General features: G+C 46.1%; 5 protein-coding genes and 2 long non-coding RNA genes across 15 annotated transcripts in view; 1 reads left to right on the top strand and 6 right to left on the bottom strand.

Moving 5' to 3' along the window:
* The window catches only part of Cidea (cell death inducing DFFA like effector a), a 19329-nt gene extending 15467 nt beyond the window's left edge, over positions 1-3862 (bottom strand). Inside the window, exon 1 of the mRNA XM_052741484.1 lies at positions 2736-3862. Coding sequence (XP_052597444.1) covers positions 2736-2773 — 38 coding nt within the window. The 5' untranslated portion in view covers positions 2774-3862. The remainder of the gene's footprint in view (positions 1-2735) is intronic.
* A 22272-nt stretch (positions 3863-26134) lies between these two features.
* On the bottom strand, positions 26135-59279 carry Impa2 (inositol monophosphatase 2). Of its 4 annotated transcripts, none has more exons than XM_052742374.1 (8): positions 58975-59279; positions 46096-46229; positions 39203-39310; positions 36725-36770; positions 34848-34956; positions 29348-29462; positions 28048-28199; positions 26135-26881 (listed from the first exon to the last, which is right to left on the bottom strand). In XM_052742374.1, exons 1-8 carry the CDS (start codon positions 59080-59082, stop codon positions 26766-26768), a joined length of 888 nt encoding a protein of 295 aa, XP_052598334.1. In that variant the 5' UTR covers positions 59083-59279; the 3' UTR covers positions 26135-26765. The 4 variants fall into 4 exon arrangements, with proteins under 4 accessions (XP_052598334.1, XP_052598336.1, XP_052598335.1 ...); XM_052742376.1 differs by having other exon boundaries at positions 29354-29462; XM_052742375.1 differs by having other exon boundaries at positions 39203-39307.
* Positions 59280-90455: 31176 nt separating this feature from the next.
* LOC128112921 (uncharacterized) lies at positions 90456-99342 on the bottom strand. Its single transcript, XR_008219229.1, has 3 exons — positions 99095-99342; positions 97135-97208; positions 90456-91178 (listed from the first exon to the last, which is right to left on the bottom strand). It is a non-coding gene; the product is annotated as an uncharacterized LOC128112921 (long non-coding RNA).
* Positions 99343-99528: 186 nt separating this feature from the next.
* Mppe1 (metallophosphoesterase 1) lies at positions 99529-131257 on the top strand. Of its 5 annotated transcripts, XM_052742366.1 has the most exons (12): positions 99529-99655; positions 107561-107936; positions 109502-109585; positions 113943-114315; positions 118805-118913; positions 124483-124586; positions 125594-125668; positions 127535-127643; positions 127794-127862; positions 127940-128062; positions 129141-129281; positions 130393-131257. In XM_052742366.1, the coding sequence occupies exons 4-12, from the start codon at positions 114047-114049 to the stop codon at positions 130573-130575; spliced, it is 1182 nt and encodes a 393-aa protein (XP_052598326.1). In that variant the 5' UTR covers positions 99529-99655; positions 107561-107936; positions 109502-109585; positions 113943-114046; the 3' UTR covers positions 130576-131257. The 5 variants fall into 5 exon arrangements, with proteins under 5 accessions (XP_052598326.1, XP_052598328.1, XP_052598327.1 ...); XM_052742368.1 differs by lacking the exon at positions 99529-99655 and having other exon boundaries at positions 107641-107936; positions 127797-127862; XM_052742369.1 differs by lacking the exon at positions 99529-99655 and having other exon boundaries at positions 107643-107936; positions 129141-129227.
* On the bottom strand, positions 100001-107617 carry LOC128112920 (uncharacterized). The gene is made up of 3 exons (XR_008219228.1): positions 107506-107617; positions 105758-105806; positions 100001-105634 (listed from the first exon to the last, which is right to left on the bottom strand). It is a non-coding gene; the product is annotated as an uncharacterized LOC128112920 (long non-coding RNA).
* Positions 131258-132718: 1461 nt separating the features above from the next.
* Positions 132719-263039, bottom strand: Gnal (G protein subunit alpha L). 2 transcript variants are annotated; one of them, XM_052742363.1, is made up of 12 exons: positions 262444-263039; positions 221225-221297; positions 219983-220037; positions 219713-219832; positions 169988-170085; positions 145256-145310; positions 143651-143724; positions 142775-142833; positions 142305-142425; positions 139466-139596; positions 134902-134969; positions 132719-133571 (listed from the first exon to the last, which is right to left on the bottom strand). In XM_052742363.1, exons 1-12 carry the CDS (start codon positions 262793-262795, stop codon positions 133425-133427), a joined length of 1353 nt encoding a protein of 450 aa, XP_052598323.1. In that variant the 5' UTR covers positions 262796-263039; the 3' UTR covers positions 132719-133424. The 2 variants fall into 2 exon arrangements, with proteins under 2 accessions (XP_052598323.1, XP_052598324.1); XM_052742364.1 differs by lacking the exon at positions 262444-263039 and adding an exon at positions 221558-222123.
* Chmp1b (charged multivesicular body protein 1B) lies at positions 148412-150993 on the bottom strand. The gene has a single exon (XM_052742372.1). It carries the CDS (start codon positions 150800-150802, stop codon positions 150212-150214), a length of 591 nt encoding a protein of 196 aa, XP_052598332.1. The 5' UTR covers positions 150803-150993; the 3' UTR covers positions 148412-150211.
* Positions 263040-288358: the final 25319 nt, after the last annotated feature.

Genomic DNA, 288358 nt, shown 5'->3' with positions numbered 1-288358 from the left:
AGTGCATACTGCTCTTAAGAAGGACTCACGTTTGGTCCTTCTCAAGAAATTTTTAAAAAATCGATAAAGAAGAATTAGTATTTTGTGTGAATGTGGTGTGTGGACACACACCTGTGGGCACACTCACAGGCTGAAGGGGGCCATTGGGTGTCCTGCTTTACAGTCTCTCTGCTTTGTTCTTTTGAGACAAGGTCTTTGGCTGAGGCTAGAGCTAGGCTGGTGGCCAGTGAGCCCCAGCCATCCTCCTCTCTGTTCCCACAGGGCTGGGGTTCCGGGTGCCTGTGGTCATGCCTGACTTTACATCAGGATGCTGGGACCTGAACCCAGGTCTTCAGGCTTATGAAGAAGCACTCCTACCCCACTCCAAGCTATTTCTCCTGCTTCATACTTGTTTGCAAGTATCCCTTCTCTCCCATCTCTGCCCAGGGCTTTCTCTAAGCCAGTCACACACACCACCACTGAGCCACACCCTCGGTACAATATCTAACTTTTTCATAAGGTGTTTATTGATTAAGTTACCTCCCTGGGAGAATCCTGTTATTAACTAATGAACGACAACCACTGTGCTGGGCTATTTAAACTCACTGAAAGGAAGCAGAAACACAGCTAGACTGCAAAGAACATACAGTGGACCTTGCCTGTGGCTCTTTAGCCTGGATAGGATTTTAAGGAAGGGTGGGGAAGGGGAAAAAAATATTTTCCCTCCAGCAAGTATTCTAGGTTGTTTTCTTCCTGTTTGGGTTGGAATGGGTTGGAATCAAGTTGTGCCAAAGGGTCAGGGCGGGCTGGTCTGGAAGTAGGTTATTACTTTGAGAACTGAAGCAAGTTGGTCACTAACAAAAAGGCATGAACTCCTGGGGCTTGCCAGGCGGGAATGGAGGGCGTCACAGATCATATCTTCTCCAGTGTTTTGATCTGGGGAGTCACTTCCACCTCACACATGACACCACGGAGACGCACCCAGATACATTTTGGATTTCCGCGAACTGTTGCGTGGTTAGACACAAGGGTAAGCTCGGCCTTCATGCCTCCCACTCTGAGGCCAACTGGCAACTGTTTGGTGTAACCTCGGCCCTTGAAAAAAAACCACAGAGTCACTGCTCTGGTCCTTGAGTTTAAAAGTGTTGGGGAGGCAGAAGGCATGTCTAGCTGTGAAGGTGGTAAAGAGAAGCCCCTGGATCAGTGTGAGCCGCCGGACAAGAGGGATGGGGAAAAACAAGGTTTCCCAGAACAAGCACAGATAGGGAGGGCCCCGGGGAGTTAAAGGGGAAGGCTGGGGCCAGTGAGGCAGGCTGCAGGTGGAATTAAGAGATCTGGCAAAGAGCCGTTCTCACGCTGTGAAGCTGCCCCATGATCCTCTCCATTTAAACATCCATGTTCCTCCCACACATCTCCTGCCGCTGATAGCTAGAATGCAGTGTTCTTTGGGAGCCTTTACAAGTCCCCTGATGCCCCTAAAGTTAAGTTTTGTTTTGTTTTGTTTCAAGAGGAAGTAGCTGCTGTGCCCGAAGAGCACCCTTTTCATTTTGTTAGCTGCTTTTCTCGCCTTGTGAATTGACACCCAGTTTCCCCTAGGAGCCTGTCTCATAAGCTGCTGGACAGCACCTACGGTTGGTAACCCTAGTCTTCCTCATCCACATTTCTCTGCAAGAGGTACTCTGTGGGGCCTGCATTTTTATGCACTTGGGTCTCTTCATCCTTTAGCAGTATTTTCACCATCAAGATCTCACTGTTTAACCGGTTCTGTAAAGTCGCTGCCATGCAGCCGGTCTCGACTCTGAAAGCCAGTCATCTGGACGGAAGAATCAGAGGCAGGAGGATTATGAGTTGAGACCAGCCTGAACGATGTAGCTAGTTCTAAGCTAGGCTGGGCCTTGGAGGGAGACCCTGTGTGTCTGTCAGCCTTTCTTTCTCTGTCTATATGTTTCTAATTCCTTCTCTCTGGGACTTATTCTCGATCTCTGTGTCTCTCCTCCTCACTGTCTCTCATTCCCTGTCTCTGTGTCTCTGTCTGTGTGTCTCTCCGGGTCTCTGTCTCTTTCTTACACAGACATACACACACCCCTCTGCCTCATAACGTCTGGGATAGTATCGAGAACTAGTATGTTCCATCAGCATATGGAGATAAACCGAAGGGGAGTGATGCCAGTGGCTTGAGCAAGGCCTAGATGTGGGGTTGGCTGGGAGCCAAAACTGCCCTGGGAAACCTGGGTGAGCCCAGCCTCCCCTGGGTAGGCAGAGCCCATGCTCACCCGAAGTACCTAAGCCGGGACTCTCTCCCCTTAACCCCCAACTCGGTTCTCAGTCCAGGACCCGGAGAAGCCCTGTCCCTCCAGCATGCCAGGGTTTGTGACCATAGTCTGTAGGAGTTGCAAGAGATGCAGCCGCCCCCGCGCGCGCCCACCACTGCCCCTTGTCTCGCGGACTCCCCCGCACCTCGGGAGCGCCCCACCGGGCACCTGCGACCCTCTGCGGGAGGAACCTTGGGCTGCTGGGCGGGTGGGCGCTGGCTGGCGAGGGTGGGGACTAGGCCCGGGGGCTTGGACTTGCAGGGGGACCCTAACCGAGGGAGCGGAGGCAGGGAACGGATGGGGTGTGCGAGGGAGGAGGAGCTCGGGTTCAAGAGAACGCACGGGGAGAGAGTGACTTGGGACGCAGGAGGACCCGGGGAGCAGAGGAAATGGAGACGAGCGAGCGGGGTACCCCGGGCGCAGGGGGTGGCGGGGTGCACTCGCCTGATGAGGGCTCCCGCGTAGTCCCTGGCGGTCTCCATTGGCGCGGGTCGTCCAACCGTGCCCAGGCCGGGCCCTCTTAAAGCACTGCCCTGTCCGCCCCGCCCCGCGGCGACTTGACCCGACCCGGCCCGGACCTTGGCGACCGACAGCGCTTCTGCCAGCAGCAAACAGTTCTGGCTCCCACGCCTGGGTCCCGGGGCCACGCCCCTTCGTGGGCAAACGGTACCGAGGGCCCCGGAAGCCCAGATTTGGGGGTGTTGGTGGCTATTGTCAGTTCGTTTGTCTTTCTCCTCTGGAGGCTGGGGTAACTGGCGACATTACCACGGCCAGCCGCATCGCTGGACCGTGGAAAAGCAGGTGTGCTTGGGGGCGAGCGGAGTGCCCGAACCCACTGTCTTCAGGCTGGAGTCTCCAGAGCCCGACTCGGGGCTGGGCGACTGGCCAGCGACTTCCCGGGGGACAGGGGGAAGTGGCCGGGGATACGCGGAAGCGCAGCACTTCGGGTTCTCGGAGGTGCCAGGGCTTCCGTGTGGGTTAAGATGACAATTAGGTAGAGGGAGAGGAGGAAGCATCCGACTGCCACTATTCATTACTAGAGTTGTAGGTTGGCTTCTGAGAGACGGGAAGGGAAGCTCACAACTGATGGGGCCAGGAGAGGTTTCCGCTCGCAGTGAGCACAGGCTGCCCCACGCCCTCGAGGAGCCGAGTGGATGGGCATGCACCGGCGCTCGGCTGCGAAGACGACCTTCTTCGCAAGCTGTGAACTCTGGAACTGGAGAGTTGCTGGAAGATCCTTTCCGCTCAGCATCGCTGGCCAGGAGCTTTTGGTACTGTGTTCCAGGCGTGATCTCTCGCCCTCTTCTTCAGGCTGCTCCTTCTTTGGGAGTCCTCGGTGTCAACAAACCTCACCTGACCCGCAGGAAAATAGAAGCCAAAAGCAATTTCCGGTGAACGCCCTGCAGGAGGCTCCCAGAGCAGCCTGTCCAGCCCGGAGCTATGGCGCTGGACAAAGCCACCTGAGGTCATTAGCGGACCCTCCCATTGATACTTCACCTAGGAGGTGAGACCATGGGACCAATCAATTCAAATCACCTTTACGAAAATGCCCTTCTGTAGAGAAATTCTAATGTCCAGACACACAGGGCATCGGAGTGAACATCTGCTCAGCCAGGTTCAGATGTCTTTGCTTGTCTGTTTAAACACCTTCGATTGAAGTCCTTAGCCTCTCCCTGTGCCTCCCTCCCCACACCCTCTGTAGACCAGGCTGGCCTCTCGCTCACAGATAAAGACCTCCTGTCTCTACCTCTTGAGTGTTGTGCTTAAAGGTTTGTGTCACGACCCCCAGTAAACTTGTATTTTATTTTATTTTTTCAAGACAGGGTTTCTCTGTGTTACAGCTCTGACTGTCCTGGAACTCACTTTGTAGACCAGGCTGGCCTCGAACTCACAGAGATCCGCCTGCCTCTGCCTCCCTAGTGCTGGGATTAAAGGCCTGTGCCACCATCACCCTGGCTAAATTTGCATTTCTTAAAAAAAAGTTCTCTCAGGGCTGGAGAGATGTAAGTTTGCATCCCAGTACTCACATAAAAACCTGGGGGGAGGGGCCAGGCATAGTAGTACATGCCTTTCATCCCAACACTTGGAAGACAGAGGCAGGAGGATCTCTGTGAGTTCGAGGCTAGCCATGTCTACATAGTGAGTTCCAGGACAGCCAGGGCTGTGTAGAGAAACCCTGTCTCCGGGCGGTGGTGGCTCACGCCTTTAATCCCAGCACTCGGGAGGCAGAGCCAGGCGGATCTCTGTGAGTTCGAGGCCAGCCTGGGCTACCAAGTGAGTTCCAGGAAAGGCGCAAAGCTACACAGAGAAACCCTGTGTCGAAAAAAAAAAAAAAAAAAAAAAAAAAAAAGAGAAACCCTGTCTCAAAAACAAAAACCCAACCAAACAAAAACACAAACAAACCAAAACTGGGGGAAGCTTGGAATGTTCTGGGTAAAGACAGGAGGCTTGTGTGGCTCATTGGCCACCAACCTAGCTCCAGAAATGTGATAGAGCAGGACACTTCCCTTCCGGGGGGGCCCCCCTGCCTCCTCCCCACTTTCACTCTACACACACAGAACAGTGTTTTCCTATCAGGCATGGATGGCACAGGAAATCCAGGAGAAACCTTCCAGCTCCTGATAATATCAGTTGTACACCCACTGAGACTGGCACCAGGCTCCGGTGAACAGTTTCAAGCTGATGGTCGTCACACACAGATGGCCCTGGTTAAACTAAGTGGGCCACAGAACAAAACCAAGACATGAATCTGGGGAGAGGAGCTGATGTGGGGGAGGGGTTTGTGGTTGACAGGGTCAGTGGGAGACAGGAGAGGGTAGGGAATAGAGAGAAGCCAGAAGGTATTATGCAGTGTTTGGAGCTCTCAAATAAGAAAACTAATAAAAATATGAGAAATGTTCCCAAAGATCAGTGGGATCATGCCTAAAAAAAATGATAGTCTGTAGTCTATGCCCTAACCATCCAAGCTAGTTGATTTGAATACATAGGGCACTAGCCATGTACTGGGGGTGAGAGTCTGCAGCGGTCAAGGTCAAGGTCCATGGGGCCTCGCGAGCTGCTTGACTCAAGTCATGTAGACTTGAACACACGTGAACGAATGAGGAGCCATGTAATATCTGAACGCAGATTGAAAAAGGAACAAAGTGAGGAATTCAGTCCCAAGGGCATGTGTAATGATTTTATTAAAAAGGAGAAACGGTATGCCACTAAGGAAACATGCCATTTGCTACAGAGTTAGTGCAAGAGGTTTATTGGGGGGCTGGAGAGATGGCTCAGAGGTTAAGAGCACTGGCTGTTCTTCCAGAGGTCCCGAGTTCAATTCCCAGCAGCCACATGGTGGCTCACAACCATCCATAATGAGATCTGGTGCCCTCTTCTGGCCTGCAGGCAAATGTATGTATAATAAATAAATACATCTTAATAAATAAATAAGAGGTTTATTGGGGGAACAGGAGTGGGAGAGTGAGAGCGAAAGGCCCTCTCGGAGTGGGGACACGAGAGAGGTAGGCAGACAGACAGACAGGCAGGCAGGCAGACAGGAAAGTAAGGAGAGTAAGAGACAAGAAAGGCAAGAGAGAGAACTGTGCTTGGGGGACACTTTTAAGGGGTACACTTGTCACATAGCAGATGGTGGAAAGGCACCTGGAGACAGGTGATGACGTAACTGCCTTGGTGGCCGAGGCAGGCTGCTGCCGTGGAGGGAACTAACATCAAAGAAGCAATGATGTGGTGCTGAGGCTGAAGGAGCTGGAGGTGGAGGAGGAGCTGGAGGTGGAGAAGGAGCTGGAGGTGGAGGAGGAGCTGAGGTGGAGGAGGAACTGGAGGTGGAGGAGGAGCTGGAGGTGGGGAGGCAGTAAGACTGTAGATGTGGGTCCCTTCCCCGACTTCCTCTTCATGCTGTACTGTAAGCTGTAATGTAAACAGAAATCAAAAGCCCTTTCTTGGGCTGGAGAAAGGTTAAGAGCACTGACTGCTCTTCCAGAGGTCCTGAGTTCAATTCCCAGCACCCACATGGTGGCTCACAACCATCTGTAATGAGATCTGGCGCCCTGTTCTGTATACATAATAAATAAATAAATCTTTAAAAAAAAACCCTTTCTTCCCCAAGTTGCTTTTGGTCATGATATTTCTCACAGCAAACTAAGCCCAGGGATGGCACCACCCATCAGGGGCTGGGCCCTCTGCCTTTGATCACTAATTAAGAAAATGTCTTACGATCTCATGGAGGCATTTCCTCAACTGAGGCTCCTTCCTCTCTGGTGACTCTAGATTGTGTCAAGTTGACACACTAAACCAGCCACTACCAGAAGAAAGGCATATTTATGGCCTAGGACGAAAGTGACCATCTGGCTTCACTGTAACTGACTTGTCTTAAGATACCATTGAAGGGTCAGGTGCATCTGTGCGTCTGGGACTAGGTAGAAAACTCCACATACAGTGCTGATGCTTTCTATCTATGTACAGCTTGCTGAGATACTGCAGGACAAACACAGCCAGGGTGACTCCAGGCAGTTGTGGAGGTCACAACTCAAGACGGCTGCCGTTGTGTCAAGGTGACTGCCCCCTCACATAGGAGTGGCACAAACAAGACTGCCACTCAGGAATGCGGGTTGTGTGGAGAAGCCTAGTTCCTCAGGAGCAGGCACGGGAGGAAGAGTTGGGGACCGGCTGTGCAGTCCAGCCTTGTCACTTGCGGGTTGAGGAGGCTCCGTTTGGTTTCAGGCGCCTCTGAGACCAAGACACAGCATTAACACGATGCCGTGGTTCTGAGCGAGGGACAGCAGAAACTTGAAGACGTGTATTTCTGAGGGACTGAGGAGCACCTTCAAGGAAGGCAGACACCTGTGCTTTCCCATCTGTTGATGAATGAGATCAGATGTGGCTATTCAAAGAGAGAAATCGGGGTGAGGTGCAGATATTTATGTTCAGAAAGGCCGGACTGTGGATGGAGCATTGACCAATTGCACTTTAAGTCCCAAGGTAGGTGAGACCGTCACAATCTTTCTCTGGAATTACAACAGCAAGCCTTGGTTCCACGACAGAATGGACAATACCGGAAGGGGGCATTGTTGAGAATGGGAGCGCTAGAGTTGAATGGCTTACTACTTACTAGGTTCAAGCGCTCTACTCTGCCTGAGGCCAGTTACGTTCTGAAGAATTTGTAAAGGAAAGTCACCTCCACTGTCCTACTTGAGAGCCCTGGGGAGTAAATGTGGGTGAGTAAGGCCAGGGGAGGCAGGGTGGAGAGGTGGGGGTGGTCAGGACATTTGTAATAAGATCCCTTGTTCCATACAGTTATTTCTTCAACTGACTGCTCTTCCAGTGGACGGGGGTTCAATTCCCAGCACCCGCGTGGCAGTTGACAGTTGTCTGTAACTCCAAGATCTGACACCCTCACACAGCATACATGCAGGCAAAACACCAATGCTCATAAAATAAAAATAAATTGTTGAAAAAAAAACCTAATATGGAGAGCCAGGTATAATGGTGCACGCCTTTAATCCCAGCATTCAGGAGGAAGAGGCAGGTAGATCTCTGTGAGTTCAAGGCCAGCCTGGTCTACATAGTGAGTTCCAGAACAACCAGGGCTACATAGTGAGATCCTGTGTCAAACAAACTCTTACTATTGGGTCTGGGGATACAGCTCAGACAGTGGTAGGGCCCTTGCCTCGTGTGCTTCAGGTGCTGGGTTCGAAGTCCAGTAACATAGACATGTAAACCAATCCAAAAACCACAAACAAAGCAAAACCAAAACTCAGTACGGAACTGTTACAGGCACTGAATATTTTCACGGCTCCTGGGCAGTGGCCTGCAATCTTTTGGAGTTCAAGGTCACACACATCTAGTGGAGGTCATGGTCCCTCTTACCTAAAGGACTCACATGACCTACCCACCAGCAGCGCGCCAGCACCCAGAAGTCCCTGGAGCTCCGGCTGGAAGCCTGCTCTGCTGGAGGAAGGGTTATCCAGGCGGCTGGCGGACCCTCAGCGGGTGCTATTAATAACCTTGATGCTGGCCTCGCGTTGCCTGGAGCCGCTCTGGTTGTTGCTGCTGCTGGCTTGGGTTTTTGTTCTCCTTCCAAGTGGGGGAACAACGGTGTTCTTTGCTGCTGACTTCAGTGTGAGGTGTTTTTCATTTTGTTTTTTTTTGTGTATCAGGGCTGATGCCAAGTCTTCCTCAACTGAGCAGAGGGCAAAGGGACAGGCTGTGCCAGCACACAGCTCTGCTTTTCTTGTATGAATGTCCTGGCCTTTTAAATAGCACCTTCCTTCCTTCTTCCCTCCCTCCCTCCCTCCCTCTCTTCCTCCCTCCCTCCCTCCCTTCCTTTCTTCCTCCCTCCCTTCCTTCCTTTCTTCCTCCCGCCCTCCCTCCCTCCCTTCCTTTTTTTAAAGATTTATTTATTGTGTATGATGTATGCGTGCTCTATCTGCATATACACCTGCACACCGGAAAAGGGCATCAGATCTCACTATAGATAGCTGTGAGCCACCGTGTGGTTGCTAGGAGTTGAACTCAAGACCTCTGGAAAACAGCTAGTGCTCTTAACCTCTGAGCCACCTCTACAGTCCCAAGAGATTTCTTTTTGGAGACAGGATCTATTATGGCCCAGGCTGTTCTGAAATTCCCACCTCCACCTCCCAAGTGCTGGGATTACAAGCATGAACGGCCATGCCTGGCTGGAAGAGCTTTTTATCAGTCTGTGTGGCAGACTGCTGTTTCGCCACTCAGCACCTTACGGGTAGAGCAGCATCTTCTCGGACCATGTCCAGCAACGGCTCTAGGCCCTTTTTTATTCCTTCTCTTAGTTTGGTTGAAATCCTATTGTTTTCCTTCTCATTGGATGAAAATTATACACAGTGCATGGTGTTATTTGTTTTGTTTGTTTCTATAAGTGACATTGCATACTATACTCTGCAATGGACTTCACATAACAGCATGAAGCTCTTCCTCTGAGGATGTAGGAACTTACATCCCTGCCTTTTAAGCTAATACTATTCCACAGCATGCGTATAACACAGTCTGTTCAACATCTCCTTTTGTTGAACATTGGAGATGTCCCCATTGGTCCATAGTGTAAGTAGTGCTGTTTGCACCAGGAAATGCATCCTGTCTACACAGTATTTCACTGGGGTGTAACACCCAGACGTGGTTTGAATGTAGAGGGTCCTCCCTCCACTCATGTGTTGAACACTGTCCACAGCTGGTGATGTTGGTCTGGAAGGTCGTGAAACCTTCAGGAGGCGGAGCCTCACGGGAGGAAGTAGGTCACTTCCTTGAGGTTTGGTCTGCTTCCTTTCTGCTAGCTGCTCTCCGACTACAGAGGCAGTGTGACCAGCCAGCCCCCGCTTCTGTCTCCGTGATGTCTTCCTACCACGGCCCACTGTATTCCTCCCTAGACTGTGAGCCGAAGTCAACACTCCCTTAAAATGCATCTTGCCAGACACTTGATCACAGCAGAGAGCAAAGCAATTAGTACAATGTTCAACTACCACACAAGTCATTAGAGAAATGAAAGTCACCACTTCCGCTCCCTGGACTGCACTTCTTTTTAATTTTCTTTTTTTTAAAGCCAGGAAAATAACAAATGTTGGTGAATATGTGAAGAAATTGGAATGTACCACGCACTGCTGATGGGAACGGAAGTGACGTGTAGCTCTTCTTCAAAACGTGCTTGGTTGGATGGAGTGGAGCTCAATGGTAAGGCACTGATTGATCATGTGTGGAGCTCTGGGTTCAATCCCCAACATGAAGAAAAAACAAAAACAAAAACAAAACCCTTACGGCACTAGCAATTTCTGTTTTAGAAATATCCTCCAAAGATTACAGTAGACACTGAGACAAATCCTCGTGTGCTCATGTTCATAGTTTAATGTTCATGGGATTCACAACAGCCAAGAGGCAGGAGCAACTCACATGTCCACCAAGAGAATGCATGAGCAAAATGTGGTGTGTATGCACAATAGTTAACCTTTAAAAGGTGACTACAGGGGCCGGAAAGATGGCTTAGTGGTTAAGAGTATTTGCTAGTAGAGGACCTGGGTTCAGGTTCTAGACCCACCACTGGGTGACTCCAGTTCCAGGGGATCTGATGTTCTCTGGGCTCGGAAGGCACCCATACTCATTTGTGTGTGTGTGTCCATGTCCGTGTCCGTGTGTGTGTGTGTCCGTGTCCGTGTGTGTGTGTGTGTGTGTGTGTGCGCGCGTGCGTGCGTGTGTGTGTGTGTGTGTGTGTGTGTGTGTGTGTGTGTGTGCGCGCGCGCGCGCGCGCGCTCGCGCGCAGCAAACTGATAAGCGGATACTAAACTCCCTGTGGAAAAGAAAGGAGGCAGGCAATTCTGAAAAAGAACAGAGTGGAAGGACTCACTCCACCTAGTTTCCAGACTTGCTGTGGAGCTGTGGTGCTACAGTCTGGGTGGTATTGGTGAAAGAAATAGGTGTGACTCAGAAGGAAGCTGAGTTCAGAGATAGTTCATGCACTGACTTCCAATAGAGTATGGATAGGGCAGGGCGAGGAACAGGCTTTGCAGCAAGAGGTGCTGGAACAAGGTCTTGCAGTTGAAAGTTTTCCTGCGTCCTGCCTGGCCCTCGGTCAGGACACATCTCTCACTTGCCAGTCCTGAAAGTAAACACACAGAGGATTATATTAATTAAAACTGCTCAGGCATTAGCTCAGGCTTCCTACTGACTAGCTCCTGCACTTAAACTCAGCCCATTTCTGTTAATCTATATGTCACCATGTTTTCCATGACTTTACCTGTGTGCTATTACATGCTGTTCCCTGGATGGCGGACTGGAGTCTCCTGACTCAGCCTTCCTCTTCCCAGAATTCTCCTTATCTGCTTATCCCATCTATACTTCCTGCTTGGCTACTGGCCAATCAGCATTTTATTTATCAACCATTCAGAACAACACATATTCACAGCATATAGAACATCCCACACCAAGGTCTCGTATCGGAAAATGAAATTTGACCCATACCTTTCATAAAATAAATTTTTGGTCAGGTGGTGGTGGTGGTGGCCCACACCTTCAATCCCAGCCCTCGGGAGGCAGAGGCAGGTGGATCTCTGTGAGTCTGAGGCTAGCCTGGTCTACAAAGCAAGTTCCAGGACAGCCAGAGCTACACAGAGAAACCCTGTCTTGAAAAACCAAAAATAAATAAATAAAATAGACAAATGTAAATAAATAATTTGTTTTTACCTTTTTATTTTTGAATTTTATTTGGGGGGGGGATCTTGGGGGTGGGGCTCATGCCTGTGCCACAGGCGCACTTTTGTAGGTCAGAGAGCAGCATGTGGGCATCGGCTCTTTCACCATGTGCATCCTGGACGGGGAACTCAGACTCGGTGGTAAGTCACTTTACCTGCGGAGTCGTCTTGTATGTCAATCACATGCAAAACTGACTCCCACTGAATCACGGATCTAAACACACAACATAAAACTATGAGAGTTTTATAGAAGCTTAAGGGGGAGATTTCCTTAGTTTCGTTTCTGTATTTGAGACTGAGTCCATGCCCCCCTGGCTGGCCCCAAACTTGGTATTGACCCTGGACCAAACAGCAGCGTTGTCTTGTTTCGTTCTTGATAAACTCTTACTATGTAACCAGGCTGGTATCACTCACAGTCCTCCTGCCTCAGCCTCCTGAAGGGTGGTGGCCTTACAGGGTCTCACCGACACAGCTAGCTGCTGTTTCATCCATTGCTTTCAGGGCCAGCAATGGGAACCAGGCCTTACACGTGTGAGCTGTCTTCATTAGAGTTTTATTGCTATGAAGAGACACTGTGACCATGGCAACTCTTCTAAAGGAAAACATTTAATTGAGGTGGTGACTTATAGTTTCAGAGGTTTAATTCATTATCATCACGGTGGGACATGGTGGCATGCAGGCAGACGTGGTGCTGGAGAAGGAGCTGAGAGTCCTACACCTTGATCCTCAGGCAGATGTGGTGCTGGAGAAGGAGCTGAGAGTCCTACACCTTGATCCTCAGGCAGCAGAAGGAAAAACTGGGTTGGGCGTAGCTTGAACATGTATGAGACCTCAAAGCCTACCCCCACAGTGACACACTTCTTCCAACCAGGCCACACCTTCTAATACTGTCACTCCCTGTGGGCCAAGCATTCAAACATTTGAGTATGGGGGCCATTCCTATTCAAACCATCACACTAGCCAAGTGCCAGACTGGAGCTACATCCCAGAGTAAACAGGAAAACTGAGAACAAATCTTAGCTTAGAAGGGGATTTCTTAGTTCTATCTAAAAGTAAAGCCATAATTCATAGAAGAAAAAAGAAACTGTGTATGCTGAGGAGAACTCCCAGAGTTGACTGCTCTCCAAGGGGAAAATGAAAAGACAGGCCACAGACAGACCTGGAGCAAATGCATGAACCATACTTGCTGTTCTGACTTCTGTGAATCATGTGCAAAGATGTCTCCAGTTCTGTGATGAGAAAGCGAGCATCGTGTGGAAAGATGTCTCCAGTCTGTGATGAGAAAGTGAACATCGTGTGGAAAGATGTCCCCAGTTCTGTGATGAGAAAGCGAGCAACCACACAGAACTAGGAGGATATGAACAGACACTTGACTAAAGGAGACAATTTAGGTGCAAATCAGAGCATGAAGAGGTGACCCACAGTACAGTCCTCAGAGAAATATAGGTTAAAACAGCAGCAAGCTATCCCTGCTAGCTGTGTGAAACGAAAAGCTGAAGAAAGCCCTGACAACCCCAAGTGCTGACAAGGAAGCAGTGCACGGAGGTTCTCAGGGTGGCTGGTGGGGATGCAAATTGAACAAGCATTTCTGTTTCTTCCAAAGTGAAGCATTCAATCATATAACGCAGCGATCCCATTTTCACGTATTTACTTAAGTAAAACAAAAACTTAGCTTCCCTCAAAACCCCGTAAGTATTTATAGAGGCTGCTGTATTCATGATAGTGCCAAACTGGAAGCAAACCAAAGGTGTGTTACTTGGGGAAACGACAAGCAGATTGGCAGATCTAGAAAATGGAGTACTCAGCAGAAACCGTTGATTCGTGGAATGTCACAGATGAGCCTCAGTTGTGTTACAGCAAGCGAGGGAAGCCAGATTCAAAGGACTCTGTGCTCTGTAATTCCATTTATGTGAGGTTCTGGAACATCTAGGAACAGATCGGTGGTGCTGGGGCTGGAGGGAGGGCGACTCCCAGCGGTACACATGGGACCCGGGGTGAGGGGCTTGCTGTACATTTCAAATGTAGTGGTAGGTACACAGCTGAATTGTTTGCCAAAATTTGAAGGGACATAAGTTTAAAAGGGTGAACATTATGCAAATACAACTTTAATTTTAAAAATGCATTTGTGTGTGTGTGTGTCTGTCTGTCTTTCTGTCTGTGTTTGTGTGTGCTTGCCACAGTATACATGCTGAGGTCAGTAGACTAGTTTTTGGAGCTGGTTTTGTCCTTCTACTTTTTTTTGTTTGTTTGTTTATCAAGACAAGGTTTCTCTATGTAGCTTTGGAGCCTGTCCTGGAACTCACTCTGTAGACCAGGCTGGCCTCAAACTCACAGAGATCCACCTGCCTCTGCCTCCTGAGTGCTGGGATTAAAGGCGTGCGCCACCACCACCGAGCTAGGAAAAGTCTTGGCAGTTTAAAAACAATAGAATTCAGTGTACAGTTAGTTATCCAATTACCCAGGAACTCCGATACTCACATGTATTTATCCTAGAGAACGCAACATGTGTTCACAGAAGTCATGCTCACAGCACCCTCCCTCGTGAAAGCGAGAAGACGCAATAGCCCTAATGTCCGTCAGTAGAACAGAGAGCAAACACTGATGACTGAACCCAATGCTGAGGGTTCACACACCAGACTCCGAAAAAAGAGGGACAAGTGGTTGATCGGCGCTGCAGCGTGGTTGAATCCCAAACCCCGGGCAGAGCAACAGCCGACCACAAAGGTACAGAGAGCACGAGGCAGGGCCTTTGAGGAGAGGAGTGAGCACCTGCCTCAGGCACAGCCTGGGATGTGACCGGATTATGGAGGTCTACATTGACATTTCCCCAGATTTATGAACCAAAACGTGCTTCTTGTAACCTCACCTGGAGGAGTGGCCAAAGCCTGGGCTAGGAGCTCAGGGGAAGTTGACGGAGGGCGCTTTGGAGAATGATGGAAATGTTTGTATTTAGCTTGGAGTCATCAAAACTCTGAATCACTACACAGAGAAACCCTGTCTCAAAAACAACAACAAAAACAAAAAATAAAACCTCTGAATCAAACACACAGCAACGTGGTTTGGTTCAGATAAACTCCATTTCAATACAATAGAGTATAAAACACAAAACAAAGCCGGGCGGTGGTGGCGCACGCCTTTAATCCCAGCACTCAGGGGCAGAGGCAGGCAGATCTTTGTGAGTTCGAGGCCAGCCTGGCCTACAGAAGGGGATTCAGGAAAGGCGCAAAGCTACACAGAGAAACCCTGTCTCGAAAAAAACAAACAAACAAAACAAAAAAACCCCACAAAACAAATAATGCTGCAAAAAACACACCACAGACATCATATTAAAAAGTAATTTCAGGGCTGGAGAGATGGCTCAGAGGTTAAGAGCATTGACTGCTCTTCCAGAGGTCCTGAGTTCAATTCCCAGCAACCACATGGTAGCTCACAACCATCTGTAATGAGATCTGGTGCCCTCTTCTGCCCTGCAGTCATACATGCTGTATACATAATAAATAAATAAATGTTAAAAAAAAGTAATTTCAAAAAATCTGCCAGGTAGTGGTGGCGCATGTCTTTAATTTCAAAGCTAGGCAGAGGCAGGCGGATCTCTGAGTTCGAGGCCAACCTGGTCTATAGAGTGAGTTCCAGGACAGCCAGGGCTACACACAGAAACCCTCTCTCAAAATAAATAAATAAATAAACGAACAATCTTTAGTTGGGCTTTTGAGAGCGCTCAGTGGTTAAGGACACTGGTTGCTCTTCCAGAGGACCTGGGTTTGAATCCCAGTGTCTACTTAACAGCTCACAGCATCTGTACCTTTAGTTCCAGGGGATCCAATTAACCTCTTCTGGCCTCTGTGAGTACTGGGCACATATGTAGTGCTTTTCCATTAATGCAGACAAAACACCCATACACACACAATAAAAAGAAATAAACATTAAAAAAAACATAACCTAAAACTGGCCATCATAACCTTTTTTCTTTCCCTACAGTTCTAGGGATCAAATGTGGGGCATCCTCCTACTAGGCAAGTGCTCTGCGGGTGAGCTACACCCAGCCCACCAACTGTCTTTGATGTACAACCTCATGTATAGTCACACTGTGCATTGTGGCCAAAATCTTTATGTTCCCAGGACAGCAGCCCCCATTTCCGTACCTAGCCTCTGGCTCCCCCCCCTTCTGTCTCTATGGATCTGACTGCTCTGGATGTCACAGGATGGCTTATTTCCCTCAGCGCAATGCCATAAACACTCATCTGTGAGTCTGTGCTCCATTTTTAGGGCTGAGTCATAAGCGGGCCGATTCCTCCTCCTGGCTATCGGGAACGTGGAGGTGACTGCAAATAAGAAACCAGGGGGTACAGACTTTCATCTTTTGTCACTTTTTCCTTTCTTCTGGGCACTGGCCTTGCAGCCGATGGATCACTCTGCTGGCACCGGGTTTGACAATGACCCTGGCCATGCAAAGCCTCATTCTTTCCCAAAGGATGGAGTGGAGTGGCAGCTCTAATGTCCTGCGGTCTCCTTACACAACACTCACTCCTGACCCGGTTGGCTCCTCAAGTGACTCTCTGCCCTTTGAGGGGTGGGGTGGGTGGGACAGTGGGGGCAGAAAGCCCAAGGGAAAGGGTGCTGACCAGACCCGTGACTAGCCCTCGGGGGAAACTTGCCTGCAGCCAACACCCTAACCCTTCCTGGGTGTAGGTTGGTAGTATCAACCACAGGGCTGATTAAGTAGCTTGCTGAGCACCTCGGGAGACCTGCTGGGTTTTCTCTGGCCTGCTCTCTACCCTACCACCACCCAACACCTCGCATTCTGTCCTGCACACACCGGCAGCCACAGCTGTCAGTTAGGGACACCTCTGGGGAGGCCTGGGGGCTCACAAACACCTCTGGTGGTTTGCACTCTAGAAAAGATGCTAGTGTAAACTCCGCGAGCAAGGCTTTCCAGGGTGGATCATAGCAATGAGTCTTTGTCTCATGCCTTGTACACAGGTCTCAGTGCAGGGTGCCTGCACCCGAGCAAGACCTTGGGAGCCAGCTGGAACGAAACGAAGCTCATCCCTGAGTGTGCATCCACTCTGCTTGGCTCAGGAAGTTTCCAGCATCTGTTTCTATTTTCATTCCTGTACCTTCAGGACCAGATGGAGACCACACATCTCCCCACTGCATACTTCCTTTTGCCACACCCCCTGGTTAATCTTTCCCTCCATATCCCGGGAACAGGAAGCAATACTCAGAGCCCCTACACTCACATGGACAGGCACAGGGAGGGATCGGTTCCAAAGACACCGGGTTCCTGCAGCGCCTTTTGCTTCTCAGGATTTCTGAACTAAGCCACAAGTCTTTAATTAAAAAAAAAAAAAAGATTTTATTTTATGTGTATGGGTGTTTTGGCTGCATATATGTCCGTCCACTGCACTGTGTGTGAAATGCCCAAGGAGACCAGAAGAGGATGTTGGATCTCCTGGGTCTGTCGTTGCCAGTATCTGTGCCAGGCTGTTTGGACTTCCAGCCTCCCAAACTGTAAGCTAACTGAAGCTCTTTTCAACAACAGTGAAGAGCTAGTGGATACAATAACCTTGTCCATCTGTTTGCATGCAAGCTTGCCCCCTTCTGCTTTCACCTGGAAGCTTCTCGAAGAGAGCAGCGATGTGTGTTACAGGTGACCGGCTCTTAGGTCAGAGTCTAGAGTTGCGGCCCCGGTGGGAGAAAAGCTGTGAGCACTGTGGACGACAATGGCGACCTCCAAACAAGGTTGTGGCACAGTAGCGTGGGCACGGCTACATGACAGGGTGAGCAGCTGCTTTCTAGTTGACTTGAGGGCCACTCCACGATAGACAAACTATGCCTGGTACTGTGAAACGGTTCAAGAGCCCAGGGTGAGGGCCTAGTTTAGGCACGGTTCTGGTTAGCTCTTTTAAATTAACCCGCTTCTCTTAATATACCTTTTGTCTCTGGGCTTTTTACTTTTCCTTTATTCTGTATATATTACTTTCACAGCTTCTAGTGTCTATCTGTCTGTCTGGCAGCTGCCTGGCTTCTTGCCCCAGGCATGTCCTCTCTCCTCCTCCCCTCCCCCTCCTCCCCTAAACTCTCCTCTCCCTCCTCTCCCTCCTCCCCTTCCTCTTCCCCCTCCTCCTCTCCCTCCTTCCCTTCATCCTCCCCTCCCCCTCCTCCCCTTCCTCTTCCCCCTCCTCCTCTCCCTCCTCCCCTTCCTCCTCCTCCTCCTTTTCTCCTCCTCTTTATTCTCTCTGCCACCAGCCCCACCTGTCCCTTCTCTGCCTCGCGCTATTGGCTGTTTAACTCTTTATTACACCAATCAGGTGCCTTAGGCAGGCAAGGTGAAACCAATGCAGCACATCTTTACATCATTAACCACACATCCTTCCACCGTTAAACAAATGCAGCATGAACAAATGTAACACATCTTTGCCCAGTTAAAATAGTCACAGCACACCCCACCGGTCACTAATTAAGAAAATGCCCTACAGATGGGTCTTATGGAGTCATTTTCAGTTGCGTTTCTTCCTTTCGGATAACTTAGCTTGCGGCAAGTTGACATGAAACTAGCCAGCGTGGTGTCAGACTGCATTATAAATACTTAATTTTATACCCATAGATTTGTGCTACATTCGGTGTTGGTTCGGAGAAGCTTTTTCTTAAACAGTGGACTTGCAACCTGTCTGACTAAGGAGAGTAAGTGATTGTTTTGTGCTTGGCCCTACACAGGACGTCTATATCACCCCTTTGGAGGCTCAGGGAATACGTGGAAGCGTGCTGTGAAAAGATGTCTTCTAGATAGGACGAGTCCACCGCACTCATGAACTCACAGTACCTGTGGGTACCTGCACAAGATGGAACCTGCTAACGTGCCAGCCTGGATGGAAAAGGGGCTTCTGAGTCCCCTCTCCATGAAGGACTACTGGCAGGTAATAGTCTCTGGGGGAGCGGGGGTCAGTTTTTTCAACGGTGTTGCCCATGCTCTAGTAAACAACGCCCCATTCACATTCATGCAAGGGACCCTGTTTAACTCAGCGGGTCACACACAAAAAAGAACGCCATGAACGTAGAGGGGCGCTATGGGCAAGAACAAGATTTCAGCCGGGTGATGGTGGTGCAAGCCTTTAATCCCAGCACTTAGGAGGCAGAGGCAGGCAGATCATTGTGAGTTCGAGGCCAACCTGGTCTACAAAGCCAGTTTCAGGACAGCCAGGGTTATACAGAGAAACCTTGTCTTGAAACAACAACAACAACAACAACAACAACAAAATACCCAAGATTTTACTGGGAGGGGTGAGAGGGTAATGGGGTTGTGGGAATGATTAAAATTCATTATGTTCATGCATGAAGCTGTTGAAGAACGAACAGGGATCTAACTATAGTAAATCCAGGACAGGAGTAGTGCTAGCACAGCATTTTACAGGTTCTAAATATGCCATCCCCAAATACACCACCTTAGCATAAGGGTTTTGAGTGGGACACAAGCTAGAGTCGGCAGTTGTAAGAAGAGTCCCTGCTTACTCCTTTCCTTGTGTGTGTGTTTACATTTTATTGTATGTGTGTGGGGTTTTGTCCACATGTATGTGAACTACATGTGTATAGTGTGTTGGAGATCAGAAGAGGGCATTGGCTCCCCGGGAATTGGAGTTGCAGGTGGTTGTGAGCCACCATGTGGGTGCTAGGAACTGAACCTGTGTCCTCTGCAAGGGCAGCCAGTGTTCTTCACTGCTGATCCACTATCCTTGTTTTATGGGTTTTGTTTTTGTTTTTGTTTTTTGAGACAGGGTTTCTCTGTGTAGTTTTGGTGCCTGTCCTGGATCTTGCTCTGTAGACCAGGCTGGCCTCAAACTCACTGCCTGCCTCTGCCTCTCAAGTGCTGGGATTAAAGGCGTGTGCCACCACCACCCGGCCTTGTTTTATGTTTTTAATGGAATTTTAAAAAGTACCTCTTGGGCACTTTCATGCATGCTACAATGTATTTTGATCACATTCATCCCCGCTCTTCCCTATAACTACACAGATTCGCCTCCACCCTCTTCAGACTTCATATACTTTTAAAAATAACCCACCAAGTCCAGTTTGTATTGCAGTAATCTAAACATCCATTTAACAAAATAATAGTAATAGGTTCAACCATGGCACCTAAGAGTTCTCAGCCATGGGTTCTTGGTCAGATTTATACTACCAGGAATGCATTTTCCCCGTGTGGAGTAGACTTTAAAGTCAATCACAAAGCAGCTGGTTACCCCCATATTTATGCCACTGTTGCATCATGGGTACATCTTGCTAGGATACTCATTATCGTAGCTCATAGGGCTCACAGTTGGATGACACTGTTAAGCTGGGCAGTGGTGGTGCACGCCTTTACTCCCAGCACTCAGGAATCAGAGGCAGGTGGATCTCTGAGTTAGAAACTAGCCTGGTCTACACAGGAAGTTCCAGTCCAGCCAGGGCTACCTAAGAGACTCTGTCTCAGAAACAAACCACCAAACAACAGCAAAAACAAAACCACCACCAACAAAAACCTTAAGTGAACTCTGTATTTATTTGTGTATATGGGTGCTCTATGACTTTATGCCAGAAGAGGGCATCAGATCCCACCAAAGATGGCTGTGAGCCACCATGTGGTTGCTGGGAATTGAACTAAGGACCTCTGGAAGAGCAGCCAGTGCTCTTAACTGCTGAGCCATCTCTCCAGCCCCCTTAAGTGGACTCTGAACAATCAAGTTTTATATTTCTTATCAGACTTGAATTTTTATTTCATACATTTTTGACATGGCTCCTACGTTTTGGTTTTTCAGAGACATGTCATAAAACGGCATGTAATCTGTCATAATACTGTCGCCTTGTGCCCATATAATCATAGATACAGGGGATCACCGCTGCTAAGATTTCCCCACTTCCGGGGACACACAACCTCCTACACCCCATTCACTCACTGTCCAGGACATCTGAGGAGGCTGTGATTGGAGCGCGTGGTGCAGTTCGCCAGCACGGACAACAGAGGGCGCGCTACCCTTAGGAAGAAGAACTCTGGACCAGGATGCCAGCAAGGCCAAGGGCTTGCCGGACAACAGGTTGCAGAGACTTACGGTGCATTTAACTTTCAGGCAATGGCTAGGCCTGGGCCTGGTTGCATCTACTAGGACCCAGCAATGTGGAATTAGGCAATCACCTTGCAGCTTGGCAAACTGCTTCCCATCTCCCCGTCCCAGCATAGAAAGCTTTGGCTTGCCAGAAGTTATAGTGTGGTCCCATGTAGGGATATGACCGCCCCACCCTGGGGGCGCTGGAAGCTGCTTGCTATTATTTATTTTAGCATTATAGTGCGTGGGGTCCTGAGATTGAGTTGGCTTCTCTGCTTCTCTCGGGAGAAGCTGACCGCAAAGGGCAACACCTCTGTTTGGTTTAGGAGGCTGCCGAAGGGCCTGTAAAACCTTCCTGCCTCTTGTCTCCCACCTGCCTCCCTTGGTGCTGGCCTGAAACAGGATCTAAGAACAAAGCTGACCAATGCAACAAAGATAAAACCAAGAGCCCCAGGCAGTCTGTCCCTCTGCCCGGCGTCTTGTCTGGGCCCCCCTCGCCCGCATCTTTAGGCATGCCCGGTTCCCGTGGCCCGGTAGCCCTTACAGAGACCTCCCAGGAGGCCTGGAGTCCTCCACTGTCTTGTCACAGTTCCTAGGTGCTCCTAATGTGACTACGACCTCTTCAGACTGGTCTGCTTAGAGTCCCTCCTGGATCAGACCTGGTCCACTAGCAAGGAGTCATTTCTCCAATACAGTCCAGGCATACCTCTGCCTCCAAGGGAATCGGTGTGCAGACGTGAGTAAACTTTCCCCTATGGATGTTAATTTTGTTACAATCTCTGGAAGGTCAAGTGAAATGGAAAAATTAATGGAAAAAAACAAACAAAAAAGCAAGCCAGGCAGTGGTGGCACACATCTTTAACCCCAGCATTCAGGAGGCAAAGGCAGGCAGATCTCTGTGAGTTTGAGGCCAGTCTGGTCTGTGGAGTAAGTTTTAGCACAGTCAGGGCTACACAGAGAAACCCTGTCTCAAAAAACAAAAAACCCAAACCCACACTACTACAGAGCTGGGACACAGAGACACATTTTAATAACTGTACCTATTAAAGGCTTTAAGTCAGTCCTTGTTGAAAACTGAAAAACAAACACCCTTAGCTCCAGGCGGGGATACTTCATGTGTGCGTCCACGTGACCCTCAGTTACTAATGCCCTGTTGAGATAAACTCTTAAAGGTGGGGTGGAGTGGTAGACATGACTCTGCCCAGCAACCCCTTCAGCCCCAGAGGGACAGGAGTCGCTGTGGCACCTTAATGACATCTCATGGGGAGATGTGGACTCTTGCAGTCACCAGCAGTTGGCGTGAAACCCACAGGCGGGCAGAGGGCTTCGCAGCACCCTGACCTGTTGGTTGTTTGGTTTTTTGAGACAAGATCTCTATGTGGCCTTGGCCGTCGTGAAACTCACTCTGTAGACCAGGCTGTAGAAAGTCACAGAGATCCGCCTGCCTCTGCCTCCCGAGTGTTGGGATTAAAGGCGTGCGCCACCACCGCCTGGCTCCATTCTGGCTCTTTTGGCACGGTTTCAGTGAAGTCCCAGAACTGGCTGCAGACAGCACCCAGCCGAGGCTGGACAGAGAGAAGGGTGTGTCTTGCTGAGGTTAAGCCATGCTCCTTCCTGTTGATGGCCCAGTCTCCGGTGGTGGTTGGAAGATGCTGTGCTTGACCTGAGTGACCCACAGCCTTGCCTCTCTCCCCCAAACATCCAGGAATTAGTGTACCAATTAGCTTGCCCAGTGCTGTCTCTACATCTGCAGCACACTCCACCCAATGGCACTGGGAGAACTGGGTTAACCTGAAGGGATCTGTGGTGGTTTGAAAGAAAATGGCCCCCAAAGGGAGGGGCCCTATTAGGAGGTGTGGCCTTGTTGGAGGAAGTGTGTCATTGTGGGGGCAGGCTTTGAGGTCTCAGATATGCTCAAGATACCAGTGTCTCAGACTACTTCCTGTTGTCTAACGTCAAGATGTAGGACTCTCAGCTCCTTCTCCAGCACCACGTCTGCCTGCCCACCACCATGCTCCCCACCATGAGGATAATGGACTAAACCTCTGAAACTGTAAGTGAACCACCCCAATGAAATGTTTTCCTTAAGAGTTGCCGTGGTCATCGTGTCTCTTCACAGCAACAGACGCCCTAAGACAGGGCCCATCTTATTTCCTTGTTTACTCTGAGACATTGTGAGAGCTTCACTCACTCCATGTATTGATATATAAGGTCTTTCTGCCAGAGGGGGCATGCCTATCACATGACTGATAGCATTCTCCCTAAATGGCATTGACTTGCTACCTGGGAACTTCTCTTAAAAGTGTATCCCCCGCCCCCATACATACACACACATGCTTGCTTCCTCACCATCTGATGGCCTGCTCTGGCTTCTCACCCAATCCCACCCACCATGCCGAGGTCACTCACACTGTCACCATGCAGCACGACGCTGGTCCTTGTGCAGCTCCCACCCTGCGCCTGATGCAGACTCAGTGGGCTCTTGGGGCACGGGCCCATGAGAGGTTGGTATATACACATCAGCAGTCACAAGCAGAAGCTCCCACCAACAGAAGGGTCCATAAGGGCCTCAGCACCTCAAACCTCCCCACTGTGAGCTGCATCGGTTCCATCTCCCCTCTTCTGCAGATCCACGTCCTCTGACCCTCAGGTTCAGGCACTCTTCATGGGCTGCCTCATGGGCTCTGGGGTGTCTGCCCTGCATCTAGGCTCGAACACTTGTGTGCTGTAGGACACCCCCCTTTTCTTTTTTCTATTTTTAATCTTTTGAGACAGGTCTCGCTATGGAGCCCTGGCTGTCCTGGAACTATGTAGACCAGGCTGGCCTCCAACTCAGAGATTCCCCTGCCTCTGCCTTCTGAGTGCTGCGATCCAAGGCATGTATCTGTGAATGGCTTTTCAATCAGGCAAAACCTGTCTAAGTTATGGGGCAGCCACTTCTGGTTTCTCTAATAGGTGAGCCATCCTAGTGAGCTATGGAAGATGTTACAATGTTTGGCCTTTTAAATAGCAAAAGCAAAAAAAAAAAAGTAATTAATTGTGCACAGTAAAGTGCCTGTAGAATTAGTATTATAGATTTTAAAATACTAGAACAAAGCATTTGAATGTTTTCTCATAAAATGGCAAATCACTAATGTTCTTTACTGATTTAAACATTATATAAAGCGCATACATTGACATATCACATGTGTCTCATAAATATATATAATCTTTACATTTTTATGTATTGAATTATTTTTTAAGAGGACGGACAAGACAGCGAGGGGCCAACTCTTTGATAAACGCTGACACACTGATGCCACTCTGTTCTTTACCACAGACTAACCAGCTGCCTGCCTGGACAGCTTCCCTCTCAGCTTCATGAGGAAGAACCCGGTCACTCTGCCAGGGCACACCACAGTGACAACCGAGAAGCACAGGGAAGAATCTGAGCAGAACATCATCCTGTCCTTGAGTGAAGAGTGATGGAGATGAACTCGGTAAGAACAGCAGAAATCCACCGATGCTTTGCCCTTGCTGGCTTTTCCCAGGATGTCCCTCGACAGTTCTGAGGGAAGGGCAGGCCAGGAGCAGGCGGCCCAGCGGCCTTCCTGAGGCAGCACCAACCAGAACACCAACAACCCACACCTGACTGACCCCCTGCTGCTGACAGCAGGGCTTTTATCATTTGGTTAACCGATAAAGGTAGGCCCAGAAAAGTCTTTCCTCTACAGCAATGGTTCTCAACTCTCCTAATGCTGTGACCCTTTAACACAGCTCCTCATGGGGTGGTGACCCCCAACCATAACATTATTTTGTTGCTACTTCATAACTGTAATTTTGCTACTGTTGTGAATCATTATGTAGATATCTGTGTTTTCCAAGTGTGAGAGAACCATTCCACCCTTCCAAAGGGGCCACAAGCCACAGGTCGAGAATCACCCTTCTACAGGATGCTACCGGCAAAGCTGTTGAAATAAAGATGGAGTTGGGGGGAGTGTGTGGAAGCTGATGAGAGACTCTGAAGGAATGGACTGACTGAGCAGCAGACAAGATGGATGCTGTTTGGAACAGAAGTAGAAAGGCCCCGTGTGGGAGGGAGGATGGGGATTTTGCTGACTTGGAGCACCACAGAAGCAACTGGCCAGCTGCATTCCTGACAGATCTCTCAAGGAATGAATGAGCCAGCAAGATCCCTGCCTGACCCAGCCTTGGGGCTTCCCTGTTCCTTGGAGCTCTCTGTTTCTCTTGGAGCAGTAGGATTCTGTCAGGCTCACAGCTCGGAGTCAGTGTTAAGACTCAGGCTCCGTCCGCATCTCACTGTCACTCAGTCGCTAAGGGCTCTGAAGGCCTGAGGAGAGGCTGTTCTGCAGAGCCACTTATTTGAAGATCACCCCGGTAATTATTCAATCCAGGAGATCTTCATAACTAAGTACTGCATCTCAAAATGCACGTTGAGTCTGACGAGTTTCCTGTGCATCTGCTTATGTGCTAGGTACTGCTTTGAGGATATTCTGAGAAAATATAAAGGAACAAATCAGAAAATATCTTATTGCCAGGCATGGTGGCCGTATGCCTGTAATACCAGCAGTGGGGAGGTAGAGGCTGGAGAATCAGGAGTTCAAGGCCATTCTTGGCTATATAGAAAGTTCTAGGCCAGCCTGGGATTCAGGAGATCCTGCCTCAAAGAAATGAAAACAGTCCACCTGTGGAAAAGTGCTCCTAGAATAAATGTGTATGAAACAATCATGCAGATAAATAAAGCAACTTCTGGAGATGAAAAAAAGCACAAAGAACCCCAAAGCCATCTCAAAATGGCTTAACTGCTTTTGGAAGTATTCAGGAGCTTGAAAAGGCCAGGACAATTGGTCCCAGGAAGACATTGGACGGCAAGCTTCGCTTTTTTTTTGCTAGTATAGCCCCATGTGATGGACAATTTCCTCAAAGAGAAAGAGTACTTGATAAAGGCACAGAGCTCATTTTATAGTCAAACAAGGGAAATATGCAAATTTCCCACTAATTAAGAACAAGGTGCCGGGCAGTGGTGGTGCATGCTTTTAATCCCAGCACTCAGGAGGCAGAGGCTAAGGGATCTCTGAGTTTGGGGCCAGCCTGGTCTACAGAGTGACCTGTAGGGCAACACAGAAAAACCCGGTCTCCAAAAACAACAAAACAAACAAGGTATTTTCTAGCACAGAAGGAAAGCGCCGTCTCTCCCCCACAGCAGCTACGGCATGGCATGTGTGGCAGTGGCCGGGAAAAGGCCCTGAGGCAAATTACAGATATTTCAGAGCCATCTGGGCCTGGTCTCCACAGTCTAGATCCACAGAACCAGAATTCTGGTCTTTAGGGTTGGGATGTAGCTCAGAGGTATTAAGCTTGTCTTGTGTGCATAAGGTCCTGAGCTCTATCCCAGCACCCTCCCCACCTCACCCCACCAAAATCAAAACCAACTCCATCATTTAAAAAGTTTCAACTCCCAAGAGATTTTGTTTAAAAGAATGTTTGTCACAAAATATTTTAGTATTGTTTTTCAGTTTCTCATTTTCCTCCTTTCGATACACGCAGGCTTTAATAAAGGTTCCGTATACATCATTTTAATTTATACAGCACACTTATTCTCTGAAGGTCCACTAAAGGCAGTATAAAAAAAAATGGAAGGTGATCTATATGCACAATTAAATATAGCCTGTAGATCAGGGGACTGATATTAGGGGAAATGTTTTCATTGTTGCCATGGTTGGGGCGCCAGACATACAAGGCGAGCCACGGCGGCGGCGACCTGTGGGGTGATGTCAGTGACAGACTTGCCCGCACAGCGTGGGGGTTCAGGCAGCCTGAGAACCCGAGGCTGGAGGGAACCAGCTGCTGAACTGTAATTCTGATTTATTGCATTCTGTATCACCATGGGCGCGGGGAGGGCCTGAGAGCAACTTCTAAAGCTTTATTACCTGAGATTTACATTCTGGAAAAACAATCAAGACTGAATGACGAATACACACCTCACAAGAGATTTGGGTTTGGCTCTGATGAAAGAACATGTACCGGCCTGAAAAAGGCTACGTGAGATTAGAGAGAAACCAGCTAAGCACCGAGTCCCAGCGAGAGCTACGGTAGACTTTCGTCATGGAGCCCTGGCCATGGGGACAGCTCTTCCCCCGGGGAGCTGCTGGATGTCGCCAGCCTCCTCCGCGCCGCCTCCTGCGTGCGGCTCACTTCTCATCGTCCCGTCCGTAGTTAATCGTTTGTAAGGCCTGGGCGATGAGCGCGGCCATCTCTCTGGTGCCAGCAGCCACGACTCGACAAGACATGAGGTCAAGGGGTCCACCTGTGGACAGAGAGGAGCGCAGACGTCTGAGTTGTGGGAGCCTGCACAACCGTCTGGAACAGCAACTTCTCACATGTGTGTGCAGAGAAAATCAGCTCACGGGCCCGAGATGGAGTCCCAGGGCCGGCATCCACCAAGCCGCTAAGAAATGAACCTGGCTAACCTGGCTGTGTGGAGGGCACGCTGACTCTTGCTACCTACCTGCCCCTAGTAGGAATGTGGTCAAGGCTGTCACATCTTAGAGTCATGGTGGTTCTGGGAAATGCAAAACTAGGTGAGACCAGGATGGGAGTGGGATGTCCTGTATCTCACCACACAGTAGGTTGCTGTGGCTGAGAGGGCCAGACCTGCCTCCATGTACCTTCTTGGGTGCTCAATCTAAGAGTCATCTCACCCAGTGATGACACACACACACACACAGATTGAGGCCTCAAGGTGCTCGAAGGATAAACCTCAGAGTGAGATGCTTTTTACTGTGAGACTGTCCTGTACACTGACTGCCAAAGGCCAGCCAACTTTACTTTTATACATTGCTGGGAGATCCAAGCCTCTCAAAAGACAGACAGACAAGGTGGAAGCCAGGGGTACAGAAGATCCACTTTCTACACCCAGCAGTTAAAAATGGGCCACTGCGTTTTCGCTAACAAACGCTAACCTAAAATCAAGAGGGGAAAAATGGGTCTAACAAGATTTGCCAGAACTTAGGGAAGGGGACTTTGGGCACTAAGTGGTTGGGGAGATTTGTATGGGGCTCAGGAATGAGTGACCAGTGACTGGGACTCAGTGGCACAAGCAGAGGAACAGGACAACTCCTGGGTCCTGGGCTGCCCCAGCTCTGGGCTGCAGATCTCGGGGAAGAGTCTGCTCCATATACCAAATGGATTGTTTGGGAAGCCATGGGAAACTGTCAGTGATGTGAGGATATGGAATGCTGCTGATTCTGTTACCAGCCAAGAGATCTTAGCTTATGTGCGAGGAAGGGCAGGACCAAAGCTCTCTATGGCTGGCCACCGCTTGCCATGCACCCTGGTGTAGCCTCATCTGCAGCATTCAGAGGAAGTGGAGGAATCCGATGTGGTGTGGACCTCGGGCGTGCTCTATCCAGTATCGCCTCCTTTACTGTCTGCTACTGGGTGGGGAGGGTTGCCAAGGGCCGCAGAGCCTACCTGAGGTGTCGATCACAATGCCACCTGCTTCTCTAATGATGACTGTGGCAGCTGCCAGGTCCCAGCAGTGAAGGCCAAACTGGTAATAGGCATCGGCGGCGCCTGAGGCCAGGTAACAGAGTGCCAAGGTGGAGCTTCCAATCACTCGGACCCTGGAGGGAAGGAAGGGAAGGCAGATGTGGGTGAGTAAGAGGGCACCTGTCACGGCATGCTTGATGCTTATCCCCTCGCCCCTTGCTAGGGATTCTGCCAGCAAGCTCAGGACACGGAGGGCAGGTCTGGGTAGACGACTTTCCCACAATGACGTTCGGGTGCTGCACTAAGGCTGGTCACCAGGGGCTCCTGAGTGTGAACTGTGGCCAGGGCAGCCTGAGGCCTAAAGTTCTTACTCTACTCAACATTGGAAGGTTACATGGGAGGGCCTTCAAGTGGCTGGCGGTTACCACACAGATGAGGGGGAGCCGAGGATGAAGTAATTTCGACTTAAGGACATGTGAGAAATAAGTAACCAACAGTTTATCTAACAGGTATGCCCAACCTGTGGCCCGCAGACCACATTTGTCCTAGGCTAGGTACAAATGTGACCCAACCTGTTTATAAATACGACACCATAACAGAACATTAAATGGTTGGACACTGTGGTGTTGGGAGCGAGGATGGCCCCCCTAGATGCATATGGCACATATATTTCAGTAACTGGTCCCCAGCTGGTGGAACTGTTTGGAAAAGATTGGGAGGTGTGGCCTTGTTGGAGGAAGTGTTCTCACTAGGGGCGAGGTTTCAAAAGCCCCCCCCCCCCCCCCACCATTCCCAGTTATCTCTCTTTGCCTTGTGGTGGTTGTCTCAAGATGTGATTTCTCAGCTGCTGCTCCAGCACCGTGCCTGCCTGCTGCCATGCTCCCTACCCTGATGGGCACAGACTCACCCTCTGAAACTGTAAGCCCCCAATAAACTCTTCTATAAGTTGCCTTGGTCATAGTATCTGGTCATAGCAACAGAAAAGTAACTTTGGACACCTCTGGTCCAAAAGCTAGGCCGCTGAGAAACTCTAAAGGCACTTAAGCCTCATTGGTTGAGGGACCCAAGCTTAGTTACTTGGCTTTCAAGCACAGATTAGAGGACACAGGGCCCCCAGTTCCCTAACACCTGGCAGTCAGTGTTCCGTGGATGATGGCGCACGGTGTGCCTCTCTAGCCTGGTGTCCTCAGCCTCTCACGGCGCCTCCTCTTCACATCCCCCCGGGAGTGTTTCGCCAAGAGCACCTTTGGTTTTTAACCCACTGGACTACGGGACTGAGGACCTGTACCCATGAGCCTTGGCGTGCAGCAGCCGCTCCATGTTGCTCAGGAAAACTTTCAGAGTATCGGGGTCACGTTTGGGCCCAATTTCTGTCAGAACCAAGGCCTTTGCGAGATCTGCAAGAAAGAATTTCCCATCAACACAAACACCCAGTCCAGGTTCTGACAGAGTCATCTGGGCTCCCTCAAGAGTGGCCGGTTCCATGTGTCTCTCCACTGTGATGGGCAGAAGGTGAAACTAAGCTGTTCTAATCCAAGTTGCCACTGCCTTGCAGAGCTGTTGGGTACTGACAGGTGAGGAGCACTCCCCAGGCTCCTCTCAGGGACACCCCACCATTGTACGGAGGAGCACACGGACCTCAGGAGAACCCAGTGGCTGATAAAGATGGCCACTGTCAAATGATCCCACACGTCTATGTCTGAGGATGAAAGAGCATCTCATCAAATACATCTTTCTAAGAGGGTTTCAGACCTTTCTCTGCTCTGATCACAGGAGTGGATCTCTTCCTATGGATCCATGGTGTGATCTGGACACAGAGGGGCTGGCACCTGGAAACTCACGGCCACTTTCACTCTAGGGCTGTATAAGTGCTCACACTCAGGGCCCAGATATGTGATGGGGTGGCAGTACCTGAGCTGAGAGCCTGGCTTGTGGGTCAGGAACATGATTGAGACTCACTGTGGAGGAAGTCAGGAGCAATCTGTCCTTTTATGCCAAGCTGGTCCTACCTCAGCAGGCCCCACGGCAGACAGGATGGAAGCACACTTAGAGATGTTCTGGTGAAAACCTCAACTACCCCATGACTAGCGGCAAACAGCCTCGACCTTGTTATTTTCCTTGGCAGGCCTTATTCTGTCTGTGTGTGTAACACCTCCAAAGCAGTCTTCCACATCCCAGACCCCCTTGCTCCTTTCTATACAGTCAAGCTCTTGTTAATACTACAATAAACTACGGTGAATCCTACACACAACTAGGAAAGGGTAAACAAGAACAGGGTACCATCTCAACAGTCCCAAAGAGAACACCTGAAAACCAGCCCATAAAATAGAAATAGCCTGAGAAACAGCAAAACCCAAAATTAGAGGGCACAGAGCTTAGCGGGAAAATGGAAAATATTTTGGATAGTGAATAAAAAGAACATAAACTAGGAGCTAGAGGGCTGGCTCGGTGGTTAACTTCTTTCTCTTCCAGAGGACCACAGTTTGGTTCCCAGCACCCACAATGGATGGCTGGAAACCTCTTGTAGCTTCAGGAGACTAGATACCCTCCTCTTCTGCACCATGAGGACATTTGCATGTAACAGATTTGTAAGGAAAGGACATCCTATAATCGATGTCCCCAAAGACAGAGCACAAACAATAGAGTTAAGAAAAAAAATACCGGCAATTATAATCCAAGAATACTTTTGAAGTAAAAAGAGATATGAAATACTCAAAGATCGGCCGGGCGGTGGTGGCGCACGCCTTTAATCCCAGCACTCGGGAGGCAGAGCCAGGCGGATCTCTGTGAGTTCGAGGTCAGCCTGGGCTACCAAGTGAGTTCCAGGAAAGGCGCAAAGCTACACAGAGAAACCCTGTCTCGAAAAACCAAAAAAAAAAAAAAAAAAAAAAAAAAGAAATACTCAAAGAACCACGTCCCCAGGAGAGCTGACTGGGCTCTGAAGTCTCAAGAAAATTAGGGCGGTCTAGAGACAAAACACAGAAAACACCCCACAAACCCCTCTAAAACAACCGAACGCCCAAAGGTGCATCCAGGAAGAAAACCGACATCCTTTACAAGTGGAGGAAAATGAAACTGTCACCAGATATGGTGGCACTTCTGTAACCCCGGCATTCAGAAGGGAGAGGCAGGAAGGCTGAGTTCCCAGTCTACGTTACACAGCGCGACCGACCCTGTCTTAAAAAGAAATCCGGTTTTGAACTGTTCACTTTCACCAACGCTGTCTGCCAACGCACTACGGGGCCGTGTTAGACATTCGACACAGAAGAGGCGGGCCTTGGATTTATGGCTAGAAAAACAAACTTACAAGCAAAAGGCCAATGATAAGCTGTAATGAACACAAGGAAGTGAGAGGACACTGTTCTCACGAACCCGTCCTGAGGGGTCAACTAGCACGTTACTCTCAGAGCCTGGTTCTCGTCACTTTCCAACGGCTGCTCCATGACATCTCCCCCATCACATCGGGATACGGTTCTCCTCTTCACTATGCTGCCCTGCGCACTCAGCGGACAACGGCAAGCATGGGAGGTGGGGTCCCCACCAAAGTGGTCCACGGCCTCACCATCCCAGCTGGCGGGAAGAGACATGAAGTTCTCCTGTCATACCCAGCAGAAAGACGGCAGGTGTCCTTCATAATTATGAAGCTGTGAATATTATCAAATGCATTAGACCTTGAACTATAAGTAGATTTTTCTTTGGGAATAACCTTTATAGTAAGGAGGGAAGCAGCCAGAGAGGTTTTTTTTGTTTTTTATTTTTCTCGAGATAGGGTTTCTCTATAGTTTTAGTGCATATCCTGGAATTCGCTCTGTAGACCAGGCTGGCCTTGAACTCACAGAGACCCGCCTGGCTCTGCTTCCTGAGTGCTGGGATTAAAGGTGTGTGCCACCGCCGCCCGGTGGATTTTTTTTTTTTTTAAGATTTAAAGAAAATATTTTTATTTCATTTGCATTGGTGTTTTTTTGCCTGTATGTATGTCTGTATGAGGGAATCGGATCCCCTAGAACTGGAATTACAGACAGTTGTGAGCTGCCACGTGGGTGCTGGGAATTGAACCTGACTTTGGAAGAGCAGTCAGTGCTCTTAACCACTGAGCCATCTCTCCAGCCCTCATAAGAACACAGTTTTGTTGTTGTAGTTTTTGTTGCTTTGTTTTGTTTTGTTTTGGTTTCTCAAGACAGAGTTTCTCTGTGTAGTCCTGGCTGTCCTGGAACTCACTCTGTAGATCAGGCTGGTCTGGAACTCAGAGATCTGCCTGGCTCTGCCTCCGGAGTGCTGGGATTAAAGGTGTGCACCTCCACACCCAGCTGCCAGAGGATTTTGATAAACTAAAACTATTATGACTTGAGTATTTGGAAGAGAAAAAGTGAGCCCACCAATTACCAGCATCAGCAGATATAAATTCAAGTAGGGCTTGGAATTTGGGAGCACTTGTATTGGGGTGGTAGTACATGCCTGTGATCCAGCACTGAGCAGCCAGAGGTGGAGGTGAGTTTAAGGCAGGTCTGGTCTACATCAGTGAGAGCTGGTTTCAAACATCAAAACAAAAGAAGAGAACTTTGGAAAACTTATATCTTTCCCAACAGTTAAAGACTTCAGACCTCCTGCTCCACCTCCCAAGTGCTGGATCACAGGCACGCACCACCACACCCCTGCTACCTATAATCACAGCTTTATTTTATTTTATAATTTTAAAGATGGGTTCTACCTATTATGTAGCTCTGGTAGTTCTGTAATTGGCCATGCAGACCAGGATGGTCTTGAACTCACACAGATCCACCTGCTTCTGCCCCATCCCTTGAAAGGACTGGGATTAAAACCCATTCCGCCTCCACAACTCACTCTATCTTCCACCTGAAGCTGCTTTTGAGCATGCCAGCTTGAATTCTGAGAGGTCACTTGACTTGCTCGAGGTTATCGCCTCAGGAGTCAGAATGGGGACCTGGAGCTCGTCTGCATCCTGCCCAGAACACTGACATCTGTGACCAGAGCGGAGAACAGCACATCGGACTTAAGAGTCACAAATGTGCTTTGGCAAGGTGAGGACAGTGTGGCAGTTTGTCAGAAGGAAGTTGGGTGGCCTTTAGGGACAGAAGGTTTAGGGGCAGTGGCTTCTTTGTACCCGGTCCCCAGTACTTTCTGGGGCCCAGTAATGTGAAAGTCTGACCAAGTCTCACCTTTGTGCGGTTAGGAGGTGCCAGAGCAGAGGTGGGTGGATCTACCCGAGCCTGCAGTCACCACCGGATGAACTGTGAAGGCCGCCAACCAGGAAGCGGGTGTGTGAATAGTTCGGGTTATATCAAATGAAATCTGGAGCAAAGTTCACCCGAGCATGTTTAATGGCTGGCTTCCTCGCCCTGCCTTTCCCAGCGAGGCTTGGCCGGGTGCCATCTGCCAGTATGGCTGGCACTAAAACCACTCCACAGCCAAACTAAACCGGGGCAGAGGGAGACATGGGGCAAGGGACTCTTTCCCGCCCACTCTGGGGTCAGAGAACTGACTGGCCAATCGTCCTGCGCGGGTGCCTCACAGGGTCCCCGTGAGTTCCACTCCCTCTGTTCTGGGTCCATGCATGATTCTCACAACTTCTGCTCTCCAAAGGCCTAAGAGCACATCCACACACAGTGCCTCCACACAGTAGGGCAGCTGGCTCGCGCCGCCCTTGATGGTGACGAGGCTGGCGAGGGACACCAGCGTTAACTAGGGAGGATGGAACAGTGGGAAACAGGGAGGAAGGGGTACCTGGGAAGGAACTCTGGAAAGATAAACCCGCAGCGGGCACAGAGAAGAGGCTCTCAAAGGCGGCAGACAGGCCGGGAGCCAAGTGCTGTCACCTGGGGACGGATGCCGGGGTCAGCAAACAGCAAGGACTGACTCCGGGACACTTTATGACATGCAGCCTCTGACACCAAGTCAGATGAGAGCCGAGGATTGTCACCCATGTCCTGTCCAGTGCTGCGGAGCAAGGGAGGCATGTGGGGCAGGTACTCCACCACCAGCTCCATCCCCAGCTCCCACTACCTTTCCAAACTCAACTACGTGGCCGCGCAGGGTCTTTTAAAGTCTTCCTCTCCCACAGTTGCCTCTCTTCTAGACTCCCTTTCTCTTCTCCTCTGAATCTGCACACTGCCATGTCTCCACCTCGCCAACATACACAAAAATCCTGGCCTTTCTCTGTTGCTCGCCCTACCTATCCTATCTGCAAAAAAACGATATGAGTTTAGTCACTGGGGAACAAAGGGGGGCGGGAGAACCCCCAGCTGGCACACTGTTAGTGGAGGGCAGTTCCACAGGTTAGCTCCCACAAGTCAACGAATGTCCTTGAACCTGTACACCGACAGCCATAATCTTGGTGGTAGGACTGAGCACATGCAAACACTGCTTCTCTACCTAGCTCATTCCCACCATGCTTACCCTTCTAACCCCCAGGTCAGAGACCAAATTCGAATGGCTGTGGCCATGGGTACCACGGAGCTGTGCTGGGATGCTCTGCAGGCCCTCGGCCTTGGCCGCTCTCTTAGTCCCACCAGACCAAACTGTAACCACTAACTGCCACTTTAAAGACAGATACAAGAGGACATAATAACGCATTCAAAGCTCCTGACCACTCAGGCATTGCCACTACACAGAATAAGTTGTGTCCATTTCCCCTAGGGACGTGGCAGCCCCTAAAAAGAGCTAGAGCTAGACCTCTCGATCGCTGCCCCTATCTGCGACACTGGGCATTTCCCATCCACTTATCTCTATCTGAAACAACCTCAGATGAGCTGAATGAAGCCCACCTGTCTCCCTGGAGACCTGGAGCCGCTGGCCGTTGCAAAAGGCGCCCTGGCCCCGCCTGCCGGTGTACAGCCGTTCCTCTGTGCAGTGGTGAATCACTCCGAATTCCAGCTATAAGGGGCAGGAAGAAAGCGAACGCACGTCACTCCTCAACCCAGAAGTAACAGCGATCTAAACCCAATGAAGGCTCCTCTTAGAGCTGGAACCAGTCCCCTGACAAGGGGACAGAAACTGCCTTCCAAAAAAGGAATGGAGAAAAGCCAACTTCAAACTACACCTGGACATGAAAGCCAGACGTTTCTTAGGTGAACATAGTAAAACTGTACTAACACCAATAAAACTATATTAAAGTTATCATAATAAAGTAGTGACAGTTTCATTCTTTAGAATGGCCGCTCTCTCTCCCCTCCCCTGCTCGCTCTGGCAAAAAGACTAACCGACTGAAAAAAACACCTTAAGCTTTTTCCAGGTTGCTGGTGTGAGGAGAGCTGAGCATACACCCAGAGAGCCCACAGACCCAGGAACCCATGAACAGCCCTACGGAGCGTGGCTACTGCCCAGAGAGGGTCCCTGTGCAGCAGAATCACCAGCGACAAAGGACAAAGCCTCCTAACAAGTAAAGGCCACCACAGAAGGGACAAGCCTCCCACCCAGCACTGCGGTTTCTTCTTCTTCGGCCTGCTTTTCACCACCTGGAGTTAACATGCCCCGTGCGTGGTATCAGGTGCCACGTGCCCATCTTTAGGGACGTCAGGATGCCTCAGCAGAGTCTTAGGTAGCCCTGAGGCAAGCTTAGCCACCCAGAAATGGGTACCCAGCCCATAGAACAGGTTTTCTTTCAGAGGCGACTTCCCAACAGTGTGTGGCTCTCTTGCAAGACTTACTTGCCGCCCCCACCCCTCACCCCCAGGACTCTGGCTACAAGAAGACACCCAAATCTAGGTATCAGAACTGTGTGGGTCTTAGCCACCTGTGATGAGGCCCCAGCTCAAGGGAAATGTCCTGTGGGCAGGGGAAGGCAAGAGTTGCTTCCTAGGTTGGCCCAAGACTAAAGGAAGCATTCCTGTGCTCTGTAACTAGAAACACACACAGGACATAATGCTGAGGACCTGGCTGACCTTTGTGGCCCCCAGTCTTCTTTCCTGGCAGCCCTGACTCCTATTACAATAAGCTGGTGATCAGGAGAAAATTCATGCTCGCTGGTCTCCATGACAACATCGAACAGAGAAACCAATGGCAATATTAAATTTTTATTGATCTACACCAAAGTGCTTTGAGGTGTGTGCAAACTCTTGTTCCCATGAGGGGAATGGATGTTGATACTGAGGATGGCAATGCTATGCTGTTCTGAAAGGGGGCAGTTGTAGAAGACATGGAGCCCCAACTCTGCTCATACAATTATTACAAGAAATTAAGGCTCTGGCCATCTTCCTACATAAGCCTCCACCCCCTGCCTTTCCTTCAGGTCTTATGCTATGGCTTAGTTCAGAAAGTCTCTGGGAATCCTGATGGGGCCACGTTCTCATACTAATAGCCAGGAGGGAAAGAAGAATAGAATATTGAGATAAAAACATGTCATCCCAAAATAGGAGCTCCCTTGTTTGTGACTAGATCACACGCTCTCGGGGTCAGATGGAGACTCATTCTGACCATCTGCTCAGAACATCACTTTCCATAGCAGCTATGACTAGACCATAGCAAAAACAAGAGGCAGCCCAGCCTGGGAGATAAGCCCCCAACCCACACCCCTACAACATTCCGTCTGTAGTTCTTTACTTTCTTGGATTTGAGAAGCACATACTTGGATGTACTAGTCATGGTTAAGGCACATGTAAAGAGTAATGCAGGGGCTGAAGCCAAACAAGGAGGGTCACATTACCTCCTGGTGAACAGCAAATCCGATGCTGACTGCCACGGTAGGGAATCTGCAAGGCAAGACGGACGGAATGAGTTACACATGACGTAGGGATACTAGTTCTCAGCAGCCGTGTGTGTGGCTGTGCGAAGGCTCCCCTCCAGCGCACAGGGACCTTTCTGCACTCTGGTTGGGTTTGACTTTCAAAATGACCTTCCAGTTTCACTCACGGCTTCCAATATAAACAGACTTAGCTGGCTGCGCTGTTAACTGAAAGCAACAGCAGGGCTCTGGAAGCCATAGTAAGACTGATACAATGTAACAATGACCACATACTACTAATTAGGGATGATTTTAACAACCACACTCCTGGCTCTCGGCAACCTAAGCAGGTAGAGACTTTGACGAAGGCCAATCCCTGTCTGAGGACGTATGTGGAGGACCCAGGAGATGACGTCACAGACCCCTGGACCGCAGCCGCCACACAGATGCAGCCTTTCAGCAGTGCTTAACATCTCCCACCCCCATCCTGTCTCCTGCTTGAGCTCCCAGCAGGCAACAGCAGGGTGAGCCAGTAGTGGAGGGAATGTTTTAGGACTGTGGCTTTAGTTCTGTCAGCTTGTTCCTGGGTCTCAAAATAATCTCTCCTTTCTGTAAAGATCACAGGAGCTGATGAACAGGAAGGAGGCAAGGAAACAGAACCAAGCACTGTTAACTCACAGGGGAAAACACCAACCCAGACCGCGAGCAGAATCCTGTGCAGAAACCCCGAAAGGCAAGGCCGAGCCTCCTTGCTTCCTAGGCAGGCTCCTCAGAGCTTTCCCTCAGCCAGGTTGGCTATGGGCCCAGCACTACAAGCTTTCTGATGGCTCAGGTCACAGGCTGCAGCTGTGGCCGTCACATACTGGGACTTCCGGGTCAATATCAGAGCCTGTTTCTCAGAGGACACTCTTTCCAGCCCGATTCCCCCTGAGGGCTGCAGATCAGGAAGTACTAGAGACCCCAAGGACACCAGAGCCACGGAAGACCTTAACATGAACACGTGGCCTTCAGCTGGAATGTGCTATAGATGCTGCGTCCCTGGGATGAGTCCCTTGGATGACAAACCAGAAGTGAGAGGTGCCCCCCTCAGCAAAACAGACTGAGAGGAGGGGCTAGGCTTCAGTGGAGTGCCAGCCTGGTGGCAGCAGATGGCACTGCTCCACACAGCATTGAAAGGGTCCCCTTGTTCATGCGTGACTGAGTTTTCAAGGTAACAGTCACCACGCAGCGGTCATACTTCATGTGCACTTGGAACTGCTTTGCAATGTAAGCACAGCAAGGAAGCTGACAAGGGCCAGAGAACTAGGCAGCCCGCACCTGGCTCTGCCCACCTTACTTCCTCAACACAGTGTGTGCGTAACCTGTGAGTGCGGGTCTGGGAGTGGGGAAGCGTTGGCCACACAGCAGTGTCTCCAGGGAATGGTAAGTTAAAATACCTGCCCTCTTTGGAAGCCACGCCACCTTGGAAAGTACCTCTGGGTCTTTGGCTCCTCCTGCACGGCTGTGGACAAGGATACACAGCTCCCATACCTGTCACTGCCAGGGACCTCTAGGTAGCCCTTCAGCCTCATTCCCTGTCTGTTGCAGTCACAGACTTGGCTCCTCCCAGAGTGACTCTCCAATCTCAGTGGCACATCCTGGCTCCATCCCTCAGCCACAGGCTTCCTTTCCCAACTCCACGTCTTTTCTAGGGGCAACTTCTCAAAGCAGCTGTTCTTCAACCCAAGTCAATGTCATATAACTGTAAACAATCTTCTAAATTAGCTTCATCTACAGGCAATTAATATTTAAGTATAGGTAAAAGCATCTCTCAAACTTGTGATCCCATCCTGACCTTCGGATTATAGGCCTGTACTAGCAAAAAATACTTTAAAAAAAGAGGGGAGGAAGTTTCAATGTAGCTCAGGCTGGCCTTGAACTTCTGACTCTCCTCTGTCTCTACCTCTCAAGTGTTGGGATTACAGGTATATGCTACCATACCTACACACACACACACACACACACACACACACACACACACACACACACACAAGACAGGGTCTTACTATATGGCCCTGGCTGGACAGGAACTCACAGAGATCTACCTATTTACATGCTTGGCAAAAAATATTTTTAAAATGAAATTTTCTTCTGTATTCTTTAGAGTCACAAATGGAACCTCCACCACCACCACCAAGAGAGGGTATTTATGTGCAGCTCTGGCTGTCCTAGAACTTACACTGTAGACCAGGTTGGCCCTGAACTCAGAGATTCGCCTGCCTCTGCCTCTCCGAATGCTGGGATCAAAGGTGTGTGCCACCATCGCCTAGTGGAAAACCTTTTTAAAATGTCAAGATTTGATTTTCTTTTATAAGACCAGACACCTACTATACATGTATGTCTTCAGAACTTAGGTTATTGAGAAGGAAACCGAGAGGCCCCATGGAGCCCCGAGCCCGCAAGCTCCCAGCTCCTCCTTACCTGTGGACGAAGTTGCAGGTGCCGTCGATGGGGTCGATGATCCAGGTTGGGCTGTGGGTGAGCACACACTTGGCCCCTGAGGCTGTGGCCTCTTCTGCAATGAACCTGCTGGGACAAGGGGCTCAACCTGAATCAATGTGCAACACTCAGCAGGAGTGTGCCTGTAGCAGGCACAAGGCTCTGGGTTCCAGTCCCAGTTCCAAAACACCCTCTCCCCCGAAATCAGAGTGACTTTCACTGTGACAGTTTTGGAGGCACACAGGAAAATGGAGCAGGCCAGGCAGAGATGCAGGAGAGCAGAGCACCTGAAAGGGCGCAGAGACAAGCAAAAAAAAAAAAACTTGGTTTCCAATTCTGCAGCAGAGACCCAAGAGGTCATGCTGGCGGACAGAGTAGAACCCGGACCATGGAAGAGTAATTGTCACCTACATTTCCCTTCACCACAGGTGACCCTCTACCCTTCCCTCCCTGGTCTCTGCTTCCCTTTGGGAGAAAATAAGGGACGGAGTAGGGAGCAGCGTGCTTATCAGGATGCTTCATGTCCTTCCTGTCCTGAGTGTTGAAGCAGGTTCCTGTCCTCATGGTGGCCTCTTTGACATGCTCCTTTAGGACCACACTGGCTTGTCTCCAGCTGAGAGGTTCTTGGCAGGGGGTTCTGGGCTGGCCCCTTTGTAACAAGGCCCTCTGTTAATAAGGCTCCCGTAACTACCCTCACAAGTATGCTCCTTCTCTTTTCTTTTTTCCCAGACAGGGTTTCTCTGTGTAACAGTCCTAGCATCTGCTCTGTAGACCAGGCTGGCCTCGAACTCACAGTGATCGCCTGCCTTTGCCTCCCGAATGCTGGGATTAAAGACGTGCGCCACCACACCCAGCCAGCCACAAGTGTCTTAGAGTTGTTTCTAAAGAAAACATCCCGTACTCTTTATATATATGTGTGTGTGTGTGTGTATAAAATTTGTTTTTTCTTTTTTTTTTTTTTTTTTTGGTTTTTCGAGACAGGGTTTCTCTGTGTAGCTTTGCGCCTTTCCTGGAACTCACTTGGTAGTCCAGGCTGGCCTCGAACTCACAGAGATCCGCCTGGCTCTGCCTCCCGAGTGCTGGGATTGCTTTTTCTTTTAATTTTATTTTATGTGCATTGGTGTTTTGCCTGCATGTATGTCTGCGTGAAGGTGTCGGATCCCCTGGAACTGGAGTTACAGACAGTTGTGAGCTCCATGAGGGTGCTGAGAATTGAACCTGGGTCCTCTGGAAGAGCAGTCAGTGCTCTTAACCTCTGAGCCATTTCTCCAGTCCCCAGAAAACATACTATACTCTTAAAAACACATCCGAGGAGCAGGTGCCAAAGCCCATGAATGCAGCACCAGGTAGACACAAGTGGTGAAAAGATATGCCTGAGTCCGGAGCTGTAACAAGCTCTCCATTATCATTCTGACAGCTGTCTGTTTCTGAGATTTTCTTCTTTTCCAGCTACTTACGTGGCGTCGAGTACGTCAGGACTGTCTCCTCAGCCCACAAAGGAGCTGACTGATGCTATTTGGTCCTGTCTCCCCAAGCTGCAGCCCTGTGTCCACCAGCTGGCTCAGAGGGGAGTCCAGGGTAAAGCGCACTGGGGAGACGACTGGGCACAAATGTCCAGCTTTGGTGGCGGAAATGGGCTTTTCCTCTGTCAAGGACCCTGCTTATGTTCTGGTTGACTTATGCATTCAGCAGCTATTGCTGTGTGCTGGGTACACCACAGGGCACCAGGTTACAATGACCTAAGGGGGCAGAAGGCAGAAGGGACACTGAGCAGCTGTCCAAGCCACCATCCTCTCCTCCAGCTCGAGAGAACCTCACTATCTTGGATGTGTCACTCAAGAGGCCACGGATGACTACAGGGTTTGTATCAGTGACAGGTCACCGCCATGAATGAGAGATGAAGAGACCAAAACACAGAATCAAACAAACAGCTCATTCCTTTAAGAGATTAACAAACTGACAAGTCCCTATCCGAACGTACAGAGGAAATGCAAATTAATAAAATTAGAGATGATGAAAAAGGAGCGGTTGAACAGACTCCAGTGAAATCCAGATCACAGAACACTCCAGTTTAGATCTAAAAGAAATGCACACATTTTTCTAAATAATAACCCACCGAAATTAAAACCAGAAGACACAAACAAGGTACACAGGCCATCACAAGCAATGGGACTGAAGCAGAAACTTAAAGTCTTCCCACAAATAAAAGTTGAGGAGCAGATGGATCCATTACTGAACTCTACTACACCTTTAAGGAAGAGCTAATGACGACAGTTCTCAACTGTTCTACGAAGCCGAGAGAGAACAGCACCAATCTACCAAGTCAGTACTGTCTAAACAATTGAACACAGTATTATCTAAATAATACCCAAACTGGATAAAGACAGAAAACACAAGGACAATGAGATGAAAAAATGCACAACAAAGTACTTGCAAATGACTCAAGAACACACTAAGAAGATCCTACATCACAGCTCAGCTGGTTTCTTCCTAAGGACACAAAGCTGGTTCAACACTGCAAGTCATGTAAGACTCTATGTAACCAGACTTCAGGACAGAAGTGTAATGCATCATACAGACAGACTTAAGGATGGAAACCAGCTTGGTAGACGCAAAAAAGGCATTTGACAAAGTTCACTTCCATCAGTTCACGATAAAAGTCCTGAAGAAACTAGGAATAGATGACACATACCTCAAAAATGAAAAGTATGCATGACAAACCTATATGCAGAGTTACGCTCGATACTGAAAACTGAGCTTTTCCTCTAAATCCTGGAACACGTCAAGGGAGGGGCCGCCACTCTCCATTCTTACTCGATGATGTGTTCAGTCATAGGTCCAGCAATAAGACAAGAGAAAGATATAAAGGCTAAAAACGGGAATGAAGAAATCAAGGTAGCCCTATCTATAGATGATAGGATTCTATGCAGAAAAATCCTGTGGACTCCACCAGAGAAGCTCTGGAGCCAATGAACTCTGTGGTGGTCTGAATGAGAATGGTCTCCATGGGCTCATATATTTGAATGCTTAGTCATCAGGGAGTGGCACTACTTGAGAAGGATTAGTGGGTGTGGCCTTGTTGGAGTGGGTGTGGCCTTGTTGGAGGAAGTGAGTCACTGCGGTAGGCTTTGGGGTTTCAAAAGCTCAAGCCAGGCCTAGTGTCTCTCTTCCTGTTGCCTGTGGATCCCTATGTAGAACTCTCAGCTCCTTCTCCAGCACTTTGCCGGCCTACATGTTGCCATGCTCCCTGCCATAATGATGGACTAAACCCCTGAAACTGTAAGCCAGCCCCAATTAAATGTTTTCTTTTATAAGAGTTGCTGTGGTCACGGTGTCTCTTCACAGCTGATTGATTGTTGTAGCACTTTTTTTTCTCAGGAAGTAAAGCAAACTAGTGATAAATTCTTTTCACGTTCTTGAATTACAAGTAGACTTTAAAAAGCTCAAATTGGAGACTGGGGGTTTAGCTCAGTGGTTGGAAACTTGTGTAGCATGCTCAGGCCATGGGCTCAATGCAACTTGATGCACCTCCCCAAAGAGAACACTAAAAAGCAGTGAAAGAATGTATGTATTTGAACCAAAACTTGTTCTTTAATTCATTCATTTATCCAAAGGGATAAAAAAAAAAAAAATGGGTGACACCTATCATGTCCCAAACAGACTCCGAAGAGGCTACCATATATATTTTTGTCACCCATGGCTGCACAGACACACAGCCAGACCAGAAAAATCAACACCCAGAACTCCAGGAGCCACGATCCCTCTTGTATAATAGTAGCGGGACCAGCCTTACTATCATACATCCCAGGGGCTCAGGAGAGAGAACTACTAACGGCGAGGACTATTTTCAGGAAATAAAAATCTCAGCACACCGAGCTCTATAGTCCACTTGCTTTAATTCCTCTGGCATAACATCCTACATACACAGCTTCAGTTCTGTTCTCATGCCTAGCTCCTATCTTGCCTGATTTCTCTGTTTATCTACTGCTCCCTCTTAAGTTCTATCTTAATTCTCTCATCTTAATTCTGCCTCATCTAGGTCCTTTTCAGCTTGTTCTTACCCAGCTAGGACTTTCCCATCTGACTCTTCCTCATCTTCCATCTCGTTCCTCTAGTCCTCTCTTCTAGCCCTTCAATCTAGTTCTTCCCCATCTCAGTTTGTTCCTCTCAAGTTCTTACCCATCTAGTTCTTCCATTCTCTTTTCTCTTCTCTGTCCTCTGTTCTCCACATTACCTAAGTCTTCCCGGAATCCAGGTATATCAAGCCCCTGGTCAAGCAAGGTCACCAGGCTTGAATTCTACAGAAGGCAGGTAAGAACTTTTCCTCCGGCAGTGACCACCAGGCTTTCTTTAACAATCCAAAATGGGAGTGGTAAAAGAGAAGGTCAACTGAGTGCTAATGACCGGTTAGCATATCACTGTTAGTCCTTGAAAGTGGCTAAGGGAGACATCTGATTCCAGAGAAAGCCTTTCCTGAGGCTGTTCTCCAAATACCTGGAACGTGTATGTCCAGAGAGTGATCAGTCCACACTGTTAGCCCTTCTTAGGGAAAAGTCAATTGGGAAAACTATGAAGGCACACATGATTTTCATAACAGAAGACAGCTGATATGTAACAAGCCAAATAATACCAAAAACTCCTTGGAATCTGGCTTCCTCTGGAGGAATTCCCTGATCCCTCCAGGTAGTGACTTTGCCATCACCAGCTGAGTTCTTATGATATATTCCTGCGGCTTGCAGCAGATCCCAGTTTTACAAGTTCAGCATCTTTACGAGATGTCACATGAGGAAGGAAAGGCAGGCCCTGAATCCAAGGCCCTGGTTTTCAAGATCTGTCCCGCATAAACCAGGGGCCAGGAAGGGGCTGCTCTATAGTCTTCTTACTCTAGAGCCCATGGCTCTTCTAGAGCTGTGTGCAAATGCTGAGTAGATATTTTAATTATTCTAAGGAAAAGAGGATGGCCCAAGAAGATGAAGAACTCTGGCCTTTGGAGGGCATCCCTGTGAAGGCCTGTGTCTCACCATGGACATTGTCCCCAGCAAGGGGTGCCTGTGCTACTGAACACTGGCAGCAGACGGAGTCTTACCCAGCTGACGTTTTACCCTGTGCTCTAAAGAGATGTCCCTGGGTGGCCAGGGAGTCACCACTGTCTGAGTTCCAGAAGTAGGACATACTTTTACAGAACCCTCTGGAGTCAGAGTCAGGGAATGTTTCTGAGCATGTATTGTTGGAACTAGAACCTCCAACATACATACATATATATGTAATCGCACAAAGTTGTAAAAAAAACTAAAAAAAAAAAAATTGAAGTTTGAGATAAAGCTCTCCCCAAAGCTCTAAGTTTTTTTTTTTTTTTAAAGATTTATTTATTTATTATGTATACAGGAGAGGGTGCCAGATCTCATTACAGATGGTTGTGAGCCACCATGTAGGTGCTGGGGATTGAACTCAGGACCTCTGGAAGAGCAGTCGGTGTTCTTAACCTCTGAGCCATCTCTCCAGCCCCGACTCTAAGTTTTTTAAGTGAAAACCCAGTGCCAGGGTGGGCTACCTCTTTTCGAGGTGTTGTTGGCCAGGGAGGTCCCTGAAGCCCCCAAACAGTACTGGCTATCACACTGTTGCTGGTTGCCCACCAGAACTCGACAACAAAGCCCCTAAGGCTGCAGACACCACGTGCTCTGGTTGGAGAACTTAAGAGAAAAAACAGACTGGAACTGAGCGGGAAGCTGCCTCCCTGCTAACTAGCTTTCACAGTGCTGGAAGGTTCTAGGAAGGCTTCGGAGGGGGGAAATGACACCAATGGTCTCCTGCTGTGTGGACACTGCCTGAGTGTGTGCATGTGTGTGTGTGTATTATCAACTGCCAGGCAAAGTGTGCCTGCCCACTTTCTGACTGGATTTGAGGTCCATTTTATAGGAAGGAAGGGTACCGTGTACGGTATCATGGAAAGTTGAGGCTGGGGACAGCGCAGATCCTAGCAGAGAAGTAACTTTTGTTTTGCTAAATGAACATGCTGTTCCTGTCAAATTGCCTTTTAAATATTCATGTTTAAGTCCATAGATCAGAATGGGGAGGAGCTCCTGAGACCCAGCCCCTTCCTGAAGATCTATAGGTAGTTAATGGTTGCCAGGGAAGGAGAGGCATTTTCATCAGATGTAACCACTGGAGAGCTGCCCGGGCTTTGGTCAATAGCCCCTCACTCTATAATAACTCTTGTAAAACTCACTGGTTCAGAGAGAGAGGGAAAGGGGGATGGACAGACAGACAGACATGGAAGGAGGAGGGCCAGGACACTAGCTGGAAGAAGGACCAGGAGGTGGAAGGGGTAAGAGAGGGTAATGAGGAGTGAATATGATCAAAATATATTACAAACATATATGAAAATGTTATAATGAAACCCACTGCTATATATACGCTAATGAAAAACTAACACAAACCAACCAAAACCCAAAAAAAACAAAACCCAAAAGTTCTCTTATGTCTGGAAAAGGAACTATAATATATTTTAAAACCAACAGATAAAGTACAATGTAAAATAAATGACTAGTTCAAAAGTCTCATACTTATTGATTGTTCATGTTAAGTATTCCTGGAAAGGAAACCTACAGAATAGTCTAATAAATTATTTTTTAATGTACATGTAAAAAAGCAGAAGCTCTTCCATATTCCTAAGGAGACATAAGGACTGGATTGTTGTCAAGAAAACTGTAAAGAGAACAGAAGCAATCAGTTTTCTTCCCTAAAAATGAGGGACCAGGGCCTGGACTTGGCAACTTGGGGTTTCCCATGTGCCTCCCAGTGACAAGTGGCAGCCCCCTTGGCTGGACCATGATAGAGTTACTGGGGCATCCGTATCTCCTGAAGAGAGCACTCACCTGTGTGAAGGAAACCTCTTTCGCAACTCAGAAACTATTAAGTCTTCTACACGGTGATCTGTCTCCGTCACAAGATCTGCTGCGGAAGTTTTTGTCGAGACCTGCTTTTCCTCAGTGAGGGCTTTTCTGATGATCTGAAATAAGAGCACAGGAGGCAGTGAGGACCGTGGGCCTCCTCCTCCCTAGCCCCCAGCCCTCTCTTCTTTGGGGACTGGCTGGCTTTGGCCAGGGCCTGCAGTTACCCCCTTCCGTCACTTGACTCATCACATCATGCCCTTCTCCCAGGGCCTCTAGGAACCTTAACCACCGGCCCTTACTCTGTTCCCAAGACAGACCTGAGATTCTACATTCAAATTCCATCTGAAACTCTACCTTTGAAACAAGTTCTCTCTGGAAGAAAAGCTTTTGGAAAAGGCTGGAGCATCAGCGGGAACTCCCCAAAGAAGATGGCATGTCACAGGTTTGCCTCCTTGAATCCTGTGATTTCAAATTTGCAAGATGTGTGTGTAAAAACTTTCTCTGATTCACTTTATGAATCACACGAACATGTGGTGTGCCTGTGAAGGCAGGCTACAAACATCCCCATGAGAGCCGATCTGTATCAAGGAACCGAGGACGGCTCTTGCCGCTGTGTGCAGAACAGCACCAGCCGCCCCTAGGGGCACGTCAAAGATACTGGAGGCTGCTAAGGGACCACAAAGGCAGGCTCTACAGCTGGGCAAGCTGCCAGCACATCTGGATTGAACCCACTATAAGGCCATTTCTGCTGGCCTGGGGTAGTCCCAGGAACCCCTAGAGACCCAAACAGGAAATCAGAGCAGTAGGTCCATCGCGGAATGCTTCAGGAGGATCAGTTCCAGCTTGTGGAAGAAAATGCCACCTCCAGTTCTATCTGGGGCTGTTTTCTCCAAGTCTGTCTAAAACTGGATAAAAGTGGTGAAATCAGGAAACCTAAATAGACCTGACCTATTCCCTCCACAACCAGCTACCTCCCCAAACCATTTATTTCTCTTGAAAGTGCCACCAAGGACTGGCAAGTTGGCTCAAGGGGTAAAATGATTGCCATGCAGCCCTGATGACTTGAATCCAATCTCCAGGATCTTCATAAAGGTGGAAGGAGAGAAGTCAGGCACAAAGCTGTCCTTTGGTCTCCACATGTACATCATGGAATGAATATATATATATATATATATATAATATATATTATATATATATATATTATATATATATATCCTTCCCAGACACACATATATAATAAATTAATAAAAAAGTACTACCCAGATTGGCTACTCAGACTTGACACCCTGTGCCCAGTGTGACACTTAGCCCATAGCATCTGACAAGCACTACCTGGCCCACACTATGTACTAATGATGCTAACGTGGAGCCCACACTTCTATGTACTAATGATGCCAAGGTGGAGAGGTCTTCCGTGGGGAGGAGGGTAGTAAATAGAATCTTTTAAGTTACATTTCCCTTTTGTGTTTTGTGTGTGTCTGGCCATCTGTGTGATGAGCCACATGAGCCACAGTGTACGTAGGGAGGTCAGAGGAAAATCTTCAGGAGTTGGCATGTCCCAGATATCAAACTCAGGTCCTCAGTCTTGGTGGCAGGTACCTCTACCCTCTGACTCATCTATCTGGCCCACAAATGGAATTTTAAAGAACCAACAGAAACACGACATCCAGCGGTCCCTACTCTCTGTCTCACTGTCCTTCCCATAATTGACCCATCCCATAATGAGCCTACCAAGGCAATGCTGTTTTTTAATCTGGGCTGCAAAAATAACAGATATGTATGATGAAAGATTTGAAATCCATTAATGTCAGCTCCCACCGTTCACATCCTGCACTGCAGGGCTTCCTGTCTCAAATTTGCAATATCCTGCCTATTACCACCAGGCTAATTCGCTTGCAACACCAATTTACACACAGCATCTCTCACCAAACCAATCTGCTCCACGGGTACTCATAAATTCAACACTCCTCAATGTCTAGCTCACACAGAACCTGACATCGTCCAGGAATCCCAAACTCTGGGCCAGTCCAGGCAGGCCACTCGGCACTGTGTGTACACCTTATGCAGGAAGGGAGGGAGGGTCAGTGTGTGGGTGCAGCAAAGGTATCTGGGTAATGTGTCTGTTGTGGTGGGGGGAGACAGGAGAAAGTAAGATCAGGGGAGAGAGACCCATCTCAAGAATCTAACAGGACCACACAGCACCAGAGCTTCTGGGATCCTGCTGGAAGAAGGTTGGGGTCTGAGACCAACAGTTCTGGAAAGATCCATCATGGTAAGGAGCTGGGGCAGTTTTCAAACCTCGGAGCGAGGAAGGTCACCAGGAGGCTGGGACAGTCTCACTGGGCAGTGGTGTGTGTGTGTGCAAAAAGGTATCTCCATTTTGAACCAGTGCCTCCTGGGACCTGCTTAAAGAGGAAGCAGCCATGAGACCAGTCAGCCCAATTACACGGCCATGTGTGGCCTCCATGCAGAAGCTGGACGGAGGATTTAAGACAAAGATCTGAAAACTCCCCAATGGCTTCCTACTGCTGCCAGAGGGCCCCCGAATGCTACACGGCCAGGCCCTCGCCAGCCTGTCACCTCACCTTCCACAGGCTACCATACCAAGTTGCTCTCCTCCATCTGTCTCCGACTTCCCTGCTGATTCCTCCTACCCAGGGCCTTTACAGTCCGGTCCTCTAGCTAGCCCTTCTCCCCACCTGTGGCTGTCTCTTGTAGGTATAGTTCACTACGTTCTTCTCATTGCCAACATGAGTTCCATGACAGCAGAGGTTCCCTGACATTTTTGTCTAGCTGCTTGTTTTCCCCTCCAGTACGGAGCCGTGGGAGTGAAAGAAAGGCACATGGACTCCTGGAGCGGTTCCTACTGCTGTGGGATGGTCTGTATGTCAAATGTGTTGCTGATTGGTCAATGAATAAATCACTGATTGGCAGTGGCCAGGCAGGAAGTATAGGCGGGACTAACAGAGAGGAAAATTGAGAGAACAGGAAGCTGGGAGGGGAGACACTGCGAGCCGCCATCAGGACAAGGAAGATGTAAAGTACCGGTAAGCCACAAGCCACGTGGCAAGGTATAGATTTATAGAAATGGATTAATTTAAGCTGTAAGAACAGTTAGCAAGAAGCCTGCCACGGCCATACAGTTTGTAACCAATATAAGTCTCTGTGTTTACTTGATCGGGTTTGAGCGGCTTGGGACTGGCGGGTGAGAGAGATTTGTCCTGACTGTGGGCCAGGCAGGAAAACTCTAGCAACAAATGGCGCCCAACGTGGGGCAAGAGTTTCCACCTAAAACCTGAAAAAAAAAGATTCTAAAACGGAGCGAAAAACAGCTTCCTAATTGTCTCTCTCAAATGAGCGGCAGCTGCCGGTTTGAGCTACTGGCGGGTTGCTGGCGTGTGCGCTCGACCTGCAGTATGGCGGGAATGAGGCCTCTGCAAGTGGCACATTAAGCTACATTGTGGATTTAGCCTTTGCTAGTACAAAACAAAAGAGGTTTCTGGGTTACACGCTGCTTGGATAAAAGCATAGACCCACGATAGCTCCCAGAGGTGGTGGTAAACCACCGCCATGTTGGGAAGCTGAGGTGGGAGGAGCCAGCAGCCACAGCTGCAGCAGCTTAAAGCAATAGATTCACAATAAGACAGATTCAGATGTAATAGTTTAAAATGTATGTAAAATATACGTAGGCTTAAAAGAGACAAAAAAAAAGGTGATATATACAGTATAGAAACAAATACATGGTTTTAAAAAATAAAGTCTTTAAAGAGACAGTAAAATTAATATAAAAAATAAGCCACGTAGAGATGACTATTACACAGAGAGTCTGGATTGTGTTGTCTTTGGGATTCTTAACTACAGAGAGATATTTGATTGTAAAGGAAGCTGAGTTAAACCAGTATGTATATTTTAAAGATACTTTGACTTCAAAATTTGGATGTAAGGATATGTTGCTTTGGAAAAGAGTCTCTTTTGTTTCCACAGAAAGCAAGAGGCTATGGATTTGTTCCAGATTAAGACACATCAGGTTTGACCAGCCAAGACCACCTGAAAGGTCTCCGATGACACCATGGCCCAGATGATCCAACATCCAGAACCGTTTCAAGGCAACTGGCTCAGATGATACAGCCTCACGGACTACTCCATGATCCTAAAATTTTCCTTGTTTCCCCAGAAGATACAGCGCCCCCCTCCAGCAGGAAGTAGTAAGAGAAGCTACGCCCAAATTCCCAAATACACCAAGCTGACTTTAGAGATGTGTAAAGGTTAAAACTTTCCTTTTTAAGAAAAGAAAAGGGGAAGTGCTGTGGGATGGTCTGTATGTCAAATGTGTTGCTGATTGGTCAATGAATAAATCACTGATTGGCAGTGGCCAGGCAGGAAGTATAGGCGGGACTAACAGAGAGGAAAATTGAGAGAACAGGAAGCTGGGAGGGGAGACACTGCGAGCCGCCATCAGGACAAGGAAGATGTAAAGTACCGGTAAGCCACAAGCCACGTGGCAAGGTATAGATTTATAGAAATGGATTAATTTAAGCTGTAAGAACAGTTAGCAAGAAGCCTGCCACGGCCATACAGTTTGTAACCAATATAAGTCTCTGTGTTTACTTGATCGGGTTTGAGCGGCTTGGGACTGGCGGGTGAGAGAGATTTGTCCTGACTGTGGGCCAGGCAGGAAAACTCTAGCAACACCTACCACGTTCCTTCCAACAGAACCACTGATGTCTGTGCAAACACTGGCCACCCCAGCGTCTGTTCTCTTGGCTCTTTCTCTGGTTGTGCTAACAAAGGTTCCAATGTGCCTGGGGCCGGCTATGCTCTGGGCCTTCCTAAAACATGGCCTCATCTTCTATCCTGCTTTCAAAGCCAAACTCAGTCTGCCTTAGGTACCCGCCCCCACCATAACCAGCCAGCTGTACCTCCTTAGCCACGCATCTCCCCACAAAGTGCAGATGGCTCTCACTACTCTGGATGCCCAAGATCCCGAGGGAGGAGTGTGGCAGCTTTCTGAACTTGGCCTCGACATCCATCTCCCCTTTTTCCTTTTAGGAACAGAGCTCCCATGTTTCAGGAAGAGCTGCCTTCAAAGATACCCCTGACTTCCCTCTTGTGCTGCTGGGCTTGGTGAGCTCTGCTTAGAGGGTGTAGATGGAGACACCCCTGCACCTTCAGAGCCATAGCCTCAAAAAGACACTGTGCCTCCCTTCAGTGTGTTTCTCCCTTTCAGGAGTTTGTGACCTTCACTAATGACAGCAAGGGGAGTCACAAGAAGAGGCCCTCGGCACAGGAGGAAGAACCTCGGCTCCTGGGGGTCCCACAATCAGGGCCCCTCTCCGGGTCATACACTAACTGCACTTCGTAAAGGCCTGTAGGTCCCTGTCTCTCATGTCCATCGGCCTCCTTCCCATACTCCCACTCTAGGGGTGGCATCCTTCTGTGAGGCTTTCAGTTTGTGGTGGTTTGAATGAGAATGGCCGCATAGGCTCATACACTTGAATGCTTGATCACCAAGGAGTAGAAATGTTTGAAAGGATTCAAGGAATTAGGAGGCATGACCTTGTTGGAGTAGGTGGGTTCTGAAAACCCCTGCCAGGCCTAGGCTATCATCCCGTCCCCGTCCCCGTCCCCACCTCCCCACCCCCCACCCCCGCCTCTGGATCAGGATGTAGCTCTCAACTACTGCTCCAGGGCCACGCATGCTGCCATGCTTCCACCATGGTAATGAATTAAGCCTCTGAAACTGTAAGCAAGCTGCCAATGAAATGCTTTCTTTTATAAGAGTTGCCTTGGCCATGGTGTTCGTCTTAGTTAGAGTTTCTATTGCTGTGAAGTGACACCATGACCACAGCAACTCTTATTTTATTGATTTTTTGAGACAGGGTTTTTCTATGTAACAGCTCTGGCTGTCCTGGAACTTGCTCTATAGGTCAGGCTGACCTCAAACTCACAGAGATCCGCCTCCCTCTGCCTCCAGAGTGCTGGGATTAAAGGCGTGCGCCACCACTGCCCCACATGACAACAGCAACTCTTATTAAAAAAAACAAGGCCGGGCAGTGGTGGTGCACGCCTTTAATCCCAGCACTCGGGAGGCAGAGTCAGGCGGATCTCTGTGAGTCCGAGGCCAGCCTGGACTACCAAGTGAGTCCCAGGAAAGGCGCAAAGCTACACAGAGAAATCCTGTCTCGAAAAACCAAAAAAAAAAAAAAAAAAAAAAAAAAAAAAACAAGGGCTGGAGAGATGGCTCAGAGGTTAAGAGCACTGACTGTTCTTCCAGAGGTCCTGAGTTCAATGCCCAGCAACCACATGGTGGCTCACAACCATCTACAATGAGATCTGGCTCCCTCTTCTGGCCTGCAGATAGAACACTCACTGTATACATAATAAATAAATCTTTAAAACAAAACATTTCATTGGGGTGGCTTACATGTTCAGAGGTTTAGTCCATTGTCATCAGGTAGACATGGTGCTGGAGGAGCTGCTACATGATACATAGGCAACAGGAAGTAGACTGTAACACTGGGCGGTACCTTGAACACATGAGACCTCAAAGCCCGCCTTCACAGTGACACACTTCCTCCAAGACCACACCTACTCCACAAGGCCATACCTCCTAACAGTGACTATGGGATTATGATGGCCAATTACATTCAAATTACCACAGTGTCTCTTCACAGCAACAGAACAGTGACTGAGACCTCTTCTTCCCTCTGACTTAGCCAGAAAGTCACCCCTTCCACAAGAGGCCTCTCACAGAGACCAGTATTAATTCCACAGGACTGCAGCACACAATGCAACCTGCAGGCTCCCCAGGGCACTTAGAGGACCCCCTCCCTTCTGTGTCCACCTCCTACAAGCAAGTGTGAACCTCTGCATGGGTTGCCACACCTGAGGGGCCGCTGTGAACACTTGTTGACGGAGCAGATAAAGACGTCTTGCTGTTGTATACTGAGCCGCCCTCTAGCCACACGGGAAAACTTTAGTAAGTGCTCTTGTGACACCATGTCTAACCTCAGGGACACTTACAAGCTTGGTTTTCTCGTTCCAAAAGGCCTACAGCTGAGTATGGAGCTCAGGGGCTCCGAAGGCAGCTTGGGGCTGGTCACTAAGACCCAAGAGCTTCCATCCACACCAGGCCTCACCTCACTACAGATTCTACAACGGGGAGCAGCATAGATTGGGGGTGACGTGTATCGCGGTCTTTTAAACAAACTGTTATTTTTCTTTGCTTTGTTGTAGCTGCCACAGGGACAGAATGCATCTGTGTCCTCCAACAGTGGGGACAGGTGTGTTCCCCTTACCCAGCTCATGCCCTCTGTCAGGTCCTGGTCTCACACTAAGCCTTGTGTATGCCTTCTCCCTGCCCCACCCTTGTTTTTGGAGACAGGGTCTTGCTATGCGGGTCAGGCCAGCACTGAACTGGTACTCCTTCTGCCTCAACTTCTGGAGAGTGGGGATTACATGAATACCGTGAGGTAACTAGCCTTTGGTATCTTGTGTGGCAGGCCCTTCATACCCAGCCTGAACGGCACTTGGCCTTGAGGCCACCCTGGGTCCAGCCCATGCCAGGCTCAGTCCCTCTCTGGTTCTCCTCCTGCATGCCTCCTCCCACCTCTGTCTCTCCGGACACAATGTCCCTTTTAGTTACAATGACATCCCTAGCCATCCCTCAACCCCGGCCTACTCTCCCAGTCTCACCTCAGCACATCTAGGTCCTGGCTGAGCCCCCTTCTCCTGGGCCAGCGGTTGGTAGCCATAGCATTGGGTTGCTGGGGGGGGGGGGGGCGGGCACTGACTGTCACTTCCTGGACTGTGTGCTTCTCAAGGCAGCAAGCCTTTGCCCTGAGCAGCTTCAGGACAAGCTCAGCCTCCGCAGGCAGCATGTCCGGGATGGCATCTACCCAGGGAACCCACACACGGGGAAGCTCCACAAACGCACTTACTTCATCCATCTTGTTGGTACCATTCTCCTCGCTGACGGAGTAGAGAGGACAAGCCACTTTTAACGACCTGAGCCTGAGTTCAACAGCTACTTGGGATCCTGAGCCACAGCATCCTTGTCTGCGGCAACAGGGGCATCTGAGACACAGAGTTGTTTTAAGAGTACAGGCCGGGTGCCCATGCTGACCGACACACTCCCAGACTCCCCCACCATTCTGGTTTTTGTAAGAACACGGACCTGACAAGATGTAATGGCTTGTAACCAGGCCAGAAACCTATTTCACACATATCCCATGCAAACGTCAAACAGGAGCCTAAAAATAGCTGAGGTCAAGGAAAGTTTGGTTTCTGGGGCTGACTCTATATGTGAAACAAAACAAAAACAAACAAAAAACAAAAAGGAAGCATGCAAAAGAAACTTTCACTCCTAAATCTTCCCACGCCGAGAGGGAAGGTGATAGAATGTTTTCAATCAAGTGTTAAGATTCAGAACCCTGCCACCGTGCTCTGTAGTGTGGCTAAGCTGTGGTGGGAGATGGGGGTGTATCCTGAGTGCCAGCGAAAGCCCTTTCCCATGACTCCTGCCCCTTAATCTTAGGGATTCTAATCATTCTACCAACAAGAAGCTAATGTGGACTGTTATTTTTTTAAGCCCTTTTCCATGACTCTTTTCCCTTCATTCCTAAGAGATTCTAATCATTCTACCAGTGAGTGTGTGCTGTAAACAAAATTGTTACAGTTACTATCGACGGCATGTGCTTTCCAGACCTCCTGGCATGACTTCCTGCCCCTCTCCGAAGAGCCCTCCATTAATGTTTAACATATAAAATGTGGACGTAAGTCACTGGAGCCTGAATCCCAAACTCAAGAAAGAAAGGTATGCATCTCCTTTAATACCAGACAACCTAAGCCAAGTGCCTCTTCCAGTTAAGTGTGCATCATCTCTCTTTCTCATGCCCAGTGGCTGACCCTCCAGGTCTCATCTCAGGCTCAGGCTGAGGCTCTCACAGCTCCTGGATTCCGTACTCCATTTCAGCCACGCCATCTTCATATGCACGTCTGCCTTGACCCTTTGTCTTCCCCTCCACCCTCCGGAGCCCATCACCTAGTCTTCTTGAAGACACAAAGTAACTGTGACATCTTTCAGGAAGCTGTCCTCACCTCTCGGGTCCTCTTATGACCCCCTTTGTGGTCCTTTGGCATGCTTCTATGACTAGTCTCCATCCACTGCAAAGAAACATCTGGCAGCACGCACCAGTGGCTAGGAGCAAGCCCAGACAGCAAAACTGGGATCCCGAGACTGGTTCAGCCTGGGGGACAGGGGCACGTGAGGCAGGGACTGAAGCAGACAGGGAGACTGTGGAGATTGAAGTCACCACCCTCTTTCTCCTCACTTCCTTCAGTGACAGATGTCTCAGCCCAGGCAGGAGAAAGGAGCCACCAGAGGGAAGTCTTCATACAGGGGTACTTGGGACTCTCCCAAAGACAACACAGGAGCCCAGCCCGGGGTGATGGCATCCTGTGGGCAGCCAGCTGACCAACCTCCCCCGAGTCACATCTCCTTTCTCTCCTGCCATCTGGATCCAGTCAGTCTCTCAGCTGAGAAATCCACTGACCAACCACGTGCCACAAGCTCGGGACACCCCCACACCTGCTCCACCTGCAGCTCCCTGTCTCAGGCCACTGCAAATCCATCATGCAACCTGCTTTTCAGGCCCAAATCCCTGACGTCATCCTGTCATCCTAGCACCTCTTTCCCTCATGACCTACGCCCAATCCAAACTGTCACCTCAGCCTTCAAAAATCAAATCATTTCTCATCCCACTTTACACAGCTCGGTCATAGTCATGTGGGATCCAGGTGGGCTCCGGCTGTTGAGTCTGACACAGGACTCTCACAATACCTCACATCCCATAATGAACAGAGGCTGAAGTTCCGGAGTTGCTCAACACACGTTGCCTGGTGAATGAACTTCGGTGTTTTAGTGCCACAGTTTTAAAACACATAGTATCAAAGAAGTAAATAAACATGCAAAAGACATTTAAAGCAATAATGAAACATAGTCTCAGCTCCCCAGATCACCTTTTACAAGGGGCAGAAGTCAGCTATTTTGGCTGGATTCCGACTGTCCCTTTCATCCACTACCAACTCCCTTTTAGACCTGGCATGGGCTGGTACTGAAGAGGGTGTGGTCAGTTCAGGCAAGAAGGAGGTCTAAGTAGACGTACTTAGGTTTGATGAGACCTGTCTGTGGGATGTGCAGGCATTATCTGTCTGTAAGTTATTGTTAGCCAGCCAATAAAGGGACGGCTTTCAGAAATGCTCTTCCTGTTGGCCAAACCAACTGGCCGGGCCTGCTGTCACTGTTCCTCTGTACAGAGAGAAGAGTAGACCTCTATGGGGCAGCCGGCATGAGAGAGGTGCTGACTGGATAGGGGAGGTTTTGAAGGCTTGCAGCTGGGATCAGGCCTGTCCAACACTCTTCTCCACAGTACAAGTAATACATGAAACATGACAGCACTAAAGAAAACGTGAAGTTCTCAGCCAATGATAATTGTACAATTTTAAATTGTATATCATAATTTTTCTAAACTATCCATAATAAATTCAATTTTGCAACAGGAAAAGCTGTTTATCTTTCTATTCCCTCACAGGAAACTACAATGAGATGTCATTATAGTGACAGCACCAGTACTTGGGAGACAGAGCTAGGGGGATCATGAGGCTAACCTGGGCTAAATATGGAGACTCTGTCAGGAGGAAGGAAAGGAAAGAACAGAAGGAAAGAGAGAGAAAGTACTGGAAGGGCTGGGGGTGTGGCTCAGTGGTAGAGCATGTGCTAGAGGCCCTGAATGGGGTCCCCTGAAAACCACAGATGCACATGCACTTGAGGCCTCTTTAGCAAGTGATTGGCTGGGACCTTGTGAAAGGCAGGAATGACTCCAGTAGGCTAAGGATAAATGGGTGGAGCTCAAAGGAGGTGAGGGGAGAGGTGGGAGACAGCAAGGCGAGGGGTCATCTCTGGGCAGGAAGCTCTCTCAGGATGGAGCAAAGGAACTTGGGAGCAGTTAGTGTAATCTGGGGACACTGGACATATTATCTTGGGAGCTCCCTCCCTTTGAGGCCCTGGCCTTTTAGCATACAGCACCCAGCCCCTCAGCTGGTAACTGAGAGGAGCCCACGATAAAATAGACCATTGACACAGGTAGCTGAGGGGACCTCAAAGATGTCTTTTCTGTCTCACTGGGCTGCCGTGCTACAGGCTGTCAGTACCCAATTACTACAGATCATTTGGAGAATCGTTCCCTCTTTTCACAGGTTAGCTACCACGACCTTGTGTGCCATCTGTTTCTCTCAGCCTTTCCCTCACTCAATGCCAGGCAGGCAGGAAGCTGCATAATTCCCAAGAGGAAGCCCAGAGTCCTGAGCTCCCTGACCAGACTCCTAATGTCAGAATCTTTATTTCACTGCTTTTTTTTTTTTAAAGCTTTTTTGCTGTTGGGAAATTGCAAAAACACCAATCTCTTTACGTTAAAACTTACAGAACCTCTAAGAACTGTGCCTGTGGTACTGTAAACTTCCGATGAGCACCGTTGAATATTAAAAACTACTTAAGCCTCTATTCTTGAAAGATTTAAACCTGAAAGGCCACAGAACCTATAGCTCCCACTCACCAGCTTTTACACAGCAGTGCCTGAGTCCTAAAGTTGATTTTCAAAGTCATCAGGAAAAAAAGGAGTCTTAAGGTTCCTACATACGCTGACATCGCTCTCTCTGGAAGGATGCTCTTGTCGGAACAGAAGCGAGATGGGAGAGAGGGCTGCTGGTTCCTGCTCATAGAGAATCTATTTTCTAGGAAGAGGGTTTGCTCTGAGCTACAAGCTTCATCAGTTGTCTGCGAAGGGCCAGATTCTCCTTTTTACTGCATAATCGCAAAGGGTAGTTTCAAAGTATTTGCTCTTCCGGTTGTTGCTATGTTGGGATGGCTTTGCGCATGCACTGTACCACTGGGCTGCATTCCCCAGCACCATGGCAACACTTTTAAATACAGACACCCCCTTTAGAGTATTTTCAGATGCACCTGAAAATAATGCTTTTTTTTTTTTTTGGATATAAGCCTTTCTGTGAACAGCACTTCGGTAACTCCTGTCCCCCGTGTCAGCGGAGTGCAACCACGTTTTAAGGAGCAGAGCATGGAGCCTGAAACAAGGCCTGCTCTGACGTCCTAGGGAGCCATTCCATCAATATTATAAGTTCGGCGATGCTGAAGAGACTGAGGAACAGTTAGGGTGAGAACACAAAAAATGAAAAACAGAGGCGCCACAGTTAGTTTTCAAACCCAGTCTGGTTTTCTTCAGCTTTGCGCTGGTTTCCATCCTTCCGGCAGTCTAACGAGTTCCTCCTGAACTCGGGTCTGTGCCAGTCACTCCCTGGAGGCGCTCTCAGGCTGTGAGCCTAGGCTGCCTGGGCTCAGGATGCCCGGAGAAGGACAATCATCTGCAACCCAGACAGAGCGCCACGCGCCTGGGGTCGAAACAGGGGGGCACCGACAACCTGGCTGCAGGATTGGTCCTTAAAAAGAAACAACTGCAGTATTCTAGCCTGGGAGGGCGGTTTGCTTTCCAGGTGACTCAAACGCCAAGGTCAAGTACCCAGCAGTTGGCCATTCCATCGCCAAAAGAGGAGCGCGTCCCTCACGCTTTCCTGAAGGCTGCGCCCTTCTTTCCCCCACGGTGGTGACCCCCTGCTCCCCACGCTCGCCTCTCCCGGCTGCAGGGGGTGACGGGCCAGAGAAAGGTGCGCCCCAGAAACAACACAGGCCCTGTCCTTGCAACGCGCCCCGCTCCCGCCCACGCGCCCGCAGCGCGCCCACGCTGTCCATCTCGGGTGTGCCTCGGGCCTGGCCGCGGCCACCGTGCTCACCTGTCCCGCTCGCAGCGCCAACTGCACCGCCACTTCGAAGCACTCGTCCCAGGGGCCCACGCCCGGGACCGCCTCCTCCTCCTCCTCCTCCGCGCTGCTCGGCTTCATCGCGGCTCCGCCGGGCCCCGCCACCTTCAGCTCAGTTCCGCGTGCTGCGGCCGGACCCGGGCTCCCACTCGTGGCCGCCGCCAGCACCGGAGGCTCCGCACGCTCTTCTCGCCTTCCCGCCAAGCCGTGCCCCCGCCCGCGCGCCGTGCAGCAGGAAGGCCGGCCAGGAGTTGCAGCCCAAGTAGGAGCGCCTCGTAGCCCCGCCCCATTTGCCCCGCCCCGTTCGGCCCCCCCCATTTGCCACGCCCACGCCTCCCAATTCAAGGCCTTGCCCCGCCTTCCCATCCCAGGCCCCACGTCGCATCATTAGTCCCGCCTCCCCACAACAGGCCCCGCCCCCTACTCTGCGCCCCACCCCCTCACCTTAGCCCCGCCCCGTGCAGAGCTCGCTCCGCCCTCTCCCCGCCCCCACCTCGCTCTCCACCCGGTGCTCGCCCCGCCCAGCCACGCGCCAAGCCGGGCCCACTTCTCAGCTTGTCCCGGCCAGGCAGCTGCGGGGACTGCAAGGTGGGCACTTGCAGTCTGCTGATGGGCGGCCTCTGTAAATCGGCCTGCTGCTGAGCCTCTGGAACTCATTCCCGAGGGCACGTAGAGCCACGGGGTTCCCAGGTGGGAGGTGTGTGTGTGGGGGGGTGAGCCGCAAGCCAAACGCCGGGACTGTCACTCGGGACCGTAAACTGTTTAAACTCAAAACTTGTTTGGAGCCCTAGCTGTGACTGTGATTAGAATTTCTATAGCGAGGAGTGACCGTTTTAACCTTGGACGCTGAACGCTAGTCCACGCCTATTAGGAAAATACAAATACTAGGAAGGCATTTCCTGAGTTAATCCCAGCACTCGGGAGGCAGAGGCAGGCGGATCTCTGTGAGTTCAAGGCCAGCCTGGGCTACAGAGTGAGTTCAGGAAAGACGCCAGAACAGAGAAACTCTGTCTCGAAAAACCAAAACCAAACAAACAAACCGACCCACATGAAATTATGGAGTGCCACTTCTCAGTCTGGGAGAATGGGAGTTTGTGTAAAAACACTGACAGGACTTTTTTTTTTTTAAGTTAACCTAAAGATGGCAGTAAATCTTTTTAGCTAGGGTCAGCTCTAAGGACTCTGACTCACCTAGCTCATCCCATGGCACAGAAAAGGGGACCAAGGATTGCCCAGGTCAGCATGGGGCCACTATGCTCCATCTTTATTCATGTTTTTTCACTTCAAGATTGGACCAAGGATTGCCCAGGTCAGCATGGGGCCACTTGTTAGTTTTTCGGCTGCGTTGTGTTCTTACCCTGCAAGGAAATGCCACGAAACACGACAGAATCCGCTAACAAGAGTTTTATTAAAGGTAAAGGGACAGAGAGTGAACAGGCCTGCGGGAAGCACGTGTGTGGAGAAGAAGGAGGAAGAAGAAGAAGAAGAAGAAGAAGAAGAAGAAGAAGAAGAAGAAGAAGAAGAAGAAGAAGAAGAAGAAGAAGAAGGAACCGGGAACATGGCGCCGGATTTTAAAGGCTGGGCGTGGACAGATCAGCGTCACTACTACACGCAAGCGCGTAGATCACATGGCCACGTTGCGCGCCTACGTAGCCAATGGAACGTCACGGATCTTGGTCACGCAAGATGCCCTGACCCGGAAATGGCTATCCTGACCTGGAACTGGCTAGGTGGAAGTGTCTGTTGGGCATATGCAAACACGCCCGACCGTGGGGGCGTGTTGTAAACCTTTCATCCCTGACTCTTCCTTTTTTAAAAAAGAAAAAAATTGTGGTTGCCTGGGTATGGGGGCGACGTTTCTCTCAAAGACTGCTTCCAGCTGAATAGTGGGCGTTGGTTGACTCTTGGGGGGCAGGGGGATGAGAGGGTATCTTGTGAAGTCCTGGGATGTTGCTGGGCAGGTCCTGGAATGAAGTTCTGCCGTCCCCTCGTTCTGCGGCTGTCCATCCGTGCTGTGGCTGGGAACCTTGTGTTTGACAAGACACTGTTGACATAGAAAAAGCTTAGAGAGAAAGAATCATTATTATTTTATTTTGGAGTTGGCATTTGTCTGAGGTAGATCTGGCCTGTCCAGATAGAGACATGTGATATTTACCTGAGGTAGATCTGGCCTTAGTACTCTGCTTAATTTCTATCTGAGACAAGCCTTATTAGAGGTAGTTTATTTAAGGCACCAGTTTCCCTTATTAGGTTAGCATTTAGGAAATGCAGGTTATCAGTTACTGAGTATCGAACAATGATAGATTATTGTATTACATTATTCCTTACCGCCTGGATATTTTTGATGGTCCTTTTTGCCTCCGGCTCTGTGTGTCTACCTGAGAGACTGTGTCTACCTGAGAGACTGGTAGGGGAAAGGAATTGTTAGAGTCAGAAGAGTGAGTGGCTAGGAGGAGAAGTAAAGGAGCTGCTGGCGCATCTGGGATGAGGCGAATGTGTGGAGCGAAAGAAATGGACGCTCCTACCTTAGCTAGAAGATCCCTCCCCATTAAAGGTACAGGGCAGCTTGGCACCACTAAGAATGTGTGTGTGAGAGGGATGCCTCTGAAAATGCAACTGAGTGGTGGTGTCTGATGAGGTAGATAAGGCTGTCCCCAACCCCGACAATAGGGAGACGAGCAGGAGAGGTGGGCCTCCAAAACTCTCTCAGGACAGAGTAGGTAGCTCCGGTGTCCAAAAGGAACGAGATGGGGCCTCCCATTGACCTTTATAATTACCCTAGGTTCCCTGTGTGAGATGGGAGTGGCCGGGGCAGAAACCAGGCAGCAGCAATCCTCGCTGTAAGCCAAGCCTACAAAGTCAGCTGGAGGGTGGTCTTCATCTGGCGTTCCTATGTCGCTTGGGACATTAGGACAGTCAGCTGACCAGTGACCCTTTTGGCAACACTTTGGACAAGGCTTTGTCGGTGCCCTTCATGGGCCGGTGGTGCAAGCCTGGGCCCAATGGCCTTCTCTCCCACACTTGAAGCAGGGACCAGATGACTTTCGGGGAGCCGGTTGGGCAGTGCTTGCCAGCATCTGGCAGCTCCTTTTATGGGCTTTTTCATCTCTACCATGGAACACCTTAAATGCTATCACCAGCACATCTGCCTGTGGAGTTAGAGGGCCGTTCTCCAAACGTTTAAGTTTATCCCTAATGTTAGGGAAGCTCTGTGAGACAAACTGGGTTATTAGCAGCTGCCTGCCCTCAGGGCTCTCTGGGTCTAAGCTAGTGAACTGAAGTAGAGCCTTGGTGAGCTGCTCTAGGAAATGAGATGGATTTTCGTCCTTATCTTGATTAACCATTTTTAGTTTTTCATAGTTTACTGGTTTTAGGGCAGCCTTACGGAGACCTGTCAGGAGACAGGTAATAAACCTATCTCTGGCTAGACAGCCACCCTGGGTGTTATAATCCCAGTGTGGCTCTCGGTCAGGAACCGCCTCAGCTCCTGGTGGGTGTGAGAGGTTAGTTTGATGAATTTCGTCTGCATGAATCCTAGCCTGCTCCCAAACCCGCCTGCACTCCTCAGGAAGTAAGTTATTAGAAAGTATCATGAATATATCATGAAAGGTGAGACTATAAGATTGAGTTATATATTGAAACTGTTTAATAAAGGCAGCAGAATTAAAAGTATAAGAACCCAGCTTACTTTCTATCTGAGAGAGTTCTGCTAGAGAGAATGGAACATGAACTTTAATCAGTCCATCCACACCAGCCACCTCTCGCAAAGGGAGAACAGTGGAAGGTTTTGGATGGCTGGAATCCGACAATTTAGCAGTCCGAGAGCGGGTGGTAGGAGGAGTGAAGTTTGGAGCTAGGGCAGGGCCTTTGGAACCGGCTGCTGCTGAGAAAAGAGCAGCTTTAGAAGAAGAAGAATCTGGAAGGGGAGCGGAAGGAACGGTTTTCTAGGAGTTGGAGCTGGAGGTCGAATAGGTGGAGGTTCGTTAGCAGGATCTAGAGTCAGAGATTCCGGAGTCAGAGAATCCTCCGGTTCAGGCATAGCCAGGAGCATATGAGCAGGAGAGAAGGAATCCAGAAGAGACGGTTTAGCACTGAGAAAGAAAAACGTTATGACGTAGGACAAACTTTCCATCTGCCTGAGCGCTGACAGTAATTAGATAACTCCCGTAAAATATCGGGATCTAAGGAGCCGCTCGGTGGCCATTTTTGTTGTTTTCTAAAGAATACTTTGGCCATTTTTTAGAACATAGACGAGTTAGCTTAGGAATCTTTATGTAAGGCACTAAACTGAGAGGTTTTAAAGCTTCAACAAGACAGCCTAACGGAGAGGAAGGACTAACAGGGTTGGAAGCCTTGTTTCCCATGTCTGCAGCGGAGAGGCAGAAAAAAATAAAAAAGAAAAAAAACAAACGTGATCCGGAGCCAAGGCCCCAGGCGTCCCCAAGGCCAAGGACGGATCCCGGGCACAAGCCGCTCCTTGGCTCGTCAGCCACAGAAGCGGGGGCCCCTGCCACGTGAGGAAAGGATTCCCCGGGAATCCAGACAGCGTCTGCCACTTCGTCAAGTCGGATGAACGTGTCGGCCCCACGTGGCCCCCAGGACGCACCCAACGGCGGTGGTCCCAACGCGAGAAATGCAGACGTGGGAGAGGGCTAGAAATCTGAGGCCTGCGATAGGGGCCGACCGTAGCCAATGAAGACCGTGGTCGGGGGTTCCCCTGGTCTCAAGAATACTGGTGAGGTACCGGTTGTTCTCACAGATTCAGGAAACCGTTTACACTGGCCGAAAAATGGGGGGGACTCACCAATCGGAGAAAGCGGTGTTGCATGGAATTTTTGCGGTCAGGCAAAATGGAGAGCGGTCTGTCGCGTACGGAGCAGAGTGTTGCAGTCCCCGGCTTACGGGTTTCCAGGTGCAGGGTGCCCGGAAGCGCCCGCTCGGTTTCGGCACCAAAATGTTAGTTTTTTTGGCTGCGTTGTGTTCTTACCCTGCAAGGAAATGCCACGAAACACGACAGAATCCGCTAACAAGAGTTTTATTAAAGGTAAAGGGACAGAGAGTGAACAGGCCTGTGGGAAGCACGTGTGTGGAGAAGAAGGAGGAAGAAGAAGAAGAAGGAACCGGGAACATGGCGCCGGATTTTAAAGGCTGGGCGTGGACAGATCAGCGTCACTACTACACGCAAGCGCGTAGATCACATGGCCACGTTGCGCGCCTACGTAGCCAATGGAACGTCACGGATCTTGGTCACGCAAGATGCCCTGACCCGGAAATGGCTATCCTGACCTGGAACTGGCTAGGTGGAAGTGTCTGTTGGGCATATGCGAACACGCCCGACCGTGGGGGCATGTTGTAAACCTTTCACCACTATGCTCCATCTTTATTCATGTTTTTTCACTTCAAGATTGGACCAAGGATTGCCCAGGTCAGCATGGGGCCACTATGCTCCATCTTTATTCATGTTTTTTCACTTCAAGATTGCGTGTAGGGCGTCAGAAAAACGCCTGGAACTGCTCTGAATGCTTCTTTTACGAATGAAATGTGAGCCAGGCGAAGATGGCTCAGCAGGTGTCTCCAAGCTGAGCTGGATCCCTGGAAACCCTACATGGTGGAAGGAGAGAACCCACTCCTGAAAATTGTCCTCTGATCACATGCGCACGCGCGCACGTACACAGGCGTGTGCAGAAATAAGTACATGTGATGTTTAAAATGGATGAAACATGAGGACATGACCACTCCAAGACATAGTTGAGGAGGTTTATTGTAGGAATGAGGGAGTGCACAGTCAGACCTCTGAAGAGCCCGGACTGAACATGGCTAGCAGGCTGACCCAGGCCACGGAGTGGGGGTGGGGGGTGGCGAGAGATGAAGGCAAGCAGACCAAGAGCGATCCAGGAGCCGGGCCAGCCGGGAGCCAAGAGAACCAAAGAGGGTGTGTACCCCAAATGGCTGAGTTACATATGAAGAGAAACTGGGAGGGAGGCAGAAGCCCAGTCCCTTGGAGGGAAACGTTTTGGGTAGGGGGAGGGGGGAGAGGGCTGAGAGGAGTCACAGGTGCTGCGATGTGTCCAGGGTTTCTTTGAGACCTGACAAAAAAATTAAAAAGTGGCCTACAAGGGGGCTGGAGAAATGGTTCAGAGGTTAAGAGCACTAACTGCTCTTCCAGAAGACCCAGGTTCAGTTCCCAGCACTCACATGTCAGCTTACACAACTGTCTATAACTCCAAGATCTGATACCCTCACACAGAAACATGCAGGCAAAAACCACTAATGTACGTACATAAAATAATTTTTTTTAAAGTGTTAGTCTTTAAAAAAAAAAGTGGCCTGTGTTTCGTTGCTGATTTTCATTAGTGATTAAAGTTAGGATAGGATTTGACTTTGGCAGGCTGATGGTGGCGCACACCTTTAATCCCAGCACTCGGGATGCAGAGGCAGGTGGATTTCTGAATTCGAGCCCAGCTTGGTCTACAGAGTGAGTTCCAGAACAGTCAGGGCTACACAGAGAAACCCTGACTTGGGAGAAAAAAAAAAAAAAGACTTAACTTTGGCCCTTTCTAGCTCCCCTTTCTGAACATATCCACCCCCCTCAACTCCCCTTTTGTGATCTAATCTGGAAGCTCAGTTATAACATGGCATAAAACTTTTATTACAGATCTAAACCCGTCTGAGGAAAGTATTGATAACTTCCTTGTCTAACTGACAAATCCCTTAATGCGGAATAGTGTGTTTTGACAGGTATGAAGATTGAAGCCAGCCAAGTTTCTCTTTTGTCTTACCGCCATTCAAGTACAGAATGGTCTTTGTGACTATTTTATGAGTTAATATTTCTGTGGTTGACGTTCATGCATTTACAGCCCAGCCCCTGGGCTGGGGAGTTCAGGGTAGAGGGCAGGGTATGCCAGCCATACCCTATAACAGGTAGCTTAGTGGCAGAACTCATGCTTAACCTGTGTCCTGAGTCCTGTCCTCAGCACCAAAACAAACAAGCAAAATCTGTTCACTCATGCACCAACATAGCCTCAAGAGATTAATATACCATATAACTGATACATAGACTTACTAAATAAGACTAACTTACTTGCCTTGAATGCGTGAAGCCCTAAAATCAATCCCTGACATTACAAAAATTAAATAAATTAATAGATCTGTTACTCACTGAATACTGAAATCAGCCTTTTATAATGGATAACACACCCCTTCCGTGTGTAAATGGCAAGTCTCAGTGGACATGTGAGACAGCTTTTCACCCAGTCTGCCTCCTGTCCACATGTTACCACATTCAGAGGCTGGAAGCCATGCTAACCAGCAAACCACCATGTGCTCTGCCTTAAAAACTCTTTCTCAACTTCCCCTTCCTTTGATGTCCCCAGGGTACCCCCTCCATGTGTGCCTTGGTCACCAGGAGGCCTCATGCAAAGTGTGTGGGCAGGAGCCCAAAAGCCAGAAGAGGGCAGTGTGCAAGGACTGTCCTTCTGTCCTTCCTGGAGCAGAGCAAAGGCAAAATGCCAGGCAAAGGCTACTTCTATCTACTTCTCCGACAGGATGCTTTGAAATTAGATATTATTGTCCAGGGCCAAAGAAGTCCAAGAAATTGGCCTGGACATTGTATCCGCTTCTTGGTTGGTCTCATCTATTTATTTGTTTGTTTGTTTGTTTGAGACAGGGTTTCTCTGTGTAGCTCTGGCTGTCCTGGAACTTGCTCTGTAGACCAGGGTGGCCTCAAACTCAGAGATCTGCCTGCCTCTGCCTCCTGAGTGCTGATATTAAAGGCGTGCGCCAGCACAGCCTGGCTGAACTCATCTTATTATCACATCCCTCGAAGTGGACTCCTGATACTGACTGACAATTTGTAACTTTATGTGTAAAAAGCTCTTTGGGGTTGAATTGTATGTTCTTTGTGTCCCCCAACCTGCCCATAATAAATAAATAAATAAATAAATAAATAAATAAATAAATGAATGAATGAATAAATAAATAAATAAATTCATTTGCTGAAATCGTAACCTAAGAATGTGACTATTTGGAGACAGCGTTTTAAAGAAGTAGTTAAGTTGAACTGGAGCTGGCCAGGGACTGCTTGAAGTTCTTATAAGACGTGGGAACTTGTATATAGAGAAAGGCGGCCACCCATAGTCCAAGTAGAGACACTTCAGAAAAAATTAACACTGTCTACACCTTGATCATGAACAACGAGCCTCTAGAAGATCAAGAAAATAGGATTTGTGGTGTCTAAGCCTCCTAGATGAGTTGGGGATGTAGCTCAGTGGTGGAGTGCCTGCACTAGGTCCTGGCTTCCACCCTATTATCACAAATGCGCAAAGCCTCCCAGGCTATGGCACTTCGTTATGGCAGCCCAAAGTGACTGACATACGGAATTAAGGCGGTGTGCCCTGGGCACCCACACGACACGTTATAAGGAATTCTTGCCCCCTGAGAAGTCTTGCAATGGAGAGCCAGACCCCTGCCTACCATCACCTGGCCCAAGAGCCCAGAGTCACTTGGTCATTTGAACTAATCGGCTTCTGAGGTTTTACTAAATTAAGTCAGACGGTTGCCAACAAATGCTGTGCAGGAACACACCACTCACACTGTGCGTGGGTCTGCAACAGGAACAGTTTTGGAAACCCCTTTGCATCTCTCCTCTAGAAGAGTCATTGGTTAAAGAATTCTCCCGATGGTTAGTCCTTTTCTCATTTACTTCCACTGGAAAACTAGAGATACTGTTCTTCTTCTGGGAAAATCTCCCATAGCACTTTTTTCTTTTTCCTCGTGGAAGAGGGGTTAAGATGGCCAACAGCCTCCTTCCTGCTGAGTGTAAAGTTGTTCCAGATTCTCCCTGAGAACTCAGTGTAGACCTTTCCTGGACTTGTCTTTTGCGTTCGCTTTGCTCTGTAGTCACTCCTCGGTCTCCTAAGTTTGTAGATCCCGGATGCTCTGAAATGGCCCTTCAATTATTGTCACTACTGCGTTCTATTACAGTGAACTACAAGGCCTTAGTCCTCTACAGTTTTCAGTCCTGTACACCTGTAATTGTTCATGATGACGTTAACGGAAATTAACAACACTCTCATAGCGTATTGCATTCTGCACTCCACGGACTCAGTTGTATGGCATGTAGCTCTATTTCCCCAAGCTGAAGTTCACTTTCTTGCCTGCCTTCCTCCTGATAGGATGGAAACAAACTGTTTGCTCTCAGACAACTCAATCTTGCTAATAGAAAGCAAGGACTCTGTTTTAAAGGAAAAATAGAAAGCAGTTAATTCTGGCTAAATATGAGTGACTTGACACAGGAACACAGATTCAAGCTACCCTGGTAGGCTGGTTAGTTTTTTTGTCAGCTTGACATAACCTGGAGTCTTCTGGAAGGATAGAACCTCAGTTGGAAAATGCCCCCATGTGATTGGCCTGCAGGCAAATCTGTGAGGTGTTTTCTTGATTGATGATGGATGTGTGTATTAGTCAAGGTTCTCTAGAGCAGTAGTTATCGACCTATGAGTCTCGATGAATGACCCTTTCACGGAGGTCACCTAAGACCGTTGGAAAACAGATATATACGTTATGATTCATGACAGTAGCAAATTTACAGTTATGAAGTTATAACGGAAATAATTTTGTAATTGGGGGTCACCACAACATGAGGAATTGTACTAAAGAGTCACAGCATTAGGAAGGTTGAGAACCACTGATCTATGTGATTCTGGTCCCTCGACCCACCCTTCAAGTGCCTGGGATACCTGCCACACTTTTTGATGTTCCATTTTACTGTTCACCCTTCTCATGTTGATATCCTGTTAAAGGAAACCAGAAGCTTGCTTCCATGGTATCATAAACAGACTCCCAAGACCTAAATATTTCCAGAAATGTTATCCTGCAGTTCAATCACCCTTCACCTATTGGCACATTGTCTTCAGCCTCTTTGGCTTCATGGTGGCCCTGTGGCTACCTCTCCTGACTCTGGTCCACTGGAGGAGAGGATAGACTGTGTCAGTACATCTTCCTCTGCTAACCCCAAAGATGGGTGGAGAAAGACCACTGACCCAAATCATCATGACCAAATTAACGAAAGCAAGCAATTGATTAAAGCTAGCTTTTTAAAAATTCGTGTACACAGACTGCCTCCCCCTAAGGCGGACTTTGAGAGGTCAGCATTGGATGTGAGGAAAACAAGGCTTTTATAGCTCAGGGGTTAAGGGGTCTCCAGATGGGGGATTTGGGGGCAAAATAGGCAGGGTTACAGAAGCAGAACATCATAACAATTAGTCCCAATGACCTTCTGAAACAAAGACATGGTTTCAAGGTGGGCATACAACAGGTAGTCATAACAACCCTTTGGAAACAAAAGTTGCAAGATGGTTGTTAGCTTTTTGAAACAAAGACATGATTGCCATTCTTGGCACAGTCAGTACAGAACCACTTGTAGTTAAGGTTACAGGTGGGGCATAGCCCAATCCTTGAGAAACAGAGGTTTAATCATAAATAGGAATGAGCCTAGTTTGTCTTTACTATAAGATACATTTTAATTTCCTGTGGTGCTGGGAACCAAAGCCAAGGTCCCATTTGTGCAAGGCAGATGCTTTCCCACTGTTTTCTTCAATTAATTATTATTATTATTATTATTTGATTTTTTGAGACAGGATTTCTCTGTGTAGTTTTGGTCCCTGTCCTGGATCTCGCTGTGTAGACCAGGCTGACCTCAAACTCACAGAGATCTGCCTGGCTCTGCCTCCTGAGTGCTGGGATTAAAGGCATGCACCACTGCTGCCTGGCACTATTTTTTTTTTTTTAATTTCTTGTAAAGGTGCATCTGCTCTTAACCTCTGAGCCATCTCTCAGCTCTTTTTGTTGTTGTTGTTTTTTAAAGAGCAGCTTTAGGTCTACAGCAAACTGACGAGGAAGGTTCAGAGAGCTCCCGTGTACTTTCCCACACAGCCTCTTATCTTCGTCAAATAGTTTTATTTTCTTTATCAACATTATACCATAGGGCACGGTTTTGTTTTGAGTTCTTCCTCCAACCAATGCCAGCCCCATCCTTGCAGGGTAGGTAAGATGGTTAGTCCTGGTTGTCAACTTGACCACATCTGCAATCAACCAAAACTTAAGCAGCTGGGCGTGTCTGTGAGGAATTTTCTTGATTGGATCGTTTGAGGTCTGAAGACCCACCCTAAATTGGGGCCACACCTTCTGGTGGCAGCCTCACAGAAGGACAGGGAAGAAGGAAGCTTTTGTTTTTTGCCTGCTTGCCCTCACTCTTGCTGGTAAGTTCATCTATCCTGCTGCTGAAGCATTCCTTTCCTACTTCTTTGGGATGCTAACATATACTGAAGAGCAGTTGAGACATCTAGTTCTGTGGACTGAACAACTGGTTTCTTGGACTTTCTGTTGGTAGACAGTCATTGTTGGACTAGCTGGACCACAGCCTGTAAGCTGCTCTAATAAATCCCCTTTTAATATAATATATAGTAGCAGCTAAAGTGACTCCATTTTTGACTAAAACAACCATTCTAGAGGTCTGGGACTGGCTGGTCAGCAACTTGAGTCAGTTAGAACATTTCAGGAATTCCAGGAATGCAAAAGAGCCAGGATGCATGTCCCCAGGAATTGCGTCCACAGAAGCGCACGTCCCCAGCGATGAATTGTGACTTTTGCCTTTAACACTCGCCCCCACACTTGGCTCCAGCCAGGGGCAGCAGTCCCCAATCCGACCAAGGGCTGAATAAAATCTTGATAGAGTCGGGGTGGTTTTTCGGTGTTCTCGAACTCCAGAGAACCCTCAGATTTCTGCCCACACGGGAAAGACTAGAGTCAGGGATGAGAATGAACAGGGAGGGAATGTTAGGGTTTAGGCGACAGGGTACCTTGGCAGATCGGAGCCAAGGAATACCTCAGAGATTTATGGGGGGACGGGGGAGCGAGAGACCGTCTCGGAGCGGGGACAAGAGAGACTGAGACAGACGGACGGAGGGAGAGCGGTCTGCGATGGCAGGGACCTTTTCAAGGGTACACATGCTGCATTTGGCGGCTGGTGATGACGTCACGGCTGGAGCTGAGTTGCTGAAGCCGCTGGTTTCCAACAAGTGGACTCACAAAATTCTTCTGCATTTTAAAACTAGATTGCTCTTGGGCAATGCTTCTCTGAATTTTTTCTTTTTGTATTTTTTTTTAACTGAAAGATTATGTTCCATTTGTATGCATGGAAGTTTTGTTTTTTTTTTTTAAAAAACCAAAAAAAATTAAAAAATAAAAATAAAAGACTGTTACGGGCCTCTATTCAATTTGGGTATATTTTCCTACAGGTAAGAGGAGAAAATAGAAAATGAGCCGGGCAGTGGTGGTGCATGCCTTTAATCCCAGCACTTGGGAGGCAGAGATAGGAGGATCTCTGTGAGTTCAAAGCCAGCCTGGTCTACAAAGCAAGTTGCGGGACAGCCAGTTACACAGAGAAACCCTGTCTCGAAAAACCCGAAGAAGAAGAAAAAAAGAAAAGAGGAGAAAATGATCTTCATTAACCCTGAAAAGTTTGTGCGTTGGGTCCACACAAAAGTGCTTCAAAGCAATTAGCGTCTGAGAGGGGGAGGGCCTGGTCTGCACTGCATCTGAGGCAGACATCTGACTGAGCCCTTGACTTAAGAAGACTGGACAAGACAGCACCAAGGTGAGGGCATGCATCTGCGGTGGTTTGAATAAAACCGGGCCCCACAGGGTCTTGTATTTGAGTGTTAACTCACCAGAGAGTGGCGCTCTTTGAGAAGGATTAGAAGGAAGTGTGTCACTGGGGGTGGGCTCCATCATGTCAGTGAGAGGCAACAGAGTACATGAATAAGGCAGAATCCTATATTCTAAGGCAGGGGGCAGGAACCTCACTTTCTGGTGGATGCAGCTCGGTGGTAGAGCAAGCCTGTGCCAGGCACTGCCCTCCTGCAAGTTCTACCTTAAAAAAAAATACGGACGAGAAACTCATACTGCGCACAGCTCCTAGTGAAGGAGTTATCTGTGCGCAGTTGGTAGAAGCCAGCACATTGAAGCTTCTTACAGACAGACCAGCCCCGAAATCCCAGCACCAAAATCCTCTAGCCCTTTTGCGTTACTAGAGTTCCCTCCCATGCTAGGTGAGCACTCTTTCTCTGGGCTACATCTCCAGCCTTGCATTTAAAGTTAAGGAACGTAATCAAGGTGGGTATGGTGGTGCATGTCTTCAATCCCAACAGTCAGAAGGCAGAGGCAAGAGACAAGTAGATTTCTGTGAGTTCAAGTCCAATCTGCTCTAAATGAATTTTAAAAAGTCAAGTGAAACATATTTTTTAATTTTTTGTTTGTTTTTTGGAACAGGGTTTCACTGTGTGACCTCTGTAGACCAGGCTAGCTTCAAACTTGCAGAGATCTGCTTGCTTCTGCCTCCCAAGTGCTGAGATCAAAGGTGTGTACCACCATCATCAGGCTAAATTTTTAAAAAGATTCAATTACTTTTATGTTATGTGTATGGGTGTTCTGTCCGCTCCTGTAGCTGTGTATCACACGCATGCAGTGCTCAATGAGGCCAGAAGAGGGCGTCAGAGCCCCCTGGAACTGGAGTTACAGGCACTTGTGAGCTGCCATGTGAATCCTGGGAATTGAACCCAGGTCCTTTGGGAGAACAGCCAGTGTTCTTAACTGCTAAACCATCTATCTCTCCAGCACATCAAGTGAGAAAATTTTAAGAAAAGGTAGTAGAAGATACATTTGTTCATACATGATTTGTGGTGTCAAATACTGTTTTCAATCAAGTTGTTAACCAAATGGTTTTGGATCAAATTATGTGCCACACAGAACATAGATGAAGGAACATGCAAAGCAAAACACTTATTAAAGATTAAATAAATCAATAAACAAACCTTGTGGAACCTGGACCACTAGTGAGAATCTTCTTTCTTTCTTGCATTTCCCGGGGGTGGGTGGGATTGGGTGGGTGGGTTTGCTAGTTGTGTGTCTGTCATAAACAGAGAGCAGCATGTCCAGCATGCACCACTGTATGCTGTCAGCAAGGCGTGCCCAGCTCCACACGGGACTAAGGACCTAAGGAGATGACTGACTGGCCGATGCATCAGTTACTGCATAAAACACTAGAGGAAAGACATTAGCACACAGAGGCAGCAGCTAAGAGGCTCCAAAGCACCTGCCTACAATGACCTCAGGAAATATACAGAGTAACCCAAAACCCATTAGATTGCTACTATTACATCCATTTTAGGAGGAAACCCCAGCTTAAGTAACTTGTTGGGTAATTTGTTGCCATGAGACACGTGTGAATGAACAAAGGGCTGGGTTTAAACTCATGTAAGCAAATTTGAGTCCTCATCAAAAGTTAAAAAGTATGTGCAGAGCTGGGTGGTGGTGGCGCATGCCTTTAATCCCAGCACTTGGGAGGCAGAGGCAGGCAGATCTCTGTGAATTCGAGGCCAGCCTGATCTACAGAATGAATTCCAGGATAACCAAGGCTACATAGAGAAAGTCTGTCTTGAAAAAAAAAAGTGTGTGCAGGGCTGGGGATGTAACTCAGATGGCAGTGTTGTCCTAACATGCACAAAACCGAAGATTCAGCCCCCAGCACCACATAAACCAGGCAGGTGTGGTGGCCTCAGAACTCGAGGTGACCACTTTGTTACTTAAGCCCTCCTCCCCAAAGATCTGCCCCTCTGTAAAGGCAGCCCAAACGAATCAGTGCAGTCGTGGACATTTCCCTCTCTTCCCAATGACCTACAAGTACCATCTAATGTCACCAGCTACCATGACACAACCTCTCACGGAGCAGGAGGCTTCACGACACATTCACTAAGCTGCTGCCTGTACAGCGGCAGATGTGACAGACACTAGCTCAGGCCTCCTGACAAGGCATAGCACTAAGAAACAGAGTCGGCACAATGCAAGTTGGGTGACAATATTCCTAACTGCCCTGAGACAAGGGAGTACCGAAAGGGCTGTATTTATATTGTAGATCCCTTATCATCAGTGTGCCGCCAACTGCTGGACGATGATGCCTTTGGGAAATCCTACAGTGCTGTCCATGTCATCAACACAGCAACCCAGAGCTTGAGTCTGGGCGCGTTTAAAAACAAGGGCTGGCCTGGAGATGTCACTCAACAGTTGATCTGCTTAGCACAGATGAGGACCTGGGGTCAATGCCCAGAACCATCAATAATGAAAGGTCAAAGGTCATCTTCCCTTACATCTTCCCTTATACTTCCCTAAAAGGGATGCCAGGTGGATGCCAGTAGGTGTCCAACACTGACACTGTGCTAAATGGCACAATATTTATGAAACTGGAGGTCACAGGGTAACCTTGCAGACTCTTCCTCCACCTTTATTCAGGTCCTGAAGATTATACTCAGGTGTCATGCTTGCGTTCCAAGCACCTTCGTCCACTGAACCTTTTTCCTGGCTCTAGATATTTAAATTTTCATGTTTCTTTTGTTTCCTGTTACTAGTGTTATAAGAATCATTGATGAAAAAAAAGTATAAAAAGCAAAACAAATAAACAAAAAAAGAATGTTTAAAAATATCATTGATGAATCCAGAGCTATGAAAGTTTTGTGCTTTATTTTCTTCTGATAGTTATATGGTCATAGGCCTTTGATTTGAGTTAATAGTCCATATAGTTAAGTAAGGGATTTATAAAGTTACATAAGGGGGGGTGAATCTGATAAAAATACATTTTATGCATGTATGAAGTGGTCAAAGAATTAATAAAAATACTATGATAATTTTTACTGCATTATTCATTTAGTGTGTTGGGGGGGGGGTAGGTCAGAGGATAAATGTTAGGTGTCAGTTTTTGACCATAACTTAGGTCCTGGAGATTGAACTCTGGTCAGCAGACTTGGCGACAAACCAGCGAAGCCATCTTTCTGTCCTGGGCAGGGGCCCGCTGCAGTCTGGAGCCCCGCGCCCCTTGTGGGAGCGGCTTCTCAGGGCCTGGGGGAGACCGGCTGGTCGGAGAGGGTGGCCGAGACCTCGGGGCTTCTGTTTGGGAACTTCCAGGAGCCGTTTAAAATAGTCCGGCGGAAGCGTTGAGGAGCTCTAGAAAGGGCCATTTGGTGAGTGATGAGTGCGTGTTCAAGTTCAAGCGTGAGAACTGAGCGAACAGGTCCCCAAATGGCCCGGTCTCCATAGGCTGCCAATCAGGTCATGACAAGTAGGGCAAAGTTTCTCACGGAGTGCTGGGCCTTGCAGCTCCCCTCCAGGCTCCACTTCAGTGTCCACCCAAGGCTTTTCCTAGAGGTCTCAGCGCTGGGTTTACAATCAGGTGATCTGCCCTGCGTCATCCTCCGGCCTTCCTCCAAGCAATAGCCCCAAGGGCGCTCTTTCTCCCAAGTTCCTGGTTATCTGGTGGTGGTGGTTTGTGGGGAGGGTGAGAGGCTAGTTAACTCCCGCCTGAAGCTCGCCGTCAGATAACATATTCACCGACACCATCAGTGCCAGCCTCCAGCTACGCTACTTTGGGGGGGGGGGGCGGGGGTCTGAGAGAACCCTGGGGTTCTTGTGCCAAAGCCTTATTGGTAGAACTAGTTCGACGTCCACTGGGGGCTTCTGTCTAAGCCTCGGGAGGTGGGAGAGGGAGGGAGGACATAATCTGGGACGAGCACCAGAGAGGCCTGCCCCCATGCTTAGTGGAGGGTCCCTGTGTGCTAGCTGGGTCAGTCAGCAGAGCAGACCCCAGAAGGCCAGGTGTTAGCTCAAGGCTGTGTTCGCACATCCTCGGCCCGTCGCTCCTAAGCGATCACCGACACCTGGCTCCCGCTGCAGCCTCTCCCGTCTCCTTTTGCCCAGGTATCCTTTATCCCCGCAGCGACACCAGCCATCCGCTTTCATTTGAGCATCACATAAACACCCTGCGCTAGCTATCAGGCTATCGCCGCGCACGCACTTCTTTCTCGGCCAGCGCCAGCCCATTCCCGGTCCTCGGCGCCACCAGGTGTCTGTGGTGGAGAGCAGCAGTTCTAGAAGCCGCAGGAGGGAGGCACGCTTCCCCCTTTTCCACCCAACGCATTCGGCTGCCCCCTGCAGGGCAACCTTTTCTTGTCCCAACAGTTGAAGTTTCCTGGGTGGTTTGTCCAATACTAGCAGAACCCGCCTCCGTGTACCAAGACCATGGCCTCGTCTTCACGCTAACATGACGTTTTAGTAATCCCAACTGTTTTCTCTCATTCCTCATGAGGCAGTATAGTAGGACCCTGTAGGTACTATCTTTAAAAAAATTTTTAAGGGGCTGGAGAGATGGCTCAGAGGTTAAGAGCACTGACTGCTCTTCCAGAGGTCTTGAGTTCAATTCCCCGCAACCACATGGTGGCTCACAACCATTACATTTCACAACCATGTAATGAGATCTGGTGCCCTCTTCTGGCCTGCAGTCATACATGCTGTATACATAATAAATAAATAAATCTTTAAAAAAATTATTTAAAGTCATTTTGTTAAGATATGTCTACTTAGCCGGGTGGTGGTGACGCACACCTTTAATCCCAGCACTCGGGAGGCAGAGGCAGGCAGATCTCTGTGAGTTCGAGGCCAGTCTGGGCTACAGAGTGAGTTCCAGGAAAGGCACAAAGCTACACAGAGAAACCCTGTCTCGAAAAAAAAAAAAAATGTCTACTTAACGATTGCTCATACTGCACTCTGCACTGGGATACAAGGAGGCGTTTCTATCTTTTCTATGGACCTTGAGTATAGAAACACTTGATATTAATTCTTTTTAAAAATTCAGCTTCTTTGACTCACTTAGTGAGACTCAGTGATACACTCTCCATAGCTATAGTTTCATTAATCTTCATGACTGTATCGTACTCCACTGTTTAAGCATTCTTTACCTACTTACTTACTGTACTGGCTGGTTGTGTGTGTCAGCTTGACACAAGCTAGAATATTCAGAGGAAGGAGCCTCAGCTGAGGAAATGCCTCCATGAGGTCCAGCTGTAAGGCATTTTCTCAATTAGTGATCAATGCAGGAGGGCCCAGCCCATGGTGCATGGTGCCATCCATGGGCTGGTGGTCCTGGGTTCTATAAGAAAGCAGGATGAGCAAGTCATGGGGAGTAAGCCAGTGAGAACCACTTCTCCATGGCCTCTGCATCTAGGATCCTGGTCTGTTTGAGTTCCTGTCCTGACTTCCTTCAATGATGAACAGCAATATGGAAGTGTAAGCCAAATAAACCCTTTCCTCCCAAAATTATTTTTTGATCTTGGTGTTTCATTTCAGCAGTAGAAACCCTAAGACACTGTGGGTAGACTTTGGCTATTGCATACCATGCTGCTTCTTTGCACATGAATTTTGATTCAAAGATGTGTACATTTGTAGGTGCGTCTTTGGAGAGGAATTCTGTGTCACAGAGCAGGTGTATGTATTCGACTGTTGTGGGCCATGTCACGTGGTTTTCCAGAGTGGCTATACCCATTAGACCCCACCAAAGGCCACTGAGCTCCTGATCTCCACATGCTAACCTTGGCATGGCAAGCTTTTACAATTGAGCATGTCTGGCAGAAGCCCATGGTCTAAGTTGCTAATTTCTGTGTCCTATGTTATCTCCATTTCTTTGTTGTGGTTTTAAAACTAGCCAGGCTGTAGTGGCACATGCCTTTAATCCCAGCAATTGGAAGGCAGAGGCAGGTGGATTTCTATGAGTTCAAGGCCAGCCTGGTCTACAAAGCAAGTTCCAGGACAGCCAGGGCTATACAGAGAAATCCTGTCTTGAAAAACTGAAGGGGGGGGGGAAGACCTCATGAAATGAAAAAGCTTCTGCATGGCAAAGGACACCATCATTTGGACAGAACATTAGCCTACGAATGGGAAAGGAATTTTTACCAATTACATATCTGATAGAGGTTTAACATCTAATATACATACACACACTTATACATAAAACTAAAAAAAAAAAAACCCTACACATCAAGTAAACAACCAAAGACAAGGTTTCTCTGTTTAACAGCCCTGGCTGTCCTGGAACTCACTCTGTAGATCAGGCTGGCCTCAAACTCACAGAGATCTGCCTGCCTCTGCCTCCTAAGTGTTGGGATTAAAGGTGTCTACCAACACCACCCAGTTGAGAAACACTGAAATGCTCACCATCCTTAACCATCATAGAAAAGCAAATTAAACCTACTTTGAGATTTCATCTTACCCCAGCCAGAAGGGCCAAGATCAATGAAGGAAGTGGCGGCTCATGCTGGCGAAGATGTGGGGGAAGAGAACCCTTACTCATTGCTGGGGGGAGTGCAAACTGGTATGGGCTATAGAAATCAGTGTGGAGGTGCCTCCAAAATCTGCAAACCAATCTACCTCAAGATGCAGATGCCCCACTCTTTGGCATACACCCAAAGGACTTTCCATTCCACTACAGAGATCCTTGCTCATCCATGTTCACTGCTGCTCTATTCCTAACAGCCAGAAATTGGAAACAAATTAGATGTCCATCAACTGATGAATGGGTAATGAAAATGTGGTATGTTTACACAATGGAATATTATTCAGCCATTCCTGGAAAATGAAGTAATAAGGTCTGCAGATAAATGGACAGAGCTAGAAACAATCATCTTGAGTGAGATAACCCAGATCCAGGAAGACCAATGTCATTTGAAAAGCCATATGGAAGCCTGCTACTGTAGAAGCTTTGTAAAATACAGACACATATGAAAGGAATCTAAATGGTGTCACCAAATAATCAGGGAGACAATGCCACCAAGCAAAACCTCCAGTGTCTGGGATGGGTTCACATCTTGTTGAATCATTATCCAAAGGGCCCCTATAGAAACTCCCAAACATCACAGGCTCTTCCCAAGACTATTGGTTACTCTCCACAACCTAACAGTAAGGCCTGATTGTCTCTTTGAAAATAACATTTAATGTCTCTTTGAAAAGAATATTTAATGGCCTCCAACACAGAGATATTGAGCCAGTGACTAACTAGAAGCTTCACCCCCACTGACTAGTGGTCATGGTGTTGGAAGGTACCATGCACACTACCTACCAAGGAGGAAGGTAATCGCCAATATCGCCCAGCTACACAACACTGACCTGCCTACAAGAGATTCCGGTCCAAGAGTGGCACCACCATTATGAGAGTCACCACCCACTTTTTGATTAGACTTAAGGCCTGCTCCATGAAATGGAGCCCATACCTGCCACTGCCAAAGTGGTCAATAACCTGAGACTAAATAGCTCACAGGCTGGGGGAGACTGACTACTATTATTCTCCTAAAGGAACATAGCAATAAAATGACTCCTAATGACGCACTGCTATACCCATAGATCAATACCTTGTTCAACTCACATTCGAGAAGCTGATTTTAATATGAAAATTAAAAAACAACCTAAAAAAATACAAATAAATTCTCCATGCTGTTAGTGTCTTCTCACAGCAGAAGGCAGTTTGCGCCACCTAGTGGCGACATTACTAATCTCCTGCTTTCAGCTGTGTGGGCCTCCACGGCCTGAGGAGCAGTATCCCCTGTTGGGGTTCCTGGTTTGGGATTCCTTGGGTCCCAGGTTTGGATGAACACTCAGCTGTGACCTCCTGGGGCAGGGCTCCCTATGAGTTGAGTCCCTGATCCTTAGCTGCCTCTGCTGGATTGAGACCGGAGCCAGCTTGCATAGACTCCTGCCTTCCCTTCGGATGTCACAACAGTTTGTATTTATGACTCCAGTGAACTTCTCTTGCAGAGACTTGAGGAAATTGCTTGGTTTAATACAAAATGGAAAGGCAAGGACCTAATTCCTTAAGCCTGCTTTTCCGTAGGAATGACGTCTAATGATCTGTTGGAAATGAGGAGAGCGAGGTGAAGCAGGGGAAGGGCACCCTGCATTGTGTGTTGCTGAGCAGCCTGGAAGCTCTACTCCAGTTTCCTGGTGTTAGCGACGTGGGGGGTTGGGGCTGGATGTGCCCTATGCCTGACGGGAGAGCTGGAGGAGGTCATTCGTATTTGGACATCTCCACGGTATAAAAAGTAGTGTTTGTCTTAACGTTCTTTCGTCAAGTTATGACAACTTGAAGTGGTTTCAACTGAGACGGTTCTCTCTGCAGAAGAAATTGTTCCTAGGTTCTCAGAGGCTCTGACTTCATTCCTCACACCTACTGTGGTGTGAGCCAAGTGTTGCAGCCTCCACTTTGGCTTGTGCGTGTGAGAGCATGTGTATATGCGTGTATGAATGTGTGTGTTAGTGTGTGTGCATTTCCTTATCCAAGATGCAGACAATCCAAGACCATAGGCTATTACTCTATATTCTAAAAAATTGTAATCACCATAACAAAGTGAATGACAGGACGGAGGGGGGAGTCACTCAGTGGTAGAGTTTGTGCTTAGTGGATGAAAGACTCGGAGCTCAATCCGCAGCGTCAGAGTGTTAGAACACAGAGAGCTTTCTCATGAGCCAGGGATGGGCCTGGTGAAGGACATGCGGGCATGACGAAGGAAGTGATGGGCGTGGTGAAGGGAGTGATGGGCGTGGCGAAGGAAGTGATGGGCGTGGCGAAGGAAGTGATGGGCGTGGTGAAGGGAGTGATGGGTGTGGCGAAGGAAGTGATGGGCGTGGCGAAGGGAACAAAGACTTCTAGATGCTTACAGGTCTCTCTTTAAGGATTTCAGAGGTTGACATTTTACATTAATATACACTGAAGCAAAGCTCGAATAGATAGCATTTTAGTGAGACATAAGGAGTCCCAGCTGTCACACTGACCAACTGTGTGACCTTGGGAAGGTGACTTGCCCTTCTCAACTTTAGTTTCTTCATTTTATTGTAAAGTCCTGAGGGTAGTAGGTTCATTCCATTGGTTGTGTCTCATTTAACTATCTAATTGTCGTTCCTTCCTGTCTGTCTGTCTGTCCTAGTTAGGGTTTCTACTGCTGTGAAGAGACTATGACCACAGCAATGCCTATAAAGGAAGGCATTTAATTGGGGCTGGCTTACAGTTCAGAGGTTTAGTCCGTTATCATCATGGTGGGAAGCATGGCAGCACACAGGCAGACATGGTGCTGGAGAGGCAGCTGAGAGTTCTACATCAGGATCAGCAGGCTGCAGGAAGAGACAGTGAGACACTGGGCCTGGCTTGAGCATCTGAGATGTCAAAGCCCATACCCTAGTGACCCACTTCCTCCAATGAAGACATACTTACTCCAACAAGGCCACACCTTCTAATAGTGCCACTCCTTGTGGGCCTATGCCCATTTTCATTCAAGCCACCACCCACCCACCCTTCCTTCCTTCTTCCCTCCCTCCCTCCCTCCCTCCCTCCCTTCCTTCCCTCTCTTTTTTTTCTTGACAGGAGTTCATATTGTAGCCCAGGAGTGCTGAAGATACTAAAAATATGTAACTGGCCTCCATGGGCACTGCACACACTCAGGGTGCACAGCCATACATACAGGCAAAATACCCATACACATAAAATAATAAAGATGTTGAGAGTACTTTAGAGGGGCCAACAACCCAGAAGGCTATAATATAAATGTTTGTGTTTGAGTAGATTGGTGGAGTTAGAGATCTAGAAACTGGCTGGTGAGATGGTATAGCTGGTAAGAGGTGCTGGTCACCAAGCCTGAGTTTGGGGGCTGGGGATAATGGCTCGGTGGTTAAGAGTACTGGCTGCTCTTCCAAGGGACCTGGGTTCAATTCCTAGCACCCATATGGTGGCTCACAACTGTCTGTAACTCCAGCTCCAGGAGTTACACGCTCACACAGACATGAATGCAGGCACAAACACCAATGAATGTAAAATTATATATATATATATATATACATATACACACATACATATATACACAATATGTATCTATACATATATACATATATGTATAGATACACATATACTATATATGCATATACACACACATATATATATAGTGTGTGTGTGTGTGTGTGTGTGTGTGTGTGTGTGTTGGTACATACTTATAAACACAACACTTGGAGGTAAGAGGATCAGAAGATTAAGGTCACTATCAGCCACAAAGTATGTTCAAGATGATCCTGGGCTGCAGGAAACCCTGGCACTCTCTAGTTAGTTTTCCCAGACAAAAGCTGTTTCTTCAAAGTCACCTGGGAGATGGGGACTTTATTCTTGAAGTTTATATATCCCTTGATAGCTGGGCTATTTAAATCACAGGATCAGGTTGGGGTTGGGAGAATGTCTGTGTCTCTGTCCCCTCCCACCTCCCACACACCTGTCAGCCAGTGTCAGGAGTACTATGAGGTGAGAAGGGAGGAGGAAAGGAATAAGGATGAGGAGCTTTGGGTGTCTCCATGGTAACAGAAAGGCACTTTGGCAGGTGGGGAAACTTGGCTGTCTAGAATTAGATTGTGTGTTTCTGTGAGATTGACGCAGGTCATGAACGTGCTCATAATGCTTCTCTAGGGATACTGGAGAATTAGCGTATTAGCTGTAGGGCATGGTCCAGCAGAAAAGCACAAGATCCATGTTTATTCAAAACTGTTATTTCCTCCTTCTTCCTCCCCTCTCTCCCTCCTTCCCTCTCTCTCTACTATGTGAGACAGCAGGGATAGGCCAATGTTATAAAATAATTTTCCATGGTAGAGCAAGGCAAGCATGGAGAGGTTTTAGATCCTTTGTGGTACAGAAGCAGTGGGAAAGGCAGGAGAGAGAAACTCTGTGCACAGAAGCATTCTTAGTGGCTGCTTTTACAGCTGGGGAATTCCCATATGAACAGCCAGGTGGTGTTTCAGTGCCACGGTACCCTGGGACACTGAGAGCTGGGGCTTGTTCTGATTATCTTTCCAATGGTGGCCTTACTCTGAGTCTGCCCTGAGCCAATAGCAGTCTTGTTCTGAGGCTGTAAGTTAGCACAGCCATCTGCCCCAGGATGTCATGTTCTTCTCGTAGTGTCTCTCTGTCACTGTCTCTGCCTGTCTGTCTGTCTCTCTGTGGGTCTCTATCTTTCTCTGTGTGTGTCTTTCTGGCTCTCTATCTCTGTCTCTGTCTCTTTCTCTCTCTGTTTGTGTGTGTGTGTGTGTGTGTGTGTGTGTGTGTGTGTGTGTGTGTGTGTGTTGGAGATGGATGATTGGATAGAATGTGAGCTGAGGACCGGGCAGACTGCAGGCTGCTGCAGGTAAGAAAATCCTCCTTGAGCCTCCAGAAGGAACCCATACCTAGGGAGCTTTTTATTTCTAGCCCAGTGAGACCGTGCAGGGCGTCTGACATTTGTTTTTTAGGATACCATCTGCATGATAACTGGATATAGCAGCAATGGAAACTAACAAAGATCCCGTTTTAATCTCCTTCTTACCCACTTGTTTATTTTTGGTATTGGAGATTCATTCCATGTACCCTGCACATGGCAAGAAATTACTCTATCACTGAGCTGCATCCACACCTCATTGGTCTTATTCTTGTCAAACAATGCCCATCCCCCATCCTCCTTACCTTATCCCAAACCCTATCTACTTACCTGAACACTACATTGTTTTATGCATTTCATTGTTTGCTTTCTAGTTAGAATGAACATGTCTTGTATATACGTGTATTCCCAGTGTGTAGCACGAATCTTAAAAGGTCTTAATAAAAACAAACCTGGAGCCGGGTATTAGGGTGAATGCTGGAAGATCAAAGAAGCAGAACAAGCCACAGCTACCTCACCTTGCCAATTTCTCAGCTGATCCTGTTTCCTCAGACTGGATGCCTCTCAGCTGAACTGTGCTGCTCAAAGGCCTAAAAGCTTAACCAGCAAAAAGCTTCTAGTTTCTGGTCCTCACGCCTTATATACCTTTCTGCTTTCTGTCATCACTTCCTGGGATTAAAGGCTCAATTCCTGGGATTAAAGGCTCTTGTTACCATGCCTGGCTGTTTCCAGTGTGGCCTTGAACTCACAGAGATCCAGGTGCATCTCTGCCTCTGGAATGTTAGGATTAAAGGCATGTGTGCCACCATTTTCTGGCCTCTGAATCTAGTGGCTGTCCTGTTCTCTGACCCCAGATAAGTTTTTTATTATTATGTACAATATTTTGGGGAACACAATACCACATCAGTGATTTCCATTATTTGTGGATTTTTTTATTTCTGAATTAGCTTGCTCACGAAAGCTCATATGGAGCCCCAGAATCCACCTGTGTAATGCCTTGGAGATGATTCAGATACCCGCAAGTCCCACCAGACTGAGTTACCAACATTCATCTAGCCGAGGATACTGTAACTCAGCGTCAGCGCCGACGGTTAACATGTGACCTCTGTACAGGCTGTTTGAATAGTGCTATGTGCCTTCAAAGTCTGGTACTTTTTTGGGTGATTGCTCCATCCATTATCTTGAAAGGTCCTAAGCACAGAGCTGCAGTGCAGGAGGGCTGCAGTGTGCCTGATGGAGAGAACAGGTGTGTCAGACAGGTTTCCCTGAGGCAGGGCTTTCAGTGCTGGAGGATGTTAGTCAATGTTAAGAAACCACATATATATTGCAAGAAGAAGATTCCCTGGTCAGGGTTGAGTGATGCACTGGTCTATGAGTATAGAATTATTTCATGAGGAGTCATTTTGCTGCTGTCTTTCTTTAGCAGAATAATAGTAGTAGGTTTTCAACTAGGACCCATGACCTATCTAGTTTCAGGGTTTGGACCACTTTAATAATGTTAGATACGGGTTTCATGGAGTGGGTCTTAAGTCCCAATCAAACAGTAGTTGGGCCGGGCGGTGGTGGCGCACGCCTTTAATCCCAGCACTTGGGAGGCAAGAGGCAGGCGGATCTCTGTGAGTTCGAGGCCAGCCTGGTCTACAGAGTGAGTTCCAGGAAAGGCATAAAGCTACACAGAGAAACCGTGTCTCAAAAAACCAAAACCAAAACAACAACAACAACAAAAACCCAGTAGTTGGTTACTCTCATAACATGTGTGCCATGATTGCACCAGTATGTCTCATAGGCTGATAATCACTGTTCTAGGTCACAGGGTTTGTAGCCGGGTGATACCGGTTTTTTTCCCCTGCTAGTATGCAAAGTGTCTTCTACATCCTGAACTCTGTCTAGTCAGTAGAGGTGAAACATCTACCTGAGCACCGACTTGTTTCTCTGTGTTCTAAGAAAGCCGTGTCTTCAGCAATAGGGCCTTACTGTGAGGTTGGAGTGAGTAACCAATAGCATTGACAATAGCTTATGGTGTTTCCGGTGGTTTATGGGACCCTTCTGGCCAACAACTCAATTAGATACAACCCATGCCTGGCACTGGAATTTTTACTTGGTGGCATAAGATGTCTAGCTGGGGTACTGTATCACCCATTGTATCGTGACTCCATTTGGATTTCGTTCATATGTGTATGTATTTGAGGAAGCCTCTAAGTAGTAGGTTTCCATAAGGTTTTTCAAAAGGCCTCTGTTAGTTGTCCCTCCCCATATTTCCTCCTTTACTCCTCTTTCTTTCTTTCTTTCTTTCTTTTTTTTTTTTTTTTTTTTGGTTTTTCGAGACAGGGTTTCTCTGTGCAGCTTTGCGCCTTTCCTGGGACTCACTTGGTAGCCCAGGCTGGCCTCGAACTCACAGAGATCCGCCTGGCTCTGCCTCCCGAGTGCTGGGATTAAAGGCGTGCGCCACCACCGCCCGGCCCTACTCTTCTTTCTTATCCCCCTCCCTAGTTAATCCACCTAGTCCAGAGTTCTCTTTATTTCTTACTATGTTTGATTTCCTTTTCCTTGGAAGATTCCCTCCCTTCCCTGATCTTTTACTAGACACCTAACCTCCGTGGTTGTTCTGACTGTAGTACACATATTGAAAGCTTAAAAGCTAACATCCACATGTGAGACAAAAACATACAATATTTGTCTTTTGGGGTCTAGGTTACCTCACTCAGGATTATTTTTTTCTAGCTCCATCCATTTATCTGCGAACCTTATCATTTCATTTTCCAGGACCGGCTGAATAATATTCTATTGTGTAAACGTATCACATTTTCATTACCCATTCATCAGTTGATGGACATCTAGTCTGTTTCCAATTTCTGGCTGTTAGGAATAGAGCAGCAGTGAACATGGATGAGCAAGGATCTCTGTAGTAGGATGGAGAGTCCTTTGGGTGTATGCCCAAGAGTGGTCCATCTGCGTCTTGAGGTAGATTGGTTTTCAGATTTTGGAGGAACCTCCACAATGATTTTTGTAGTGTCTATATTATTTGGTACTCCCTCCAGCAATGGGTAAGTGCTCCCTTCCCTACATTTTTTTTTTTTTGGTTTAGTTTCTTGTTTGTTTTGACCTTTGTTTTATCTTCCTTCCTTCCTTCCTTCCTTCCTTTCTCTTTCTGTCTTTCTTTCTGTCTTTCTTTCTGTCTTTCTTTCTTTCTTTCTTTCTTTCTTTCTTTCTTTCTTTCTTTCTTTCTTTCTTTTTTTCAAGACAGGGTTTCTCTGTGTAGCTTTGCGCCTTTCCTGAATCTCACTCTGTAGACCAGGCTGGCCTCAAACTCACAGAGATTCGCCTGCCTCTGCCTCCCAAGTGCTGAGTGCTGGGATTAAAGGCGTGCGCCACCACTGCCTGGCTTATTTTTCTTTTTGAGAGAGAGAAAGGAAGAGAGGAGAACATGAGGTTGGGAGGGAAGGAAATGGGGGGAGCTGGGAGAGGGGAAATATGAAAATGTATCCTATGTAAAATTTTTTTAATAAAAAAATATAAAAAGAGGGCTGGAGAGATGGCTCAGAGGTTAAGAGCACTGGCTGTTCTTCCAGAGGTCCTGAGTTCAATTCCCAGTAACCACATGGTGGCTCACAACCATCAATAATGAGATCTGGTGCCCTCTTCTGGCCTGAAGGGACATATGCAAGCAGAAACAGAACAGTGTATACATAATAAATAAATAAATCTTAAAAAAAAAACTTAAAAAAAAATATATATATATAAAGAAATCACCTATACTTTGAGTAAGGGATCATTAAACAGAAATGCATGTCAAACAAGGTTTTGTATGATGGGTTGATAAAAATGTGGTCAGAGGCATATAGGAACCTAGCTGTGTATTTCTCCTGGGTGGAAGTTCAGTGTGTTTATAATGCAAGTGTCCTGAACATGAAGAAATGACTGGACATGTTTTGTATGCCTTTAAAAATAACAAATTTATATTTTTAAGAGTTTCATACAATGTATTTGGATCATATTTACCTGTTTCAACTCCCAGATCCAGTCTCTCCACCCTCACCCTCACCCTCTACCCACCCAACTTCAATTTTTCTTTTTTCTATTTTAAAATATTTATTTTTGCATCAAAACCCAGGATAGAACTAAAGTTTTGTATTTCTTAATACCAGCTAGCATACTATTGGCACATAGTGCGTACTTAATAATTTTTCCTGATTAATCATGGAGTAGAAAGGCCAGCAGGGTGCTATAGGCCTGTAATTCTTACTTGGGAGGCTGAGGCAGGGTGATAAGTTTGAGTTTTTTTGACAACTTAGTGAGAATCACTTAAGAGCTTAGGGCCGGGCCGGGCAGAGGTGGCGCATGCCTTTAATCCCAGCACTCAGGAGGCAAAGACAGGCGGATCTCTGTGAGTTTGAGGCCAGCCTGGTCTCCAGAGCAAGATCCAGGACAGGCACCAAAGCTACATGGAAAAACCCTGTTTCAAAAAACCAAAAAGAGCCCGGCGGTGGTGGCGCACGCCTTTAATCCCAGCACTCGGGAGGCAGAGACAGGCGGATCTCTGTGAGTTCGAGGCCAGCCTGGTCTCCAAAGCGAGTTCCAGGAAAGGCGCAAAGCTACACAGAGGAACCCTGTCTCCAAAAACCAAAAAAAAAAAAAAAGAAAAAAGAGCTTAGGGCCACTGAGATGGCGTATTGGGTAAAAGCCCTTGTCAACAGGTCTGATGACCTATGTTTGACTTGGAGAACCACGTGATGGAAGTGGATTTTGATTCCCTGAACCTACAGGTGAAAGGAGAGAATTGATTCCCACAGGTAGGTTGACCTCTGCATTCCTGCTGTGGCAATTTCTCTCTCTCTCTCTCTCTCTAAATAGATGTAATAATATTTTTTTTAAAAAGAGAACCTCAGTGTTAGTCTGAGGCCCTAGGTTTGATCCATAACGCTGAAGGAAAGAGAGGGAACTAGAGAAACATAACTTAAAGTTAGGCAGCTAGTGTTCTGCGGCTTACACGGTCTGGAATGACTTATTTGGCCCTGTGTCAATAACCTTCCAGTTCTGGTTCCTCTGACACTGAGTGGAATGCTTCCAGGTATGTGTTGTTTCCCTGGCAACCATGTGGCTCCTGACAGCTGTGCATGAATAAAATTAGACTCTGTCTGTGCTAAAAAACCAGGTGCTCAAGTTCCTTAATTTGGATGGAAAGAGGGTTTCTCCCTCATCAAGCTCAGTAATCTTGAAAAAAAAAGTACTAAAATTGTTTTCATACAATGCATTTTAATCATATTCTTTCCCCTTTCCCAACTCCTCCCAGATTCTCCCTATTTCCTACTCACCCAACTTCGTGTTCTTTCTCAAAAACAAACAAACAAACAAACAAACAAACAAAAAACAAAAAGAAAAACCAAAACAGAAAACCAAAACAGGGAAAACAACGGAACTCCCACAAGTGAAAATCCCACAAAATGAAAATCAAATCAGATAACCAACCAAACAGAAAATCAGTAAGAGAAAAATGCCAAAACAAAACAAAAGGCACCCACCAATGGAGTCTATTCTGTGTTGGCCAACTACTCCTGGGCACGGCGCCTGCCCTGGAATATGGTTGATAGGCCCGGGACACTCCATTGGAGGAGACTGATTTTCCCTCTCCCAGCGGGTATCAATTGCAAACAGCTTCTTGGTTAAGGGTGGGAGTTTGTGTCCACGTCCCCTTCTCCGTGCTGGGATTTTTGTCTATTTTGATCCTGTGGATGCTGTCAAGAGTCTCTGTGAGTTCATATGTGAATCAGTCTTCGTGTGTCTAGAAGACACTGTTTTCTGTTTTTCCACCTCTGGCTCTTACAGCCTTTCTGTCTCCCTTCCGGATGGATCCCTGAGCCCTGAGAGAAGGACTTTGATGAAAACATCCCATTTAGGCCAGAGTGCTCCGAAGTCTCTCGCTTTCTGCACATTGTCTAGCTGTGGATTTCTTGGTTAATTCCCACCGCTGCAAGAAGAAAGTTCTCTGAAGAAGATTGCTAGCTCAGTGATCTTTAAGTTTTCACAACTTTAAAGGAATGCTGCCCAAACCACATATCTGAGGTGGAGCTGGCCTCCGTGCAAGAATGTGTGCTTAGCATAGGGAAGGACCTTGGTTTGACCTCTGGTCCTACAAACAACAATACTTGGTAGCACCTCACTCACTGTAAGTTGTCTCTAAACTGTTCTTCCTAAGTTGTTATAGTGGCTTTAATGGTGAGTGCCTTATAACTATTATTATTATTATTATTATTATTATTATTATTATTATTATAACTATTAGCACATTGAAATTAAACAGGCAAGCCAGCTGTGGTGGTGTCTATGTGTAATTCCAGCCCTTGGAAGCCAGAGGTTCGAGAATGAAGAGTTTAAGGCAAGCTTTGGCTGCATAGTGAGTTCCAGGCCAGTCCAAAAAAAAAAAAAAATCCTTTTATAACTAAGCAGTTACATCTATATTCTTAAAATGTTCAAGGGAAATACAAATCCCCGAATTCATACATTAAAAAAGGATGCATGGGGCTTGGAAAGATGGCTCAGTGGTTAAGAGTACATGCTGCTCTCTGTGGCCTGGGTTAGGCTCCCAGCACCTACACGATGCAACCATCTGTAATTCCAGTTTCAGGGGATCCAACACCCTCTTCTGACCTCTGCAGGAACTAGGTATGCATGGGAGTTTCTAGGTCCTGTTTTCCTTTCCTTTCTTTTCCTTTCCTTTCCTTTCCCTCCTTTCCTTTTTCTTTCTTTCTTTCTTTCTTTCTTTCTTTCTTCTTTTCTTTCTTTCTTTCTTTCTTTCTTTCTTTCTTTCTTTCTTTCTTTCTCTCTCTCTCTCTCTCTCTCTCTCTCTCTCTCTCTCTCTCTCTCTCTTCCTCTCTTTCTTTCTCTCTCTCCCTCTCTACCCTGCTTCTTCTGGTGTTTCTTTGTTTATTTTTGCAGTCCTGGGAACTGAACTTAGAGCCTCACACATGCTAGGCAAATATTTTAATGCTGGCCTATATCCTCGACCCAAACAAGCTTAATAATAGAAATATCAGTTGGGTATGATTTTGCACCTCTTTAATCCAAGCACTCCAAGGGCAGAGGCAGGTGGATCTCTGTGAGTTCAAGGCCAGCCTGATCTAGTGAGTTCCAGGTCAGCCGTGGCCACATAGTGAGACCTTGTCTCAAAAATCAAATCAAGGTTAGGAGTACAGGTCAGTGGTAGAGGGCTTACCTAGCATTCGTGAGGCCTTGGATTCAACCTCCTCATGGAAAAACAGCAGAAATCTTACGCTTTTTCTTGTAGTCTTGAATCATATTTCCACTATATATGCTTATGCCAAAAGTATTTTGTTAATCTCTATTACTGAAATTATTAAGGCCACTCCACATAGTTAAAAGGGAGGTTTATTTAGTGGCGTAACTTACAAATGAAGGGATAGGTAGGTTGCAGGGTCTGGGAAAGGTGTGGCGCAGTCCGGCGGTGTTCTCTGGAGAACTCTGCTCGGTCTAGCTCCAGTGTCCAGGGTCCAGGAACCAAGAGAGCCCACACATCCGGATCTCAGGTCTTCAGGGTCCTCTCTTGGCCCCGCCTTGTAGGCGTGACAGTTACCGAAGCCTCAATGGGGGTTGGAGCTTCCAGATCAAGGCTGGAATGGCTACCCACTACAGATCTCTGCAATGAAGATGTGTATACAGATGAGAGTCAAGAACTCAGAAAGACGGGGTTGGGGATTTAGGCCCTGGGTTCGGTCCTCAGCTCCAGAAAAAAAGAAAAAAAAAAGAATTCAGAAAGACAAAGCTGGAGGTGTTTAACAATTTCCTTCTGGACAGCGCAGAGCAAGGCTGAGGAGCCATGGTCTCTGCCTTACAGAGAACATTCCTTGGTCAGGAACATGGACTATGGAGCTGTCTGCAGAAATGAAATCACAAATCCTTAAGTGAGAACAGCTGCAGGAACCAGACGCCTTGCTCTCCTCCACACGCAGAAACACACCCTCAAATCCCCGTCAAAATAAACTGCTGACCTTTTTTTTTTTTTTTAACGAATCCAAGTCCAGTCACCTGTTGATCAGTTATGTTCTGTTTAAGGCACTTTACTTCGCATTTCAGCTGTAGTGGTAAATAAAGAATTTAATGTTGCTATGCATGGTGATACACTTCTACACTTCTTAGATTCCAGCATCTGGGGTGGGGAGGAGGCAGGAGGATCCAGAATTCAAGGCCTGTCTAGGTTACATAATTTAATTCAATATCACACACACACACACACACACACACACACACACACACACACACACACACACACACACACCCCAAAACAGACAACAAAACAAAACAAACAGAAACTAACCAACCAACCAACAACAAAAAAAACCTCCAACAAACAGAGATATTATGTTTATCCTTCTTTCTCTCCTGGACTCCCTACACAGAGTCTCACTATGATACAGGGCTGGCTTTGAACATGTTAGCTTCTGGCTTCTGCCTCTGAAGCGCTGGGATTGTAGGTAGTACCACCATGCCTGGCTTGGCTAGGGTAGGTTTCAATTACAGACTAAAAAACAAGCTACAAAGTTAACACCAAGCAGAGTTTGAGAAATGTATTGATTTTTAAAGTTTTTTTTTTTTTTACAAATATATGTTGAGCACACTCCCTCAAGTTTTCTGCCCCCTCTCCCCCTCCCCCTCCTAGATCTAGGGAACTAGTCCCCTTGTTCCCCTAGATGATTTTACTTTCACTTTTTTTTTTTTTAAAAGATTTATTTATTTATTACATACACAGAAGAGGGTGCCAGATTTCATTACAGATGTTTGTAAGCCACCATGTGGGTGCTGGGATTTGAACTCAGGACCTCTGGGAGAGCAGTTGGTGCTCTTAACCTCTGAGCCATCTCTCCAGCCCTTTACTTTCACTTTTATAACATATATTCATATGAGATTTTTTTAAAAAGATTTATTTATTATGTATACAGTGTTCTGCCTGCATGTCTGCCTGCAGGCCAGAAGAGGGCACCAGATCTCATCATAGATGGCTGTGAGCCATCTTGTGATTGCTGGGAATTGAACTCAGGACCTTTGAAAGAGCAGCCAGTGCTCTTAACCACTGAGCCATCTCTCCAGCCCTCATATGAGATTTTATGTATCTCTATAAAGAAATCTAGGAACCACAAAGGAGAGAAAACATGATGTTTGTCTGAGATTGGGTTAAATACACTCCGCATGCACCTCTCTCTGTGTTTATTTTCCTGTAGATGACACAGCTCTTTATCCTGACCCAGTCCTCTGTCGTTGGACACTGAGGCTGATTCCATGACTTATCTGTTGGGGAGAGTGTCTAAGGCAGCAGCTTTGAATTAGTTGTGCCAACTAGCTGAACTAGTTTTATTAGTCTCGTCCATCTGTTCCTCAGGTCAGTCAACACTGCAGTAAGCAAACACTTGGTATGGCAGATGTAGATTCATTTGTAGTCTATCTGGGAAGCCACAAGAGGCCGTTTGTTATCTTTATCCAGCTGGAATCTCTCTCTCCTTTTTTCCCCTGTGTGTGGCTGCAGCTAAGGATTGAGCCTGGCAATTACTGTTCCCCACTCACAGTGCCTTCCATTCCTAAGAAATGTGTTTATGTGTTGAGTTTTTTTTTTGGGGGGGGGCTTGATCTTTGAGCTAGCCATATGTATAAGAGGATTTATTTTATTCTTTTGTTGTTGTTTCAAGACAGGGTTTCTCTTTGTACCTCTGGCTGTCCTGGAACGCTCTCTGTAGACCAGGCTGGCCTCGAACTCAGAGCTTTGCCTGCCTCTGCTGGAATTAAAGGCCTGCACTACCACTGCCCCAGCATTAATTTATTCTTAAAATTGAGTGTGTGTATGTGTGGGTCTGTGCACATGTGTACAGGTGCCAAGGAGTCCAGAAGAGGGCATCAGGTTCCCCTGGAGCTGGAGTTACAGGAGACTGTGAGCCACCAGACACTGAGAATCCGGCCTGAATCCTCTGGGAGGGCGGTGAGCACTTCTAACCACCTAACCATCTCTGTCGCCCCCAGGGTCAGCGCTTCTTGAAATCAAAATGTAGGCTCGAGTTTCACTTTCCTCCAGACTCTGCTCCTCTATGTATTACCAATCACATCGGAACGTGAAACCGAGCTCTGACCACCTTGACGGAGGCACAGAACCCCCTTCCTTTAGGAAGACAGACCCAGTGGTTGGCATGGGAAGGTGTGCTTGCTTGCTTGAGCATGGCTGCACACTGTTCTGTAGAAGTAACTTTTTGATCTGCTGATATGGCTTTGGATGGTGTGGTCTTTTTCTTGAGACCTCAGACCCATTTCTAACAGTCCAGCCAGGGCCAAGATGATAATGTTTACTTGAAGACCAGCACCCTCCCCAAAACTTATATAAATATTGGTTGATACGCCTACTTGGGAAGAAGACACCATCAAAGCCCATGGAGCCAGCTCAGTCCCTGTGACACATTCCACAGGGCTTGGCCTTTCACCAATCTGGCTATCTTCACTCTTTTAGGAAAAATATTTATTATTAATAGTTTTTAAAATGTGTGTGTTGCGTGTGTGTACATGCATGTGAGTACAGGTAACTGTGGAAGCCAGAGGTGGCAGATCCCTCTGGGGTTGGAGTTACGGGTGGTTGTGAGCTGCCCAATGTGGATGCTGGGAACCTAACTCAGGTCTTCTGCAAGAACAATAAGAATCTTTCTTAATTGAAATTTTTTTGTTTTTGTTTTTTGAGATGGGTTTCTTTGTGTAGCTTTGCACCTTTCCTGGAACTCACTCTGTAGCCAGGCTATCCTCGAACTTGCAGAGATCTCCCTGCCTCTGCTTCCCGAGTGCTGGGATTAAAGGTGTGCGCTACCACCACCACCATTACCACCACCACCACCACCACCACCACCACCACCACCACCACCACCACCACCCGGCCTGAAAATATTTTTTTGATAAAATATATTCTGATCACAGTTTTTCTTTTCCTTATCTCCCAGACCCTTCCCACCTCTCTGCCCATCCAATTTCATACCTTCTTTCTCTTTAGAAAACAAACAGGCCAACAACAACAACAACAACAATCCCCCCCCCCCAAAAAAAACCAGAATAAAACAAAGCAAGCAAACAGAAAAAAAAGTCAAAACAAAACCCACAGAAAAAGCACGAGAAACTCATGCACACTCAGACACATACACATGTACAAGCACAAAACCCAAGAAAACACAAAATTGGAAACCATAATAGATAAGCAAAAAACAAGGAAGGTTAGAAATAAAGCGCTATGGGACAAAACATCCCCCAGAACATTTACTGCTGGGCATGGAGCCTCCCCTAGGTTGGTCTGTAAGCTCAAACGCCATTGGAGAAAACTAATTTTTCCTTTGCCAGTGGTTGCCACTGGAGATAGCTTCTGGGTTAGGGATGGGGGTTCGCATCCAGTCCCCCCTCAGTGCTGGGACCCCCATTCTGGCTTGAACCTGTGCAGGCCCTGCGCATGCTGCCACAGTTTCTGTGAGGTCAGATGAGCATCAGTCCTGCTGTGTCAGGAAGGCACTGATTCCTTGAAGTCTTCTACCCCATTGGCTGTTAGAATCTTTCTACCTCTTCTTCCACATGTTCCCTGAGTCCCGAGTCCCAGCCCTGTGTGGCCAGTGGCTGAATTCTTAACTGCTCCAAGGCCCTCTCCACTCCTTACCTTTTGTTTTATTTTGGTTTTGACGCAGGGTTTCTCTGTGTGGCTCTGGCTGTCCTGGAACTCACTATAGACCAGGCTGGCCTCAAACTCAGAGACAAGTCTGCCTTGGCCTCCAGAGTGCTGGGATTAAAGGTGTGTGCCACGACCTGGCTTTTTTTTTTTTTTTTTAACATACTTTTAAGGAGTATCTGTCTTTCCTAGTGATGGGGGTCCAGATAGGAATATGCTCAGAAGGAGATTATCAATGAAGGAATGGGAAAATGAAAAACCCTATCTCAAACTAAGTTAAAGAGTGACAGAGTAGAAATCCAATGTCCTCTTCCAGCCTCCGTATGCCACATGGGCAGGAACCCCTCCCCCCATATACACCTCACTCACCTACACCACATTCAAACACATATACCCACAAAATAGATACATAACAAGAGTATTCCAATACTGGAACTAGTAATTTTTCTGCCGAATCCTTTAATGGGTTGATGTGGATGACTGTTTAGGACTGTGGTCATGGTTGAGTCTCATTGCCTCAAGGCCAGACTGTTGATAACCATAATGAGCCCTAATTGAAATGGCTTGAGGGCACTGTGGCGTTAAAACACGGCCTGACTGTCCATTTAGAAACACTTCCCCAAGTACAGTCCTTTAGAATTCAGTTTCTCTGTTCTGCCTGCGGTGGCTGAGTGTTTAATAAGCTTTCTATCTTCGCCCTTTCCTTATCAGGTGAATGTTGTTGGTTCTTTACTCTCTTGGCTCTCTGTTCTTTGGTGGGACTGCCACCCAGCTCCCATATAAATCACACACTGAGGCTTATTCTTTTTTTTTTTTCTTTTTTGGGTTTTCAAGATAGGGTTTCTCTGTGTAGTTTTGGAGCCTGTCCTGGATGTCGCTCTATAGACCAGGCTGGCCTCGAACTCACAGAGATCCACCTGGCTCTGCCTCCTGAGTGCTGGGACTAAAGGCATGCACCACCACCGCCCGGCCTGGAGGCTTATTCTTAATCATAAATGCTTGGGCTTAGCTTGGCTTGTTGGTAGCCAGCTTAACTTTCAGTCATCCTTTCTACCTTTTGCCTCTGGGCTTTTTCCTTTTCTTACTTCTGTATATTTTACTTTTACTCTTACTCCGTGGCTGGGTGGCTGGGTGGCTGGGTGGCTGGGTGGCTGGGTGGCTGGGTGGCTGGCCCCTAGCGTCCTCCTTTCCTTGTTCTCTTGCTTTCTTCTTCTTTTCCTTTCAGATTTCTCCTTCTATATAGTCTCTCTGCTTGCCAGCCCCACCTATCCTTTCTCCTCACTATTGGCCGTTCAGCTCTTTATTAGACCAATCAGGTGTTTTAGACAGGCAAAGTAACACAGCTTCACAGAGTTAAACAAATGCAACACATCTTTGCATCATTAAAACAAATGTTCCAGGGCTGGAGAGATGGCTCAGAGGTTAAGAGCACTGGCTGTTCTTCCAGAGGTCCTGAGTTCAATTCCCAGCAACCACATGGTGGCTCACAACTATCTATCAGGGGGTCTAATGTCCTCTTCTGGTGCCCAGGCACATATACAGGCAGAACACTGTATACATAATAAATAAATAATAAAAAAGTTCCACCGCATAAATGTAACACATCCTAAAATAATATTCTGCAACAGGTGAATTCTTTCACCACCCTCATTGCTGGTCCCTATTGCCTTCCTGAACTGTGGTTGAAATACATTCTTTTCTTTTCTGAAACTCTGACCGGGTATATACATGGAAATCAGCCAGACCACGGCATGACCTATATCGTTTGGATTACTCTAGATTGCCAGATATTATTTTAACTTTTTGAGACAGGGTCTCTGGTAGCCACACAGGCCTTCATCTTGTTGATGTTCCTGACTCAGTCTCCTGAGTGTTGGGATTATAGATATGCACTACCAAACCCAGTTTCCCCCCTTTGGAGAATCACCAGGCATGTGGTCTCTCTGGCCTCTGCTGCCTGTGTCAAAGCCACAATCCTTATCATGGAGCTGCATTCAGTCTCAATGCCTGCCATCAACACCCCTTCAACTTAGCCGTGTTGATGATTCTAGTTCTGTATTTCTGGCCTGTTTGGAGCTTCTGGCTACAGAAACCAGGTCTTGAGTGGGACAATAGCTCAGTCAGTAAACTACCTCCCACACAAAAATGTTTGGATCTCTGGCACCCAAGTAAAAGACAGACATGGCCAGTCATGTCTGTAACCATAGGCCTGGTGATAGGGAAGTGAACAAATTTGGATCCTGGAGCTGCTGCCTATCAGAGATCTCTAGGTTCATTGAAAGACCCCATCTCTTGAAACCGAGGTGGACAGTGGGAAGTGAAGACACCAGACATCAGCATCTGGTCTCCACACATACTCACCCCCACCGCCCCGAGAAAAAAGGAACCAAGACTTGAATGTTAACCTCTGGAGGAGAAATCGTGTTTATGGATATCTGCAAAGACAATTAAGAACATACAATTGGGAAAGTCACAAAGCATGTTAGTGGGCACAAGGTCTATTTCTCTGATTTCCTTTATTTTCCTCTCTCATTTTAAAGGACCCTTAGAGCAGGACCCAAGGCTCTCAGGAAGGTAAATGAATTGTCCTGTGTCACACAGCTGACTAGGACCTCAGGTCAAGGTTTCTAATTCCTAAGCTAGAATATCTAATATCAGCATTTCTTTGTGCTTTGGTGAATATGTGTGTATATGTGTGTGTGTTGTATGTGTGGGTAATGTGTGTTGTGTATGTAATGTGTGTGTTGAATGTGTGTATGTGTGTGTTGTGTGTGTAATGTGTATGTGTTGAATGTGTGTGTGTTGTGTGTTGTGTGTGTGTAATGTGTGTGTGTGCCCCTGCATGCACATGTGGAGGTTGGAGATTGACGTAGAGATGTCTTCCTCTCTGTTAACCTTACTTTTTGAAACAGGGCTTCTTCATTGAACCAGAAGCCCGTTGTTCACTAGGCTGGCCGGCCAGCAAAGCACGGGGCCCCTTCTGTCTCTGCCCTCCCAGCCCTGGAGATGCAAGAGTCCTCCTCCTCCTCCCCACCCCTGCCCAGCTTTTGTGTGGATGTTCAAGATCTGAACCCCCCGGTCTTCATGCTTGCACAGCCAACCCTTTATCCAACAACTCACCTCCTCAGCCCCAGAATTTCTCTTTCTCTTTCTTTCTTTTTCTATTTATTTGTTTATTTTTCTTGAGACAGGTTTTCTCTGAGTAGCCCTTGTGGTAATATATTTGCTTTTTTTGTTTTGTTTTTTTGTTTTTATTCAAGACAAGGTTTCTCTGTGTAGCTTTGGTGCCTGTCCTGGATCTCACTCTATAGACCAGGCTGGCCTCAAATTCACAGAGCTGAATTCTTAGAATCTTATTCTTCTACTAAGTTCTAGTGCTCTGGGGGAACGTCTGACAATAGGCCCTCTGCCGGAGACATTGACACATTGACACAGTTACAGAAAACACTGGCCAGAAAAGGAAGCACACAGCATTTAGCAGCTCCTTGCTAAGACAATGGTCAAAATTAGCCACAGCTCTGTTTCCTAACAGGAGGTAGCCAGCTACCTCACACTCACACAGCAACACTGCAAGACTCTCCTGCTACCATGCGGGTCCCTGCCAGGATGGACTGTATCATTTCAAACCAAAAGCAGAGCCCGCCCCCCCCTCCCCCCCCCCCCCCCCCCCCCCGTTATCACAGTAACAGAAGAAGTAACTAAGAAAATCAGTATCAAAAAGTGAGACTGTCGCTGTGACGAACAGCTCCATAAAGCTTTGTAGGCCTTTAAGACTAGTCTGAGAGAGAAACCTGGGAGAGTTTGGAGCTGCAGCCTATCGAAGCTTCTAGAATGCAGAGATTGAGCTTAACAGGCATTCTGTTGAGAGCTTGGAAGACAGGAAAGTCAAGAGTGATGTAGACAGATGGACTGGTGAGATGTTCAGCAGATAAAGGCCACTGGGGGCGGGAGGGGGGTGGGGAGGGAGAACAGCTTGACCACACAGGTTTAGAGATCCAGACACAGCTTCCGGCAGGTAACACCTGGACCCAGGAAAAGCCATAAACTGACACTACTTAGGGAGGGCCAGCATCTAAGGGAAAGTACCTGACATTCCAAACATTCCCTATACCCCTAGACAAATGCTGGCCAATCAGGGTCCTGAACCCTGGAAATCCCCTAGCCCTAACTTCGGCTATGATAGAAACCTCACCTTGCTTGGGTTCGGGGCTCTCTGCCTCTCACTTTTTAGAAATGAATTTTAGTTATTTCACGCCCCCCCACCCCTCTCTCACGCCCCCTTCCTCCCCTGCTGGCCCACTTCTCCACAACTCCCTCCTACCTCCTTTTCTTCTTTCTGCATGTGGCCCACTGAGTTTAATTAGTCACGTGCCTGAGGGTGGGTGTGGGGGTTATTCAAGGGCGCAGGGGCAGCTCATCTGTGACTTATACCACGGAGGAAAATGACACTCCTCTCCCTCAGCAAATGTTAATTGCCAGTAGTCTCAAGGGCTCCACCCTCATCCACCGGGAAGTGTGAGCGGCCCAGACTTGTGCAAATCATATTCAGAAACCACAGCTGCAGTCAGTTCCCGAGCACAAAGGCTGCAGTATCAAACAGATACTTTTTTGTTACACTCTTAGTTTTTTTTTTTCCCCATCCCCTCTTCTGGGACGTTCCCTGAGCCTTGGAGGCAGTGACACAGTTATTCCATTTGGGGCTGGACACTTATCCGTCACTTACTCTCGACTCTTTGGCCAGTTATAGATTTCTGCATTACCTACTGCCTGAAGAAGTCAAAACCTTCTCTGATGGAGACTGGGCACAGCACTATCCTGAGAAGGCAAACTTGAGCCGGTGGGATAGTTGGAGGTAGGGTCTTACTGGCATGTAACTTGACAGGTAAGCTAAGCTGGCTGGCCAGCAAGCCTTAGGGACCGACCCTTCTACCTCTCTCTGTCCCCAGCTCTGGGTTTACAAGTGTGTGTGTGCCACAATGTTGAGCTTTTTGATGTGGGTCGAGGGGTTTAAATTCAGGTTCTCATGCTTGGAAATCAAACACTGTACCAACTGAGCCAACTCCCCTGTTGAAAATATTGGCTACTCTACAAAATGTATAGTGTGTGTGTGTGTTGCAGGGGATGAGACCTGAGGTCTGGAACATGCTAGGTTAATAATGCTCTACCATTGAGTGTAGCATGAATCTTACAAAGTTCTTATTAATAAAAACAAACCCGGAGCCAGGTATTGGGGTGAACACTGAAAGATCAGAGAAACAGAACAAGCCACATCCAACTTCATCTTGCCAATTTCTCAGCTGATCTTGTTTCCTCAGACTGGAAGCCTCTGAGTCCTCATCCAAATGGATCTCAGCTGAACCGCTGCTAAAAGCCTCAAAGCTTAAAAGGACTCTAGTTCCTGGTCCTCACGCCTTATATACCTTTCTGCTTCCTGCCATCACTTCCTGGGATTAAAGGCATGTGTCACCATGCCTGGCTGTTTCATTGTGGCTTTGAACTCAGAGATCCAGATGGATCTCTGCCTCCGGAATGCTAGGATTAAAGGCATGTCTACCACTGTCTAAACCTATGTTTAATATAGTGGCTGTTCTGTTCTCTGACCCCCAGATAAGTTTATTAGGGTGCATAATATATTGGGGGGGACACAATATCACCACATTTCCCCCTTTTTTGTCTAAAATTTAAAAAAGCTTATACCTAATACAAGAAAAACTGTATCCAACAAGGCTATACAACATATACAGTCAAGAATTACATTAACGATGTCTAGTCCATTAACAATCGAGCTGTTCTCTCAGCCCCTGGGAACCATTTAAACTATTCTACCTTTGCACAGTTTGGTAGACTTAAAACTTTTTAAAATTATTTTTACAGGGGCACCCAGACTGGCCTTGAGTTTACTATGTAGCTGAGGATGGCCTGGAATTTCTGACCCTCCTGCCTCCATCTTTCGGGATTACAGAAGTGTTGGATTGTAGACTTCCAGCAAACACAACTGGCTTTATGTGCTGCTGGGGGTTGAACCAAGGGTGGATGCTGGACAAGTACTCTACCAAGAGAGCTTTAGCTGAAGCATGGAGATAATTCTCTTTAAAAATTCCTGCACATTTTATTTACTTGTCTAATCTGTTTCTTTATATTTATATATGCTGGTAGAAAGCATATTTTTGTAAATGCTGGCAGTATTTTAAGAATTGATTATTATCATTATTATTATTTACAGCTATGTATTTACTTGAGTAATGGTTCTAAACCTTTCTGTGACCTTTTAATACAGTTCCTCATGTAGTGGTGATCCTCCAACCATAAAATTAATTTTGGTGCTACTTCATAAGTGTAATTTTGCTACTGTTATGAATTGTAATGTAAATATTTGTGTTTTCCAATGGTTTTAGGCCACCCTTGTGAAAGAATCATTCGACTCCTCCCAGAGGGGTCACAACCACTGACTAGAGTCGACTGTTCCTACATGTGACTTTGGGGATTATACCTTCTCACCGTCATATGCTTTTTTTAAAAATTAATTTTTAATTTTCATTATGTATATGGGTATCTTGCTTGCATGTATGTATATGGCCACAGAAACCAGAAGAAGTCACTAGATCCCCTGGAACTGGAGTCCCAGCTGCTTTTGAGGGTGTTGGGATTTGATCCTGGGTCATTTGCAAGAATAAGTGCTGTGGACCACTAGGCCACTTCTCCAGGCCCCTGTTAGCATTCTCGAAGGTATAGTATGAAGATTTTTGAAAGAAACTGGCCTAGACAAGCCATCTTTAACAGAGTATGCACTCTGTGTTTTAATGTTTACAACTTTGAAAATAAATGTTACTTTATTACTTAAGGTTTCTTTTACAAAAGTATCATGACATAAAATTCCCTTTCAAGTTAAATGTATCATACTCTATGCTAGGTGGGCCTACACTTTAGGTAAAAATGAAATATTTTGACAAAAGTATTTCTTCTGCACACCTTTAATCCCAGCACTCAAGAGGAGGAGGCAGGCAGATCTCTGTGAGTTTGAGGCCAGCCTGGTCTACAGAGCTTGTTCCAGGACAGCCAAGGCTACATCTACAAAGACACCCTGCCTTGAAAAACAACAACAACAAGAAGCATATTTCTTAGGTTATTACAAACAAAACAGAACACCTTAAACATATGTGAAGGTAGAAATACAGCAAATGCTTGTACCCATCTTCCTTTGCTGCTTCAAGCTCAGAATTACTGCGGTGGTTTGTGTTAGGATTCCGGCCACTCCTCCAGCTATATGATGGACAGTACATGCGCAGTTCAGTGGCCAAGCAAGGGGTTTTATGTCCTGTGTAATCTGTGCACATGTGTGGTGCAGCTCCGTAAGCCCACATGCGCATGTGCAGGGGAATCCTTAAAAAGCCGGTCACAGACTCCTCCCCTCTCTTCTGCTCTCTCCTCCTCCCCCATCTCTCCCTCCTCCTCTCCTGTCTTTCCAACAGGCCTTAGCCACGTACTCTCCTCTCCCTCCCCTCTCCCTTCTAATAAAACTCTGCTCTGACAACGGGTTTTGTCGTGCCTCATGACTTTTCCTCGCAGAGTAAAAGTGCCGCATTTAAAACCAACAGTTTGAATGAGAAATGTCCCCTCTAGGCCTCCGTTCCCAGTTGGCACACTGTTTAGGAAGTGAGGTCTTGCTGGAAGAAGTGGGTCACTAGGGGCGGGCTTGAGTGTATGTAGCCTCATTCTACTTCCTGTTCTCTGTCTGTCTCTTGCTTGTAGTTGAGGATATGATCTCTCAGTTTCTTCCTCCTTAGCCATTCCTGCCCACCGTATTGGACTCTCAGCCCCCTTGAATCATGACCAGAATAAACTCTTTCTTCCATAAGTTGCCTTGGTCCTGTTTTTGGTTTTTCATCACAGTAGCAGAAAGCCAACTAGCACAACTACCAATGCTATGACTTGAAACAATATAGCTTTTCTTTCTTTTTTTTTTTCAGTGTGGGGCTCAATTGAACCCAGGGCCCTGCCCGTGGTCCTAAATATCCTACCCCAAATAATACAAATTAATCTTCTTACAGTCAGTTAAATACAGTTCTGTAGGTTAGGAGTCCAATAAAAGTTTCACAGAACCAAAGCTGGTTGTGGGGCACGTAGGGGATTCTGTGAGTCTCCATTTCCTTGTGTTTTCCAGCTTTGAGGGACATTGCCTGTGCTCTCCCAGGCTTGCAGCTTGTATTGGTTACTTTTTTGTTGCTGTGATAGAAGACTCTGACTAAAAGGAACTTAGGGGAGAATTGGTGAGGGGGAGAGGGTGGGGAGAAAGGAGGGGCTTATGGGTCCCACCCATCATGGTGGGGAAGGAACAGCAGCAGGGTCATGAAGTCAGGAAGCTGAGTGATCACATTTTATCAGCATACAGGAAACACAGAGAGAAAACAGGAAATGGGGAAGGCTATACAACCTCCTGTAGTAGAATATTATTTTAAGGTGTGCTACTTTTGTTTGTGTTGCATTTGTTTAACTCTGTGAAGCTGTGTTACTGTGCCTGTCTAAAACACCTGATGGTCTAATAAAGAGATGAACGGCCAATAGCAAGGCAGGAGAAAGGATAGGCGGGGCTGGCAGGGAGACACACACACACACACACACACACACACACACATATGGAGAAAACTGGGAGAAGGGGAGCTAGGAACAAGAGAGGAAGAAGGACTCCAGAGGCCAGACACCCAGCTACACAGTAAGCCACAGAGTAAGAATTAGATTTACGGAAGTAAGAGAACAGGAAAAGCCCAGAGGCAAAATGTAGATGGGATAATTTGAGAAAAGTTGCCTAGAAACTAAGCCAAGCTAAGGCCAGGCATTCATAATTAAGAATAAGCCTCTGTGTGAGAATTTATTTGGGAACTGGGTGGTGCCCCCCCCCCCCAAAATGAGTAAAAAACAAACAACTACACCTCCAAACCCTTCCCCAGTGATATACTTCCTCCATCAAGGCTCCACCTCCTAAAAGTTCCGTGACCTTCAGAAACAGCAGCACCAGCTAGGAAACAAGTATTCAAATATATGAGCCCACTGGGGTACATCTCATTCAAACCCTACGGTTCTTACCCTGCCCTAATCTTCACTGGCCAAATTCGTACCTCACCCTAGACTTGCCTACATTTGATGACATGATGTAGGAAGACCTGAAGTCTCTCCTCTGGTGGTTGACAGAGACCAGTTGGGCCAGTTGCCAGAGTGACATCAGATCACCTCTGATGTTATCGTATTTCCATCGGTATGCTAAATGACATCCCCTCCAGTGTCATGAAGGTTGACAACTGTCATTACAGTGACTTGAGAAAACTACAGACGTGTGATGAGTCCCAGAAAAATATCTCAGCCCATCCTCAGAAAAGATAAGATACAAATGTTCATTCCCACTGTTAGCCTATCCCACCCCAGAGTTATTGCAACCCGCCCATTTGTGGGGCTTAGGAAGTTCACTTATCAGCCTGCTTCCCACTTCTGTTCTCCATAGACAGGCAGACGGCAGCATGGTGGGACTCTGAGGAGAGTTTGGGCAAGGTGTGTGTGTGTGTGTGTGTGTGTGTGTGTGTGTGTGTGTGTGTCCCAGTCCGTCCCTTCTTACAGTTTTTTTTTAAAATGATTTATTTATTTTATACGTGAGGGTGTAGGATCATCTAGAACTGGAGTTATAGACAGTTGTGAGCTGCCATGTGGGTGCTGGGAATTGAACCCCTGAGCCATCTCTCCAGCCCTTCTTACAGGTTTTAAAAGACAGAAGGAGATAGAAACATTTCCTATTTTGGTCTGCAGTTGCTAGTGGTAGGCAGTGAGTGGCAGTTGAAGAATATCAGGTGACAGATAAACATCTTTTGTGGTGGCCATTCATGGAGGTCTGCAGGGTGGGGAAATCGATAATAGAGAAACAAGTTCCTTTACTTCAGAGAACCAAATTTCTTCAGTTGTCATTCTTTCGTCAAATTGGAGGTGCTTTGCACGATGGCATGGTCATAGCTAACACAGATGCCCCTGAATTCCTGATTCTCCTGCCGCCACCTCCCAAGTGCTGGGATTACAGGTGTGCACAGCCACACACAGCCCACTTTTCTTATTCTGTTGTGTGTGGTGCATGTAGATGAGTGTGCAGGTGCATGTGCATTCAGAAGCCAGAGCAAGACGTCCAGCATCTTTATCACTCTCTTTGTTCTTTTGGGCAGTGTCTCTTCCTCAGGCAGGACCTTCTCATTTCAGCTTGCCAGAGAGCTATTGTGATCTGCCTATCCTCACCCCCACTGCTGGGGTTACAAGTACCAACAGTCATGCCTGGTTTTTTCTGCTGTGCCGGGGATTTGAACTTACTTCATGCTTGCACGCAAGCCCTGCTATCCACTGAGCATCTCCCTAGACCCTTTCCCTTACTCTTGGCCAAGAGTAAAGAGTGTCCTTTGCTACTTAGTTGGGGCTGGGTCTTGTTACTGGTTCCATAATTCCAAGGAGAAAAAGGACCCAGTCTTAGATTGAAACTTAGACACAGCTTTTTCTTCCATCTTCAGTAAATATGGTCAGTTCAAACCTCCCTTCCCTCCTTCCACTGGTGATGTTGTAGCCCCGCCCTCTGTCCCCCACCCCCACACACATAAGGCTGGAGATGGTTCTTGACTCATGATTAGCCCCAAAGGATGAGATTGTGTCCACTTAGCTAATACAAAACGATTTCCACATCCCCCTGCCTTCATCTTGACCATCTTACTGGTCTCTTTGCCATGAAGGGTAGCAAATCCATAGAATCTGGAATCCAGGCATCTTTTTGGGGTCTTGATTCTGCTACACAATTCCATGCAGTCTTCTTGCTTCAGTGTGTCTACTTCTCTAATTTTCTCCCCTAGAGACAAATTCCAAAATTTGCTGTGAAACCAGTCCTCAGAAATCCTGTCATTTGCACGTTAAGTACTCTGATAGGGACCTTAGGTAAACATGAACAAAAGCGTATGACAGCAGTACACACCTGTGATTCTACTGTTCCTGAGGCTGAGGATTGTCAGTTCAAAGCCAGCCTGGAAAAAGCAAGGCACTTTCTCAAAAACAAAAACAAAACAAAACTCATGATAAAAAAAAGCATTATCTCGCCTTTAATCCCAGCACTCGGGAGGCAGAGGCAGGCAGATCTCTGTGAGTTCGAGGCCAGCCTGGGCTACCAAGTGAGTCCCAGGAAAGGCGCAAAGCTACACAGTGAAACCCTGTCTCGAAAAGCCAAAAAAAAAAAAAAAAAAGCATTATCTAGCAAGATAATTAATAATTATTAATTAATATTTCTCCAATGTCATTTAACATCCAGCCTATATTTATATTTCCCAATGTGTTCACAAATGTCTTTAAAAAAAGAAAAAAAAAAGGTTGATTGGGGACCTGGGGGTTGCTCTGTGGATAAAGGCACTTGTAGCCAAATCTGATGCCCTAAGTTTGATCCCTGGTCACTATATGGTGGAAGAAGAGACCCACTGGTAAGGTGTCCTCTGATCCCTTTTGCACCAACGGTGAGCACGGGTGTGCCCAGGTGCACTGGGGTGGGGAAATAAATCTAATAAAGTTCTTTGTATCAAATCAAATCATCAAATTAAGGCCCACAAACTGCATTTTGCTAACTTGTATCTCAAGTCTCCTTGGACAACGCTCCCTCTGACCCTGCCCCCGCCTACCCTGCTATTTAACATTTTTTATTTAAATTAAGGAAAAACCTTTTTGAGACAGGGGTGCTATATGACTCAGGCTGGTGCTGGACCGGGGATCTCCTCCCTTAGCCTCCCTGAGAGCTGGGACTCTTAGAGTGTTCCACCAGGCCCAGTGCCACCACAGCTACTTTTGAGTAAAGATTGTTTATAGTCTTCCGGAGCTGGGCTTTCTGGCTCTGGCTGATGGCTTCCTGGTGTGTTATCTACCCAGCATGCTCTTTTGGCTCCGTTATTTCTTAAACTCTTTGTTGACTGATTTAGTCCCCCTACCCCACCCCCGACCTCCATGGCATTACTTCAGTATGGAAATGCCTTACTTTGGCGATGTTAAGAGTTGCTCATCTGGGCCCGGTGGCGGTGGTGCACTTGGGAGGCAGAGCCAGGCAGATCTCTATGAGTTCGAGGCCAGCCTGCTCTACAGTGCAAGACGCAGGACAGACACCAAAACTACATGGAGAAACACTGTCTCAAAAAACCAAAAGAAGGGCTGGAGAGATGGCTCAGAGGTTAAGAGCACTGACTATTCTTCCAGAGGTCCTGAGTTCAATTCCCAGCAACCACATGGTGGCTCACAACCATCTGTAATGAAATCTGGTGCCCTCTGTGGCCTGCAGGCATACATGCAGGCAGAACACTGCATACATAAGTAAATAAATAAATCAAAAAAAAATTAAAAAAAAAAAACCAAAAGAAAAAAAAAAGTTGCTCATCTGGGTAGAGTTGAAAAGACTATAGTCTTTTTTAGTAGATAGCGACCATTCAGTGCATGCTTAAGGCACCCCAGACGTTGTTCTGGTTTGTCACTCTGTGACTTGTTCTACAAACCACACTCAGATTTGCAGAACTGGACCGGCATTCGCTGGCTCGAAGCCATCACACAGTTTCGCAAGCATAGGTTAAGTGACCCTGGTGCTGTTTTACAGGCTTATCCTAAGAATTATTTAAAATAGTAGATGTGCAGGTACCCAAAGTTGAACAAGCTACTATTCTTGTCGCTGAAAAGAAATGGGACCCCACAACAAACCTTTGGCCGGCTCATATACACACGAGTATTTTACACTTGAATATTTTTCCAAAAGGCCCTTGCGGGGCTTAGGAGATGACAGAAGACCGAAGACACAATCGCTCCAGGCGGGCGGCCGGAAGGACTCTGGCGGCTTCCTGCGTTGATTCCCGAGACGGTGCCACCGACTGGGACTTTGACCGCAGGGCGTGGGGTGGCCGGCTCCACCGCAGCCACTGTGCAGCGCGCAGGCCTCGAGGTCTCCGGGAGAGCGGCTCGGTCCCCAACGGGTCCATCCTCCATTCGTGCATCACCACCCACGGCTGGCGTCTTCTTCCTGCCGCCGCCCTGTGCAGCGACTTCCCGGAGGCGCCGCGATCCCCCGGCTGGAGGAAGGGCGCAGGCGGGCCCGGGAGGATGGCACCGGAGAGCTGAGGCCGCCACAGCTCCGCGTACGTTTCCATCTTTATCTCCCTCCGCTCTTCCGAGGCCTCCCGCAGCTGGCGTTCCACAATCTGGGCGCGGGCGTTGGAGGGCTCTGGGTTTCCGAGATGATTGACATCTGGACTCCACTGTCCAGCGCTGGGGCTGCAGCGCCAGCCGGGGTCCCCCAGGGCTGCGACCGAGGTCCCAGGGAGGGCCATAGGATCCAGGGTCTTCCCCGTGGCTTTGCTTCCACGACTTTGCGCCCTGCAGAACGTAGGGGTAAAGTAAGCTGAAAGAGTAGGTCCTGCGGCCGGGCCACATTTATACTTCAAGGTCAACTGCCGTTTCTTATTAAATGTTTGAAATTCATGGTCCTTGTACTACAGCAAGTTAAATCTGAAGAAAAAAACCCCAGCTTTCTGGAAACATTGTTTATTCACCGAGAGAGCTGTCTTCTTGTATGGCTATCTTAGCTACTCCTCAGATTGAAAAACAAAACAAAACAAAACAACAACAACAAAAAAAACATTTTAAAAGATCACTTAAGATGCAAATACTCACAAGTAAATAGCGATTGATGAGATTGTGTTAATAATATAGTTAAGATTATAAGCAGGCAGGAGAGGTACATTTAAGTATTACTTTTCGTGCTGTTTTGGAGGAGGTTTTAAATATTTAATGATAGCTTTGAAATTAAGAAACAGTCAGGGAAGAAAAAAAAATCTTTTGCTTTCAGTTGTAGATTGTGGCAATTCGTGCGTGTTGGCTAGCATAGAACAATACTTCTATTTGTTTTATATAAGCATTTTTATACCATAATTAAAAACAAAAACAAAACCAAAAAAAACTTGCCGGGCGTTGGTGGTGCACACCTTTAATCCCAGCACTCGGGAGGCAGAGCCAGGTGAATCTCTGTGAGTTCGAGGCCAACCTGGTCTATAGAGCAAGATCCAGGACAGGCTCTAAAGCTACACAGAGAAACCCTGTCTCGAAACAAACAAACAAACAAACAAACAAACAACAAAAAACTTGTGTAGTGGGTGTTTTTTTTGTCAACCTGGCACAAACCTAGATATATTTGGGAGGAGGAAATCTCAAAGGAGGAATTGCCCCCATCAGATTGGTCTGCAGGCAAGTTTGTGGGGCGTTTTCTTGGCTAATGATTGATGTGAGAGGGCCCAGCCCACTGAGGCACCCCTGGGCAGAAAGTGAACAAGCCAGGGTGAGAAAGTCAGCATTCCTCCATGGTCTCTGCTTCGGTTGCCTGGAGTTCTTGCCTTGTTTTCCCTCAATGGACAATAACCCGGGGAATGTAAACCAAATAAGCCTGTTCCTCCCGAAGTTGCTTATGGTTATGGTGTTTATATAGAAAGCAAACTAAGACAAGTTGATTGTGGTGTGGGGAATCGAAAGTATTCTCCACTGAGCCATATTCCTAGCCCTAGAAAAAAACAGGTCTCGAAATCCATAATGCCAGTCATTAATAAAAATATTTCAGCTTTCTTTTTATTTTCACAGTCAGGTAACTTGTTGATAGTTCACTAAATAAAATCTAGTTCAGCATCAAAACACATTTTCTGTTTTATTTCAGATGACTGTAGTCTGATTTTGGAATGCAGATGCCAACTTGGCGCCTTGGTACCCAACTTAGCCTAGGAGCAGCATTCTGTAGAAGGTGAGGGGACTTACTGGCTCTCCGGGCAAACAGGGCAAGCTGGGCTCATGAAGACCATCTCTCTTTCTCTGTCTCTCTCTCTCTCTGTCTCTGTCTCTCTCTCTCTAGCCCCCCCTCTCCCTCGTGGTTTAAATCCAAATCCTCAGATCTTTTTAGTTAGAATGATGACTTCCCACAGGCTTGGATCACCTGAGTGGAGTAACCAAGATGTTACTTCAGTTTTCTGCTTGTTTCTCTCTGAAGACTTCCCCCAAAGAACCTCAAGGGAGGAATGCCATTACTCCCTCCTAAGGCTGAGTGAGCCTGGGTTTTCCTCTGCAGAGTTCCATATGGGATGGATGAAAAGTCATTCTATGTACCTATTTAACAACCTTTAAACCTTTTTGTCAAAGCCAAGCAGGAGTAACTGCTAACTCTCCACTTGTTGCTGTGATTGTAGTTTTGTTTTTAAGTCCTTAGTATCAGGTAATTTTGCAAGGAAGGGAGGGAGGATATATACTCTACACACACACACACACACACACACCCTGCACATCCTCTACGCTTAGGATTGAATCCCTGCTTGGCTTCACTATATAGTGTAGGCTGGCCTTGGAATAATCCTTCTGCCTCAGCCTCCGCAGTGCTAGAATTACAGCGCCATGTCAGCAGCCCTAGCTCCGCCCCCCTTCAAATGATCACATTGTATTGGAGAGCTGATTGACATGGTACTGAGGTTTTTCTCTGGAGACTATGGAGCAGCACTAACATGCTTGCTTGCTCTCTTTCTCTGTCTTTCTTCCCTTGCTTCTAAGCCTCCTCTCATCGGATGGGTCTGCGGAGTCAGATGTCTTTGTTTTTGTTTTTCCTCTGTTGAAAGAAGGTCGACATTTGAAGGCAGGGATAGGAGTTTTCTCCTTTGCTGTGTTGTGTATCCCTCCGCATTGATGGCTTCCATGTTAGTTCTTGGAGTAGAGGGGGCGGGACCTGCTGAGTGGGCTCACACGATTGGCTGAGCCGTGTCTGAGCCTTTGCCCTGATTTTGGTGCCGGGAAGCTAGAGGTCTGCACCTTTGTGCCTGACACCTGCCCTCCAGCGCTCCAGCCTTCTTCCTCCTTGCTTGGTCACACCCTTAGCTCCTGAGTCACAACTGCTCAAACAGGGTTCTCTGGTGAGAGGAAGTGTGTGTAGGAGAGCAGAGATCTAGTTACCATTCTGGAATTTCATCATCTTGGGAAACACAGGAAAGCTTTTGATGAGTGTCAGCCAGGTGGGACTCCACAGCAAGGCCACACAGGTGCTGTTACATCAGTATCCTTGGTCTTGAGTCTGAAACAGGCCAGAGGGATGTCCAGATGGAGACTGCTACTTTCTCTGTGTTGGCATCGACTCAGTACTGGCTTTACAGGGAGGAGGTGGGAGCAGGGTGGTTGCTCATCCTGTTGCCTAGGCCAGCCCTGGCTTACGTTGTTAAAGTTCCTAGGGGGAAAAAAAGCCATCCCTACATTAAACATTCTATAAGTCTGATTAAAAATTGTGGAGAGTTGGAATGTTGCAGACCTAGAGCCAAATTATCTTAGTTCCCTAAATAGACATTTACCTAACTCCATGTTTGACCTAATATCCTGGTGTCTTTTAGGTAAATCCCTTTGGAGTATATGGTGGTCTGAATGAGAATGCCTGGCCCCCACATTTGAATGCTTGGTCCCTGGTTAGTGGAACTGTTTGGGAAGGTTCAGAGATGATGGCCTTGTTAGAGTAGATGTGGCCTTATTGGAGGAGGTGAGTCACAGGGGTTAGGATTTGAGGTTTCAAAAGCCCAGGCCAGGTCCAGTCTCTGCCTGCTGCCTGCTGACCAGGATGTAAAACTCTCAGCTACTGCTCCGCTGCTGACCAGTATGCAAAACTCTCAGCTACTGCTCCGCTGCTGACCAGTATGCAAAACTCTCAGCTACTGCTCTAGTGCCATGCCTGTCTATTTCCTCCATGATGATCATGGATTAATCCTCTAAAACTATAAGCAAGTCTCCAATTAAATGCTTTCTATTTCTTTTACAAGAGTAGCCTTGGTCATGGAGTCTCTTCACATCAAAAGAACAGTAACTAAGACAGAGTATAAGAACAGACAACCTGGTTTCCGCTAACCCCAAATCTGAGAATGTCATCAGATAACATCTGCACCTGATGTTGCAGCTGGAGTTTCCTGTCTTTTTAGTAACCCACCTACCCCCTGATGCTTCCACCAATGTATTTAAAAGTGTCTTGACTTATAATTTCTTTGTTGTGTTTCTATGAAACCTTTGTGAAACTGTTACCATATTGGAGTGTGCTATGTGGAGCTCCTGGGCTGGGCTCACACATATTTGGCTCTAGAATAACCTATCTCTTATTCCTTTTGATGTGACAGCTGTGTTTTTTGCACCATCCATGTCCTGGCCTAGTTTATATTATTATTCATGCTATTGTTTGACACTTAAAGGTGTCCCTAGTTGAGAGGTAGAGTCTATGGAGATTCTGGTCCCTTGGCACTTGTGGTTTGGTGAGAAACTGAGTAGTGGAGGGTTATCAGTAAACAAGTTAAGGAGCAGGCGGCCACTGTGGCCTGCGACCTGGTGATAACGATGCTGTGGGTTTTCTTTTTCTTTTTTTCCCTCTCTCTCTCTTTCTTTCTTTTTCTTTTTCTTTTCTTTTCTTTTTTTTTTTGGTGGTTTTTCAAGACTGAGTTTCTCTATGTAGTCCTGGCTGTCCTGGAACTTGCTCTGTAGACCAGGCTGACCTCAAATTCACAGAGATCCACCTGCCTGTCTCCTGAGAACTGGGATCAAAGGCCTGTGCCACCACCACCTGGTGTACTGTGGATTTTCTGAGAAGGTTCCAGGAGGAGAAGTTGATTCCACTTTGCAGACAAGGCTGCCTTAGATATTCTTTGGGGAAAGGATGTACTTAATATTTATCATGCCTGCTATAACCTCTTCAATCAAGTGCTTAATATAAAGTATGAAGACAGAGGAATGAGGTGCCTGGGTGTGGCTCTGTGGTTGGGTGCATGGTGAATGGAGCAGGTGGGAGATTTTGAGTTCAATTCTCACCACCAAAACCCAAACAAAACCTAACAGAAGTAAGAAAGTCCCCAGGGTCACCCATTTTATTGTCTGTTTTTATCCCCCATCCCTCTTTTTTTTTTTTTTAACAGTCACAAAGGATTACAGCAGAAGCTTCTCATTTCCCCATTTTTCAATTCTGCAACCGTTTGTTAACTTTGGACAATGGTTCCAAGTATGTGTTCGCTCGCTTATTTTCTTTTTCTTTTTTGTATTTAGACAGGATTTCACTTTGTAGCCCCAGCTGGCCTGGAACATACTATGTAGACCAGGTTGGCCTCAAACTCACAGAAATCCACCTGCTTCTGCCTTCTGAACGTTTGGATTAAAGGTGTGCACCACCACACCTGGCCTCTCTTTATTTTTCTTTGGTGTTGTATTTATTTATTTATTCATTCATTCATTCATTTATTTATTTATTTATTTATTTATTTATTTATTTATGTATGTATGTATGTATGTATGTATGTTTTTCAAGACAGGGTTTTCTCTGTGTGGTTTTGGTTCCTGTCCTAGATCTCACTCTGTAGACCAGGCTGGCCTTGAACTCACAGAGATCTGCCTGGCTCTGCCTCCTGAGTGCTGGGATTAAAAGTGTGTGCCACCACTGCCTTGCTGGGTAAGGTTTTCAAAGTCTTTCATCCTCTGCATTATGGCTCTGGCTCAGTGCACTGTGAAATGAGCCAGGCACTTTGATTTCTGTGCTGTGGGTGTGAGTAGTCCTAAAGCCTGGAGTTAACAGAGACAATTGTTGATTCTTCTCTAGCACTGAGTGTATTCATGATTCCGTGCCTACAAACCAATACAGTCCTGGGTTCATGTCTAAAAGCCAACCGCACAGACATGTTGTTGCTACCTTTCTCGGTTAGTTCAGTTGGGATCTCTGGTCACTGTTGTCCATGGACTCACTTCTTATGGTGGCTTCTCTGATGCCCAGGCTCTCTGTGGCCTGCAGGCCATTGTCCTTCTCACCCAGTCATCTTGAGCACATGCTGAGGAATTCTGAAGTATCTAGAATGAAGCTTGAATCATATCTTAGGGCATCTTTTCACCAACTTGGATGTCTCAAAAACCTGCTTCCTATTCAGGATGCAAGGTTACCCAAGATTCAGGATGAGCACAGAAACATTCTAAATGTCCTTCAGAAAATCCCTGGCACATTGGGGCCATGTGAAAGAAGGACATCTGGACTTTGAAGACTAATTTGTAGGGCAAACCATCTTTGTGGAAACATGCCAATCAAGTCTCCGGGATTTTTCTTTCCTTCTTCCCCGTAGGTATAACGAAGGGCTGGACCCGTCTCCACCACCCTCTTCAGGCTTCTACTGTGGGTTCTTGATGAACTTGGTCATCTTCTGCCGGCAACTCCTGGGCAGGAGACATGGCTCTGGTCATCAGATGGGGACGGGGAAGACAGAACTTCCACCCGCTGAGCAGAGCATTGCTGCTGAAACTCACAGTCATTATCATCTCTGTGCTTCTGTTTTGTGAATACATCATCTATTACATAGTCATCTTTCGGTGCCGATGGCCTGAGGTGAAGACACTCGCTCATGGTGATAGGCAGGAGCCTGTGCTGAAGGCCATGTTTCTGGCTGACACTCACTTGCTTGGGGAGATACGAGGCCACTGGCTGGACAAATTACGGAGGTAAGAGGTGAAGGGGGAAATCCTGGAATTCTGTAGGCAGAAAGACATGGCCCTGACCCCACAGGTCAGCCAGGAAGCTTCTGGTGATAGCTGCATTTCCTTCTAAGGTCACATGGGGGATTTTGAATTTTCTTCTACTAATTATTAAGCACATATTATACGCAGAGCCCTGTAATTAGGGCGTGGTCTGGGCTGCTGACTAGTTCTGGGAGTTTGGCGAGTCTCTAAGTCCTGCCTCCTTGTCAGTCACTGGGTTACAGTACCGGACCTCACAGCTGTGTGGAGAAGGCACCCACACACGCTCCAGGATGTGGGAGTGGACCCTGGGCAGGAGGGTGCAGATCTGCATCGGGTTCCCTTTCATCTTGGTGGTGTGTGAGTCTGAGCACATTGGGTTTTTGGCTCCTCTGGGTAGCCATAGGCACGAGGCAGGTATGTGCCTGTCTCCCCGAGGATGGGTGAGGTCTTGCCTCTTCAACTCTGACCTGCTCCAGCTTCATCCCTTTTTTTTTTTTTCCACCAGTAAGCTTTCTTGTTCTCTATTTTGAAGGGAGGTAAAATACACAATATATACTATCATCTATCTGTTTTTTTTTTTTTTTGTTGTTTTTTGAGGCAGGGTTTCTCTGTGTAGTTTTGGTGCCTGTCCTGGATCTCGCTCTGTAGACCAGGCTGGCCTTGAACTCACAGAGATCCGCTTGGCTCTGCCTCCTGAGTGCTGGGATTAAAGGTATGAGCCACCGCCACTGGCCACAGTGGCTTTTTGACTTTGAGACTGCTGTGCAGTCATCCCTGCTATCCACCTCCAGATGTTTTCCTTTTGAACTGCAGCTGTACCCACGAAGCACCAACTCCTCACTTTCCTCTCTTTCCTTGTCTCTGGAAGCCGCCATTGTGCTTCCTGTCCCTGTGAACCTGGCTACAGCAGACATCACATACAAGAGGAGCCATGCGGCATTTCATTCTATGACTAGCTTACTTCACTTAGCGGAATGTCCTTCAGGGTGTACCCATGTTGTAGCACACACCAGGATTTCATTCCTTTAAAAAACAAACCATATTCCCTTGTTTGGACCTCATATTTTTGTTTGCTATTTGAGACAGAGAGAATTACTCCGTAGCCCAGGCTGGCCTTAAACTCACTATGAAGCCCAGGTTGGCCTTGTATTTGGGGCATATCAGTCTTTTAAGGGTTGGGATTACAGGTTCAGCTCGGACCACATTTTGAAAAGTCGTTCAGCCGGGTGGTGGTGGCGCATGCCTTTAATCCCAGCACTCGGGAGGCAGAGGCAGGTGGATCATTGTGAGTTTGAGGCCAAGAAAGGCGCAAAGCTACATAGAGAAACCCTGTCTCGAAAAACCAAAGGAAAAAAAAAACAGAAAAAAAAAAAGAAAAGAAAGAAAGAAAAGTCGTTCAATGGGCAGACAATGGAGCTGGCTGCTGTGACAGGGGTATTGATGGGGCTCTAGCCAGCAGGCCACTGGTGACCCTGTTGCTGTTCCTTGTCTTAGCTTTTTCCCACTGAGATGAATACCCGACATACGTTAAAAGGAGAACATGTTTGATTTGGTTAACGGCTGCAGGCGCTCAGTTCAGCAGTACTTTTCTCTCGTGTTCCTGGCCATGAAGTGAGGCAGAGTGTCGTGGTGGAGATAGAGAGCAGAACTGCTCGGCTCACTGTGGACAGGAAGCAGAAAGAGGGACAGGAAGGGGCCAAGGACAAGGCCCTCACTGACCTGTTCCTTCCAGCTAGGTCACGCCTCCCAATAATGCCCTCCTACTGTGAATCCACTCTGGACTCGGCGCATCGGTGATGTTAAAACCCTTAGAGTCCACCCACTTCCAAAGCCCGTAAATGGGCAACCAAGCCCGGCACATGGGTGCCCTCAGGGGGACATTGCAGATCCAACTGTAACTCTCCTCACCAAAGCTTAGTTGTATTCTAAAGTGGGAGCATTCTTTCAAGAGGCGGTATCCTCAGAATGCTGTAGGTGTGGGTGACCTGGGGTTGGCAGAGTGGGCAGGATGTGTGACGATCCCAGCCTGGGTGAAAAGGGAGGAGGGAAGAAGAAGGGTGAGGGGGTGCCAGGTCTTCCTATGGAGAGCTCTGGCCAATGGAGGCATGAGCTAGAGAAGGCAGAGGGAGGCTACAGTGCCCAGCCTTTGGGGCTTACAAAGGTCAGTCCCTCTGGGCAGCTTCCTGTTCCGAGTCCCTCTGCAGTTGGGCTGATGTTCTTCTACAGAGCTGCCTCTGGCTCTGGAATGACAAACCTTTGAGGAGTGATGTATACTCAATATTTGGGGTCTAAAAAAATTCTATTCCGATTAAAAAAACAAAACAAACCTTTTGTTTCCGTATGGTAGGACATAACGTTTCTCTTTAGGAGGGCAAGCACCCTGGGGCAAGCCATGAGGATGAGGGAAGGTGGGGGATCCTTACTTAGGAGGTCCTTACAGGAGCTGGAGTTGGTGAGGGAAAGGGAGGGTCTGACTGAGGAGCCTGGCGCTTCCTGAGGGCCTGCACTGTGCGGTTACTGTCCAACACCATCTAAGTTAATCCTGTCATGGACACTGGAAAGTGGGTCTTTCCTTTTTTTTTTTTTAAGATTTTATTTATTTATTTAATGTATATGAGCGCTCTATCTGCATGTGCTCCTTTCTTCCAGAAGAGGGCATCAGATCCTGCTGTAGATGGTTGGGAGCCACCATGTGGGTGCTGGGAATCAAACCCAGGTCCTCTGGAAGAACAGCCAGTGCTCTTAACCACTGAGCCATCTCTCCAGCCCCAAGGGTTCTTTCCATTTTAAATAAAGAAATTGGGCTGGAGAGATGGCTCAGAGGTTAAGAGCACTGACTGTTCTTCCAGAGGTCCTGGGTTCAATTCCCAGCAACCACATGGTGGCTCACAACCACCTAATGAGATCTGGTACCCTTTACTGGTGTTTAGGCAAAATATGCAGATAGAATAATATATATATATAATTCTATATATAATATATAATAAATATAATATATATTATATTTTACTTATATATTACATATTTATTATATTATACATTATATATTATTATAATATATAATAAATAAATCTTTAAAAAAATTAATTTTTTTTGAGACAGTCTTTCTATGTGGTCCATGTTAGCCTTGAACCCATGATCTTCTTGCCTCTTCCTCCCAGTGCCAGGATGACAAGAGCACACTACCATGCTGGCAATGTTTTTTTTTTTACATTACTAAGGAAGAAACTGGGAATTAGAGTGGGAATATTCTCTCTCTCTCTCTCTCTCTCTCTCTCTCTAATTTTTCAAGACAGGGTTTCTCTGTGCAACAGTCCTAGCTGTCCTAAAACTCGATTTGTAGCCCAGGCTGGCCTTGAACTCACAGAGATCCCCCTGCCTCTGCCTCCCGAGTGCTGGGAGTAAAGGCGTGTACCACCACTGCCCAGGCGAGGTGTTTAATTTTATTGGGCATGTTAATTAGGTGAGCTTTTCATTGCTGGACTTCAATACTTTGATAGCTGGACCTTGGTAGTCAGCCCCAGGAGGAAGCAGTGGCCAGATAAAAGAATGACCTTGGTGGTGAGCTTTAGGGCCATGTTTGCTATGCTTGCTATACCCAGGTTGGCCAGAGAACTGGAGTTAAGAGTTGTGAGCTGCCATGTGAGTGCTGGGAATCGAACCCAGGTCTCCTGGAACAGCAGTCAGTGCTCTTAATCGCTGAGCCATCTCTCCAGCCCCAGGAGTCAGGCTTTTAAGCCATTGCCTGTCGATCGCACACCCTAGATGCCTTTCTTGGTGGCGGTGAACTCACCTTGAGGGTGATCACCGATGTCTGGAATGCACTGGATTTACTGTTGCTGTTCTTTGTTTCCCTGGAACTCTGAGGTTGAGGTCTGTTTTGAGAAGGGAAGCCTGAGTTGAGCTTGAAGCTCTGTAGAGCCCGCTTGCCTAACACCACAAAAACAGAAACAAAAACCAGAAAGAGTCTTAGGCTTCAAGTATGGTGTAAACCTCCCGGGCCTCTCTGCAAGCTGCGTTAAATCCTTTCAAATCCCGGGAGTTCTCTTGGTGGACTGGTGGCTTCGGGGCATTTGAGGGGGTGGGGGAAGGGCAGCCTAAAATTCTCTAAATTTGATCAGATGCAAATCAATTGGTTGTTCCAAAGCTGAGGGTTGGAAATCAAGATTAGAGTCACGGGAGACAGAGAACGGGATCATTTAATTCTCTTTATTTGCTTTTGTGATTTATTTAATTAATTAACTTACTTATTTGTAGCAGGCTCTCTCACTACGTAGCCATGGCTATTCTGGAACTTGCTATGTAGACTAGGCTGACCCTAAACTCACAGAGATCTGCTTTTCTGTCTCCCGAGTGCTGGGATTAAAGATAGGCACTGCCACACCAGGCTAATTCACCTTCTAAATGACTGAGAAGGCCCAGGTAGCTTCCCTCACCCAAGACATGGACTGATGCTTTAATTTTTCTCAAGGGAGTGGCAAATGGAGAGAGCCTTTCAGACAGCTCTGTGGTTGCTGCAACCAGAAGTCGTCTTCATTTTGGGAGACATCTTTGATGAAGGGAAGTGGAGCACCACCCAGGTAGGATCTGGGTTCTAATTCTGCCTCAAGGATTCACTTTGGCAGCCCAGACAGTCTATGAGGTTCTAATGGCTGGGGCTGGGAGCTTTTCTTCATTCTGATGATGGGAATGCATGGTCCTGTGGCCAGGGATGTTGCTCACCAGTGGAGTGGGTGCTTAGCATGTGTGGGGCCCTTAGTTTGGTCCCTAGTCCCCAAATATAGTCTATCTTGAAGATGCTCAGGGTTTTTGCTCAATGCTGGTCTTGCATTAGGTCATCTAATTTTTTCTTATCTATGTAGGAAATGTGTGGTTAGGTTGCCATCATTTATATAGTTGGAACGTAGTCTTATTACCTTCTGGAGAAAAGTACAAATAGGCAAGATGATGCTACTTCCCCTTTCCTGGAATTACAGGATACACGCTGAGATGCACATTTACCTTCATACTGGGAGCCACTGGGACCTGGTGTGAGGTTCCCGGCACCCAGGGCCTGAGACCACTGCCAGAGTGCTCTCCTTATTATGTTCTCAAAACAAATGAGAAAGAGTGTTCTCACTGTTGATTAAAAAATGTTCAGCCACTAATATTTTTTGAGGAGGGATCTTTTTTTGATTCTCTGTGACTTTCACATCATGCATCCCAATCCCATTCATCTCCTCCTCCCTTCATATCCACCCTCTGTAACCTCCCCTCCCCCCCAATAAAATAAAATTGAAAACAAAAACCCCAAAGCAAAAACAACTAAACTAACATACAAGAAAAAAAAAGTCTCATTGTGGGAGCTGTAGTGTGACACAGTGAGTCACACAGTGTACCCTTTTAGCCCATACCTTTTTACTTGCAAGTGTTCATTGCAATGAGTCTTTGGTCTGGTTCGAGGCCTCTGGCTTCTGCTGGGCCATCACTGGGACTCCTCTTGGATATCCTGTTGTCCTGTGTCATGGAGATCCTGCCACTTTGGATCTGCAGGTCCAGCCCCTTCACACGCTCCAGCAGTTTAGAAGGGGTTTTTCTTGGGAAATAGACACAAATGCATTGACATCTGCCAGAACAGCCCAAAAGCTGTTAAAATCTCAAGGGCTGGAGAGATCTCAGCGGTTAAAGGCACTTTGCTGCTGAGCCTGCTGACCACAGGGTGCCAAGAATGACTCTGACACAAATAAGCACATAACTGAAATGAAAAATAATTTTAAAGAGGTCCTGGATTGGCTACAAACCTATTGTCTAAACCACTGTAGTGTTTCTTATAAGGTAACCTCTAATTAAACATGAGGGAACAGAAATGCCCGTGGTTCTCAACCTTTCTAACGCTGCTCATTTGATTACAGTTCCTCATGCTGTGGTGACCCCCAACCATAAAATTATTTTCGTTGCTACTTCATAACTATAATTTTGCTACTGTTGTGAATTGCAATGCAAATATTTTTTGGAGAGAGAAGGTGGCCGAGGGGGTTGAGACCCCCGGGTTGAGGACCACTGGAAATGCTATATGCAAAAGCAGCTAGCTACACAGTGAGTTCAGCTTTGTGCTGCTGTTGTACATTACTAGCAATAGCTCACGATTTCTAAGTTTTTTATTCTGATTTTATGTCATTCTAACTTTAAACATCTTTTTTTTTTTTGGTTTTTCGAGACAGGGTTTCTCTGTGTAGCTTTACGCCTTTCCTGGATCTCGCTTTGTAGACCAGGCTGGCCTCGAACTCACAGAGATCCGCCTGCCTCTGCCTCCCAAGTGCTGGGATTAAAGGCGTGCGCCACCCACCGCCCGGCTTAAAACATCTTTTTAAACGAACCTTTATAACTGTATTGATGGACTCTATCTGCTTATTTCGTTAGGTAATGCTATATTCAAATTTTAAGTTATTTTTAAATCTATTTTTGAGAATTTCATACAGTATACTTTCATCACAGTCTTTCCCAGCTCCCAACTCCTCCCAACCCAAGTTCACGTTCTCTCAAAAAACAAAAACAGAAAAGGCCACTAAAAAACATGGAGTCCAATTTTGTGTTGGCCAACTACTCCTGAGAGTGGGGCCTGCCCTGGAGTGTGGTTGGTATTCCCAGTCCCTCCATTGAAGAAGAGTGGTTTTCTCTCTCTTAGCAGCTGTCACTTGTGACGGACTCCTTGGCTAGCGGGGGGACTTCCCTCCTTGGCTAGCGGGGGGACTTCCCCTCCTTGGAGCTGGGAGTTTTGTCTGGCTTGAGTTGGTGCAAGTCTTGTCTACACTGCCACAGTCTCTGTGAGTGCAAAGGTGCATCTGTCCCGTGGTCTCCGGAAAGAGCTTCCCCCCCCCCCCCCCCCCCCCCCCCCCCCCCCCCCCCCCCCCCCCCCCCCCGCCGAAATCTGTCCACGACCCCGGCCTCTTAGTCTTTCCATCTCTCCTTCCACTGTGAGCCTTGAGGGGAGGGGTGGGATGAAGACATCCGTTGAGGGCCGAGTCCTCCGACGCCCCCCACTCTCTGCACACTGTCAGTGGTGGGTCTCTGTTAATTCCTACCTACCGCAAGAAGCAGCTTCTCTGCTGAGGGCTGAATGGTGCTTGAGCTACGGGCGTAGTGACATGTCATTAAGGCTCACTTTATTGCCCTGTTCATTTAGGTTTCCCACTGGGCCTGGCTCTGTACTCGTAACAATCCAAATCAGAGACAGTTCCCAAACTGGGTCCTTCATGATCTTCAGGGGTCGTGAAAGAAAATATTTGGGGGATTACAGTTAAAATGCTTTAAGCACCACATGAGAAGTATTGAAGTGAGGCAGAATAGAAAGAGAGGGGAGGGCTGGACTGATGGCTCGGAGGTTAAGAGCACTGGCCACTCTTTCAAAGGATCTGGGTTCAATTCCTAGCACTAGGCAGTTCATGAATGTCTGTAAACTCCAGCTCCAGGGGATCTAGCATCCTCACACAGACATACATGCAGGCAAAACCCCAATGTATATAAACAATAAATAAATCTTTAAAAAATTTAAAAAGGGGGGGGAATTGACCTCTGAAATAACTGACTCTTGGAAGTTGCCCCTGACCTCCACATGTGTGCCATGGCATGTGTGTACCTCTCTCTCTCTCTCTCTCTCTCTCTCTCTCTCTCTTTCACTCACACACTGAATAAATAAATATGAAAAAAGAAAGGCAGGGGAATTAAGGGGAGCTGTGAAGGGAACCCCACTGTATTTATTGTGTATTTCTTTTCTTTCTTCATCTTTTTTATGTGTATGCAGTACCTTTGGAGGCCAGGAGAGGATGTTGGATCCTCTGGAACTGTAGCTACAGGCGATCTTAAGCTGTTATGTGGGTGCTAGGAATCAAACCCAGGACCTCTACAAGAGCAGCAGAGCCATCCCTCCAGTTAAAAAGACCAAGCAGATGCCATAACAGGCTGCTCAGACTTCTCTCCAGAGATCAGGCCTCAGTTTCAGTTTCCTGAGACTTGAGCAAGCAGTTTCTGGGAGGGCCATGAACAAAAGACACAGTCCTTGTAGTAGCCCCCTTTCTGCACGTACTCTGACCGCTCAAGGTTCAGCCAGCTGTTTACTGTCAGGGACCCCTTACCAACTTAGAGCTACATGCATGGGTCAATGTGAAAGCCTGGGCCACTGAGCCAGCCCCCACAGTCAGTAGGTGCTAGGCCAGCCAGCCTTCATGGCAGCTCAAGGACAAAGCCTGCGACTTGTCCAGGCCTGCCCCAAAATGGTAACTGTAACTCCCAACTAACCCTAGCCAATTAAAAGTTACTAACATGATTGCCACTTGCATAAACCAATCCTGAGTCTGTTGCTACGTAGTCTGTAAACCCCAAGACCCCCACTTACTTTACTCCCTATGAATAACGCTGCCCCCCCCCCCTTGCTTCTCAGGGTCTCTCCTGCTCTGCTGCTGCATCAGACGGAGGGAGAGGCCCGGGTTAACTGGCAGTAAAAAGACTCTTTGCTTTTGCATCAGATTTGGTCTCCCGGTGGTCTTTGGGGGGACCCTGGGTACAACACAGTAACCTTTGTCAGACACTTAAAAACTGACAAATTCAGGGAAAATTGACATAAGACTTGTATCCCTTGGAGCTCTCAAATGTGAGCGTTAAAGCGGTAACGGATCATCCTTGCTTATGTCCAGGACGTACTTGACCTTTGCAATGAATCCTATTGTGCTGGTTAGGTTTGTCAACTTGCCACACACTATAGAGACGCGTGGGAAGAGGGGACCTCCGTTAAGAAACTGGCCGCCCCGGGAGCATTTTCTTGATTGCTAATCCATGGAGGAACGTCTAGTTTGCTGTGGGCAGTACCGCCCCTCAGGCAGGCCATCCGGGTTGTCTAAGAAAGGTAGCTGAGCCTGGAGACAAGGCAGTAATCATCGTTCCTCTGTGGTCTCTCTTCTGTGTCTGCTTCCAGCTTCCTGCTGTGAGTTCCTGTTTCAGCTTCCCTTGATGAATGACTGTACCCTGTAAATTAAAATAAGCCCATTCCTCCCCAGGTTGCTTTTGGTGAGGGTTTTCTTATAGATGAAACAAACCTGGACACCCACCAACACTGTCCTGTCATCACTAAGCTTTTGAATAGTAGACCTCATGAACTACCTTATAACTTCACCCACAAAAGGAGATTTCTGTTTTTTTTATTTTTGTTTTTGAGACAGGGTCTAGCCTGAAACTCACTCTATAGACCAGGTTGGCTTAAAACTTCAGCTAACAGGTGATCCTCCTGCATCTGCCTCTGGAATGTTGGAATTACAAGCATGGGCCACCATGCCTGATGTTGGAAATTCTTCAAGATGAGGAATACATAAGCTAGCACATGTTTACCATATCCAATTCTAAAACTTAATCTTTGAAACTTGTTGCAAATTACATCTTTTGAACAACGTGACTTCAAAAGTTACAAAACCATAATAAAGCTGTCAGGCACTTGGAAATCTTCCCCTCAGTGCTTTCTCTTAAATCTAAAATGTGGACACTTAATAAACCTAACACTTCAAGGGGGCAGTGGTGGTGCACGCCTTTAATTCCAGCACTTGGGAGGCAGAGGCAGGTGGATCTCAGTGATTTCAAGGCCAGCCTGGTCTACAAAGCGAAGTTTCAGGACAGCCAGGACTGTTATACAGAGAAACCCTGTCTCAAAAAAAAAAAAAAAAAAAAAAAAAAAAAAAAATCAGGAAACAAGACAAAACTTAACTCTGCTTCCCATGACTCTTCCTGAAATTCTTTTCTGTGTTGTAAATCACGATCCTGGCTTACCTGAGTGTGGAGTCCCTAAGTGGAAAATTCCTGTTTATTGTAGCGAATTCTACTGCCATTTACCACAGCTGCTAATAGATGTCTTGTAAAAAGAATTAAAACTTGGCCTCTCAGTGGTAGTGCATGCCTTTAATCCCAGCACTTGGGAGGCAGAGGCAGGTGGATCTCTGGGTTCAAGATCAGCCTACAGAGCAAGTTCCAGGACAGCCAGGGCTACACAGAGACACCCTGCCTGTAAAGAACAAACCAAACAAAAAACTTTGTCTTGGTGTGGAGGAGGGGTTGCCTTCTCCAGCCAAAACAGGATCCTGGTTTTGCCGAGGGAAGAGGGTTTGTCAGCTGTGGCTCTTGTTCCCTCAGGCCTGGGCAGATGATGTGCAGCGGTTTCAGAAGATGTTCAGGCACGACAGCCATGTGCAGCTGAAGGTGATCATTGGCAATCATGACATTGGCTTCCACTATCAGTAAGTAGTGTGTGGAAGAATCTCGCCCCCAGAATGTTTGCTCAGCCATTAGTTATTTTAAAGTTGCTAAAACTTGGGGAAAGCTGTATTTTTTTTTTTGTTTTTCGAGACAGGGTTTCTCTGTGTAGCTTTGCGCCTGTCCTGGAACTCACTTGGTAGCCCAGACTGGCCTCGAACTCACAGAGATCCGCCTGGCTCTGCCTCCCGAGTGCTGGGATTAAAGGCGTGCGCCACCACCGCCCGGCTGTATTTGTGTTTTACTGAAGAAATTTGTTTTCCTTCAAAGATGGGAGTTCTGAAATGGAGGCTCCTTAAGAAATTAAAAAAAAAAATCTTGGCATATTTACACCCTCAACAAACATCTGGCATGAATGAGTTGTATGTGCCATGACAAGAATTTAACTTAAAATGTAATTAATTAATTCATTTTATTTATTATTTTTTTGAGACAGGGTTTCACTGCATAGCTCAGGCTGCCCTGGAACTCACTATGTAGACCAGGTTGACCCCAAACTCTACCTGCCTCTGCTTCCAAGTGATGGGATTAAAGACATCACCATGCCTGGCTATTTTTGTTTCTGTGTTTTGAGACTCAGTCTTACTATATAGTTCAGGGGGCCCTCAAACTTGTATTCCTCCTGCATTCAACCTCTAGATGAAAATGTACACTTAACGTCAATCTTGGAAGTCAGACTATATATAAGTCCACATACCTTTTGCTAGCTCACAATGTAGTGTGATCTGATGCTTATGTGCTAGTCATTTAAAAAATGTCTGTATACTAAGGTCTTTCTTTTTCATGTCATGTTGTTTACTGCTCCACTGAGGTGCCAGGGAATTAAGTAACTCACCCTCCCCTCACGGTAAGCAGTGGACCTGATCTTTGAGCCTCAATTTCCTGAGACCACTAATGCCAGATTGTGGAAGTTATTTTTCAGGTTCACGGTAACTCCACGGTGCTAAGACAGCTTGACCTGAAAAGTGTTTCTTTTTACAATTGGATACAGGATGAGTAAATACAGAATAAAACGATTTGAGAAAGTGTTCGGCTCGGAAAGGCTATTTTCTTGGAAAGGAGTTAAGTGAGTATTAGCTATGAATTCTTATGAAACTTTTTTTTTAAATGAGGTGCTGGGGGTGAAGCCCAGAGCCTGAGACCCTTCCACTGAACTGTGCCCCCAGCTCAAATCCATTGTTATTCAAAGGTGGCTGCCATATGGTCAGACCCATGTCCTATGTTACCTGGTGCCTGCTGATGGTCACTGTGGGAATTGACAGATAGGAAACTTAGACCCACCCACAAAGAACAAATCAGTCTATGACTCCGCCCATTTATGGTGGGCGTGGCGTTCTGTCTGCACTGTCCCAAGTGTTAGATATCCAGCAGACCACTTTGTCAAGGTGCTTTTGTGGCTCTTTTTGTTTTGTTGTTTTTCTGGAGCTGAGGACTGAACTCAGGGCCTTGCACTTGCTAGGCAAGCACTCTACCACTGAGCTAAATCTCCAACCCTGGCTCTTTTTGTTTTGCTTTTGCAGACAGGGATTTGCTACGTTGTCTGTGCTGTGGCAAACTCCTGAGCTGGGACTGTAGGCACATGCCACAGTGTACATCGTGAAGCACCTTCTCATTTGACCCAAATGTATTTGTACCATTTTCCAAGGGCCACTCTGATAGGGATGATGTCCTGGCACTTGGTGCCAAGTATGTCCACTTTCTGTGGCTCTCTCTGCCGTCCGAGTTCATCAGCCTTGACCTTTAAAAGAGCAGCCTAGCCCTTAGTCTGGTCATTGGATATCCCTCACCCCCACGAGGCCATAAGCAGGGCCACTCTGGACCTTTTCTTTGTTGTTGGTAGTACAACCTCCAAGACTGTGTGCCCTGCTCGAGTCCACACAGTGGAGGGATCCTCTTCTTTTTTAGTTCTCTTCCTCTGTGGCCCCAGAACTCTGCTGATGGTGATGCAGTGAGACCATCACTGTAAGGAGCTGGCGGTGGAAGTATCTTGGGTTTTCCATCAGAGCTCCTCTTTCTTAACCCTGCCGGGGGTAGAGGGCGGTCTCTCTGGCAATACCGTCCTCTTCTGTGTAGACATGGACTGATGCCACTGAGTTACGTCTACCTAACCGTAGCACATCAGAATTTATGCATACTCACCAGATTACAGGCCACCTCAGCTCCCTGTACCAAAAACAGCTTATATTTTAAGCAGTTTGCTGACAAAGCACCTTTCCCATGCCCAGGTGCTATGTGTACAGGAAATAAAAGCGTATTTTCATGGGAGTCCATAAAAATATGACAAAGGTAGAGGCTAGCCAATCTTGACCTTACTCTCCCGGTTAGGGGTTATCGAAGCCCACTGTAGCACCGATCAGCACTTGGCCCTGAGCGTCCCTTGCTGTGGGTGCGTCTGTGAGCTTCCCGGTCCGCTTTAGAGTTTGTTGTTTCGAGCACTTGCTACATTGTTTCCGAGCGCTTGCTACATTGTTTCACTAACCCTTCCCAGTCCACTTTAGAGTTCGCTGTTTCGAGCACTTGTTACATTGTTTCACTAACACTTCACCAGAGGCTTCCTGGTCGTCCCCACACCTGCACAAGTGAGACACAGGCTCAGGAGCTTGCCCCAGGACACACTTCTCACTGGATGCTCGATTGAGGGGTAGTCAGACCCCACGGCTTCTGTCATGTAGGATTTCCTGCAAGTTACAAATTGGTCCTTTCTTTGATTTGGGGCAAGAGAAGCAAGCCCAGGTTCATCGTATCTGGGATCTAATGCTGTTTTTGTTTCGTCAGCATTAACTCATAATTAGTTTAGCTGGGATTAAGCTGCTCTTGGGGCTTGTTTCATTACACCATGGACGCATAATGTTGTTTCCATGGGGACAATGTGAAGAGAGGCTCACACGTGTGTCCGGTGGCCTGACCTTCTGCCTGCTCCTGTCTGCCTCAGTTTTGTGATGGTCAACAGCGTCGCGATGGAAGGGGATGGTTGTAGCGTCTGCTCTGAAGCGGAAGCCGAGCTCAGAGAGATTTCTCGGAAACTGAATTGCTCCCGAGAGGTAGGAGACCTTGGAATAGCATAGGCCTCTGCGCTCACGTCTTCCCAAGGTGCCCCAGTTGCGCACTGGCTGTTAGTCACCCAGCTCCCCTTCCCTGGCCGGCGGGTAAGCACTGGGGTTGGCTGGGTTAACAGGGTGACTTCTGACCAGCAGGTGCAGGGATCCAGCCAGTGTGAAGGTGAGCAGCAGCTCCCCTTTTCCGCCCCCGTACTGCTGCAGGTGAGTTGGGGTTGGAAGCCCCGTCCATCCAGCCACGCCTCTGAGAATATCACTGATGCCACTTTTATCCTGGACAGCACTACCCGCTCTATCGGGCCAGCGACGCTAATTGTTCTGGCGATGATGCGGCACCCCCAGAGGAGAAGAACGTCCCCTTTAAGGAGAAATATGATGTTCTTTCTCGGGAGGCCTCACAGAAGGTGTGTGGTGACATGACCTCATGCCAGGGTCACGTGGGGACAGCGGAGTGAACACACAGAGCCTTTGTGGTCACTAGCTGCAGGAAGGGGAGGGCTTTGACACCCTCTCAGATTTCAGCTCAATCGCTTTGTTCCTTTTTTCTTCTTTGGTAGATCCACTATTTCCTAATCTCAATTAAAATTGGCTATTTTTCTTTTTTCCGAGACAGGGTTTCTCTGTGTAGTTTTGGAGCCTGTCCTGGATCTCACTCTGTAGACCAAGCTGGCCTCGAACTCACAGAGATCTTCCTGGCTCGGCCTCCCGAGTGCTGGGATTAAAGGCGTGTGCCACCACCGCCCAGCCCTTTTTATTATTATTATTATTATTATTATTATTATTATTACTATTATTATTATTAAAAGATTTCATGTGCACTGATGTTTTGCCTACACGTGTTTCTGAGTGAGGATGTTGGATCCCCTGGAACTAGAGTTATATAGACAGTTGTGAGCTGCTATGTGGGTGCTGGGAATTAAATCCGGGTCCTCTGAAAGAGCAGTCAGTGTGCTCTTAACTGCTGAGCCATCTCCCCTAATCTCTTAACTGCCAGCCCCCTCCACTAATCTTTACATGAAGTGTTTTTAAATCAACTTAAATGAATTGAGTGTAAATGAAATTTAGAGTCCAATTTGGAAGGATTTAACTAGGAATGTACTTTCTAAAATATGTATATTTAAGAAAAGTACATATAAACTATAGCATCCGTGTATTATCCTAATAGAAATATATTAAAATGCAAACATATAAATATTAAATGTAAATACAAATTTATATTTTAAATATAAATGTATTTGTGCAAAATATTTATGAGACAAATGTATAAAAATCAAGTAATATATACAAGCCTGTGGTTGGAAGAGTGGTTCTAAGGTTTACTAGGAATAGGGAATCTGAGGAAAAATAAGCCTGCCCTACCTATTAAGGATTATCATTTATTTGAGTAGAATGAGTGGCCCTGTCAGTGGCCCTGGCAAAGCCGTGGGGCTGTCACTGCCAGTCTGAGAACTAACTCCCTGCCTGCATCTCCTTGGCTGTCAGCTGCTGTGGTGGCTTCAGCCTCGCCTGGTTCTGAGCGGTCACACCCACAGCGCCTGTCAGGTGCTCCATCCCGGAGGAACCCCCGAGGTGAGCATCCCATCCTTCAGTTGGAGGAACAGAAACAACCCCAGCTTCATCATGGTAACGTAAACCTTTATTTTTATCTGAAAGCTTTCTGGAGTATTGAAATCAACACAGTAATCAACTATTTAATGGCTGCAATCTGTAAAAACATACAAAAGCCAGAAATACATCGCCCTCTTTGCACTTTTGAGTTGTATACACCACCCATCTGTAATTGTTGGGGGACCAATAGGCAGAACACGGCTTCAGAGGGACTCTGAGGAGCAGCTGCCAGAATTTTATCTCGAGAGCAGAGGCAGAGTCCAGCAAGTGCCAGTTTGTTTACAAGAAAAGAGTTGTCAATGCATTAACAGACTTGGTCATCTCTCATTTTCTTTCTTTTTTCTTTTTTCTTTTGGTTTTTCGAGACAGGGTTTCTCTGTGTAGTTTTGGTGCCTGTCCTGGATCTCACTCTGTAGACCAGGCTGGCCTGGAACTCACAGAGATCCGCCTGCCTCTGCCTCCCGAGTGCTGGGATTAAAGGCGTGCACCACCACCACCGCCCGGCTTCATCTCTCATTTTCTAAGTGTGCCAGGCACGTGGTCCTACAGAATTTCCAAGTTGGTGAAAGGTGTTGACTCAGTGAAACACCTCCTTTGTAGCCATGGGTCCTTGCACCCAGTCTTATGCTACTGTTCTATGTATGGTTCTATCTATAAAAAGGTGGGGGCCCCTTGTGTTTTCAAGTTCAAGTAAGTGGAAACATTTGCTACCTTGATTCCGCATTGCAAACTGCTTTCAATGGGAAGCCTATGGAGATGCAGGGGCACTTCTGGGTGACAGACAGTGACTGCTCTGCTATCAGGTGGCAGGGAAACTCTTGTCCTCTTGTTCCTCTGGGACTGATGCCTTTTGGTCTCCCTCCAGGGCTGCCTTACTGTGTGAGGGATACATTTTAACAGAGGGGTCAGCATACCAGGCCTTCTCCCCGAGCCAGCAGAGCTTTGGCGCCTTCCTTCCATCAGTACCTGTGTGGCCGGTGGTGACTTGTTATGCTCGAAGCCCCTTAGTCCGGGAGGGTTCTTCCCTCCTGGACCCACCAGAGAGAACCTAGAAGACAGCCTCTAAGTGAGACTGCTGTGCCTGGGACTCACCCCGAAGTTTAAACTTTCTCTATTTCTTCCCCAGGGCAGTCTGACATCCAGAGACTTTGCTCTCTCCAAGTGCTACCTCCCACTTGAGGACAGGGTGCTGACCATGTACAGCGCAGCAGGTGGCTTCCTGGCGATCCTCATCCTATTGCACTTTGAACGCCTGCCTTCATCTTTCCTGTTTGGTTGGAAACTGTGCAGAACGCACACGAGAAGATGAAGAGCCGGTGACTATTGCATACGGTAATATAAATCAAAGCCAAAGACTTAGGACTCCCGGTGGGGCCCCTGTGAGCCACGGAGGAGAGCAAATGTTGGTTGTCCTTATGCACATCATGGGAATTCCGAATCATCAATGCCAGTGACTGCAGAATAAACAGCTGACTGTACTGTTCTCATGCTATAAAAATGGAACATGTACTCTACAACATGTTTGTCCTTTTGTTTTATCAAATATATGTGTAATCAAAGGTTGCATCTGTACAGTATATAAATGTTATGGACACTGTCACTCGCATGCACAACAGACAGCCCTTGCTTTCCCCAGGGAAGGGCCCAACAGCTTCGGTGCACACTTGAGGCTATGTGTGTACCTGAAAGTTGGCTTTTCTCTGTCCCTCTGTGAAGTGGGTCTCAGTTTCTTATAGATCATGAAGCTGTATGCTCAAAAGCACAGATTCAACGTGCAGGAACATGTCTGTTATAGGCTCTTGTGTTTCTGTGCTAATGGAACCAGATTTTTAGTTTAATTTTCTCTCTCGAAGACCATGTTGTCACGTCTGAATTCAATGCCTGTTGATGATTAAAACTTGAAAAAATGGAGGAGGACATGGATGTTTTTGAATTTAAAAATAAATGGTGTAATAATTTTTGTCAGATAAAGCATATTCTTTTTTCCTAAAGGAGTCGATCTTTCTCAATGATCCCATTTTATTTATTTATATGTTTTATTTTGATTGAGTCAGGGCTTCTTCATGCTAAGCATGTCCTCTATCAGAGCTATATATTCAGCCCCTACAAAACTTTTAAATAGTCCTTTAGTAACAGGGAACTGTTGAGTAATAATGCACAGAGTAGTGCAAAATTTCACGTGTGTGTGTGTGTGTGTGTGTGTGTGTGTGTGTGTGTGTGTGTGCAAGTTTTTCTTCTTAGATTTGAAAGTGCAGGGGGAACTGAAAGTCACCTTCATTTCACATGGGGGCTCAGAAGTTTTGTGCAATGGTGGAGAATGGCATGGGGAGGCAGTGACGATGAGCCAGGAAATGTGCTGAACTGACTAAGGCTGCCATCCTTTCGTGGAAGAGCATCTCAACCAGGACGAATTTATGAAGCGTTACACAATGCCGACTTCAGGAATAAACTCAAAACAACAATGAGGAGATGAATAAGTGATGCAGGCTGTCACTCCTCTGCATTTGGACTGATGAAAATTTAACTTTGGACATCTTTACAGATAACTCTAAGCCTAAGAGGACTATTCCTAAAGCCTCGGCCGTAGATAGAACAGTGCACTGATGGAGCAACCGTTATTTTCTAGGCAGATCTTGCACGTGTGAGGAACAGCCATATATTTTGTCTTTAAAGTAAAGGTTTTGGTGGGGCTGGAGTAATGGCTGCGGATAAGGATTAGCAGTAGAGTGCTTACCTAGCATGCACTAGGTGCTGGGCCCATCCCTAGCAATGCAGTAGATACTAAGTAAGTAGCTTTGTAGTATTTCATCTTCCTTCGGCAGATGCCGTCCTTATTGTCCTCACTACTCTAACATTGATACCACCTTGCTTTCCTCTGACCACCCGTTTCTTGTACCATGGGATTGTGTGTAGAACTTAACTAAGGGATGGTAGGCCTGCTCCTACCTAGGGAACCTGAAGGAGTCATCAGAAACATTTCATCTTGGAGAGGGTGGCGGCGGTGGGGGGGGGGGGCAGCAGGGGAAAGAAAACCCTTGGTACCCTAAAAGAGTAGATTGTAACTTATGCCTTGGAATCGGGTGATCCCAGTGTTAGCAGCAGCTGAGGTTCAGAGCAGTAGAAGCAGGTGGCTGCAGCAGTTCTGGTGTTGGGATGGCACTGCTGGTAAAGTGGATGATTCTGAAGTCAACGATAAACACCAACCTGATAAAAAGAGCCTAAGATGAACAGGTTCCACCCGTCCCCCCGCTGTAAAGCACGCAGCAGGCTGTGTGGACCGCAAGCTGCTTGGCGCAGCTGGGACATAGTTCCTTCCGGGTGTGGCCATCACCAAGGCACAGAACTCTACATGGAGGTTTCGTGAGTAGTGATACAAAAGAGTATTACATTTTGTGGTCTGTACAGTCTAGGAAAGCAACAACAAAAAGAAGATAGGAAAGACTCTGCCCAGCTCTCAGGAAGGTGTAGAGGACACCTTTGTTTATAGACAGGATACAATTTGCCGTAGTGAGTGTGGCAGGGTCTCTGCCTAAATGTAAAAGGCTCCAAGAAACACTACCCCAAATGCCCGAGGCTCACAGCAACTGTGGCTGAAAAGAGTTCCTCTTGCTCTGTTTCTGGCGTGGGTCTACTCTATGCCTTGGGCTAACGCAGGTCAGAAGGGGCAGCTACCTGCTAGCCTGACGTTTCATGAAGGGAAAAACCAGGAAGAGCCGCAGTGCATGGCACTGTATGGGCAGTTTTGTGATCATGCTTGAGAACTTGAAAACAATGCATTCCCCCCATTCACCACGCTGTCTTTATGCCCATCGACCAAAGAATAAATAGGTTCCCACTCAGAGACACTTCACTGCAGTATCTCCTGCGTGAGAGTTGGTAGCTTTGCAGTGATACAAATTGGTGGTGGGAGGCCGTTTAGTCCAGTGAAAAACAGAAGCTACAGAGACCAAACCTGGGGGGGGAGGTCAGAGGTAGCCAAAGGCTTGTTGGTCACATGTAGGCATACCTTGGACAGGACAGAGGGCAGCCTGGTGACACTAAACACTACACCCTACCATGGCTCGGGGTGGACAGACAGGCAGGCTAGGGAGATACACCGCCTCAGGGGGTGACCAAGAGGGAGGAGAGTCGGCGGTGAGGGGGAGGGGGAGGCAGCCCTCACAAGAGTTCATACTGCTTGAGGTGCATCCTCTGGATGATGTCCCGACAGTCGTTGAACACTCTGCGGATGTTCTCTGTGTCCACGGCGCAGGTGAAGTGGGGGTAGCAGTAATGTTTGCCGTCACCCGTGGCTGTGCTGATCCTCTGTAAAAAGAAATGTTGTGCTCAGGACGGCAGGGCCTAGTGCAATCCAACGGGAGGACCGCTTAGGGGACATGCTATGTAGGGACTAGGGAGGACTTGGGCTGACCGGCTTTCACAAACTGTTCAGGTACCAAGCATGTCCCTGGAGAGAGTTAAACTTCCCTCAGCTTCAGGCACCGAATCAGAGCCGAGACAGGCTTTGGAGAGAGCAAGGCAGGCTAAGAGTTGCAGAATGGAAATTTCCAGCATGTCTATGTTGCCCTGGTGGACAGAACTCTGCTAGTGGAAATACATTCTGCCTGTAGATGTGGTAGCTACTGCAACAAGTGTAGGCCACTGGGGGAGGGGGCAGGAGCAGACCTCTGACTCAGTTTTCATTCATTTATATTTGTTTTTTGGCAGGGTCTTGATCTATTGCCCACACCAACCTTGAACTCCACAGCGATAGCCATCCCCCTGCCTCACCACACAACTCCTGTGCCACCTGATGCAACTAATGTATTTAAGTCTCCATATGTGGTGGGGCTGCATCTTGGTTATACTTCTGCATTCCCCACACAGGTGACTTTGGCTGGCAGTGGAATGTTGCCTGGTGTGTGTGTGTGTGTGTGTGTGTGTGTGTGTGTGTGTGTGTGTGTGTGTATGGTGTGGTGTGTCTTGGAGAAAAGTTCTTTGCTGTCAACTGTGGGAAGCACAAGATTAATGCCATGTGCCTGTAATCCCAGAAGTAGAGGTAGGAGGAATGTAAGTCAGTGGCCAGCCTGGGCTACACATAATCTTGTCTCAAAAAAAAAAAAAAAATCAAGGACTGGGGTAGAGCTCAGTGGTATAATGCTTGCCTAGCATATACAAGGTCCCAAAAAAAAAAAAAAAAAAAAAAAAAACAACACACCCAAATAAACCAAAAAAAAGTGTATGGTAAACACGGCAAATTGAGAGAGGGGGAGGGGCAGAATTTGGGCAAGTTCATTTCCATGTCAGCCTGCTGGTGTTTTTGGATGGAGGAAACAGACACCAAGGTTTGACTGTGTGCACTTTAGACTCTGCAGGAGGACTTGTTACTGGTTGGAAGACACACGAAAACAGTGTGTGGCCCTGTCACCGGGCTACTTACTCCCTTCCGGGTGTGCTGGAAGCTCTCCGAAACTAACTGGGTGAGAGAGCTAACCTCTCTCAAGCCAGTGTGCTCCAGCAGGAGAGGCAAACTGCTTCTCCCTCGGCTCAGGATTTCGGGAAACAGGGGGACCCCGAAGGGATCATTAGCAAACCGCACAGAGCAAGGTAACAACAGTACGGTGGTAGAACACAGAAGGGCAACGGAATTGCTTACCAAAAACAGATCTCGGATAAAGAACTTGGCTCTGGTGACTTTGGGATCTTCTCCCGCATCTGGTGTTGCTGTTGAAATTGAAAAGGAAATTTAACTGACAGGAAGCAAAGATAATAATGCAGAAGGAATCAACTACTCAGGGCTGTGTATGTTCATGGTATTAACATACATAATACCATGGGGAAAAATTAAATGTAATGTTCCTTTCCTTCTCTCAAAGCGTTTAATTCTCATAGAGTTCTGAGAAAAGATACATAATCTTCTGGTTTGAATGTGTGTATATTCCCATATTGTCTTCCTCATCGAAGCACCAACAGGTGGGATGACTCTGTAGTGGGTAGTCGATCCAGCTTTGATCTGGAAGTTCCAATCCCCATTGAGGCTTCGGTAACTGTCACGCCTATAAGGTGGGGCCAAGAGAGAACCCTGAAGACCCGAGATCCGGATGCGCCAGCTCTCTTGGTTCCTGGATCCTGGACGCTGGAGGTAGACCGAGCAGAGTTCTCCAGAGAACACCGCCGGACTGTGCTGCACCTTTCCCAGACCCTGTTACCTATCCCTTCACTTGTAAGTTACCCCACAAAATAAACCTCCCTTTTAACTACGTGGAGTTGCCTTAATATTTAAACCAATATGACTCCGTTACAAGGGCTCTGCCCTGAGGAGTGGGATACAGCATTCATATAAAAGAAACCTGAAAGAGCTTGTTCGTGTCTTCCACCGGTTAAGGACATAGAACTCAGCGAAGAGAGAGTTAGCCTCACCAGACTCCAAATCTGGTATCCTGCTTCTAGATTTCTCAGGCTCCAGAACACTTTTGTTGTTTATAAATCACCCTGCCTAAGGAATTTTGTTATAGCAACCCAAACATACTGTGGAACAATCTTTGTACACAGTAAATATGTATTGCTCTCATTGTTAATAAAAAGCTGATTGCCCAATAGCTGGGCAGGAAGAGATTGGGCAAGACAGCCTGACACAGAGAGAATACTGGGAGAGGAAGGGTAGAGTGAGGAGTCGCCAGCCAGATGCAGAGGGAGCAGGAGATGAACGTGCCATGTTAATAAAGGTACTGCCATGTGGCAGAGCATAAATAAGGAATATGGGTTAACTTAAAATGTAAGAGCTAGTTAGGGATAAGCCTGAGCTATTGGCCGAGCATTTATAATTGATATAAGCCTCAGTGTGTTTATTTGAGAGCAGCTGTGGGACAGGAAAACTCAGCCAACACCGACAGGTTAGGGCAAGTAATAACCTGCTCAAGAAAGCATCTAACTGAATCCTGAGAAGCTGAGCCCCCCTCCATCTTTACTTCCTCTTGCAAGCTATGGTAGAGAGGAAGGCTGTGCTGACTGGGATGCTCTTGGGTTTTTAAAATCAGTCTTGTAGGAAGACTCTCTTCTAGCTACTGCAGACTCTGGTTGGGGGCTCTGGGAAGTCCCCTGCAGCAGACAGACCCTCTGGCTATCAACCCAAGTATGTCCTGGAACCTCAGGGTCTGGTGATGTCTCCACCTCTAGCAATACTCTGGTTATTCATCTGCTGGGAACTGGGCACCAATTTTTTTGAGGGATAAATTATAGACTCTAAACTATATATATTTCAAATGTATACTTTGATACATTTTGACATGGATTGGCTTATCAAATTATCACTATGAACAAAATAATGAGTGATCAAAATAACCATGTATCTAACACCATCGGAAGTGCCTCCACTTCCCTCTGCACCCCGTTCTTCCCATTCCCAATCGAACAAGTATGATTTTGGCACTACAGTCTCTGCATTTCCTATACTTTACACAGCCTGAAGTCTTCTTGGCTTGGATTCTTTCATTCTGTGTAATTCCTGAGCATTTCACCCATGCTGCATGGATCTACACTTTCTTGCTGTCGAAGTCAGACTTGAGGATCACCAAGTTGGATGGTGAGTCCAGGCTACCAGCAGTCATTACCTATGCCAGGGAGGGATGGGTGCCCTGGGAGTCACAGACAGACTGGACACATGGTACCAGGTGAGTACCAGTCCTTGGGCTAGCACTGTGGCTGGAACCAAGGTCTCTTCAGCTGTCTCTATGAGTCACTTTGGTGTTCCTTTGCTGGGAAGCTCCACCTCCTCATGCAGAGGTAGGTGCCACTGGGGCTGGTGCTCTTTGAAAGATGGCTGTGCCAGAACTGAAGTGCTCAGGGAAGGCAAGTAAACACACACACACACACACACACACACACACACGCGCGCATCACCATGGAGGCTAAGCCAGAAACTGAGTCACTGAAAGGAGGGGAGTAAGGTCAGGACCACACCTGGAGAGGTGATGCTTAGAGAAGGCTGGTGCCTGGACTAGGGGCAGTGAGAGACAGGTGGTGTCCTGGGAAGACGGAAGAGCCAGCCACAGCAACTGAAGCCACGCCTGGACAGCTTTTTCAAGAGCCCTGGCTCAGCCTGGGACAGAACTAGCCAGACTGTGAGGCGAGATCTGAGTACGCTCTGGCCGCAAAAGAGCTTGTGGCTGAGTGTGGTGGTGCACTTCTTTAATCCCAGTACTGAGGAGACAGGGGCAGGCAGGTGTGTGTGTGTGTGTGTGTGTGTGTGTGTGTGTGTGTGTGTGTGTGTGTGTGAGAAAAACAAAACAAGAACAAACCTCCAAACTAACCAATCAGGCACATAAAACAGAAACAAAGTGGCGGCAGGCAGGGCTGATTAGGAATGTAACAGCACATGCTCTGGCCGCATAGGCTGATGGCGTTTACAACAAAGGAGAGCCTGTTCGCCAGGCCCTTTCCCGGCACCTGCTGATTCTCACAGGGAATGGTCCCATGGTGCTCAGGATTTTCCTAGGAATGGACAAAAGCCAGGATTTCGGGACGGTGAGTGGAGGAGACAAAAGGGGACACAAAGGGCTAAGAAATCTGAGGTTTCTCTGTCCTCCATAGCGGTAAGAACTGCGGACCCAACTCTGACTCCAGTTTCTAGAAGCACCCCTTTCATTTGGCTTTGTTTAGCTCATGGGCTCACATTTTTTAGAAGTGATCTTACTTTCCCTTTAGCAAATCGCTCCTAAAAATGCTCAGTGGCTTAACACACACCGAAAACTAAGGGCAAAAAGGACAGGGATGACAAGCTCTGGTTTCTCTTCCTCACCTTAGCACTGGGCCCTCCATCTCAGGAGGCTGGTGTAGCTGGCCACCCAGTGGGGGCCACCAGTGTTGCCACCAACGGTCATGTCAGCCACAGGAGTGGCTGACAGCACAGGCTGGGACACCAGGGGATGGAGGCCTGTCTTCCCAGCTCTACCTATGTGGCCTGGAGCAGGCTGCGTCACCTCTTGTCCCATGGCAGTGGTTGTCAACCTTCCTCATGCTGCGACCCTCTAATGCAGTTCCTCATGTGGTGGCGACCCCCAGCCATAACATTATTTCATTGTTACTTCATAACTGTAATTTTGCTACTGTTATGAATTTCGGTGTAAATATCTGATATGCAACCCGAAGGGGTCATGACCCACAGGTTGAGAATCACTGTTCTATGAAAAAAATTACAGAAGCCGCCACCTATGGTTACTGTATGGGGTTTGAATGATGCTCTGGTCACAAAAGACCCAGCTGGTGGTATGAGAGAACTTACCTAGTGTGACATAGTCACTTACTCAAACAGCCCTTCTTTATGTGGCCCATCTTTAATAGAAAATCAAACTCTGAACCATTTACAAGTAGAATCCTAAGTAGGACATTTGAATACTGACCAAGCATCCCTATTCTGAACACATAAAATCTCAAATATCCCACATCGGCTAATCTCTTATGTACTGACATTATACCACAGACAGAAACTTTTTTTTTTTTTCTGCTTTTTCGAGACAGGGTTTCTCTGTGTAGCTTTGCACCTTTCCTGGAACTCACTCTGTAGCCCAGGCTGGCCTCGAACTCACAGAGATCCACCTGGCTCTGCCTCCTGAGTGCTGGGATTAAAGGTGTGTGTCACCAGTGCCCAGTCTGAAGTTTTTTTGTTTTTTTTTTTAAGTTTTAATTTTATATGCATTGGTGTTTTGCCTGCATATGGCTGTGTGACAGTGTTGGACCCCCTGGAGCTGGAGTCACAGACAGTTGTGAGCTACCATGTGGATGCTGGGAGTTGAACCCAGGACCTCTGGAAGAGCAGCCAGTGCTCTTAACCACTGAGCCATCTCTCCAGCCCCGACAGAAACTTCTATAGCTGACTTCATGTCACAGGCTAGTCAAAATCCTCAGGCTATGTATTTGAGGTGTATACAAATACATTCCAACATTCAATGACTTGTTTTGAATGAAATATGGGTCACATCTCCCAGATAAGCAAACATTCCAAAATTCAAAAAAATCCTAAGCTCCCTGACACTTTTGGTCCTGTGCATTTTGGACAGGGTTACTCACTCTGTACCCCAATACTTTTGGGGTGGGGGTGGGGCAGAGAGGATGGTTTAATCTGAGGCCATTTCATAGATTCACCAGGCTTACAGCTACAGGACTATGGGAAAAGAACAGTTGACTCTTTCGATTGTAAGCGAGACTGTGTTTTGAAATCTTACCATCTTCCGGGACAGTATAATTGGCGTACTCTGGGAAATAGTCTTCAATTTTTGATTTCCCTGCCAAGACCTTTTCTGCCAGCATATCTTGCTTGTTCAAGAACAAGATGATAGAAATGGTCCGCAACCACCTAGAGAGAACAGAAACCCACGCTGATTTCACAACACTGGCGTGTGAAAGCACCGTCACAACCACGCTGCCAGACTGAAAGGGAAACTCAAATGATGCAGCTCAGTGGCGGGTGCTTGCCCAGTCCGAGGCCCTGCGTTCACCCCCACCCTCAGCTCTGCAAGACGGGCAGACAAAAAGGTGGTGGGGGAGCGGGCCAACCCTGGCATCTTCCGGAAGTGGACTCACTATCATTTGATACACCATTATTTGCACTCTTTGTACCATCAATGACAACCCCCCTCCTCTCTACCCCAACGTGGCAGTTCACTCTTTCCTTGGTGAACCTCTGTGGGGACATACATTTATTGGTAAGCAGAGATCTAGGCATGTAATGAATACACTTGGACTCTTGTGATATAATTTTGCGGTCTAATGGGCCAGAAAACTCCAATGGGAGAAGTTAAAATGTTACTCACGTACCACATGACTCATTAGCCAATCAGGAGGAGCTTAATTGGCAGCCAGTTTTCCTTGGTCTTACCTCCTCTTAGCTGGGGTGGGGGGGCGGTGGGGGGGGCAGAAGTAGACTCCCCTCATGTTATATGAGAAGGTAAAGGGATGAGGCCCAGGAACAGGGTGGTGAAGTAAGAAAAGCTGAAGTCTAGCCAAAAGGAACTTAGCTGCCAAATAAACAAAGCCCTCTGAAATCCTAGGAGGGCCCAGGGATCAGCCCACAGGACTCTGACTGCAAATGTAAATGCCACCCATCTCCCCCTTTTGTTTTTTTCTTACTTATGTAGATTTTCTAGATACTACGCAAACAAGCTTAAGTTATAGAAAATATACGTATAATCAAATGCATTATATCAAATGATAATTACTATTAGATTTTTATAATTTTATGCCTAGTTTTTTTATACTCATGCATATTTATAAATGAAGACAAAGTTAGGATCTTTTTTTTTTTCAGTATTGGGGATCAGACCCAGGGATTTGTACACAGAGTACTGGGGATCTTCCAGGGTCCCCTGGAAGAGCAGCTAGTACTTTAAACCACATAACCATCTCTCCAGACTCATATACATAATTTTCAAGGTCAACTTTTATTTTCTGTATTCCTTAGTGGTGTTTTTTTTTTCCTTAATAATTAATGAGAACCTGTTTTTTTTTTTTTTTTTTTTTTTTTTTTTTTTTTTTTTTTTTGGTTTTTCGAGACAGGGTTTCTCTGTGTAGCTTTGCACCTTTCCTGGAACTCACTTGGTAGCCCAGGCTGGCCTCGAACTCACAGAGATCCGCCTGGCTCTGCCTCCCAAGTGCTGGGATTAAAGGCGTGTGCCACCACCGCCCGGCAAGAACCTGGTTTTTAACTGCATGAGTCTGCAGGGGAGTGTGTGTGGAACATTCTTCCTGACATAATCATGTCTGCTCCTTTGGGATTCTGAGAATATCACGTGTCTGTGCTATGGCTTTGAGCGGTATGGATTGAAGAGACCATCTAGTTACTAGAGAACATTCTAAACTGGGTTCTTAAAACCAACCAACCAACCGGGCATGGTGGCATATATCTGTAATCCCAGTACCTCACGAAGCTGAGGATGGAGGATTGAGAGTTTAAGGCCAGCCTAGGTAATGTAGGGAGATGCCAGGTCAAAACAAGCAAATAAAACTAATTTTGAATTGAAGATATAACCTGAGACTTTTATAACAGATTTAAATAGTCCTAACCAAGCACCTATAAGAGCTCCATCAAAGAATATTCCCCATGCTAAGTATGTCTATCAGATGGGATGAAAGGCTTATTAAAGTTTAGGATTTACACACATGTGTGTGTGTGTATGTGTGAGTGGGAACCAGTGGAAGTCAGAGGCTGATATCTAAATATTTTCCAAAATCATTTTCTGTAGTAGAATATTATTTTAAGCTGTTACTTTTGTTTATGTTGCATTTGTTTAACTCTGTGAAGCTGTGTTTACTTTGCCTGCCTAAAACACCTGATGGTCTAATAAAGAACTGAACGGCCAATAGTGAGGCAGGAGAAAGGATTGGTGAGGCTGGCAGGCAGAGAGTATGAATAGAAGGAGAAATCTGGGAACAAAGAAGTAGTCGGAGAAGGAGGAGGACATCAGAGGCCAGCTACACAGCAAGCAATGGAGTAAGAAAGAAAGAAAGATATATGGAAATAGAGAAAGGTAAAAGCCCAGAGGCAAAAGACAGATGGGAAAATTTAGGTTAAGAAAAGCTGGCTAGAAACAAGCCAAACTAAGGCTGGGCATTTATAAGTAAGAATAAGCTTCAGTGTGTGATTTATTTGGGAGCTGGGTGGTGAGCCCCCCAAAAGAAAAAACACCAACATTTTCTACTTAGATTTGAGATAGGGTCTGTCCTTTGAGCTGAGAGTTTGTCATTTTGGCTAGGCTGAATGGCCAGTGAGGCCCAGGGATCTGCATGTCTCCAGTTCCCTATTTTTAGGTTACAGGTGCTCATGGTGATGCACAGCTCTTTTATCTATATCAGGCTATGTAGCCCAGGCTGGCCTTGAACTCCGATGCACTTGATTTAGCCTTCCTAATGTTGGGAGTACACATGTGTGCTGATACACTTGGCTAAAGTGGGTACTTTTAACAACAACAGTAACAACAACAAAATAACAAAAACATCTGTAGTTTTCTAAATGCATTTTTGATAAAAGGTCTGGGATCCAGTGGTGAGTCTGAATTGACTTATCACCTGTTATTCCAGATGCTTTCGAACAGGTCCAGCGATTCCCTCAGTCTGTTGGTGTTGTTATCCTCTCGGATCACCATGTTGTAGCTACTGCAGGCTGCCACATAAATGATGGCCGTGACATCTGGGTTGGGCGCAGAGGGAAAGAGAAGCGTCTTAGATGGACAATGGCAGTTTTTCTGGGATTATGGCGGCTCAGGTCCCAGGGATTGTATCTAGAATGACTTGAATATAGGTCATATGTCCAGCTGGGCATTGCTGCACTTGACCAAGGGTCTACCCAAAAGGTAACTGGAAATGTGGGATGCTTAAATTCTCTATGAGATTCATATTTAAGGAAGGAACATGGTTATTCACTTCACATGTTATGTTTACCATGTTATCCTTTGCATATCGATTAGAGTTTGACTAAAACACGGCTAGACATAGTGGTGGGAGCCAGCACCCAGCCCTCTACGGAGCATGCAAATCACCATTAAAGCATTGGATCCATTTTCTTCTCTCATCCCTCTGGCCACCAACATCAAACATGCTGTGGAAGAGAAACAGGGACGTCGATTATTTGGGGAAACCGGGGTAAAAGGCACATGTTTTTTACCCTTCTCCTCTGAGGTCAGAATGGTCAGCTGCTCATAATGCACCTCATGTGTCTCAGCCCTTGACCTTGAGCTACAAGTTATGCAACCTCTCCCAGCTTCAGCTCTTCATTCTACCTCTTTCATTCTACACTGTGGTTGTAGGAGTTAACAGCTGGCATGGTGTCTAGGAGCATATAACAGGTGCCTAATAGATGCAGTGGTTTCTAGTTCATACCACATCTTGTACCAAAGTGCATGCTAAGTCTGTGCTGGGGCAGGTCCTTCTGATAACTTGTCTCAGCACTAGAAGACTGTCTCCCCTGGGGAAGTGGGAGGGCTTCCTTCTGATCCAGCTTCATCCACAGCCCCCTAGTCACCATGCATGTCTGTCCAGTACCTGGCAGGAGGACTCTGTCACCTGCATTCAGGCAGATGATACAGCCCTCCGTGAGGCTCTTTAGTCATTTGACTCAAGAGCCCAAGCAGTTTTCTGTCTGAGTTTCTCTGTAGCTCATCGGGTGGACCCTGGCCCCCCTTCTCACTCTGCCCTGCTCAGTGCTCCCCTCTCCTGGAGCTGTGTCTCCCTATGGGTGAACTTCTCAGTGCCCTTGCTGGGGATTCAGGACAGTCTCACATGGCCTGTCCTGAATCCTCATTCCAACCCCTTTAGCCTCAAGGCCTTGTGGCTCCCATTCTGTCCAGAGGCTGGCACCAGGCTGGGCGTCCCTCCACTATCCCTGTCACGGGACACACTCTTAGCAATGTACTCACTGAAAGTTCACTTTGTCAACTTGGAATCGTGTCTCGAAAATTCCTGAAGTCAGCACTCTGCATCTGAGGAGGTCCTGGAAGAAGAAGAGAGAAGTGAGGTGTGCCCTGACCTAAGTGTGGTAACTGAGAAAGGACAAGGTCTATTGTAACAAAGAGGAGTAGTTAAAATGCAGATGTAGAAACCCCCCAGTTAATCAGTTGGGCCCTTCACACAGTAACTGGGTTTGCATGCCTCTCAAGACTTTTAGGAAGTGATTCATGCCCATATCTTGCTGGTACATGACAGCCAAACCTCAGTGCACAGTGTTCAGGGACAGAGCCTTGGCCTATGCCCTGTGGCTACATCTGGAAGTCTCTGCTGGGAAGGGTCGGTAGAAGCTAAACTCTCGTTCATAAGTCAGGGATCTCAGGGCTGGAAGCTACTTCACGTCAGTGGGTTTGTTGTCTCTTCCTTGCACAGTTCTGCTCTCTCCAAGATGAGGTGCTCCCAAGGGCATGGGAAAGCTATGCAGTTTCACAGAGTGGACGTCTCCCTGTACCGGGCAGGTGTCATTATGCTATTTACGAATCAGCCACTCTGGAAGATGATCGATGTTTCTGCTGTTTTATAATCATATCACCACACCTGCGTAGGTCACCTTTGAGGAGTTCTCTTAATGTTAGAGGGCCCAGGTTATATCATAGGATATATTTTTATTAGTATATATTAATTATAGAGTATGATACTTTTGTACATATATAGAATTTATTTTGAGCATGTTCCCTTTTCTCCTATTACTTTCTTTCCCTCCTTCCAATGCCACTTCCTCTTTCCAACCAGTCCCTTCTAGTTTCATGATTTCTTTATCTTTTTTTTTTTTTTTTTAAATCAGGGTTGCTTGCAGGAGCATGAGTGAAGGGTTATTTACAGGAGTAGAGAAAAATGGCTCTACCTTCCCCAGAAATCATTGACTCCCCCAGAAACCTCCTGAGCCTCGTACTGGATGATTATTTTAAGCTATTTGAGTCAGCCGTAAAGACAGGGACCCCAGAGAAGAAAGAGAAACTTCAATCTCCAGGAGACACAGAGGAAAGGGAGCCTCCATGTGGTTCAAGTCCCAGGCCCCAGGGGTTGCAAATGCTTGGGGTACATTAGGAGGACTAGTTTGCGTGAACTATCTTAGGTGGGGTTTCCTGGCTCTTTTTTTTCTCCTTTTACTTTCTTTCCATTCATTTCTTCTTTCTGGCTGGCTCAATCCAAGGGACACACTTGTGGCACACCTGGAGATGTGCTATGGTACCTGGGGTTCAAGCCTGGAGTCCAAAGCAGAAAGGACCCAGTGTACTACAGGGAAGTGAAGGCCTGGCTTTCTCACTCATGGGCCTAGGAAGCCTGGGAATCCATATTCCTACTCTGTATGGGCTCTTCCTTCCACACTAGGCGTCACAGCACAAGATAGGAGAGTGAGGACTCAGAACTTGGTGGCTGGGCCAATGTGAGGGGCAGCATGGCAAGGTGCAAGAAACAGTGATTATGAGCAGGTTTTCCCTGAATCTTCTAAATTACCACGGGACGCTCTTGGCAGACTATCTCAGAGAGCTTCCGACGGCTTTACTTTCACATACCTGGTCCGTGGGTGTGTAGTCAACCAGACTGACGCTGTCAATCCTTTCCAGGAAGCTGCAAGGAAAGCCAGGACAAGGTCAGACTAGCTCCTTTATCCCAGGGCCTTGGCTGCGCTAGTGGAGCATTTGCAAAGTGACATCGAGGACAGGCCCGGGTGCTGCTAGGTGTCTGTCTCAAGGGGAGGCCAAGGCCTGCATTTGGTTTGACTTTGACATTCTGTTCTTTCGTCTCTGTTTTCCTTCCGCCCTCCCTCTTCCCCAGTCCTGGAAGGCTGGAAGAAGTGGCTGCTTGGAAACTGGGAGGGGGAATGAAGCCCCCTCCCACGGCCAAGCTGGTAGGAAAAAGAGTTGTAATACACGTTAAGACAAAACGTGAATACAAACCAGAAAGCAGCAACTGTCCTAACAGGAACAAAAATATAATAGGTGCATGAAAGTCTGAGCGTGTGCGAGTATGACTATATGTTATATTTATGTTTGCATGTTTGTGAGAATAAGACTGTGTGAATAAGAAGATGTCGGTGTGGACAGTGGTGTGAGGGTGTGGAAGGATGGTTGTGAGTGTGTGCAGGTGAGAGAGAGTAGCTGCAGATTTCATGGGCACAGGCCCAGCAGCAGCTCTCAGTGTAAGTCAGTTCAAGGACAGGACGACCAGACCTGTGCAGAGTGTGGCAGGTGAGTCAACTTGCGACATCTTTTAAGTCTTTCCTGTTCCTAGGTAGCAGGTCACCTGCTCCTCCTGCTCTCAGAGGTAAGACCCTGTTTCAGACAGCACCCGTTGTCATGAGGCCTGGCTTTTCAGGTCCCAGGAGCACTTGTCACACATTGACATTATTTATTTCTTTTCAGTCAAAAAGCATAGCACCCAGAGTACAGGTCTTTGTCTTGGAGACTCTGGGGTCCCCAACACTCAGTGCAGTGCCCAGTCCTTAGGAAACATCCATGGAAGGAACATACATCCAACTCCTCCCTCAACTGAGAGAGCAAGGTCCTTGACGGGAAGGGCTGGAAGGAGCTAGAAATTAAATATGAGGCTGGTGGCTGGAGCCAGTTAGCTGAGGAAGCGACCAATTTAAAACGGTGCACACAGGGTGGAGCAGGTGGGCGAATATACTTGGATGATAATCATTACAAGGAGAAAGAGTGAAATATGGTTGACAGAAAGTACATATGAGGTTCTTGAGGGATGTAATTAAACACTGCCTTCCAGAGGAAGTGGTGGGAGGGAAGTGGGGGGAACCTTCCTGAAGCCTGTTCAGGTTGTGAGACTGAGGTGTCAACGAGAGAGGCAAAGGCGCCTCGGTCCTTCCCGACTCACTCTCCTCTCCAAGGTGCTTTCCAAAATCCTGTCCAGCTCTGACCCTTAGCCTCGATCCAAGCAACCTGCAGAAGTACTTCTTCAAGCTGGGGCTTGTACCTAACTGGACAGATGTCTTAGGAAGCTTTTCCAGAGTTGTGACATTCTCCTTAAGTGGGATGTTTCGTGTGAAGCAGAAAACACTGGGCCATCCAAGAACGTCCCCTACAAATGTCCCTTTGTAGTTCAGAAGGCCACACAGAGCTGTACAACCACAGAAAACTCCAACTGTAAAAAAAAACTACTTGTGTTAAGGAGGACCGAGCCTGGTGCTGTTTGTATTCTCAGTTACTAGGGAGGCTGTGGCAGAGGCATTCCAAGGTCAAGGCTTGCCTGAGCTACAAAGTGGGTTCAAGGCCAGCTTGGAAACTTAGTGAGATTCTGTCTCAAATTAAAAAGTAGGGGATAGGGGGGAGAGGAAAGACTGGGGATATAGCTCAGTGGTAAATGCTCATGTAGTGTGTATGATGAGGCTCTGGGTTTAAACCCCAGCACAGAAAACAAACAATGACTCCCCGCCCCACCAACTGGCTTTGCTATTTTTCAGTTTTTCCAGCGACAGCTGAAGGTATGAATGGTGGCGGGAGGGTTTTTACTACAATAACTCAAAGTTGGTGGCCATGAAGGTGGTCAAGAAGTGGGGACAAGCTAGGACAAGGACAGTCATGGAGAGGTTGTTGGGGATCTTTTGTAATTAGACTGCTGGATCTGAGGAAAACCACCAACTACCTGTCATCAATCCACATTTGAAATCATTTCTTTGTTGGAAAAAAAAAAAAGAGCAAGCTATAACTGTTGAGGGATGTAAGAAATATTCCTCTGAATCATGATGCTTACCTACAAGATAAAAGTACTGATGAATAAAAATATCCACATGGTAAGAGTACCAGGGCTCAGGCCTGTGCTCACTGTACCGACATAAACAGTCTGCCTGTGGTCACCCGGGAACTCTGAGTACTGTCATATACAAGCAATGCTATGAATCTGAGACATTCTCAGGAGCCTACTGTATGACCAGATTCTGTCTGGCTTGCTCCCCACTGGCCTGAGAATGTAACTGTAGAAAATGAACTTGGGAAACTGGGCAGATAGTTTATTAGACCAGGAAGTAGCAGAGGGAAAGAAAAGAAAGGAATAGGCCCATCACCAGTCTGCTTAATGTCCCCTGCTTTGTAGATTTTGCTGAGACTTTTGAGATATTTTTTGACAGCAAACGCCCCCAGGAGGATGTTGTATGTATCGCAGAGAAATCCTTCACTAGTGATTACATATAGACTGGGTTAATAAGGTCACCAGACCAGACTAGTGTTCCTCCTGCTGCCCCCCAATCAAAGGCAATAGAAAGAACAGTTCTGGTTAGAATGTTCTCCAATTACACACATCTGGGGCCCCCGCACTAAAATAAACTAATAGAGGAAAGTTGAGTTTGCACATCAGTCTCCCCCCCTCCATTAATTCTAAAACCCAGCTTAGAAAAGATCCAGAGTAAGAATACCAAGGCTCCCAGGAATATTCAAGAAAATGCCAAGCTACCAAGATAAAAATTTAGGTTTGAGGCCAACTTTTGAAAAATAGCATGCTCTCTGAACCAAATCTACCTCTGAGTTCTCCTGTCCCATCCCCTTTGTGTGGTGCTGGGGATCTAGCCCAGGGTCTCTAGGATGCTAAATATACACTCTATGCTGAGATCCATACTCACATGTAATAATACATCCTTTAAAATATATTCATCCAGTTTTCATGATTTAAAAATTAAAACTACATCAATTTTAAAGGTGAGGAAATAATTCACGGGCCTGTAGTGTTTGAAAATAATGTTTATGATTCATAAAAATGTACATTTATATAGTATGAAATGAACATATTTTAAGAAAGTTTAAGCATATATAGTATTGTTCAATCTCACAAAATATATTTTGATGGAAATATTTGCAGTATAAAAGGGTCTTCAATTTACCAAGGAGTCAATACTAAGCTATTTTTTCAATGTTGTGTAACTAATCAAGGTTTTCCAGTCTAAAGGATGAAGGCACAGGTTTTATTGACGCATGCCTGACTCAGCACAACTGTGTATATGAGAAAACATGTCTGGTAAAGGTCCTTTGAGAGGAAACCAGGCGGCTAAGGTGTCCCTTAGAGCACTTATCAAAAAAAAAAAAATGTGTAAGTATGTACACACACACACACACACACACACACACACACACACACACACACTGAGCTTTAGTACTCATCTGTGCAGGCTTGTACTTTTTTTCATTAACAGTCACATGGGAAACCACACTATAATGGATTTTTCAGAGTTTTGTTGCTCTATTTTTGTCTGAAATATTAGAATTCTCTTAATAGAAAAAAAAAAAACCAACCAGGAAAAGGGGAAATTAAATAAAACAAACTTTGTAAGTATTTAACTTGGGTTAATGTATGTGCCAAGCAAACACTTGTTCTCTGTGTTTGGAGGCCGGGAGAAAACGGCAGCTGCTTTGCTTTCCACCAGCGGAAAATAGGAAGGCGGATGGTGGTGGAGGCTTCTAGCCTCTATCTCTCTCCTTCTAATCCCAGCTCACTCCTGGGTCAGAGACTTCCAGCTGGCTAAATGTTCATTTAAGCTTTGCAGATCTACAGCATTAACTTATGCTTTTTAAGGTTTTAAAAGAGTTGCTGCTTTAAGACAAAATAATACATACAAATAATTAGAACTTAAAAAGGCTGTTCTAATTTTATTTATATTTTTGGTTATTAAATAAAAACAAAACCTATAGTGACATAGTTCCAGGATTTACCTGGACCAAATCGGCAGTTCTTTGGCAATGTTAGGTGTGTAATAGGACTGCCATGTTGATGAACATTATTTTGATCAGAAGTCAATAAAGATTGACTTTCATTAGCAAATAACTAGAAATTATCAAATGTTAAGCCTTAAGAATTCTTGGTAAATTGGAATATAAATGAACAAATTTTAATTTTTCCTGGTAATAAGTTATGTGGTATTTTTTCCCAGTTATACAAACTCCATTATTATACGAACTAACAGGATGTAAAACGAGTATTTTCAAAAATCTTCTAAGGTAACTTTAGTATAAGTTATGAGAATAAATTAATAGTCAATTATAGTCTTTCTTTGATAGAAAAAAGAAAACCAAATGATATACAGAAAGAGTATTTCCCACCGAATAAGTTGAACAAAATGTTTACAAATTTGTAAATAAAGTACCCATTCCTCCTCATTTAATTTTTTGTGCCACTTATCAGTCTATGTATCATCAACCACACTAAAAATAAACTTCAATCTGATGATTCTAAGTGAAAACGGAATACATGAGGACTAGAGTTCTGCCGATTTTTCTAGATTCATATACAGCAAATTAACCGGTTTCGTTAAAAGGCAGCTATAAAAAATACACATCATCATAAGCTATAAAGAACTTTAAAATCCAGTTAGAGGTGGAGGAAAACTGGAATTCCTTATCCTATCTGGAGAGGGTTGTAAACCCAAAGGTTTTTAGAAGGAAGAGTCGTCGGTATTCTGGCACAATTCTAGGGCACCTCTCTAAAACGCAGAGAGCGCGTCAAAAGTAAACCTCGGAGAGCTTCTGCAGTCAGACTTGATCCCGAAGGCGGGCCAGTCTCTGGGACAGTTCATCCTGCTCAGCCGAAGCCACGCTCATTCCCACGGAACCGGTCTGGCCCTGCGGCAGCTCCATGTTGAGGTCGAGGCCCGCCTCATCAGCCATTTCCTGGAGCAGCATATCCACCTGGTTCTGGGGAGTGGTCAGCGTCGTCGTACTGCTCATCGTGTCTTCCATTTGCTGCGTCTGGACGTCCAGGGTCTCAAACTGGTGCTCGAACTTGTCCATCAAAGCAGAGATCTTCTCCAGATTCATGGTCTTCAACGTCGCATCCATCGACTTAACCACACCGGCCATGGACTTGGTCACTTTGCCCATCGTCACCGCGGTCTGGACTCGGGCAGCCACCGCATCCACCCGCGCACTCATTCTCAAGAAATTCACCCCTTGGTTCTTCTGGCGGATGGCATTTTCGGCGTGTATCCTCGCAACTTCCATGTTGCCCTTCTGAATGGCCTTTTTAATTTTGGCCTTTTCGGCCTTTTCCTCCTTGTCGCATTTTTTGGCACTCCTGTTCAGTTCTTTGGCCGCGAACTTCAGGTTGAACAGGTGTTTCTCCATGTTGGACAAAGTTGTGCGGCTTCTGTGGAGTGGGCCGGGGGCGAAGCAGCAGAGACACCGGCTCCAGGAGGTCCGCTTCCAGCCGGCGCTCCTTTGTTTTGATCCCACTTCCTGTACCTACGGCGCGCGGCGCAGACAGTGACGTCAAACTCGGCGCCGGGTGGGGCCCGCTGGAGAAGGACCGGGCCTATGGGAGGGCGGAGCCGGGGGGCGGTGCCCGAATGACGGACAGCGCCAGGCCCCGCCTACCTAGGCTCCCGCGCCTTCGTTGCTGGAGTTTACCTGCCCGTGTCTTTCGTGACGTTCCGCTCAGTTTCTCAAGCAGCAAAATTAGGAGCAAACTCATAAAGCCTGCGCTCACAGGCACTTTATTTTTGGGGGAGTGTAGCTACCGAAGAAGACGGGATGTGTCCAGACCTGCATGTAAAAAAAATATCCCGGCGCCGGGCGATGGTGGCGCACACCTTTAACCCCAGCACTCAGGAGGCAGAGCCAGGCGGATCTCTGTGAGTTCGAGTCCAGCCTGGGCTACAGAATGAGTTCTAGGAAAGGTGCCAAAGCTACACAGAGAAACCCTGTCTCGAAAAGCAAAACAAAACAAACCAACCAAACAAACAAAAAATCCAGGCTCCAGCAAGGGAGGAGTGTTTGGGCGCTGCGCTAAAATGCTGCAAAGTAGCGAGACCCCTTCCCCCTTCCTCTTTATGCACAAAGGGAACCTCCACTTTCTCAGGGAACCCGAATCCATTCCTGGAAGATCAAAGCTGTCCAGGGCCTGTGACTTGGCCTTTGCCAGTAATCTGCACAGGAGTTCAGATGCCTCTGTGGGGGACCCAGAACAGCTTGTCCACACAGCTGCCATGACAGGCTTAGAGGCCCAGACACACAGCTTCTGTGACAGGTTCACTGGCAGGCAACACCCAGACCCAGGAAAAGCCATATGCTGACTCCACCCAGGGAGGGCCTGCATCTAAGGGGAAGTACCTGACATTCTAAACATTCCAACCATTTAGATAAGGGATGGCCAGATGTCCCTGAGTCTAGCACTCACCTATTTCTGTTTTGCAGATACCCCTAGACAACTGTCAGCCAATCAGGGTCCTGAACCCTAGGAATCCTTTCACCCCAACCTCTGCTATGATAAAACCCTACCCTGCCTGGGCTTGGGGCTCTCTGCTCACGCTGCTTCATCAGACAGACAGAGAGATCAGGCTTGGAGCTTGAAATAAGGCTCTTTGCTTTTACATATGGGATTTGGTCTTCGTGGTGGTCTTTTTGGGGTCCCTGCTATCTGGGCATAACACCTCCTTCCTGAACAAACTCCATACCCTGGCTGGTAGCTCAGTTTACAGGGGAGCTGCTGGCAGTTGCCATCCCAAAGTCTCCTGTTTCTGAGCAGTGACAAAGACCCACCTTTTGCTGGTACGATTTTGTCTTTCTGGTGTTTTATAAATATCCAAGGAGCTTCGCTCACATTGAATTCTGACAGGTTAGCTGCCATTTTAGATTATACAGGAGAGAATGGCGAGGTGCGGAGACCCACACACTGGCATGCATACATCAAGCTTGTCACTGCCTAGTAGGTACTTTAAAAATAAATGTAGGCTTTCCACGGCAGCAATGTGTGCTGTAACTTTCCTTTACAAACATTCCTCCCACACAGCAATAACAGGATGGCGGAAAGCCCACTGCCCTCATGAGCTAGAAGATACTGAATATGTGAGCAACTTCTGTTTAGAGAATATTTTAACCCAGGGTCCTACATCACTCAGGTGATAGCTTGTCCATCAAAGTGTGCCTGTGCCAAGGGCATTTCCCCACAACACAGTTCTCTCTTACATGACTGTTCTCTGCCACAGGACACACAGGCTACCCTCTTCTACAGGGCAGGTTTTGTTCCTGTACCAGTCAAACCAGACTGAAGAATGGAAATTGCTCAAGATTTGTGTCCCTGGACCAAAGGAGAGATGGAGGACAGGGGACCTCTTCCTCGTACCTGCACCTACTGAGGTCCCCTCCCCCATCCAGCCTTCCCAGGCTCTCTACCTTGGTGGTGCAGCTGAATTCTGTAAGGTTGCCATAGCATAGGACATATGCCTCGTCCACACCTGCTGTGACATTAACTACCCCACAGTAGGGAGCACTGTTCTGCTTTTCCACTGTGCAGTGGGCACAGGGGGTGTGTCTAAGAAAGCTTTATTGACTGGGAATGTGGTTGAGGGACTGGGACTCCCTGCCCCCAGCCTCAGCAAAGCTCTTCCTCCAAGGAAGCTTTTCTAGAAATGTCATCTATAAATGTATCAAAAGTGAGAATAGAGGGTGTTTTGAGGCACTCTGCTCACCCTTAGCCTACTCGCCTCCCCTGTAGATCCCTGGCGTATCTTGCAGTTTACAAACAAGTTCCTTGTCAGTGATCTCCAACCCCCCCCCCCCCCCCCCCCCCCCCCCGCCTCTTCACTTTCACTCTGTCCCTTCCTCTTTCTTTTTTTTCATGGACCTGGGAATAGAATCTAGGTCTTCATGCATACCAGACAACCACTGAGCTACATCCTAGCCCTACAGCTTTCTTCATAACAAATTCTAATTAGGTGGGATGGTTTGGAATACAGTCATGAGACACTCTGACAGACGGAGCTAATGACTACCACTACTTATTAAATGCTTAACTGCTAAGGTTGTTCCGCACTTTCCATAAATAAACTAATTTTATCATCACACAAAAGTAGGTAGACACTATTAATAGCTCCAGTTTTCAGGTGAGGAAACCTAGGCCTATGGAGTTAAGAAACTTAGCAGAAACCACAACTCTGGTTAAACGTTAACATCAGATTCCATGACACGCCCAGGAGTGGTAACAAGTTAATCCAATGCAGATAAGAAGAACAAAGATATCTCAGGGCTGAGGATGTTACAGTGCTTGCCTATCATCCATAGACTGTAGGTTAGAGCTTCAGCACTGCCCCAAACGAGGCGTGGTGGAGTACCCCTGGAAGGCTGAGGCAGGAAGATACAAAGTAACAAGCTAGCCGGGACTACTGAGTGAGAATCTGTCTCAAAAACCTAAAGGCAACAGTAACAAAACAAATGATGTTACTTATCCTAGAAAAGTGAGTTGACTGAGCAGCCGTTCCCTTGAGAAGACTGAGGAGTGGTAGCAATCGCAAGGTTGATGGAAAGTTTGAAACAGGCATTAAAGGAGCTGCACTCAGTAACCACAGCTGGGCCACTTCCCAGTGTGGGTGGAGTCCAGGAACCCTATATCCATCGACAGCAGTTTGGCAGAGGAAGAAAAGGCTGACTTTGTCCCTGGCAAGTGCTCTCCTCACCCTGAATAATGAACCTAGTACCCCATGACCTGCTTCTTCTCTTCCATGGCTACCCCATAATCCAACATGACCTATAATACCTAGGCACCCATTACTGCTGCAAGTTTTTATTCTGTTTCCGAGACTCTCACACAGCTGGCTCCTTGGCACCAGATAATTTGTGAGGTAAGACCATTTGGTGACTCTTTAGAGACTGACCTCTGTGCTCACCCCCACTAACACACACACCTGTCCGTCTAGATGTTCCAGTCAGAGCCTCAGGAGTTATTTCCAAGTATGCTCTTATCTACATCTGCATCCAACACATCTGAAAGCGTTTCCCATTCTTTCCATTCCACTAGTGGAGGTGATCTTCAGGGTTTGTTTTAGACTGGCATGTGTTCTTTTCTGTATATCCAGCTGGGCAGGAGGTGTTTAAAAGATAACGAGTACCTTCCTATGGTGATAGGTAGAGGTGTGCTGGAATCTTCTAGGCCTGTATTCCACAAATATTGATTGGGCTCCAGGCTAGATGAACAGTACAGGGGACAAGGATAGTTGGCAAACCTGAGCAACTTATAATATCTCATTAAGCAGAGTATTTTATTTGCCCTGGAGCGTCTTTTCATGGAAAGGCCCATGGGTGCCGGCCAAGCATTCTCAATGAACTTGGTGAGGGGGGCGAAAGAGCTTAGGGAAGTGTTCTGAAAGAACAACTAAAACCCAGGTCCAGGCTGGGAATGGGCGTGGAGCTCAGTGTAGTGTTTCCTAGCATGAGCAAGGCCCAGAAAAAAAGCAAGCTCACTTCCTCCAGCCTACACCAATGTGTCGAATGCAACATTAACCAGTAAGTCACAGTACAGGAAGTAGACTTGCAGAAGCCATTGGGGGGTAAAAAGAGAACTGAAAAGCAATTGAATTTCTACTACACTAACCGAAACTGCAAAATTTTCAATGCATTTACGTGAACCAAAATAAGGAAACAGTGACAGTCATGCTTCATTGGCTCTGGCTCCTTGGAAGGTTTCTGTTCTTTTCTTTAGCAGCCCAGGACTGTATCTGTTACAGTTTCCTTCCCCAGAAGTTCCCATCTGCTGGAAGACATCCCAGGAATACTCTGAGAATCAAGTGTGTACTCCTAGAGGGAGATAGGCATCTGCTCTATTCTCCACATGTGTTTTAGTCAACTGTGAAGCGATGGTTATTATTTTATTTAGTAATAATAAAAAAGAAACCGAGTTTGTGGTGAACATGCACAGGCTTCTCCCTTGTCTTCCTCCCCTGACAGCCCCGTATCACATCCACTCACATGGCACTTACACTCGCATGGACATCACAAGTCACCTGGACATGCTTTAGCACGTAGGAGGATGTGCACGTGGTCTGTGCAAACACTTCTGTCATTTTATGAATACAGAAGGAACTTCAGTAGCCAGAGAGTCTGGCGTCTGTGTGACCCAGAACCAGCTTCCCGAGGATACAAAGGGACAGCTGCACAGTCATTTGTTCAGGTCACATCCTAGTTCAGAAAGAACCAGGATGGGGAATTGACCTTGGTGACAACGTTAACTTCACGCTACTTTCTTAAGAGATATGAAGCACCATTAAATATGCTCAGTTGAAAACAATACAAAATTACCTTTTTTGGCAAACTGATCTCTCAGGTTTTTTCTATCTTAGAAGATATATATATAGCCACTGCTCACATCTTACTAGAAAGTCACAGCAAAACAGTTTCTTCCTTAGCAATTACTGCCTGTGAAAGGCAGCCAGCTTAGGGATCGTATATTTATTATTCCCAGAGAGAATGCCAAGCACTAAATTTTTATTAATATCAAATAGAATGTGAAATAAGGGCATCCCATTTGAACAGTGTGGTTCCCACACAAATCGAAGCTGTGTTTCAATTTCATTATCTCATTTTATTATCATAATAGGATAATACCTATTTCTTAAATGTTAACCACCGATATGAGAGACCCTCATTATGTGATCAATGGAATTTTCTATAATAAAGTTATTTCATTCTAATAACTGGTACATGTAACCAGCCTAGGGAACCCTTCTCTCAGACTGCTTTCTTCAACGTGTGAAATTCTCAAAGAGCAGCTTCCTTATACTGTAAAATCCTTTCTCAAAACTCTAACTACATCGCTGGAAAGAGGGAAAGTACTTATATAAGGTATCATTACAGCTTCCATTGTTCGCGCAGCAGTAAATACTTCTATTGTAAAGACAGCCATGGAGCATAACCTCATTCTTTCTTATGTTGTGGTCCTAGGGATCAGACCCTGACCTTACCCATGCTGAATTCACTCCCTTACCCCTTACCGACACTAGCCATCCCTCCTCCCACGGCCCAGATGACCTTGTTCTCTTTATTCCTGAGGAACATTTCATTCTATGGACATATCACATTTTGTTTAATCGTTTACCAGTTGATGAACGCTGGGGTGGTTCTATTTTTTGAAGGACTATGAAGGATGCTGTAAGCAGACACGGTGCCTCTAACTAGGTTAGTTTTATAGAAACATTATTTTGTAGACGTGAGCATGGTGGACTAAGACATTGAAGGAGGCAGGAAAAGCCCGACGACGATGATACAAACAGCCATTCAGCTGACATGGACAGACCGCCCACGATGTGCTCAGTCACGGTCTAGGCCGGGGTGAAGCAGCAGGGCTACACATACTACTTGGACTCAGTCTGGGTGAAAATAAATAAATTAAAATGGAGAACAAAACATTGGGAGGGAGATGGGGGAGTGGTTTAGGGAGACTGTGAGGGGGAGTGGAGAATGGATAGGATCATGATATATTGCATATATGTATGAAATTTCCAAAGAATAAATAAAAAAATATTGTCACCCCCCTCCCCCAAAGTAATTCCAAGTGAGCAACTAACCCCTAGGCGATAGTCCATTTGTGTGATAGGAGCTTATGGCACTTATGTAGATATATTCATCCATCTATTCACTATACAAAAGGGATGGAGTATCTGTAAGCCACAGTGGCTCTGGCTAACAAGAGGTGATTGTGCTGGGTACTGCATGAGAACAGTTGCCAATCCTAGGCAAGTTATGAAGGATTACCTACAAGTGTCTTTTAGAGACTTTAAGACACGTTTTCATTGTGGGAACTACATCTGGAATCTGCAGTTTTGCTGTGATTTCTTTCCTTTTTTGTGTGTTAAATGGTGACTTAGCTTCCTGTCTGTTGCTGTGATAAACACCATGATCAAGAGCAACTTGGGGAGGGATGGGAAGGGTTTATTTCATCTTACAGCTTACAGGTCATCATGAAGGGAAATCAGGAACTCAAGCAGAGACCCAGGAGAACCACAGATTACTGGCTTATCCCTCATGGCTTGCAGGAGGTGACATCATCCACGGTAAGCTGCACTTTCCCATATTTAACATCATTCAAAAAATGCCCCACAGATTTTCCTACAGGCCAGTCTGATGGAGGCAATTTCCCAATTGATGTTCTCTCTATCCAAACGATTCTAGCTTGTGTTAAGCTGACAAAAAGCTAACCATCAGGAATGCATAAAAGAATGATAAAGTAAACACGGGGCAAACATGACATGTTACGGGTCTCACATATGGAACAGTTCAGAGAGTGAGAATTACGTCAGTGTCTACTCAGTGGTTGTTGCTACCTTTGAGTGGAGTCTTGTGTTCCTTGATATTAAATGGAAGATCCCCCAAACAGGCAGACTCAAATGATCAAATGCATGTAATTTCCAAGTTAAAAACTTAACAAGCCTGTCCAATAGGAAATGATAATTTCTTTTTCTTTCTCTCTCCCTCTTTCTTTTTTTTGGAGAAAGGGTCTCACTATGTTGAGAGCTGTAACTGGCCTGGAACTCTATGTAGACCAGTCTGGTCTGGAGCTCATAGACATCTGCCTGCCTCTGCTGGGAATAAAGGCATGCCCCACCACATCCTGCCTATTTTTCTTTTGAAACACGGTCTTGTTGAACTGCCCAGGTTCCAACTGTTGGGGTAAGGTGATTCTTCTGCCTCAGCCTCCTGATTAGCTGGGACTTTAGGTGCATGCCCTCTCACCTGACTGGGAGTCTTACTCTGAAGTGCATTAAAAGTCCATAATTTAGTGGCTTTTCTGTATAGCTTGAATTTGTATAACCACCTTCACAATCACTCAGAACATTTTCATCACTCATAAAAGAACTATATGCCCACTAAAGCTACTTAACTCCCAGCTCACCTCAGCTTTATGCATGCCTGATTTATTTTGTCTTAAAAAATATACCCGTCCTGGACATTTCATGTACCTGATATTATATAATTATACAATATGTGGCCTTTCATGTCTGGCTTCCTTGGATTAGCACAATGAATTCAGGGTTCATCTGTGTTTCAGTATGCCAAGAGACTTCATTTTTTTATATAGGTCTATTAAACTTTGCACCATGTGGCTGTATAACATTTGCTGATTCCTTTATCAGCTAATGGGCATTTGGGTTGTTATGAACATCCATTACTGGAAAAATCCAAGTGGATGTACACTTTCAGTTCTCTTTGGTATGTACACAAATTTGGGGCTACTGGTCTGTGATCAATTTTCTGCAGAACTGTCATAGAGAGGAAGAAGTCTCAACTGAGAAAATGCCTCCATAAGATTAAGCTGTAGGCAAGCCTGTGGGGCATTTTAAAAATGTGATTGGTGGGGGAGGACCCAGTTCATTGTGGGTAGCTCCATCCCTGGGCTGGTGGTCCTGGGTTCAATAAGAAAGCAGATTGAGCAAGCCAGTAAGCATCACCCCTCCACAGCCTCTGCATCAGTTCCTGCCTCCAGGTTCTGCCCTGTTTGAGTTCCTGTCCTGACTTCCTTCAATGATGAACAGTGGTAATGGAAGTATAAGCTGAATAAACCCTTTCCTTCCCAACTGGCTTTTGGTATTGATTGATTGATTGATTGAGACAGAGTTTCTTTGTGTAGCCCTGGCTGGCTGCTCTGGAACTTGCTCTGTAGATCAGGCAGCCTCAAACTCACAGAAATCCTCCTGCCTCTGCCTCCTGAGTGCTGGGACTACAGACTCACACCCAACTATCTGGATTGTTTTTTTAAATTTAATTTAATTTTACATATCAGCCACGGATTCCCTTGTTCTCCCCCCTCCCGCCCTGGATTGTTTTTTTTTATTATACTTAAAATCCACTTGTCTGTTCATCTGCCCATTTACTAGTCCATCTTACCTGGAAGCATCTCAAAGACAGTGGCACACTTTCTCCTAAAAACTTCTGCATCATTGTTTAGAAACCATCTTAGTCGCAGCTTTTCATTTCAGTGTAAACTTTACATCTGATTTTTATTTTTATTTTTTTATTTTTTATTTTTTTTTATTTTTTTTGGTTTTTCGAGACAAGGTTTCTCTGTGTAAGCTTTGCGCCTTTCCTGGAGCTCACTCTGTAGCCCAGGCTGGCCTCGAACTCACGGAGATCCGCCTGCCTCTGCCTCCCGAGTGCTGGGATTAAAGGTGTGCGCCACCACCACCCGGCTTGATTTTTATTTTTTTTTCCATGTTGGAGATCAAACCAAGATTTTCACAAATGCCAACAAAGTACCCTACCACTGAGCCACACTGTCACCAACAAAGTACCCTACCACTGAGCCATACTGTCACCAACAAAGTACCCTACCACTGAGTCACACTGTCACCAACAAAGTACCCTACCACAGAGCCATTCTGCCAGCTTCTGCTCTTTTGTGTGTATGTGTATGTGTGCTGTGTATGTGTTCATGTCTGTGCTGGTGCACATTATGTGCAAATGTGCATGCATATGTGTGTGTGTGTGTGTGTGTGTGTGTGTGTGTGTGTGTGTGCGTGCGCGCATGCGTGGAGGCCAGAGGTCAGGACAGCAGTCCGTCTTGGATCCTTTTAAGATAGAGTCTCTTGGGCTGGAGAGATGGCTCAGAGGTTAAGAGCACTGACTGTTCTTCCAGAGGTCCTGAGTTCAATTCCCAGCAATCACATGGTGGCTCACAACCATCTGTAATGAGATCTGGTGCCCTCTTCTGGCCTGCAGTCATACATGCTGTATACATAATAAATTAAAAAAAAAAAAAAGATAGAGTCTCTCATTGGTCTGCAACTTGCCAAGCAGGCTGACTGGCTGGCCCGTGAGCCCCAAGGATCCTCCCTCTCTGCTCCCACCCCAGGGATGGGATCACAAGAGTGTGCCACTGCACTCAGCTTTTTGCATGGATTTAGGGGATTGAACTTAGATCCTCATGCTTGTTCAGTACTGAATAGCCTCCTCCCCAGCCCCTAAGTAGAAAAAAAAGATGCATCAGCTCCAGTGTGAGCACGTAGCGAGGAGCAGATTGTGCACAACATGCTCCATTAGCTGCAGATGAGCTGGAGGTCAGGTTCCGGCCCAGGCTCCCCTTAGAGGTCAGCTGTCATGTCCTCACAGGGGGGTGGGGCTCAGTGAGATAGAAATTTTATTTTTCAGATTTTCTATTTATATTAAGGAGTGTGGAGTGTTGCTACAGACTATTTGGAATTAAAGTTGGAAGAACATTGGACTGTTTTCCGTGTCTTATTTCTGCATAATTTTACATAAAGTATTTCATGTGATTATAAGGCAAATGCAAACTATATTTGCTCCCGTTTGTAACCCTTCATGGACATATGCCAGAATATGTAGGAAAGAATTGGGTACTGAACCCAGTGAATGGATCAAGTCATCTTTAATCACTGAGGTTCCACTTTGTCGTCCCCCTGCCTCCTCCCCTCCCCACCCCCCAAGGCCACAGGGACCTTCTGGCTTACTTGCAATGATTAAAGGCTGTAAATGGAAACATCTACAATCAATGCTGCTCTGAGGAAATCCCACATTACTTAGGACCACATGTTCTAATAAGTCACCACCTCGCTTTGGCACCTGGTGTCAGCTGGGTTCTTTCTCGGGTATGAATCCTGAAAACCAGTACTGCCTTTGAAATCATGAACTGGAGCCAACAGAGGGACACCAGACAGTGCAGGGGTGCTGGAGGGTGGACCCTCGGTCTTCACCACCAGTAGTACGTGCACAGCAGTCACATTTTTTTTTTTTTTCGAGACAGGGTTTCTCTGTGTAGCTTTGCGCCTTTTCTGGAACTCACTCTGTAGTCCAGGCTGGCCTCGAACTCACAGAGATTCTCCTGACTCTGCCTCCCATATGCTGGGATTAAAGGCCACTGCTGCCCAGCAGCAGTCACATTTTTATTGGCATTCTGCACCTGGGTCTGTGTGACAAAGGATTTGATTTCTAATGAATACTAAATAATGCCACTCCAAGTGATCAAAGGGATAATCTATTGTTTTATTGTATTGTGTATAATTTGAAGGTCCTACATTTAGGACCTTCACCGAGAAACTCCAGGAATGCAAAACCAATGGCAAGGAGCATTAGAAACTTGTGATACGCTGGGAAGAGTCAGGACTAAGGGACCCACCCTGTCCTGTCATCCTGCTTTTTATACAAAGAGTGACTATCAAATTGAATGACAATCAAGAGCCCTCTGAAGCTCCATGCAAGGGAGTCATTACTTCGAGACATTTAAAAACACTTTCTCCACAAAATCCTGTGTAGTAACACACCTCAAAAAGTTCAGTTTCAGTCTTCGGAACTGACAGGAAGCCAGGCACCGTAGTGTGCCCACCTGTCTGTGATTCTGGTGATTGTATGCAGAGACAGGAGAAGACTGGGAAGCTCAGAGGGCTTGTTAGCCTGGCACCCACAGTGGAGAAACCAAGGCAAGAACTGACCCCCAAGGCTGTCTTCTGAACACACGTGTGCCATGGCACAAGCATGCCCACACTTACACGTATGAATGTGAACACACTTGAACACATTGCACATATGACACCCACACGCAGCTAAAACAAAATCAATTAATAAAAAAATTGCTTCTTTATGCAATAAGGCAGATATTTCCAAACAACGACGGAAGAAGTGAAGGGCTGGGGGAGGGGTGCGGAGAGATGTGTGCTCAGATGTGTATTCATTTGTGTTATCTCCACCCCTCTATCATCTTCCACGGCAGAAAAGAGAAAGAAAGAAAGAAAAAAAAAAGACAACCACTGCCCATAAACAGGGACATAGTTTTTCAAACCTAGAAAATAAGTCTGAAAATAAATTTATCTAACAATAAAGGTGAAGCAGGTAGTTAAGAATAATGTTTATACATCTTGGTGACGGTTACATTTTTGATGAATTCAATGGTATAGTATATATCTTTTAAATTCTTTCTTTTATTTTAAAATTATCTGCAAAAGGCCAGCTTTGAAGGTGAGATCACATAGGTGCCGACAATTTCCAGATTATTCTGAGTTTAGTATCCCCAGGGCTTGGCAGCGAGCCGTACAGTTGAAGTCTGAGATAGAGATGGTGAATGGGGTTGGGGAAACTCCTGGCAGTTGAGGAAAGACAGACCTGGGACTGTAGGATGAGAAGCACCTGACTCTTTTTCTTTGATATTCTAAGAGTCTTCCCAAGCCAATTCTTGAAATGGATATGCTTCTACGCGAGCTTCTGTGTTGGTACAAAGCGCAGGAGCCCACACTGGGTGGTGGTGAAAGTTACAGTAGGTGAAGGCTGACTTTATAGAGATCTTTAAAGGACCAATTTTCTCTCTCCTAAAATAGCTGTTTCCATGGTGACTTAATCACTTATTATGAGGCCTTAGAGGAAATGCATTTGGGGGGATAATTCAGTAGACTGTGTTTAAATTTCCATTGTAGGAACTAGGGAACTTGGAATGAAATATAATCTCTGGTAATTTGCAGTTTTCTTGATGCTGAAAAGACATTTCTACCAGAGCGGGGAGTTTCAAACTCGGTGGTCATCCCGATTCCCACTCCCCCAGGTTATGCCAGTCTTGTTGCTGGAAGCAGTAGTTGCTGCTCAGGGACACAGAAGTGACTATGGATTGGGATGAGTGGGCTCCAGTAATTGGCTAGAGGGCAGATGTAAGTTGGCGTGGGCTGGACATTGCCTATCTCTCCACTCCATCTGGAATCTGGTCTGCACAGGGTAAGGTGGAAGAGACGAAAACAGGAAGAAAGATACTCAAGAGTAGCCAATATACCCTTCACTCTCCCCAGACAAGTTCTGCTGATTCAAAACTAGCTCCCAGACAGCTTTGGAGAAATCCTACTTCTCCTAGAAGCAGCCTGAGGAAATTTCTACTCCTTGTGTGTCAAACAGCATAATGCATATCTCCATAGCCTCCAAATGTTTACCACACCTGTGTGGTACACTTCAGAGGTCCCTCCCTCTGTGGATTTCCGATTCCAGGGTGTTCCAGGGTATTAGCCGGCTGAGGATGAAGATGCAGCTTTCGCATGCACGGGGTGCACATCTCTACTATGTCATTATGAGCTGATGACTCATGGCGGGCTGAAGGAGCAGGCTGAAGTTCTGTTGTTATCAGACCTGCCTCATGGCTGCCCACACACACAGCCAATACCATGTGCCTGTCATGTTTTCTACCCTGCATTCTTCCATCCTCCTGCTGTCTTTCTTTTTAAGCTGGCATATGAATATGTATATATATATACATATGTATATGTATATATGTATAAGTATATAACATATAATACAAATATTACCACTTTGAAGTATAGAATCCAATGGTTTTCATATAGTCACAAGGTTGTATGACCAGCACACTAGCAAGTTTCAGAACGTTCATCCTGATGGTTAATCTTCCTTGTCAACTTGACTATATTCAGGATCACCTAGGAGATTGGTGAGGCACACTTCTGGGTGTTTCTAGAGAGAATTAACTGAGGGGGGTGATGACCCACCCTGGAAGTGGGAAACACTGACCCGCAGGCTGAGGTCTGTGCAGCATAGAATAGGAAGAGGAGACACCAATAGAACCCTGGTATTCCTCCCTCAGCTCCTGGCCTGACCTGAAGTGAGTGAGCTGCACCACCATGCCCTCCTGGCCATGATGACTCGACCCCCTCAAACCGTGAGCCAGAACAAATCCTTCCTTCTTTAAGCTGCTTCTTTCAGGGATTTTGTCATAGCAACAGAGGTAACCAATCTACACATCATCCCTGAGAGGAACCACCTAGTTTCACTCCATTCCTTCCTCTCCCCATTCCCAGTACCATTAACCTTTAAAAAGATCTATCTGTCTATCTATCTATCTATCTATCTATCTATCTATCTATCTATCTATCTATCTGTCTGTCTGTCTGTCTGTCTGTCTGTCTATCTATCTATCTATCTATCTATCTATCTATCTATCTATTTATCTATTGATCATGTATATGGTGTTCTGCCTGCATGTATACCTGCATGCATATATGAAGAGGGCACCAGATCTCATTATAGATGGTTGTGAGCCACCATGTGGTTGCTGGGAATTGAACTCGAGACCTCTGAAGAACAGCCATCTCTCCAGGTCATTCATAGGCATTTTACATGCATGGACCATTTATCTGTGACCCTTCGGGTTTGGCTTCCATCACTTAGCGTGGAGTCTTCCAGGACTGTCAATTTCCTGCTAGCACATTAGCACTGCCTTTCTCTTGTGTTGCTGAATATCTATGGCAAGGATGCTGTGCATCTATCTGTTGATGGGCACTTGGGTTGTTCCTGATTTTGGCTGTTATGGATAAGGTTGCTATGAACACTTGTTTGTATGGATGCATGTTTATAATTCTCTTGGGCATATATCTAAGAGTGAATAGACTGAGTCTTTTATGAACTGCTAGATTCTCATGATATCGCTTTTTTCCATGGGTATTGAAAGTTAAACCTAGGGTTTCCTGCATGCTAGGCAACCACTGAACTAAAGCCAGAGTCCTCGTTATAGTTTTGTTTTGAGCTAGGATCTCATTAAGCTGTCCTTGAGTTCACTCTATAGTCCAGGAAAGGCCTTGAACTTGCTATCTTCCTGTCTCGACCTCCTGAGTAGCTGGGATTACATGCTGGCACCACTGGGCCCCTTCTCACATCTTAGTGGTCAACTCACTCTTTGCTGAGGCCTGAAGAAAATTTCAGTGTCACTGCCGAGAGACTCTTCCCCAGATGGTTCAAAGAGCTACGCACAGAAAGATGATTCCTAAGTGAGCACCAAGGCTCAAAGTGCAGAACTGCCGAGCATCTGAGCACAGTGACTCAGAGTCACCCAAGACATTAGTCAGAGCTTCTAGCAGTCTAGATGAGGGAAAAAAGAAACTACATCAAGATCCTGGGGATCTGCAAAAGGAAGCTGCAGTGCATCTAGGGTGTGGTATGGACTTGTGAAGGAGTCAAGGGTCAGTAGCTCCAATCAGCAGCACAGGGAATATGGGACTCTTGCTTTATTAATTCAGTTACAATCCCGTGTTGCCTATGAAGCCTCCATATTCGCTGGGCTGAAATACACTTTGGTGATCTCTAGGACGATATGGAGTCCTAGAGACTCAATAGACAATTCTGCTTCCCAGGCTTTGCAGCTGTTGGAATGCAGCACGGCGCATTTCTCAGCATTTGTAGTGATGCTGGTGTGTACCACACACTTGGCTGTCGGCCAGATAAAAGTACAGCACATGAGTTACAGGCAGCACACCATACTTGATAAGGTGAGGGAATGACGGTGTTATCAGTGAAATAGTTACCATGCTGGACTTTCTGTTGTGATTTCAGAGTATGTTCCTCTATTTGTGGAAAGAAGAGTGGACCGTGAACTAGTATGCTGGGTTTTCACAGCAGCTGCCTCACACATCTGGTGTTTACCTTGTCTCTTTTTAAAAATAAGATAATTTTTTATGTGTGTATATGTGTGAATCTCTCTCTCTCTGTGTGTGTGTGTGTGTGTGTATGCCATACATGTGTGGGTGCATGCTGAGGCCAACAGAAGGCATTGGGTCTCCTGGATCTTAGTTTCAGGTGGTTGTGGACTACCCAGGTTCTGGGAACTGCACTCCAGTCCTCTGGAAGAGCAGGATGCACTCTTAACCTCAGAGCCAATTCCAGTCCCTACTTTGTCTTTTGATCACATCATTTCTTCTTTTTCATGTTTGACTTAATTGTGCATTGTTTTATTCATCCAAGTTCTAGAAAGAGTAAGCTAGTAAACATTTCTATGTGTCTCTATTTGTCTACCTGGTAGCCTGGGTGTCCACAAGCTATTCGATCCAGGTCTGCATAGCCTGCATGCTCTACGATGTGTGCATAGTGATGGAACTATTTATCTAAGGACATACTTCTCAGACCATGTCCATGTCATCAGCAAAGTATTTAACTCTGTCACACAGAAGACTGCCAAAGGCTCCGTTCGCACAGGAAGGCCAAACTGAGAGACAGGCACATGAATATGAATAGGACCCATTCCCTGGAGGTCAAAGTCTCCTGAGTGACAAATAGCACAGGATCACGGTCCTATCCCTCTGCCAATGTGATGTGTGCGTATGCATGTGCGTGTGTGTGTGTGTGTGTGTGTGTGTGTGTGTGTGTGCGTGTGCGTGTGCGTGCGCGTGCGTGTGTGCGTGTGTGCGCGCGTGCGTGTGCGCGTGTGCGTGTCCATGTGTGTCCTTTCTTTTAGGAAGTGACAGTGACGGGAGAAGGTTACAGCTTACATTTTTCTAACATTTACTGAGCAACTTAAAAAACTCTGGCAGCGCCGGGTGGTGGTGGTGCACACTTTTAATCCCAGCACTCAGGAGGCAGAGACAGGCGGATCTCTGTGAGTTTGAGGCCAGCCTGGTCTACAGAGTGAGATTCAGGACAGGCACCAAAACTACACGGAGAAAACTCTGTCTCGAAAAACCAACCCCCCCCCCCCCCCCCGCCCCCGCCGAAAAAAAAAAAAAACCCACCAAAACTCTGGCAGCTATATATTGGTTTAACAAATTTATGGAAATGCTACTTTTTTCCTGAAAACTCTATTCCAGTGGTTCTCAACCTCCCTAAATGCTATAACCCTTTAATACAGTTCCTCATGTGGTCGTGAACCCCCAACCATAAAATTATTTTCATTGACACTTCATAACTGTAAATTTGCTACTGTTATGAATCATAGTATAAAGATCTGTGTTTTCTGATGGTCTTAGGTGACCATGTGAAAGGGTCATTTGGTCACCACCCTCTGAGGGATCGTGACCCACATGTTGAGAACCACCCCTCTATTTCCTTAGTCCTAGAACCTGAGCATAGAAATGAAACAAGATCATTTTTAGGGCCGGGTGGTGGTGGCACTTGCCTTTAATCTCAGCACTTGCGAGTCAGAGGCAGGTGGATCTTTGTGAGTTCAAGGCCAGCCTGGTCTACAGAGTGAGTTCCAGGACAGCTGGAACTACACAGAGAAACCCTATCTTGAAAAATGAAACAAGACAAAAGTCCCTCAAGATCATTGTAAGGAGACAAAATTGAGCAACATGATTCTCACGTTAAGACAGATAAGACAGCAATGCAGGGGGAGTTATGAAGAGCTGGGTTCACAAGTCTCCAACATGGCAGCTTCCTGTGACTTGGCCAGGTTGGAGGTTAAAAAGTTGGGCTTTTTTTCCTAATGAGGCTGAAAGGGGGGTCTTACTCAGTCTGAGGCTAGAAGCCTTGTTCATGAGACACATTTTTTACTCATGGCTTTCTGTAGTTTGCAAGGATAGAAGTCAAGAAAGAAATTAGCAATCTCTTCCTGTGGTCATGTCTATTATTGGGAAATCGATTCTGGGCTGCCTCAGTGTACCTCTTTGGGCCAGAGGGTATCAGTTACATACTAGCAAGAATAGTATTTATCGACGGGCGGTGGTGGCGAACGCCTTTAATCCCAGCACTCGGGAGGCAGAGCCAGGCAGATCTCTGTGAGTTCGAGGCCAGCCTGGGCTACCAAGTGAGTTCCAGGAAAAGGCGCAAAGCTACACAGAGAAACCCTGTCTCGAAAAACCAAAACAAAACAACAACAAAAAAAAGAATAGTACTTATCAAGGAGCCAACTGTATGCCAGGCACTATCCTGAGGGCTTTGGGTATCTAATTTATTTGTCCTACAGCAACTCCATAGGGCTAGGTGCCACTGTTTCGCCTTTTATTTTCCACTGAAATACTTTGCCCCAAGTCTCATGCAGCTGCCTACTGCCAAACTCGAGTCACTCAAAAAAAATTATTTTTGCACATTCTACTTGAAGCTAAATCATTACTTTGCCACTCCACTGACACAAGAGTTAGATTTCTATCTTAAATTCTGTGTGGACAGTGGTGACCCACACCTTTAATCTCAGCACTTGGGAGGCAGAGGCAGGTGGATCTCTGTGAGTCTGAGGCCAGCCTGGTCTAGAGAGTGAGTTCCTGGATAGTTGGGATACACAGAGAAACCCTGTCTCAAAAAAACCTGAACAAAAATAAAAAATAAAAAAATAAATAAAAAAGAAAAAGGAAAAAGAAATTCCTTACATAACAATGCGTGGCAATACCATGTCTCCAAGGACACTGACACAGGAAGACAAAACATATTGCACACCAACTTCCAGTGCAAACAGATGTGAATTTCACTGCAATCACGAGCTATGCTAGAGATCCCAGATACTGCCATTTTCTGCTTTGGCATGGAGGTTAATAGAAGTTATATAATGCAGGTAGCCTCATGATCCCTCTGCCTCAACTTTGTAATAAACATAAGGATGACCACATGCTTTAAGAGCCAGGCCTTGGTCACACTTCTGAAAGCAATTATTTTATTTTTCCTCATACAACCACAGCTTTATTGTGAGCTTGACCGTCATAGAGAACGTTCCAGTGATGAGTGTACTTAGAATCAACTCATTAAAATGTTTAAATATAACACGACGGAGCTGGGTTGTTCCAAATCCCAGAATGCTTTTAAACAGGTAACTGATGTCATTATTGGTCACGAAATGAACAGAATGACAGTATGTTTGAACCCGAGTCCCAGACTACTGTCACCATTTGCTTCTGTATCTCAGGGAGCAAAGCGGTGTGTGTGTGTGTGTGTGTGTGTGTGTGTGTGTGTGTGTGTGTTGACACAGGGATTTTTTACTTTTCAAGGAAACCGACGGCTGCTGTCCTATTACCACTTGAGAGCCATCACTGAAGGCATGCGTACCATACTCATTTATTCCAAAAGGCTCCAGAGAAGATCGTTTAAGCCTCTTCATGAAGCAAAGCACCTGGAATCAATGGATGAGAGCCAACACTGCTCTGTGCTTGATCTCAGACAGCATCAAAACATCATTTCCTTGGAACAGAAATTTGTTGACCCCACAGGAAACAGTAGGGTGAGGAAAGTCATCGTTGAAGCTCAGTACCCTGGTTACGGGGCAGTTGTATGATCAGGAGTATGTGGTCAACTCTCACTTTTGTTTCCTCCAATAGGAAATAGGCTTCACTTTATTTTAAATTAGGCGTATGTGTGTGCATATCTCCATGCATGTGCATGCAGGTGCTTGAGGAGGCCAGCAGATGGCATCAGATCCTCTGGAGCTGGAGCTGCCATGTGCTTGTTGGGAACTGAACTCAGGTCTTCTGAAAGAGCAGCCAGTGTTCTTAGCCACTGAACCATCTCTCCAGTACTACAAATTTTGATATTAAAAAAAATTAATTTGGGGAGCCTTGCTTCAAAATTAAAATATAAGAATGAGTATCTAGGTACATTATAATTCACAAATGTGCCTTTAAGTCTATGTGGAAATGAAAAATGAAGAGAATTGAAAGTCAGGACAAGTGAGTGAAAGCTATTCTGATTCTTCCCTGAAACAATGTTACTGAACACACCTCCTTTACAAAGTTAACTTTTGGAGCCAAAAGCTACACTTGTTCCCTGCTTTAGGAAACCTCAGAGCCACAGGGAGGGCAGCCCAGCCAAGAATGCAATCAGGCTTCAGAGAGGCCTGTCTTCAGGGAGGCAACTTACTATTGTGCACAGTCAATCAGCTGGTACTCGTTGGATCTCTCAAAGCAGGCCTTCACCCCTTCATCATCCCACAGCTTCTTCACATGATCAAAGAACTCCTGAGGTTGGGAAGAGTGACAAGAAAACACACGTCAGGATACCTTACAAAGTGAAAAGTGAAAACTGCCAGGCAGAGGCTGCAAGGAGGGTGGGGTTCTTTTAGTGCGGAAGACCATGCTCTACACTGCCCTATGCACCGATGGTTCAGAATGATGCAAAGCAGGCGACTTGGCTCTCAGCACTCATGCAAGCTACAGAACCTCCCTGCTGTTTACAAAGCTCACCAGAATGGAACCTGTAAGTCGAAAATTAATGCCAGTCATTAGTTATAAAACAAGGACAAAACTGTACAGTTCTTAGCATTCAGTACTTTTGAAAGCTAAGCAGCCACCTTGACCATGGAAGACACAGAGAGTGTAAGGTCCATCTCAGCAGCTGTCTTTTGACTTTTAAATGTGAAGTAAGATCTGAATGGAGGGCTGGAGAGATGGTTCAGTGGTTAAGAGCATTTGCTGTTTTTTGCAGAGGACCCTGGGTTTGATTCTCAGCATCCAAATGGGAGCTCACAACCATCTGTAATTCTAGTCCAAGGGGATCCAATGCCCTCTTTTGGCCTCCTTGGGCACTAGACACACATGTGACGCACATGAGGCAAAACACCCATACACATAAAAAATGGACATACCAAAGTAGATAGATTAAATTGACTCATTAACATACAAAATCTTCCATAGGGTCTCAGGTAGCCCAGCCTAGCCTCGAACATATGATCCTCCTGCTTCAGCCTTCAGTACCATGCCTGCTCAGTGATGGACAGCTTTACTATGAGGGTTTTATTTGCGTGTGTGTGTGTGTGTGTGTGTGTGTGTGTGTGTGTGTGTGTGTGTGTGTGGTGTGTGTGTGTGTGTGTGTGTGTGTGTGTGTGTGTGTGTGTGTGTTTAAAGCAAACCATGAGTTAAATACAAACTGTGAGTTTGGTTCACCCAAGAGTCATAAGGCTACCACGCTCACCCATTATGGCGGCAGGACCCACTGGAAGAACTTTCCTTACCCTACAGTCACACCACTAGCTCTGAGGTACTTGATTCCTCTCCAGGTGAGTGACTTAATGTCAAACAGATTGGGCTGAGTTTGAATATAGGAACCGTTGACACTATAAAAGTCCACATAGTTTCCATTGGCAGTTTAAGAAGTTCCCAGGATGAGACTAAACCCGGTCAATACGTGGGAAGGGCAGCAGACCCTTTAGCTGGTTTTTGGGTTAGGAAAAGACAACACAAACCAGGGAGGAAAATGCCAGCAGGTGCAGGCTCCTCCTCTCTCTGGGATGCTCTCTCAAGTTTCTCCAGTCCATGTCAGAGTCAGGAGAGTTGTCCCCACTCCCATACTGCATAGTGGGTCGATGTGGGGGTCACAGCAGCTGGTGACAGAAGAGACCCCACACAGGTCAGACCCTCACTGGACGACACTGGTGATTCCTCCTCCTCTTCTTGAGACACGATCTCATGTAGCCCACAGTAGCCTTGAAATTACTATGTGGCAGGGGGTGACCTTGACTTGTGTTTCTCAATCCTCCTGCCTCCAATCTTGAGTGCTGGGACTACAGGTGTGCGTCACCATGCCAGGTTTATGCACTGCTCAGGACTGAATGCCAGGCTTCATGCACACTGGCAAAACATTCTACCAACTAAGCTACGGCCTCCAACCCTCTCTAGGTGATGTATAATGTTAATATCATGTAGAACTGTGTAAATAGTTGTTATACTGTATCCTTAGGGAGTAAGAACAGAAGAAAGTTGTGCCTATTTAGAACTCTCCCAGATTCCCCCTTAAATATCTATGATTCTTGATTGGTTGGCTTCTTAGATATAGAATCTATCAATATGGAGAGTCAACTGTAGGTTGATTAACTTACAATTATTTGATCTAAATTTCTACTATTCTAAAATTCTACTTAGGAACAGCTTTCAGAATCTATGCTAGGAAACATCCTACCAACCCAAACATCTAAACCACTGAGCAGTTCCAGGGCTACCAAAGACAGTATCAAAAATAACACAGTAAAAGGAGGTCACACCTCACACTCACTGGAGTGTGTATGAAGCCTGGCATTCGGTCCTGTGCAGTGCATAAACCCGGCATGGTGGCACACGCCTGTAATCCTAGCACATACACTTTGTGCTCCAGACAACATTTTGGGGGGGGGGGTGGTCTCAGACACCAGGTCTTTTTTAGTGGCTCAAATAATCCATGAAATAGGTTATTCAGCTCCATATTCCAGATGTTAGAACGAGAACCACCAAGTATATTTCATTTTCTTCACATCCACCTAACTGGAAAAAGGCCGAGTCTGAACTCAAAGCTTGCTGGGAGTCCACCTCACATCCTTTCCTCTGGCTCACAGCAGCTCCCTGGGCCCAGGAAACCAGTGTGGGCATTGGGGACATCGTGTACACACCTGTCTGTTTTTGCCTATATTATAGGCTTATTATTCTCATTATTCATTTAAAAACAACTTTTGGGGCATATTTTATATGCCATAAACTTCACCCTTCTATTCCATCATGAAGCCACTATCACCTCAGAAGACATTCACCTTTCTTTTGGGTTGGGACCCACCGCTACCCCAGGGCCAGATGACTGCTAGCTTACGCTGTCACTGTGGTTTTGTCTTTCCTGAAAATTTTATACAAATGAAACCATATACTACTTTGTGTTTAGCTTCTTTCTCACTTAGCATAATACATTTTAGATCCACTCACTTTGTTATGCATATTACCAGTGTGTTTTATTAATTTTTTCTTTTTCTTTCTTCTTTTTGCTTGTGACTGAACCCAGGCCTTACATAGGTTAAGAAATTGGTCTACCACTGAGCTACAAGCTACTCCTCTGCCTTTGTTCTTTTACATTGCAGGGTTCTAGCCCATTTTATAAGTGCACTATATTTTGTGCATTCACTCACCAGTTGATAGCTATTTGGTTGTTTCTAGTTTAACTTGATTTATTATTATTATTATTATTATTATTATTAATTATTATTACTGTGTGTGTGCGTGTGGACATGAGCATACTGGGGTGCTGTATGCAGAAGTCAGAGAACACCTTTTAGGGGTTGGTTCTCTCCCTCCACTGTGGGTTCTGGGGGTCGAACTCAGGTTATTGGGCTTGTGCGGCAAACACCTTTACCCGCTGAGCTATCCCCTGTGCCTGCCGTATTTCCGGTTTTCAACAGCTATAAAGCGTGCTGTGTGAGTTTTTCTATGGACTTTGGTTTTCATTTCTCTTAGGTGGGAAGCTTTGCTGGGTTATATGGTCATGGGTGTATAGCTGTTAAACACTGCCAACTTGCTTTGCACAGTAGTATACCGCGGTTCCATCTTGCACATGCAGAGGCCAAGTCTAGGCTTTCTAGCTTCCACATCCTCACCAATACTCACTTGATCAGTTTTCTTCTTAATTAAGACCTCACTGTGGTCTTAACTTTCATTTCCTTGAGGACAAATGATGTGGGCGATCACTGTCTTGACGATTTCCTCCTCCTTTCTCCCCTCCCTCCCCCTTTTCAGTCTCTGGCTGGCCTAGAACTTGCCATGTAACCCAACCCGGCCTTGAATTCATAATCCTCTTGTCTCGGTCTCCAAGTGCTTGGATTGCACACGTGTACTGCCACGCCTGGGTTCTTGTATGTCTTCTGATTATTGATTTTTTAAAAAAGAGTAAATGATTTCAAAAGAATGTCTGAAGTTATAACCTTTCTTGGCTATGGGGTTTATTTATATCTCCCCTTGAACTTCAATTTCTTAAGTGTCAGTTGATGAACACAATTCAAAATTTTTGGTGATGTTCAATTAATCAATTTCATTATCTTTTAGGTTTTATGGCTCTCTCTCTCTCTCTCTCTCTCTCTCTCTCTCTTTTATATCAGATAAGTCTTTGGATAATTCAAGATTAAATTTCCCCCATGTTTTCTTATAAACGTTATAGTTTTAGTTCATACATTTGCATCTTAACCCACTGAATTCATTTTGGGATGGTATGAAGAAAGGGCCAGTGCTCACTCTTTTCCACGGAATATCAATGTGGAGAGGACTACCCTTTCTCAGCTGAATTACCATGATTCCTTTGTTGCACGAATCCTAACTGGTCTTATAATAAAAACCTGAAGCCAGATGTTGGGGTAAATGCTGAAAGACCAGAGAGTCAAAGGAACAAGCCACTCCTGTTGATTTCAGTGGAAATGCTTTGAGTTTTTCCCATTTAGCAAGATGTTGGCTGTGGGATTGCTGTATATTATTATTATTATTATGTATATTATTATTATTATTTTAATTTTTTCAAGACAGGTTTCTCTTTGGCACCTGTCCTGGGTCTCACTCTGTAGACCAGGCTGGCCTCAAACTCACAGAGACCCACCTGCCTCTGGGATTAAAGGTGTGTACCACAACCGCCAGACTATTATGTATATTATGCTGAGACATCCCTCTCTACTCCTAGATTGTCTAGGACTTTTATTATGAAGGGATGTTGTATTTTATCAAAAGGCCTCTTCTGCATTCAACAAAATGGTCACGTGGTTTCTGTCCTTGAGTCTAATTATGTGGTGGATTATATTTATTGATTTATATATGTTGAACCATCTCTGCATCTCTGCTAGGGAGCCAACTTGATTATGGAGGATGATCTTTTTAATGTGTTCTTGGATTCACTTTGCAAGTTTTTTTTTTTTTTTTTGGTTTTTCGAGACAGGGTTTCTCTGTGTAGCTTTGCGCCTTTCCTGGATCTCGTGCTGTAGACCAGGCTGGCCTCGAACTCACAGAGATCCGCCTGCCTCTGCCTCCCGAGTGCTGGGATTAAAGGCATGCGCCACCACCGCCCGGCTTCCGTTTGCAAGTATTTTTATTGAAAATTATTTTGTTCATGATCCTCAGAGCTATTGGCCTAGTATTATCTTTTTTTGTGGTTGTTTTTTGGGTCTGGTTTTGGTATCAGGATAATACTGGCTTTATAAAAGGAACTTAAAATATTCCTTCATCTTTCTATTTTGTGGAGTAATTTGAGGAGTACTGATGTTAGTTCTTAGAAGGTCTGGTAGAATTCTTCACTGAATCTGTCTTCAATGAATCAGTTGGGGTATTTTTAATCACCATTTCTATCTCATTGGACATCATGAATCTATTGAAATTATTTATTTCATCTTGATTTAGCTTATATATTGATCTAGAAATATATATATCTAGAAATTCATCCATTTCTTTTATAATTTCCTTATATAATTTCTTTTATAATAAAAGACAGATTTTAAAATTGTGTCCTTATGATTTTCTGAATTTTTCCGGAGTCTGTTGTGATATCTCTCCCATTCTTCTCTAGTACCATTAATTTGTCTTCTCTCTCCATCACTAAAGCTTTGTCAAATATTTCATTTTTTGGACATTTTGGGTAGCATGCAAATTGGTATCTATATTAGTTTAGTCTTTTTATAAGTTTGCTATCTTTACCTATTAGTTTACAAGCTCAGGAGACTTTTTTTTTTAACTGGGACAGAACTGGAATTTTGTGTAGATTGAAAACACAGGAGGACTGAGCCATGAGACCTCTACAGCCTCCATGTCAACCTTCGTGGTTTGGGCCGCTCTGAGGAGGTCAGAAATTCTAATTATTTTTAAAGATATGTAAAATTCTAACTCTTATTTCCAAACCACCACTTCACCAAATAACTGTGTTAAGCATAGCAGTCTAGTAATCAGCTGTATGGCCCGCGGTGGAGAATTAACTCAATCCACCCTTTGGGGATGGGGACACAACTTTCGATAACTACCCTCCACCCCGCACAAAAATAGTTTTTTAGCTTTTGAGATTTTTCACAGCACTCCCACTCCTAAACCTAAGAGACTCCGTAAACCCCAGTCCTCTGAGAAAAGCGCAAGTGCAGTATGCCGGAGAAATTCAGAACAGAAACTTATTTGTGTGGGATCAGAAATAAAATAATTAAGTATTTTCACCGGGGAAGAGAGACTCCAAGAATCACGACTTTAGTCTTTTCTCTCAGACAATGCACAATGTTACTTGACAAGAATTCTCCTCAGGAAAATCAAGTTCGAGTTATGTAATTCTTCTTGTCCTTGTCCTTCTGAGTCACCCAAGCCTTCCTGTCTGCTGGGGCAGCACAGAGAAGGGAGACCCCTTCTTTGGAGGAATCAAGCTGAATTTAAAGCGAATGTCTAAAGGTAGGTCTGCCATATTCCAACTAACAAGGATGGTAGAATTAGATACACATTTTTTGGGAAAACTGCAGTGTAAGACATGCTAAGAGTTCTAATAAGGCCTGTCAGATAATATCCATGGTGAGTGCACTGGTATTTTAGTATCTGAGTTCTTGGATTCAAACCCAGATGGGGCGATTCTATTCATTTACTTATTTATTTATATTAAAAATTTTTATTTATTTTACATATGGACCACATTTTCCCCTCCCTCCTCTCCTCCTGTTCCCCCTTCCACCTCCCCCGCCCAAACCCCATCCACTCTTCTTCCATCTCCTTTCAGAAAGGGGCAGACCTCCCATGGGAGTCAACAAAGCATGGCACATCAAGTTGAGGCAGGACCAAGCTTCTCTCCCAGATGGGGGATTCTTAGCTATGACTACTGAAACTCAGTTCCCTCCACTGTTGCCAGTGGGTATATATAGCTCAATAGCTCAGTGGTTATAGTACTTCTGGGCCAAGGGTAGTACCGTAGCCAGAACTGAGCAGTACACGGCTCAAATATAGAGAAGACCTGGAGGTCTTGAGTATGTGGGGTGAGAGGTTGAGAGGCAAAGGATGAAGTATATGGGTGACTGTGATGGCGGACCTCTGGAAGGCGGAGGGAAGACAGGGATGACCCACAGGGAATCCTTTAGTGGCCCTGGGCACAGGAGGGTGGCAGGAACGTGGTCACACAGATTTGGCAAGACGGCAAGACTTTAATGAGCAGAGAAGTGGCACATGGGGAAAGAGAGGCCACCTGGGTTGAGAACTTGAGTCTAGAAATATCTACGGGACACATGAGTTCTAGGATGGAGGAGAGAGGCTCAGACTCATGAGCCTTTGAAAGAGCGTGGTATTTGTATTGCCAGCCTGGCCAAGGTAAAAAGGAGGTGGGATGGGGATGGATGGGGGGATTTAAGCATTGTTTTAGCCTCCAGTGATCCACCCTATCTTACTCGGAAACCTCCTGGATGACCTGAGGCCTTTGACCTTTCAGGAATACCCTCAAACCAAGGCTTGGGCACTGAGAGCTATGGAGGGAGTGACGCTGACTCGGAGCGGCAGAAATGTACCAAGAGTCTGCCGCAGGGAGGCTAGAAATGTACCAAGAGTCTGCCGCAGGGAGGCTAGAAATGTACCAAGAGTCTGCCGCAGGGAGGCTAGAAATGTACCTAGAGTCTGCCGCAGGGAGGCTAGAAATGTACCTAGAGTCTGCCGCAGGGAGGCTAGAAATGTACCTAGAGTCTGCCGCAGGGAGGCTAGAAATGTACCTAGAGTCTGCCGCAGGGAGGCTAGAAATGTACCAAGAGTCTGCCGCAGGGAGGCTAGAAATGTACCAAGAGTCTGCTGCAGGGAGGCTAGAAATGTACCAAGAGTCTGCTGCAGGGAGGCTAGAAATGTACCAACAGTCTGCTGCAGGGAGGCTATAGAGAATACATGTGGGCACCATGAGATGCTCATGAAGGATTATACGCTGAGCCTCCATATCCACTACCAAGGAGGATATCACAGTGTCCATGGCAACATGCCTCCACTCTTCAGGCTCTGCTGATGCTTCTGAGGTGGTCATACTCAGCTCCATTGTGACCACCAGCTTATACCTGCCAGATGGCTGATGGGGAAGGGCCAGAGGATTAGCAGAGGCATGGGCAGAACCTGAGAGTGACAGTGGGTGTGGGCCTAGGGTGAGTTCATGTCAACAGCTGTGTGCATATGTACCTTAAAGTTACCTGATGATATTCTCAGTTGGACAAGACAAAAGCATGTTGTGTTTCTGTGGGTCAAGTGTGACCCTGTGGTTCTGTGAAACCAGAAGGCAAGAGTTTCAGAAAATCCACACATTGCTCTGAATGCAGGGATTGGGGGATTCAAATTACTACAAGTATATAGAAGAACATCCTTCTGAGGCAATCACCTACTACTTTGTAATGCTATAATAATATCTGGTATTTGATATCTATAACTCGATTCTACAATCAACTTATATTTGATTTGATATCTATAATATAATATCTGATATTTGACCCCTGTGAAAGGGTCATTTGAACCCCAAAGGGTTCGTGACCCACAGGTTGAGAACTGCTGATGTAGAATGAAATGAAATGCAACAAGACCATGCCGGGGCAGGAACATGTCCAGCTGTGTTACAGTTTGAATATGGCATGGCTTCTCTTGCAGGCTCATGTGCTTTGGTAGTGCCATTGAGAGGTGGTTGGATCAGAATCCTAACTTCATCAATGACCCATTGATGAGTTTATACTGAACGTGCTATTAGAGGTGGGGCTTGGTTGGTGGTCACTGTGGACCTGACCCGGAAGAGTGCATCTTTCCTGTTCCTTCTTCCTCTACCCCCATCTTTGCTTTCTGGCTGCTGCGCAGTGAACAGCTTTGCTCTGCTAGGTCCTCCTGCAACCAAGATGTTCTACCTCACTACGGGTCTTGTACTAGTTACTTTTTTTTGTCAACTTGACACGAGCTAGGGTCATCTGGAGAGAGAGAACCTCAATTGAGAGCATGTCTCCCTTAGATTAGGCAAGGCTGTGGGGTATTTTCTTGATTAATGATAGATGTGGAGGACCCAGCCCACTGTGGGCAGTGCCACCCCTGGGCAGGTAGTTCCGGGTTGTATAACGAGGCAAGCTGAGCAAGCCACAGAGAATAAGCTACTAGGCAGCTTTACTTCATGGTGCCTGCCTCTGCTCTTGCTTGGTTCCTTCCTTGACTTCTCTCAGTGACGGACTGTGACTGGGGCGTGCAAACCAAATCAATCCCTTTCTTCCCCAAGTTGCTTTTGCTCAAGGTGTTTATCACAGCAAGAGAAAGTGAGCTAGGACAGGCCCATAGCAATGTAGCCAGCTAGCCACGGGCTAAAACGTCTGCGATTGTGAACCCAAATAAACCTTTCTTCCCCAAATTTTGCAGCAGAGGCCAAAAAGGTAGTGGGTATAAGATGGAATTCAACCCTATCATCAAGAATAAAGCAAAGCACCATGGGTAATGAGTAAGACACACACCTTCTTTCATACAGTTCAGGTATTATAAGAACAACCTCAAAGAATCCCCTGGCTCTCCACAACAAAAGAAGCCCCATAAATAGAATGGCTGGCGACTGCTTGCTTGTCCGTCTACCAGGAACAAATAATTGAAGGCATCTGAGAAGTTACAGGAAGCAGAGCTATTTATCTTGTGATACTTATCTGAAATTATGTGTTCTTATAACAAGGAAAATGTCCTTGAATCTTCAGGGAAACAGGTGATCAAGTTGACATTTGAAAAAATTAGAAGTCTGTATGACAGCTGCATAATGCACTGATCATTGCCTGGGACCATTCTGGTTTGGGTATCCGTTCCTCACCTGGGAAATATCACCTAGTTCTCTGATCCCAAAGCATCTTCCTCAGAGAATCTGATTCTCACAGATGGGGGAGAAGCAGTCATGACAACCTTACTGAAGACATCTGATGGGTACTATACTCCATCTTCTCAGGGCTGAATTGATGGGATGCACCTGCTTTGCCTGAGGTCTCTGCATCTCAGGTCTCATTTTCTTCCCAGGGGCTCACACGGAACCATGACATCATCCCGGGCCTTTTCTTCCATGCCCCACCAAACCCATCTGTCTAAGGCTCATTTGAAACTATCCAACTTTGAGTATCTCACCCCTCCTGGTTCCAACCACCAGTGTCTCCTACCTGGATGGCCACATTTGCCTCTTGGTCTCTTTACCTCTCTTCTGGCCAGTTGAGAGCATCCTCTGAGTCAGCAGCTAGGATGAGGCTTTTAAGGCATGGATCAGCTCAGGCCATTTTGCCTCAAGTTCTCACAGGGGCCTTATTCATTTAGGGTTCCCACAATGCTCTGCAAGACCCTCCTTCTACCCGCTCCATCACTTCTTCCACACCATCATCATTCTTCTCGGCTCTAGCCAACTAACCCTATATTCCCTGGGCCCCAGGGTTGCAGCATTGTCTTTCCCATGGACCCCTGACTGGCTCACTGTGTCCCTTCCTTCACCACCTATTATGGTTGTTTTAATGTCAACCTGCCAAACATCAGCATCACCTCAGTAGGGAGCCCCACTTGAATAGTGTCCTGATCACGTTGGCTGAGGTGGAAAGGCCCACTCTGGCTGTGGGAAGCACCTTCTGGTAGCCATCCAGATACAAAGCATGTGACAGATAGAACAAAGCTCACTACGAAGTCTGCTCTTTGGCCCTTCCCTCCTGTGGATGAGTTAAGCCGCCCTGTCGCTGCTGCCACTGATGCCAATGTTGACAACAGGACCAGCATTTCCAAGATTTCACTGTGGACTAGGGACCAACAGCTCTCCGGGGATCTTTTGGGCTGTTGGTGCTAGATTGGGGCTGCTGAGGCATCCGGCCCTGTGGACTGAGCCACACCTGGGTGTCGAGCTGCCCCACAGTGAGAGAAATCCATTGTGGAACTACTCCAACTGCCGAGAGATTCAGCTTCAAGGACTGAGCAACTGCTAGGGTCTCAGCTCAGCTCTCAGGTGTGATTCTGCTGGTGTTTGCGTTTTAGAACTGACTTAGTAAGTTCTTAAGTGCATACACATATGTACATGGCATGCACACACGCTCTCTCCCTCTCCCTTTTGTTCGGTTCCTTTAGAGAGCCCTGACTAACACACTATCCCCTTTACAGTGTTCCCCGACGAGACATTCCCTGACCACCCTCTTGCACAGGGCTTTGTTGGAAGTGCTTTCTCTAACTATGTCCTACTTCATGTACCCTTTAACCTCTCCATAAAAGCTCTGTGCAATTAAGCTTAAATGCCATACAAACTGCTTGTTAAAACCGTGAATGGATGGAAAGACAGTTTGGATCTGCAGATGTTTTGTGTTTGACATTTATAGGCATGTTCATCCTAGTACAACCAAAACTAAACCAAACCAAACCAAACTAAACTAAACCAAACCAAACCAACAAAACCAAACCAAAACAAAAAACTAAAAGAAAAAAAAAACCCAAAAAAACAAAACCCACCATAAAACTATATGGAACATAGTACTAACTACATAAGGGTTGTTTATTTGAAAACATAGGACAGGTTACAACCTGCTTGGTGCTGGCAGTGACCTTATTATACCATCGTGCCATTGCAAAAAAACCAAACACCGACCTAATTTCTCATTGTAGAAATAATATGACTGACCATGTTTGCAATCCCGGTGCTCAGGGTACTGAGACAGGAGCGTGCGTTTGAGACCAACCCAGGCTACGTCATGAGTCTTAGGCCATTTTGGGCAAGAGTGCTGCTAAGGCTAGAAGTGTTGTCTGCTCTTATAAACGGCCTCAAGGGGCTGGAACCCTACACCACAGAACTACAGGCAATGAGTACTAAGAACAGGAGAAACAGCTTTCTCCAGAGAAGAGCACGCCAGTTGGTTGTCCAATACCGAATGGTCATCCCTGCACACACACACACACAAGTAACATCATACAGATTGAGCAGGTTGTATTTAGAAGTATAACTGTAGATACATATATACATGCAATAACAATTGATAAAAAAGAGGCCATGACTCTGAAGGGAGCAAGGAGGGGTATATGGCAGGGTTTGGAGCGGGGAAAGGAGAAATATAATTACATTATAATCTTCAAAAACAAAAAACAAAACCCCTGTACTTGGAGGGGGAAAAAAATGGAGATGAAGTAGCCTTGTGGGAATAAATGAATTCTGTGTCTGGGGGACCAGGCTTGGGACCTTGGGACTCATTAGTTTGAGGCTTAATTTCCAAAGGCGTTGTTAAGAAAGTATATTCCTTTGAAACAGTTAAGCAACTTAAGTGCTTGAAGCTTATGAGTCTCCATCTGTATTTGGCTATAAATATTCTACTTCCTGATAAAACATTGATAAATAAGAGAAAAATGTCTCTCCTGTCCACCAAGGCATTCAGTAACCATCACAGTGATGTCTCAAGCGTGTAGTTCTGCAGGCAACAAACGTCAGTCCACCATCACCTACGTTTAGGCTGTAAATATAAACACAATTCCTGTGTGTTTCAGGGGCTGGATGGGGGGTGGATTTTACCCAGGGCCTCGTGCTTATTAGGTAAGTTCTTTACTCGGAACCACTCACTCCAGCCCAAGTATGTGCCTTTAATTTTAAGGATAAAAGAAGACAGGGAGCAGCAGTTCAACAGCAGTTTCTCTAAAGGCATGGGGAGGAGGGCGCTGGAGCAATGGTTCCGCAGTGAGGGGCACTTGCTGCTTTTACAGGAGACACAGGTTTTGTTTCCAGCTCCCACAAGGCGGCTCACAAACATCTGTAACTCCAGTTCCAGGGGACTCCAATGCCCTTTTCTGGCCTCCACGGGCACCAGGCAAACAAGTAGTGCCTAGATACACATGCCACCAAAACACCCGTACATAGAAAATTGAAATTAAAAAAATAAAAAAATTCAAAGGCACAGGGAGTAAAGAGAATTACCAGGATAGAGCAGAGATCCTGTTTGGCTAAGCTATGCTAGTCTGTGTCTTTGGCCACCATAAAACGGAACCTCTGCCTCATGTGCTCAGTGAGAAGGGCACTGTATCCTGCGAAGGACTTTTAGGGGTTTGGAGACTGCAACACTAAGCAAAGATCATGAATATTACGGGAGTACTTGTCACGCTAGCTGCTAGCTGGAGGAGACTATGTTTGGTTATCTCTATCACAGGAAAGTGCTTGCTTGGATATGTTTGCTGTAAAGAGACAGTTGGCTCATTCACTACAGTGCTCACGGCAGGCTGGTGTGATGAGTGAGAAGAGCTTCTGTTTCTCCATAATTACATTGTTTTGTTTTGATTTTTTGAGACAGGGTTTCTCTATAACGTAGCTTAGACTGTCCTGAACTGTCCCAAACTATCCTAAAATATAGACCAGGATAGCCTTGAACTCACAGAGATCCACCTTGCTTCTACCTCCTGAGTGCCAGGGTTAAAGGTGTGTGCCACCACTCCAGGCTCTCCCCAACTGTAGATGACACCAGGTCACTGGCATTCTAGAATGACTGTGAATGCTTAGTTTTGTCTTTCTGTCCATGGGTCTGTGTAAAAAAAAAAAAAGAAACCATAGTGGATTCTGGTGGACTCATTCATCTCCTTTGGTGGTACTGAAAATGAAACCTAGGGTCTCACACATCACACAGAGGCAGACATGCTTCACCAAGAAGCCCCAGGTTTACTTAGAAACTCAACAGGAAGATGTTTCTTTGATAATACTGCCCAAAAGAAAAAAAAAGAATTTGAAGTAATTATGGTCATTTTTGTCAATGGTAACTGATATATGATGATGGTTGCCCTGGTCCCATAAGCTAACATTGCTAGTGACATTGTGGCTACATCTGGGTTTGTTTAAGTACATTTTATGATGTTCACGTGACAAAGAAAACACCTAATGACCACTTTCTTGGGGACGTATCTTCACCCTCAAGTGACATAGGATTCGAACTCCAGAGTTTAAACTGTGTACCAGAAATAAAAAATGAATTTTTTTCCTGAACACCAAGAGTCAATCTAAAACCATATAACAACCAAGCATGGTGGCATAAGCCTAGCACTCAGGTAGAAAGAGGAGGACCTTTGAGAGTTCCAGGCCAGTGTGTGTGTTCTATATAGCAGATTCCAGGCCAGCCAGGGCTGCATAGTAGGACCTTATCTTGGAACAAAACAGAAACAACTACAAACAACAACAAAATATGCCAAAACTCAACACAACAATACATCGTCATCTTGCATCTCTCCACGCCATGGCCAAGGGTTCAGACACGAGATCAAGCCGGTATCAGCCTCATTTGCCATCCTGCAACTCTCAAGGTTGTGGCCAAGGGTTTTGACATGATGACCAAGGCTCAAAACAGGCTTGTGATTCACAAAAACATGTGTAAGGAGGTCAGGGATAAACTCTCATTGTGGCACCCATATTATTTCAAATACAAAGCTTTCATTACATCCGCCCTTTTGCCATGTTTGGAACCCTGTGACAGAAGATACTTGGTGAAATTCCTCTACAAATAACTTCGTTTTGTTTCATCAAACAAAGAATTAGGCCAGCAGTTTTTCCCAGTGAAAATAACAAATATTGTTGGATGCCTGTTTATGTATGCCTCTAGAAATATTTTTATTTTTTTAATTGCGTGTATTTTAAAATGAGGTTGAGATTCAGAAAACACAAAATTAACCAGTAGAAAGCATACAGCTCCATGGCATTGGTGTGTTCATGGTGTGGTCACGGTCTCTCTCTCATTCAGTTTTATCAGTCCAGAAGAAAACCTGTGCCCACTCTCCTGGTTCCCTCTTCCTTCCAACAGGTGACAATCATTGCCTGGCTTCCTGTTTCCATGGATCTGCCCAACCTTGATATTTTATATAAATAGAATAGCACAACATGTGGCCTTTGTACCTCACTTCTCTCAGTAAACACAGTTTGAAGGTTTGTTCACACCATGGCCTGTAGGTGCATATCATTCCTTTTTCATGGCTAGTGCTAGCCCATTATGTATGGATGTTACATGTTGTTTATCTTCTCATTTATTAATGGACATTTGCTTTATTTTTTATCCTTTGTCTACTGCGAAAACTTCTGACTACAGTATACTGTGGAGAGTCGCTAGCAACAGTAATGTAAGAATAATTTGATTTTCTGCTTTCAAAGACTTTGGATTTGCTAGCGGATATGGTACTGCTGCCACACTGTCCCTGTGAAGGGACCACCACAGTTTTCCTAGTGTCACACCCTTTACACTCTGGCCCATCAGCAGCTTGTGAGTGCAGCAGTTTCTCTGGAGCCCCACCAACAGTGTTTTGTTGTTGTTGCTATGGGAATCCTATTGGGTATGAAGTCACATTGGTTCCCTAAGAAAACATGTGATGCTGAGAATCTCCTCATGCACTTATTCTCCAGCTCTGCATCTTCTTTGGGGAAACGTTTATTTTAGACCTTTCTTGTCTTTTTGTTGAGGTGTAAATCCTTATACCCATATGACACACATTCTGTGAAGAGTGCCCCATTCTGTGGAGTGTCCTTTTGTTTTCTTGGTCATGTCACCCATGCATGAGGATTTTACACTTAGATGAACGTGGACTTATCGGTTCTTGCTTGTGGCAAGCCTTAAGTGTATGTCCGGGAAAGCACAACCAGATCTAAATCTGTAAGGAGTTATCCCTGTGGTTTCTTCTAAGAGTTTTACAGCTTTAGCTCTTGTATTTAGGTAATTGATTTTGAGTTGACTATGTACGGTGTCATTATATACATAATTTAGAGTCAACTCAATTGAGGTTATTTCTCAGATTCATACAGATTTCTAATTGGAAACTGACACATTTTTCAAGTCCATGAACACACTAATTCTATTTAGGAATTCTGGACCACCTTCCATTCTACAAACAGAATACAAGGAATCCCACAGTAGAGTTCTATTGCTACGTCCCTGGGCTGGCAATGTGTCAAGACATTTGAAAAGAAGGATTTTCTTTTCTCTTCCATTGTGTTATCAGTGCCCAACTCTTCCTAATAACTGGCTAATCATTCACCAGGTGTCCATCGAACTCAAGTTCTGGAAGAGCTGGGGATGTTGTGATGAATGAGAAAGAGAGAACCGTGTCTTCAAGGAGTCTGTACTTTGCAGAGCTTGTGTTCATCAACTAGGCAGAGTGCTGGGGAGATGGAACACGGGAAGAAATCACAATTGTGTCCTCAAGGAGTTAAGTGAATAGAGTCCATGGCCAAGATATAGCAAACAAGCAGGAAATGATACATGGTACCAACTAGCGTCAGGACAACCTAAGCCATGGTGCCATTCACAAAACCAAAGGAAGCCACATTAAAGGGATTCAGGACAGACTGGAGATGTCTCCAGAGGAGATGTCTTGACCCCAAAGAATAAGCAGGAAATGAAAACTGTAACAGTTATTATGAAAGTGATAGTCGCCACAGAAAAGACCAGCTTCCCAGGGCAGAGCAAATATATACTCCTAAGTCATGAGGGCTGATTGATGATTGAACCAGGCAGGAAGGAGGCCCTGAGACTTCTCTGTATTCTTGGAAAAGCCAGTTGCTTCCAGGGGAACAGAAATCCTGGCAAGTGTTTTATGTCTGTAGCGCTCAAGTTCAGGTGACGGCCCCAGGCTAACCCTACTACTCTCCAAGACTAATTCTTACCTGAATATACTATATGTGAGATGATTTTTTATTATGAAATTATTATTTATTGCAGAGTTGGTTATACAGCTGTCTTTGCTTTATTTCTGAAAGTGTTTATGATGTTTTACAGGGAAAAACACCCAGGAGAGAAATCAGCCCATTTGTTTCAAACAAACAAGCATAATCTCTAGATAATCAACCTTCTGTTTAGAAGGCAAATAGTGTCCCTCATGGCTTCTCTGACCTCAGCCGTGGGCCTACGTGGCTCTGTGGCCCCATGGGAGCCTGCTCTGCTGTAGCTACAGAAAAACACCAGTGGATCCTGCTCCTGTGGCTGGCAGGAAATATACATGCAGGCGGGAAACTGTCTATCTTAGTGCAAATGCTGCCCTGCCATCAACAACCCTTCCCTGAGGACTCAGTGAGGCCAGCAATCAAAGCTGGGAGACTGGGGACATGGTGACTAGGTGACAAGGGCCTTGGAGAATGTGTCTGTTGCAACATTCATGTGTATGGTCCCAGGGAAGCTTGTGGCCCACAAGGGCCATAGGCTCAAAGGACATGGCTTTTAACTCTGCTTTGGAAGGACGGTTTGAGTGACTGACCTCCGTAGCAGTGGTCCAGCCTCCTACTGCAAATGCTCTCAGTCTGCAAAGAGTTCCTGCCTTAGTCTGTAAGCTTCTGAGGATGTCCTTCTCTTCCTCATTAATGATCAGGGTCTTCCCTTCCTCAAGTAGTTCCATGTTACAAGGCATCAGATCTCTGATTTATTCTACTTCAAATAAAAAATGTGCTTGCGTCTGGGACTTCTCTGAAGCACAGGCCAATGGATGTGTTATGGGCTATGAGTGGATGCAGTAGCATCAGTGTCATGGACTGTGACAGCCTTTGGGTCCACATGTTCACCCTCTGAAAGCCTGAGGAGCATGTGGAGTTCTGGGTTGATCAATGGTCATTTCCGAATTATGACAATAAGTGACAAGGAAAAGGGGGTGGGGATAAAACTTAAGGAGACCATTTAAAAAGAGATCCCTGAGTACTTTATTAAAACAAGCCATTTAAAAAGGCTGCTCTGTTTGTCTACGGTGTACAAAATGCATGGTTTTATTATTTGGTCTGTGGGAAGTCTAGTTAACTATGCACAACTTTCCCCACCATGAGATGCTTCTACCTCATGTTACACACACACACACACACACACACACACACACACACACACACACACACACGGTCACCCTGAGAGCCAAGAAGTTGGGAGAAAATGCTTAAAGCTGGCCTTTAACCACTTTCAACTGGCACTCACATGAGAAGAGTCTGTCACTCGGCCCATAAGTCTAGAAAATTGAAAAAAAAAAAAACAAAAACACTTCTTGTGTGTGGTACTGGGGACTGAATCCTGGGCCTCACACGTGGTGAGCAAGTGTTCCACCACTCCGCTGTGTCTATAGCCTTCTTGCTTTTTATTTTGAGACAGGGTCTCTCTCTGAGTTTCACAGGCTGGTTATGAATCTGTTTTGAAGCCTAGGCAGGTCTTGAATTTGTGGTCCTCGGCTTTAGCATCCTGGGTAGATGGGATTAGAGGCTTGTGCTACCAGGCCAGGCTTTAAACCTACTAAGCTTCTTTTATCACTCCATGTTTACTTAGGCTAACATACAAAGGACTTGGAAGTCACCAAGAAACAAGAGGGGTGCTTTCAGCATGTTAACCTGCAGGCAAGCCGAAGCAACACCACATGACTAAGGAGAGTGGTTTGGAGCCTCAGTCCTCCTGTGAGCTGGTGTGAGTGTGTGTGTGGTGTCTCTGTGTGTGGTATGTGTGTGTGTGGTGCGTGTGTGTCTGTGTGTCTGTGTGTATGGTGTGTGTGTGTCTGTGTGTATGGTGTGTGTGTGTCTGTGTGTCTCTGTGTGTCTCTCTGTGTGTGTCTTGGTGTGGTGTGTGTGTGGGTGTGTGTGTGTGGTGTCTGTGTGTCTGTGTATGGTGTGTGTGTGTGTGTCTGTGTGGTGTGTGTGTGTGTCTTGGTGTGGTGTATGTGTGGGTGTGTGTGTGTGTGGCGTCTGTGTGTCTGTGTATGGTGTGTGTGTGTGTGTGTGTGTGTGTGTGGTGTGTATGTGTGTGTGGTGTGTGGTATCTGTGTGTGTGTGTGTGTGTGTGTGTGTGTGTGTGTGGTGTATGGTGTCTGTGTGTCTGTGGGGTGTGTGTGTGTCTCTGTGTGTCTCTGTGTGTGTATGTGTGTGTGTGTGTGTGTGTGTGTGTGTGTGTGTGTGTGTGTGTGTGGAGTGGTGGCAAGCTGGGAGCGCACATGGCTGGCTGAAGCCCACAGGCTGCGGCACAGCTGGGGAACAGTAAGAGTTGGGGAAGGTGCCCAAACCAAGGAGGGTCCAGAGGGGACACCCATGGTGCTGTCTTCACTGTGACCCGTGTTTGCACTGGTCACACACCTTCTCCTTCTAAGGAAAATCATTTCATAAACCTAGATGTGCTCCAGCTGGAAATACAGAAGGGGCTATAGGAAGCCTGGGGCACGACGGAGCACAGAGAAGGCAGGGAACAAGGGGGGCACGAACACGTGGCGGCATCTTTACCGCTAACCCCTCATAGAGAAACCAGGAAGCGGCAAAGTTCGTTCTAAGTTTCTAACCTCATCCGAACTCCGGCTAACACTGGCAGCCGCGCGGTGACTGTCAGTTAGTGTCAGACTTGATGGTGGTTAGGAGCCATTGGGGGAGATTTTAAAATAGATCTCACCCAAGAATTCTTGAACCAAAATCTCAGAGGATGGGCTTTTAAGGACCTTCAGGTGGTCTAATGCACAGGCAACCCTGGGAATGAAACACGTTCCACAGCTGAGCTCAAGTTCTCGAAAGCCTGATGATGTCGGCTGTTCTAGGACAGCAGTGTGGAGGGAACCTGGAGGCTGGCAATCCAGTGCAGGCTACTCCTGATCCTGCTGGGCAGAGAGTCCACAAAGCACATGGAACTGCCCCAGCTAAGGTCACAGAGGCAGGCAGATCCCAAATCCTGGGAGGCATCCGATGGACTCAGTGATGGCCATCACATCATTTGATTTCACAGTCTGAAATGTCTTTTATCTATACTTTACATGACAGCTACAGGAAGTCACTAAGTGATAATGCAAATGTTGAGTACCGTATCGACCCACATCACCCACAATCACATTGACTTACAATAGCTGCTGCCATAAAAGGGTTGTGTTATTAGCAGACATCAGAGTTTTAACACCTTTACATTAGAAAGAGATGCAAAGTGCATTGTCCTGAAATGTGCACAGGACGGACCTTGGTTACACTCAGATCCTTGCTTTTCTTTGTATGTGTCCCAGGCTAAGTTCTATGATCTATTTAGCTTTTGACAAGTATTGGTCTTGCCTTCCTTGTTAGAGAAGAAGCCTCAGCACAGGGATTACCGAGCAAGCCTTACTCATCCCCACCCTGGTCCAGGCCTTCCTCTGTCTGCCCCAGCATCCAGGGCAGTGCTATGGGAAGTTAACACAGGTTGAAGCAATAGTCTCAATCTCTTGGGGTGTGGATGATGGTTCAAATGAATAGCCATGACAAAACGATGCTCCTAAATTATGAAAAGACTTACACGGAAATTTGCGAAAGTCCATCGCATGACACACTTCTTTTGCCACATGAAAAAATAATCATTGCCAAACACTGATTCCCCCCTCTCCGGATAGATTCATTTTCAATACAAGCCCTGCTCCAAGGAAATCAAATATTGGCACTTCCTGTTCTTGTTTACGTTCCAGTAATTTCAGGGTCTTTGAAGAAAGTTGCTTTGTAAGGACCCAATCCTACTGACCATGTCTCCCAGGATGTGCCAGTCCCATGTTAGAACCAAGTGCAATCATGCAGACGGAGTGATGGGTTCCCACCGGCAGAGGGATAACTTGTCCTGCTGCTGGTTTAGAGGCAGCATCCCTCTCCCTGCCTCTGACAACACCCTTCACAGGTAAGGAAGGAGGGCAGGCCCAGCTCCCCTTCGCTCTCCTTTTTAGAACAGGGAACAGTCATTTTCTTTCATTTTAATAATTTCCTCCCTTGCTAGAGGAATTCAAATGTCTTTCACTTGCCAGGAGAGTGGGAGGCAGTGGGTGGAAGTCTTTAAAGACCTTCAATAACAGCTTGACACCAGCTGAGCTGGGATCTGGCTTAACTCTTTCAGAGCCCCGCTCAGCAGGGGATGGAGAGTAAAAATAGGTGTCAGATCAAAATGCTGCCTTCTGCCTTTTCATGCACCAACAGGACCCACATTATGAAGGGTATGTTCTAAACACACACACACACACACACACACACACACACACACACACACACACGGCACTGATTCACCGATTCCTTTAGCCTAAGACATTTCACGAAATGCTAGAGAAAGAAAAAAAAATCTTGCTTGGTTGGATAGGATGTTCTCTAGGGCCTCTGGTCTCAGAAGACGGTGGTGGGTACCACACAGGACCTGGGAGAACTGTCTCTCTGGATGCTAGTGTTGGCAAGGCCAAGTACTGCCCAGCATCCTGGTTATTCCTCACGGCTACAGTCTCTGATATTTATCCAGAATCATCTCTGTATTTGTGGGTATGATTACAATAGAAAGATGGGAGCACGTGGATTCTATGCAATATGATGCCATTTTACATAAAGGACTTGAACATTTCAGTTTGGTATTTTCAGGGGTTCACTGAAACAACCTCCTGTGGGCATCAAGGGACAATGGTACCTCCTGGGGTCCTACTCATTGGTACACAGGCTTATTACAGCACATTCCTGATCTCTCTGCCCTATAGACATCCATGCTACATTTGTAGGGTTTCCCCCAATGGTGACTTCATGGGAACAAGTATAAGCTCGACTCCTAGCTCCCCCAGTTTTCCCATACCTTCTGGTCTTTGAGCTTCCTAGGCATATCATCAAACCCCACTGGGGTGAAGTCTCGTGTAAAATTGTTTGGGCGACTTTTCTACGTCAAAGGAGGAAAAGCTTTGGTTTCATTGGCTACAAAGGATGAACGGACACAGTGTGGACTGATAAAAGCATGAATCAGTAACTCCAGTCTCTGGAGAAACCGAAAACATTGCATGATCTGGAACTTTCTTTGAACATCCATGTGCTAATTGTCTTTCCAGTTTTAAATAGTAGTGACTGAGTAATTCCTCTTGTTTATACCCCCCTTCCTAAACTTGAATTCTCTGTACAGTGTGAATCATATATCTCCTCCCACTTTTCTGACTTCCTTATGTAGAGTGTAACCAGGTCTATACAGATTTCCCAGAATCCAACAGGCCATGCAAAGCAGATTCCTACAAGATAGAACTCAGTATGGCTTGCTAATTTGTCCCCCGCCCCCCTAAATTCCACCGAGGCTACAAGGATCTCTCTTTATGCATCCTGCTCAGATTCACAGCGCAGTGTTCTTTTAACACAGACAGACCACAGCTGCCTTCTTGGCTCAGAAACGCAATGTTAATTTGTATTTTGAGGGAATTACTAAGCGCCCGAAAAAGTGCATGCATAAAATAAAAGAACAAGGATCACGCAATCTGCTCCTGCCCAAGTGGTACATCACCGAATGGCTCTTACAGGAAAGACATCAAGAGTATTTTTACAGACTGTGGGAACGGCTTGGGCAAAATATTTTCCCAGTCTGTTCAAGGTCCTGGGTTTGAGCTGCACCACTCAAGGAAAGATTAAAAGGAACAACATTAGGCTTTGCAGAGAACTGGGATGTCACGAAAGTGTGACAAGGTTGGGGGGGGGGATGAGTGTGTCAGTTTCTTTCCTTGTTGCTATGGCAAAACACCTCACCAAAGGAGCGTAAGGAAGGAAGAGCCAATTTTGGTTCACAGTTTTGGGGGGGGAAGTTCACCATGGCAGAGAAGCCACAACTGTAGAAGCAGGAGTCTGCTGGTCACACTGTGTCCACAGTCAGGAAGTAGACAGCAGGAATGCTGATGTTTTCCCCCTTCCACACTGTCCAGCACCCTAGCCAGGGGAGGGTGACCCCACATTTAGGGTGGGTCTCCTATCTCAGTTGGACTGTAACTGCAACTCACAGACAATAGGTTGAGAGTAAGATCGATTTTTCCATACACTGTAGGTATGGAAAAGGGCCGTGTGGCTAGATTCAGCCTCTATGGTGAAGCCCTGGTGGTTGATGTAGGAGACAGAATCTCTGGTTGGATGCCATGACCAATCAGTCAAGTGTACACTTCACTCACTAACCTGGATGCAAGGAAGTGTTACATAAAAGTCTCTAAGAGTAGCTGGGAAATGGTGGTGCACACTGTTAATGGCCCCATCCAAGATGCAGAGGGGCCAAGCCTCTGCTGGGCCCTGTGGGCAGGAGGATGCATTTCCAGGCTGCAGGGTCCCGTGGGGACTGTCACACTCCAGTGTGTCAGGACAATGAGCACCATGGATGGAGCTCTCCCTCTCCTGATGACACCATGACAGCTGAGGCTGGTAAAGAGGAAATCGTCATGGTCACCCTCGGTATTGGAGGGGACTGGTTTGAGGGCTCTTTCCAAGTATCAGAACTTGATGATGCTCAAGTCCCTTATGTAAATGAGGCACCATGTTTTCAGAGCACCCCTATGTAATCTCCAGGATGTTTTAAATCAGCCCTGATTACTTCTAACACTTGCTATCATGTCAAGTGCCATGTGGAGAGATGTGATGTCGTATTGCTTAGGGAATAATAACAAGGTAAAGAGTGCACTTCGTCAGTGGAGGAGCCTTTTCTGCAAATGTTTTCTATCTTGTGCTTGGTTGAACACAAGGATGTGGAGATCAAGGAGACAAAAGGAGGCTACCTCCTCCCTCCAGCCCTCTGCTTTAGACTTGCTCTGATCTTGTAGCCTCTAGCAACAAGTTGGCCCCTGAGTGCTTGCAATGTGAGATACTCAAATTGAGATGTGCTGGATATGTAAAGCACACACAAGGCTAAATGATATATCATGAAAAAGAGTATCAAACCACTCATAGTAATTTCTAAAAATCAAATGTCAAAATAATATTTGGGCATATCGAGTTAGGTAAAATTCATTCTTTTTAATATTTACATTGTTTTTACTTTGAAAACATGGTTGTTAGAAAATGTAAAATTATAAACGTGGTTTACACTTATGTCCCATGTTAGTTTTCTGGTTTTTGTGTTTATCAGAGCCAGTGAAGGGAACATATTCATGGGATCAAGTCTGAGCACAGTCTCCAACCCTGGCAGGCTTGCAAACACCTACGTTCTTCATAGAGAACACACATCATCTATATGCAAACTGTGAGCCTAACCTTCAAGTCCTCATTGCAGCTCTGCAAGGCGAATGCTGCCATTGTGCCCACCTCAAAGGAGTGCATGGAGACACCCAAGGTGCTGTGCTCCAAGAGAGATGTACCATGTCTAGAGTCAGAGTCTGGTTCACTGCAGAAACGGCTGCTCAAAATGTGCAGGATGACAGCAAGTAACCTTTGCAAATGTTGGCCCAGATCCTCCACCCCCAGACAGAGTCTCTACTCACAACACTAGGCTAGCCTTGAACTCCAGCTCCAGAGTGCTAGGATCACACTTGTGCACCAACACAACTGGCTTGGGTGATTTCCTGACATGCCTCTTGCATGTCAGAGTCTGTCTTACAGAGGTATTTCCCTTACTAACTCAGAAATAGTAATTCTTAAAGTTCTGCCACCCATCACAATAAATATAAACCTCAAATTCAATTTTTTTTGTGTGTATATTTATGTATTTTTTGGTGTGTGGGGAGTACATGGGCACATGTGTGCATAAGTGAACGTGTGTGTGTGTGTGTGTGTGTGTGTGTGTGTGTGTGTGTGTGTGCGCGCGCGTGCACGCATAGGGGGCAGAGGTAGAAGTCAAATGTCCTGCTCAATTGTTCTTCCCTTTATTTTTCGAAACAGTATCTTTCCAAAGATCCTTGAGCTTGCTGATTAGGCTAGACCAGCTGGCTAGCAAGCCTCCCCAGCACCGGGATTACAGACACATTCCACAGCACCCAGTTTACCACATGGGTCCTGGGGTGCTGAACTCAGGTCCTTATATCTGTGCAATAAGCACCTTCCCAAACGAGCCATCTCTCCAGCCTCAAGTGCAATCCAGGATTCTCCTTATTATCCATATTGCATGTTATGTTCACATAGCCCATTCAACATTTCCTGTAAAATTCAAAATTTCCTTAAAGACTCCACAAACACGCCCATGGCAAAATTGGAAAAAGCTTAGAGGACAGCTCAGTGCAGCGCTTGTCTGGCATGCACAACGCTCTGGTCCCCAGTGCAGGACAAAATTAAAAAAAAACAAAGATAAGAGAAATAAAAGAAACACATGAGAAAAAGGAAGAAAATTCTAGTTTCTTTCTTTCTTTTTTTTTTTTGGTTTTTCGAGACAGGGTTTCTCTGTGTAGCTTTGTGCCTTTCCTGGAACTCACTCTGTAGACCAGGCTGGCCTGGAACTCACAGAGATCTGCCTGCCTCTGCCTCCCGAGTGCTGGGATTAAAGGCATGCGCCACCATCGCCCGGCTAGTTTCTTTTTAATGTATAGTCTGGAGTTGAATTAGCTAATGATATATGGTCAGCGTTGACCCTTCAGAGTCGTCTTTATGTCAATTTAATGATACAACGGACACCCATGAGCTCCTCTACTCCCAGGAGTACGGGATGGATATGCCCAGTAAGGGCATTAGCTGTGTGTCCTTTCTGATGGCTCCCCGTTAGCCCCTTCCTTCTCTCTGCTGTCCTGAACATGTAGCCACCATGCTTTCTTCAAAGAAAATGTCACAAAAGAGATATGCTCAAACAATATAGTACTTTGCCTTAGTTGCATTTCAGCTTTATAAAAGAGCATTGCATTGAAAATAATCTTAAAACACTTGAGAGTTTCTATTCTGTTCCATTTTGTTTTGAGCCGGAAGCTCAGTCTCAGCCTAACACCTGAGTTAGTTACTTGATCTTAAGAACCCAAGTCCAGCAAGAGGGACTTAACATTCACCTCTGGGGGCAACCAGGGCAAGAGTAAGAGCCTGTAACATTTTGGGAATCTCATGAACAACCCCGACCCAAAACTCCAAAGAGGGCTTCTTACGTCTGGTGTCTCGGTTTTTGTTAGATGGTTTTTGGCTCTTGAAGGAAGCTCAGGGCCCAGGTGGGAAAATTTCTTAATTATGTATTTATATTTACACACTGACTTACATGTCTTACTGATATTTTAGTATGACTCCTTATGACTTTTGTTTGTTTGAGACAGGGTCTCTCTGTGTAGCTCTGGCTGTTCTGGAACTCACTCTGTAGACCAGGCTGGCCTCGAACTCAGAGATCTGCCCACCTCTGCCTTCTGAGTATTGGGATTCAAGGCTCCTTATGACTTTTTTCAGATATCCCTTCTGTTATTTTACCCTTCCCCCATATTTATGTCTCTTCCCCTCCCTCACTAGAGCCCCCGTTCCCATTTTCCTGATCAGATCACCTGCACCCGACTTACTTCTCGCCCTTCTATTGCACCCCCCTTCCAGCAATAGCCCCTGGCTTCTGCAGTTACTCCAGATTATAGACTCACATATGAAGATTTGCAGCTAGGAGACTCAGATGGGAGAGAACCTGTGACATTTGTCTTTCTGTGTCTGGGTTACCTCACTCAGTACGATCTTTTCTATCCATGCAGGGAGTTTGCTGTTAGATTGTGTCTTCTAGGAATATCAGAAGCTACACCCATACATACCACCAACAGGACTGCCTAAACACGAACTGAACAAGGACAACAATAAATATGCTAAAACGGTTGGAGGAATGCCTATGAGGCTTCAACCCTACACAAAGAACTACAGGCAACTCAGGAATGCCAAGAGAATGAGAAGTATTCCTCCCCAGGGAAGAGCACACCAACAGCTTTTCCAACACCAAATCGTCAGCCCTGAAAATATTCATACAAGTAACCTTCTATAGACTGAGTAGCTTGGATTATGCATTGTATGTAACAGTTAATGAAAAAAGAGGCCACAAATCTGAAAAACAGTGAGGAGAGGTCTGTGGGAGGATGTGGAAAATCCTATGGGAGGATTAGGAAAAGGGGAGAGAGAAATGATGTAATTATATTGTAACCACAAAAATAGAAATAATAATAATGATAATAATAATGATAATAATAATAATAATAATAATAATAATAATAATAATAATAATAATAATAGACCCTTAGTCCAGCTAGGCAGAGTGGCTCATGCCTGTAAATCCCAGTGCTTGAGAGATAGAGGCAGGGGAATCTTGAGTTTGAGGTCAGCCTGGGCTATGTAAAGGAAAGGAAAAAGACATGAAGATTCTCCAGACTGCCACTGTGACAGCTCATCCACTTTTATGGATGGCTGAACTTTCCACACATCATGTGGCCATGGTCCCGTTATCAGGCGTTTTAGAAGTTTCTGTTTCTTTTTTTCCCTCTTCATGGATAGCTCCTCTGTGAATGTTCTAGAATAGATTTCCTGCAATACACTCTTCACCACAATCTTGACGGACACAAACTTGCTCTTGAAATCCACTGCAACCCTGGCCTCCCCGGAAGAGCTGCCTCCTTAGTTTTCTTGAAAAGTGGCAGAAGAGGCAGCCTCGGCAGTGGGGTGACTCCTGAGAGATGTACAGCTTCTTCTCTCTGTTGTTAGGTGGAGCACCATTTAGTGCTCACCAGATGCATGGTGCAGCTTACACTCCTCACGAAAGCAAAGGGGTGGCACCTTCAGAGATTTCAGTAGCTTGCTAATTTGTAGCTCACACCAAATGACTTTTTAGAAAACAATTATGCAATTAGCCAAGGAAATGTCTACAACTGTTTTTTTAAAAGCAATATGATATTTAATTTTCTATAAAATACTATATTTTCTCTATTCTTGATGCAGCACTGTTTTAATAATAGATTTTTCAGAGTGTGGGTGTATGGGAGGAGAACTCAATCACAATTAAATCTACACATCTATTATAAGATGCAGAAATCCCACGTTGCTAAAGGTGTACACTGAGGCTTTCTCAACCCAAGTTTATTCTTCTAGGCTTAAGTAACCCCCCAAAACCATTCAGAGTCCTTCAGACTTACAAATTAATAACTAGGCATCCTTCTGATTAATTTTTTATTTATAATCTGAGGAATGCTACATTTGTAGTTACCACACTTCCTGCACATTGAAAGATGCACAGAAAAGTTAAAGTATGTAAGAAAAAAGGGAAGCATACACTTCTTACACTTACAGTCTTAATTTCAAACTGTTCATAAAACATCTACATGTTTTTGTCATAATTCCCCTCATTCGCTGGTTGACATTTTTTTCTTATAGAATATCTTTTAATTGAATGCTCTTATTAAAAATACATCTGATAGAGTAACAGATTACATAATATTTTGTCACTCATTTTATACCTTAGTGTGACGTAGGCCAGGCCTTAAAACTGACTTCTAGGAATGGAACTGCCAGCAGTGTGTACATCAAAGCCCTCTCTGTTTGTGGCTAATTTCTAATATAATTCTTGTCCCTTTCTGGTCTAGTATTTGAAGTTGGCAAAAAAACAGTGAAAATAATAATTCACATTTAATTTTTTGATGCTTATTAAGCCATGGTTCAATCATTACTCACTGTAGCTTTTTGGCACTGGTAGTCATGGTGGTGGTGGTGGGGATGTCTCAAAGGCAGGCTGTGGGAGGCTGAGATTGGTCCTAAGCTGACTTGATTCTCCCCAGTCTTGGGTTCATCTCACCGTGACAGGCTTCACTAGGACTGACTATTCCACTTACGACTCCAATATTTTTAATTTAAAGCACCAAAGAGGTTCTCACTACAAACTATACACATTTATTTTTTGAAGACAAACTATTTAAGGCTTAGAATTGGCATGCTTTAAATTAAACAGAAATCTGTCTTTGAAAAAAAAAAAAGAGGGATCATCAAAAAACCAGATATTTGTGGGAGGAGGGAAGAGAGGGGGACCTGTGGTTGGTATGTAAAATGAATAAAAAAAATCCTTAATAAAAAAAAACCCAGATATTGGAGCTGAAGAGATGGCTCAGCGGTTAAGAGCACTGGCTGTTCTACCAGAGGACTTGGGTTCGATTCCCAGCAACAACATGGTGGCTCACAACTGTCTGCTAACTCTAGCTCCAGGGGCTTCAACATCCTCACTCATTAAAACATGCAGGCAAAACACCAACGCACATAAAATAAAAATAATAAATCATTTTTAAAATGCCAGCTATTGCTCTGAAGGAAGGCTATGCGTTAGGAATGGAGCCTGGAAGTCCAGCACACAGGATGAATTCCTGTGCAAGGGCGCATGGGTGTGACTGTGTAGAAACAGCTTTTCCTCCAGAGACTAGTTTCAAGTCCCTATGGAATCATTTTAGGTCACAGCACATAAAAAAGAGGTTAAGAAATAAAAAGGTATAAGAAGGACTGACAGATATTTTTGTAATACAGCCGAGGAATCTAGCATAAGCCACCAGCGAGCCAATGGCAGAAGCCGTGTGTATAAAAGCCAGCAGTGCCACTGCTGATCCAAGTCCAGTGGCAACAACACTGTTAAAGGATCTTTTCAGGAGAGTGGAAAAAACAAGCTGGGTTGTTATTTTCCATCCCCGTATTTGTTAGCGATGGCGTTGCTTCATTCTGTGTAGCATGATGCAAGGGAATGAATGGGATCTACGAAAGTACTCAAGGGAAAATGGCTGACTTCCACTATTTGGTTGAAGAAAAAAAAAATGTGTGTTCTTCAAGGAAGGGAGTAGATCTTGGTTTGCTGTGACAGCCGAGAGTCCAGATGGCCACCAGCACGAGGCATTCAGGAAATCTACCTCAACTGTATGAACGATCTAGTAACTTCTACAATTTTGTTCTCATCTATTTGCAGCCCCGCTGTCCTCTAAGGATGGCTCCCAGGGCTAACATAGCAGGACAGTGAAGAATCTCCGGGAACTGAAAACACCAGAAACAGGAATACCAGGTCATTACGTCAGGGTATTGCCACCTTTCAGGCTGCCCTGTGAAATCTCACCCTGCCACACAGGTGCCTGTCAGCAAGCCCCTGTTTGTAAGAAAGTCTGTCCTTCAACCCCACAGCAGGTCATCAAAAGAATTACTTTGACTGGCTTCATCCATCAATGTTACCACACACGTGTGTGCTAGTTAGTTTTTTTGTTTTTGTTTTTTGTCAACTTGTCACAAGTGAGGGTCATCTGGGAAGAGGGAACCTCAGCTGAGAAAATGCCTCCACCAGACTGCCAGTAGACAAGTGTGTAGGGCATTTCCCCAATTAATGATTGATGTGGAAGGCCCCCCCCCCCTCCACACACACTGTGAGTGGTATATCCCTGGGTAGGTGGTCCTTGGGTACTTAAGAAAGCAAAATGATCGAGCCAGGGGGACCGAGTCAGTAAGCAGCATTTTTGCTTCAGTTCCTGCCTTGACTTCTTCCTTCAGCGTTCTGTGACCTGGCATATATAAGCCAAACAAACCCTTTCCTCCCCAAGTTGCTTCTGGTCATGGTGTTTTTACCACAGCAACAGAAACCCTAATTAAGATAACAAGTGATGCGTCATCCTGGATTATGATGCACACACCACATATTTGCAGTCTCTGGGGAGGAATCTAAGAATGGGAGTTTTAGGCACGATGATAAAGGGTTAGGAAGGTACAGATCTGGCACCCCAGGAAGCTACTCCTGCTGCAATGATTGCTTGTAACTGCTTGCCTTCCATCAACGTACTCTTTGCATTTTCACTGTTGGAGTGAAAATGCTGGGGGATGATCTGGTATGCACAGTGCCTCACAGTATGAAGAGCAGGGAAATCTGAGAGCAGGAAAGGGACACATTGCCCACTGTCTGTAACAAATCTTGGCCTGAACAGAAGCAAATTTTCAAGTATGACTAAGGTCAAGGAAGAAGAGAAACTTGTAGTCTTTCTTGGTTTCAAATCCTTAGGATAATGGTCACCTTCAGTTATACATTACCGGTGTTATGCTCTCAGAAGTTTCAACCCTCTTTTCATTAACCTGTTCTTTACAAAAAGTTTCTTTTATAGAGTAGATTTCTTTTTTGAATTATCTAATGAGAATTTAGCTGTTACCTACAAAAATACTCTATATTTCATGTAGAATCCACATCAAAAGAAGCTGGAGAAACCACAGAAGGCCCAGGCTGCTGACTGTGGGAGAGAACACTGACGACACATGATGAATGAACAACTTATAAGGGACTTCTGTTTGGGGATTGTCTTTGTCAGATCAGCGGGCATCCCAGAGGCCGAGAGGCCACCAAGCTGACCAACGCACAGCAGAGCTTTCTACACTATTATGGACTTCCCTCTGGCACCAATGCCCTTCGCATCAGACCTTGAGTGCCCATCTTCTTGTGGCATTTTGTACATTTTTCAGTTCTTAAAAAAACTGTGAAGGTCTGGAGCGAATGCTGAGTGATTGAAGAGGACCCAGATTTGATTCCCAGAACCCACATGGTGGCTCGCAACCACCCATAACTCCAGTTCCAGAGGATCCAGTGTCCTCTTCTGACTTCCAGACGTGTCCCTAGGCTGAATGTTTCCAGGGATTTTTTTTTTTTTGAGTTCTGATGTACCTTTCTTGTTTATGGTAAAGTCATGTGCAGCATAGAGACAATTGAGTCAACAATGGCCATGCATATGATGGTGGCCCCATGAGGTTACCATGAAGTGCTGGGGATAGAGCTCAGCTGGCAGAGTGTTGACCTCATTTGCACCAAGCCCTGGGTTTGATCCTCAGCAGAGCATGAATGAGATGCAGTAGCACACATCTGTAAATCTAGCACTTGGGAGATGGAGGCAGGAAGACCAAAAGTTCAAGGTCATCTTTGGCTGCACAGTGAGTGTGAGGCCTGCCTGGGCTACATGAAATCCTGTCTCAAAAACAAACGAACAAGCTGGGCGTGGTGGCGCACACCTTTAGTTCCAGCACTCAGGAGGCAGAGGCAGGAGGATCTCTGTGAGTTTGAGGCCAGCCTGGTCTATGGAGTGAGTTCTAGGACAGCCAAAGATACAGAGAAACCCTGTTTAAAAAGCCAAAACCAAACCAAGACAAAGCATCAAACAAATGATTGCAATGGACCTGAATAATCTCCTAGAAGCGACCAAGCCACCTAACACGATGTGCTGCTTGTGTTCATGGTGGTGCTGTTACAGACAAGCAATGCGCTGCCAGCCACAGTGCAGAGAGGTACACGCCACTTCGGACAGTCGTTGGTGATGCTATTGGTTCCTTTTTTTCACACGGAGTTCACCTTGGTGGCTGGCCCTCGCCATCTCAGTTTTTGTAAGCTCATTCCGTGATGTTGGCACACCCAGAAAACAGTCTAGCAATGCATGATGCCTCTGAAGGATGTCTCTCCTTAAGTGACGCATGACTATGGTTTCCTTCACTGCTCTTCATTTCCAGCGTGACACAGGGAGAGACTGTGGTCATAGCCTTTGACATCATAGCCAAGAGATAGGCCTTGGTGCCAGCCTCACTGGCACCAACTCTATGCCAGATATGAAGGCAGGCAGTCCACCTGCTCTTTCTCATCTGTTTTATAGGGACTGTCACGGGCTGCTTCACAGGGATGTGTGTATGTTCACATATGTGTGTGACACTAAACCCATGCAAGGCTTTAGAATAGTAAGTACTACCCACTCAGTGACGACTCAAACCTGTAGTCTAAAGATATCCTCATAAATGAAAGCGTATATGTGCACAGGCAAGGCATGGGGCTTGAGGCGTAACTCGTTGGGCCGACCCTTCTGTTTCTTCCCTCCCTCCATCCCGCAAATTGAATTTCTTTGGGGGGTTATCAATGCCCAGAATAAAGGATTCTAATCAGATCCCCCTAGAATCTCTGATTAAAGGTTGGGAAATGCCGCACAGTGATCCTTTCAAGATTTGTCTTGTTTGAGTAAACTGGAACCAACAGCCACAGCTGGTCAAGGGGGAGTCAGCTGGGCTCCACTGAGGCATGGCTGCTTGGCCTGTCAGCTGCAGGGAGCTCTGTGTTTCAGAAGGGGCAGATGTGAAAGAGGGCAAGGCTAGGGGAGCCCCGCCCACCCTCACCTACCCTGCTCCCCAGGTGGGATGAAGGACCGCATTCATAGACTAGGTGACCACAAGAAGTCAGGAATTCCCACCAACCTAGACTCTGAAAATAAAATCAAAATAAGGGATAGTGGTGTGGGTTGAACAAACTTCCATTTGGCTAGGGTGCCACAGGGTCCCAGGGAGGCCACATCGCAGTGTGCAAGGCAAGTTCTGGGGTCAGACTGCTGGGCTCAAATTCTGGACAACCTCCTCCTACCCAGCTCCATGACCTGGGGTAGTCAGCAGTCACCTCTGCATTGGTTTCTCACGTGAGGATTGCTGTAAGTCTACAACCCAGGACAGGTCTCCAGATACAGTGCTATGTGAGCACCCACCCTTCCTGTCAATATCAGGCCACGCCACCAACATCACTAAAGAACACAAAATCTGAGGGGTCAACTGTGCTTTTCTTTATATTCTTATTGAAACTATATAATTTATTTCAGACTGAACTGTTTTCTGCCAAGCAGAACATTTTTACTACTTTTATGCCATACTGAGCCTTGAAAGGCCACAGAAGGTAGAGAGTCCCCTGAAATATCATAGACTGACAATGTATTCAGGGAGAACCTTTTTCTCCATGCCCAAAAGTATGTGTCACATTGGGTACCTGTGTATGGTTTCTAGCCACCTCTTGGTGGAGGTATTTGATGCAGGAATTACAGGCTGCTGTCCAATTTTCATGGCAGCCCACACTTCTTGCTTTGGAAAATCTAGTGGGATATAAGAGCGTCCTCAATTCTCTAGTGAGAGAAGGCCCACAAGACCCCAGGAAGCAGCTAGGCTCTCTGCACATTCCTGATAGAGCACATTTGAAAGCAAAACTCCTAATAAGGTGTCCAAAGCTTAGCCGTTCGCAACATCTTGAAAGGTATACAAACACATCATCAATATTGTAATCAATACACAGCATCAATATTGTACATCAATATTGGCTAACAGGGACCTGACACACACTGAATGCCTACCATGTGCCAGGCACAGCCATGTACTTCAGATATATTACTGTATTTGATTCCCAAAAAGCTTCATGTGAGAGGCATTATGTTTAGAATTTCCATTTTACAGATGAGAATACTGAGTCAAGAAATTCCAGTGACCAGGTTTTCAGAGATGGGATGAACTGTGAAGCCTGTACTCCTGACTGATATTGGCAAGCCCCTATTCCAGCTACCAAAATTACTTAGGTACAATTTTAATTACAACTATTATTAGTTTGGGGGTATGTTTTTATATCTATCTATCTATCTATCTATCTATCTATCTATCTATCTGTCTGTCTATCTATCTAAAAGAGGCTCAAGATGCAAGAGCAAGACTTCAGAGACTGGTACCTTGTCTACTGAGAGCCCCAGCACACATTAAAGATCTGTCAGGGTCATTTTATCCAAAGTCCCTTGGACAGACCAGAAAAGTTCTAGTTGTTACAATTGTAGATAAATGAATATGTGCTTAGCACCAAAATAGTAATTAGGGGGTGGGGAATGAAGATGTGGCATGCAGGACTTGGTGAGGGGATACCTTGGCTGGCAATGGAGGGTGAGTCTGTGCAGTCAATATGGCTTTGGGCAGATTTTCCCATCTCACCTCACAGGTAGACTATAATAAAACTCCGGCAGGGACAAGCTTGGGAATGAGGATGAAGGAGAGTGACTGGACGCTCCGAAGAAGCAGGAAGGTGGGGCAGGGATGAGGCATAAGGAGGAAAAGCCCTTACCCAGAGTAGCCCTTACCCAATGGTCCCTTGGCCTGTCACTCATGGCAAGGTCACGTTCCAGAATCAAGGGACATAAGGAACAATGACAAAAGACTGACATATAACATGCCTGCAGTTTATAAGGTCAAGCCATATGAAACTGTCACAACATAGCTAAAAATAATTAAATATTGGCAATATTTTCTATGGTCCAATCTAATGGATTCAGATGAGATCCAGATCACGTAGTAAGGATGATGATAGCAGGAGACCTGGATGGTAGACCAGATGACTGTCTCTATTGCAGACTACACCTGCAGGGCCAACACAGCTGGGTGATCCCACCCAGGCTCATACACTCTTGCTCTCACTCCTTGCTCATCTGTAAAGTACATTGTGGAGTCAATGCTGAAATCCAGCAAAGTGCTCAGGTTTAAGGCTAGGCCCCGGCAGAAGGATGGCTGGAGAGGCCAAATGCATTGCAGAAGCTAGGTGTGGCCGACAGCAAGAGGACAGTATTGGGCTAAACCAAAGGCCATGGAGAAGCTGCCAGCAGAGAAACCCTGCAAAGCCCTCGCCTCCTGGGATTCGGAGATAAGCAAACAGGTAAGAGTGAGCAGTTATCTGGGTAAGAGATGACTGCTGCATTTCAAATAGGCTCTCAACGTCCATAGGTCAATTTAAAGAAACCTTTTAGTGGAAGCATACACATTCCCTGAATTTCTTGTAACACTTTTCTACCTTTTCTGTTTAAATCCCTACTGTAATAACCACACTGTGTCCATACAGCAGGATTCCCCACTCAGCGAGTCTCCTGTTGAACAATATGAAAATTCACCTCAGGGGACCTATAACTACAGACGCTTCTCGGCATTCTTAGGCCATCCTGCAGGGCTAGACCTCCCATGGGATTCCTTCTGTGACAGAGGGTCTGAGAAGGTTCCCTTGGAAGTGTCCCTTAGCAGGTGTGCTGGCTGTCCCTCTTCCCCTGACTGTCATTTCTGATTCCCCTTCCCTGTGCTCCCTACCCCAGGAGGTTTTCTTTGGTCAAAGAGCCAGCCTCGCCTTTCCCTGAGGCAGCAACAGTGAATGCTCCACAGAGGCTTAGTCTTCTGTCACAGTGTGCTGGGATTATTGGGATTATTCAAACTCTGCATGTGCTTCCAGGGTTTACAGCATCTGGCACATAGTCCATCATCATCTTGAAAAATGGAACTGACTGACCACCCAGAAAACACTGGTACTGTTCACTGAAATACGTTCATCTCCACTCACAGAAACCTAAATATGATGTAACGTGCCACTTATTACTTTATTTCTTTTCTGTGTTGAGCCTTGGACACACTTCACACACTCTAGGCAAGCACTCTGCCATACAGTATACCCCAGCAAGTATAAGGTTTAGTGAAGAAATACGAAACACTGAGAATAAACTTTACTGGCTTCGTTCTACTGGCTTCGTTCTCCCGGGCACTTATGAATGCCAGGTAAGCGCCATTTTAGTTTCTTTGGTAGTTAATTACATAGTTTAATAAGAATAATAAAGATCCACTATTTAGGAACATTGAAAAAATATAAGATGTTTTAAAAAATAAATACCGTGGGTTGGGGGTGTAGCTCAGTGGTAGAGTGCCCTCTAAATATGCTCGGGGCCCTGGTTCCATCCCCAGCATTGTGTGTGAAGCAACAGGTCATTTAGATGATGTTTAGGAGCCTAGGTAAGGTGTGTAGACTTGGGGAGGACAGCTGAGGAGCCTTCAGGTATGTTCTCAAATGAAGTGACTTATTCTAGTCCCTTAAGAGGTACTTTGTAGGTTGATGACATGTGATAAAGACAAAAACTCAAGTAACAATTGTCATTTTTCTATGACTATGTTAGCCAAAATGTTCTCACTTGATTAATGCCACAGGGTTGGTTCTACAGAGTCGAAACACTGTAGCTAAAACTCTCATGTTCCCCATGTGTGGCCCAAAGAGGGCAGAGAATCAAGAGAAAGTCTGTGCCCCCTTTTTTAGGGACGAGTTGAATATTTCTGCTGTAAACAGGGCCTTCATTTCTTTTAGGTACTTTTTGAAGAATAGTCATGGAATTAAGCAAGGCATCTTGGGAACATCTTTAAAACAATCTTCACATTTTCAGTAGTATTTGTGTGTGACTCAGCCTCTGTCCATGCATATACATGTTATAGATATGCATGTCACTAAGGAGGTAATAAATAAGGTTGTGGCAAAGTTTATTCTAAAAAACTTCAACTTGGGATGAGAAAGTTTAAGTGGAGATAAATAAAATGCAACCAATATTCATTTATCTCTCTTTGCCTCAATGAACATGCTTTATAAAATAAAATATATCTAAAACAATATGCCTGAGTATATTTTTCACTAATAATTTTTTTTGAGACAGAGTCTCTTAGGTATTCCTGGCTATCCTGGAACTTGCTTTGTAGACCAGGCTAGCCTTGAACTCACAGAGGTTTTCCTATCTCTGTCTCCCAAGTACTGGGATTAAGGGCATGTACCACCATGCCTGGCCTTGCTAACATTTCTTTAAACACTGAGTAGTCATATGGTGTGCAATACATTGACAGTCACATATCATGGAAGCCCTGTGGAAGAAGTGCTTAGACTCGGGGCTCAGGCCGAGTCGTGTGTAGAACTCAGGCTGAGTTCTCATCAAAGATCACTGTTCCTAAAGACCAAAGGGATGAAGCTGCTGTGCTGGGCACAGTCTTGACTTGTGATGAGGAACAATGTCTTGACTTGGAGATTCCAGGTCTCTACAGGCTTCCTTCTCAACCTGTGTTGCCTTTCTGTCCCAAATGGCCACATCTCAAACCTATAGGTGTGCCCATGCCACTTTTTAATTAAAAAAAAAATCCAGGTGGGGCTGGGTATGGTGGTGCACGCCTTTAATCCCAGCAGAGGCAGAGGTAGGTGGCTCGGTGAGTTCAAGGCCAACCTGGTCTAAAAAGCAAGCTCCAGGACAACCAGGGCTGTTATACAGAGAAAGCCTATCTCAAAAAACCAAAAATCAAACCAAACCAAACCAAAACCAAAACCAAAACAAAACAAAATAAGACACCCCCCCCCCAAATCCCCAAAACCAACCAACTAAAACACAAACAACAAAAAACCAAAATTGAGGTGGGCTCAGCAGTTCACATCCTATCTCTGATTCTTGGTTTGTTTTTATAACCCATCTCTGATTTTAGTGGAAGTGGGTTCTTTCCTTCATGGCCCAGACTTCTTCACTGCTCTGCTGGTGAAATTTTCTTAGCGAGGCAATGCTTTCCACCAGGTGCTGTCTGTCATGAAGCCTTTGCTCTGAGGCCATGTCCCCATTAACAGTTGGAGTCTCTGGTAAGGCCGTTACTACAGAATCACACTATTATTACTGTTCATTATTTTAGGTTACACCTCATATGTTTCTAACAACGTGCTTCTTCACTGAGTCAAGCATTTCCAGAAAGCTTATGCTTTCTTGTGTCAGCTCTTGGTCCCAAGCACGATACAGAGCAGAGCATAAGTAAACACTTAGCTTTAGGATAGTAACTGAGCATAACATATGCCAACTACCACATCCCAACAAAGACAGCTACCTCACGCCTCAATGGAGGTACAGGTGAAGACTGACCTGCAAAAATTAAGGGGTAGTATACAAACAAAATGCTTTATATTACACCAAATAAATACGTTTCCTAAGAAAGACGAGCCTTGCTAATTGGAGGGATTTAAAATGGCGGGGGAGGGGGAGAGGCAATCTGTTTCCTTAGACTTTTGATCATTTGGCATTAACTGAGTACTTGTTAGTGGTCAAAGTTATTAAGACCGACCTTTGGTAAATCAGTGAGTGAATAAGGACAACTGTGTGGCATGCAAAGACATTAGTGGAAGCTTTGTTTTTTTCAGAAAAAAAAAAAAAAAACAAACAAACCAAAACAAAACAAAACCCTGGCAGGTGAGTCAAACTTTGAAGAAGGGATAACAAGACCTGTGGGGAGGAGGGTCAAGTGTCAGCGGTAAGAAGAAAGCAAGGGTGGCAGATGGGGAGTGGCAGGGACTCATTCTTGGGCAGAGATGTCAGACTAGGCTGTGAAACAGAAATGGTCTCAGGAGAGACGGCATGTTTTACAGCTAGCAACACAGACTACAGAGCAGGTACAGACAGAATGGGTCACTCAGGTGAGAGGGAGTAGTCTGAAGTGTTTCAGCATCACTTTAGATGACGATGTCACCATGTTGAGGGGCTGTCCTCCACAGGTAGCCACCTGCCTGGGACCTCATGAACACGTGCCCTCCAAGTGTCCTGCCTGGAACTGTCTGATGTACGATTTCCCTCAGAGTGATGAAGGCCGCAGCTGATATATTTAAAATAGCAACAGCGAATGTGTGGCGGATAACATTGTTCTATATTTTCATAACTAAGTACTCTGGCATTTCATCTCAGCCTCCAGAAAGTTTCTATACAATACACCTCAGTGTCGAATTTTATTGAGAAACATTCACTTAGTAATTCAGGCTAGACAAATTTTATACTAAGAAAATTAATTGCAATCTGTATCTATATTTTATAACAGGCTGTCCTAGGAGGTAGAAATGTGTTAAGAGTTGAGGGTGTAGCTCAGTGGTAGAGTACTTTTAGTGTGCTGTGCTCAAAGTCCTGGTTTAGATCCAACATGAGGGAAAAATGCCTGTTAAGAGGCTTGCTCCTCAGACACTCAGAGTCGGTGCTGCATTGACCACTGTGTTGACTGACAGGTCACATCCTGCATACCGGTGGGGAGCTGGGAGGAGCCACATGAGAGAATTCTTATATCTTTTAGATTTTATTTCATACACAAATATGTCCTAAACAAGCAAACAAAAGTTTAAAAAGGAAACTGTTTTGCGTAGAGAGAATATCACGCAGGAAACTGCATTAGTTTAACCCACATGCCATAGCATAATAAAAGTACAACATTATTTTAAGAAGTGAAGAAAAAAAAAAACCCACACCTTCATGGATGACATTCCTATGTGTACCGGTTAGTACTTGCCAACTTGACACTAACTTTAGTCATTTGAGAAAAAGGGAACTTCAATTGAGGAATTGCCTCAATCACACTGACCTGTCAGCCATTTTTCTGATTAATGATGAGGGATGGCCAAGCCCATGGTGGGCTGCCACCCCTGGGAAGGTGGTCTTGGGTTTTATAAGAGAGCAGGGTGAGCAGGCCATGGGGATAAGCCAGTAAGCAGTGTTCTAACAGGTTATCTTGCTCCACTTCCCGCTTCCAGGTTCCTGCCTTGGCTTCCCCGGATGATGAACTATATATAACCTGGCAGCTAAATAACTCCTTTCCTCCCCAAGCTGCTCTTGGTCAGTGTTTGGTCACAGCCAGAGAAGCTAACTAGAACACCATGCAAAACCAACGGCAATTTTAAAAAGTCACGGTGCTTGAAGAATCCTCCTAGGAACATCCCCATTATTCTGCCTCATGAAACCTTGGTGTGCATTTCTCACAAGCCACAAGTGTTGACTCACTTAAGGCTTAATTTGGCATAAGTATAGCCTACTTACTGTTCCTTCTGCCATTCCCCAAAGAGACGGCTGAAAAGTTCAAAATATTTCCTCTCAGTTACATAAAGCTAGCGATGACAAGGACTACAATGGGTGCTGGCTCCTGGGGCTTTGCTTCTCCTCTGCCAAGCCCAGCAGCTAGCTTCCAAGATATGCTAACCAGAGGTGAGCTGGATACCACAAGTCTTTTTGTTCAAGTCTTTTCATACAACTTGAGATTTCAATGACATCCTATCCAGGAATTAAAAAATTGTTGCCTTAGTTTGTCGCTTAAAATTCATCTCTCTAAGCAGACGCTCTCTAGATAAGAGACACATAGTTCAACTACTAGTTTTATTATTATTACATTTTTTAAATTTTTTATTCTGGCATGTTACTTAGGAAGGTAGATGGGAGTCGGCTTCCAAAATGTTCTTCATTCCCTTAGTAATGGGTATGTTAAGTCTAGGATGCTCCTGGAAATGCATAAATATCCTCATTTCTTTTCTTTTCCTTTCCTTTCTTTTCTTTTCAAGACAAAGTCTTGCTATATAGCTGTGGTTGGCCTGGAAATCACTATGTAGACCAGGCTAGCCTCAAACTCACAGAGATACACCTACCTCTGCATTCTCAGTGCTTGGATTAGAGGTGTGCACAACCATGCCCAGCTGTCTTGTTCTTACACAAATGTTCCTAATAGTTGTAGGACACCAGTCCATCTGAGTCACAGTAAACAGCCGCTCATTGTAGGATTTATAAGAGTCCAGAGACTCCAGCAACCGTCTTCCTGAAGTATTTACTGTGGTTCAAGGGTACCATTGTGCTAAAACTGGCAAGTGAACATTTGATAGGGACAGGGACATGCACACACACACACACACACACACACACACACACACACACACACACACACAGTCCTACGAGACGTTTCTAAAACCTACTTTTGAATTACCAAGGGAACATGGTTCATCCTTCCTTAGATTCGACATAAGTCCAAAGAGGCCCAGGAGAAGTTTTCTGGTAGAAGAAATGCCCTTCACCCCATGCCAACCCCTCAGAACACTATTCCACAACAGACCTGAAAGTGTGTTGAATTCCAGAATCATTTCTCCAGAAAGAACCGACACTTGCTTCTGATGAGAACCATTGTGAAGCTCTCCACAGCCCAAGGAGGAAGCCTAGCCCTGTAGTTGGCACAAGTGGCCTGTGCTTGCTCTCTTCCCAGGTGTTGTGAATGCCCTCAGCCTCCGTCACACGGAGCCGCTTTCTGCCTCTGGGCCTCTGCTCTGTCCACACCAGTGCAGAGATTACAGGCGGCAGGGATTTCTCCTCATCACAGGAGGAAGGCATTTTTCACATGTTCCTAATATCTGTGAACCTCCCATGCTTTCTCATCCCAACATCTGAAACAGGAAAGCATGGCCCCGTTCATCTCTGTACCCCCAGATACTTTGTGACTTTGCTGAAACACCAGCAAAGAAGCAAGCTCGGCTCATGTGACCCCTTCTTTTACCATTCTACCTAGTGTCCATGGTGGAACCATGGGACCTCAGCACTATTCCCCACTTGCTGGCCAAACAGACTTCTTCCACGCTGGCCAAATGCCACATGCTCCACAGATGGCTAGAGAGACGACACCAGGGTGCCAGGGGCTCTCTTCAGTCCCCATATTCTTTATCTCTGCTCTCTCTTCTTCAGTTACGGCTGTCAGTTAGATGTCCCTAAGGTCTTAACCTCAGCACACATCACTGTTTTAAAGTATGATTTCTGTTATTCTCTGTGGAATCAATATGGCTGTCCCAGGTCTATGAAGTGTTTGCCACTTTCTTCAAACCTCAGAAATAAGAGAGAGAGAGAAAAAAAAAAACTCCAGAGGTGCAAATTTAGAGAAAATTTGTTAATTTATTTTATTTTATTTGCAATAGCATCCAGATTGGCCTCAAACTCAAGAGCCCTTTGCCTCTCCTCCAGAGTCTCATTCTCTTTTAGGAGGAACTTTTCTAGAACTTTTTAGAAAGTTAGAGAACACACCCTAGGAGAGATAAAATATTTCATTACAAAAATTCTAGCCAGGGCGGTGGTGGTGCATGCCTTTAATCCCAGCACTTGGGAGGCAGATCTCTGTGAATTTGAGGTCAGCCTGGTCTACAGAGTGAGATCCAGGACAGGCACCAAAACTACACAGAGAAACCCTGTCTCAAAAAACAAAGACAAATTCTAAATGCTGACAACTTGACTAACAAAGACCCTGTTGCTCAAACTGTAAAGTGCTTGGGGTTAACTCCCCTACGCAGGCCATCGTTCAGGAGACGCTCACCTTTCACTGGACACATGAATGAGTGAGCTAGGACTCGTGAAACCTTGTGTGAAAACATGGACAAGCGTTTTCGTCTCATGGAACCATATTTTGGTTAAAATATTTAACTTATTTTAATTAAAATAAATTTAAGCAACAATAATAACGAATTCCCACCAGACCCATCAAGGCCTAGTTAGTTCCAAGCAGCTCCATGAAGCCACAGGTTCAGACAGCAGGATGAAGGTGGGCAGAAGTAGGAAAACAGGACTGACAGTGTTGGTTTGTGAAAAATCCTAGTGAAGGGGCTGGTACAGAGCTCGGTTTGTAGGGTGCTTGCTTAGTGTGCACGAGCTTCTGGGTATGAACCCCAGCATCCCATAATCTGCATGGTGGCACCACCTATAATCCCCAAACTTAGCAGGTAGAGAGAGGAAATCATAAGCTCAAGGTCATCCTTGGCTACATATTGAGTCTGAGTCCAGCCTGGGCTGTATGAGACTCTATCTCAAATAAGACAATCCCTTCCCCAAACAAAGAAATTAAGAAAAAAACGGAAAACAAAACTGTGAAAATAATGTAGCGGGGGTGTGGACCTGAGGTCTCAGGGCAGCTGGTGACAGAGACAGAGATGAAGCCCGTCAGCCAGGGCAAGTGAAGCATTCTCCCCATGAAATGTGTCTTCAGAGATGGCACAGAGGTCAGAGGTCGGAGTTCCTTAGCTTGTCTCCACTGTGCTACTTGGAGGTGAGTTCCCTTAGGTGAATTATGTTTAGGGGACCCGGGCACTTGGCATGGGACAAAAGAGTCTGTTTGTGAACGCTGCCTAAGGCAGGGTGGGACAGCTCTGGGGTCTGTCAGTTCCCTGTGGATTGAAGAAGGAAGGGTTGACAGAGAACTGGTATCTGCGTGGCCACCAGGACCTCTGGGCTGACGACAGCGGATGAGGATGAGGGCCACAGCCTGAGCTAGAATCAGAGGACCTAGTACACCTGACTCCACCAGCCCTTCTCTCTCACGGAGCAAGGACACTCGTCCTCAAGGTGTACCTCTTGAGAGCTGGCTGCCTCCCAGGTGTCACTGTATTTAATCCTGTCACAGCCACATGGAATAGCTGGCATGGTCCCCTCTGCTGCACTGTTGAGAAATTACAGGGCTAATGGGCTAATGGGCTAATGGGCTCACTCTGAGTCATACGGCAAGCATTTGGTCTGGCTGGGGTTTGAGCATAGTGGACTAGGTGTGATGCCCCCCATCCCCCCACACAGCCTGCTCTCTCTACTGCTTCCTTCCTTCCAAGTGAGAATGCAGAGATGCTCCTCACTGATCATGCCTCAGTCTCCTGGACAGCACAGAAACAGCCCAGGCCCACAGTCCCTCCCTGTTGTGGCTCCTGTAAAGGCGATGGCTCCCTCCCGCCCTTACGAATATCTCACAGACTGTTTTCCATTTATTCCTCACCTCTGACCAAAGCTGAGATGAAAGCCCCTTTTCATGCCATACACAAAAATCTTTCAGCCTCTCAGTTCCCTGAGGAAAGTGAGTTTTTCACTCTTTGCTCCCCCAGTCCAGAGGTTTTGCCATGCAGTACTCATGCATGCTAGGCAAGCTCTGCCACTGAACGACATCCCCTGCCCCTCTTCGGTTTCCTTAAAAACGGGCACACGGCTTCACCAGTTCAAAGAGGAAAGGATGGGTTGGCTGCTTGCCAAATGGATTTCCACTGCTGTGCACAAGAGTGTTTCCCTACTGTTAGGTGGCATTCTAGTCAGCCTGTCCGCTGGCGCCCCACCCTCACTGTCCGGAATGATGCCGATACAAGGGCTTCTGTCGTATTATAGATGGACAGATATTCTGTGACGTTTTCAGTGTACACAGCACATGGCAGAGTGCTGCTGTGAGCTGTGGGGAAGAGCACTGTGGGAGGGAGGCCCCTTCCTCAGCTGTATTTCAAGGAGCACAAGCAGCCATGTCCGACTGGGGTTGGGAGACTTTAGGCTGTGATAAAGGGGCTGGGGATCCGAGTACAACTGTGGTTTGGGCTCCCATGGAAGAGCTCGCTGTCACTGGCTAACACAGAAGGCTTCAGACTGGTTGATCACAAGCTCCCTCCCCCTTCCCCCTCCCCCCAAAAAGGGCCTGGGAATGGCTCAGTGGGAAAGTGCCCAGCTAGCATTTGGGAGGTCCTAGGTTGGATTCCTAGTCAGTCAGTCAGTCAGTCAGTCAGTCAGTCAGTCAGTCAATCAGTCAGTCAGTCTCTCTCTCTCTCTCTCTCTCTCTCTCTCTCTCTCTCTCTCTCTCTCTCTCTTTGTTTTGCTTTTTTTTGAGACAGGGTTTCTCTGTGTGTAGTTTTGGTGTCTGTCCTGGATTTCGCTCTGTAGACCAGGCTGGCCTCGAACTCACAGAGATCCATCTGGCTCTGCCTCCTGAGTGCTGAGATTAAAGGTGTATGCCACCACAGCCTGGCCCTTCTCTTTTTAAAAAGTGTAGTTTAAGCCTGATGTAGTGGTCTGGGCCTGTAATCTCTGTACCAGGGAGGAGGAAACAGAAGGGTCCCATGTTTGAGGGCAGCCTGGACTACACAGCGATTGGGGGCTAGCCGGGGCTACACACAGAGACCCTGTCTCAAAAGCAGAAGACAAATTAAACAGGCAGGTGCAGCTAATACTCAACATGCTGCTTAGGATCCCAGCTCCACTCCAACGTTTATCTGGATACACTCATACATGGGCCCCAGTGGGGAAACTGTACCAGTCAAGGACACTTGGTTAAGATCATATGCTTAAATACAGCGGAAAGTCTACCGGCTGGCATCTTGTCCAGTCCACGGGGCCACCCTCTACCTATATCCTGACCAAATGCACAGTAGCCATGGAGACCTCACTGACCTGCTTTCACTGGGGGAGGGGGAACTGTAACTCCTGCTCCCTGGGTATAATTATGTTGCTAATGGAACTATGATGAACTTGCCGTCTTAGGAACTATCAGTTGGTGATGAAAAAGCATTGATTGGTGGATCAGACTGCTTTTGTTTGGCCTGCCTGCCTGCCTTCCTTTTCTCTTTTTCCTTTTCTTTTTTTTTGAGCCGGAGTCTTGACAGTTCTGGAACTTGCTATACCACCCAGGCTGCTCTTGAACTCACAATCTTCTTACCTCAGCCTCCCAAATACTAAGATGGCAGGTATACCCACCATTCCACACCAGTTCTGCTTTTGCATTCTTGTAATGACTTCTTTGTCTTAAAAACATCCTAATAAAACCCATTTTAAAGAGAGCTAATCCGACACCCATATTTGAAGAAGGAAAAAACCCCAAACAAGTGGGGATTCACTTGAACAGTGACTTTGCCTGTTGAAGGATTTTTGGGGTGAGACGCAATCATTGCATTTTCCTTCTTAGTGAATGATCAACTGATTTCTGTTGTCCTGCTTAACTATCGGTTCAGACTGTTTTCCAGACCTTCCTCTGCTAGATGCTAAATAAAATTTGATTGCAATACATGGTGCCCACCAATGAAAGGATTCCTGCCTGGGTAGACTGAGTCTCAAACCAAGATGACCTAAGGTCTAGATATGGAAAAACAAAACAAACAAACAAAAAACAACTGACTAGGCAACTATCAATAAATTATTTGAACTTAAGGGCCGGGCTTTTCCTGTCCAATGTAATTCATATTTTATAGAGGACGTTTGCATTTGTTTTACTTGATGTTAACACTCAGCATACCATGCTTGCCTGGTCTCCCCAAATTCCACGTGGTTGGCAGCACAGAGCTCATCAGGTAGCCGTGAGAACAGCTGGAGGTTTCGCTTCCGACCTCTGGAAGGAAACCTCCTTTGGTACTCTTGGCTTGTGAAAGGAGTAACAGTGTCGCTTGGGTTCAAGGGCACACTGACTTTATTCTCTCTCATTTATTGTTCATCCTAACCATGAATAATACCACTAACAGCAGGTGGGGCAGTTTGTGGAGATTCCCAAACCAGACAATATGGACATTTACCGATTTGTTTTAGAAGGCTTTTGCAAGGCAGCCTTTTCTTCCTGTAAGATCCTCCATCTCCCCTTGGTCTACGCCTGTCCTTTGCCCTCCCTCACACTCCGCCGCTGCAGTCTATCTGGGTTTTCCATCCATTATGCTCCGTGAGAGACGAGGGTCTGCCAATAGCCTCTTTTCCTTGCACTCTCGTTTTTTCTTTCTTTGCCAAAGAATACAGGTCACGTGATTGTGGATCTTTTATTCTAAAAAGCAACCTCTCTGGAAACTGACTCCACAAAAATCACCCTCTGACCTTTACATGTGCACCATGGTATGAACACTCTCTCCCATATCTCTTTCTCTTTGTCTCCTGTTCTCTCTCTCTCTCTCAATAAAATAAAATGAAGCTTTTTTTTTTTTTAACCTTTGTAAGCCTTTTCTGCCCTTTTGGATCCTAGCTTCCTGGATTTTCTTAGAGGCAGAGACTACAGCAAGCCACAGAAGCAGCCCACAGGATGCGTCTGGGCCTCTCCTACTCTCCTTCGCTTCTGCTTCTTGACTTCTTCACAGCAGAGCCCACAGAAGACCCAGGGTGCTCTGGCTGCCCCCATTTTCTCTTGTCAGCATCCTCTTCTCAGAATACCAGCTGATCCCCGTCAAGGCCGCTGCGGACCTTCGGGCTACAAAAGTCGTGTTCCTCGAATGCCTACTTAGATTCACTTTCTCCACACTGCCCTGAGGTGGAGGTCTCTTTCAATCTTGAATGGCTCTTCTTAAGTGCCCCCCCCCCCCCATCTCTGCTCTAACTTCCCCGGTTTCGTGGTGTCCTGCCATGGTATCCTAGACAGCCTCTTGGCTACTTGGAACCTGGCGATCTACTTAGTGTTTCGCTAGAGTCTTCCTAATCGGCCCACCGCACCACACAATCCCTGTGCAGGAGACCTCCAGCGTTCACCTCCTCCCTCCAAGCCTGCGCCGCACACCCTCCCACCATGCCTGCTCACCCTGCTCACTCCAAGCTTGTACCTCATGCCCTCCAAGCTCGTACCAGGGTGTCTGAATGGTGATTTCCAGCATCTCGGGAAAACAGGACTCCTTGTTCCTCCCTCTCCCCAACCTGTTTTTATTTTCTGTGCAGAAATCCAGGCTCAATATCCACATGGAAAGATCAGACCATACAAATGACTCTGTTTCCAAAATACATTTCAGCCCAGGACCCCTTCAATGTCCCCACTGTCAGCATTCCACACCAAATCGCCCTCGCATCCCTGTCTAGATAATTCCAGTCAGCTCCAAAATGACCATCTAATCTCAACTCTCACCTCCTACAATCCATTCCTCACACCTAGCTCACATCCTGCATAAAACACAACTCCACTTAGCATCCTCTGAATTCTTGCATGCCAAAATATAAGTAGTGTGATGTGTGATGTTTCCAGGCACTATTGAATAAAGTCTATGAAGGGAGTATATATTAAATAAGAAACAGCATTTTCAGAAACAATGCTATCTACTAGTGTTAAGTTCTTATTTACATAAGTCTAGATTTTTTTTTTTATAAATAAAACTGTCATTTTATACAAGCACAGACATGCAAAACCACAGAGCGCTAGGAGAGAAAAATTAAAAAAAAAAAGCCAGGTGGTGGTGCACACCTTTAATCCCAGCACTTGGGAGGTAGAGGCAGGTGGATCTCTGTGAGTTCGAAGCCAGCCTGGTCTATAGAGTGAGTCCCAGGACAGGCTCCAAAGCTACACAGAGAAACCCTGTCTCGAAAAAGCAAAAAAGCAAAAAAAAAAAAAAAGTCAACAGAACAGCTCCTAAAAGAGTTTGCCTCCACACTGCATTTGAGTTGTGTTTGTATTTGTTGCTACCAAATCCTCTTTTACCTAATGGATAACTAAATATGGCTTATGATAATAATTTTATGAAAATATATGCATATGTAGAGAATGGCTCCTCAAGTTTTGTTTTTATTAAAAGAGGTAAGATTGAACTCAAAAGTCACATTCACAATGCCCGAGACAGCCCAGGAGAGAGCTGGGTTTCTGAATTTCAGATGGAAAGATCATCTGTGAGTGTTTATGAGCAGAAAGAAAATGATGCAGAACGGATTGATCCATCTTAACTTCTCATGGGCTAACAACGACATTTTAAAGGAAAATGTTGAGGAGTAGATAAGGTCTTTTATAATGACTTTGGGAAAACGTGGCGTGACAGTCAACATCTGAGGCTGGATGAGAACGCCACTCTTCATTTCAACCAGGACTGTCACTTCATGTTCCATCTCTAATGCACACAACACCACAGAGAACACAGCAGATGCCCCGCAGCTCCAGTTGGAGCTAGGAGGCTTCCTGGTGTGGCAGAAGCATCTGGCTACTTTTCACCCACCTTACCATCTCTGTATCCCATTTCCAGCCATCCATAAGTAAAGACACAGTTCAGAACCAATGTGCCTTGTGCCAGATGCCAAACTTCTTTACTTATGGTGTTACTCTAAACTCCTTTTCAGAAATTGTAAAGGTAGTTCTGGCTATATTGGGATGCTTACACTTATTAGAAGCAAAAAACATACTAGATGATTAAAATATAAGCTCTTTAAAAGGGCACTGTTAGCTAGGCCTGGTGGCGCACACCTTTAATCCCAGCACTTGGGAGGCAGAGGCAGGCAGAGCTCTGTGAGTTCGAAGCCAGCCTGATCTACATAGTAAGTTCCAGGACAGCCAGGACTATGTAGAAAGACTCTTTCTCAAAAATATTATTATCCATTACCCTGAAACAGAGCTCAAGGGATGGCATTTTATGGGGGGTGGGGAGGGAGCAGCAGGTACACCAGGCCTTTAAGACAGGGCAGGGCAAGGTCTCTGTTTACACAGTGGATTCTGCACTTGGAGGAGAGGTATCTGCAAACCACCTGCCAGGCAGTGAAAACTCTGAAATTCAGTACTGACCGGTATATTCACTTACACATGCACACACACACACAAAGATGCTCTTTTGCTACAACTGGGACAAACATGACTTTCTCAGAAACAGTATCCAGTTGCTACATCAAATTACTAAACACTATTTTAAAGATCCAACAAGAAACAGCTCATACTGGTTGGTCTCCCTCTCCAGCACGGGCAATGCTGGTGCAGGAATGATGGGCGGCAGCTGGCAGTGAGGCGGATGTAAACCACACTGTATCTTGCTTGACACGACCCACAGAATGCTGGTCCATTACTTACAACATGCACTCTCTTGTCTTGTGCTCAGATGGACACAGAGTCTAAGAGAAAGCTGAATTCTGTTTTTCTTTTTCTTCTGTTATTCCCACAAAGGCAGTTATGTGCCACAAGCTTTTCTCTCTGTTCATGTAGTTTATGTTTCTGTCATATGTGACAATGCTTTGAAAACATACCAGGAAAAGCAGCGCCAACATTTCTGAAAGACCAGCTGCCTCCCTGATGATCAGCCACCCAGACATCCATAAAGGCATTTCGAACAATCCCACTGTCTTTGCTATTTTTAATAAGCACAAAAGAAGTATCTGTAGGGCTAGATTTTAGACAATCATGCTGCTTTTCAGTAAGGAATGACCCATTCAATAGGAATGGGTCCACCTCTCATGTAAACTGTTTGAGGAAAAATTTTCTTACCTGGGAATATTCAAAGTCGGTGATAGGGGCTATGCTCTTGATATAATCAGACCGAAACTGGTTTTCAGGGTTGGCCAGTGGAACTGGAGGTATTATAGTACTCATTGCTGAAACGATTGTCTAAAATAGGATGAAGGGGGGAAAAACCAACAGAGAGATATAACATGTAAAGGTCCCATGAAAGGTAATCAGAAATACATACTTTGTTTACACAATCTAAGTCCAGCCTACTCAACAATTCAGGTGAACTAACGTTAGGGGAGGCCTTACCACGATAGCGTCTTTGACATTTTTCCTGATGTCCAGAATTTTCTGCTTCTTCTCCCTGCATTGAAAGAGAGTTGTTATTAATTTCATTCATGATAGAAACCAATTAAGATTTTAAGTTAAAGCCGGGCGGTGGTGGCGCACGCCTTTAATCCCAGCACTCGGGAGGCAGAACCAGGTGGATCTCTGTGAGTTCGAGGCCAGCCTGGTCTGCAAAGTGAGTTCCAGGAAAGGCGCAAAGCTACACAGAGAAACCCTGTCTCGAAAAACCAAAAAAAAGAAAAAAAAAAAGATTTTAAATTTCCAGTGACTGCAGCGTCAGGGAGACTGGGTTCACCAGAGGTCAGTATCCGACTTCCAAGGCATCTGTTAAGCTTTTATCTCACAAATGAGAACACAGCCAGCCCCTCACCCCTTCCAATCCTTGCCCAAAACAAATTGAATATACCAGCTTTAAAATCTACAACCTCAAACAAACATCAAGGCCACATAGTCACAATTATTATGGATATGGCACACAAATACAACTACAGTTATACTCAAACCTATCCCTTATATTCATAGTTATAAACTGAAATAGATGTAAGTGGGTTGCACTGTAGAGAGATGGAGTACTGAGATATCGTTAGGCTTCATATAGGTGGTTTTACATTGGTGGATTCAATCAACCGAGGATCAAAAACCGTTTGGCAGAAAAAAAAAAAAAAAAAAACCAAAACTGTATCCGCACTGAATGCGTTCAGGCATTTTTTTTTTCCTTGTGATTATTTCCTAAACTATTCAACATGATACACTCACAGCTTTTATTAACATGTTGCAGTAGGCACTATGAATCATCCAGAGGAGATACGAAGTAAATTGAAAGATGTTCATAGGTATTTTGCAACTACTACACCATTTTATACAACAGATTCCAATATGTTAGGCTCCTGAGAGACCGCCCCTTCAGATACTAATGGGTTTTGATCAATGTATTGGCTGAAAGTTCAGCGCCATACCATTATTAGAGACCAGTTCCCCCAAAAAATTTCTAACAAATTGTATTTTGGCAAGCTGTTTACTTTTTAAACTAGACACCGCCAAAGAAGGCGTTTGCCTAAATGGAGCAAGTTCAATGCTAGATTTCTGCCTCCCCGCCGCCCCAATCTACTCCGTTATCAAAAGAACTGCGTGGAGAAAGTACTTCTGCGAAAAGATGCGATTGACATAGAATTTAGAAACCGAATCCAAATTGGGTATCCTTACTCAGGGTTGAAGCCGTTGACGTGTAGAATCCTCATCTGTTTGACGATGGTGCTTTTCCCTGACTCACCAGCCCCTGGAACAAACAGAAAGAAGGTGGTCATCCGTGTCCTCCTATCGGGCTATACCTGTCGCTACCCAATGTGTTCTTTCCTTACGTGGGGTCTTTCAAGTACCCCCTAGATGTGGCTCGCAGTAGTTCGCCCGGGCTAAGTTCCAGCGCCCGGTGATGCGCAGCCCCGGTTTGGCTGTGCCGGTGGCTGTGAGCCCCAGAATGGGCACTCCTGGACACAGGGAGCTGTCGGGGGTCAGAGCGACCACGCACCCTGGCCTTACCCAGAAGCAGCAGGCGGTGAGTCGCTTTGTAAGCCAGGCGCTCTTTCTGCAGCTGCTTCTCGATCTTTTTGTTGGCCTCGCGGCGTTCTTTTTCATCCACGCCCTGATCTTCCGCGGTCTTGCTGCTGTTGCCCAAACACCCCATGCCTGCTGGCTCGCACTCCCGGTCAGGCAAGTAGGAAGACGCACGAGAGCCAGCGAGAACCAGCGATGTGCACTCCCCGCAACCGCTTCTCCACTCCCGGATGCTGAAAGAGACAGCCTGGTCTCCCGGGGATCTGCGATCGCACCGGCTTCTCCCTCCCCTGCGCCCACCGCACGCTCCCGGCTAACGGCGCGGGGAGGCAGGCGCGCCCTGGGAAACGCTCCTTAAAGGCAGGTCGTCTTAGGAACCTGCTGGGGAAACAGCGCACAGCGCGCGGAGCCCCGGGCGCCGGGCTCTGCTGGAGACAGCCGGTGGCGCTGTGCCCGGGCTCCGCCTCCGCCTGCCTCAGCACCGCCCCGCGGAGATGCCGAGGGGGTGGCGCGTAACCGAAAACCGGGGTCCTGCCTGCGCAGTGGCTAAGCGCAGCATGGAGGGCCAGAGCTCGCACCAAAGGGTCCCCACAGGGCGGCCGTGGCCACCCACGCGGCTGACTTGTTTCAAAGTCTGACGTGTGCGCCCCCTGCGGGTCCTGCTCCCCTGGAAGGAGAGGGGGGAAGGAGGAGAAGTGGGGAGGTCGGGGAGAGAGACGACAGTAGGAGTTGACTTGGGGTCTCAGAGCAGCGTTTCCCTAACCCAGTGAGTCAGAGAAGGGACAGGGGGTGCTTACACGCTGCCCGGTGTGGCTTCCTTGCACCCCGCGCCCCAGTGCCTCTGGGCACGTGCTCCTCGTCCCCCCCCCCCCCCCCCCACGCCTCTTTGCTCCCAAGCGAGCTGGGACTTGGGATCATGCATATTCTATAAGGGAGGAGGATCGCTAGGAGGCTCACCAGTCACATCGCTTTTGCTCTCCTCAGCTTCTAGACTATTCCAGCTCGCCCCCCGCTACCACCTTTCCAGCCCATCTTTACCTCCAGCCCCCGTTTTTTCCTCAGCAGTTTTGTCGAATAGTTCCACTGCTTTTCTAGAACACACCATGGTTTTGAATCTGACCTTAGAGCAGAGGAACGGATGAGGACAGGGGACTGGCACCTGCTGGTCCTTTATTGTGACTAAAAATGAGAGCCCTTACTTAGCTCTGCTAACCTCTGCACTTTGTGTTCACGGAGCAAGAGGAGGGGATGAGGAGGGCAAAAAAGGTGACCGAGCCCGGGTATTAAACTCCAGCACTGAGACGTGGAGGTGAAAAGGAGTCCTAGAGACCATGAGAAGTTGATGGTCCCCAACTTGGTGACAACTAGGTACTGAGCAGGAAGTCATAAACCTTTGCTCAGAGTGGGGTGTGTGTCTCCAGATCCCACATTTCCCCCTGCTATCAGCATGACCTGGCCTGTGCCCCAGAGAGTAGATACCAACTGTGTTACTTTATCCCACAGTCAGACCATGCCCTCCTGGTCCCTTCCCTTAGGTCTGTCTCATCTCTTATGGTTTCCTCAGCTCTATTCACTTGCTCCAATCCAATCCCCCCTCCCCCCGCCTCTCCCTCTCCTCCCTCTCCCTTTCCTGGTGGGCCCATTCTCCTAAAGCATGCAAACACGCACCCACACTGCCCATTGCAAACTAAGATCTTTGGTCCCCTCTCGTTGGTTCTACCAATGTTCCTTCTTCCAGGGCTTCAACCCTGCTTGTCTTTCCTTCCTCCTGAAACTTCAACCCCAGGTAGCCTGACAATGAGTGGCCCGAGCTCCTACACTGGGAATATCAGGATCACCAGTAGATTGGGGCATTTCTGGTCTCTGTGCTCTTTGCAAAGCCAGTCCGATGCTCTCCTTGAATCTTGGCCTTTAGCACACCACCCTCTGAGTGTTGGATCTCAGCTCACCCTTTCTCCCCAGACACAACTGCCCATTGTGCCTACCCACACCTCCAACCTACTCCTTCCAGCCCTGTACTTTCCACGGATTTGCCAAACCACGAGGCATGGGAGTGACCCCGGTTTACTTTTCTCTCGCAAAACACGAAAAGTTGCTGTGTCCTGCTGGATGTTTCTTAAATATATGTCCCATCCTCTACCACTCTTCCGCCACCACGATGGGCTCTGATCACTCATTCCAAGCACAGTTTCAGCAGTACAGGACTGTTTCCATTGCCTCTCGTCTTATTCAAATAATTATTTATTCAACACTGCCTCAGTAGTGTTACCTTCACATTGCTATTCTTAGCCACCCCCCCCCCACCCACAAACTCCTTCCCTGGTTCTTTTAGACCCTCCAGCTTCTCCATGCTCCCTTGCCCCACCCCTCCTTCCTAACCAGGTGGATTCAGGTGCATTGTTGCTTTTCTCTGGGGAGTAGCTGTGGCTCCTTCTCGGGGCCAGGCCTGCCTCACTGTCTCTCTTGTAGCCGCACTGTATTAGGAAGGGTTCTCTGGAAGAACAGAACTGACAAGGTGAATATATTTTACGGCAGGTTTATTAGAATGGCTCACACGACATGGTCTGGGTAGTGTGACAATGGGTAGTCTGGTGGTGAGAGGCCGAGAATCTATTAGCTGCTCAGTCCATGAGACTGGAGGTCTCCGCAGTCCCACTCATGTGCTGGAGACCTGGAGGATTCCTGGAGCGCTGCCGGTCTTCGGTTTATTTTAGGAGGTTGACAAAGCTTGTTCTAATAGCAGCGAAGGAAAGCTTCAGGAACAGGATTAATAGACTTGTCAGTGAGAGTGAAGACAAGCAGGCTAGGAGCAAAGCTCCACTCTTCCAGTCCTTTCATCTGAGCTGCCTCCTGCAGGAGTCGCCCACATTTAGGGTGGGTCTTTCTGCTTCAAACAATGTGATTAAGAAAGCCCCCCCCCCCCCCAGGAGTGCCTAATGGCTTGCTGTTTTAGGTGATTCCAGATCCTGTCAAGTTGACAACCAAAATTAGCCATCACACACACCTAGAAACCCCTTTCACGTCTCACAGAGCCCATGCTTCTCCTTCATCTCATCTATCACACTGCATGCAGTGGGTTGTTTCCGGCTGCACTGTAGCTCCATTAGATAGTAGATGCCTTGAGGGCTGGGTACCTCCTGCACCAGGACTGTGAATACTGTTGAATGCAAGAAGAATTGACAAAACCAGAGACAATTCCTAGTCAAAGCATGGGCTGCTGTGACAGGGATTTCATGGCCAACTTTTAAATTCATAACATATTTCTCTAGTGTAGCATCTTATTGAAAAGAAGAATGAATACTTTTTCTAAAGAACCAAAGCAACAACTTCTCTGCATAGGTAGACATAAATGTAGAGTGCCACATTCCATTTTGAACTCCATTAAAAGTCCTGAGTCTATAGAAGACCGTTTATTGCGGTCGCCACATTTGTGAGCGTGCCAACACATGTGTCAGCCCAGGAGATACCACAACTCTTAGGGCAGGCAGAAAGGGAGGGTGAAATACGAAAGCATAGAACAGTGCGAGCAGATCTGTAAGGATCTGTCCATCCTAAAATGCCAAGATATCCATCAATTATTAAAATCGACGGGAACAAAACAGACGTCATAAAAGGTTATAAAGGGGGAATTAGATTAGAAACCCCGAAACACTGACTCAGTTACTCTGAAAACATAGCAAACGTGGTTTTTGATCAGATATATAAATTAGAATTACAAAATTTAAGGATTAAATGCAGTGATGTAATGAAAAACCACACTGTACCCAGAAAGTTAGTAGATGATCAATATAATGATAACACATACATTGGAAAGGTAGCTCCTGGCTTTTGAGTGATGGCTGGTACTGGCCTAAGTCCTGTCGCTAGGAAAAAGTTTTAGTGCAAAATATAGGAATTATTACCACCATCATTTTACGTGCTCAGAGTGGGTGACTTAGAAGGGTGACTGCTCGGTTCACAGTCTGCCCAATATGACCTCTCGTGTGTGCCAGCACACTGTGCTAATTTACAGACTCCATAGTCTAAACCGGGAAAGTGTCTGTTTTGTTCAGTGATTTCAGTGAAAATGTGAAGAATGCAAAGCCCATCTCAGCCTGTTAGCAGGCAGGAACTCAAGGGTTCCTCTCCTTCCTTCCTTCCTTCCTTCCTTCCTTCCTTCCTTCCTTCCTTCCTTCCTTCCTCCCCCTTCCTTCCTTCCTTCCTTCCTTCCTTCCTTCCTTCCTTCCTTCCTCCCTTCCTTCCTCTCTTCCTTCCTTCCTTCCTTCCTTCCTCCCCCTTCCTTCCTTCCTTCCTTCCTTCCTTCCTTCCTTCCTCCCCCTTCCTTCCTTCCTTCCTTCCTTCCTTCCTTCCTTCCTTCCTTCCTTCCTTCCTCCCTTCCTTCCTCTCTTCCTTCCTTCCTCCCTTCTTTCCTCCCTCCCTCCCTCTTTTCTTTCCTCCTTTCCTTTCCTTTTCCTTCCTTCCTTCCTCCCTCGCCCCCACCTTCTTTGTCTTTGGAATTAAGCCCAGAGACTTGTACATGCAAGTGCTCTACTATCAAGTTTCATCCCTAGCTCCCAAACTTCAAACATTTCAAATCCAATAATCTGCTGTTTGCGATTATAGCCTGGAAAAATCGATCCTCATCCATGTTTCCAAACTTTGAATGAGAACCCAGAATACTCATTGACTTATCCGGAGTCACAGGGAAGAACTGTAGGGTAACTCAGAAAACTGATACGTAGCCCAGGGCAAGGAAAGCATCTGTTGCTTGGCAACCTGAAGAAGGCAGCGCTAGGAGGCTCCCCAGGCAAAGCACTCAAACCAGCAGGGTCTGAGGGCCACTCCACAAGCCTCACCGGCAGAGGGCGCCAGCAGATGTGATCAGGGAAAAGAGCAAGAGAGCGAGGCTCTAGAACATGGACCGCATGGCGTTTGAGGTCCGAAGACCACGTGTAACAAAGCGGAGTTTCCCTCACTACTGAGGAGAAAGACAGGTAGAGGGTTTCAAAACTCTGATTTAAATCTCTTACATTTTAGTTTTGAGAAATTAATGACTTGAAAGTCTCCGTTTGCTTCAAACACTGAAGGGAATGACAGCTTCTTCCTCAGGAGCTGGAGATGAAGTCCAGGGTAGCAAGAAGGGATCGTCCCTCCCCATTAGCAGGCAGTTCAAAAAAATTTAATTAACCAGTAGATGAAAAAACGTTCCGGACGGGTTGTTTCAATTAGCGGCAGCCCTAGATTCAGGAAACGGGAACAAATCTGAAAAACGAGTCAAATGACGCACCCCGAGAGATGTCAGGCACTAAAGGTGAGTGGAAACATTTAGCTTGTTCTTTTGTTGTGTTGGTACTTTTGACGATGTTCGAGACTAAAACTGCAGCAAGACCTTTGGTGTGGGTTCATCAAATGTCCTAAAAGAAGCCCAGGGCAATTGTGAGCGCCGAGGAGCAAGGACTGTGTTTGGAGATGCTCACAACTGCAGCCAGAGAGGAGCTCACACACAAACTGGGCCATGTGGTAGCACAGGGTGGCACAGGCAGGGGACCTGCACGACCAATGGCACAATTGTCTGTTGTTTTGTCCCACCACTTAGTGTCTTGGTGGAAATAGGCTGTCACTCATTTTTAGCAGCCTAGATCACTGTATGACCTAATTATAATATGTGGAAAGTATTACGGTACATTTTAACATTTTTTTTTTAAAACAGAAAAGCAGAGAAATAGCTTCAAGTTTCCTTTTCTGTACATACTCTGAGATCAAATATTTTCAAATTTATTGAAATCACGTGTCTCCCCTTTTTCTTACTCCTGCAACCAAAGTAACACGAAGTAGCTGGGAGAGGTGCCATCCACAAAGAATTAGAAACTGACTGTTTTAAAAACCAAAAAGCAGCCCATCAGCAGGGAGAGGATGCTAAATGTCACTAACTCCTCTTTGTGTCCAAAACACAGAATTTCAATGTCTCTGTTAAAATATTAGCCACGGCACAGAGTTTAACAACTGTATGGCAGGAGGTAGGAGACTGCCAGACACATTAAAAAACAAACTCAAACAATACAACAAAAATATCCTATGTGCCATAAGAGGGAATTTGCAGACAGAATGGAAACGTCAATGCTTTCAATCCAGAAATCCCGTGAAAGCCACCAAACTCAACTAGGCTGTCATGTCTGAATAATTGTCTTCTGAAAGCCCCTGGCACTACTGAAAAGTGGAGCCTAGTGGGCAAAGAGTGTGTCTTCTGGTCATTGAAGGTATACCCTCAAAGGGGATAGTGAGACTCTAGCTTCCTTTTCTTTCACATCTTGGCCGTGTGTGTGTGTGTGTGTGTGTGTGTGTGTTGTGAATTTATTGTTGTGTGGTGCCATCAGTGGAGTGAGACATTGATGGCCTAAACCATTCACAGCTGTGTGAAAAGGAAAACAGACCCCAGAATCCGTTTCTGTAACAGAGAGCTGACAAATACCAACGCTGAGGCAGAGGTGGCTGACAGGGGGCCATCGAGGGACTAGACTAGTCTGAGAAAAACTGCCACGTATCACAGTGACATTTGAAATATATTTTACAAGCCACATATAAAACAAAAGGGCTCAGTGATGTAGCAGAGACCACATTAGCACAGTGCCCATCAGCACCCGAATAGCTTATCTGCTCTTTAACCTGAAGAAATCTAGCAAACTTTGGATTCCAGCAGACATCCAAACACATGTTGTTTAATAAAAACATTGAAACACCAACGTGAAGTTAGAAAAACAGTCTGTCAAGCTTGAGAGATACTCTTTCTTCACTAACAATGGTCAGATGAAATAAAATATAAAACATTGCAAACAAATCTAAGCTATGAATGAAGTATTTATTTTAAGGAATATTTTATGATAAAAATAGCTTCAGAGAACCTTAGAGAAGGTTCTAGTTCAAGTAATTCTATTCCCAAACCTATTTTCTTTCTTTTTTTTTTTTAAATTTAAGCTGGGCAGTGGTGGCACACTCCTTTAATCCCAGCACTTGGGAGGCAGAGCCAGGCAGATCTCTGTGAGTTCGAGGCCAGCCTGGTCTGCAGAGTGAGATCCAGGACAGGCACCAAAACTACAAACAAAAAACAAAACAACAACAAAAAAGCAAATTATTTATTTATTTATTTATTTATTTATTCATTTATTTATTTATTTATTTATATTTTATGTATGAGTGCTCTCATGTATACCCACATGCTAGAAGAGGGCATCATGTCCTATTATAGATGATTGTGAGTCACCATGTAGTTGCTGGGAATTGAACTCAGGACCTCTGCAAGAGCAGCTCGTGGTCTTAACTGCTGAGCCATCTCTCCAGGCTCCCCCAAACCTATTTTCTTATAAAGTGAATCCAATTCCACAAAGTCCTTTCATTGGATCAAAGAGTCGGGGGGGGGGAGGGAAGAGGGAGGGAGGGAGAGAGAATGGATGAGAATGTGTATTCTGCATTTTAAATCCTGGATGCTGTTCTTGTGTTGGTAGCAGCTCATGTGAAACTCAGAACTGTGAGAGATGCCATGGCATGGATCCTAGCAGAAACATACTGACTCTGGTTTGGGCTTCAGGGTTGTCTATCTTTGGACATCTGTTCTTGTGTGTTAGCAAATCACGTGATAGTAGACTGTGAGGGAAGCTGGTTAATAGAATCCAAATCCATATCTGCACAACAGAGGCTCATATAACTGAGCAGGTTTATTCATTCCCATTCCCCATCATGTACATGAACAAGCCAGGCATGGTGGCTCATGTCTGCAATCTCAGCACTTTGGAGGCTGAGGCAGGAGGATTGACATATGAGTTTCAGATTAGTACGGGCTATACACTGAGTCCTAGGCTAATCTGAGCTACAGAGTGAGATTCTGTCTCAGGTAGAAGTGAATGAATGAATAAATAAATGAAAACTATATGACCAGTTTCTTACACTTACGAACAGCTGGTGATATTAGATGAGCTATAGGTGAAATACCTCAAACCCACAAATCCAAAACCTAAAATGCTATAAAGCCTTAGGTGTTCTGGGTACTAACATGATAACCCAGTGGAAAATTCCACACCTGACCTCAAGTGACAGGTTGAACTTGAAATACGGGTGCGCTAAAATACAGTATAAAGTTACCTTCAGGCTATGTGTGTAAGGTGTATATGTAACAAGCTAATTTTGTATTAAGACTTGAGTCTTATCTCAAATAGACTAATGTGTCATGATGTATATGTATGTGTCCTAGTTAGTATTAGTTGTCAACCTGACACTGTCCAGGGTCATCCGAGAAAAGAGTCTCAAAGGAGTAATTGTCTTTGTCAGGTTGGTCTGTGAAGATGCTTGGGAAGGACTGTTTGGCTTGCCTTACCTGATGTACGAGGCCCCACAATGGGCAGCACCATGTTCTGGGCAAGTGGTCCTGCGCTGTAGAAAGAAAGCTTGCTAAGCAAGCATGGGTCTGTGAGTGAGCCAGCAAGCAGCATTCCTCTATGGCTTTTGCTTCCAGTTCTTTCTTAAATTCCTGCCCTGACTCCCCTTAATGATGGACTGTGACCCGGAAGTGTAAGCCAAATAAACCCCTTCCTTCCCGAGTTGCTTTTGGTCAGAGTATTTTGTCACAGCAAGAGAAAGGAAATCAGAACAGTTTATAAACAATCCAAAATCTAAAAAAAAGTCTGAAATCTGGAAAGCATTTTGAACAGGGGACATGCAACATTTATACTCCAGGCATTCAGAAAACCAAGTGGGATGGTGTATATGCACCAAAGGATGAATAGTGACAGAGGGCCTCTACTGGATGTGGTAGGGCCCACAGAACTGGGAACACTTCATGGCGGAAGAGAGACCCAGGCATAGATTGAACAATGTGTATTGGAACAAGAGATGATGTGTTTGTCAGGTGTGAAGGAAGTCAAAGTGGAAAGGTAAGAACATGGGTTGTGGGGAACAAGTTGGACAGAAGTGAAGACCGAGTCTAGGGGTTGGGTGAACCCCCAAAGAGCCCTGGGAAAATAGACATTCCCAGGACAGCAGTATCTCCTGAGGTATAATCTCTCTGGTGAAGTGGCTTTTAGCAAGAGTGGTAGGCTTCAAAACCCTCTTCTATGCTATGACTGCCCTGCAAATGGCTGGGGACACTGGGACCAAGCCCATAGGGTTGTGGTGAGAACGATTTGAATGAATCCATCTTCTCACAGTGTGTAGCAGGTAGTCATTTCTCAAGAAACCTAGTAAATACTATCATTTAGTATCAGTTTAACAGCTACCTATCCATTTGATTCTTCAGGACAAGATAATCAGGGTTGGGGATTTAGCTCAGTGGTAGAGCACTTGCCTAGCGAGTGCAAGGCCCTAGGTTCAGGAGGAGTTGACTTTGGGATGGAGAGAAACTGGCATGTCTTAGAATGTTGATGGACCTTGAAGACATCATGCAAAGAGAATCAGGCTATCATGGGAGGGCAATGCTGCATTATCCCACGCATCTCCCACAGAGAGTCAGCACATAAAGACAGGACATGGAGGGGTGGTGGCCAGGTGCCAGGAGGAAGAGACGAGGAGACACGTTAATGAAGGTAGAGCTTCGATTTGGGAACCGACAAAGTTCTAAATGTGGGCTTTGGGGACGCTTTACAAAATGTAAACATGAGTAGTAGTGCCACTGAATGGGACATCTACAAGTGATTAAAATGGTACATCATATAAATATGTTATTAAAAGCAGTGTAAGTAGAATAGTCAGTGTGGTATCAGTGGAAGAGATTCTTCTGAGAATACAGGTTTATAGTTCCAGAGAGGTTTTCTTCCAACTTACTCCCCACTCCCCTAAAGAACAGAACAGGGTCTACTCTATAGCGCAGACTGACCTCAAACTCACGGTCTTCCTGTCTCAGCCTTTTGGGTGTTTTCCCACCACCTCCTGCGGTTTTGACTTCGGACAGCTTCCTTCTTGCGAGGCACATCTGCTTCAATTTTCGTTTCTCATTTGAGGATTGCAGTGTGCAGAATGAAGGGCAGCCACAGGCTTGATGGGTCCTTTAAAATGTGGCATTTTCATCTTTCATTTGCTATGAGCATATTTTTAAAATTAGGATTTACTTCTGCAGTGCTGAGGATCAAACCTAAGGTCATGCCATGCTAGGAAAGTGTTCTACCACTGCGTTGCACCCATAGCCCCATGAAAGCTTGTAAAAAAAATATACTACACACTTGGTGCATTGCTGGGCCTTGAGATGATAAGAGTGGATAAAATGATATCCCTGATACCATATACTCCGATACCATAATAGTCTAGTTAAGCAGACTAGACCTGGCATCGGGTTCTATGATTTCTATCCAGATCCCAGTGGGAACACACAGGGATGTGTGTGGTCAATTCTAAAAGTACAGAAAACAAAATCCTTGCTTTCCTAGAGAAACTTCCACTAGCCTGTGTGAGTAACTGTTCACCTCAAGTTTTAAAAAGACAGCAAAAGGGGGCTGACTTCCTGCACGTTATTTGAGCCTCGCAAGATGCACATTATCACCCACAGTTCCCTCTGAAAGTAATATGAGGGACTGGGCAAGGAGGAGAGCCTCACTCCCAGGAGGACCTGGAACCTGGGTCCTTACAGACTGCAGAGAACCACACCATTTTCTTTCCCTCTGTTACAGAATGAACACTGAATAAGCCTACCTCCCTTCCCACTCATTAGGGAGATTAATCTGCATATAATGAGTGTTGAATTAATTATCTCTCTGCCCAGTTGCCTTAGCAACTGGTTTCTTTTAGAATTTGGTTTAGTTACAGAGTTTAAAGCCACCATAGTCCTCATGATAGAATATGAAATCAAACAGAGAATAAATGTATTTTTTCTCAGCTGCCAACTATGGGCACTCAGTGTCCTAAAACTCAGTATCCTAAAACTTGCAGGGCGATTGGCAAAGAACAAGCAGAAGAGAGTTTAATACCTGTCTGTGCATTATAGAGTTCACTCATTGATGCTTTACATTTCATGCTTTGCATTTCTTTCTGAGAATTTAAACCAGAGCGAGGGCTGGGGGTGTGGCTTAGAGACAGAAGGCTTGCCTGGTATGAGGCTGGGAGTTCAAGCCGCAGCACTAGAAAAAACAAAGAGAAAGAAAATAAAAGGAGAAAAATAAACCAACAACGGTTGACATCCAAGAGGGATTCTCTCACTCCAGAAAAGTCCTGAACAAAGGTAGGCAAGCCATAGGATGAGCAAATGTAGAAGTGTGTGACCCTGTGATTGACAGGAAGAAACAGCATACAGATATAGGATGGGAGGAGTAAAACCAAAACCAAAACCAAAACCCAGGGATCGATGGGGATCATAGAACAGGATGGGGCCATGCTCATGGCTAGGTTGGCTCGGGCCTCTGCAAGCCTGTGTGCTTCTGTGTGTATCGACCTGTCTGCCGAGAAAGGCAGGAAGTTAAGATTTCCCTGTAGTTGCACGCATGCTCGTGTGGAAGAGAGGATCCTCTTTGGAGTGACAGCCCAGATTTGTGGTTTCAGGAGAGTGTCTTTCCTTTTGAACAGGGTCTCACGGGTAAGGAGGGAGAAGGGGCATCTCATGGATCTATGCTCAGGTTGCAGCATGACTTGGCTGCACAGTTGGGAGATTTGAACTTCCAGGTGGACAGAGGCAGCTAGCTTCTCTGTTCTGAGCTGCGGCAGGTTCTGGAGGCCCTACCTTCTCTCTATCTCCAGGATCTGCCCCTGTTTCCTAGGAAGCTTTCCCTGACTCCCTGTCCTGGCTCCTGGGCACTTTCTCAAAACTATCCCTGATCAATGTGGCATGGAGAGGCTCCCTGCTGCTGCTGCCCTGACATATCCCTACCACGCAGTGGTTTTCTGAGCCTTCCTCACACCTTTATAAATAACTCTTCACTAGATAGCTTGTTATTTCCCTCCAGGGGCTCCACCGAACAGCACCTTCCTGAGCTAATGGCACAGCTTGTGGAAAGGACCCGGTTCTCAGTCCCCAGCTCCTAATTCATCAGTGCCTTTGTCTAGTTGCAAACCTGTACAACTGCGTAGATAGTCCTGGCACGTTTTCAGCCTCAGTGGTCTCAGAAGGGAAATGAACCAGTAGACTGGAAAGATGCAAAGCCAGACAGGCAGCGGAGCCTACTGCAGAGAGCCCAAGGCCAGCGGGGTGGTAAGGAGAACACAACCAAGAGAAGAGTGGTGGGGTAGACATTTTGTTTGCGAGACCCCAGCGTTCAGAAGTCAAGAGAGAAGGAGCTGACAGACGACTCAAGACTATTAGAAACTGACTCCAAACAAATATACCCAGTTTAAAGTACGCATTCGTCATTACTGTTTGGAAGACAGCGTTTTTTCTCATCTGTAGAGATTGTTAAACCACACACAGTGAGTATGTATGGAAGCCCTGTTGCTAGAGTTTTCCTGCCTGGCCCACAGTCTGGATAAATCTCTCACCCGCCAGTCCCAAGCCGCTCAAACCCGATCAAGTAAACACAGAGACTTGTATTGGTTTCAAACTGTATGGCCATGGCAGGCTTCTTGCTAACTGTTCTTTCAGCTTAAATTAATCCATTTTTATAAATCTATACCTTGCCACATGGCTCGTGGCTTACCGGCATCTTCACATGCTGTTTGTCATCGTGGCGGCTGGCAGTGTCTCTCTGACTCAGCCTTCCACTTCCCAGCTTTATTCTCCTCCTTGTCCCGCCTACACTTCCTGCCTAGCCAATGGCCAATCAGTGTTTTAATTATTGACTAATCAGCAACACATTTGACATACAGAACATCCCACAGCACTTCCCCCCTTTTTTTTAAAAAAAAAAAAAAAAAGGAAGGTTTTAACCTTAACAAAGTAAAATTACATATAATTTGGGAATTTGGGCGTAGCTTCTCTTACTGCTTCCTGCTGGAGGGGGGCGCTGTATCTTATGGGGATACAAAGAAAATTTTAGGATCATGGAAAAGTCCATGAGGGTGTATTGTCTGAGCCAGTTGCCTTCAAACCATTCTGGATGTTGGATCATCTGGGCCATGGTGTCATCGGAGACCTTTCAGGGGGTCTTGGCTGGTCAAACCTGATGTATCTTAATCTGGAACAAATCCATAGCCTTTGGCTTTCTGTGGGAACAAAAGCAGAGTCTCCTTTCCAAAGTAACATATCCTTATATCCAAATTTTGAAGTCAAGGTACCTTTAAAATATACATTTTGGCATAACTCAACAGCTTTTACAATCAAATATTTTTCTGCAGTTAAAAGTCCCAAAGACAACACAATGCAGATTCTCTGTGTAATATCCATTTTTACGTGGCTTATTTTTTATACTACCTTTACTGTCTCTTTAAAGACTTTATTTTTTAAAACTATGTATTTATTTCTATAACTCTATATATCATCTTTTTTGTCTCTTTCAAGCCTACGTATCTTTTACACACATTGTAAACTATTACATCTGAATCTGTCTTATTGTGAATCTATTGCCTTAAACTGCAGCAGCTGTGGCTGCTGGATCCACCCACCTCAGCTTCCCAACATGGCCATGGTTTACCGCCAGCTCTGGGAGCTATCGGGGGTCTATGCTTTTAGCCAAGCAGCGTGTAGCCCAGAAACCTCCCCTTTTGCTCTGCACCAGCAAAGGCTAAATCCACTATGCAGCTCAAAGTGCCACTTGCAAAGGCCTCATTCCCGCCATAGGCAGGTCGAGCACGCACGCTAGGAACCCACCAGTAGCTCAAACCAGCAGCTGCCGCTCATTTGAGAGAGACAATTAGGAACTGTTTTTAGCTCCGTTTTAGAATCTTTTCTCAGGTTTTTAGGTGGAAACTCTTGCCACCACATTGGACGCCATTAGACTATTAGAAACTGACTCCAAACAAATATACCCAGTTTAAAGTACGCATTCGTCATTACTGTTTGGAAGACAGCGGTTTTTCTCATCTGTAGAGATTGTTAAACCACACACAGTGAGTATGTATGGAAGCCCCCAGATGACCGATCAGCAACACACACATATGCATTTTAAATGTGAAATAATGTCCAGCTTTTGGGGATGCTGCAAGAAGACTGGAAGGTTTCCTCCGCACTTGATATCCGCATGCTCTGACTGGTAGCATTTGGAAACACTCTATTTGTCTGTTTTCATAATTACACATTTCCCCCTGAACTTTTTGCCTCTCTCCATATCATACTTACTAAGGACAAGAGTCTTTAATGTAGCCACAGGACTCTGTTATCTCATCTAGTCTATGTCCAAAGCTAGTCAGGGATGCTCTACTTATAGACATGGTCTGAATGTCTCCCCCAAAAAGGCTCATGCTCCTTGGTATGGGTTTATGAGAGGTGGTAGAGCTTTTAAGAGGTGGAATTTAGTGGAGGGTCATTGGTAGCATAGTCAGTCTTTGGAGGGGATTATTAAGCAGTTCTCACGGGACTCCAGTTAGTTTTCACTAGCCTGGAGAATTAGAGAAAGCCACCCTGACTCTCCCTGGTCCCCTACAGCTCTCTTTCTCATCCTGTAATTTTTCCTTCCTCACATTCTTCCATCATGATGCCATATGACATAATGTCCTTATCAGAGATGACATCATTCTATTTGGACTTTCAGCCTCCAAAACTAAATAAGACTTAAAAGAAAAGTTATTTAAACTACCACACTGGTCTACATTCCATGCGCCCTCTTCCTTCCTTCCTCCCTTATTGCTATGGTTCCTTCGAATGCCTGGTCCTTCTCCTGGAATGAGCCCCTCTCTCTTGTATGCCTCTTAGAGCCTGTCAGACCACCAATGATTCCAAGTGAACCAGAGAACTCCAGCACCTTCCATTCAGAGTCAGGTGTGCTCCCTTTGGAACCTAAACGTCATCTATTGAACGTGCCGTGGGATCACAAGGGTCCTAAGCTGCCCACAGAGCACCTGTGCTGTGCAGAATGCAAGCTATTCTATCTTCTCCCAGAGCACACTGCTGCCTGAGAGGAACTCACTTGGGCCAGAGCTCCCAGTTCCAGAGTGACTGGATTGATTTAACCCACACTCTGTGACCTGACCCATTCACGCAGAGACATATTGCTTCTTTTCCCCAAGTCACTTACACCAGGAGACCACAGAGCTTCTAGAAAGATATATGTCCTTTGGACAAGTCCTTGAGGATGCTGAGGTCACCTTGTATGTGGGGCTGAAAAGCTCTTCTAGGACAGAGGTGTTTGTAGGGTGGACCAGAATGTCCAGGAATGTGCAGAACCATGTGGACACGTATCTTGAGTGTTTTTTTTCTTTTTTAGAAAATGTATTTCCAAGAGAAAGAAAGCACAGCCATGGGAGGATGGGAAGCGGCTGATGTGTTATGTCTAGCTCAGGCCTCTGACCTTTCTCCTGTCTAGCTGGGTTCCCACTGAGCAACCCTGCCACCTGATTTGGCATTCGTCACAGGGAGCACTTGGGGTGTGAAGCAATTCCCTTCATGCAGAAAAAGGTGTGACGGTGCTAGCTTAACCTTCTTATGGTTTGATTACAAAATGTCCCATAGACTCCTGGGTTTGAAGACTCACCCCCTAGTTGAAGGCATTATTTCTGTAGGTGCTGGGAACTTTAGGATGTGGGGTAGCTGGAAGAAGCGGGTCACAAGGAGCAGGTCCTCAAAGGGTATCTTGTCCCTGCCCCTTCGGGTCTCCTTGTGTCTTTGCTGGTGGTTGTCATGAGCTGAGGGTCTCTGCTCCTGTCACTAAGCTTTCCTCATCAAAGGCCTAGAAACAAAACTAATTAACAGCAGACCAAAGCCTATTTAAGCACCAAAATAAACCCTTAGTCCCTTAAGTTGATTTTCTCAGGTATTTGTCACAATGATAGGCACCTGTGATCCCCTCAGATCGAGCATGACCTTGGATGGGGCAGCCACTGGATCACACAAAAGGCCCAGGGGCGCTTGGTAGATTGTGAAGTTTGGAGCCAGAGGGTTGTTTCTCTGTGCGACACCACCACCTTGTGGATGCTTTGAGGGATAACCCATTTGTGAGCCCGGACGTCGAGCATCTCTGGTAACGCAAGATGGAGCCGAAGGCGGAGCAGGTCTCCTTCAGGACTCCTCAGCAGGCCCTCTTTCCCTCTGTCTCCTGCTACTTTCTTCTAAAAAATTAATTATTAATCAAATTATTCCTTGACAATCTCATGTATATTATAATACATTCTTCCCATATCCTTTATCCCCCCTTCAATCGATACCAATTCCCTTCCTCCCAGGGAATCCCCATCTCACTTGGTTTTTTATTATTGTATTGTATTGTATTGTGTTGTATTGTATTGTATATTGTATTGTGTACTGTATTGTATTGTATTGTATTGTGTATTGTATTGTATATTGTATTGTGTATTGTATTGTGTATTGTATTGTGTAGTGTATTGTGTAGTGTATTGTGTAGTGCAGTGTGTAGTGTAGTGTATTGTGTAGTGTATTGTGTAGTGTATTGTGTAGTGTATTGTGTAGTGCAGTGTGTAGTGTAGTGTATTGTGTAGTGTGTAGTGTAGTGTGTAGTGTAGTGTAGTGTGTAGTGTAGTGTAGTGTAGTGTGTAGTGCAGTGTGTAGTGTAGTGTATTGTGTAGTGTAGTGTGTAGTGTAGTGTATTGTGTAGTGTAGTGTGTAGTGTAGTGTATTGTGTAGTGTAGTGTATTGTGTAGTGTAGTGTAGTGTGTAGTGTAGTGTAGTGTAGTGTGTAGTGTAGTGTAGTGTAGTGTGTAGTGTTGTGTAGTGTAGTGTAGTGTGTAGTATAGTGTAGTGTAGTGTGTAGTGTAGTGTAGTGTGTAGTGTAGTGTGTAGTGTAGTGTGTAGTGTAGTGTGTAGTGTAGTGTAGTGTGTAGTGTAGTGTAGTGTAGTGTAGTGTGTAGTGTAGTGTGTAGTGTAGTGTAATGTGTAGTGTAGTGTGTAGTGTGTAGTGTAGTGTGTAGTGTAGTGTGTAGTGTAGTGTGGTGTGTAGTGTGGTGTGTAGTGTGGTGTGTAGTGTGGTGTGTAGTGTGGTGTGTAGTGTGGTGTGTGGTGTGTGGTGTGTGGTGTGTGGTGTAGTGTGTGGTGTAGTGTGTGGTGTAGTGTGTAGTGTAGTGTGTAGTGTAGTGTAGTGTGTAGTGTAGTGTATTGTGTAGTGTAGTGTATTGTGTAGTGTAGTGTATTGTGTAGTGTAGTGTGTAGTGTAGTGTAGTGTGTAGTGTATTGTGTAGTGTAGTGTAGTGTGTAGTGTAGTGTAGTGTGTAGTGTAGTGTAGTGTAGTGTGTAGTGTAGTGTAGTGTGTAGTGTAGTATAGTGTAGTGTGTAGTGTAGTGTGTAGTGTAGTGTGGTGTGTAGTGTGGTGTGTAGTGTGGTGTGTTGTGTGTTGTGTGGTGTGTGGTGTAGTGTGTGGTGTGTAATGTGGTGTAGTGTGTGGTGTAGTGTGTGGTGTAGTGTGTAGTGTAGTGTATTTTGTAGTGTATTTTGTAGTGTATTTTGTATTGTATTGTATTGTATTGTATTGTATTGTACTGTTTTGTTTTGCTTTGCTACACACTGGATTTAACCAGGGCCCCTTACTTGGGCATGGGTTTTAAGATATCCACAGGAGTATGAGTAGCTCACCAGTGGCTACATCCCTAAAGACAAAGACTTCCTTTTCCCCGGCAACCCCTGGCTGCCATTAGCATCCTTTGGCATGACCCACAAACCTCTTCTCATCTATGACTGCGTGTTTGTGGGTTCAGCTTTGTGCAGGTCATACAAAAGAAACCACAGCTTTTGTGAGTTCACGAGTGCCACAGCCATGCCATGTCCACAAGACAGCATTCCGGGTCCTTCCCATGCTCCCTTCTGCAATGTTCCCCGGGGAGGTGACCCAGCTGTCACTTTTAGGGCTGAGCACTCAACATTCACTTTTTCTTAGCACCTTGACCAGCCATGAGTCTCTATATTAACTATCATTTGCTGCAAAGAGAAGTTTCTTTGATCAAGACTGAAGACAGTACTAGTCTGTGGGTATAAATATAAATATTTAGGAGACAGTTTGACATGCCACTTTAACAAAACAAAAGCTAGAGGTTCACCCCTCATGCTTATGACCTCCTAAGTCATGAGCCCATGACCAGGTCCACAGTACAAGTCCTGAAGTCCTTTCTATGGAGCAGACCTCAGATCCAATTTTTAGAAATCAGTTGGTTCACAGTGGCAGAATATTTACAGGAAAAACTTTGTTTTTCTGTGCTTGATCTGAACAGGCCCTTTCTACACAAACTTGATGGCTCTGGGAGATACAGGTTTCTTTTCATTTTACAGAGCAGGAAATGGAGGCTTGGGTAAAGTCTGTTCCTCGGCGTCATGCCAGGAGAATATGGCAGTGCTTGGATTCGAATCTCATTCTTCATTCTTACACACTGCCCCTCCCAGAATAACACGAGCCTCTAATGACTGCAGCCTTTTACTTAGGAGGAAATTATTCCTGCCCACACCACACCCCTCACCCCACCTCACCCTTAAAAAAAAAAGCACATTGTATTTTTTATTAGAATGACATTCATTGTCTTGGAATCCATGTTTTTTCCTTGTGTTTGGGGCAGGAACTCTTCCTTCAGCCTGCACTCAGGCCAATGGGGGGTGGGGTAGATCCTAAATGCTGTTGCTTATGTACAATTTCCAAATGTGAGGTTTGTAGCTTTAACCTTTTGTAACAAATACTAATAACACCAGCTCAAGTGCTGACTTGGAATGCTACTTTGTAAGGTTTAGATGTAAACAGTGGAGGTCAGCAGTTTGTGTATTTGTGAGACATGGCTTCTCGAACTGTGTGTGTTTTTAACTCGGGGGATTACTATATGCTTTGTGTTAAGTTGTTCTCCTGGTTCCTCCTCCAATGCCTGCCACCTTGGTTTTAAATAAAGTGTCCTTGAAACCACAAAGAATAAAAAATAAAAATAAAAAATCAGTTGGTTGCCCCTACAACAGTTTGTGCCACTACTCGGCAAGTGAGGGCCTCTTGGCTGGCAAATTGGTATTGTTGCATGCAAGGTCCAAAGACAGGAAAGACCATTGCTGATCCCCCCCCCCCCCTCTCCCCGCCAGCTGCCTGCGTAGTAACTTACAGCATTAGGAAGACTAGCCAGCATCAATTCCAACTCCCAGCTCAGTTTCAACCGTGTTGAATTCTACAACCAAGGAATATGATATTTTCAGCAATATGGTCTTACCATCCAGTTCTGGTAGGCAACCAAAGGCAGTGGCCCTAACCTGTATAGTTGGGGCCGGGGGGTGGGTGGTGGGTGGTGGGTGGTGGGTGGGGTGGGTGGGGTGGGGTGGTTCTGAGTCCATTCTAGCCAACTCCTGGGTTCTAAGCCTGATACTAGGATTTTCAATAACCTGTGTCTTCTGGGATTGATATTATTCATCCATGCAGGATAGCTCTATTTAAATCCCACTCTTCCCCCTTTTTTTGAGACAGGGAATCACTATGTACCCCTGGCTGGCCTCAGACTCAGAGATCTGCCTGCATCTGCCTCCCAGATGCTAGGCTTAAAGGTGTGCACCACCATGACCAGCCCCATTTGAAGTCTTTTTAAAGTTATGTTTTAAAATTAGCTTATAGAGTAGTGGGCTTCTATGTGATTCCTTGGTACATCCTTATTTGGATTACATCTGTTAGGATTCTGTACATGCACAGCTTGGGGGTCTTGTCTGGTGCCTTATGTCATCAGCCAGCAACTGCGTCCCCGCCTTAAAAAGCCACACATGGACCCCCATGCTCTCTCTCTGCTCTTCTCTTCCTGTGTTTCCTCTCTCTGTCCCTGCTCTGTTCCCTCTGCCTGGCTCCCCCCACCCCCCACTTTCTCTCCATTAAAGCTCTAAAAACTAATATTGGGTTCTACCATGGCTGTTCATCCTTTCAACATCTCACTGAATAAACCCTACACTCCGTCACTCACCCACCCTCTCTAAACTGTACCACCCCCAGCATCCCTCCCCATTTAAGACCTCCTCTACTGCCATGGTCCTGTTGTCATTTCCAGGTTGCTACATTCCAAATTAAACAAACAAATCTAAAAAATTGAAGCTATGATCCACATATAAGAGAGAACATGTGGTATTTGATTTTCTGGGCTTGGGTTAGCTCATTCAGTGTGGTATTTTCCAATTCCATCCATTTCCTCATTTCTTTCTTTCTTTCTTTCTTTCTTTCTTTCTTTCTTTCTTTCTTTCTTTCTTTCTTTCTTTCTCTCTCTTTCTTTTTCTTTCTTTCTTTCTTTTTTTTGGGGGGGGATGGGGTTGGGACAGGATTTCTCTGTGTAACAGCCCTGGCCATCCTGGAACTCACGCTAAAGTCCAGGCTGGCCTTGAATTTACAGAGATTTACCTGCCTCTGCCTCCCGAGTGCTGGGATTAAAGGCATGCACCACCACCGCCTGGCTTCCATCCATTTTCTTATAGCTTCTATAAGTTCATTCTTCATTACACTGAATAAAATCCTGTGGTGTAAATATACATTTTCATGATCTGTTCTTCAGCTGATGGACGTATAAGCCAGTTCCATTGGGTGGATAGAGCAGCAATGAATATTGATGAATGAGCAAGTGTCTCTGTAGTGGGATTTAGCATACACCCAGGAGCAATGTAGCTGGATCATTCTAGGTTTGTGAAAAACCTCCAAACTGATTTCCGAAGTGGTTGCACTACTTTACACCCCCCCAACAGTGACTGGGGGTCCTTTTCCCACATCCACGCCAGCATCTATTGTCATCTGTGTTCTTGGTGATGGCCATTCAGCCCGGGGTGAGGTAGTTTTGATCTGCATTTCCCTAATAGCTCAGGATGTTGTGAACACATTTAAATGTTCACTAGCCATCTGTCTTCCTTCTTTTGAGAATTCTGTTTAACTACATAGTCAGTTTTCAAGAGGGCAGTTTACTCTCTTGAAATAAAAAAAATCACTTTATTTTTTAAAAATTTCATTTTATGAGCATTGGTGTTTTGCCTGCATGTTTGTCCTTGTGAGGGTGTCAGGTCCTCTGAAACGGAGGTTACAGACAGCTGTGAGCTGCCATGTGAGTGCTGGGACTTGAACCCAGGTCCTCTGGAAGAGAAGTCAGTGTGTTCTTAACTGCGGAGCCATCTCTCCAGCCCGTCTCTTGAATTTTTTAAAAAGTTCTTTTCATAGTCTAAGCTCTAATTCTCTGTCAGATGTACAGCTGACAAAGATTTGTTCTTTTTATTTTCTTTTTCTTTCTTTCTTTCTTTCCTTCTTTCTTTTTTTTTTTTTTTTTCGAGACAGGGTTTCTCTGTGTAGCTTTGGTGCCTTTCCTGGATCTCACTCTGTAGACCAGGCTGGCCTCGAACTCACAAAGATCCGCCTGCCTCTGCCTCCCGAGTGCTGGGATTAAAGGCATACGCCACCACCGCCTGGCAGATTTTTTTCTTAGTCCATAGTCTTCCTCTTCACTCAATTCCATTTCCTATGTTGTCTAGAAACTTTTCAGCTTCTTGGGTCCCGTTTGCTGAATGTGCTACTGGAGTCCTGTTCACAAAGTGATGATCTGTGCCTTTATGTGGAAGCACATACTGTGTCCTCTAGCACTTTGGAGCATCAAGTCTTATCTGAGGTTCTTGATCCATTTGGGGCTGTTTTACACAGTGTAAGAAATAAAGATCTGGTTTAACTCTTGTACATACTGATATCCAGTCTCCCTCATACCATATGTTGAAGATACTGACTTTGCTGTATATTTTGGCATATTTATAAAAAAATGAGGTAGCTGAAGATGTATGGATTTATATCTGTGTCCTTTGCTCTATCCCAGTGATCTGTTTGTTTTTGTGACATATACTGTTTCTATTACTATGGTTTTGTAGTATGACTTGAAATCAGGTATGGTGGTCCCTTCTACTGTATTCTTTTTGCTCGGGATTGTTTTAGCTATCATCAGTATTTGTGCTCCCATATGAAATTTAAAATGACCTTTTCTATGTCTGTGAAGAACGGTCCTGGAGCTTTGGTTGGGATTGGTTTTGGTAGGATGGGCATTTTCACAGTATTAATTTTTCTGATCTGTGAGCACAGGAGGTCTTCCCATTCTCCTCTCTTTCTTCAGTATCTCAAAGTTTTCACTGTAGAGGTCTTTCACTTCCTTGCCTCCGTGTATCTCGATAGCTGATTTTTTTTTTTATTGTGTTCTTTGTGAATGGGACTTCTCCCTGGATTCTTTTTTCAGTACATTTGTCTGTGGTTGATAGGAAGGTAATGGATTATTTGTATGTTGATTTTGTATCTTGCCACTTTGCCAAAAGTGGTTGTCATCTCTAAGAGTCCCTTAGTGTCATCTTTAGAGTCTCGTATGTATGAAATTACCCACAGAAAGGGATATTGGACTTCTTTTTCCATCTGTATTCCTTTTATTTCCTTTTCTTTTCTTAATGCTCTTCCCAAGACTTCAAGCACTGTATTCAACAGGAGTAGGGAGAGCGGGTACTGTCTTCCTGCTGATATTGGTGGGAATGTTGTGAGTTTTTCTCCATTACACATGATATTGGCTATAGTTTGTCAGATAGAACATTTTTATGTTGGTGTGTGCTCCCTCTACGCCTGGCCTCTCTGTGACTTTCATCATGAAGGGATGTTGGATTTTGTCAATGGTCTTTCCATTTCTGTGGACATGTCTATGTGATCTTTGTCTTTGAGTTCATTTATGTGACAAATTACACTTACTGATTAATTATCCCAAGTCTCTGGAATGAAGTCAACTTGACCCTGATGAATACAGTATTTTGTATCTATGGTCATGAGGCTTTTTTTTTTCTTTTACAACAGTGGCTATGATTGGCCTGCAACTTGCTGTGTAGACTAGGCTGGCCTCAGACTCACAGAGGTCTGCTCGCCTCTGCCTAATGTGTACTTGGGATTAAAGATGGACAGCACCACGTACTGCCTACTGTTCCTTTTTTGTTGTGTCTATCTGATGCTAGATTCATTAAAATGAACTTGGGAGCTTCCTTTCATTTTCTATTTTATGGAACAGTTTGGTATTAGTTCTTTCAAAGTCTGCTGGAATCCTGCTACAGTGGTTTTGTTTTGTTGTTGTTAGATTTTTGATTACTGCTTCTGTATCATTGATGGCTGTAGATTTGTTTGAATTATATATTTCACGTTGTTTTAATTTTTATAGGTCATATGCATCTAGAAATTCATCCATGTCTTTTAGATTTTTCCAATTTAGTGAAATACAAGTTTTTAAGGTATGTCCATATGACTCTCTGAATTTCCTTGTTATCTGTTATAATGTCTTCTTTGTAATTTCTGACTTTACTAATTTGGATCTTTTCTCTCTTTTTGGCTAATCTGTCTAAGGGTTTGCCAACTTTGTCTTTTCAAAGAACCATCTCTTCATTTAATTGATTCTTTTTTTTTTTTTTTACATATTTCACTGATTCTTTGTATTTTTGTTTCCATTTCATTAATTTCTACACTGATCTTAGTTATCTCTTTGGACTGCTTTTGGATTTTGTTTGTTCTTGGTTTTCCAAAGACTCAAAGTCATTAAATCATTAACATCATTTATTTGAGTTCTCGCTGATTTAAAAATATCATTATTATTAGTGGTGTGTGTGTATGTGTGTGTGTGTGTGTGTGTGTGTGTGTGTGTGTGTGTGGTAATTGGGGGCCTACACGTGTTATGGCACACATGTGTAAAGTTGAAGACAAATTTGTGTGGTCGGCTCCCTCTTTCCCCCTTTATGTGTATTCCAGAGATAGTGTTCAAGTCATCAAACTTGCGTGGCGGGTGCTTTATCCGCTGAGCCACCTCCCTGGCCCTCTCTGCTCTTTTGACATAAGCACTTAGAGCTATAAACATTCCTCTTCTGGTTGCCTTTTTTGTGCCCCATAGGTTTGGGATGGTGTGTTTTCATTTCTGTTCCATTCTAGAAACTTCTAAAATTTCCTACCTGATTTCCTCAGTGACTCAGTCATCATTCAATAATGTGTTGTTCAGTTTCCAGGAAATTGTGTATTTTCTGTAGCTTTTCTTGTTGTTAATATCAAGCTTTATTCCAATCTGGGTAGACAGACTACAAGATGCTATTTTAACCTCATATTTGTTAAGAGTTGATTTGTGTCTTAATATGTGATCTATTTGGAGAAAGTTCCACAAACTGCTGAAAACAATGTGCATTCTTTATTTAGTGTTTGGGTGGAATGGTCTATGTATCTGTTAGTCCATTTGGTCTTTGGTGTCCTCTAATGCCAGTTTTTCTCTGTTCACTTTTTGCCTAGATAAGCTATCCATTGGTGAGAGTAGGGTATCGAAGTCACCTACTATTACTGAGTTGGGGCAAATCTGTGACTTAACATCTACTAGTACTTGCTTTATGAAATTAGATGCACCTGTGCTTGGTGTATGTATTTAGAACTATAGTATCGTTTTGAATGACTGTTCCCTTGATGAGTATGAAGTGATCTTATCTTTTCTGTCTAGTTGGGTTTTAAGTCTACTTTGTTAGATATTAGAATAGCTAAGCCTGCTTATTTACTAGCTGCATTTGCTTGGAGTACCACTGTCTATCCTGTTCGAAGGTGGTGTCCGTCTTCGGTTGTGGTGGTCTGAAGGAGACATGTTTTCCATCGTCTTGGGTACTTGAATACTTGGTCCGCAGTTGGTAGCTCTGTTTGGGGAGTTTTAGGTGGTGCAATCTTGTTGGAGGTAGTACATCACCGGGGGTGGGGTGGGGGGGTGGGGGCGGGCTTTGGTATTAAAAGCCTTGTGTCATTTCCAGGTCTCTCTGCTTTCCTCTTGCATCAAGCTGTGAGCTCTCAGTTTCTCCTGCCACCATGTCTGCTGAGTGCCACCTCGTGTCCTTGGCATCATGGACTCCTCCCTCTCTAAGTTGCCTTGGCTATGATGTTTTCTGACAGCAACAGAGAGGAAATGAATACAAGAATTTCGAGATTACTCCAGAGATCCACTGCCCGTTTTCCTAAAGGAAAGTTTGACCACACTGGCATAAAGTCTGGAAAGTTTGCACTTAGGATGACTTGTAGGGATGGGTTAGAGAGGCCAAGGGTGGTTACTGCCAGCAGAATCAAGATATCTTCTCTGATGCTACAGCCCCAGGTGAGGCTGCCTCCCCGCAGCCACCCCTGGAAAGGATCTCCAAGGGACAGAGGTTACATGGACAGGAAACTCCACAATTTGTCACCTGCATGTCAGATTACTGAGTTTGCCCTCCAGGCCTTGCTGTTACCTTATAGGAGCCCTAACACTGTGTCTTAGTCAGTGTTCTATTGCTGTGAAGAGACAGACACCATGACCACAGCAACTCTTACAGAGGAAAACACTTAATTGGGGTTGGCTTATAATTCAGAGGTCTAATCCATTACCGTCATGATGGGTAGCATGGTGTCACACAGGCAGACGTGATGCTAGAGAAGTAGATGGGGGTTCTACATCCGGATCCTCAGGCAGCAAGAAGAGTAACGCTGAGCCTGGCTTGAGCTCCTGAAACCTCAAAGCCCACCCGCAGTGACCCACTTCCTCCAACCAGGCCAGACCTACTCTAAACAGGTCACACCTTCTAAGAGTGCCACTCCCTATGGGCCAATGGGGGCCCTGTTCATTCAAACCACCACATGTGGGGTATCTTCACTTCTGAGAAAATATCATCAGGCAAAAAGAGGGAAATGGACATGAATATTAAATAATCCTGGCCATTAGGCATAGGAAGGCAGATTGGATGAATTGCCTCTCTGTAAGCAATTTGAGTGTGCCACTCATGAGGCAGCTGATGTTCAGTGTGCTGTCGGGGGAAGAACTACGTAGCCACCCCCTCCCCAACAACAGGAGTGAAAGGATATCACCTGGCTGTTGCCCCACGCTGTTTAACTGGTTCTTTGTAGAATGAAAATTCATCATGACCAAATGCATTTTTCTACACTTCTTGAAAACCGGGGGGAACTTCCTCACCTGCCACAGAAGTCAGTGAGATGAACTTTATCCCTATCGGTTGAATTTAGGTGCAACCGAGGACAAGGTATTTCATATTTGTTCTAGATGAAACCTTAATGTGATACTTTCCAAGGGTAGGAAACCAAAACCAAAAAAAAAAAAAAAAAAAAAAATCTCAAAATGGCTATTGCTTTAAAAACATTAATATAGTCTACATTTTAATTTTTTAGTGAGTTCTCCAAAAGATGCCTGAGGGATGCCAGGCTCTGCTGATCTCTCTAAAAGTGCTCCTTCCACTACCCCCGGACCACTGGTCCTCTGTGCCCACCAGGTGTTGGTTTATACTGTACAGTAGTCTCCATTGGCGAGCTCATTTCCTATCTACTCAGCTAGCTATCATTAACTGAGATCTGAAAATATTCAATGAAGAATTCCAGAAATAAACTATACATAATTTAAAAACAGCTTGTATTACACTATATTATTATTACAGTTCTCGATATTACTCACTTATTGTACTTAGTATATGGATTAAAGTTTGTCATAGCGACATATACATAAAGCAAAGTACAGTGTCTATGGGGCGTGGCTCTATCTTTTGGGCATTGTGGAAAGTCTTGGAACTCGGTCCCTCCTGGGATAAAGAGAGCCGCTGAGTGCCACAGGTGGCTACTTCATTTGTCTCCTGCTGGAGGCCATGAGCCCCCGAGGATGAGTCTGTAAGCAGATCTCAGAATCTGGGGCATGTGACTACTGAATTCCAATAATGGCTGAGTCAACAGTGAGTATAGGTGTCTGTCTCCACACACACATTGTCCCACACATCAAATGGCTGATCGCTTCATGACAGCCACTCAGCCTGTAGGGTGATGCTGGCTTTGGCTGCATCACAGGCTTCCTTCCCAGCATACTTGGAAGCTTGTGGTTCGTGTCCTCTGGCCTCGGAGGTGCAGGGGGTGGGTAAGTACTGCTTAATGCGTCTGCTCTGTGGGTCCTGCCCAGGCCTGGCTGGGTTGTTCTGTCCTGTTGTATTGCTTCACTCCTGTGCTGGTGAGATGGACATGTACACATTTCTGCAGGTCACCTACTTCCAGGGACCTCTTTTTCCAGGTGAGAAAGGACAGTGGGCTTTTGGTAAATGTGAGCTTTGACCTATGCTTCTCTTGCTGCCTCTCTGTGGAGACTCCGAACATAGTGTCTGCTCCCAGAAGGGCCTATAAAATGCATCTACTCCAGCAGTCAGGTTTCCACACTGTGGACCAGCACCTGCTCACCTTTCTTACAATGATTCCCTTCCAGGCACCACACAAGAGTTAATCAGAACTTTCTTGTGATGATGTCATATGTACTGCTGACCAGGGAAGAGCAGCTGCTGCCTGCACCCCCCAGATTAGCTAGCCATTCCTCCAACACATGTCAGAGGTTTCAAAGGCAAATAACAGCTCCTGAATTCCTCAACGAATTTCTTTCCTTTTGAGAAACATCATGATTTGATAGATGAAATAAATACTCCAATACATGCTATGGGTACTTAGTACCCATAGAGATTAGAAAACTAGGAAGGGGCTGTAATGACTAATATTGTCAGCTTCACTGGATCTGGAATCAACTAAAATGCATGCTGCTGGGTATGCTTTCCAGGGATTTTCTTCATCAGATTATTTGAAGTGGGAAGATTCACCCGATGGCCACACAGGTCGAAGGACACGGAAGAGGGAAGCTTTGCACTCTGTCTGCTTGCTTTCATTCCTGCTGGCAAGTTCATCCTTCCTGTTGCTGTGGCAACCCTTCACTGACATTAGAACCAATGCTCCGGGATCCCAGCACAGCCTGAAGACCAGCAGCTCCCCAGGAGTCCTCCAGGCCTTCGGCACCAGATTGGGTCTGTTGGGATCAGCCTCATGGGCTGGGCAGGTACCAGAGTCTCTATATAATGCCCACATGCATGCACACGCACACACACATACACACACACACACACACACACACACACACACACACACACACACACACATCATATATTCCTTTATTTCTGTTCCTTTAGAGAAGCCTGACTAATACAGGGGCAACAGGGGAGATTTTGAAGGAAGGGGGATAGAACCCGGGTGATAAAGGAGAAGGGGGAAATAATGGGACAAGAAGGGTTAAATGGGTTAAGGGATACGAAGGCAGAATAGTGGAGGAAGTTTGGGGAGGGGTAACACTAAGGACCTTTGAAAGCACTGCTACTGTAGACACTTTCTAAAATACATGCACATATAAAAAGAGTTTAAATGGACTTACCCTGTAATTGAGACAATGATAGGCTATTCAATAAAAAGCCTTGTGCTAGGTAGAGGTTACTTCTTCTTGAGTTGTTGGCCAGTGTTGTTGGTTGTTTTTTACTCTTTTGGGGGGCCCACCACCCAGCTCCCAAATAAATCACACGTGGAGGCTTATCTTTACTTATAAATGCCTGGCCTTCTTGCCAGCTTTCCTTAACTTAAATTATCCCATCTATCTTTTGCCTCTGGGCGTTTCCTTTTCTATTCCTGTATACCTTTCTTTGTTTCTTATTTCACGGCTTGCTGTGTAGCTGGGTGGCTGGCCCCTGGAGTCCTCCTCCTTCTCTGGCTACTTCTCCCCCTCCCACCCCCACCCCCACCCCCACCCCTGCCCAGATTTCTCCTATATATTCTCTCTGCCTGCCAGCCCCACCCATTCTTTATCCTGCCTTGCTATTGGCCATTCAGTTCTTTCTTAAACCTTCAGGTGTTTTAGACAGGCACAGCAACACAGCTTCACAGAGTTGACAAATGCAACGTAAACAAAAGTAACACACCTTAAAACAATATTCTACAACAGGTCAGTGGGGTTCCATTGACCTCCACAAATACTGTAGTCTATTGACGCTGCTTTGGCTACCCTCCAGAACTTTTTGGTAAAACCCTATTGCTGAAGACACCACACACTTGAGTCACATAGGGCATGGTGAAATCAACCTAAACAGCCCAGAAGCTTCATCTCTGATGGAGAGCCCTCATGGTGCTGGAAGGTTCTGTGCATACTGCTAGGGGAGAAGAGCAATCATCAGTCTTATGTAGTTGTGAATCCTGTGAGCTACAATAATGACTATCCTGCCAGAATATGGCCTCTAGTGAGATAGTTGCCCAAATGCTATGTAAGCAGCCATCTTCTGATTGTATTTAAGGACAACTCCATTAGGCAGAACTCATTCCCAGCAGTGTTACTGGGGACATAACCCTTGGCTGGCTAGGTCGTAGACCACAGGAGAAAACCCAATACTTTATTCTGCTAAATGAACACAATAAACTGTTCTTATCTTTATAACCATAGACTCCTCATCTCTCAACCCATATCCGAGGAGCTTATTTCTGTAGTAGATGGCAATTAATAGAGTCCCCCCCCCCAAAAAAAAAGATAAAGTCATCTTTTTCTTTATATCTATTTGTGGCTTGTTCTCTGAAGTTTTGACTAGTTGTGGTTTTCTTTGTCATGGTCTGTTGCAAAGACATTTATTTGGTGGGGGTAGGTGGTACCTATACAAGGATTTTTAAAATGCCCGTGTATGTGTGTTATGTGCAGTACCCAAGGAGACCAGAAGAGGGCATAAGATTCCCTGGAACTGGAGTTACATGTGGCTGTTACCTGCCAGGTGGGTGCTGGGAATCAAACCTGGGTCCTTGTGCAAGAGCAGTCAGTGATCTGAACCACTGAACCACCTCTCCAGCCCAGGAAAGTTCTTTAAATGATGCTTTTCCTATTTATAAGCTGCAGCTTCCAACAGCAGGACACTGTCTCTTTTGGCTTGGCTTAAATGAACTTATGTGGCCTCTTTAAGAGGACCGACTTGTGCTTGTGGCCCTGAGATGGGCTTTTCAGAATAACTCCTACCTCCTTGCTCTGGCCACTCTGTTTCCTCTTCCTTCTCACTAACTGCTTTGCTCTGGATCCTGATCTAAGGACATAACCTAGGGCAGATTGTTTTCTTATTGACAGACTTAACCTTTTAGAGCTGTCCTGGTTCACAGCAAAGTGGAGCAGAAGGTCCAGAGATTTCCTATCTGTCCCTTGCCCTCCACATACACACACAGCCTGCCTCATCATCATTCCCCAGAGAGGTGCATCTGGTATCATGGATGAAGCAGCCAGACATATTACTCTGAGTGTGCAGTTGGAGTGCTCTGTTTTCCTGGCCATTCGGTGGTTGTGGACAAAGGAACAACACATGTCCTCCCTGGCTGCATTGCCCAGATCGGCCTCACTGCCCTAAAGATGCCCTGGCTCCAGCTCCTAACCCTCCTCAGGGAACCTGAAGCCCTGGATGGTTTCACTGGCCCCTGGACACACGGAGTCACCACCTCAGTGGGCAGGATCTCATCTCCATGTTTGTCAGAGAGAGAATTGACTTCAGTTCGAGACCATCCCTTGCCCTCATGATACTATTAGTGCTAAGTGTGCTGTGAAGTAAATAACAGTCCTTGTGGGTTTTACTTTGCTAAACATTTTTAAAGATTCATTTATTATTCATTTTAAGTGTATGAGTGTCTTGTTTGCATGTATATATGTACATTGTATTCATGTCACAGAGGTCAGAAGAGTGTCGGATCTCTGGAACTAGAGTTATGTATGATTGCGAATAGCCATGTGGGTGCTGGGAACTGGACCTGGGTCTTCTGCAAGACCAGGAATTGTTAACCACTGAGATACCTCTCTAGCCCCAGTCTTTTTTTTTTTTTTTAACCACATCTATTTTTATTCTCATTTGATTCTGTCATGGTACTTTGGTTCTGGTTTCCCCCTCCCCCTCCCCCCACCATCCGCAGTGCTGGGGACTGACACGAGGGCCTTGTGCATGCTAGGCCAATGCTCTGCTATGGAGCCACACCACAAGCTCCTGTAGTGGGGCATCTTCTCATGATCATTTTCCATGTCACCATCTACTGTCAGGCCTCAGTACTTAGGTCTCATCTTGGAAGACCTACGTGTTTGGAGACTTTTCATAGATGGTCGGAGACTGTCTGTCCCGTCCTGTTCACTACTCAATCATTTTGCTCTAAATTGTTGACCTGTCAGATGGTGTTAGCAAAGCTGGTGAATTCTCCCAACCTCTGGTCCGCTGCTGCCCATTTCATCCATACCCTTCCAAACTGCCTCCATGACAGCACAGCACGAGAGGGGTGGCGCTGAGCTTTCCCGTCTCCTCTGGGGCAAACGTTTTCCTGTCCCTTTCAAGCTTCCGGAAGTCTACTAACCTGGGAACCCACAAGCCTCACGGGATTCTTTTCAGTCCTTAAGCTTGCTCAACTGTTGAATGTTCTTCTTCCCCAAGTTCTTTCTTTTCCCAGAGTGGCAGGGAACCACACAGCTGCCCATTCTACTGTCACTCACAATAGTGCCTGGCCCTTCCTCTCCATCATTCACGCATCTTCTCTGTTTACCTCAATCCTCTCGGTTGGAGCATATTTATGATCAGCGACTGGCTGTGCTGTGACCTTCCAGGGTTGTATAGTGGCACAGATATAGCCTGGCTTCACGCCTTGCTCTGTCACGTGGTGGCTGCATGAACATGGGACAACATGGCATATTCTAGGGTGCGTGATGCTGCTCACTAAAGTTCATTTCCTGTCCAAGGTTAATCATCGTACTAAACCAAACCAAATAAAGCCAGACCAGATACACACGGTCTTCATTGGGGTTTCCATTGCTGTGGTAAAACACCATGATCAAAAACAACTTGAGGAGGAAAGAGTTTATTTCACCTTACGACTTGTAGTCCATCATCCAGGGAAGCCAGAGCAGGAACTTGGAGCCAGGAACTGATGCAGACAGAGGCCATGGAGAATCCGTGTTTACTGGTTTGATCCTCATGGCTTGCTCAGCCTGCTTTCTTATACAACCCAGGACCACATGCCCAGGAATGGCACCGCCCCTCCCATATCAACCATCAGTCAAGAAAAATGCCTTCCGACTAGCATACGCGCCAATTCTATGGAAGCATTTTCTTGATTAAGATCCCTTCCTTCAGATGATCCCAGCTTATCTCAAGTTGATATAAAACCAGCCAGCACGTTTGACTCTGTCAGCTCAACACATAAACACATTGCTCATTAAGCTGTGGAGGCCCACAAAGGTTTCCTAGTGAGATCTGAGCTTGCTTTACCCAGCAGGCTGCATTAGAGGATTGTTTGACCGCGTGTGTGGTTACCAGGTGATTGGAAGGGGCTGCACTTGGCTGTGATAGCGGGAGGTCTTTTACTCCCCACCTTAGCATTCCTATAAAAGGCCCTTTAGAAGATACAGGAGGGGCTGGTGGATAATGATCCAGGCCCTCCCGAGGCTATCCTGTGTTTCTATTTGTTTCTCTCCCCTCTATCCTTCTGTCTAAATATTTCTCCCTCCTCAAGAGCACCCTGGGGAAAAAGTAGGAGCAGGCCTCCCAAAGAGAAATGGGTAGGTCCCCCACATTAAGCCAGAATATTTTTTGTTGTCCCTAAGATGCTATGTTAATATGACAATATAAAACATCCCAACTTTTAAAAGTCCCACAGTTTTTAAACGTTTTAACATTTTAAAAGTTTAGTCTTTTTTAAAATATCCAGAGTCTCTCTAAAACTGCAAAGTTTCTCTAAAATTCCATCTCTTTAAAAGTTTCAAAGCCTCTCAACTGTGGGCACCTGTTAAATCAGAATAAATTAAAGACTTTCTTACTCTAAGAAGGAAGAATGGGGCACAGCTATAATCAAATTAAACCAAGTCGAAGTTCAACAGTACAAAAGTTTCACTGCCTGGGACTCACTCACAACCTTCTGGGCTCCTAAGGGCCTTGACACCTCCATTTTTGTAGGTCTGCCATTCACAGCACACACAACTTGTCTTATAGGCTCAAGCTGGCTCCACTCCACACCTGCTGCTGTCCTTGGCAGCCATCCATGGTACTGGCATCTCCAAAATGCTGGGGTCTCTGCAACTGGACTGCACTTTCACCAGTACCCCCCTCCTCAGCTCTCTCCAGGGACTCTGACCCTGTCACGTGATACCAAGCCACAACTTCTCTCCATGACCCCTTCAATAGATGGCTTTCTACCACAACTGAGGGTATACCTTCACCGATGGCCTCTCCCAGCCTCTTTTCAGGAATTCCAGCCAAGGCACATGGTAGCAAGCCTCGGTGGTTCTCCATCATCCCTTCATGCTTTTAAAAGCGGTACCACCTAGAAAACTCTTACACATTACCAAGTTCAGCTGCTAGCACAAGGTATAGCCTCAGCCCCCTCTGGACCACAGCTGCTATGTGCTGACCCTGAGGAAACGCTTCCCAGAAAAGTTCACCTCAGTGATGGTGGTCTTTTCTTAATTACAGCCGATTCTCAGCTCCAGCTGACCAGCATCGATTGTTCCAGCAAAGCAAATGTTTCACTTTAGTGGTTCTGGTCTCTTGTTAATCACAGCTGGCCAAAACCACAGATTCTTAAAACAGCAAACGGCTTGGATAATCTTTAAGGGACTCTCAAACTTCCCTCTGAAGCTTCCCAATCCAGGTCTCCAACGACTGTATTTCTCTCAATTCTCTGATTTTTGAAACGCCTCGAAAACAGCCCGCTGAGCTCTGAGCACTTATTGGCTTTTCTAGCCCACAATGTTCTAAGCTCCTCCCACAATCCTCCCCCAAACACACCGTCAGGTCTGTCACAACAAAATTGCACGACCTGGTACCAATTTCTGTTTGAGGGTTTCTAGTGCTGGGATAAAAACACCATGACCAAAAGCAGCTTGAGGAGGAAAGGATTTCATCTTGAAGTTTATAATCCATCACCCAGGGAAGTCAGAGCAGGAACCTGGAGCCAGGAACTGATGCAGAGGCCATGGAGGAGTGCTGCTCACTGGCTTGACTCCCCCTGGCTTGCCTAATCTGCTTTTTTATGTCACAGGACTACCTGCCCCTCCCTGGGGCGGGGGCACTTCCACAGTGAGCTGAGCCCTCCCACATCAATCACCAATCAAGAAAATACCCCCAAGACCTGTCTACAGGCCAATCCTCTAGAGGCATTTTCTCAATTGAGATCCCTTCTTCCCAGATGACCCCAGCTCATGTCAAGTTGACGTAGAAACTAGCCAGCACAAACACACAAATCTAAAATAGACTTGAAAAAAAGTAGAGCGATGAAAGTTCTTGTGTGTCTTCACTCTGTGCGTTTAGAGTAGCTGAAGACATGAGTTAAAGTCACGTCAGGTAAGAGACCACCATGACTGTCCCAAAGAGATTGCTCGTTGTGAAAGGGTGTATCACACTCAAAAAAATGTAATAGAAATGACCAGATTAAAAACCTGGGTCTTATCCACAGCTGACTGCTTCAAACAGAATGGGGACCGAAAGAGTATCAGACCAAGAGGTGGGACGCGAGGTCTCTTCCTGATTAATGTCCATCTATCAGTGAAAGACAAGGGAGAAGGGCCAGGACAACTGCTTTCTTACAATGCCATAGACTCGCTGGAGGAGAGAACACACTAGCAGTGAGCACAGCTTTGCTTGCTCTGTGTGCTCAGGTAGATGAAATATTTTCATAACTAGTGCTGTGGCTTGGGTATGGTTTGAATATGTCATATTTTTCTTTACCTTTTCCCCCTTCCTTCTTCCTTCTTTTCTTTTTCCTCCCTCCTCCCCTGTTTCTCTCTCTCGACAAGGTCTTGCTACATCGGTCTGGCTGGCCTGGAATTCACTTATTGCCCAGGCTGGCTTCAAACTCTTGGTAATCCTACCTCACCCTCCCTAAGGGCTGGTATTGTGTATACCACCATGAACATCTCTGAGTCTGTACTTTAAGCCTCATGTGCTGAATTTAATTGAAAATTTGAGGTATTAAGAGAGTAGACACTTACTCCAAATCTGGTGTCTAGAGGTGGGGTCTGTAGGAGCTGTTGAGAAGCTAGATGAGGTCATTAGGGTGGAATTCCATGCCTAAGTAACCGAGGGCTTTATAAGAGGAGGGAGAGAGGCCAGGACATCTCCTCTCCTCTCTTCTCCTCTCCCTCTCCTCTCCTCAGGTCCCCTCCCCTCCCCTTCCCTCTCTTCTCTCTCCTCTCTTTTCTCCTCTTTTCCCCCTCCCCACAGCATATCAAGACTGAACCACCTTGAGACCACCAAGAGGTTAGCAAATAGACAATCACCAAATGCAAGCTCTTCGCTATTGGTCTTCAGAAGGATAAGTCATTGCAAACCTCTCTTTGCTATAAAGTTACTTGGCCTCAGTTATTTCGTTATAGCATTGCAAAATGGATTAATACACCTAGTCAACTATGATCTTAACTGGTATAGGTCCAGGCTTACCATCAATAGGCCTTCTTAGGGTGGCCTGGGGGAAACCAGAGGCAAGAGTTAGCTAACCATGGGTTGGTCATGAAGACTGTGGCTCACAAAAAATATGCGCTAATGCTTAAAAAAAATAGTCTTGCTCGGTGTGGTAGCACATGCCTTTAATCCCAGCACTTGGGAGGCAGAGGCAGGTGGATCTCTGAGTTGGAGGATAGACAGAGCTACATCATAGACTCTCCAAATAATTAGTCATCAGTGGAAAACTGATGTTTCCATCTTATTCTAGGGATTCATAACACCTGACTACTGTGGGAACTAGCGTGGGTCTCACAGGCATCAGGGAAATGAAGCTGCCTTTGGTAAGACAGGACATAGACCCTCTGCTTTAATTGCTAGTTGGGACACAGTTTTGCATTTTCTACCCCAGATTCATATATTGAATTATAATCCTCAATGTCATTTTGCCACAGAGCCTAAGGAGGTAACTAAGGTCATAAGGTAAAACTCTAATCTTACAGAGCTGATGGCTTCATAGGAAGGGGAGACAGCACCTACATGCAGAGCAAAGACTTTTTTTTTTTGAGACAAGGTTTTGCTGTGTAGTTTTGGTGCCTGTCCTGGATCTTGCTCTGTAGACCAGGCTGGCCTCGAACTCACAGAGATCCGCCTGGCTCTGCTTTCCAGGTGCTGGGACTAAAGGTGTGCGCCACCACCGCCCGGCCAGAGCAGAGACTTTAATAGCTAACACCATGTGAAGAACGCTGTCTACAAGTCCAGGATCCCACGCTGGAAAACAGCCCTGTCAGCACCTCCATCACAGACTTCCAGCTTACAAAGCTGAGTTACCTCGGGCCCCTTTCTACTGTCTGTGCCCCACATCCAGTCCCTGACCCCTTCTCCAGGGCCACACCTCCCAGTTCCTACCATGCTGTTCAAATTTGACTCCATCAGGCCTTAACTTTTGGAGGAGAGGATGAGGGTGGGGTGGGGGGGATGAGAGGGGGATTGGTTGGTATGTAAAATGAGTAAAAAATTTTTAAAGAAAAAAAAACATCAAAAACCAAAACAAATTTGACTCCATCACATCCACATACCATCCCTGAACCCAGTAATACCATGTATTCCTGAAAAATGTCCCCCCTAAGATTAAAAACAGGGCCACACCCCTCCAACCAAGAGGTCCTCACAGTTCCAAGGATGCCTCGATGTTTGTACTGTTGCTGGGGAGCAAGCTGAGGGCTGTATGGAAGAGAGTCAAGGAATCTGATCAACCTTATGGTAGAGCTGGACCTTGGGATGACATCCTGGCCTCAGCAGTTATTGTGGGTGGGGATGAGAGCATCCTCAATATAATGGACCAGGACGGAGGGGCACTGGAGCAAGCAGGCCTGCCCTGAGTCTGTGAACTCTGTCCCCAATGCTGGGCTCTCAATGTACCTGTCTAGGATCAATGAAGCAGTGGGCAAGTAAGAGCAAAGACTCACTAGCAAACGCAGGAGTAACAGAAGCAGACCTCTGAGATCAAGGGCCTACAAGTCGGAGCCAAAACTTCCAGTCAAGCCCATTCTAAATGGTAACAAATGTCAGCAACCTTTCTGTATTTAACTCAAATCTACTAAAATATATAAAGCATTTCAGCCTGATGTAACAGGTTTTTTTTTTTTTTTATAAATTATTATTATTGTGATTTGCTAGTTTTTCAAGACTGGTGCTGGGGACCCAGGACCAGTGCCTGCTACCACTGAACTAATCTTAGACCCAGGTTTTCTTGTTGATAACATTGGGTGGAAGATGCAGCGTACTCCACAAAGTGAGTCATTTGAGCTAATGCCACTCAGATTAGACGTTGATATAAAAACCATATTAGACTATGAAGTAGTCTTTAAAGAGAATAACCATAAAAAGGTGCTAAAGAAATTTATGTTTTAGAGCCCAGCAGAGCATTCTTCAGAGACCATCTCCCACTTTTCTTTACAGAATCATCCTTCACAATGTATCACAAATCAAGCCTTTTCCACTTCATATATTTCTGATGGTGGGGTGCTTCTAGGACTGAACCCAAAGCCTTGCAAATACTAAGCCCCACCTCTATTATTTCTAGGAGTTTGACTAGTCAATCACACTGAAAAACCTTCTGTTAGGGGCTGGAGAGATAGCTCAGTGGTTAAAGGAATTTGGTGTTCTTCTAGAGGACCTGAGATTGAGTCCCAGCACCCACACGGGAGCTCATAGCTGTCTGTCATCCAGTCCCAAAGTATCTGATGTCATCCATCTTCTTGCCTCCAAGGGTAATGGATACACATGGTGCATTGACATACAAGCAGACAAAACACCATACAGATAAAATACACTAAAAGAGAAAAAAACCTGTTAATCATAACTCATGACCTTACCTTGTTTACCTATTTCTTGAGACCATAATTCTCCCCCACTTTGAACTTTTAAAGTTTGATCCATTAAACAAACTGAAAATATGTGTGAACTTTGAGCTCTTGTTATTTCAAACATGAGGTAATAAGCAAGCTGTATTAGGCTATCAGACAATGTTTTTTAGAGTACAGTCCTTCAAAATTCATTAGAGGCAGCTGATATTTATTTTGCCATTCAAAAATGTATTTAATGCCCATGCCCTCAACTATGATTCAAAATAGGCATGAGATTCTAAAAATATAATTTCATATCCCCAGGACTCTAGAAATATTTGCTTGCCATATTTTAGAAGTTGGCACTGAAAAGCTGGAGAGCAGAAGTCTGAAGCTTTTTTGGTCTCCTCTTTTGAGGCAACAATCATATTTGGTTTTGGTATATGGTAGTTAACTATCTGCAATTTGGTGTTTGCCTACAGTTTAAGTTACCCATGGTTAACAGTGGTTAGAAAATATTAAATGGGGGCTGGAGAGATGGCTCAGTGGTTAAGAGCACTCGACTGCTCTTCCAGAGGTCCTGAGTTCAATTCCCAGCAACCACATGGTGGCTCACAACTATCTATAATGGGATCCGATTCCTTCTTCTGGTGCACATGAAGACAGAGCACTCATATACATAAAATACATGAATAAATCAATGTTTAAAAAATAAAATATTAAATGAAAAATTTCAGAAATAAACTAAGTTTTCAATGGCCCTCTAATTAATACAATGAAACCTTCCTTGTGTTGACCACTCCGTCCTGCCCAGGAGGTATGTCATCCCTTTGTAGAGAGTATCCACACGGTATATGCTACTTGCTTGCTGGTCACTTAGTTATCTGGTTTTGATCCACGGTGGTGTTTTCAACTCACTCTTTTTCCATGATGCAATCAGCAAGAGCATTTATTACACCAAATGCCATATGGGGTTGCTCACCTGTACCTCAAGTAACTCTTATAACAGTATATGTCACTGATAGGGGGTGTGAGGATGGGTTAGGGTACTTTCTGTAGTCTGCAACATAGGAAGGTATCTGCAGATATACTCTATTAGTGACCTGTTTGCTCTAAAGAGTGCAGAGAGTTGACACTAGCTGACATTAACTGGACCTAGAGGTTTAAGAAGTGTGAGCCCAGATGTTCATAAAGATTATAATGAAAGACAATCGAAAGGGTGATAACAAGGGAGTCATGCTTATCATACCAACTCCAAGAATGTTAAAGACTACCTAGGAACAATTGTCTGTTTTCCTCTCTATAGCAACTGCGGCCTGGGTTTGACCAGGTGCTGACCTGCCAGGGACCGTTTCAGATCACTGGTCCTCTGAGTGAAGTGCAATGTCCATGTGTCTGCTTATGCACCTTTGTGGAGACGGACAACACATATGATGCCCCAGTATTCCAGACACACGGCAACTCCAGTTTCATTCACCTCTGTTTCATTGCTGAGACTCTGTATTACCTTATGGCATCATAAGAAGGGCCGGTAGAGCACAATACGAGAAACCATATTCATATGACATTTTTTTTCCCCCCAGAGCTTAGGACCCAACTCAGGGCCTTGCACTTGCTAGGCAAGCACTCTACCACTGAGCTAAATCCCCAACCCTCATATGACATTTATTACAGGTTATTGTTCATTAAGTATTCTATTAGTTGTTGTTACTCTCTTACTGTGCCCAATGCACATATTAAACTTCATCCTAGGTATACATACACGGGCAAAGCACAGTATGGAGAGGGTTCTATATATGATTGCCATTATCCATAGAGGTTTGGGAATGTGTCTCCTGAAGAAAAGGTAGGAGTCCCATGTTTATATTTTGCCCTTTGTTTCAAGAGAAAGTTCTCTTTGTTTTAGAATTCAGACATCTCACCATGATATAGCAGCTAGTTTTGTTTTAAGTTATTCATTTTTAAAGTGGGTGGGTCTGTTTAAACTTATTATTTGTTCTCCAGGTTTTAAGAGTGGCATTGATTCGTAAACTAGTTTTTTTCTTCTCATGGCATAACCCCTTATACATAGCTGAGCTCAGATGCCAGCCATTCCTCCTGATAGCTCACAAAGTTGGATCAAATTCTAACATCTTAGTTTTCTCCCTGATTCAGGGCCAGGCCCTGCCAAGCCTGAATAACCTGAGTTCCCTCCCCCTGGGACCTACAAGTTGGTAGGAGAGAAGAGACGTACATTGTCCTCTGACCTCCACATGCATGCTGTGGCATGCATGTGCCAACGCACACACAAATAAATACATGTAGTAAAATTGTAAAACAAAACAAAAAACTTTATGATTTAGGGATGGAGACATGGTGCTTGATGCTCATGTATGAGGGGCTGAGTTTGGATCCCACCATCAGGAAACCCTGCAACCTCAAGGCTTGGTGGCTACAAATCTAGGTCCAGGTTCCACGATAGACTTTGCCTCCCTCGTAGGATCAAGGAGGAGGGTGATGGAGCAGGATTCCCAATGTCCTCCTCTGGTTTCTGCATGTGCAGATACACCATGCACAGAGACATGCAGGAATTCATGACTTAGTTCCCCTTTCGTTGCACAGTTAACTGCACAGAAAATGTTTCCCAGTTGTTAGTTAATAAGAGCACACTTATGCTTGCTAAAACTCAACTCTGAAAAATACCAGCGAACCTCCAAATGCTTGCAGATTTATGTCCACTTTATTCCAGTTGGTGAGGGAATGTTGAGGCTGGGGGGGGCGGGGCATAGGGTGGGAACAGACAGGCAGGAGCTTCCCCTCTCATATGCTGGTTCTGAGAAGAGCAAACAGCAGCATGGCACCTTATGGCTTCTATAACACTGTGTGATACGGACAACGATGCTGTTTCTCATCAACCAGCATCATACAACTATCCCAGCTCTGCTCTAAGGTTTGTTTACGATAAAAGCTTTGTGGTCTAGCTAAAAGGCTTTCCAAGTCTCCTTTTATTGGTGTTCTTAGAACAAACCAAGCTGCCTGGACTGTGGCAGGAAATGGAGGACTAGGATGAGACATCCCTGTGGAGTTCACGCTACGGAAATCAATGGACCAAGGGCGGAAATTTCCCAGAGAGGCTCATTAATTAGTAATCGGGGAGCCACTGGCCCCGGGTCACAAGGCAACAAAAGAGCGAAATCACCCAGGAGCGCCAGAGCCGTTGAAATGTCAGGGTGAAAGTCATTCTGTTTGCAGTGTCCACACCTGACTTTCCCCAAGGCAGGGTCTCGCCCGAATCCCCGGCTCCGGCGCCGGAGGTGCGGACTTACCCAGCAGCAGGAGCCGGTGCGTCTGCTGCAGGTCGCGCTTCTGCTCGCGCAGCATGCGGTCGATGCCTCGGCTCACTTTCCTGGCTTCCTTTGCCGCCTCCCGCTCCTCGGCGCGCAGCTGCTCCTGTCGCCGCCGGCTCTGCAGGTCTGCTACCGGCCGAGCGCTCGCCGGGTTCCGGCCGCCGCCTCGCCGGAGCAGGGTCCCCGCGGGAGCCGGGGCTGGCACCGGGGCCGGGGCTGGGGTTGGGACGGCGCTGGACTGCGCGTCCTCCGCGTGCCGGTCGTCCGCGGTGCAGGGTGCATCCCCCGAGCTCCCGAAGAGCAGCGGTCGCAGACTGTAGCACAGGCCCATTGGGGCTCAGGGCACGGGGCGCGGGGCGCGGGCAGGTCCCCCGGGTCAGACCGTGGCTCCAGCGGACGCGCGAGGCTGCGCTGCACTCGGACCCCGGGGTGCGGGCTGCGGGGCGTGGCTGCGGTGGGTCCAACCCGAGGGCCACGGCCCCTTACTGCCCCGAGGGGACATTGTGCACCGTCTGCACGTCCTGGGCGGGTGCTCTCACCTGAGAGCGCAGCGAGCTGGCGGAGCTGACCCAGCTGCCTGGCCTTGGCCAGCCCGGCCCCGTTACCGTAAATGCAGCCGCGCAGTCTGCTCCCGTTACCGTAAATACCGCCTCCTATGGCAATATTGCTACCCTGGGTGCTTACTTTAAGTACCAGATAGACCTCTTTGCCCTGTTGCAGGGGCGATTAGGTTACCACTAGCTGGAGCTGGGACAGGGTGGAGCATTGTTAAAATGTTGGGGTTTGGTGGAATTTTTTTTTTTTATGACCGAGCAAAACTCCTGTACTGGCTAGTTGTGTCAACTTGACAGAAGCTAGAGTCATCAGAGAGGAAGGAGCCTCAGCTGAGGAAATGCCTCCATGAGATCCAGCTGTAAGGCGTTTTCTCAATTGGTAATCAACAGGGGAGGGCTCAGCCCGTGGTGGGTAGTGCCCCATTCATGGGCTGGTGGTCCTGGGTTCTATAAGAAAGCCGGCTGAGCAAGCCAGTAAGCAGTACCCCTCCATGGCCTCTGAATCAGTTTCTGCCTCCAGGTTCCTGCCCTGTTTGAGTTCCTGTCCTGGCTTCCTTCAGTGATGAACAGCAATGTTGAAGTGTAAGCCAAATAAACCCTTTGTTCTCCAACTTGCTTTTTGGTCATGGTGTTTCGGGGTAGCAATAGAAAACCTAAGGCAACTCCCAAGAATGGGTAGATGAGACCTTTGGATAGACCCTTCCCTTAAGTCCGGCAGCTTGGAGCTGGGAAGCTTTTAAAGAGCAACCCCTCTTGGACAGCCAGCCTGCTGTATACACTTGAAAGCCCTGTGACACACGCCAACTGAACAGATAATGGCAACTGAAGCCATGACTCCTGCTCCAGAAGGCCTTGCTCCAGTCATGACCACTGCAGACCACCCGTGCCTGCTTTGGAAGACAGTACCCCAGCAAGATAGGCCCTGGTGACCATTAGGTAACCTGGAAGCTCTTCTGACAGGAGGGGAAGCTGTAAGAGGCTAGCTAGTGCCACGAAACTGGAAGATGTGCTGTGATCGATGCAAATACAATTATTCATTTACACGATGAAAGGACGGAGCAGATGCCATAACAGGCTGCTCAGTCTTCTCTCCAGAGATCAGGCCTCAGTTTCAGTTTCCTGAGACTTGAGCAAGCACTTTCTGGGAGGACCGTGAACAAAAGACACAGTCCTTGCAGTAGCCCCCTTTCTGCATGTACTCTGACCGCTCAAGGTTCAGCCAGGTGTTTACTGTCTGGGACCCCTCACCAACTTAGAGCTACTTGCATGGGTCAGTGTGAACATGCTAGGCCAGCCAGCCTCCATGGCAGCTCAAGGACAGAGCCTGGGACTTATCCAGGCCTGCCCAAAAATGATTAACTGTAACCCCCAACCAGTAAATTCAAAGGTTACATTCCCTCACCCAATCATATGATGCAAAGGCTTGTACCACTCTGCTTCCGCTTTTTCCCTTTAAAAACTCCTCATTCTGAGAGCTCAGGGCCGTCCTCTGCCTGCTGTGTCAGAGTGCTGGACACCACCAAGCCTGGGCTTGCTTGTTCCAAATAAACTCCTGTGTGTTTTGCATAGGATATCGGCTCTGTGGTGGTCTTCCTTGGGGGCGGGGGTCTCGCGATGCGGGCACAACAACAACAACAACAACACCCCCTTACCGTGTCCTTCTCTGGGCTACATAAATAGATGGTTCGGCTAGTTTTCGTGTTGCCCCCACGGTGTGGCAACATGAGGCCTAATAAAAAGGATTCTCCCAAATGGTCTTCTCTTGCCTGCCATGCATGGCTCCAGTCAGCTTAGTTGGAAACAACAATGGCAACAACCGACTGTGGCAAGAAGACAGCTGCAGGGGTAGGGGAGCAACCACCACCAGCAGCTCCTGGGGCAGAGTGGCACGTGAGATGAGGAAGGGCAGCGGCAGAAGGCAGGGGTGGAAAGCCGGGATGGGAAGGAGGGAGGCTGTGAAGAGCGAGAGAGTCACCCGGCATGCCCACCCCTCAGGGTTGAGGGTCCTGATCCCCAGGGCCTGCTTGAGAGCTATAATCCGAATTTTCCAGTCACTGGAGGGCAGGATTTGAGCGACTCGACAGGAAGCTAGTGCTTGAAGGCCCTAGTACTAGCTGGCCCTACCTGTTGCTGTTTCTATCTACTTTAGAGCAGAGAATTTCACTGGACACACAGTACCAGGCTGGCAGCAGCTGGACCCTAGAGGGGCAACTTAAGTCTCTGGCTTCTGAGTCCTGGAGCCATACGTCAAATTTAGAAGGCTAGAGGTGTTGTCGTGGGTAAAGATTATTTTTATGTGGAGAGAGGGAGGATTCATTTCATTTTTTGAGATTGTAATATGATTGTAGCTCCCTTCTCTTTCCTCTCTCCTAGCCCATCCCATGAACCCTCCTTTGCTCTCATTCAAATTCATGACATCATTTTGTTGCACACACACACACACACACTCCTAAATATAACCACCTCAGTCCATATAATGTTGCTTGTATGTCTTCTCCAGGAGAGTACACTTTTCTCCTCCAGTAGCATGCTTAGCACCTTCCTATGAAAGCTAGCCAATAGAGGCAAAGCTTCCAGCTTAGTATCTTCTCGACTTCTTCATGTCCTATGATTCAAGTGTATGATGTCATCAGCAATAGAGTCTTACCATCAAGTTGAGAGGGGAGCCAAGGACACTGACAATAGTTTATAAAGTTTGGGGTGCCTTTGGGACTTACCAATGACCCCCAAAGTAGTAAGCCATTCCTGGGACTAGGCTTTCTCTTAGCCTACTGGGTAGACACCCAATAACAGATTGCTGGAGTATATGGTAGTTCTTTGTAAATACACTTAAAAAAGCCTTTTGTATGTACGAGTATATGTGCATGTACCTCCTTGCCATGGCATGCGTGTAAAATCAGAGTGCAATTTTTGGAAGTTGGTTCTGATCTTCCACCAGGTGATATCCAAGATCACTTAGACCATCAGACTTGGTAGCAAGTGCCTTTACACATTTGAGCCGTCTCATTGACCCTCACATGGTGGTTTCTAATTTCATTTTTTTTTGGAACCACCATGATGTATCTTATGTCACAAAATTCCGGAAGGAGTACATATTAAGTGCCTTCAACATAAAGTCACCATGAGACCATGTCTATGTTTTATTTAACCCATATACAGCATAAATACACATCAAACATTACTATTGTTGGTTGTTTTTTACTTTTTGGCTCTGCTCTTTGGGGGACCTGCCACCCAGATCTCAAATAAATCACACACACACACACACACACACACACACACACACACACACACACACACACAGGCTTATTCTTCCTTATGAATGCCCAGCCTTAGCTTGGCTTGTTTCTAGTCAGCTTTTCTCACTTTAGATGATCCTGTCTACCTTTTCCCTGCATCTTCGCATTATTAAACAAATATTCCACAGCATAAACAAATGCAACACAACTTAAAATATTCTACAACACATTACATTGTACCTTTAATCATATATCATCAGTTACAAAGAATTTGAATGCAACTAATTTAATTTCTAATTGTTATGATAGTCTAATTATTATTATACTAGTATTCTAATTATTCTATTAGAAGAAGCCACTTTTATGTGATAAGAGCACCATGTGATAAAAACACCATGACCAAGGCAGCTTAGAGCTAAATTGGATTTACATTGCCAGAGGGTTAAAGTCTATGGTGGCAAGTGAAGGCTTAGTGCACGCAGCTGAGCGCTCACATCTTGATCCACAAGTAGGAGGCAGAGGGTACACTGGGGTTGACGGGAGGCTTTTCAAGTCCCAAGCTTGCCCCCAGTGAAGTTTCGAAAGACTAAATCTGAGCTAGTTCTACTTCCTGCTTGTGGTTTGAGATGTGAGCCCCCAGCTGCTCCTGCTGGCATGACTCTGCTCCACTATCATGGACTTTGACCTGTTGAAACGGTAAACCCAATTAAACTCTTTCTTCTAAAGTTGTGTTGGTCATGGTGTTTTATCATAGCAATGAAAACCAATAGAGTGTGACATCTGGTATATCAACCACACTTCAGAGCAGACCCCACACTCAAATAGTCAGCTGACATTTTCTTTGTTAAAAAATTATTTTATTTTTAGGGCTAGAGAGATGGCTCAGCAGTTGAGAGCACTTGCCACTTTTGCCGAGGATCTGGGTTCCCAGCCCACACATTGCAGCTAACCACCATTTGTAACTCTAGTTCCAGGGGATCTGATTCCCTCTTCTGGCTTCTGCAGGTACCAGGTCTGCATGTGGCGCACAGACACACATGCAGACAAAACACTCATACACACAAAAGGAAAAGACATCAATGTTTTAAAAAAAGATTTTACTGAAAAAAATTGTGTACGCATGTATCTGTGTGTGGTTTGTACATGCGGGCACAGGTGCCTGTGGGCATCAAATCCTCTGGAACTGGAGTCATAGGCAGTTATAAGCTACCCATTGTGGATGTTGGGAACCAACTTGGGTCATTTCCAAGAATGGTTTCCTTTCTTAGCCTCTGCGTCACTTCCCTAGCCCCATACTTAGCTTTTATTGGTGCGTTGGAAAATTTCACTGCTACTGGATTTTGTATGGAATATGTTTCTGTTTATGGCCTCATTTCTTGCTTTCAAAGCATTGATATTTGATACTGCAGGCCATGATGTGGGTATGATGTTAGCCATCCTGTTAAGCATTACTTGTTTTTTTTTTTTTTCTTTTTCGTTTTTAGGCTTCATCCTTTGGTTCCCTACAGTGTAGAAATTCATTGTTTTCCTGCCAATGGTGAACGGGAAAAAAAAAAAAAAAAACTAAATAAGACTCTGTTCTACTTGCTCTTTCTTACTTAATCACTGCTTTTGGAGATCACACAGCTGGCCATGTGTTGTTTCTTTGTGGTTTTGTTGACAACACCTTCTGTGACCAGAATACTGGAGTTTGTAATGCCGTCATCACAAATGCCAGTGAGCAGAGACAGGGGCCGAAGAACTGCACTTGTTCCGAGGCTCATGAGCTAAGAAGTCAGCAGGCTAACACCCCAGAAAACTGACATCTCCTGTCCAGACAGCAGGTTACAAAAGCAAAAGGGCACATGGCAGTCAGTTTTGTTCTTCTGGCCAGATAGTCCACCTGACCCCTGTGGTCCACAGCGTTAGTGCCTCTTCCCTTACCTCCAGCAAATGTTCTTCTCTAGCTACATTGTATCCCAAGTTACAGACACCAGAATAGGTCACAGGTTTATTGGCATTTCATAGTAAGCTGTGGTTTTGTAGGCCTTGCCATCCACCAAGAGGAAGACAGGCCATATAGATAAAAATGGAGTGGTATATTTGGCTGTGAAAGAATGTGTTGGAGCACATTGAGATTTCCTAGTAGCTTTACCCAGCAGGTCTGCATAAAGAGGATGATTGGACCATGGGCCTGAGTACCAGGTGTCTGAGATGGTCTGTATTTAGCTGTGCTGGGGGCAGGTCTTATGCTCTACTCCTTGGCATTGCTTTAAAAGCCCCTTGACAGAAACAGTTGGGGCCCGATGGGTAAGGATCCAGCCCTCTTGAGGCTAGCCTGTATTTCCTATCTGTTTCTCTCCTGTCAATACTTCTAATATTTCCTGCTGCTCCTGCTCAAGAGTACCCTGGGGGAAAAGTGGGGGTAGGATTGGCCCCCCACAGATGGCACCAGTGAACAGGGACAAAGACAAAGACAAAGACAAAAGCAAAAATGACAAAAAAAAAAAAAAAAAAAAAAACAAAAAACAAAAAAACAAAACAAAACCCATAGTACTTGGCAAAAGTGGGAGTTAGACCCTGCCAGAAAGCAGTGGGATCAGTCCAGTTTAGTAAGAGGGGGGAAAAAAAAGTAAAATGAGGCAGGGGGTTTTATCCTCAGGAGAAAAAGAAAAAAGGGACTTTAAGGATGTCCGAATATAAGGCTGCAGCATAGAATCTTCTCTATCAAGGTTTCTTTCTGTCTCTCTCTTAATTTCTATCTATGAAAAATAAGGAAGGTAGTGTGTAGTAATAGAGTGTAGAAAAAACTTAGAAAAGTAGACTGCAGGAATATAGTGTAAAGAAAAAACTTAGCGTAAAGTAAGATAAGCAACTAGACAGAGAACTATGTCCTTAATTTTCTAACTACGGGACTATGAATGCAAACTGGGAAAAATCAGAGAAAGAAACTGGGTGGGGGCGGGGGGGGGGGAGGGAAGATTCCTGTGGGAAGGTTTTGGTCCCAAGCGACAGGAAAATAACTTTCTCTGAGGCAAAATGCGGGTGAAATAAACCAAAGTTTAGAAGCTTTGGGGAAACTTGGTGGTCTTCCCCTCTCAAAAACAAAGCTTTCTTGGGGAAAAAAAAATTGGTAAAAATCTCTCTAAAAAAAACTAAAAAGCTTTCAGAGCTTTCTTTCTCAGATTCTCTTTCTGTAAGGACAAAAAATAAGATTGACCTGGAGATATTAGTACGGGAAATCACTTGTGGTTCGCTCTAAGCAAAAACAACAGACCTCTTGGCACAGGGCAAAACCTCTCTGCTAAGTTCTGCCTTTCTTTCAAGCCAGGAAAAACAGCAGCCAGAAGTTCCCAGCGATTAGAGCCTATTGAGACAGTGCAGGCAGAAAGCCAAAGCAGAGACAGCCTCTCCCAAGGTGAAGCCAAAACAGAGGTGGTACAGGACCTGGGGAAGGGCTACTGATGAGGAGGAAGCAGTAAAGCTGAGCCTCTCAGCTGCAGCTGTGCTGTGGCATCAGGGATTCTGTGTCTGGGGAGGAGACAAGTAAGGATGAGACAAAGAACTATTCTGGGAGAAAAGCTCTCTTTTCTATCAGGGAGAGGACCTTTCTGAGAAAGCTTTGTGTCAAGTACTTTCATTTCCCTCACTGACCCAGTACTGTGGAAGAGCAAGCCCGGAGGGAATTTTGCTTTGGGTACAAAAGTACCTACCTGAGTACATGCAGACAAATCCAGGCAACCCCCTCAGGGACTGGGTCAGGTGGAAGATCTAATTGGAGAGGTACACCTGTTAAATGGTGGTGCAGCATCCTAAAACAAGCTTAGGGAAGAAAAAGAAATTTCCCATTGCAAAAGCAAAACCATGAAAATTAACCCTGTAAAGGGAAGAGGATGTTTGCTGGCATACTTGAAAGGCACGATGGGAATGTAGTTTCAAAAAAGTAATTTGGAAATGTAGTAATAGCATGATGCTGTAGAGAAAGACTTTCTGGGAAATGTAGTTTTGCAGCTAAAAATGGCTATACTGCTTGGAAAAACTGTTTTTTCAGCTGAAAGTGAAGTTTCTTTTCAAAGCAATCCTAGAAAACTTTATTTTACCTCTTGATAACTAAAAACACACAAACAACTTGCCTCTAAAGAGATAATTAAAGTGCTAGTACCTTTTGTCAACAAGTCACTTTGAAAACCTTAAGAAACCAAGGGAAAAATTGAGAGTTTGTTGAATGTCAGCTCCAATGAAAAACAGTAAGGAAATGGATCTTGGAGCTGTGCCGCTTTTGGCTATGCAGGCTCCTTTGAGAAAGTGCCTTATATTGCCTAATAGCTACACAAGAGTGTTTTTAATGGCAGCTGGATAACAAAGAGCCACCTATAAGGGCAGTGAAGTCACTTAGAAATACATTATGCCCCTTAGAAGATTTTTCTTCTCATTCTCTTTATGTCTTTTTTGGTTTTGATAACTAAATTTACTTTTATTTCTATTTTCTAAATGAAGTCCAAAGAAAATTGCTCTCTGTCTTGTTGGAAGATATTGTAACAACTCTTTTAAATGTTAAGAAATATTTTCTAAATCTCTTCTAGGTGTTAAGAAATCTTTTAGGTATTTGCAGAGTTAGGTATTTGCTAATGGTAGGTAGGCCTATAGAGAGTTTGCTTAATAGTTCTTATGAATATAAGTTTGTAAAATAGATCTGTAGAATTTCTTTATGAATATAAGAAGTATATTTGCTAAGGTAGTCCTGTAGAGTTTAAGAATATAAGCACGCAAGAAGTATAAATAAGTAAATATTGAATGTGAGTCTAAATGCTTATGTAAGCTAGCAAAAAAGATGTAAATATGTATAGTGATAATAATTCAATTAAGAGATCCCTTTTAGATGTTGGTTAGACAATGCTGGTAAGAAATGTACAAATACATGTAGTAAATGGCCATGCTAGTTGTAAATGTAAGTTTAAATAAGAAATGTAAATAAAGTAAATCATAGAAATATAGGTTTATATAAGAGTAGAATAAGCTTTAGGCATAAAGATATTGTGTAGGCTTAAAACTTAGGTATAATATATTAAGGTGGGATAAAGACTTTAGGTCTAGGGACATGCTGAAGGTTTAATAAAAAAGTAATTTACAGTAAAGTAGCTTTTCCTAATCCAGGACACAGGAAGTAGTGTTCCTAACAGACTGCAAAACTTGGCAGTTCCAGAAGCTGCCAACAACTGCAAAAAGCAGCTTCAGAGATTGCCAGCTTCATAAAGCAGCAGCAGAGCATGAGCAACTGAGACCTGTGGAACATCAATGTAGTGCAGGTGGCAGATACATGAAGGTGTGCAAACTTTCTACTGAAAGGAAGCCATGGTGAGGAGTGGACATGCTAAGCTGCAAGAGAGGCAAATAGTAGGCAGCAGTTTGGAAAGCTGCCTAGCAGAGATGGCATGCCAAGAGAAAGGTGAATGGCAAGCAGTGGTGTGCAGCAAAGACTTCTGAACCCAGCTGCAGGAGTAGGTCTGTCTCCTGGAACTTGTGGCCAGAGCCTGTGACACCATGAGAGAGCTGGAGAGCCAAGCTGATTGTTCAGCAGAGGCACTGTGGAGGAGACTGAGAAGAGAGTGGTGTCAGTGCCAGATGAGCAGCTGAGATGCACTGAGCCCAGGAAGCTGTGGAGGTGAGAGCCAAGCCCAAGGCTAAACAGCCAGACCAGGGCTCTGTGGGAACTGCTGAGTGCTCCAGGCTGAACAGCCAGACCAGGGCTCTGTGGGAACTGCTGAGTGCTCCAGGCTGAACAGCCAGACCAGGGCTCTGTAGGTTTGCATAAAGAGGACGATTAGACCACAGGCCTAAGTACCAGGTGTCTGAGATGGTCTGCACTTGGCTGTGCTTTGGGGAGGTGTTATGCTCCACCCCTTGGCATTCCTTTTAAAGCCCTTTGGCAGAGACAGTTGGGGCCTGATGGGTTAGGATTGAGGCCCTCTTGAGGCTATTCTGTATTTCCTATCTGTTTTCTCCCATTGATACTTCTAATATTTCCTGCTGCTCCTGCTCAAGAGTACCCTGGGGAAAAGTGGGGGCGGTTTTGGCCCCTCACAAGAATGTAACAGAGTAGAGAGAAGAAATGGGTATAGGAGAGAGAGATATGGAGCTACATAAAAGAGATGTAACTGTACATAAGAGGTATATGGCTACATAGAGAATTTATGGAGAATGTAACAATGTGTAATGTAACTTGGCTGTATGGAAAATGTCACAATATGGAATGTATCATGTGGAGACAGATTTTCAGAGAAAGATTTTTTAAGATGAAATGAAAGAGTAAGTTACCATCAGAAAGCGTGTATGTTTCCTTATTTTGCCTCTCAGATAGCTAGATACTTATTTTGCACCTTCATGGATTTTTTTTTTTAACGTAACTTGGGGGTGGCCTCAGACGGGGCTCTCCAAAGGCTACTGATAGACACTTTCTGTTGTTCTTTCTAGCTGCTGGAGGAGAAACAAAGCAAAACCTCTTCAAGGTGGGATGTGAATGTGTGCTCATTATACATCTCCCTGGCAGGCAGAAGGCAGAAAGATGCGATATACTTTTTGCCAAGTACACCCAGTTGTTTTTATTTCTGTTAAGTGGTATGTTTGTCTCTCTGAAGGATAGAGAACTAAATATTAATAAGAACACAAGCATTCCTGCCTTTGAAGAGTCAGCTTTAAATCCCACTTGGATATCCACTGATCTTGAGACACCTTCTTTACCCTACTGCCAAACATGTGAGGCTTAACTCTAGCAAGTTTTGCTGCTGCTGTTGGTGCCTCCAGAGGCACTGCCCGTGGGTCCGTCTGCTTCTTGCCCATCTTCCAGTGATCCTGTTTCATGGGCTTTCAACAGAACCTTGTGTCCCAGCTGGACGGAATTCACAGAATTCCTTTTAAGGCAAAATCTCTAACACATGCCTTAGTTTTCCATGAGCTGAAAATCTGTCCTGGATGGCACACATATAATTCTTATTTTTAAATTCTCAATCTATTAGAGTGTGACTCAGTTTAAGTATTGTCTGAAGTGGTTGCCCCATTAAAAGCTTCAACTGTGGAGACATTTTCTCCCTCTTAATTGTTTCTCCCATGTATTTTTCCACAGTGATGGAAATCAGCAGAGTGATTAATACTTCTGTTTCTCCATCCTGGTCACCAAGGAAAGCATTTCTCTTCAACATGCTTTTCTTGGACATGTTTTTGTTTTTTTGTTTTTGTTTTTTTCTGTGAGATGACCATTCCGATCTGGGTTTGCTAGTAGAAACAGCGCTCTGGGCAGTGAGCCACAGGTTTTTCTGTTTTCAAACTGAGGCAAGCTAAAGACATGAGGCATGGGAAGAAGTATCACAGGCCATGGTATTATGTAGCCGATGTTAATTTATATTCAGGTGTCAACCCACCAGATGAATAATTCTCTGACGGAGGAACCTCCCTTCACGCCAGGCTTATGAGGCCCAGACTCTGAATCCTGTTTGCTTCTGTCTGTAATTTCACATGTACAGAAACAGCTGTGGAATTCCCTTCACTGCCTGTGTGTTTATCCCATGAATATGTTCCATCTTTGGGCACTTGTACCTGTGGGCTGTCTACAAGATGACTCCTCCTTAAGCTATATATAATTTTGATGAATAAAAATAATGTTTCATAGCTAGGCCTATTAGTACACACGTGGTTTGTGAGTCACACCGAAAAGCTGTTTTATATCATAGCTCAGACTGACATAAGAAAACAGTTGAATCCCCCCACCTCTAAGACAACTGTATACCATTAGCTGATTTACTGCTTCAAAGTAACTTTAGGCCGGGCGGTGGTGGCGCACGCCTTTAATCCCAGCACTCGGGAGGCAGAGCCAGGTGGATCTCTGTGAGTTCGAGGCCAGCCTGGACTACCAAGTGAGTCCCAGGAAAGGTGCAAAGCTACACAGAGAAACCCTGTCTCGGGAAAAAAAAAAAAACAAAAACAAAAACAAAGTAACTTTAGATTAAGACCAGGTGCTTTGCTAATGGATTTTAAGATGTCCATTTCCAGAAATAGCAGTTTAGTTCATAAGGACACCCTGAGCTATCTGGCTAGTTTGTAAATACCATAAGCCCAGTTATTGCTAGCTGGCTAATGATTAAGTCCTTGCACCCATTCCTGAACTCAATTTGTGACAATATATCCTGACTAGCCAAGGCTACAGTAAGTAGCTTGACTCTGTAGCTGCCAATGAGGACTGCAGTTGTTCTTAGATAATTAAAAGTTACACACAAGACAAAAAGTACACTTTGAGATTTAAGCATGATATTGCCATAGTATCCTGAAGAATACAGACCTGAGCTAAAAGAGAATCAGTTTCTCAGGAATGCTGGCTTAAGCCTTAATGGAAAGATTTATAAGCTCCCTGCCTGAAGACTCAGTGCTCACCAGCTACCCTCTAATTGCAGGGAGTTAGTCAGAATGCTTACTTAGTCATGGTTTCTTATCATTTACTTAAGAAATGTGATGTGACCCCCAAATGTAACTTTTACATTGCCTGAAGGTTTCTGTTGAGTATATATAGCTATAAGGACAAAGAGGAGCTGGAGCCCAACAGAGAAAACAGATAACTCAAGATGAGAAAAGAGAGCAAGTGAGAGAATAAAAAAGAACTCGTGGCTCCTTTTCTTTTCTTTTTTTTTCTTTTTTTTTTTTTTTTTTTGGTTTTTCGAGACAGGGTTTCTCTGTGTAGTTTTGGTGCCTGTCCTGGAACTCACTTGGTAGCCCAGGCTGGCCTCGAACTCACAGAGATCCGCCTGGCTCTGCCTCCCGAGTGCTGGGATTAAAGGCGTGCACCACCACCGCCCGGCCTCGTGGCTCCTTTTCTAAGACCCTCAGATTAAAAAAAAATCCCTGAAGCCCTCGACACTTTGTGGCACTTTCTCTACTAACCCTGGTGCAGCCTGGAAGCAGGTTTTTCAGACTGCAATGGAGAAGGGAAACTCCACTGAGAAAATGCCTTAAGCAGATTGGCCTGGAGGCAAGCCTATGGTGCTTTAATGGTCCATCTCTGCTGTGAGCAGTGACTGGCCTGGGCAGGTGGTCCTTGGTTATGTAAGAAAGCAGGCTGAGCAGGCTGCAGGGAGAGCAAGCCAGGAAGCGGCATTGCTCTCTAGGCTCTCTTCAGTTCCTGCCCTGAGATTCTGCCCCAGCTTCCCTCAGTGATGGACTATGTAAGCTCTAAGAGGAAACAAACCCTCTCCTCTCTAAGTTGCTTTTGGTCATGGTCTTTATCACAGCAATAGAAAGCCAACTAGAGCAACAGGCATGGGATAAAGTTTATACTCTCAAGATTGTCCTTCCTTGTTAAAAAACAAACAAACAGAAAACAACCTATTAGGTCTAAGGCCTTGCTTTGTCTCTCCTCAGGCAAATAGAATCAACAAGAACAGAAGTGTCATTTTTCTCATAGCCAAATATCAGTCCATTTTTCATCTCTGTTGTCTGTCTTCCTCTTGGCAGGTGGCAGGCACTTCTGTCTCCATTTGTTCAGGGGACTTGTCTTTGTCCTCCTACCCTCTTCGATCATCACACAGTCCTTATTTATATGGAACCATTCCCAGCAGGGATTCAAGCCCCATTAACTCCTCACCTCTTTTCCTTCAGGTATCGTCAGAAATAGTTTAAGGTCATGATCATCAGACCTTGCTGGCTGTCAGAGCCAGCGGATACATCTGGAGCATTATCAAGCTCAGCTATGTTTGCTTGATTCTTGGGACTTGTCTTTGTAACGTTCTTTAGGCATGCTCTCTCCTGAGCCTTTTCTTCTCGCGGCCCTTTCCGGCAGCCTGGATGGTGTCTGTTTTTTGTCACTTCGTCTCCAAGTGAATCCCACAACTTAGCTCTGAGCTCCCCTCTATTTCCAAGCCGTGGTTTGAATTAGGAGCTTTTAGGAATCCTACCCATCTACTCCTTGCCTCTTCCTCTGAGTTCTGGACTTCTATAACTAATGTCCTGGCATCTCCCCTGGACATCTAGTGATGGCCTCATTTTCATACATGCAGAGTCCTATTCACGCTCCCCTTGCACATCATCTTCTCCTCTCTTCAGTGGCCCAGATGGGGAGAACAGCATGCTCAGGGCCTCAAGCTCCCAATTTCAGTTTCCTCTACTTCTTCTTTTCATGCTCCACATCAGCTGAGCATCCTCAGGCTGTCGCTTTACTCGTGGTGTGTATTTCAAGTACTCCTGTCTCCACTACTTTAGTAGTCACTCACATGATTACTGTCGTGCACTTTGAAGGAGTCCAATCAAAAGATTTCTCTGCTACCATGGCAATGTGGTTTCACCAATGTGGTTTCACCTTATATTATAGACCTTTTATAAAGAGCAACCCAGATGGGCCATTCTGTTGCTTATCTAGACGTGTTTTCCTTTTGCAGTGGAAGTTAAGCATCAGCTCCCCTTGACTTGGTGAGATGCCCCTGTATGACCTAGATTCTGCCTCCCTCGTTGGCTCCTGCCACTCTCCCATTACACGTGTTGGTCACACACATAGACTTTCCTTCTAGTCCTCAGATACTGGATTCCTTTCTGACTTTGGGCCTTTGAAATTGTCCATTCCTTGGCCTGGAAACATTCTCAAGGAGCTTCCAGACCAAGGAAGCCAAGTAGCTTCAAACACAGTGAAGGGCTAGCAGCAAGGAAGTAGACTCCAATGTAAGCTCTGTGGAAATACAAGTTCTGTAGTTTTCCCAGTAGTCTCTAGCTGAGTAAATGAATGAATGAATGGAAGGCCTTTTAGACATGGTATCCCCAAGAAAGAAGAGGTTGGGGAAGACAACGAGAGAATGGAGAGTGCTTCCTCCATACCCATATCACTTCCCGAGTCAAGAGTAGATTCTTCAATCTACTAAGCTAATGAGCTTCCTGCTTCCAGGGCGAGGTATCAGCAGGGCAGCAAGACCGGGAGGTAAAAATGAGGAGGTGAAGATAGGGATGTGAAAGTAGGTTCACAAACAGCTCACATCAGAAAATTGGCAGCTAGTGACATCAGATCGAGAGAGCCACACAACAGTATGTGTAAAAAAAAAAAAAAAATCTCTGAAGAGGTGATTTGGGGCTGGGTAGCCACCACACTTAAAGTTACCCAACTTATACCCCAGTTATGTGGATAAAACCCCAAGAAGAGGTGCCACGGTCCATGGCATAATATAGCAGATGACAATAATTCAGATGTCAACCCACCAGATGAATAATTCTCTGGTGGAGGAACCTCATTTCAAGCAAGGCGTATGCCGGCACAGACTCTGGATACTGTTTGCTTCTGTCTGTAATTTCACATGGGCAAAAACAGCCGTGGAATCTCCCTACCATCTGTGCTGTAGTGTGTCTATCTCATGGTTCCATCTCAATCGCATGGGCATTTACTCTGTGGACTGTATTGTCCGTTTGATATCTATAATGTTAGCTTACCCAGAGTTTGATAGACAAATACGAATACAAAGAAAATACTGCACAAGTCAGGAGTTATAGTCCCTGAGAAACGTTTAAATTCAGAGCTCAGCCTGACACAAGAAAACAGTTGCATCGCCCCCAGCTCTAAGACAGCTGATTTAATGCTTCAAAGTAACTTCACATTAGACTAGGTGCCTTGCTGATGGTTTTTTAGATAAACATTGGCTGTTTTAGTTCACAAGGACATACTGAGCTATCTGGCTAGGTCATAAATACAAAAAAGCCTAATTATTGCTAGCTGACAAATGATTTAGTCCTTGCACCTGCTCCTGACCTCAATTTGTAAAAATATATTCTGACTCATCAAGGCTGCAGAAAATAACTTGACTCTAGCCCCCAGTGAGGGCTACTGGTGTTCTTGGGTAATCAGAAGTTACACACAGGATAGGGAAATATATTTCAAGATTTAGAAACACTTTTATTGTCACTGTGCTATTGGAGAATGCCCTAGTGAGCTCATATTAAGAAAATGAAGGCAAACCTGAGTTCCTACCAAAGCATTTACCACCCAGTTCTCTTTCCGTAAACACTTTTAGAAAGCCCAGCATTTCTGCTAATCACAAAATGTTAGATGACGTAATGACTGATTCTTTATTTTTGCAGCTGAATTTGTGCTTTCCAGCTAATGAGGAAGTCGAGAGATTTATTGCTTGTGTGTATTGGGATGACTTTGTTTCTTATCGTTTACTGAAATGTGACCTTAAAATATAACTCTATTCATCATGAAAGAGGCTACTGAATATATACAGCTGTAAGAACAATGAAAAGCTGGAGCCATCATGAGAAAAGAGAGAAGCCAAGTTGAGAAATGAAATGAGAAAATAAAAAAAGTTACCATCAGTACTCATGTGATGTTTTTGTTTGTTTTTTTCCCCCTAAAATCCCCAGATAAAGAAAAAAAAGTTCCTAAAGCCCTCGCTACTCTTGCAACATTTTCTTTATTAACCCCGGAGCAGCCTGGAAGCTGGCCTTCCAGGCTGTAATAGCAAGGGCTGGTAATGAAAAGGGTATATACCATTGGTGGTCTCCCAGCTTGTGAGAGCCAATCACACACACACTTTACCCAGTTATGCCGTAGTGGTAGCCATCGTGGGAATATTTATATCAGGGAAGTTAACAAATGTTGGAAATCAGGGCCCCTTTCCTTTCTTCACTTCTCAGAGGTCCTTGTTTATCAGCACACCAGTGGCAACAGAACTGTAACTTGCTAAAGAATCTGGATGAAGTCTCCAAATAAGAATGTAATTGATTAACAGGAAGTCCATCTTGCTTTCTTACTTCTTTATTCCCCCACCCCTCTTGAGTGTTTCTTTTGGGTCAAGATGGATGCTTACTGTGATGTATAGACATGAATCAAGGTGACAGGTTTACTGACAATACTCATGGGTTCCTGGGATAGAAAATGGGATTCTAGGAAAGCATCTGCATGCCTGTGAGATGAGAAGCAAATTTCAGCTTCTGCTTCGTAGGAACACAAGCCATTGTTTAGGGGTAGGGTTTCCATCCTATGTCAGGAATAGTCCTTGGCAGTGTGTGCTCTCTGTGGAAGTCAGGTGTGTCTGTGGTCAGCACCACAGCCATTGTTTATGGTAGTGGTGCCCGTTACTTCAGAAACCAGCAGTATTAGGAAGAGCTTGGATGAACTTCAAGTGATGGGCCCAACAGCTCACCTGATGAGCAACTATACAAGACCAAGTGTGAAGTCAGATATCAGAGAGGAGTCTGAGTGTCGGGGAGGGAGGCTGGGCTAGTCTGCGAACAGGGCAGGTACTTAGAACATTTTCGTGCTAGTCTTTCCCAGGAGTACCTGTTGGCAAAAATGACCCAGGAACAAGAGGGATTAAGTGGGTGGGGGCTTTCTATCAGTGCAGAGATGAGACAGAGGTCTTGGCGAATAAACAATGAGGGCCAATTCCAAACCTACACAAGGTAGTAACAGATTCCTCTTCCTCTGCAGTTGGAACCCAGTCCACTGGCTGCTGGATCAGGGGCCACAATACCCATCTTGAAGGGGCTGTGCTCTGGCTGGCACATCTGTGCTGTAGGACCATCATGCTGGCCCTGATGAACTGGGTGTGGGTATATGTCATGGAATGCAGGCAAGAGGGTAGTCAAGAGAATGGGGATCACTTTGCAGACAGAAGAAGAATGAAATGGCTTCTCAGAGGGATAGAGGTAAGAAATGGAGCGCACTGAGGCTTTTTAGCTGTGATCTTGGCCTTGAACCCTTATAGTATAGGTACCAGGACCACAATCTTTGCAACATGGACCATCCCTTTGGTCTTTTCTATTGTTTCTTCCTTGGGTGCTTCTTGTCCATCCTCCTTGGCTCTTTTTAGCCTGAGGCCTCTGCTGTCTACCGGAGAAGAGTTAGCTTCATCTCCTTCAGATGTTAGATGTTTGGAAAAAGCTGTGTCTAAATTTGTCTCCAGAGTCACATTGTGCCTTACGGATCTTGAAAATGCCAGGAGCTCAAATAGCATTGTAAGACCCAGTGCTCAACAGAATGAGCAGTCCTGGGACATAACCTCAGGGACAGTAAAACTCTGTCCTAACTTCCGACAACAGCAGCTCACTGGTGTCTTGCACAGCGGTTGATTTGGGTCACACAGTGGCTGCAGAAACTAAAATGACATGTACTAAAGAGTGGTGAGGATGAGGAAGAGAGTAAGACTTTACAGAAATTTGGTTGCAAAGGGAAAAAAATATGCGATGCTCTCATTGAAATAATCTGTAGCTTGACAGAAGGACCCAGGCTAGGAGAAGAACCTTTATGTTTTCTGGTAGTATCAGGGACAGGGCTTGCCTACAGCAGCTCAGTTCTGACTTTGCAAAATTTGAAATGATAGATTTCTGGGCTTTGAATCCACACGTTCTTTGGATTCACAGCACTTTGGTGTTGAGGAAGGAGGGCAGACAGAATCAAGACGAGACTTTCTCGTGAGTGGTCCCATGAGCGGATGCAGGAGTGTGCATTAGGTTTTTTTTTTCCCCCCAGAAATAGATATCATATGATGTCCAGCTGCTTCAGACAAAAGTCCTTGTGCAGACCCTCAAAAGTCATGTTGAGAAAGCACACGACCCCTTAGTTTTTAATGATCACTAGCCCCTAGCTCCACTGAGAAAATAGGAAATAGTGTTTTAATGATTAAAAATAAATAAATAAAATAAAATAAAAAGGAGTTTATGACATCTCCTAAGGGGTTGGGGTTTTTATTATAGATATAAGGGAGGAAACAGGCAGAGACATCTGGAAGGGTCCAAAGTGAACATGGTCAGATTGATCCAGGCCACATGAGGAGAGAAGGGGAGGGAGAGCAAGAGAGGAGCGGCTGACCAAGAGGGATTGGCTTGTGCTTTGAGACTGGCCAAGAGATTGGTGTAGCCAAAATGGCTGGGTTATATAGGGGCCAGAGGAGCTGGGGGAAGCCCAGGGAGGAATTTGGGGTAGGGGGCTGGTTTACTACCTAGGAGGACCCTGTAACAGGTAGGACTGAGGGATGCTGGGAGAACCTGGCGTCCACCTTCCACTTTGGTATGTGAATAGGCACTTTAGCTATTTGTCCTGGGTTTGAGACCTCACTGTGGGTCTAGTTCTGAAGTGATCACTGAAGTGGCCAAAAGAAACCCTGAGGAGGGGAGGAGGCATGTGGTACTGTGTGGCCTGAGGCCCCACAGTGACACCGAGTGGCAGTTGCTAGGGGGCAGTTGATGGGCAGCAGTTAGAACCCGAGGCAGTTGGGGAAGGTAGTTCCATGCAACAGCAACTTGGATGGTCTGGCAGGTGCTGTGGGCCACAGGCTGGGGCTGAGGAAGGGTCACAGCACTTGGCAAGGTGTTAAGAGGCACACACCTTTTGATCCTCTTACAGTATCTATCCATGAGTTTGCGATCAAGTCCTGTGAACAGCTGCTAGGATGAGCACAACCCAAAGCAAGAGCAATGGGGTGAGGCAGGGAGGGGTTGGTGAAGGGTCTGGCCTCAGAGGACAAGCGGTGCTCTTCTGTTGCCTCCAATGATAAGGCTGCTTCTGTGGATTTAGAGCCATGTTGTCACCAGCTGCAGGCAGGGGATGCCCACACTGTGGTGCCAACAAGTCAAGAAGCAAAGTGGGGAAGACAAGTCATTTCTAGAACAGTTCCTAGCACGGGAGCAACATCTGGCCAAGTGTGTTGGACCTGATGATAATTGTGGCTCCTGTTTCCCAAAGGCTTACTGAAATGCTTAGAGAAGGACCACACCTTCCCAACATGCGCTGTCCCCAGTGGGCAGCAGCCACACTGCCTTCCTTGGTTGTTTGCCTGACTCCAAGCTACACTGCAAAGCATCTAGAGTTGGTCCCTTTGATGTCCTCGGAGACTCTTCCGCCAACCCTGGGTTGCTACCCTGAGTTACCCTCCCGCACCTCAGTCAGCTCATGCTGAGGTTTTCCTCACCTCCCTTGTGGGCTTCTCTAGGACTCAACGGAAGTACCATCTCCTAGGTTTTCCAAGATCCCAAGCCTTCCCTGCCACATACAGTCCATGCTTCCTGTCACTTTGTTCATAGTCTCTATCACAGGGATGAGTACTTCTCTCGCGAGGTGTGGTTTCCCCACAGCAGGCTCACCTGGCAGAGCTTTTACCCTGTACGACATACAGCCTACGCTGCACACTTGTGTGTACCTGGAGCCGATGAAGGAGGTGTACCGAGAGTTTCTCTCCTTTACAACTCTGTCTTCTGCCAGGAGGGAGATCCCATCGGGAGTGTCAGCGGCTTCGATGTTTCTAGCCTGAAGCTGCAGATTCTCAGTCAGATTTTATGGGACTCGGAGAAACTTTTACAATGCTGCCCATGTGGTTTCTCAAAATATACACAGTGTTTCTTGGTTTTCCCTTCTCTACATTGGACACACCTCTCTCCCTCCGAGTGACAAGGCAGCTACTCCCTAATATTACCCACTGCTTTCTCTTCCTCTAAGTCATTTGCAGGATTATTTAGTTTGGGATCAAGCTTTTCCCACTTGATGGATAATTGAGGTTTTTTTTTTTTTTTTTTTTTTTTTAAATTATTTTATTTTTATGTGCATGTCTCTTTTTCCTCACTATGTTCTTCAAGGGGTAAACATTGTGGATTTTGCACTTTTCCATGGTGCCTTGTAAAAATATAAACAAAACAAAACTTCAATAAAATTGTACTAAAGTGGCAGGTGAAGAGAAGTAAAGTATGTAGATCCTTTAGAATGTAAGGTCATGGGATTGCATGTAGCCATGCTTTTGACAATTTTGATTACTCTTGTGTCCTTAAATCCTTGAACTCATACCTGGAATGTTAATATATATTGAATGGATGAATCTTTTAAGACATAAGCTAATCTTTATTAATCCATGGCATGTTTAGATATTTCAGTAATAACAAAACAACATGGAATAAATAGGACTTGAATTTTTTTTTTTTTTTTTTTTTGGCTGACTTTTGCATCACTGAACTCAATCAATGGGATGGAGTTGCCATTTCACCTCTGATCTCAATGGGAAAATATAATTTGGATTATAGAAATTAAGATTGACACCATAGTCAAGCGTTTCCTTTCAGGGATGTTAGGACTCAAACCCAGGACAAACAGCTAACTGAGGTGTCTATTAACATATTGAAGCAAACACAGGCTGGGAAATTCTCTTAGCATTCCTCAGTCCCTATCTGTTACAGGATCTTCCTGGCAGGCATACTCAGCCTCTTACCCTAAACTTCTGCAGCCTAGGGACTGGACTGGGCTGCCCTTCCCTGTCTAAGCCAGCCATTGCTGCCACACTGGTCCTTTGGCCTCTCGCCCTCTTGATGATCTGGCTCTTGGTTCTCCCTTCTCCTCACACGGCCTAGCTCAGTCTGCTGGTCATGTCCACTCTGGACTCTTCTGCATGTCTCTTCCTCTACATGAGCTCTCCCTCAGAGCTACAATAAACCTCTTCCTCCACTATACCTAGGAGCAGTCATGTCTTTTATTTGTTTTTCGTTCATCAAATACGGTCCTGAGGCAGAGTAGTATCTAAGTAAACTAATTTGCAACAGGAACAGCATAGAAACAGAGGGAGGAGCTTGTTCCTGGCTTCTGTTATTATTAACCAGAGGTGTGACTTGGGACCAGGAACTTCTCCAGGCCTTGTCTTGTCTATAAGCAGAGTTTGGTTAGGTTTCTTCTAGTTTTAATACTGGGAGATTTACTTCCTGATCACGGAAGTATCCCTGAAGGTCACCGTGATAAAGTGGGAGAAGACCTGGCGAGGGAATGTCAACCTGAGGGTGGTGGGAAAATATATTAGAAACTTCAGTGTAACCTCAGAGATCTACAAGTATCATGCACAGATTTTAAAAAAAAATGAATTAACCTTTGCTATGTTGCATGGAGGCCTTCAGAGCTGAGGACCAGGGCTTAGGCCTTGAGATTCATCACGGTGTACAGAAAGATTTAGCCTCCAATGATTTGGGGGAGATGATATGAAGAATGATCCATATAGTTAAAACCATCTTCAAAAACAGGTGGCAGGAATCTGAAAGAGTTAAGGTACTTTAAATTGATTTTTAAGATGGTGACAATTTCACCATTAATTTCATAGCATTGGGCTAAATGCTTGCCAAAGATACTTAGAACATTTCCGAATCTCATTTTCATAGAGCAGTAGGGTTGAAATAGATGACCCTTGGCTCCCTTTCAGCTTTGGCAACCTGTGATTTAATTTTGTATCCCTGAATAATAGAGAAATTCCTGACGTGATCCTCCGTCCCCTCTTTGGTTTACTGACTTTTTCTCTGGGGTTAGGAAGGGCCTAAGGCTAAAATTGCTACAACCCACCCCAACTCCTAAGAAATGTTGTCCAAATGAATTCTGCCATTTCCCCAGCTAGGGACTTCCTCCACCAATGCTGGTGGGTCTGAGGAGAAAGCCTCACATGACGAGAGAGCACTAACTGCTCCTTACTATTGGAATACACCAGCAGACTGGAGCGTCTCTCAAGATCTTCGCTCCTTAAGTCTCCTATTCAGGATAATAGATTTCCCCGTTAGTCACTGTCATTTCAAATGGAAAAAAAAAATGTCTGACTTCTACCTGGGTTGTCCCCTTCCTCTCAGGAGCTAGAAGAATGTCCAAGAGTGGAATTCCTGTTTGGCTGGCCCAGCGGTTTGAAGTGTGAGACAGGCTGTTTCCTTAGCTCTTCCCCCTAATTTTGACCAGTGAGAGGTTTCTTTTAGAAAACCATAACTGATGATCAGTGTCATTAGTAATGACTGAAATGTGTAAAGGGCCCTCAGACGCCTCTGTCCGCATTTCTCTGTGACGTTTTTATGAGTAAATTCAATACACTCGGCAGCCCACAGTTGCTTCGACTTGGGCGCTGCTCATCTCTGTCAAGATCTGTGGTTGCCAGCAACAAAAACCCAAGTCAGACTTGCTTCAGCAAAAAAAAAAAAAAAAAACAAAACTCAAAAAAAACAAAAAAAAACAAAAAAACAAAAAAAGAAAAAACTAGGAATCTGACCAGATAATTCAGAAGCCTTGAGATGTTATACCTTCAAAGTTGATTAGGATCCAGGGGCTTGGATATGATCAAGACTCTTACTACATCTTGAGCCTTCCTGTCTCTCTGTGTTGACACTGTTTCTGAGTGAGATCCCCTCACTGCCCCCCCCATCTTTGCTGCGTGAAAAGAAGAGGATTTGTTTCTGTACTTGGTTTGTCAGAAAAGCCACTTGGTTGAGGCTGGAGCCGAGAAGATAAAAGACATAAACACTGAGGAGATAGGAGACAAGGACTTTTGTTCTTATAGGAAAATTTAGAGGTTTTTTTTTTTTTTTTTTTTTTTTTTTTTTAAATGGGAATGAGGCTGATACGAACCTCACATAAGGGAAGGCACTGGCAGTCTGATCCAGCAACCGCATGTCTTATATTCTGGGCACAGTCCCCTAGCTCAGGTTCAGGAGGATGCTGGGGGATGACTGTGTGGGTTAAATGGTTGAAACTGGGTTCGGCCCCGAGCAGGCGGTTAGTGGAGACTCCGCACGGCCATGTTACTACAGAAGGAAGGCAAAGCTTGCCCTCTGCCTTGTTCTGTTTCACTCAGGCGGGTCCCTGCGGTCCCTGCGAGGGGAGCCATCTGGCTCTTCTCTGCCACAACAGCCGCTGGCCGTCTCCACCAGCCAGCCGCCTGCCCGCCTGCCCTTTCTCCAAGCAGACCTGGTGTGTTTCCTTCCAGCAACTCCTTGTACTGTACTGTACTGAATTTGGGTAGGACTACAGTCACACTGAAATTCTGATGGGAAACGGAGAAGGGGAGACCCTTTCTCCTCAACTTTTTGTCACTTTTCTCTCTTCTAGGTCAAACTCACTAGTTTTTCTACATTCTTGTGGAATGGCAGATACAAATTTTGTCAAATGATGTTCGTCACTGGCTCTCACTAACAAAAGCCCTAGAGTGACTGGACTTTGAACCTCTTAAGTCTCTCTCTCTCTCTCTCTGGGACACACACCCAATGGGATAGACTTAAAACCCAAACCTGGCTTTGGGTATAATCAGAAACAAAAACAACATTACTTAAAGATAAAGCACCTCATCGGCCATGTATGAACACAGCTGTACAGCCATTTGCTATGGAAAGATAGAATGACTGGTCCTGCCCATGGTTTTAAAAAGGGGACATGGTGTGGGAAGGGGAAGTCTTGAGTTGTTCTGAATTTGGGGTGGTAGAAAGGGAGAACATTGGAGCCATGCCTGTTGCTGGAGGACAGGCAAGGTGAGGAGGAGCGTGGGCTGGTGATCCTCTACCAGAACATTGGAGCCATGCCTGTTGCTGGAGGACAGGCAAGGTGAGGAGGAGCGTGGGCTGGCGATCCTCTCCCAAAGACGAAGCAGTGAGGAGGAACTGTGGACGGAGTGCTGTGGATGCCCAGGTTTCCTGTTACGATGGGGACCAGGCATTCTAGTCCATGTTACCAGAGCACAATCTGGAAAGTTCACATGTTTGCCAATGGCTTTTGTGTAAGTTCACTTTTGAAGGGAAACTTGAAGAGTTTATTTTCCATAGCTCCAAGGATATAGAGGTGATGGTAGCAGGGTGGGAGGCCCGGGGGGGGGGGGCGGGGAAACTGAGAGAATGATAAAGTGTCATTGGACACTCACAGAAATGCTGAAATACCCTCATTTTCTCCTGGCTTTCAGGGAGCAGGGCTTGGCGATGGTTTAAGATGCTTCTGTGTGGTCCAGTTCTCAGAGCCCAATTGGGCAGCACTCCTCATGGGCAAGAGCAGCTTTCCATTAGTTACTGTTAAGTGTCCCTACTGATTTTTCATGGATTGGGAAAAAAATAAAAAAGCTGGAAGGTGGTTAGTGATGATCCTGGAAAAGGAGAGCTAAATGGACTGGGCAGGCTCTGGCTAAATGTGCAGGTGCCTTCCCACGGTATCCTGAGATCCATTTACTTTCCAGTCTTCTTGCCCCCTGTTTTAAAAGGGCAGCATATCTCTGGATCTTTTGGTGAGAGGGCCATGAATGCACTCTACCTCTTGGTAAAGTTACCCCAAGCAAGGCCACAGTCCTGCAGACTCTGTCCTACAGAGCTCCGCCTTCTGGCCTTCTTTCTTGTGTCTGTGAACTGGAGGTAAAGACAGCATCTGCCTGCTGTGCAGGGCAGGAGGGGGGATGTTGAGAGAGGAAGCTCTGAGTACCCCAGTGCATGCTTATTTTGCTTTGAATGGCTCTGTAAGGGACCCGCACATATGATGTGGGGTGCGCCAGAGACTCGTCTCCTTGATTATAATCCAAGCCATAGCTTCCTTCCCAGTGGAAATCCACTTTATCCACAAGAGACAGTGAGAACTCGAATATTGCTTAGGAGCCCAGTGCCCTGCTGTGCCTCCAGGCCTCCCAGCCCCTCCCTGCCAAACTCCTGCTCTGGCTCTCCAGAGTTAGGCCAGGTCTTTTGCTCTGTAACTCTGGTTCCCTCCCCCGAACAGCACAGGCCTCTATCCTAGGGGGTGTTACATACATTCTTCCTGTGTCTTGGGGAACTTTGGTTTCTCTCAGGTGAGCCACATCTTTCATGTTGCTGCTACCTCCAACAGGAACATTAAGATTCTCCAACCCACCTATCTATTACACACAAGCAAATGACCCTGGGACAGAAACTCGTCTTTCGTTTGAGGACAGTGATAAGCAAATGTCTGACCAGCCTCCTTCCAAAGGTGACAGGCTTGTAGCATCAGCAGGCGTTTCCCGTGTGGTACCTCCCTGCTCATGGCACCTCACAGCAGATGTCCGGCCCAGGAGTGACAGACCAGTTGGCACTGTCCCTACAGTCCTGTTCTGGCTCTCTTTGCCACGTTTGCGCCTCCCATAAACATGGTACTCTCACTGGTCACTGTAGAGAGATGGCTTCTATATTTCCCTGGCTTTGGGACGGTAGTCCGGGTGATGCCTCTCATCTGCATAAAACCCTCTTCCCTCTTAGGTCAAAATGCAAATTTCTTGTCTGGCCCCAGAAGGCTCTGCATGATTCTGGTGCACAACTCTCAATCCTACACTATTTCTCTCCTGGGTTGCCTATTCCTTTGGCCCTAGAGCTGTGTAAGGGCCACCCCCAACTCCTTGCTCCAGGAAAGCT

Source organism: Peromyscus californicus, unplaced genomic scaffold (assembly GCF_007827085.1).
Source record: "Peromyscus californicus insignis strain IS unplaced genomic scaffold, ASM782708v3 Scaffold_17__1_contigs__length_78620276, whole genome shotgun sequence".
Classification (NCBI taxonomy): domain Eukaryota; kingdom Metazoa; phylum Chordata; class Mammalia; order Rodentia; family Cricetidae; genus Peromyscus; species Peromyscus californicus.
This window is presented reverse-complemented; position numbering and strand designations above follow the sequence as displayed.

Excerpts from the sequence above, each read along its gene's own strand:
- Impa2 (XM_052742374.1), bottom strand. The coding sequence starts at position 59,082 with ATGAAGCCGAGCAGCGCGGAGGAGGAGGAGGAGGAGGCGGTCCCGGGC. Across the intron at positions 36,771-39,202 it reads ACCTGCAACTTCGTCCACAG|ATTCCCTACCGTGGCAGTCA; the intron begins GTAAGGAGGAGC and ends CTTGCCTTGCAG. Across the intron at positions 26,882-28,047 it reads CATTGTGATCGACACCTCAG|GTGGACCCCTTGACCTCATG; the intron begins GTAGGCTCTGCG and ends CTCTGTCCACAG.
- Mppe1 (XM_052742366.1), top strand. The coding sequence starts at position 114,047 with ATGGCTCTGGTCATCAGATGGGGACGGGGAAGACAGAACTTCCACCCG. Across the intron at positions 118,914-124,482 it reads GGAAGTGGAGCACCACCCAG|GCCTGGGCAGATGATGTGCA; the intron begins GTAGGATCTGGG and ends TTGTTCCCTCAG. Across the intron at positions 127,644-127,793 it reads AACTGAATTGCTCCCGAGAG|CAGGTGCAGGGATCCAGCCA; the intron begins GTAGGAGACCTT and ends ACTTCTGACCAG.
- Chmp1b (XM_052742372.1), bottom strand. The coding sequence starts at position 150,802 with ATGGAGAAACACCTGTTCAACCTGAAGTTCGCGGCCAAAGAACTGAAC.
- Gnal (XM_052742363.1), bottom strand. The coding sequence starts at position 262,795 with ATGGGCCTGTGCTACAGTCTGCGACCGCTGCTCTTCGGGAGCTCGGGG. Across the intron at positions 219,833-219,982 it reads ATGTCAAAGACGCTATCGTG|ACAATCGTTTCAGCAATGAG; the intron begins GTAAGGCCTCCC and ends ATCCTATTTTAG. Across the intron at positions 170,086-219,712 it reads CCGACTTTGAATATTCCCAG|GAGTTCTTTGATCATGTGAA; the intron begins GTAAGAAAATTT and ends TCCCAACCTCAG.